General features: G+C 33.2%; 1 pseudogene; it reads right to left on the reverse strand.

Annotated features, from left to right (window-relative positions):
• Positions 1-74,042: 74,042 nt before the first annotated feature.
• LOC100918792 lies at positions 74,043-218,099 on the reverse strand (annotated as a pseudogene).
• Between the last annotated feature and the right edge of the window lie 70,259 nt (positions 218,100-288,358).

Raw genomic sequence — 288,358 nt, forward strand, 5'->3', positions numbered from 1 at the left:
CATAATTGTATACCTGTTTCTTAATACCACGTTTTACACACCTGGAGTATCAGACCAATGGAATTTTAGTTGCATTCAAATGTTCATTTTCCTGTATCTAGTTTCCCTGAAGGAGTATTTTATTTCTTCTCTATTCAACTCATTTTTCAATTGAAAGTGCAGAGTTTAATTTAATATACCATTTCATCCTAAATGGCCTATTTTCAGTGGGTGTGCTCTTTTGGCACAAGTGTATAAGGCTTTTCACTGTAAATGTCACCTGTGATAGATACTATTGGCTATTAGGCCATGAGCATCTCTGGCCCATGGAGGGGGTCAGTAGGCAATTTTGCAGAGTGTCTGTGCAATGTACTGGAAGAACTTACTCAGCAACAATGCCAATAGCTCTTTCTTTAAATTTAATTTGTATGATGAGTGTTTAAAGCAAGATTTTACTCTTACCACCACATCAATAGCTCCCAAGAAGGAACTTCAGTGGTATAAACAGAAGTGAGAAGAAGAGGCAGTAGCATAATAGGAAACAGTTTGGATTTAAAAGGCCAATATCTTCTTTAACCCCCTTGATTCTCTCAGGCAAGTTATAGGCAAGGTCGACTGTGGTAGTGAATATTTCATAGTTTATCTTTTATTTCTTTTTGGAATACCTTCCTGAAAAGTGTCATGAAATATTCTTGCATATATCGAAAGAACCAGGGAGACAGAACAGACATAGCAAAATACAGAAAGTAATAGAACAATATACTGGTCAAAAAATATCTATAAAACAGTAGGATGTTTGAGTTATCTTTTCAGAATGACAAACTGTATGTGCCATTTATTTGGAGCTGCAAAACAACATGAGTCGTGCAAAGGTATTAATGGCCCAGGTCTAGGCCTCTGAGAAAGATGAAGAAAACCAGAACTGGTACAAGAATGAGACAAAATGCTAGAACATATCATAAAAGGAAATTAGCTACTCTTTGTTCTTAGCAGAGTGATCAGTGACTCTCAAAATATGATTAGTGAAAATCCCTTCAGGAGTCAAAATTTTCAAAATACAACTCAATCCATTTCCTCCGTATTTTCTAAAATATTTGTATCAAAAAATGGTAGACACAGTAATTTATGTTTATCTTCTTCTCACAGCTAAAAAAATCATTTACCAGTTTTACTGCTTTACCTGTCCTCAATGAGATAATAATTCTTACCAATACCAAGCTACCTTCTGTACATAGCTGCTTGCAATGGTAGGCTTAATAATTAAAGACCAGACCTTATATTAGAAAAAAAAATATGTCTCAGGAAAGTAGGTCCAAAAAATCATATAAAATCTTCTCAAATTTTGGTGGTGACTTTCTATTATTAGCATTTTGAAAGCCATTTAATTAAAAACTGACTTTTTCTTTTGAAGAAGAACACCTTAATGGTTTTCAGAATTTGCCATAAGTAGTGGACCTGTAGAGATTATGTTTCTGCCTATGTAGAACTGCACAGGGAACTGGTCTTGGAGTCAGAAAGAACTGAATCTAAAACTGGCCTCAGATTTTTTAGCTTTGTGACATTGGGCAAATCATTTAACTGATCTGTACTTCAGTTTCTTCATCTATAAAATGAACTGATAAAGGGAATGACAAACCACTCCAGAATCTTTGCTAAGAAAACCCCAGATGAGATCATAAAAGTTGCACCTGCCTGAAATGACTGAACAACAACAAGAAATAGTAGCACTTACTTAAAATTCTGAAACTCATATCTCCTAAGTGTTTTTCTCCTTTAATTTTATCTACTTCCCTCTTATTGAAGGGTGGAAGGTAAATACCAGAAAGCTCTTTGCATATCCTTCATTTAAGAAGGGTATTCATTTTACCATTTCTTGCTTGACTGCAGATAAGAAATCATGTTCCCCACACTCTGGGCAGGTAGCCTTCCTCCTCTTTTTCAGAAGCTACTTTCATTTTGTTATATTTCTCCATTAGATTGTGAGCTGCTTGAAGGGGAAAAAAAAACTACTTTTTGCCTTCTCCGTATCCCCAACACTTAGCATAGCACCAGGGACATAATAGTATCATTAAAAGGTCTTATAGCAACAGAATAAATTAGATGATACCAGAATAACAATTTAGTCAGACTGAGAGTTGGAATAGATTGAGTAAATCAATTACATCTGTCTGACTTTATGTTAAAACTTCTTTAAGTTATTGAAGTAACCAAGTTTCCTTCTGTAGATAGAATATCCATTTCATTTAGAGAAACACACATTCCTATTAGAGTTTATGATAGAGTTTCCTGATAGACCTGGTTTTAAAAAAATTTTTTTTTAAATTCTAAGATTTGGTTTACTTTTTTATAAAACTAGATAATTTCAGAGCTGGAAGGGACTTCAGAGACTATCTGTTCCTATCTATACCAAACTATTTTAATCTGAATGAGAATCCCTTTATAATAGATTTAAGCAGTCCCTTCCTTAAAGATTTCTAGTAATAGGAAATCCATCAACAGCCTCTTTGAAGCTTCCACCTGCTGAAAATAATTCTGTCCTTTGAGTTCAATTTGGACTAACCCTTCTTCCATTTGACAGCACTTCAACTAGTTGAGCACCAATAAAATGAATGCCCTAAATCATTTCTTCTTCAAACTAAATAACTTCAGTTTCTTTAACTTAAACTCACTTAATATGTACTATAATCAACAAATCAACAAGCTTTAAACTCCAACTATATGCCAACTACATTATTCAAGATTATTCACAATATTGGCTATTGTCTTCTAGATGTTCTCTAATTTAAAAATATGTTATAAATAAATATAAATACATAAAAATACATAAAATGTGACCCCCAAACAATCACAATAATCCATATGTGATCATCTGAGAGAGGCAGGGTACAATGAGCTATGTGGGCTCAATAAGAACCGAGAGAAAGAATTCTGAATTTCTATGAGATTGTGAACCAGAGATTCCATTCCCTTTGACTGTCAGTTCTTTCAGTACTTGAGAATGTAATTCATTTCAGTCCAGTGACTTGAAATCAAGGGCAACTCGATGGTGATTACTAACAACTCACTTATCTTGAGTGTCAATTCCCCATTAACTACTTTTAGTTGCTTTCCCCCTTAACTTTCTAGTCCAGAGAAGCTTTTTCTGTGGCAGAGAAAACAGAATCAAGTTAGGAAATATTGTTGTTATTGCCACTATACCATTGACTCCAATTACTGGGATTGTTATTTCTTGGATCTTCTGTTTTACCAATATAATGTTTCCTTTTAAAGGCTTTAGCTAGTTTTCCTTGCCAGTATTAGATCATCTGTAGTTTCAATGCTACTGAACCTAATCCTTATACCATACCTTTGTATTCATTCTCAAGTAACTACACACACACACACACACACACACACACACACACACGTATAATGTACCTATTTTTAATTTACATATTATCACCTATAGAAATAGGGAGGAAATAAATTAAATATTTATTAAACATTATGTGATTAAAAAGGAAATGGCAAGCTACTCCAGTATCTTTGCTAAGAAAACTCCAAATGGAGTCACAAAAAATTGGATATGACTGAAAGATGATAAACAATTGAATGATAAAAACAACTATGGGTAAGCACTGTGCTTAGTATTTTAAAAATAGTATCTCATTTTATTCTCATGACAATTCCAAAAAAAATATGAAGCTGAATTTAAATTCAGATTTTTTTTTTTTGTATTCAGGGGGGCTCTAGGTGCCTAATTACCTAGGTTATTAGCTAGATATATAGTCTAATATGTAGACTAATTTATTTATGATTTTCAACATGACTTTTAATTCTACTATTCACTTGGATCTCTAGAATGAAGCCTTGTTGTTGTTTTTTTCCCCATGTTCTGTTTGGGATAGTTAATTACTTACTGGTATTTTTAATCACACACCAGAAGAGACTCTCTACCCCATAATGTACTTATGAATTTAGTGAAACTCAGGATCTATTAGGAGACTGCATGATCAATAGCTTTTTTTTTTTTACTTTTTTCTCTTTCTTCTAAAATTAGAATGAAAGAAAATTGCATTTAATTAATTTTTATTTTGGTAAATAAGACTCAATTGTACTGCTGTATCTATGTCTTAATGAAGGGATCTTCATTATTTAATTCTTATTTTGTAGATAACTAAAATATATATGCAAAAACAAATTAATATAAAGGAAAGCTTGGTATATGCTTATATAATCTTGATTCAATCATTCAAATAATCAACAAGAATCTTTCAAGTGCCCACTTTGTACTAGTCATTATGTGTTTGAGAGATGAAGTAGAAAATGATACCTATTCTTAATGAAAATCATTCTTTCATCCTTCCTTGCAAGAAAATAAATACATGAGTCCTTTGAAAATATAGCCTAAAATTCTCAAAATTAGTGCACAACTACAAATTTGAAATTCTCATATTAAAAAAAAATCACATTGTAATTTTCTGGGGGAAAAAGGAAACCTGAGAAACTGTATGAGCCAAGATTTTCCTAATCATCTCAAAAAAGTCAGGAATTTGCCAGATAAGTTAAAGAACCACTGGAGCAAAAAGAAAATAAAACATTCACCAAATTCCTTCAGAAAAATAAAGCAAAGAAATTTTAATGTGAATAATCCCATCAAAAAACCCCAAAGACACATAGCATATTAAAATAAATTAAAAATTTGAAGAAGACATGCAACATCTGTAGTTAATTCAAACAATTGGGCTTGAATATTATTTGAACTAATGATTCTACTATATAATACATAGGCCTATATCCCAAAGGAATCAATAAAATAAAATCCACATACAGTATATAACAATATTTTAAAAATTAATATATTATTTTATTAAATATTCCCAATATCATGTAAAAACTTTCAATATCATTTTTCTTAATTGGGTTTTAAATTCTCTTTCTTCTTCCTACCCCTAAGAAAGCAAATGACATATTAATTATACATAATTATATAACATATGGTTAAGAATATGATATCAAATATACATGATGTAATATATACAATTATAGTTGAAGTCATGAAAATCATATTTTCAAATTAACTATATTATAAAGAAAAATATTTATATGCAAGGAAAAAAAGAAAAAGAAAGTTTTTTTTTAAAAGAATAAAAATATGCTAGTCCATCAGTTCAGTCTCTAGGAGTGAATAGCATTTTTCATTTTGCTTTCTTTGGGATTGCCTTGAATCATTATTTTGATCAGAGAAACTAAGTCTTTCCACAGGTGATGATACTTACAATGTCCTTGTTAACTGTGAACAATTTTAGTTCTGTTTACTTCAGTTTGTATCAGATGTATGCACATACATCTTCCCAGGTTTTTTTGAAACCATTCTGCTCATCATTTTTAAATAGCATAATGATATTCCAAAACAATTACATATCAAAATTTGTTCAGCAATCTCCCAGTTGATGGGCATCCACTCAATTTCCTATTCTTTGCAACTGCAAAAACACTTGCTCTAAATACTTTTGTACAAATGGGTCCTTGCCCCTCCTCATCTTGTTTGATCTTTTTGTACTTCTTCTTTTAACCCTATTCTCACCAGACTTTTTAGGAGATCCAGACAACTTCTCACCAGCCAACCCCCTAAATACCCCTCCTCATATCAAGCCAGAATGATATTTTCTATTTGCATATGCCATCCTCCACTCAATCCCCAATAAAGTAGGTGGAGTACTGGCCCTATTAGCCTCAATCCTAATCCTCCTAATCATCCCCCTCCTCCACACAGCCAACCAAAGAAGAATAATGTTCTGATCAATATCCGAAACACTATTCTGAATCCTTACCGCCAACCTGCTCACACTTACCTGAATTGGTGGCCAACCCGTAGAACAACCATTTATCATTATTGGCCAACTAGCCTCCATGCTCTACTTTCTGCTAGTGCTCTACTAGTGCTATTGCTCAGTGAAAAGGAATGCATAGCATTATAACTCTTTGGGCATAGTCCCAAAATGTATTCCAGAATAGTTGAACTAGTTCACAATTCTAACAACAATGCATTAGTATTGCAATTTTTCACATCATTTCCAACATTTATGATTTTTTCTTCTTTTGTTATGTTAATCAATCTTATATGTGTGAGGTAGTATCTCAGAGTTGTCTTAAATTGCATTTCTCAAATTGTAGAGCGTCACAGATAGTGGGGAACCCTGGGCAAGGTATAAGACCCTTCAGTTCAGTGGATTTCTGCTGACAGTGTCTGGTTTGGCTTCCCATCAACCATAAGGGCATCTTGGCCTTCCTAAGAAGTCAGGGGGCATGACAACTTGTGTGTAATTAAAGCAGAGTTACACTAAGGTGGCAAGGAAATATTTGCACACAATAGCAAGCTGTTTATGTGGTCCCACATGCACAATATCCTAATAGTTAGGACATGAGTAGTGTGCTATAGTTATGTAAATGTATTAGAGTGTATAAGGGTGAGAAAGGAAAAGAGCTACTGTTTGACTATCTTTGTGAGTTCTACCCCTTCACTCTTCACCCATGATCAGGATTCATGCTGGTACTGAAATCCTCTAGTGAGCAGGAGAGGATATCAAATCAGTAGTAATTTAGATAATTGTAATATGATTATTGATAACTAATTTTCTTTGGAAATCTGCCTATTCAAATTCTTTGCCATTTATCAAATAGGGAATGACTGTTTTTCAGTTTCCATTTAATTTTTAATTTGTGATTCCAAGGTCTTTATTCATCAAATTAGGTTTATCAAATAGTAAATTACTATGATCTATTACTACTACAAGTAATATCTTTTTCATTAGTTTATCAATCTTGCCATCTCTGCTTTGAGATTTTCCAAAACTGCTTCTACTTTTGCTACTGCCACCTAGTTCTACTGCTAATGTTTTGCCCATGTAGATATTGGGCCAGCCTCTACCCAATTCTACTTCCTTCCCTCCCTTCCTTTTCTTTTACTTTTCTCTTCACTTATATAATCATGATATAAATGAAATGAACTCAAGCTAAATTTAGAAAATTTTTCTATATTTGAAATCCCATTTAATATAAGATAGTTCATACATAGTTATAATACCTAGAATTTTTTTTTCTACTTAAACATTTTGAAAGTTCTTTACATGTTATATTGTTTGGCCTTCAAAAAAAATATGAGATCAAAGGTTTTGTCACCCTTACTTCACAGATGCAGAAATTGAAGCGGAGAGATTGTTATTTTGTCAAGGATCACATAGTAAGTGTGTGAGGTAGGAACTGAATTTAGGGATTTTGATTATCATATATTTTTTAAATAAGCTAAGTGCCAGACATGATCTCAGAAAAGGGAATAGTAAAATTAATGGGCCAGAGGACAACCATGAAAACTACATTATGCCTTTCAAAGACAATAGGATATGGGCTACATAAGTGGTAGAGGGGATATTTTTGTTTCATTATTGTTTTTGATGGGGGACATCTGGATCTATAATTTAGTAATTGAAAAAAGCTGGAGAAAATGAATGATTTCTAAGGTTTTTCCTAACTCTATGAAGAAAGCAGATGGTTATTGTCTAAAGAATAATGTTGAAGCCCAGGTTTTACTATGTGGGAGGCATTCATTAAGATCTACAGGAAGAAGAGAAAAATATCAATGGTTTATGACTTCATGTTGTTGGGAGGCAACATAGATGTTTGTCAATTTGATGATAACAATGAAGAAGTCAACTGTTTTTCTAGGAGATATAACAGAGTACCTTCCAAGACCTTATAACTGATGGTTACTGAGCACTTCTGGTAAATAACATAGGTACAAAAAGTGATACAAAGAGAATCATAGAGAAAATTACCAAAGATTTTATGCAAGATCAAAGAGAATATAATAACTTTCCCTCAAAGTGAAGAATAAATATCCCAGTTTTCAAAAAAGATGGGAGGACAGAGAATATGATCTATATATTATAAGGCAATCAATTTTGCTTCATATAACATTATTATAAATGATTTATAAGTTGCTAGACCCCACTTTAATTACTGACTTGTCACAGCAGATGAGCTTGTGTAGCTCAATGAAACTATGAGCAATGTCATGATGCAGGATTTCTCAATATGGACAAGTTACAGAGAAATTGTCAATAGCCATCATGGTGTAGTTAGTTATCTATAGTCAGACATCTTGGAGAATGAAATCAAATAGGCCTTTTGAAGACTTCCTATCAATAATACCAGTGGACTTGAAGTATTTAAAATCCTAAAAGACCATTATCTTAATTGCTACACTCAATGGGCCCACATGTTTGGAAAAGATCAATTTAAGTCAATTCTAAAGAATAACAATGCCAAGCAATATTAAAATTGTCAAGCAAGTACACTCATTTAACATGCCACAAAGTTATACTTAAGGTTCTGCACAGGACAGATTAACAGAAAAGAAAATAAATGACTGAAATAGTCTCATTTTAGCAAAAAGAAATTGAACAAGCCATCAATGATGTTCTAAGAAAAAAATCTCAGGACAGAGCCAATGGTGAAGAGAAAGTATGTATTTTTCTGAGTTCTCCCTATATCCCTCAAAGTAACAGAAAACCAATCCTCTGAATGGGTTTTGGAGTGATAGAACCCACAAATATTTGGGGTGTAACAAATTTCCAGCAGAAGATAATTTGGAAGATCTTCAGAAAACGTGTATCAATTGGGCATGGAGGGAGATGGGCCAAGTGCAGGCAACAGAATGCAGATAGTACAGAGACCCAGAGTGATGTGGCATCCTGTGAGCTAGGAAATCTACCAGGAGGAATCTACAGCAGTATTGGCTACTCTGTACTCGATGCAAGTCAGTAGATCAGCAGATTAACTGTAAGACATCTAACACAAATAACAAAAGCAAATAGTGAATCCCTAAACTCCAGAATATTATGGGACCTGGCCACACCCATCCAGCACTGTAAGTTACTCAACAATGGCCCAGCACAGTCACTGTCCTCTTTAGAGGAAGGTTGAACAATCTCCCCTTTGCTTTACTAGACTTCAACATTTTTTTAAAAAATGAGCAAAAAAAACCCAAAAAAAACTCTGACCATAGATAGTTTTCATTGAGAAAGAGAAGAACAAATTTCAAACCCTGAGGACAATAAAAATGAAACATCTTCAGATGAGTCCCTAAAGAGTGATATGAATTGGTCCCCATCTCACAAGGCTCTCTTGGGAGAAATCAAAAAGTATCTTAAAAGAGAGTTAGAAGAAAAATGAAAAAAAAACAAAAAAACAAATTGAGAACTTCGCAAGAGGGTGTGGAAAAGAAAACAGAAATTATCTGAAGAAAACTCCTTATCCAATAGATTTAATGAAATGGGAAAAGCTTATAATTCCTTACAAAATAGATCTTACAAAATGGGAAAAGAAAAACAGCTTCTTTAAAAACAGAATTTGTGAAATGGAAATAAAGTCCATAGAACAAAACAACACATTTAAAATTTCAATTGGCCAAATATAAAAGGAGCTAAAAAAGGTAACTGAATAAAATAATTCACTAAAAACCAGAATTGAACAAATGAAAATAAATGACTAAATGAAACAGAAGGAATCAAACAAAACCAAAAATGGAAAAAAATACAAGAAAATATAAAAGATCTCCTTTGAAAAACAATTGACCTGGAAAATAGATCCAGGAGAGACAATCTAATGATTATTGGACTTCCTGAAAATCATGATGGAAAAAAAAAACAAGCTATACATTATTTGTAAGGAAGCATCAAGGAAAACTGCATTATTTATGATGGCCAGTTGGCTATTTAACAATTAAAGCTGGCCAAAAAGAATGGTTGGGTAAATTATGGTATATGAATGCTATGGAATATTATTGTTCTGTAAGAAATGACCAGCAGGATGAATACAGAGAGGTTTGGAGAGACTTACATGAACTGATGCTAAGTGAAATGAGCAGAACCAAGAGATCATTATATACGTCAACAGCGATAGTGTATGAAGATGTACTCTAATAAAAGTGGATTTCTTTGACAAAGAGACCTAATTCAGTTTCAGTTGATCAATGATGGACAGAAACAGCTATGCCCAAAGAAGAAAACACTGGAAAATGAATGTAAACTGTTTGCATTTTTGTTTTTCTTCCTGGGTTATTTTTACCTTCTGAATCCAATTCTCCCTGTGCAACAAGAAAACTGTTTGGTTCTGCACACATATATTGTATCTAGGATATACTACGACATATTCAACATATATAGGACTGCTTGCTAGGGGAGGGGGTGGAGGCTGGGAGGGAAAAATTGGAACAGAAGTGAGTGCAAGGGATAATGTTGTAAAAACAATTACCCTGGCATGGGTTCTGTCAATAAAAAGTTATAATAAAAAAAATTAATTAAAAATAATTAAAAAAACAATAAAAAAAGCTGGCCAAAAATAGAAGAGGTGCTTTAGGATATTGAGGGCTCCCTTTCCCTGGAGATTATCAGTTCAAGCACCATCTCCTAGGAGGGAATATATGTATTGCTCATATTGCTATTTTCTTCTGAAATGTTTAGAAAAGGCAATTAAATTTGGCTGTTAAGGAATCCAAATGGTTATTTTTATGAAAATATATAAAGGTTTGTTGGAAGATATGAGAGGAATTTAATCTGCATATATGTAACACCTTCAGGACCATCTATACAACTAATGAAGTAGCAACATCCTTTTTTGGTCTTTGATATTCTAAGTTACTATTAAGTATCTGAAGATCAAGAAAGGGTTTTCTGTGAAGCCCTGCTGAAAGCTGGGGTCATGCTGTCATTCATGTTACCTTCTAGTTTATCATGGAAAATATTACACATTGGGTGAAGTAATCCAGGAAATATTCTTCATACAGAAAAGAATGTTTGCCCTAGGGAAAGTCTGGGAATTGAAGGAAGTGCTAATTTGATTGTTTTGAATGATTATTATCTTTGTCAATCAAATTGTTAGTCTCAAAAATGAAAAGAGAGAACTTTCCACCAATGAAGAGGAAATAGGAGCAATAATTAGGAGTTATTTTGCTCAACTATATGTCACTAAATATTATCATCTAAATGAAATGGAGGAATACCTACAAAAATATAGATTGCCCAGGTTAATTGAAAAAGAAATAAATTACTTAAATAGTCCCATTTTAGAAAAAGAAATAGAACAAGCTATTACTCAACTCCCTAAGAGAAAATCTCCAAGATCAGATGGATTCACCTGTGAATTCTACCAAACATTCAAAGAACAATTAGCCCCAATGCTTTATAAACTATTTGAAAAAATAGGGAATGAAGGAGTCCTACCAAATTCTTTTTATGACACAGATAAAAGAGAAAGAAAATTATAGACCAATTTCCTAATGAATATTAATGTAAAAATTTTTTAAAGAAAATATTAGCAGAGAGATTACAGAAAGTCATCGCCAGGTTAATAAACCATGACCAAGTAGGATTTATACCAGGAAAGAAAGGTTGGTTCAATATTAAGAAAACTATTAACATAATTTACTATATCAATAACCAAAATAACAAAAATCATATTAATATTTCAATAGATGCAGAAAAACATTTGATAAAATCCAACACCTATTCCTATTAAAAACATAAGAGCTTATAGGAATAAATGGAGTTTTTCTAAAAATGATCAATAGCATTTATTTAAAATCATCAGGAAGCATCATGTGTAATGGGGACAAACTAGAACCATTCCCAATAAGATCAGGTCTGAAAAAATGTTGTCCACTATCACCATTACTATTCAATATTGAATTAGAAATGTTAGCTTTGGCAATAAGAAAAGAAAAATTGATTAACAAAATTAGATTAGGTAATGAGGAAACAAAATTATCAGTCTTTGCAGATAATATGGTATTGTTAGAGAATTTAGAAAATCACCTAAAAACTACTAAAACCAATTCACAACTTTAGCAATGTTGCAGGATACAAAATAAACCCATATAGAGAATCAGCATTTTTATATATTACCAACAAAATCCAACAGCAAGAGATACTAAGAGAAATTCCATTTAAAATAGCTGATGATTATATAAAACATTTGGAAGTCTATCTGCAAACACAAAGTTAGGAACTATAGGAACAAAACTACAAAACAATTTCCATACAAATAAAAACAGATCTAATCAATTGGAAAAATATCAAGTGCTCATGTGTAGGCCAAACTAATATTTTTTAAAAAATGACAGTTTGCCTAAATTAATCTACTTACTGACATAACAATCAAACTACCAAGAAATTTTTTACAGATCTAGAAAAATAATAATAAAATTAATCTGGAAGAACAAAAGGTCAAGAAATTCAAGGAAATTAAAGGAAAAAAATGCAAATGAAGGTGGCTTAGCTGTGCCAGATCTAAAAGTATATTACAAAGCAGTGGTCATCAAAACCATTTGGTACTGGCTAAGAAATAGCATAGTTTATCAGTGAAATGGGTTTTATTCACAGGACAAAAAGAAGTCAATGACTATGGTAAAGGCCTCATTTCTAAAATATATAATTGACTCAAATTTATAATAATTCAAGCCACTCTGCAATTGATAAATAGTAAAAGAATATAAACAGATAATTTTCATATGAAGAAATTGAAACCATTTCTGTTCATATGAAAAGTGGCTCTAAATCACCATTGATCAGAGAAATGCAAATTAAGACAACTCTGCAGTATCACTATACACCTGACATATTGGCTAGAATGATAGGAAAAGATAATGAAGAATGTTTTAGAGGATGAGGAGTAACTGGGACACTAATACATTGTTGATGGTGTTGTAAACTGACTCAACATTCTGGAAAGCAATGTGAAATTATTTCCAAAGGGCTGTCAAACTGCAGACCCTTTGATCCAGCAGTGGTTCTACTGGGATTGTATCCTAAAGAAATCATAAAGGAAGGAAAGACACATATGTGCAAAAATGTTTGTGGTAGCCCTTTTTGTAGTTGCAGAAAACTGGAAACTGAGTACATGCCCATCAGTTGAAGAATGGCTGAATAAGTTATAGTATATAAATGTTATGGAATATTATTGTTCTACAAGAAATGATTAGCAGGATGATTTCAGAGAGGCCTCCAGGCCTCCAGTCTCTCCAGAGACTTACATGAACTAATACTAAGTGAAATGAGCAGAATCAAGAGATCTTTATATACAGCAACAGCAAGATTATATGATGATCAATTTTGATAGACATACCTATTTCCAACAATAAGACAATTCAGACCAGTTCCAAGGTCTTGTGATGAAGAAAGTCATCTACACCGGGAGAGAGTACAGTGGGAACTGAATGTGTACAACAACATAGTATTTTCACTGTTTTTGTTGGTTTTTGTTTGCATTTTCTTTCTCATTCTCCCCTCCCCCCCCATCTCATTTTTCTGGAGTGACATTATATTTGTGGAAATATGTATAGGGGAATTGATATGTTCAACATATACTGGATCACTTGCTGACTGGCTGTGGGGATGGGGGAAGGGAGGTAAAAATTAGAACACAGGGGTTTTTAGGGGTAAATGTTGAAAATTATCCATGTATATATTTTGAAAATAAAGGGCTTTAACTAAACAAAAACAGAAAAAAATAAGAACTATGGATTACAATAAGTTTCCCTTTGGATACAACAATTCCTGAGAGATTTGGAAAGCAGAAAACTCTACATATCACAGATCAATTTATTATCATTTCATTGATTGTTTAGATTTAAGAAAGTGATGAAGAAAATATTGATGACGTAAATTAAAATAAAAAAAATATGTCATAAAAAACAAAAGCACAATTTCCGTTGGGTCAGTTTAAATGAAATTTACCTAATTGAGAAAATTGGTCAGATTTTTTTAAAAGATCTTCATATGTATGGATTTCTATTCCATGGTTAAAATCAAAGAAAGACAAAGAACCAGTGAGATCATTAATTACTTAAATTTAAATTAACTACTCAAAGAGCCTAAAATAAATATCCCTCAGTTACTTCAATTATTTAATATAACAAAGTTCTCATTCAGTGTGTTAAAAAGGTAACATAACATATAATGATTAGTGTTCTCAAAGAGTTAATGTAGCTTTTTAAAAATAATTATTAATAGGCTTTAGTGATCTATTTAATCAGAAAAAGGGAATATAAAATAAGAATATTCAGTGTTAATGATTTTGGTTTTGAAATAGAGGCTTGTAACATAAAAGTTAAATAGAAACTTGTTGACATGTAAAAATTAAAGAATTGAATTATGATAATTTATTTTTGCATTTATAAGCACCACCCATAAAGATTACAAATCCTTGAGTAGAAATGTGTATGTGTGTGTGCATGTGTGTGTGTGTGTCTGTCTGTCTGTCTGTCTGCCTGCCTGCCTGCCTGCCTGTGTAAAGAGTTGAATAAGGTAATGCTATGGTCAAAGTTAAATAGGACAATATGTTAAGGATGTAACACTTTGACTTTACAGAATGAATTAAAACCACTTCAGACTTTGTCATAGAATAAGAAAAACTTAAAGGGCACCTTATGCAATAGAAACTAAATTAGAGATCTTGGAACATATTCTGTATGCAGAATTCAAGATAAGCTAGAATTTTAAGTAGTAAAGAATTATTATGCAGGTAAATAATAGTTGTTGACAAATTGAGATATCTGATCTATGGGGTTAAGAGAGAGATAGGGAAACACTTTTACACCAACAATAGAAAATATATGCATTTTTCCTATATAATGAATAAAATAGCTGTCCATTAGGCCCATTTACTGAGGAATTCCTAAAATCATTGAAGAGATAGTTTAATAAAGTCTAGGCTTGGATTAGTGAGACCAATAAAAATAGTATAAAGGCTTAAAGCTAATTTATTATATTTTACTTCTCCTTTATAATTCTTTATTAATATTTATGAAGGTTAGTAGAAGCTCATGTTTTCTTTACATAACAAGATGGCGAATAGCAAAAGGACTAATGATTATTTAGATTAAAATAGCAATGGTATTATCTATACTATTTTTTTGATATTTGCATTATAAGACATTTTGGGAAAAGGTCTTATGCCTCTTTATATATCAGAGTGCCTTAAATACAGGACACATTTGGTTCAATTAAATTACAAAAGCATTATAAAGAAGTACATATTCATCCCTTACATATCAATTTTTTCTCCAGGAACGTTCCATTGTGTGTGTGTGTGTGTCGGGGGGTGGGTGGCATAATAAATTAAATGGGAATTGTGGGGTAGTTTTGTGGAAGGTATAGACATCATGTGAAATCCAGCAAATTACATGAAGTCTATGACCAAATTTTTAACCAAAAATTTGCAATAAGATTCTATAAATATGCCATAAAAGAAAAGAAAAGAAAAAACAGACTTTTCTAATGCAAGAAGAGGGCCAAAAAGTTTTTATTTGGAACTGCCAGATTGCAGGGTGCTCCTAAACATGGCAATGCTGAAGGGATAACTACCATATTTTACCAAGTACTAGTCTCAGTATTGGTACAAAAAGACCCAAACAGGACAGTAATTTGTCCCTAGGAGCTTTCATTCTTCTAGTTGGGATGGGAGATACATATAGTTACAAATAAAATTAGAAATAAGTAAATAGAGGCTAGATATGCAAGTACTTACAATTAAGGAAATCAAACTCTTGCATGAAGAAATATTTAAAATTAGCTTTAAAAGATAGTAGAAGTCTAAGAAGCAGAAGTGAAGGGGAGGATTGAATGGTCTAGGTCTATTATTCAATTTCAGAGAAATAGAATTTTCTGTAAAAGGAAGAGAAAGTAGCCATTGATAGCATCAGTCAGGCACCCAAGCACCAAGCTTTAAACATTAAAAAAGTATGTATTATATGCTGGGCATAATATTAGACCCAGATTTTAAAAAGAAAGAAGAACTTTACATAAAACAATTTTATATTATTTACTCTGATACCAGACACTGTACTAAGTGCTTTAGAAATATTATCTCATTTGATCCTCATAACAATCCATAAGGTAAGTGGCATTATTATCCCCATTTTACAGTTGAGGAAACTGAGGCAAAGAATTCAAATAACTGTCCAGGGTCATACAGGTATTAAGTATCTGAGATTGAAAAGGAATTTAAATCTTTCTGACTCTAGGTCCAATGCTCTAGCCACTGTGCCACTTAGCATCCTCCTGAGGTGATACAAAAGCAAAAATTAAATATTATTTTCCATTAAGGGAGTTACATGCTAGCAGGGGAAATAACAGCTACATGAAGAAGACTGGTGTATCACCAATCCTGAAATATTGGTTGGATTTGGATTGTGGAAGATGTTAAATGTCAAAGGAGTTTAATTTTTAATCCTAAAAATCAATAAAGTAATGAGAAAAAATAAGAAATCACTAAAAAACCACTTGGGTAAGGAGAATGAACATTGTCTGATTTATATATTATAAAATATACCTTAAGAGCTCTGTGAAAGATGAATTGGAGAAGAAAAAATTGGAGACAAGAAGACCAATTATGGCTAAAAAATTTAAACAAGAGGTGATGAGAGTCTATTCTGCTTGTTGATTATTTGAAGAAGAGGTACAAGATAGAAGAGATATCTCACAGGCAGAATGTATAAAAGAGCTAATTAGATATGAAGGATGAGTGTCAAGAGCCAAGGAAAAGTACAAAGTTGTAAATCTGGGTAATCAGAGAAAGACTGATATTCTTTTTTTTTTTTTTTTTTTTTTAATTTAATAGCCTTTTATTTACAGGATATATACATGGGTAACTTTACAGGATTAACAATGGCCAAACCTCTTGTTCCAATTTTTCACCTCTTACCCCCACCCCTCCTAGATGGCAGGATGACCAGTAGATGTTAAATATATTAAAATATAACTTAGATACACAATAAGTATACATGACCAAAACATTATTTTGCTGTACAAAAAGAATCAGATTCTGAATTACTGTACAATTAGCTTGTGAAGGAAATCAAAAATGCATGTGTGCATAAATATAGGGATTGGGAATTCAATGCAATGGTTTTAGTCATCACCCAGAGTTCTTTTCTGGGCATAGCTAGTTCAGTTCATTACTGCTCCATTAGAAATGATTTGGTTGATCTCGTTGCTGAGGATGGCCTGATCCATCAGAACTGGTCATCATCTAGTATTGTTGTTGAAGTATATAATGATCTCCTGGTTCTGCTCATTTCACTCAGCATCAGTTCGTGTAAGTCTCTCCAGGCCTTTCTGAAATCATCCTGTTGGTCATTTCTTACAGAACAGTAATATTCCATAATTTTCATATACCACAATTTATTCAGCCATTCTCCAACTGATGGACATCCATTCAGTTTCCAGTTTCTAGCCACTACAAAAGGGCTGCCACAAACATTCGTGCACATACAGGTCCCTTTCCTTCTTTATAATCTCTTTGCGATATAATCCCAGTAGTAACACTGCTGGATCAAAGGTATGCACAGTTTGATAACTTTTTGAGCATAGTTCCAAACTACTCTCCAAAATGGCTGGATCTCGTTCACAACTCCACCAACAATGCATCAATGTCCCAGTTTTCCCACATCCCCTCCAACAATCATCATTATTTTTTCCTGTCATCTTAGCCAATCTGACAGGTGTGTAGTGGTATCTTAGAGTTGTCTTAATTTGCATTTCTCTGATTAATAATGACGTGGAGCATCTTTTCATATGACTAGAAATAGTTTCAATTTCTTCATCTGAGAATTGTCTGTTCATATCCTTTGACCATTTTTCAATTGGAGAATGGCTTGATTTTTTATAAATTAGAGTTAATTCTCTATATATTTTGGAAATGAGACCTTTATCAGAACCTTTGACTGTAAAAATATTTTCCCAGTTTATTGCTTCCCTTCTAATCTTGTCTGCATTAGTTTTGTTTGTGCAAAAACTTTTCAGTTTGGTATAATCGAAATTTTCTATTTTGTGATCAGTAATGATCTCTAGTTCTGCTTTGGTCATAAAGACCTTCCCCTTCCACAGGTCTGAGAGGTAAACTATCCTATGTTCCTCTAATTTATTAATAATTTCATTCTTTATGCCTAGGTCATGAATCCATTTTGACCTTATCTTGGTGTACGGCGTTAAATATGGATCAATGCCTAGTTTCTGCCATATTAGTTTCCAATTTTCCCAGCAATTTTTATCAAACAGTAAGTTCTTATCCCAAAAGCTGGGAGAAAGACTGATATTCTTAAAGGTAAATGGAAAGTTAGGAGGAAGAGCAGGTTTCAGGAGAAAATAATAGTTCCATTTTGGGGTTGATGATTTTGAGTTACCTATGTGACATTAGCCCCCAAAGTTCATTTCATTTCTTCACTTATAGCCTATGATCATATAATACATATAGAAGGGCCAAGAAAATAGACTAGAGCTCTAGAAGGAAACTGGATCTCAATATATAAACTTGAGCATTTTTTACATAAAGATTATTATTGACCTCATATACAATTACAAAATAATCTGAAAGAGAGGTAGGGAAAATTTTGGAAAGTGCAATATTATGAAAACCCTGGTAAGTTGGATAAATTGGAAGGGAGGATGGTCAACTTTGTTTAAGAAAAGTAAAGGCTGGAAAAGAACCCTTCAAGAAGAGATTAATATCAGGCTTGTAGATGGCATTCTCAGGAAAAGATCATGGATTAAGAAGTCTATCATAGTAAGAAAAAAGTGAGAAATAAAAGCAACTTTTTTATTAGTTTGGAAATAAAGAGATGGAAAGATAATGACTTAAAGGAATAATAGGGTTGATGAATATTAATGTCAAGAATGGATTTTAATCGTTTATTTTGGCCTCAACAGTAAGATATTTCACCAAATTTTGGAAGAGGGCAAGGAAAGAATAAGTAGAAAGGATTCAGATATAGGTAAAGAGAAGGAACTAATACATGAAAAGTTGGAAATTTACATAAACCATGAAAGTTCAACTGAACCTGAGGAAATAAGAAGTAAGTCAGGGGCATATAAGTGGCACAGTGTACAGGATACTGGCTCTGGAGTTAGGAGAACATGAGTTCAAATCTGCCCTCAGACAGACACAAGCTATGTGATACTAGGCAAGTCACTTAACTCTTATTGCCTTGGGGGAAGAAAAGAAACTCAGATGTTTCCCTTTTTAATGAAAGTGAATATATTATTCAAATTTTGAAATGGAGCATAAAATTTGAATAAACCATATTTTTTGGAAATAGATTAGTTGGCCTAACCTATTTCCCCAGGAAATGCCAAAAAAATCAGCATGCTGGTCTACAGGCCAGGGCTTCACAGGCTAATAGTATATGGCTAAAAGATGAAATGAATGAGAAAATAAAGATTTAAGCTTCTGAACATAGTGATTTATTAAGCAGTGCATGGCAATTGCCCAAATATTATAACCAGTAGTTTTACTAAATTTTGGCTTTGAGTGTGTTTTATTAAGTTCTCAAAATGGAATTAAGGATTTTACATATAAAATTGCATTGATAATTAAAACCAAGCAAAATTATTTACATATTTTAAAATGTCTGATAATTTTTAAAACAGAAGAATTTGCTTTACAAGTTAGACCTTCATTATTTTTCTAGATTTTTATATAAAGTATAAAGTTTAGGTAAAATTAAAATAGTAAAAAGTACATAAATTTAAATTCTCTTAAGATTTAGGATTGTGGAATCAAATATTAGAGGTTGTAATAAGTTATATTGTTTTGTTACTACAGAGTTTAACAATTACCTAGAAATGTCTACAAATAATTTGAAACTAGAAAAGCAGAGCCTTCTTCAGAGATATTCTGAGAAGTAAGCCTATTCCAGAAAGTTCAAAAGTAGATATCAAAAGATCAGATGAATACATGAGACATCTGGGACTCAGGACAAAATGTGATGATTAAATCAACATTGATAGTAGGTCACTAGGATATGGGACTTGATGTTAATCAATATTGATGATTATTATTGCATTACTTTGCCTATTTTTTTTTCATGGTGTTCATGTTTAAATTCTCTTAGTTATCTTGGTGACATGTAATTCTTCCTCAGAATTGGTCCATTGTGAGTCCTCTAAATAGTTTGACATGTAATCTAACTTACATAATTCTGAATATGTATTTGTGGAAAATATTATAGATTTGGCAAAGATAAAATTCCATGAATCAAAAGGGGGGATTGAGATAATTGTTTGGTATTAGAACACCAAACGACAGAATTGAATGAACCACACTGCCTTCATCTTTTGACTCAATCGTGAATCTAGCTTAGTTCCCTTTCTATTCCTGTTTTTGTCCACTTTAAAAAAAAAAACAAAAAACTTTATTCAATTATGGGAACTGTAGAATTCAAATAATGATGCAAGGGGTTTGGTCACAAGTATAGATCTCAAGTAACACATGTGTCTTCTCTGAAAACTGGTCCAATATTGATTAATTACTTATTGTTTCCATATTGCACTTGGGGGAATGAGCCACCTCTTTTTTCTGATTTTAGGGAACTGCACCTATTTATGCTCCTTATCTAAATTTAGGAAGTCCTTAATCTTTCTTCCCATTAGAAATTGGATTATCTAATTTTGTATTTTGATTAAGTGTTTTCTTTTATTATTTATTATTTTCTTTTTATTATTGTTTATTCTTTTTATTACTTATTATTTATAATATTAATCCATGATTAATTGGTTTTAAGTTATAAAAAGTTTGTCTCCCACTGTATTCAGGGTCCATTGTTTGGTCCTAATTTGTTAAGAAATTATTTAAATTGGTATGTTTAAAAACTTGAACCTTTGTTTCCTCGGTCATTTTATCTTTCACCCTCTATGGTGGGATGATAGAATTTGGATGGAGGCTTTGATTACTTCTGTCTCTTTTCTCCTCTCCTTTCATATCAATATATCTTTGCTGTCCCATCTACCTGTGTTTCATACTTTCACTCCCACTGGCTCAATAATTGTAAAATGTTTAGCACAGTTCCTGGCATATTGAAAGTGTTAACTTTTGTCAGCTATTATTATGATTTCTCTTCTATTGATCTCTCTCTACCTATCCATTTTCTTTACATGCCATAGTTTCTATTCCTTTCATTCACCATGTGTTCCTTTATCTTATGCCTGTTTGACAATAGTAATTTTAAAAAGCAATAGTAAAATGAAATAAAAGCTAATAGAACTGATAGAAACTTTCTCAATATATTGGTAGGCTCTGAACAAACTTGAAAAGACCAGTCAAAATATGGAGTAATTGATATACAATCAGGGAGAGTTTTCAGATTATTATATCAGGTCAAGGTAATACTAGTTGTACAAAATTTTGCCAGAAAATCTTCCTATAATATAGTTATTGAGAGATAGGAATCATGAGTTTGTTGAAACTGTCATTTTACACAAATGTATACTAGATATTTTATAAATTTAACAAATTGGTTTGAGTGGAAATCTTGTAAAACTGTCAAAATTTTCAAAAATCCATACAATTTTATGCATTTTAACATAATTATCAAAACATATTTTAAAGCATTCTACTTTTACTGTATTATGTTGGCATTGTATAGAAATTAACAGCCATATTAGTCTAGATATGTTAAAAATCATTTTTTTTATTTATACAGGGGTACACGCTATATTAAATAAATAAGGTCTTATTTATATAGGTTTGGTTACAGAAATTAAAAAAAATATATTCTCTGAAGTAATATAAAACATCTGAGCCAGATGATGTCCTTTAAATAACTGAGATGACAATTTTAATTACTTTATTAATTTAAAACAAATACAAAACATTAAAAAATTGTCATGTACACAGCTAAACATAGGCTAGGATTCAAAATATAAAGCAATAGATTAGCATGTTCAGAGGTGTCCATCTTTGCTTTCATGTAGGTTTTCTTTTCTTCTTTGTTGTGTATTTTTTACTTTATTATTTATTCCCGTTTATTCTCTCTTCTTCTGAAAAGGCTATAATCAAGGACAGACACATTCATATATACATACCTATACATATATGTGTATACACATGTACCCCATACCCATATGCATACATAGATATCTATAATCATACACATATATACACATATATATCTGCACATATATCTATGTAAGGCCATACTATTCTTGTTTATCCTCTGTTTCTCTGAAGGTGTGAAAGAGTAAACTTTTAAGAACATATTAAATTTAGACAAATCTGAATTGAAAACAAAATAGCATCTTTTTATGGAAGTCTCATATATTTAGCTCTTTCCAATAAAAGGAAAATCACCTAACTCAGAATGTTTTATTTTTGTTCTAATCAGAAATTATTGAAATTTATATACACCCAAACCATAAAGCTACTCTTTATTTCTTGGAGTTTAAAATATTCATCATTGTGGTACCAAAGGACAATTCCGGTCCCAGAAGCAAAGGTACAATTATATACATTATGTACATAATTTTGCATTTATCAGTTCAGTTTTATGATCATCTTTTATCCATCTAGTATTATTTTCTGCGATGGATTGAATGTTGATAGGAAATAATACTATATACTACATCACAATCATTACCATGGTCCCACCAAAGAATTCTACTTTAAAAGAATAAAAATGAAAACAAAGAAAAATGAAGTATCATTGTCAGTTATCTGTTTACTTCTTTTATTGTTGAAGTGTTTCAGCAGTGTTCATCTTTTTGTGACCCCACTTTGGGGTTTTCTTGTCAAAAAATACAGTATAGGTTTGACATTTCCTTCTGCAGCTTATTTTACTAGTGAAGAACTGAGGCAGAAATGATTAGATGACTGGCCCAGGGTCACACAACTATTAAGTTATTTGAGGACTGATTGGAACTCATGAAGATGAGTCTTCCTAATTCCAAGTCCAATGTACTATATAAACTATGTCATTTAAGTACTCCTTGTTTATTTCTATACAAGCTTTATTTTCACCTAGATTCTACTGATGGGAATCATTTTTATTTTGAGGAGACTTATCTAACTATATTTTTAATTATGTCTTGTTATAAATGTTGTCCAAGTTCAAATGAATGTCTACATTATCCAGTTATTCACTTATATAAAATTTTCTCCTTGAGTTTCACTTAGCATCATCTCAATTAATATCCACCCATGGTTAGAGTGACTTGATGAAATCAAACAGGCCACCACATAGCAGAATTACATACTTAATATAAACTTACATTTTCCATATGTCATATGAAACTATTTTCAGCACTTATATAATGAGTAGAGTATAATATTTTATTTTACATTAATTGCATATTTTATATTTTAATTATCTGTGTTTGTGGCTTATAACCTACTAAAGTATAAGCTTTATAAACACCAGCACTGTGTGTTATCCAACTTTGTATATATATAATATATTATATACATACACACACACATACACACACACACACACACATATATATATATCATAAATTCTAGCACCAACACTATATTCTATATACAGTATAAACTTAAAAAAAATGTCTGTGGCATTAGTGAATGAATACATTTGAACTGCTTTCTCAACTTCCATTTAGACTGATGATCTAGATTTCCACAGTCCACCAGCTGTTTTACCTCCTTTTGATTCTATAACACAAAATAGGATCAACCTCTATGCTACCCTCTATGTCAAGCAATTTATCACAATGGTTTTGAACACAGTGAGCTTGCAACCTTATTTTATTGACTGCTTCTTAACTTTATGTGGAATGAGGGGAAGAAAAAGCACTCACTAAACACTATACACCTACTATACACCAAGCCCTTTAGTTGCTTTACTATTTTTGTCTCATTTGATCCTTGTAACAATTCTGGTTGGATAACCTCATATTACAGTGGATGAAACTGAAGCACAAAAAGTTAAATGACTTAAGTCTGAGACTGAATATGAACTCAGGTCTCGCTGACTCCAAGCCCAATCCTCTATTCACTATATCACTTAATTTCCTATTCATAGGAATAGCATATCCTACTAATTCTCAACGGAATAGTCAGTAACTTGTTTGCATTTCAAGGACCTTGCCAAGTCTCCACAATTTTTACAGCTGCCTTACTGATCAGAGTCTTTGTTGTATATTATTTTGGTTATCATTATTTTATTGTATTATTATGGTCTTTCCAATCCATAAAATGTCAGTTGCAACCTCACATAAGGTCACATAAATGAATGTGGGAGGTCATGAAATTATGATTTATTATTAGAAAATGTTTCATTTATATACCTATTTTACATACCAATATACTCAAGGTCATATAAAATTTCTTGGGTGAAAATGGATTGTACCTGGAAAAGTTTAAGAATCCCTGAAATAGAAGATATATTGAACAATAAAGGATCTCATTATTAAAATTATAATTTATCTTCTTTGTCTTCCCATTTTGTTTGATGAAGTACAAATAGATACTCTAAAACAAATTATTGTATGATATTCTTTTTACATTTAATGTTACTTTTATGATGTGTATATAATATTGTATAACTTTTATAATTCTATTGTAATGTATAATGTCAATACAATACTTCTAATTAGAGTAATTGAACAATCAACAAATATTTATTAGCTCCTTACTTATGTTAGGATCTTTGTCAAGTGATGAGAATAGAAAGGCAGAAACATAGCCTAATTAGGGAAAGAACATATAAATAATTAAGTACATATACAATATAAACAGGATAAATGGAAGGTAATTTCAGAAGAAAGTAATTACCAGTGAAGAAATAATAAGATGAAATAGAAAAAAAATTCAAGAAAGACATCTTACAAAAGTTATAATTTGAGTTGAATTTTGAAGGAAGTCAGGAATTATAAAAAGACTAAGCCAGGATAAAATAACTTTTTTTTTTTTTTACTAATTAAATTAATGTTAAGAAAATTGAAGTTTTATTTGATACAAATCCAATAGAAGACAGAATGATTGGAATAACACCATCTTGTTCCTAAATAATGTTGATTTTTTCTGCTAAGTCTCGATATTTTGAAAGCTTTCCATATGATGCAATTTGTAAGTTGTCAGTATTTGATATGGTAATAAGTTTTTTAAATGTTGGTGTTGACTTTTTATAAATCAGGACTATCTATGGAGCATAAAAAGAATAGTACAACATTGGACAAAATGGCTTTAGATTTGTCAATAAGGATGTATTTGAGATTCTAGTTGTGATAGAGATGAATTATCTCCAAATGAAAAAGAAAGGCTATTTGTGTTGCTCTGTTCAAAAATCTTTCCCTAATTATCAATTTGGTATACTGAGAAGAGCACCACGTTTGGAAGCAGAAGACCTAATTTCAAATATCTGCTCTACTAATTATTATGAGGTCTTAAACACTTAACCTCTCTGGTTCTCAGTTTTCTTATTTACAAATTGAAGGAGTGGGGAGGAATCAATAATTTCTCAATTCATTTTTTTCTCATATCATAGATTCCATGTAATTACATTTAAAACTATATATGTGTTTATGTACTATGTGCATATATGTATATGCACATATATCCATATGATATATATATATATATGCACACATATATAATGTATAAAATCCAGATAATGCACCATACCTATTGTTATATTTTATACATGTACATACACTGTGTGTATTTTATGTATATATACATATATACACATATATAAATGCATATATGCATATACTCATTTGGTTGTGTATATGTATGTATATATATATATATATATACATATATATGTGTGTATATATATATGTATATATATATATACGCACACATACACATTATGCATATATTTTTTCTTTTCCTTTCTATTTTATCCTAATGAAATAGATTAGAATGGACACCACAGTTTCTAGCCAAACACATTTTTAAATATTGCCTTGCTAATGCAATGCTTGATTTTCAGCCAAAATTTCTATGACAGGTTTAATTGGATAAATATTACAATGAATTCAAATAATGATCATAAATCTTTCAAATAAGAAATGTCTTTCTAGTATAACTTTTCCATCCTAGATGGTCTCTTCTTACAGAATACCCAAGTCAGCTATTTTCCATGAATCCTCTGCTATCAAAGTAACATAGCTTTAGCTTGATTGACCACTTTCTCTTCAGCCTCCTGCAAACTTGTTGGCTGCACTGGCAGCATTTACTGCTGCCCTTGCAAATATATTAACTATCCCAGGCACAACCTGACCACAGATGGTAGTAGACTCACTTTAATCAATCTCTTGTGGTGTTCCTGGAGTAGTACTTGGCTTGGTCCCAATTTCAAAAGCTTGATGTGTCAGTGCACAGTCTATACATATTGGTTGTGTGTGGGTACTAATCTGTTTATTTTTGTACTGCACAGTGCTCTTTATGTTACACACTTTTACTATATGTTTATATTTTATGCCATATATTTTTAACAAAGTAAATATTTGTCATTCACTGCTAGATGGCTATTTGATGAGGGGGGATGTCACTAACATATCCCAGACAAGGCATTTCACTGAGCTGATATTTTCCTTTTTGAACATGTAAGATAAATAATCAAAAAATGTTTTGATCTTCTCTGAATTATTATGAAGGCATTCCTATACAATTTTTTTTTACTAAAACAACAAGAGAGGAATGGAATTGTTGTAATGACCAAGGGGAAACAGGTTGATGGGAGAATAGGCAGTTTCCAGTTGGATTATTTGTCTGTATTAAAGCAGAGAATGTTCCAGAACTGTCTTGTTTGGGTTTCAATTTGGAATATTCAATTGGAGCCATGTTTTTACAATATAAGCAACTATTTTAGAAATAGTACTGCACTGTTTGAAGACATTGTGACATTTTAAAATCTTATAGAAGGCAGTATTCTTGCTACTCCAGCAACAAAGTCTCCAAATTAAGGGGAAAAGCACAGGCAAATACTGAGAAATAGATTTAAGACCATGGCTGGTTTGTATACATTTACGTTAATCATATGAGATGATTATTAGTCCAGTCTTACATATTTACTGGTGCAAAGCAGAGGCAAGAAGACAAAAAAATACACTGAATTTTCATACAACTCAAAGAGAAGTGAAAATTATTTTTATCACCATTTCACAGATGGAGAAATTTAACTGAGAAGGGTTGAATGGTGCTCACTACTTCATTCAAATCAAACCACTCTCCTGTTCTGGCAAGCTAATCAGAAATTTCTTCTGAAATCTTCTGTAATATGCTCTTCAAATGCTACATTAACTTATGACATCAAGAAGAGCAGTTACTTCTGTTTACCAAGAAACCAAATATATTATAGAAAATGGTCTATAAAATGGAAAGTCATTATACCCTGCTGTTTTTCTGTCTATCCTTCCTTTCCAATTTAATTTCCATATTTGTATATTTTCTTTTTTTCTTCATGAAATGTCAGTATAAATGACAGTAAGACAGGATGAGGAACATAGTATTTATTTCAGATGACTATCTAGATACTATTTGACACGATTGTCATAGTAAAACCAGTATTGAAAAACAGCTTACAAATTCATAAATATTACCTTTGAGGTTTCTCAGATTGCTAGATATCATACTCACATTAGAAACCCTATCTCTTCAGAAGTCCTTAGTCTTTTTTATAGAGATTAATAAGGTTGTCATGTAAACCAGTATGAAATATTTATTTTAATACATCTTTATTCCTTTTCACTATACAAATCAAGATGTATGTCTTTGTTGTTTCTAACATTCCATATAACAATAGTATATTCAGGTTTGGGACCAATATGGCCGAGAGTACACACACATCTATCTAAACTCTTTCTTGTCCTCAGAATACTTTTTTTTTTTTCATGATATGGCCTCAGAATTAGTGCTTGACTAAAAACAACCCACGAATATATTACTAACAGAAGATATCCTCAAAATTTGCCAGAAAAGGTTTGTTTCTGCTCATGGGTGGGGACAGTTAAATCAGGAGCAGACTTTTTAAAAAGGAAAGAGTAAAATCAAATTGTTAGTCTTAAAAATGAAAAGGGAGAACTCACCACGAATGAAGAGGAAATTAGAGCAATAATAAGGAGTTGCTTTGCCCAACTTTATGCCAATAAATTTGATAACTTAAATAAAATGGAAGAATACCTTCAAAAATATAGCTTGCTCAGATTAACAGAGGAAAAAGTAAATTGGTTAAACAGTCCCATTTTAGAAAAAGAAATAGAATAAGCTATTAATCAATTCCCTAAGAAAAAATCAGGACCAGATGGATTTACATATGAATTCTACCAAACATTTAAAGAACAATTAACTCCTATATTTACTATTTTGTTTGTGTTATATAAACTATTTGAAAAAAAAATGCATTGAACGAGTCCTACCAAATTCCTTTTATGACACAGACATGGCCCTGATACCTAAACCAGGTAGGTTGAAAAAAGAAAGGAAATTATAGTCCAATCTCCCTAATGAACATTGATGCAAAAATCTTAAATAAAATATTAGCAAAAAAGATTACAGAAAATCATCCCCAGGATAATACACCATGACTAAGTAGGATTTTATACCAGGAATGTAGGGCTGGTCCAATATTACGAAAACTATTAATATAATTGACTATATCAATAAACAAATAAACAAAAAACATATGATCATCTCAATAGATGCAGAAAAAACATTTGATAAAATCCAACATCCATTCCTAATAAAAACACTTAAGAATATAAAAATAAATGGACTTTTCATTAAAATAGTCAGGAGTATCTATTTAAAATCATCAGTAAGCTTCTTATGTAATGGGGAAAAACTGGAACCATTTCCAATAAGATCAGGAGTAAAACAAGGCTGTCCACTTTCACCATTACTATTCAATATTATATTAGAAACTTTACCTTTGGCAATAAGAGTTGAGAAAGAAATTAAAGGAATTAGAATAGGTAATGAGGAAACCAAATTATCACTCTTTACTGTTAATATGATGGTATACTTAGAGAAACCCAGAGATCCTACCAAAAAACTATTAGAAATAATTCACAACTTTAGCAAAGCTGCAGGATAAAAAATAAATCCATATAAATCCTCAGCATTTTTGTACATCACCAACAAAATCCAACAGCAAGAGATACAAAGAGAAATTCTATTCAAAATAACTGTCCATATTATAAAACATTTGGGAATCTATCTAACAACGGAAAGTCAGGAATCATATGAGCAAAATTACAAAACACTTTCCACACAAATAACGTCAGTTTTAAACAATTGGAAAAATATTAAGTGCTCTTGGAGAGGCTGAGGGAATATAATAAAGATAACAATACAACCTAAACTGATCTATTTATTTAGTGCTATACCAATCAGACTCCCAAGAAACTATTTTAATGACCTAGAAAAAATAACTAAATTCATATGGAAGAACAAAAAGTCAAGAATTTCAAGGGAACTAAAAAAAAATCAGATAAGGTGGCCTAGCTGTACCAGATCTAAAACTATATTATAAAGCAGAAGTCACCAAAACCATTTGGTATTGGCTAAGAAATAACTAGTTGATCAATGGAATAGCTTAGATTCAGGACAAAATAGTCAATATCTATACCAATCTAGTGTTTGACAAACCCAAAGGCCCCAAATTTGGGGATAAGAATTCACTATTTGACAAAAACTGATGGGAAAATTTAAATTAGTATGGCAGAAACTAGGCATTCATCCACACTTAACACCATACACCAAGATAAAATCAAAATGGGTTCATAATCTAGGCATAAAGAATGAGATTATAAGTAAATTAGAAGAACATAGGATGGTTTACCTTTCAGACCTGTGGAAGAGGAAGGAATTTGTGACCAAAGAACTAGAGATCATTATTGATTACAAAATAGAAAATTTTGACTATATCAAATTAAAAAGCTTTTATACAAGCAAACTAATGCAAACAAGATTAAAAGGGAAGCAATAAAAGGGGAAAACATTTTTACAGTTAAAAGTTCTCATTTCCAAAATATATTGAGAAATGATGCTAAATTATAAGAAATAATATCATTCTCCAATTGATAATCAAAGGATATGAACAGACAATTTTCAGATTATGAAATTGAAATTATTTCTATTCATATTAAAAGGTGTTCCAAATCATTATTGATCAGAGAAATGCAAATTAAGACAGCTCTGAGATACCACTCACACCTGTCAGATTGGCTGAGATGACAGGAAAAGATAATGATGAATGTTAAAGAAGATGCAGGAAAACTGGGACACTGATACATTGTTGGTGGAATTGTGAATGGATCCAATCATTCTGCAGAGCAATTTGCAGCTATACTCAAAAAGTTATCAAACTGTGCATACCCTTTGATCCAGCAGTATTACTACTGGGCTTATATTCCAAAGAGATATTAAAGAAGGGAAAGGGATATGTATGGAAAAAATGTTTGTAGCCAGCCTTTTTTGTAGTGGCAAAAAATGGGAAACTGAGTGAATGCCCATCAGTTAAAGAATGGCTGAATTAAGTTATGGTATATGAATGTTATGGAATATTAATTTTCTGCAAGCAACTATAGGCGGGATGGTTACAGAGAGGCCTGGCAAGACTTACATGAACTGATGCTAAGTGAAATGACTTGAATTAGGAGATCATTATACTCTAACAGTAATGCTATATAAGGATCAATTATGATGGAACTGGCTCTCTTCAAGAATGAGAGGATCCAAATCAATTCCAATTGATTAGTAATGAACAGAACCAGCTACACCCAACAAAAGAATACTGGGAAATGAGTGTGGACCACAACATAGCATTTCCACTCTTTCTGTTATTGTTTGCTTGCATTTTTGTTTTTCTTCTCAGGTTATTTTTACCTTCTTCTAAATCTGATTTTTCTTGTGTAGTAAGATAAATGTATAAATATGTATGCATATATTGTATTTAATATATATTTTAACATGTTTAACATGTATGGGACTGCCTGCCATCTGAGGAAGGAGTGGAGGGAAAGAGGGGAAAAGTTGGAACAGAAGACTTTGCAAGGGTCAGTGTTGAAAAATTATCCATGCATATGTTTTGTTAATAAAAAGCTATAATAAAAATGATTTTGTTATGTTTTGAAATTTTTAATGAAGCTTTTTAAATTTTCAAACATATGCAAAGATAATTTTTCAACTTCAACCCTTGAAAAACCTTGTATTCCAGTTTTTCACACCTCCCCTTACCTCCGCTAGAAAGCAAATAATTCAATATATGTTAAACATGGTAAAAAAAAAATATATATATATATGTACATATATATATATATATATATATAGAAATCCAATATTGGCATAAATTTTATACAATTATTTTGCTGCACAAGAAAAATCTGATTAAGAAGTAAAAAATGAGAAAGAAAATAAAATTCAAGCAAAGAACAACAAAAGAAGTGAAAATGCTATGCTGTGAATCACACTCAGTTCCCATAGTCCTCTCTCTGAGAATGGATGGCTTTCATTATTATAAGATCATTGGAATTGGCCTGAATAACTTCATTGTTGAAGAGAGCCACATCCATAAGAGTTGATCATCATATAATCTTGTTTTGCCATATACAATGATCTCTTGGTCCTGCTCATTTCACTTAGGATCAGTTCATATAAGTCTCAGTAGGCCTTTCTGTAACCATCCTGCTGATAGTTTCTTGCAGAAAAATCATATTCTATAACATTAATATACCATAACTTAATTCATCCATTCTCTACCTGATGGGCATTTATTCACTTTCCTGTTTCTTGCCATTACAAAAAGGGCTATCACAAACATTTTTGCACATGTGGGTCCTTTCCCCTCCTTTATAATCTCTTTGGAATAGAATCTCAGTAGAAACACTGCTGGATAAATGGTATGCACATTTTGATAACCCATAGTTCCAAATTGCTATCCAAAATAGCTAGATCAGTTGACAATTCCACTAATAACATATTAGTGTCCCAGTTTTCACACATCTCCTCCAAAATTCATCATTATCTTTTCATGTCATCTTAAGCCAATTTGAGATGTATGTAGTGTTACCATAGATCTGTCTTAATTTGCATTTCTTTGCTCAATAGTGATTTAGACCACCTTTGCATATGATAAGAAATGGTTTTAATTTCTTCATTTGAAAATTGTCTATTCATATCTTTTGACCATTTATCAATGGAGAACGGCTTGAATTCTTATAAATTTGAGTCAATTCTCTACATATTTTAGAAATGAGGCCTTTATCAGAACCCGTGAATGTAAAAATATTTTCCCATTTAATTGCTTTTCTAATCTTATATGCATTAGTATTGTAGGTACAAAAACTTTTTAATGTAATATAATCAAAATTATCTGTTTGTTGCTCAATAATGAGTTCCAGTTCTTCTTTGTACACAAATTCCTTCTTTCTCCACAGATCTGAGAGGTAAACTATCCTATATTCTTCTAATTTGCATACAATATCACTATTTATATCTAAATCATGAACTCATTTCGACCTTATCTTGCTTATGTGGTGTTAAGTGTGGGTCAATGCCTAGTTCATTCCATACTAGTTTCCAATTTTCCAGCAGTTTTTGTCAAATAGTGAGTTCTTATCCTAAAAGCTGGGATTTTGGGGTTTGTCAAACACTAGATTGCTATAGTTATTGAATATTTTGTCTTGTGATCTTAACTTATTCCACTGATCTACTACTCTATTTCTTAGCCAGTACCAAGTGGTTTATAATACACTTTTACATACTGCTTTATACACACTGCTTTATAATATACTTTTACATCTGACACAGCTAGGCTACATTCAGTGGCATTTTCCTCCACTAACTCTCTTGAAATTTTTGACCTTTTGTTCTTCCAGATGAACATTGTTATTTTTTTCTGGATTTTAAAAATAACTTCTTGGGAGTTTGAGTGGCATGGCATTAAATAAGTAGACTAATTTAGGTAGTATTATAATTTTTGTTATATTCACTTGGCCTAAGCATGAGAGCTCTTAATGTTTTTCCAGTTGTTTAGATCTCAATTGATTTGTGTGGAAAGCATTTTGTAGTTGTGTTCATATAGTTCTTGACTTTGCTTTGGCAGTAGACTCCCAAATATTTTATATTACATACACAGTTATTTTAAATGGAATTTCCCTTTGAATCTCTGGCTGCTGAACTTTGTTGGCAATATAGAAAAATGCTGATGATTTCTGTGGATTTATTTTGTATCCTGCAACTTTGCTAAAGTTGTGAGTTGTTTCTAGTATTTTTAGTTGATTCTTTAGAGCAATGGTTCTCAAAGTCTGGTCCAGAGCATCCCGGGAATCTCTGAAATCCTTTCAGAGAGTCTACAAATTCATAATTAGTTTTTATTTTTAATATGATCAATATCTATAACTATAAGCCACAAAAACAAAAACTCTTTGGACAGATCCTCAATCATTTTTAATAGGATAAAGATATTGATAACAAAAGTTTGAAAACCACTGGTATACCATCATATCATCTTCAAAGTGTGATTATTTGCTTTCCTCATTACTTACTCTAATTCCTTTAATCTCTTTTTCTTCTCTTATTGCCAAAGCTATTTCAAATACTATATTAAATAGTAATGGTATTGGTGCAAACTTGTTTCACTCATGATCTTATGGGGAATGGGTCTATCCTGTCCCCATTACATATGATGCTTGCTGATGGTTGTAAATAGTTCCTACTGATCATTTTAAGGAAAAGTCCATTTATTCCTATACTCTCTAGTGTTTTAAATAGGATTGGATGTTGGATTTTGTCAAATACTTTTTCTGCATTAATTGAGATAATCATGATTTTTGTTAAGGTTATTTATTGAGATAGAAAATTATGCTAATTGTTTTCCTAATATTGAACCAGCCTTGTATTCCTGGTATAAATCATACTTGGTTGTGATGTATTATACTGGGGATGACTTTCTGTAATCTCTTTGTTAATATTTTACTTAAGATTTTTGCATCAATATTCATTAGGGAAATTAGTCTATAGGTTTCTTACTTTGTTTTCACCCTACCAGGTTTAAGTATCAGCAACATATCTGTATTATAAATGGAATTTGGTAGGACTGCCTTTTCCCTTATTTTTTCAAATACTTTGAAAAGTGTATTGGAATTGATTGTTCTTTAAATGTAAATCCATCTAGCCCTGGAGATTTTTTCTTAGGGATTTAATTAACATCTTGTTCTATTTCTTTTTCTAAAATAGGACTATTTAATTTATTTCTTTTTCTATTATTCCTGGCAATCTTCATTTTTGTAGAAATTCCTACTTTTCAATTAAATTATTAAATTTATTGATATATATAGTTGGGCAACATAGGTCCCAATTATTGCTCTAATTTCTTCTTCATTGGTGAAAAGTTCTATCTTTTCATTTTTGAGACTAACAATTTGATTTTCTTCTTTCCTTTCTCTAATCAAATTAACAAAGTTTATCTATTTTGTTGGTTTTTCACAAAACCAGCTCTTTGTTTTATTAATGCAATGTGTTTTTTTTTTACTTTCAATTTTATTAATCTCTTTTTATTTTCAGAATTTCAAATTTGGTATTTAACTGGGAGTTTTTAATGTTATTTTTCTAGCATTTTTAGTTTCAATCCCAATTCATTGATCTTCTCTTTCTCTATTTTATGCAAGTAAGCAGCTAGAGATATGAAATTTCTCCTAAGAACTGCCTTGGCTGTATCCCACAAATTTTGGTATATTGTCTCATTATTGTCATTCTCTTGTCATTGCATCACAATCTGAAAAAAATGCAGTTACTATTTCTGCCATTCTACATTTGGTTTTGAGGTCTTTCTGCTCTAATATATGGCCAATTTTTGTATATGCTCCATGAATGTCAGAGGAAAAAAAGATACTTCTTGTTGTCCCCATTCAATTTTCTCCAAAGAAATTTTTCTAAAATTTCGTTTACCTTTTTAACTTCTTTCTAATTTTCTAATTAGATCTAACTTTCTAATTAGAAATAAATTTTCTAATTTATTTTGTGGTTGAATTTATGTAGGTCTGATAGAGAGAGCCAAGTTGAGATCCCACTATTATAGTTTTTCTGTCTAATTCTTCCTGCAGGTCTCTTAAATTCTCCTTTAGGAATTTAGATGCTATAGCACTTGGTATATATTTGATATTACTTCATTATCTATGATACCCTTTAGAAACATATAGTTTCCTTTTTTGTTCCTTTTAATTAGAACTACTTTTGCTTTTGCTTGATCTGAGATCAGGATTGCTACCCCCTTTTTTTTTTTTTAATTTCATCTGAAGTTAACTTCATTTGATTCTAAGATAACTGTAAATTTGAAACTGAAAGGGCCTGAGAGATTATGTAGTATATTACCTCATTTTTAAGATAAAGAAAACATAGTTCAGTGCAATAATGAACTGTTTTTTCTACTTCCAGTGAGGCAGTTAAGTGGCATAGTGAAAAAAAAAAATGCTGGACATGGAGTCAGGAAGTTTTGAATATGAATCTTGACTAAAACACTGACTGGTTGAGTGACTTTCAATAAGCCTTTTAAATCCTCAGCCCCATTTTCATTTTATGTAAAATGGGGATACTGCAGTCTCACAATATTTTAAAAAATTCAATCAACTTTGATTTATTGTAATAACAAAATAATATACAATGCATTGAAAGTGATTGCAAATAAATGTCTTATAAATGATATAAATGATGTCCTTTTGCAGGCATTGCTACAGACAGTCTTAAACTTTTCAACAAATTGGATCCTTTATTCCTTGTAAGGGCTGATCTTCAGCATATTTCTATGTCCCTGCCAGTTATTCTATTATTTTTCCAGTTTGCAGTGATCATACACAGTGACTTTGGCTTAGCCTAGAGTTCCTTCACAAAAAATAAAGATGCTCAGGTCAGACAGTACCACAAATATTCCACTGGACAATCCATCATAGGACCAATTTTTGCTCCTGGCAAAGAAGAACAAAGAGAGGACAGAGGCTTGATTAGTTCTTTGAGTGACATAGTTTGTATTCTGTTGATGAGGGAGACTTTAAAAGTATTGTAAAACAGAAGACTTCCATCAGTATAATCAAGACATATCTTAATCTTAGGCACAGGAACTTTCATTTGCTGGCAAACAAATCCTGATCTTGTGTCCAAGTAGAAATAATTTCCTACATTCTTACAGATATATGACTAAGTAATGGGTTGTTTTCTTTTTCCTAAAGTAAGTGATAGAGATCCCCAAGGTCCATGGAAATTACTCCCTCATACCTGCCTCTGTATATTATATACAAGAGCTGAAGGACTAATGACTAATTTTTAAAAGATCAGATTTTTCAGTACTGTTAGATTGACTCAAATAGTCATCTTCATGTCTTTTGAAATTTTCAGACACAATGACATAGGGACTAAATTTCTCTAGCATATTCTTCATCTTAGTAATAAGATATTCTTTTAACTCTGGGGTGAAATACTTGTACTTTTCAGAAAGTAGTGAAACAATAACAGCATTTTGTCTTCCTGAAAGAGCTCCAATTCATGTCTGCCTCTTATTTCATCCATCTCTATAATTTTCTTTCTCTGTTCTCAACCTACCTGGTTTAGATATCAGTACCATGTCTGTGTCATAAAAGGAATTTGGTAGGACTCCTTCATTCCCTATTTTCCCCAATAGTTTATATAGCATTGGGGCTAATTGTTCTTTAAATGTTTGGTAAAATTCACATATAAATCCATCTGGTCCTGGGGATTTTTTCTTAGGGAGTGGATTAATAGCTTGTTCTATTTCTTTTTCTGACATGGGACTATTTAAGCAATTTACTTCCTCCTGTGTTAATCTGGGAAGCCTATATTTTTGAAGGTAGTCATCCATTTCACTTAGGTTATCAAATTTATTGGCATAAAGTAGGGCAAAGTAACTCATTATTATTGCTATAATTTACTCTTCATTGGTAGAGAGTTCTCCCTTTTCAATTTTAAGAATAACAATTTGATTTTCCCCTTTCCTTTTTCTAGTCAGATTTACCAAAGGTTTATCTATTTTGTTGGTTTTTTCATAAAACCAACTCTTAGTTTTATTTATCAATTCAACACTTTTTTCCTACTTTCAATATTATTAATTTCTCCTTTTAATTTTAGAATTTCAAGTTTAGTATTTGATTGGGGGTTTTTAATTTGGTCTTTTTCTAGCTTTTTAAGTTGCAAGCCCAATTCACTGATCTTCTTTCTCTATTTTATTCAAATAAGCCTCTAAAGATATAAAATTTCCCTTTATTATCACTTTGGTTGCATCCCGCAAAATTTATATGATGTCTCATCATTGTCATTATCTTGCGTGAAATTATTGTGTCTATAATTTGCCATTTCACCCAATCATTCTTTAAGATGCGATTATTTAGTTTCCAATTATTTTTGGTCTATTTACCCCTAACTTTTTGTTGAATGTAGTTTTTATTGCATCGTGATCTGAAAAGAAAGCATTTACTATTTCTGCCTTCCTGAATTTAATTTTGAGGTCTTTGTGTCCTAATATATGGTCAATTTTTGTATAGGTTCCATGAACTGCTGAGAAGAAAGTATAATCCTTTCTGTCACCATTCAGGTTTCTCCAAAGATCTATCATATCTAATTTTTCTAATATTCTATTTACCTCTTTAATTTCTTTCTTATTTGTTTTATTGTTTGATTTATCTAATTCTGAGAGTGCAAGGTTGAGATTTCCCACTATTATGGATTTGCTTTCTATTTCTTCTTGTAACTCTCTTAACTTCTTTAGGAAGTTAGATGCTATACTACCTTCTGCATATATGTTTAGTATTGATATTGCTTCATTGTTTATGCTACCCTTTAGTAAGATATAGTTTCCTTCCTTATCTCTTTTAATTAGATCAATTTTTCCTTTTGCTTTATCTGAGATAAGGATGGCTACCCCTGCTTTTTTGACTTCACCTGAAGCATGATAGATTCTGTTCCAGCCTTTTACCTTTACTCTGTATGTATCTCCCTGCTTTAAATGTAAATGTAAAATGTAAAAATGTAAACAACATATTGTAGGGTTCTGACTTTCTATCCAGTCTGCTATCCACTTTTGCTTTATGAGAGAGGTCATCCCATTCACATTTATGGTTAAAATGACTAATTCTGTATTCCCTGCCACCTTATTATCCTCAGATTATGCTTTCCTTTTTTTGCCCCCCCATCCCCCTTTCCCAGTATTAAACTTATGGGCTTCAGTTGTGTCACACAGCTCTTCCTCTTTAGGATCCCTGCTTCCTCCCTTTGAATCCCTTCCCCTTTCTTCTACCCTTCCCTTATTACTCTTTTGCTTTTCCCTTTTCCTCTCCCACTTTTTAATAAGACAAGAGAAGTTTCTCTGTAAAACAAATATGTCAATTATTTTCTCTTTGAGCCAACTCTGATGAGGGTAAGATTCACACAATGTCCCCCCTCCTCTCTAAGTTCCCTCAGATATGATAGGTTTCCTTGGCCTTTTCGTGGGATGTTGTTTCCTTCTTTTTGTCTCCTCTTTTCACCTTTTTCTGACACTATACCATTTCCATTTCTACTTCCTCTTTTTATGTTATATCAGTAACATCAAATTATACATGTAGCTTTATGTACATCCACCACAGAAATACAGTCCTCAAGAGTTCCTTTTACCTCTTTTTGCTTCTCTTGAGTCCTGTGGTTGGAGATCTAATTTTTTTATTTAAATCTGGTTTTTTCCTTATAAACAAATGGATTTCATCTGTTTCATTAAATGTCCATCTTCTTCCTTTGAAGAAAATGATCAGCTTAGCTGGGTAGTTTATTCTTGGCTGCATTCCAAATTCTTTTGCCTTTTACAATATCAGATTCCAGTCCTTTGATCCTTTAATGTGGCAGCAGCCAAATCTTGAATGATCCTTATTGTGGCGCCTTGGTATTTGAATTGTTTTTTTCTAGCTGCTTGTAATATTTTTTTTTAGTCTGATAGTTCTGAAATTTAGCCACAATATTCCTTGGAGTTTTTATTTTAGGGTCTTTTTCAGAAGGTGTTTGATGAATTCTTTCAATGCCTATTTTACCTTCTGATTCTATTACATCTGGGCAGTTCTCTTTGATGATTTCCTGTAAAATAGTATCTAGGCTCTTTTCTTATCATAATTTTTGGGAAATCCAATGATCTTCAGATTATCTCTCCTCGATCTATTTTCCAGGTCTATTGCTTTTCCAAGTAGATATTTAACTTTTTTTTTCTAATTTTTTTTTCATTTTTTTTGTTTTGCTTGACTCATTCTTGATGTCTCAATGAATCATTCATTTCTATTTGTTCAGTTCTGATTTTTGTTGAGTTATTTTCTTCATTAGCTTTTTTTTTTACTGCTTTTTGAATATGTCCAATTGAGTTTTTAAATGAGTTGTTTTGCTCTATGGAATTTTTTTCCCATTTCACTAACTTTTTAATGAGTTATTTTCTTTTTCCAATTCACAAATCCTACTTTGTTGGGAGTTCTTTACCTTTTCCAATTCACAAATTTTGTTCCCATGCACTTCCTGGGAGTTCTTTACCTTTTCCAATTCGCATTTCAGGAAGCTGTTACTTTTTCTTTTTTAATTTAATAGCCTTTTATTTACAGGTTATATGTATGGGAAACTTTACAGCATTGACAATTGCCAAACCTCTTGTTCCATTTTTTCCCCTCTTTCCCCTCCCCCCTCCCCCAGATGGGAGGATGACCAGTAGATGTTAAATATATCAAAATATAAATTAGATACACAATAAGTATATATGACCAAACTGCTATTTTGCTGTACAAAAAGAATCAGACTCTGAAATATTGTACAATTAGCCTGTGAAGGAAATCCAAAATGCAGGTGGGCAAAAATATGGGGATTGGGAATTCAATGTAATGGTTCTTAGTCATCTCCCTGAGTTCTTTCACTGGGTGTAGCTGGTTCAGATCATTACTGCTCCATTGGAAATGATTTGGTTGATCTCATTGCTGAGGATGGCCAAGACCATCAGAATTGGCCTTCATATAGTATTGTTATTGAAGTATATAATGATCTCTTGGCCCTGCTCGTTTCACTCAGCATCAGTTTAGTTTCTTGCATAGCTTCTCTTTCCTTTCCCCATTTTTTTTTCTACCTCTCTTTTAAGATTTTTAATAGTCTCTTCTAGGAGAGATTTATGTGATGGGGGCCAGGTTACATCCCTCTTTGGGGTATTGTCTGGAGACTGTCTGCTATTAGTCTCCTAGGAGTTGAAAACCTGCTCTCTTTCTCTATAGAAGCTCTTGATAGTCTTTTTTTATTTTTTTACTCATTTTTTTTAGACCTGTAGGATCTGCCTTCAGGGCAAGGAAGTTACCATCTTCCTCTGCAGAGCAGGGATAGATATATGGACAGTAGCAGTCCTGCAAACGGGCTGCAAAGAGCAGCAAGGTACAGGAGTGCTTTGGAAAAAAGCTCCCAATCTGAAATGATTCAGGCCTGGGTATCACAGGGCTGAGGTGCAGTGCCCAGTGAAGAACCTCGCTGTGAAGATTAGTGACTGCCCTGGGGATAGAGGCTGAGCAGTTAAACTGTCACTACCCCAAGCCAAAGCTCACTGTGGAGCTGTGGGTATTAGTAGTTGACCAGAGAATAGCCCCACACAGACTGGAAGTTTCTCTGCCCAGGGAAGCACAGGTAGGGCTTCGGAAGTTCTATTGCCCCAGACTGAGCCTCCCTGTAGTACAGATTTGTGATTACCTTGGCCCGGTTACAAAGGTGTGCTGAAGTCTGTGCTGAGTCACTTTTGATTTTGGGTGGGTATAGCCAGATCTTGTTAGGTTCTGACATTTTTTTAGAGTTTCCTCAACCTTTGGCTTTAATTTTTTCTGCTGGTCTACTGCTTTGCAACCAAGGCAGAGCAATCAGCCTATGAAAGAGTTGTCTCTGTAAGTTTTCTAACCACAGAGGCCACCCCTTCCCAGTCTGCTCAATATTATCTATCCTTTACTTCTATCCCTGTTTGTGCTGGTCTTTTCCTGGTACTCAGGACAAACCTGTTCTGGTGATCTTCCAGGTTATCTTCAGCTGGTGAGTTGTTGTACTTCTAATCTTTGTGAATTTTACTAATTAAGTGCTATTTTTGAAGCTAAATTTAATAATTGGTTGTGAGGGTATGAGAGGAGCTTAGAAAGTCTCAAGTGCCTTCTCCACCATCTTGACTCCCGATTAGTGAATATTCTTTTAAAAAAAAACAAATCATATTATAGTTTCTAACAATCATTTCTAACCCTGTTTGCTATTATCTTTTACTTTTCCCCCTTTAATTCTCTCTTTTCATTTATTTTTGCACAACTTCTTTCTATTTAAGTGTGTCCCTACATTTGTTTTTCTTTATCTGAGTCACTGATAAAAATTTAGCAGATCAGAATCAAGGACTCCTTCCTGAGTAACTCTACTAGGAATCTAAATCCAATTTTACATTGATTTGTATCAATGTAAAGTAGTTTAATGACTACTATGTAACTTTGATCATTAAATCACTTCTGAAGCAACCTAATCTATTTGTCTAGCTGTCTATCTATCTACCTATCTACCTACCTATTTTCCTTTTTTATAATCTATTTTTCTTTCTTTATATATATAAATATATATATATATATATATATATATCTTACGTTTATCTTCATGTTTTCTATTAAAGACTTTGTTTGCTACTTTGATTTTATTTAAAGTAAGATGTCTTTAAATTTCTCTAATATACCACTTTTATTACCTTGTAAAAATGAAATAAGTTGGCATGACCAGTTTGATTGCATTGTGTCCTAGAATTTTATCAAGTGTAAAAGGCAGATCACCAGCTTTTAGTTTTCAGCTTGCACTGAAGAATCAAGACTATTTCAGATGAAGTTGGGGATTGTGGGTTTTGCATGGATGAAAATTTAGATTATCAATACAAAATTCTTCCTTCTTCTTAGAGGGAAGAGAAGAGAATGAGTATTTACATAGCACCAATTAAGTACTAGAGATTGTACTAAGCACTATTTACAAGTAACATCTTATTTCATCCTTATGACAATTTTGGAAGGTGGGTGCTTTTATTATCCCTTTTCTACAATTGAGAATTTAATGATGCTTCTCTTTGTAGCTAGAATTTAATTGTTTTCTAGGTTAGTTAAGTCTAATCTCTTTCCTTTAATCGATTAATATAGGTATCTATGAATTTAGGTACTGCCTTTGGTTTAGCACTTGCCTCTTTCTAATTTCTAACACAGGAAGAATCTTCAAGGCACAACAGTGAGTGTCTAATTTTTTTGTATATCAGAGGTCTTTTTTTTTTTTTTTTTTAGGTTAATCTTTATTTTTTTTGCCTTTCTTTTATTTTCCTGGCAGTGATGCAATAGGAAAGCACTACCTTTGGAGGGAAAGGATTTGGACTTAAATTTTGTCCCTGCTACTTAATAGATTTGTGTGACTTTGGACTAATTACCTAAACTCTCCACACAAGGGCCATGGTACTCTCATCTGTAAAATGGTAGGGTTAAACTAAATCAGAGCATAAGTTTTGCTTATATATAAACATAATCCTCTAATTTGCAAGCTTATTTGATGTCTGAGAAACTATTCTCTATCCTTATATTTAGATGTCAATACTTACATTTTTTTCTGAGTCTTTTATGATGACCATGACGTATTTTCAAGCAAGTCTAGTTGGTGCCATTTTTCATGTTAGTGCATGTGCTCATAGCATGTCATTGTGTCACATTTTGGTAATTCTCACAATATTTCAAGCAATATTATTTTTTTTCTGTCTTGGTGATCTATGATCACTGATCTTTGATGTTATTATTATAATTTTATTGGTTAACCAAGTCCATATAAGAAGATAAACTTAATCAATAATTTTATTCAATCTAAGTGCTCCACTCATCAGCTGGATTTTTTTTTGTCTCTTTCTACCTCTCTTTGTGCCTCCCTTGTTCCTAGGCTACAACATCAACAGTATGTAAATTCATTACCTTATAATGATCTCTAAGGATGTTGTGAAACGAAAAGTCTACTGATAAGGCAAACTTCATTGCTGTTTTATTTTAAGAAATTGCCAATGACCAGAATCTTCAATGATTGCAGCATCAACAAAAAGGTAAGACTCTCCACCAACAAAAAGCTTATGACCTGCTAAAGACTTAGATGATGATAAGTATTTTTGAACTAAAATATTTAACTGTATATATATATATATATATATATATATATATATATGTTTTTGACATAATATTGTCCATTCAATAAACTAAAATATGACAATAAACATAACTTTTATGCCCATCAGAAAGTCAAAAATTTTGTGTGACTCAATTTCTTGGAATATTCTCTTTATTATAGTAGTCTGGAATTGAACCCACAAAATCTCTGAGGTATTCCCATATTTGGAAATTACCTCCAAAGAAGTCTCACTGGATTTATCAGTCTCTTAGACATGTCCAGCATATATTATAAATCACAACTTGAAATCTATCACATCTACTGTCTGTCCAGTCTTTTCCTGCTGCTATCCAAAAGTCAAATGAAAATATCCATACAAAAAAAGGAAAATTAGACACAATGACATTATCTGATATTTTAATAATATGAAGGAAATTACATAATTATTTTGGATGAAAACATTCTTTTCTATTATATATCACCTTTAGTAGGAGATGAAGCAAAATGTCCTCAGTAATGGTCCTTGAAAACACAATTAATGGCTTATAAATTGGCAGATGCATCTTTTTTTTTCAATTAAGAGTAATTTAAGTTTAAAGAATGAACAATGTTCTTGAATACAGCTACAATAATGCCATGTTATTTTACTGAAGGTTAATTTCACAAGTTATGATAACAGTAACATTATTCTACACTACTAATTTAGCAATACTTTAAGTTATTAACTCTGAACTTTTGCCTTCTTCCTTTTTACTAGAGTGAGTTATTAGTGTTCAAATAACGGCTTTGTTTTACTGGCTGCTTAATCCTGGACAAGTTATTTAACCTTTCTGTGTTATAGGCAACTTTTTAAGACTAAAAGTTTCAAAGAAACTAATGGAACTGTATGTTTAGATGGTGTGTACTTATCTGGATATTCTATAACAAACTAATGAAACCACAAATTTAATCCTTATCCTTAATTCTAAAAATATGTCAATTGACATATTATTTAATCACTTTCTTTCTGCCTAAAGAGTATCTCCACTTATTTTGAGTCCAAAAATATGTTAAAGTTAAAAAAAAATTGACTATGCCCTATTCAATTTTGATAAGAACAATATTTACTTTATATAGTTACTTTACAACAAAAACCTTAGTTCATATTGAATATAAAAAAAAAATCTTTGCTGTCCAAATCAGGGTCATTCTTTTGAAAATAACAATACAGACAAAGAGAAAGTCAAGAATAAAACAAATAGTGAAGTTGAAAACCAATAGCCCTTTATTTTCTCTTTGATGCTTTAAAATCCATCATACTCTTTTTTTTAGAATCTTTGAAAAATAATTTTTTTTTCTGATAAAGGAAGTGCTTCTCCAGGGATTTATCTGTTAGTAAATTATTACATAAAGTGAAAATGAGTTAATTACATAATTTTTCTTCTAAAAGAAAGTTTTCAACAAATTTCAGATTTGTCATCAGAGATTATTACTCTGGAAAAAACAGCTTTAGTCAGTCCCCTGAACATTGTGCTTCAAGGTCACTTTTTTAACAGAGAAAAGACATCTGATATAAATGCAGAAGACTTAGAAAATTACATTTTAAAGGACCTTATAGAATTCTGCACTGGTCAATTCTGTTGATATTTTTGCTGACATGAAACCATTAACTTTCATATATAACAATGGATTCCTGGTAGAAAAATTAGGACAAGGTAACATTTAAATATGTATTTATTTTTTCTTAGGGAAAGACTTTTTAACAAAGTATTTTTTTAAATTACAAAGAATTTATTCTTTTCCCCCTTATTCTTCCCCCAAAACAAAATAAAATTAAAGCTCAAATAAAAAATATTTATAATTAAGTGAAACAAGTTTCCACATTTTCCAAGACCAAAAATATTTTGCATACCTCATGGTTAGTCCATTAATTTGTTGTCTTCTCATGTGGTACTAGTATTATTCATCACTGATCCTCTGGAATAAAGGTTTATCAGAGTTTTTAAAGCTTCTGAAACTATTTGCTTTTAAGATGTTGTTGCTATAGCATGAATAATTTTTCTGGTGTAGCTTATTTCAGTTTCTATTAATTCATACAAATGTATGGAACATGGTTCTAATGAGACATATAGCTACAGAAAATAATTCAAAATTGTTTAAAATGTATTATTTTATTACAAATTACTATAGAAATATGCAAACAACATCTTGCCCTCTAATGTACCCTCAAAGAAACACCTTGTAATCTGGTTTCTATTTGAAGGTTCTGCAATGAAGCCTCAGCAACATAAATCTTGCTAATCAACTGCTTTGCTTGATCCACTGATCTGCACTATTCATCTGGAAACTCACTCGAAAACCTCTATGGCTACTACAGAACAAAAAGTGTACTAGTCACTTCCACTTAAAACATTTTGCCATATATTTTGTTTCTTTTGTTTCTTTGTTTTTTATTGTCTTTAAGGAAGGTACCCTGATAATATTAAAAGACCTTTTACAGTCTCTTAGACATTTTCTACTTTTTCTTTTTTTTTCTTTTTTTTTTTTACTTTTTAAAAGGCCTTCAAATTCACTCTGACACACAGAATCAAAAGTTAAAATATATTGTATACATATAAAATATATGATTATATATGTTTATTATATATATATATATAAACATATTCATATTCATATATACATATATACACACACACAGACACACCCAAAATATTGACTTAAAACTAATCCAGTCCTGATTGGACAATGAAAATATTTATGGAAAGTGAATTTTCTAATTTAAAACTATTCTTCCTCTAGAGGGCTACTGTACCACTGTATGTGATATTAAATGTTTAAAAAAAAAAACAGTATTGGCAAAAGGACCATATTTCCATCTTATCAAGGAGAATTTATATACCCTTCCCTTATATGAGGTATTCATATTCAGCATCATTTCCATAGCCATATTTTTCATATTGGATAATTATTAGGTTAACCTACAAACTATAGCTAACCATTATCTGGCATATGTTCATGTCCCATCCAGACAATTTATGAAATTTTTTTTTTATTGTGTTAAGTAAAATAATGAACCATTTTTTCTTAATAAGTAGAGATAATCATTGTTGAGGTAAACTTACAGCTATTCTTAGTGTCTTAAAGATTTTTATTAATTGTCATTTTTGAAAACAGCGCTGGGGGGGCGGAGCCAAGATGGTAGAGAAGGCACATGTGGCTTTCTAAACTCTTCTCATACCCTTACAACCAATTATTAAGTTCAGCCTCAAAAATAGCACTTGACTGGTAAAATTCACAAAGATTAGAAGTACAGCAACTTACCAGCCAAAGATAATCTGGAAGATGGCCAGAAAATATTTTTCCTGAGAGGTGGGAACAGATCAGCACAAACAAGGATAGAGAATTAGAGGCTAGCATATTGAGCAGACTGGGTGGGGGTAGCCTCTGTGGTTAGAAAATTTACAGACAACTCTGCCATAGGCTGACTGCTCTGCTCTGCTTGCAAAGCAGCAAAACAGCAGAGAAATTAAGGCCAAAGGTAGAGGGTACAATAAAAAATGCCAGAACCTAACAGGATCTGGCTATATTCACTGAAAACCTGAAGTAAATGAACCAGCACAGACTACAGAACTTCTGTGTAGCCACATTCTGCAACATGGGGCTTTTGCATGGGACAGTCACAAATCTGCACATTGGGAGGGGGGGTGGTGGGAGGAGAAGCCTGGGACAGCCTCTAATCTGGGTGGCTTGGCCTGGGGCAATAGAACTTCACGCTAACTGGGCAGAGACACTACCGGTCCATGCTGCTATTCACTGGTCAGCTGCTAATACCCACTGTCCCATAGTGGGCTTTGGCTTGGGGAAATGACACTTTCACTACTAAGCTTCTAGCCCCAGGGCAGTCACTAATCTGCACAGCAGGGTTCTTCACTGGACGCTCCCACAGCTCACACCTTGTGTTGCCCAGGTTTGAGTCACTTCAAGTGGGGAACTTTTCCCAGAGGACTCCTGTACCTCACTCTTTGCATCCTGTTTGCAGGACAGCTACTGTCCATACACCTATCCCTGTTCTTCAGAGGAAGTTGGTAACCTTTCCCTGAAGGCAGACCCTACAGGCTTTAAAAAAGATGAGTAAAAATATTAAAAGGACAATTGATAGTTCCTATACAGAAACAGAGCAGGTTTTCACCCCCAAGGAGACTAATAGCAGACAATTTCCTGATAAAACCACAAAGGAGGATGTAACCTGGTTCCCATTACACAAATCTCTCCTAGAAGAGACTATTAAAAATCTTAAAAGAGAGCTAGAAGAAAAAATGGGAAAGAGAAAGCTATGCAAGAAAGTAACAACTTACTGAAATGTGAATTGGAAAAGGTAAAGAACTTCCAGGAAGTACAGGGAAATAAAATTTGTGAATTGAAAAAGGTAAAGAAATTCCAGGAAAGTCAGATGTGTGAATTGGAAAAAGGAAATAACTCACTAAAAAACAAAATTACTGAAATGGAAAAAAATCCCATAGAGCAAAACAACTCATTTAAAAAATCAATTGGAAATTAACAAAAGAAGAAAATAACTCATTAAAAATCAGAACCGAACAAATACAAATGAATGATTCATTGACACATCAAGAATCAGTCAAACAAAACCAAAAAAATGAAAAAAATTAGAAAAAAAAAGGTTAAATATCTACTTGGAAAAGCAATAGACCTGGAAAATAGATCAAGGAGAGATAATCTGAAGATCATTGGATTTCCCTAAAATTATGATAAGAAAAGAGCCTAGATACTATTTTACAGGAAATCATCAAAGAAAACTGCCCAGATGTAATAGAATCAGAAGGTAAAATAGGCATTGAAAGAATTCATCAAACACCTTGTGAAAAAGACCCTAAAATAAAAACTCCAAGGAATATTGTGGCCAAATTTAAGAACTATCAGACTAATGAAAAATTACAAGCAGAGCAGCCAGGAAAAAAAAATAATCCAAATACCGAGGTGCCACAATAAGGATCACTCAAGATCTGGCTACCGCCACATTGAAGGATGAAAGGGACTGGTATCTGATATTCCAAAAGGCAAAAGAGCTGGGAATGCAATCAAGAATAAACTACCCAGCTAAGCTGAACATTTTCTTCCATGGAAGAAGATGGACATTTAATAAAACAGATGAAATCAATTTGTTTCTAAGGAAAAAAACAGATCTAAACAAAAAATTTGATCTCTCACCATAGGACCCAAGAGAAGCAGAAACAGGTAAAAGGAACTCTTGAGAACTATATTTCTGTTGTGGATATACATAAAGAACACATGTATAGTTTTATTTTACTGATATAACATGAAAAAAAGGAAATAGAAATGGAGAAGGGATAGTATCAGAAAAAGGGAAAATGGGAGATTTAAAAAAGGAAACTACATTCCATGAAGAGGCAAAGGAAACCTATCATATCTGAGGGAATTTAGGGAGTAGGAGGAACATTGTGTGAATCGTATTCTCATCAGAATTGGCTCAAAGAGAAAATAATTGATATATTTGTTTTACAGAGAATATTCTCTTTCATTAAAAAGTGGGAGCGGAAAAGGGAAAAGGAAAAGAGTAATAAGGGAAGGATACATGAAGGGGGAAAGGATTCAAAGGGAGGTGGGAGTGATCCTAAAGAAAGAGAGCTGTGTGACACAAGTAAAGCCCATAAGTTTAATATTGGGAGAGGGGGAAAAGGGATGGCAAGAAAAAGAAAAGCATAATCTGAGGATAATAAGATGGCAGGAAATACAGAATTAGTCTTTTTAACCATAAATGTGAATGGGATGAACTCTCCCATAAAGCAAAGGTGGATAGCAGACTGGATCAAAAGTCAGAACCCTACAATATGTTATTTACAGGAAACATATTTAAAACAGGGAGATACATACAGAGTAAAGGTAAAAGGCTGGAGCAGAATCTATTATGCTTCAGGTGAAGTCAAAAAAGCAGGGAGAGCCATCCTTATCTCAGATCAAGCAAAAGGAAAAATTGATCTAAGTAAAAGAGATAAGGAAGGAAATTATATCTTGCTAAAGGGTAGCATAAACAATGAAGCAATATCAATACTAAACATATATGCACAAGGTGGTAGAGCATCTAACTTCCTAAATGAGAGTTGAGAATTGCAAGAAGAAATAGACAGAAAAACTACAATAGTGGGAGATCTCAACTTGCACTCTCAGAATTAGATAAATCAAACCACAAAACAAATAAGAAAGAAATTAAAGAGTTAAATAGAATATTAAAAAAATTAGGTTTGGAGAAAACAGAATGGTGACAGAAAGGAGTATACTTTCTTCTCAGCAGTTCATGGAACCTATACAAAAATGACAATATATTAGGACATAAAGACCTCAAAATTAAATTCAGGAAGGCAGAAATAGTAAATGCTTTCTTTTCAGATTACAATGCAATAAAAACTACATTCAACAAAACGTTAGGGGTAAATAGACCAAAAATAATTGGAAACTAAACAATCATATTTTAAAGAATGATTGGGTGAAACAGCAAATTATAGACACAATTAATAATTTCACTCAAGATAATGACAATGATGAGACATACCAAATTTTTCAGGATGCAGCCAAAGCAGTAAAAACGAAATTTTATATCTTTAGAGGCTTACTTGAATAAAATAGAGAAAGAGAAGATCAATGAATTGGGCTTGCAACTTAAAAAGCTAGAAAAAGACCAAATTAAACCCCCCCAGTCAAATACTAAACTTGAAATTCTAAAATTAAAAGGAGAAATTAATAATATTGAAAGTAGGAAAAAAGTGTTGAATTGATAAATAAAACTAAGAGTTGGTTTTATGAAAAAACCAACAAAATAGATAAACCTTTGGTAAATCTGATTAGAAAAAGGAAAAGGGGAAAATCAAATTGTTATTCTTAAAATTGAAAAGGGAGAACTCTCTACCAATGAAGAGTAAATTATAGCAATAATAATGAGTTACTTTGCCCTACTTTATGCCAATAAATTTGATAACTTAAGTGAAATGGATGACTACCTTCAAAAATATAGGCTTCCCAGATTAACACAGGAGGAAGTAAATTGCTTAAATAGTCCCATGTCAGAAAAAGAAGTAGAACAAGCTATTAATCCACTCCCTAAGAAAAAAATCCCCAGGACCAGATGGAATTATATGTGAATTCTCCCAAACATTTAAAAAACATTTAGCCCCAATGCAATATAAACTATTGGAAAAAATAGGGAATGAAGGAGTCCTACCAATTATGACACAGACATGGTACTGATATCTAAACCAGGTAGATTGAGAATAGAGAAAGAAAAGTATAGACCAATCTCTCTAATGAATATTGATGCTAAAATCTTAAATATTATCAAAAAAACTACAGAAAATTATCCCCAGCTTAATACACCATGATCAAGTAGGATTTATATCAGGAATCGCAGGTCTGGTTCAATATGAGGAAAACTATTATTATAATTGACTATATTAATAGCCAAATTAACAAAAACCACATGATCATCTCAATAGATATAGAAAAATATTTGATGGAATCCAACATCCATTCCTATTAACAACACTTGAGAGTATAGGAGTAAATGGACTTTTCCTTAAAATAATCAGTAGCATCTATTTAAAACCATCAGTAAGGATTATATATAATGGGAATAAACTGCAACCATTCCCAATAAGATCAGGAGTGAAACAAGGTTGCCCACTATCACCATTAATTTTCAATATTGTATTAGAACTTCTAGCTTTGGCAATAAGATTTGAGAAAGAGATTAAAGGAATTAGAGTAGGTTATGAGGAAACCAATTATCACTCTGCTGATGATATGATGGTATACTTAGAGAATTTCAGAAATTCTACTAAAAAGCTATTAGAAATAATCCACACCTTTGGCAATGTTGCAGGATACAAAATAAACCCTCATAAGCTATCAGCATTCTTATATATCACTAACAAAATCCAATAGTCAGAGTTACAAAGAGAAACTCCATTTAAAGTAACTACCGATAGTATAAAATATTTAGGAATCTATTTGCCAAGGGAAAATCAGAAACTATATGAGCAAAACTACAAAACACTTTCCACACAAATTAAATCAAATCTAACCAACTGAAAAATATTAAATGCTCTTGGATAAGGAGAGCAAATATAATAAAGATGACAATAATGCCTAAATTAATCTATTTATTTAGTGCTATACCAATCAGACTCTCACAAAACTATTTTAATGACCTAGAAAAAATATCAACAAAGTTCATGTGGAAAAACAAAAGGTCAAGAATTTCAAAGGAATTAATGAAAAAAACAAATCAAATGAAGGTGGCCTAGCTGTACCAGAACTAAAATTATATTATAAAGCAGTGGTTACCAAAACCATTTCGTTGGCTAAGAAATAGACTAGTTGATCAGTGGAATAGGTTAGGTTCAAAGAACAAAACAGTCAACTTTAATAATGTAGTGTTTGACAAACCCAAAGACCCCAGTTTTGGGATAAGAACACATTGACAAAAATTGCAGAGAAAATTGGAAATTAATATGGTGGAAACTAGTCATTGACTCACACTTAACACCATACACCAAGATAAGGTCAAAATGTGTTCATGATCTAGGAATAAAGAATGAGATTATAAATAAATTAGAAGAACATAGGATAGTTTACCTCTCAGACTTGTAGAAAAGGAAGGAATTCATGATCAAAGAAGAACTAGAGATCATTATTGATCACACAATATAAAATTTTGATTATATCAAATTGAAAAGTTTTTGTACAAACAAAACTAATGCAGAAAAGATTAGAAGGGAAGCAATAAATTGGTAAAAGATTTTTCCAGTCAAAGATTATGATAAAAGCCTCATTTCCAAAATATATAGAGAATTGACTCTATTTCATAAGAAATCAAGCCATTCTCCAATTGATAAATGGTCAAAGGATATGAACAAACAGTACTCAGACAAAGAAATTGAAACTATTTCTAGCCATATGAAAAGATGCTCCAAGTCATTATTAATCAGAGAACTGCAAATTAAGACAACTTTGAGATATTACTACACCTGTCAGATTGGCTAGAATGACAGGGAAAGATAATGCGAAATGTTGGAGGGGATATGGAGGGGATACATTGTTGGTGGAATTGTGAATACATCCAGCCATTCTGGAGAGCAATTTGGAATTATGCTCAAAAACTTATCAAACTGTGCATATCCTTTGATACAGCAGTGTTACTACTGGGATTATATCCCAAAGAGATCATAAAGAAGGGAAAGGGACCTGTATGTGCACAAATGTTTGTGGCAGCCCTCTTTGTAGTGGCTAGAAACTGGAAACTGAGTGGATGCCCTTCAACTGGAAAATGACTGAATAAACTGTGGTATATGAATATTATGGAATATTATTATTCTGTAAGAAATGATCAACAAGATGAGTTCAGAAAGGCCTGGAGAGACTTACATGAAGTGATACTGAGTGAAAGTGAAATGAGCAGGACCAGGAGATCCTTTTATACTACAACAATACTATATGATGTTCAATTCTGATGGACGTGGCCCTCTTCAACAATGGGATGAACCAAATTAGTTCCAATAGAGCAGTAATGAATTGAACCAGTTACACCTAGTGAAAGAACTCTGGGAGATGACTATGAACTACTACATAGAATTCCCAATCCCTCTATTTTTGCCTGCCTGCATTTTTTTATTTCCTTCACAGGCTAATTTTACACTATTTCAGAATCTGATAGTAGCATTACATCACCACAGCACACTGTGCAAGTGTTAACTATAAGCACCCTCCTATTGATATGCAAATGCATCTTTTTACTGTAAATGTCCCTTGCTTCAAGTAGAACACAGGTACTCATGCCCTCCTTGACTTTTCAAGAAGGGGGAAAAAACCACCAAAGGGAGATGGGGAGCCAAACCAGACATTGGCAGCAGGTTCCCTCTGGACTGAATGGTCTTATATCCTACCCAGAATTCTCCCACTATCTGCAACCCTCTACATTTCCCACTTTTTTTGTTTTATTTGAAACAAGTATATATGAGTCCATCATCATGGGAGGTATCATACAAGCAAGTTGTAATGCAACAAATAATATGAATCAACATGGTATTATAAAAGATTTCCATGAGTCCAAGAAGGAAGGTGTAGAAAATATCTATCAATTCACAACCACACATACACCTCCCTCAGCCGCCAAGAGGTAGTACAAAACCAATCTATTGTCCATCACTTCACATATCAGGGAATCCAATGATTCATGAAGGTTTTGAAGTCCTGCTCAGTCTCATTAACAATTTTTGATATTCATGAGTCAATTGCCACACACATACGGTTAATAGCCATGCTTTTTCAGCAGCATATGTAGTCAGAGATGCAACCATCAGATGTTTCCTGGATCTTCTACTTCATTTTAAAGGTCTTCTCTTTTTTTGTCTTTCTCAATGTACAAGGTAGATATGGCTCGTTGGCACCCATTTGGTTCCTTCTCCATCTGTAGAGATACAAGCAAACTCTCTCCCCCAAACAGTTAAACTATCTGGTCCCCTCCATTCACTACCTTCTGAATCTTTCCACATTACTGAGCAATTATCTAAAGAAAGTGGAGCTGGTCACACTGGACACTGCAGGTTATGAAACCTGTCTTCTGGAGCCAGTTCATCTTCAATAAAAAAAAAAAAAATAATCATATAGAGAGCTAAATTTAGAAATTCTCTAGAGTTATCTGTGGCTCCCCCTTCCTTTTGTTTTTGTAATGTTCTCTAAAATATAATGTTCTCTGGGACCAGGTTTCTTGAGAGGCTTCTAGAGACAGCCTTCATTTTAGTCCAAAGTAATCACCCTGAATGCAGCCAGGAGTTAAAGTACAAATCCTTTATTTTCTCCTGCCTTGGGCCTGTTTAGCTTTCTTAGAGGCCTATCTCTCTCCTTGGTTCCAAGAGCTCTTGCCGCTAATCCTTTGCCTCTGCCAGCTTCAGCCTCCAGACAGCACAAAGATGGAAGATGGAATGAGTCTGTCTCCTCCTCTGAGAGTGGGCTTATGTGTCTGGCCTTGAGAGCTTCTTGCTTATATGCTGTATACTGAATACACACCAATCATTATATTACTAGGAAACCATTATTTGTTGTAGGATTAAATCATGGTCTCCTCAATGCCATAGTACCTTGTTTCAAGTTCTGGCCCATAACATCTCCTTGTTGGATCAGATCAATCACATTGAACCATACTAAATCAAATAATTATTGTCTCTATCAATTCCGTTGTCTTAGTACCTTATAAGAATCTTAACATCTCCTGCTTTCTTTTGATTTAGACCATAGGTGGTCACACCCTCCCTGACTTCTCAGGAAGGGAGATGAAAACACCAAAGGAAAGGGGAAATCCAATCAGATTAGCGGGTTCCTAAAGGGGCTCACCCTTAAAACAGGTATACATAAATCCATCACTATGGGAGATATTACACATAATTACATAAATTACATAAGCTCATAGCAATATAACACAGGCTAATAATGATATAACAAATAACATGAATCAACATGAGGTATTATACATGTCCATAAGTCCTAGAAATAGTCCAAAAAGTATCTATTGTCCATTAGTTCATGTGCCAGGAATCCAATAATTCCTGCAAGCTTTGAAGTCCTGCGATAGTCTCATCTTGTGTTAAAGAATGAAATGATTTCTGCTGGTTTTCAAGTCTTGCAACAGTCTCATTATCAGCCATGCTCTTTCAGTGTCAGATGTTTCTTAGATCTTCTTTGTTTTGAGGTTTTTCTCCTTTTCTGTCTCTCTCCAGGTACTCATTGCCACCTAGCTCTTTCCTTCTCCATTTGTTACCTTCTCTCTGTGTAGGAATACAAGTAAACCCTCTCTCCCAGGCAGTTAACATACTTAATTCCCTTCTCTTTACCACTTTCTAGATTTTTTCTCATCATCTGACAATTACATTGGAGCTGTTTGCACTGGACACTGCCCTGTTGGTTTAAAAAGCCTGTATTCTCCCCAATTGTAATTCTTTTCTGCTATCTGATTGCTTTTTGGCTGATTGATGATGTAATCCTTATTTGTCATGTGATTGCTTTTGACTGATAGATCACACCAGAGTCCTGACCTTCTAAAGACTCTCTGGGTGAAAACTCAGCTGCCATCATGCCTCACCTGTCTTTTGTATGATATCTTGAAGCTGGGCCCTGCCTCTCATTTCCCTGGGTCAATCTATATTTTGAGGCTCAGTGGAAGCCTCGGATACATTTTGGACATGGGGTTTTAGGTTTTCTCTCAGCCTGTCTTCTCACTCTATCTCCATATCTACAATGGACTCTCAGATGTCCTAGTTTTCCACACTGAAAACATCGACAATTTTCTCCAGAAGTCCCTTCCCAAGAGGGACCCTGTCTTCCCATGTTCATCATAGTCTGGGTATAATAAGCACTTATGTCCACTGTGACACAGGTCTTATGATCTCCTCTAAAGGGGCATCTTTGTGTATTCCCCATTTAATTCTTTTGCAAGCCTCATTAGCATTTCCCTTAGCCATCTCTCTGATCATTATTCCTATAGCTGTATTTTCTCCAATGGTTCTTGTGACAGCTGTTTGCAAATGTCCCACAAAATCTGTAAAGGATTCATTGGAACCTTGCTCTATTTTTGTGAAGGCTTCCCCTCTATCTTTTTGTCCAGGGAGGGAACCCCAAGCTTTTGTTGCAGCAGCAGCAATTTTTTCATAAGCTGTTGTGGGGTAATAAATCTGTTCTGAATTCTCTCCTGACTTCACCTGCTAGTTCGTCAAAAGTGATTTGTACATTAACTCCTATTTGCCTAACCCATCGGCATGAATCCTACAAATTTCCTTGGCTCTGGCCATAACAAGTTTTTGTCAGGTTCTAATTTGTCCTTGCTATTATTCCAATCACTGGGGGTTAAATTTCATAAGCCAAACTATCTATCTCTTAACATAAAATGCTGTAGCCTTATACAAGGTCAACCCAAATCCTTAATTTTTTCCAGATCAAAAGGGTGTTCTTCTTTTTTTTACCTAAAGTCAAACTCTTCAATCACAGTATCATGTATTAAATCAAATAATCCTGTCCTTCATTTTTACAATCAATTCTTTTTGTAATCTTGTCATAGGCTACAATATGGTTCTATTTGTGTCCTGCCTCTCCCCTCCTCCATCTCCTTACTCATGAAGGGTTAATTGAAGGAGATGGTCAGGATTGGAAATATTTAATTTCGCCTGCTGTATAACCTCAAAATTATATTCCATTCTTATTTGATTCCATCCTTTTCACCTGTTTATTTGGTCCTCCTCTCTTGCTCTTTTTTTTTCCTTATTCTAAACTTATAAATTTCCTTTTAAAAAAAATATTTATTAAATAACTTTTTATTAAGAACCCAGCCAGGGTAATTTTTACATTATCCATGCACTCCTTCTGTTCAATTTTTCCCCTCCCTTACCCCCCCTAAATGGTAAGCAGTCCCTATATTTTTGAATACGTCGTAGTATATCCTAGATACAATATATGTACCAAAAACATTTTCTTGTTGCCAGAATTGGATTCGAGTAAAAAAAGGAAGAAAACAAAATAAAACAGTTTACATTCATTTATTTTTTCTTTGGGTTAGCCTTCTTCCATCTATGATCAACTGAAATAAATTGGTCTTTGGTCAAAGAAATCCACTTCCATCAAATTACATCTTCATCAATTTTTGTTGCGTATAAATGATCTTTGGTTCTCCTCTTTCATAGCATCAGGTCCATAAATCTCCAAACCTTTCTGTATTCATCCTTGGTCATTTCTTACAAAACAATAAATTCCAAATTTCTATACTACAATTTCCATTCTCAATTATGGGCATCCATTTATTTTCAGTTTCTAGCCAATACAAACAGGGCTCCACAAACATTTTGGCCTACAGGTCTCTTTCCCTTCTTTATATTTCCCGGGTATAAGGCCCAGTAGTAATTTGGATCAAGGGATCGGTTGTCGGCATAATTAGTTCTCTCAGTGGTTGGATTCATTCACAACTCCAAATAATGTATCAGTGTCCCAGTTCCCATCCTCTCCAACAATTCTTATTTTCCTATCATCTTAGAATCACAGGTGTGTAGTGTTATCTCAGGTTTCAATTTGCATTTTCTGATTTAATGATTTGGAACATCTTTCATATGGTGGTAATGTTTTAATTTCATCATCTGAAAATGTCTGTTCATATCCTTTCCTTTGTAATTGGGAGGGTTGGTTTCTTATAAATTAAGTCATTCTATATTTTTAAATAGGGCTATCAGAACCTTTTTACTGTGAAGATGTTTTCCCAGTTTTTGCCCCTTCTAATCTTGTTTCATTAGTTTTGCTTGTGAAACTTTTTTAATTTGATGTAATCAAAATTTTCTCGATCAATAATGGTCTCTAGTTTGTCTTTGATCCAATTTCTTCCCTCCTCCAAATCAGAGATCTTCCTTATTTCCTCCAATTTATTTATAATTCTTCTTTTATGTCAAAATCCTGGACCCATTTTGATCTTATCTTGGTATCTGTTAATTGGGTCCATCTAATTTTTTCCATTTTAATTTCAGTTATCCAACAGTTTTGTCAAATATAATTCTTATCCCAAAGTTGGATCTTTGGGTTTGTCAAAAACTAGATTGCTATAGTTGCTATTCTGTCGGAACCCTTTCTACTGATCAACTAATCTATTTCTTAGCTAATAAAATGGTTTTGGTATCTTTATAATATATATTAGATCAATTTAACGACCCTCATTTGATTTTTTCATTAATTCCCAAATTCTTGACCTTTTATTATTCCATGTGAATTTTTTTATTTTTAGATCATTAAAATATTTTCTTGGAAATCGTTGGTATGCCCTAAATAAATAGTTAGTTTGGGGTATTGAATCTTTTTATATTTTTCGCCTATCCAAGGCCTTAATATTTTCAATTATTTAAGTTTACTTTATTTTGTGGAAAAGTTTTTTGTAATTTTGCTCATTGTTCTCCTTTCCTTTGATGGAGATTTAAAATTTTATGTAAAGTTATTTTGAATGGAATTCCTCTTTTTATTCTTCTATTGGTTTTTTTGTGATATATAAAAATATAAATTTAGGGGTTTATTTTATAATCCTTTAAAAGTTATGAATTTTTCCAATGCTTTTTATAGAATCTGGGTTCTTTATAATCATTCATCTGCAAGGTGATTTTTGGTTTTCTCATTCCTATTCGTTCCTTTAATATCTGTCTGGACTCTTATTTCGAAGCTAATGTTTCTAAATTTAGAATAATAAGTGATATGGGCAATCTTGCTTCCTCCAATCTTACTGGGAAAGGTTAGTTTTCCCCATTGCATATATGCACTGATGGTCTTAAATACATGCTCCACTAATTTTAAAAAAAATATTTATTTTCCCTTAAATTTTATTAGGAATGGATTTGGATTTATCAAATGCTTTTCTGCATCTTTGAGATGGTCATATGTTTTTTAGGTTTGGTTTTGATTAGTCAATTTTAATAGTTTTTCTAATATTAACCACCCCATTCCTGGTTAAATCCTCTTGGTCATGTGTATTATCCTGGGGTGGTTTTCTATAATCTTTTTTCTAATTTTTATTTAAGATTTTAGCATCAAATTCATTAGGAATTGGTCTGTTTTTCTTTCTCTTTTTCACCTACCTGGTTTAATTATCATACCATGTCTGTGTCGTAAAAGGGTTTGGTGGACTCTTTAATCCCTATTTTTCAAATAGTTTATATAGCATTGGAGTTAATTGTTCTTTAAATGTTTGGTAAATTCACAATGAAATCCATCTGGTCCTGGGGTTATTTTTTGGGGTTGGTTAATACTTTTCTATTTCTTTTTCTAAAAGATGGGACAGTTTAGGATATTTACTTCTTTCTCTTTAATCTGGGCAAGCTATTTTTAAAGGTATTCTTCCATTTCATTTAAGTTGTCAAATTATTTTCATAAAAGTTGGGCAGTAATTCCAATTATTTCTAATTTCCTCTTCGTTGGTGGCAAGTTCTCCCTTTTCATTTTAAGACTTTTGTTTTTCCTCTTTCTTTTTTTAATCAGATTTATAAGAGTTTGTCTATTTTTTGTTTTTCATGAACCAACTTTAGTTTTATTAATTAATTCAATAGTTTTTTTTTCTTTCAATTTTTGATCTCTCCTTTTATTTTTAAATTTCAAGTTTAGTGTTTACCGGGGTTTTTAATTTGTTCCTTTTCTAGCATTTTAGTTGCAACCCTAATTAGGACCTTCTCTTTCTCTATTTTATACAATAGGCCTGTGGGCTTAATTCCCTTATTACCTCTTTGGCTGCATCCCACACATTTTATGATGTCTCATTATTGTCATTTCTTGGATGAAGTTATTAATTATGTCTATGTTTGCTGTTTATAATCATTCTTTATATGAGATTAATTAGTTTCAATTATTTTTTGGTCTACTTTCCCTTTTTTTTGGGTTAATTTTTTGTTCATCGTGGTCTGAAAAAGATTCATTTACTATTTCTGTTATTGCATTTGGTTTGGGTTTTTTATGTCCTAATATTGGTCTATTTTTATAGGTTCCTGAACTGCGAAAAAAGTGCTCCTTTCTGCTCCATTTCATTTCTCCAGGACCTTATATCTAACTTTTCTTTATTCTTTTCCTCTTTGACTTCTTTCTTATTTATTTTGTGATTTGATTTATCTAATTCTGAGAGTGCAAGGTTGAGATCTCCCACTATTATAGTTTTGCTGTCTATTTCTTCTTGCAGCTCTCTTCATTTCTCTTTTAAGAATTTAGATGCTACACCACTTGGTGCATATATGTTTAATATTGGTATTGCTTCATTATCTATGCTACCCTTTAGCAAGATCTAGTGCCCTTCCTTATCTCTTTTAATTAGATCAATTTTTGTTTTTGCTTGATCTGAGATCACGATGGATACCCCTGCTTTTTTTACTTCACCTGAAGCATAGTAGATTTTGCTCCAACCTTTTACCTTTACTCTGCATGTTTCTCCCTGCTTCAGGTGTGTTTCCTGTAAACAACATATTGTAGGATTCTGGCTTTTAATCCATTCTGCTAACCGCTTCCTCTTTATGGGGGAGTTTACCCAGTTCACATTTATGGTTAAAATTACCAATTCTGTATTACTTGCCATCTTGTTAACCCCTGTTTATGCTTTTCTCCCTTCTTTCCCCCTTACCCCCCTTTCCAGTATTAAACTTGTGAGCACCACTTGCTTCTTACCACCCTCCCTTTTTAATATCCCTCCCCCCTACCTTAGAGTTCCTCCCCTATCTTACTCCTTTCCCTCATAGTTTCTGTATTCCCTTCTGCTTAGCTTATTCCTTCCCTTTTCACTTTTCCCTTCTCACTTTTCAATGAGATGGGAGAAGTTTCACCATATATTGAATATGTCTAAATTTTTTTCTCTTAAAGCCAATTCTGATGGCTGTAAAATACTCACTATGTTCATCCCCCTCCATTCTTTCTCTTAGATATAATAGGTTTTCTTTGCCTCTTCATGAGATGTAATACCCCCACTTTACCCTTTTTCTGGTACAATGTCCTTTCTACCTCTAATTTTTAGAACAAAATATACATGTATTCTTTATACATCTTTACAGCAGAAATATAGTTCCCAAGATTTCTTTTTTATCTTTTTAGGTTTCTCTTGGTTCTATATTTGTAGATCAAACTTCTTATTAACTTGTTTTTCATCAAAATAGGTGAAAATTCATTATTTTTGTTGAAAGAATCTTCTTCCCTGGAAAAGATGCTCATTCTGGCTGGTAAGTTTTTTTTGGTTGCATCGGTTCCTTAGCCTTTTGGAATTCATATTCAGGCTCTTCGATCTTTTAATGTGGATGCTGCTTATCCTGGGTGATCCTTTGCGGCTCCTTTTTATTTTAATTGGGTTTTTCTGCCGCTTGGGTATTTTTTTTCCTTCATTTGAGGGGTTCTGGCGGCCCTATATTTCTTGGTGTTTTGCTTTTAGGATCCTTTCAGTGGTGATCAATGAATTCTTTCAATGTCATTTTCCCTCTGTTTCTATGACTTCTGGGCAGTTCTCTTTGATCATTTCCTGGGGAAATGTGTCAGGCTCTTTTTCATCCATTTTCTGGGGGTCCAATAATTCTCAGATTGTCTCTCCTAGACCCTATTTTCGGTCTGTTGTTTTTCCAAGAAGGTATTTCACATTTTCTCCATTGTTAGATTTTTTTGGTTTTGTTGATTGATTCTTGTTGTCTCCTCGGTCATGCAATTCCATTTGCTCGATTCTGATTTTTCAAATATTTTCTTCTTCCTTTTTTATACCTTTTTCTAATTGTCCAATTGTTTTTTTTGTTCTTGGTTTTTCAATTTCACCAATTTTGTTTTTAGAGGCCATTTTCTGTTTCCAGTTCCTAATCCTATTTTCAAGGGTTTGTTTTTTATCCCCGTTTTAAATGGGTGGATGACTTCTCAGACTCTCTTCCATGCCTCCCTCTCTTTTCCATTTTCTTCTAACTCTCTTGTAAGGCCTTTTTAATTTCTTCTATGAGATTCATCTGGGCTGAGGACAGAATCTCTTCCTTGGGATTCACCTGGAGACAGTCTGCTTTTAGTCTCCTGGGGTTTGATCTCTCTTGTCTTATAAAAGCTGTCAATCTTAAGGTCCTTTTCAATTTTTTGCTCATTTTGTCAGAAAAGAATCAAGACAAACTAGCCAAAAAAAAAAAAAAAAAAAACCAAATGGAATCTGCTTTTTTGTGGGGGAGGGGCTGGGTGGTGTTACTGAGTTTCCTCTACAGACTTTGGGGGCAACAACGAGGCACTAGCAGGACTGTGCTGCGCCTGAGCTCCAAGACTCTGAGAGTGTGCTGAGAAGCTGTGGGGGAGGGGTGGGCAGGTCCTGAGAAACTCCAGCTGTTTGGGGTTGTATTCTTCACCCCCGGTGTTTCCAGCTTCTCTGCTAGGCTACTGACTTGCTGCCAGGGCAAAGTATCCAAACCTGTAGCAAAGCTCTTTCTGCAGAGAAGGCTGAGGTCGCACCCCAACCCACTCCGGTCTGCTTGCCTGTGAGCTGCCTGCCGAGCTTTCGCTGCCGCTATCCTCAGCCTGTGCCCCATCTAAAACCATCCCGCCCTTGAGCTAAAACAGACCTTTCCTGTTGAATCTCAAGGATGTCTTCTCTTGGTAACTATTTGTGGGTTTTTTTTTTCAGTCAAGCATTAATTCAGAGGCTTGGAATGAGATGGATTCTGAGAGAATGCAGAGCTTACACAACTGTGTGCCTCTTGGCCACCATCTTGGCTGGAAGTCCCTCCATTATTGACTATCAGTATTAGCAACCCATCACCCTGTAAGGATTCGCTCTAAGGTGTGAACCAACAAGCACTGTATCAATTCTATTGAGTTAACACCAGGACACTGACATCACCCTTGAGTTTTCACTTTGTTTCAAGTTGAGTTGACACTAGGATTCCAACAAGTCCCTTATGATGTCACTTTCCTGATTGCCTCCTTATGCTTCTCCTGAGTCCCATATTTGAAAATCAAATATTTCTATTTCTTCTTTTCCCATCACAAATACTTGAAAATTCTTTATTTCATTGAATTTTCACCTTTCCCCTGAAGGATTATACTGTTTTGCTGGCTAGGTGATTTTTGGTTGTAATCCTAGCTTCTCTGCTCTCTGGACTATCACATTCCAAGCCTTTTGGTTCTTTAATGTAGAAACTGATAAATCTTGTGTTATTCTGACTATGACTTTACAATACTTGAACTGTTTCTTTCTGAATGCTTGCAAAATTTTCTCCTTTACCTGGGAGTCCCAGAATTTGGTTTTTATATTTTTGGGAGTTTTCATTTGGAGATCTCTTTCAGAAAGTGAATGGTGGAGTCATTCAATTTCTGTTTTGCCCTCTAATTCTAGAATATCAGCATAGTTTTACTTAAGAATTTCTTGAAAGATGATTTCTAGGCTCTTTTTTGGGTTATAACATTCAGGTAGACCAATGATTTTCAAATTATCTCTCCTGTATTTATTTTCAAGGTCAGTTGTTTTTCTAGTGGGATATTTCACACTTTTTATATATGCATTTTTTATTTTGGGGTTTTGCCTTATTGTATCTTAATTTCTCATAAAGTAATTAGCTTCCATTTGGTCAATTCTAGTTTTTAAGCAATTATTTTCCTCAGTGAGCCTTTGATCTCCTTTCCCATTTGGCCAGTTTTGCTTTTTAAGGCATTCTTTTCCTCATTAGCTTTTTGTATTTCCTTTTATACCACTCTCAATTCTTTTCCTAATTTTTCATCCATCTCTCTTACTTGCTTTTCAAAACCCTTGTTGCATTCTTCCATGGCCCAATTCTTATTTTTCTTGGAGGCTTTGGATAAAGGCATCCTTTGATTTTGTTATTATTTTCTGAATGTGTGTTTTGATCTTCCTTGTCACCATAGTAACACTTTATGATCAGAAACTTTTTTTGTTTTCTGTTCTATTTCTTACCTTTAAACTGTAAGTTAAAATAGGCTTCTGATTCCAGTGTGGAGAAAGAATTGTCCCAAGCTTCAAGAGTTTTGTGTGGCTGTTTTCCAAGCTTCTCATAGGGACTTGAATACAAGCATTCTTTTCTATCTTGGAACTAGTAGGAGTGTCTCTGCCCCACTGTAGTTGTAAGATCTATTGTATTAAAGCACCAGAGTCTTACCTCAATAGTTATCTCAATAGTCACCACTGCCCATACCTGCTTTTGGTTTGCTTGTGTTCCAAAGCCTTCTCATCCTACTGAAAAACTTTTCTGATGACCTCCCAAATTTACTTTGGTGTCTCTGAGCTGAGAGATCTAGAAACCAGAAGTGCTGCTGCTATTTCAGAGGTCCTATTTTGCTTATTCTGGGGCTAGGTCTGGAATGGGGGCTGTGCTAGTCTGGTCTGTGCTGGGAATTTCATACTGAACTCACACTTTTGGAGTTATCTCTAGAAACTTGGTGGGGAAGAATATTCAGCTGTTCTCAGAGGATCCAGTCTGACAGTGTTAATGGGACTTAGGCAAAGTAGCATGGTATGGGAAGTACAATGGGAGTATGAGATATTCTTTCAGAGAGGCAGACTAATTTGTCCAAGATCAAATAGTTACTATCAAAACTATTATCTAACTCATAGTCTAACATCAAATATGACACTTTTTCTGTCTTTATTATATCATTGTGATAACAGATTAGAATGTGTTGTTTATTGATTAATTTATAATTTCTGGTGTGAGGCATTTAAATTGGGTTGCCACATCGTTCTCTCTTTTCTTTTAATTTAAAAACAGAGGAAAGTCAGCTCTCTAACACATTAGATACCTGAGTCTAGATGCAAAAAGATCATGGAATGTTAAAATACTGGACTAAAGCTAACATGGTGGGATTTTTACATTCAGGAGAAATTGAAGAGTGGTGAACAATTCAATCCCCTGTTTAAGGAAGGTATTAAGGAGGGTGAAAGGCCTTGAAACCCACCTTATAAAAGTCGTCTGAAGAAACTTGTAATTTTTCACATGGAAGAAAGAAAGTGGGTGAATAAAACACATGGGGAACTTTAAATCTGCATTGAAGTATTTAAAGGGACATTATGTAGGGAGGATTAGATTTATTTTTTCTACTTGGCCTAAGAGGAAAGAAATAAGATATAAGAAATTAAAATTAATACAACTTTGAAGTACCACTACATACTTCTCAAATTGACTAAGATGACAGGAAAAGTTAATGACGAAGGTTAGATAGGACATAGGGAAATGGGGACACATATATTTTTGGTGAAATTGTGATCCAATCATTCTGAAGAGCAATATGGAACTCTTTCAAAGGACTATCAAATTTTTTATACCCTTTGATCCAGCAGTGTCTGTACTGGGCCTGTATAACAAAGAGATCATAAAAAAGGGAAAGGGCCCCTCATGTGCAAAAATGTTTGTAGCAGCATTTTTTTTTTTTGTAGTAGCAAGGAACTGGAAATTGAGTAGATGTCCATCAGTTGGACATCTGATAAATTGTGTTATATGAATTTTATGTAATATATTGTTCTATAATAACTATCAGAAAGATGATTTCAGAAAGGCTTGTAGAGACATGAACTAATGTTAAGTGAAGTTAGTAGAACCAGGAGATCATTGTCCAGGGCAACAGCGAGATTATGTGATAATTAAGTCTGATGGGCATGGCTCTTTTCAACTATGAGTTGAATCAGCCCTATTCCAATAGACTTGTGATGGAGAGATCCATCTACACCCAGAAAGAAGACTTGGAGAGAGAATGTGGATCAAAACATGGTATTTTCACTTTTTTTGTTGTTTGCTTGATTTTTGTTTTCTTTCTCATTTTTCCCCTTTTTTGATGTGATTTTTCTTATGTGGCATGATAGATAAATGTAGAAATATATATATAAAAGAATTGTACATCTTTAAACTATATTGGATTATTTTCTGTCTAGGGCAGAAGGTAGAGGAAGGGTAGGAGAAAAATTTGAAACTCAAGGTTTTGCAATCATGAATGTTGAAAATTACCTATTAATATGTTTTGAAAATTAAAAAGCTATTATTTAAAAAAGAAATAAGATCTATTGTAAATGAACATATATATAAATATATATATATATATATATATATAGTGTGTGTGCATACAAATAGATTTTGAGTTCCTATTTTTCTCCCTCCTTTCTTCCCTCTCCCATCTTCCAAGATGATAAGCAATTTAATATAGGTTACATATGTACTAATTATCTAAATCTACTTTTCTCTAATTCAGTTTCCTTCATTCAGTATCTTAAATTCTTTGGTATTTACTTGCCTGAGGCTGAGTGCTTTAGTTTCTTGGTTCTTTGTAATTTTATAAGGGTATAAACTAAGCATCATGGTGGGCTTGAAGGGAAAAAAAAGGAAAAAATATTTGGGTTTGAGAGAAAATTGGGTTAGCCCATAGCAATAGCAAAAGCTGAGTGTTCAATAAAGTTTTGTGTATTTGGTTATGTAAATGAAAAGTACAATAACTTGTAGCTACTTACATAACTTATTATATTATTATATATTATTTTCAAGTGTGTCTGCCTTAGCATATGTTAGACTATATGCCTTATCATAGTCTGGCTTATACCCTTAACTTAGGGAAAGGAAATTTAAGAGTTCTAGAAAAAGCTGGTATGAAACTCTGAAAAGTAAGAGTAAAAAGATTCGGAGGTTCTAAAGAGTATAAGTTTAAGGACATGATACTAAAGAATTTCACTAAGAAAGGAAATAAGGAGTTGTTTAAAAGGAATTGATATCATTCCACAAGGAGCCTATTAATGCTATTTAATTTTTAAAGGACAAGTACAAAAGATGGAAGCAAAAACAGGTAACTGAAAATCAGTAGGAAAGAATGGAAAGGCCTTATAAGAACATCAGGAAGGAGAAAGAGATCTGGACTTTAAGAAGAAGTTTGAGAAAAGTAATAATGAAAAGAAGAAGATTGTTTTTTTTTTTTCTTTAAAACTATGTTGAAGGCAGCAAAAATAAATTGGTAACTAATTAAAAAGATAGAGCCACAGCTCAGAATGAATGGGATGAAGATAAAAGATGACAGAAAGAAAGTGGAACTATGTATTTCTTATTTTGTTTCTATTTTCACTATCAAAAAGAATGAGCTTCAGATTGGAAAGAGGAGAAGAAAATGGTTAACAGAGAACTGAAATCCTAGATAATTGAGGAAGCATTTTGCAAGTATCCACTTGCTCTAAATGAGTTTATGTCACCTAAACTAGATAAGTAATATCTCAGGATTCTGAAAGAATTTATGGACATGATTACTAGACTACTGCTTATGATCTCTAAGGAAGTGATTATAGAAAGTAGGAAAGATGTCACAGGATTGGAAATAGGTAACAAACTTATATTTCAAAAAGCAGATAACTTTTTAAAGTCATAGTTTTCAGAATTTGATGCTGATTACCCCCCAAAATTTAAAATAGTCTATTAAATAAACAGTACACTACTATTTAAAGAAGTATGTGTTGGTAATTAAATACCAAAAAAATTCTTCCAGGCAGATTTTAATTCTTTTTGTTGTAGTCAGCTGATTGGCAAATGGCAGAGGAGGTAACATACAGACTGCTTTATTTAGAATCAGTCACTGGTATAGTGAATAGATTGCTAGAAACTGAGTCAAGAATACCAGAGTTTAAATTTGATCTCAAACATTTACTAGCTATGTGACTCTTGGAAAGTCATTTCACCTGTTTGATTCGGTTTCCTAGGCTGTAAAATGGAATAATAGCACTTACATCACAAAGTTGTAAGAATCAAATGAAATAATTGCAAAAAAGCACTTAGCAGAGGACTTTGTACACAGTAGGCACTATATAAACTATTATCTTCTTAATTCTTATATGTCAGTGAAATATTTGATAAATTCCATCATATTTTTTTCTAGTGAACAAGATAGCAAATAGATGATTGTATATTTCTACGGTTGTAATGACATTTGTACTAACAATGTTTTGATTTTTTTTCTTTATTATAAGTTTAACAAACATCAACAAGTTCAATCATTTCAATAAATAATGTATTGAAACACATAAGCAAATTCAAACTTTTTGCTTAACATATTATTTGAAGAAATTGAACAAAATCAACATGATAGTAACAAAGTTTCCCTGCTTCTCTTCTCAAGTTCTTGTATTTTTAAATGTTTCATTGATGCCTCCCCCATGTTATTTTTTTTTCATGTGTTTGGGTATTTTTTGGCATCACTGTGACTACCTATTATCTTCCCCTTACAACTGAGATCAAATGTAAAAATAAATGCAAAGCACTTTGCAGACCATAATGTGCCATATAAATATAGCCATGATTATTAAAATACCTAGCCGACTTTCTTTTCTAATCATACATTCTATAGATTCAATATTTCATGATTTCTTAGATGCAAATAGTCATCTAAAAGATTCTTGCCTGCTTATGTCCAACAGCAAGATTTGCTAGATATTTTGTTCTTTTTCCTTTAGGTCACCCATGATTTTGATTTCTTCAAATTTGTGGTCTTATATAATTCATACCTACATAGAATCACTGCAAGAATTTTATTTTTAAAAAGATGATAAAAAAGTATAAAGTCTTTATTGGTAAAAAAAATAAAAATCAACTGTAGAATAAAATCAGGGAAACATGAATCAACAGAGGTTTAATATTTAAAAGGCCTGAGGGTTTTCATTGACTACTTGCTCAATTGTACATCAGCACTGTACACTTGAATACAAAAAGGAAACAAAATTAATGTGACATGCCTTACTAAATTAAAAAAAAAATACTGGAGTTAAAATAAAGTAGTCAGAAAGCTGCAGTTATACTAAGAAATGGATTAATTTCCATCCTTGTTTGGTTGATTCCAACAAATGGAGGAGAGATTCCAAATCAGGCATTATAAATTAATTCATCAGTGAGTAAGTACTCTTTCTAGGAACCTCTTCTCCTTCAAAATAACAAAACAAAACAAAACAAAACAAAACCACTTTATCCTAGAATGTTTTATATCCAGTGGCAATTACTTCAAGATCAAGATGTTCCATGAACCTGAACTCTGAAAATTATAGTGCATGAGGACTAACTGGTATATTGACCTTGAATTGTCAACTAGTAGAAAAAAATTACCCCAAAGCAAACACATTTACTAAAGTGATATAGCAATAGCAGTAGTTATAAAACATCAAACATAGAGACAGTTACATGATACAGTAGACAAAATACTGGGCTTGGAGTCAGGAAAATCTGAGTTCAAATATGGTCACACTTATTAACAGTGTGAACTTGAAGTTTCACTTAAACCTATGCTTGTTTGTTTCCTCATATGTAAAATGGAAATAGGTTGTTGTGATGATAGAATGAGATATCATTATAAAATTCCCAGCACAGTTTCTGGCACACTGTAAGTACTATATAAATGTTATTGTTATCATTAATTGTAAATCAGTGTATTCTCCCACAAATATATTCAGAGTCACTGGGAATGTTGGTTGCATACACTGAATTCACCAAGAGTAAGCTACATTCAGTAAATGTGTACAACTAATATAGATGCATTTCCAAATCACCATTTCTTTTTGGGGGGAATTATTGTTACAAAGTGTATATAGATAGATAGATAGATAGATATAGATATAGATGATATATATAGCTGTTAAATCATTCAGTCATGTCTGACTCTTTATGACCCATGGTCCGTATTCTTTGTGCAGTTTTCTTGGCAAAGATATTGGAATGGCTTTCCAATTCCTTCTCCAATGTATTAAAACAAATGTAGGTCTTCCTAACTCAGGGCCAGATGCTTTATTTACTGATTCAACAAGCTACCTTTTTATTTATATAACTTTATGTCATATTCTCAAAGGATGATGAAAATTAGCATGGTTCCCTGATACATCCCTCCACAGCTCAAATCCAGAGTCTCAGAACTAATTCTCTTTTTATTCTAAAATCTTCTTGTCTCTTATATTGAATGACAGGAAACTGTTCCCTTCTGTGTAAAGATGTCTCCTCCTGGACTAGTAAGTTCACTGCAATATGCTGTGGCTGGGGTTAGAAAATAAAATAAAAATTCTCTCTACTGTCTCTATTCTTGTAGTGGCAAAAAGGGTAAGGAAAAGAATAATCCCCTTTCAAGCACTATATTATTCCTTCATCTGTGATTCTTTTATTTGTTTCCAGAGGTCATTCTTTTCAGAATCCTTCTACATTGACTACTAGGTTTCCTTACAGAATAAACCTTGTTTCTTTTTAATTTTTTAAGGGTCAGAAGTAGAATTTTTCCAATGGTATTTTATTTTCCCAAATATATGTACAGAACATTCATTTTTGTAATACTTTGTGTTTTGTAATGGGCTGAAGCTCGAGTTGATGCACTGAGGTCCCAAGCATGTGAGGCTAAATAGGAATTGGACCATACTCTATTAATATACATGCTTGGAGAAAGAATGGCCCCTGCCCACTCTTTGTGCAAGTCCTGATGTGTTGTATAGGAAATGACGATTTTGGTGGATGGAGGCAGAGGGGCAGGAAGAGAAGCAGGGAGAGACTGCTGGCTAGCTTCTTGACTCAGCTGTACACATTGCTATTGTGATCCCCCCTTTCACCTCCGATCCTCCTTCACCTCCAATCCTTCTTCACCTCTACTGAGAATAAAGATTGAAGATTTTCCCTTAACCTGAATTCCTGACTCTGGCTGATTTTAAAATACACGGTCATCACAGTTTTCCAAAATTTTCCCTCCATCCCTTGCTTCCCCTTCCTCAATAAGCAAGCAACCTGATATGAGTAAAATGTGTACAATTATTTTAAACATATTTTTATATTATTATGTTTTGCAAGAAAAATAAAATCCAAAGGGGAAAAAAACTTAAAAAAGAAAACAAAAGCAAACAACAATAACCACAACAAAAATGTGAAAATCCTATTTTATCTGCCTTCAGTTTTCATTTTTTTCTCTTTGGATATGGATAGCATTTTCCATTCCAAGTCTATTGGAAATGTTGAATCACTCCATCATTGAAAAGAACCAAGTCCATCATAGTTGATCATTACATATTCTTCTTCTTGCTGTGTACAATGTTCTCTTGGTTCTGCTCATTTCACTCAGCATCAGTTCATAAAAGTCTTTCCAGTCTTTTCTGAAATCAACCTGTTCAGCTTTTCTTATAGAACAATAGTATTCCATTACATTCATAAACCATAACTTATTTAACCAATTCCCCACAGAGGAGCATCCATTCAATTTCCAGTTCCTTGCTATTATACAAAGGGCTGCTACAAACAATTTTGAACATGAGGATCCTTTTCCCTCTTTTATGATCTCTTTAGGATATAGACTAATGGATAATAGATCCATTAGTATCAAAGAATATATACAGTTTGATAGCCCTTTGTCACAATTCCAAATTGCTTTCAAGAATGTTGGATCATTTCACAAGTCCACCAACAGTGCATTAGTGTCTCAGTTTTCTCAATTGCCCTCCAAGATTTATCATTACCTTTGACTATCATCTTAGTCAATCTGACAGGTATGAAGTGGTAGGTCAGTGCTGTCTTAATTTGCATTTCTCTAATCAATAATGATTTAGAACATTTTTCATATGACTATAGAAGGCTTTAATTCTTTCATCTGAAATTGTCTATTCATATCCTTTAACCATTTATTAACTGGGGATTGATTTGTATTCTTATAAACATGAGTCAATTCTCTATATTTAGAAATGAGAAATACAGGCCATAAAAATTTTTCCCACTTTTCTGCTTCCCTTCTAATCTTGGCTACATTGATTTTATTTGTGCAAAAACTTTCTAATTTAATGTAACTAAGATTATTCATTTTGCATTTTGTAATGTTCTCTAGTTCTTCTTTGGCCAGAAATTTATCTTTTCTCTATAGATCTTATTGGTAAACTTTTCTTTGCTCTCCTGATTTGCTTATACTATCATTCTTTATGTCTAAATCATAACCCATTTTGACTTTCTCTTGGTATAGAGTGTTAGATGTTGTATACCTTGCTTTTTAAAGGCAATAGGGGCATGAGTATCTTTGGCCATCCAATAGCTATTTTCTAAATTGATCAAGGAAAATTCCTTCATGAGTTCAGAATAGCTTTCCATTTACCTTAACACATTGGAATCTTGTCTTTATTCTTTGTGCCTTCTGGAATTTCATCAATTTGGCTGGTGTTGGTATGCTAACTTATTTGGGATGTCTTGATCTATTCTTTCCACCATTAACATGTAAGCTGTGTTTTTTTTTTTTTTTTTTCTTAAGGACTCAGTTTTTTTTTTTTTTTTTTTTTTTGGTACTCCTTTATGTGTTAATATTCTTTGCTGATTTGTCAATCTTGCACCATTAAAAGACAGTCAGGAGCATGTGATTTCCATAAGGCTGTCTTGTCTGCCAATAGTCCAGTTGAGATGCTATTTTAGAATCTTGGCATAAGTGAGACTACCACTTCAGATTCAATAAATGATGAATCCATTATAATTCTTGATCAAAACAACTCCTAATTTTAGATCAGGACTATAGGACAATTAAAAGTATAATGTTTAGAATAAAAAGATAGATTTTTTTGGTATTATTTTAGGAAGGATGAATATAATGTCTTTTAGAGGCAGGAGGTCAGGATTACATGGTATTGTAAACTATACCACACTGAAATTGCTCGAAGGAACTTAAAATAATCATTTTTCTTTTTCTTTTCCTTTTTCTTTTTTTTTTATTTGTGATGTAATCAAGGGTAAGTGACTTGCTCAGGGTCACACAACTACTAATCATCAAATATTTGAGGGCCAGTGATCTATCTAATGCATTACTTAGCTTCCCCTTGATGATGAGAGTTTTGGTGAGATGTGGGAAGTGAGCAATGATTACTGTCTTTATATACATAATGCTTAACAATTGGAAGATTGAATAAATTTGTTGTTTTTTTCACTGTTTTATAAACGTTTATTGGAAAGGCCACAAATTTTAATATTAAGTCACTGTATTTCTTTTGTTCAGTGCTTCTGGGGAAGTAACCTTGGATACAAAAATTATTTTGTTGATTTATAGCAAAGGCTGGTTTTAGTTTTTGGTACAGTGGAGGTTGTTGGGTAATAATAACTTAAGTCTCATAGGCCCTGATTATTGTCACAAATATTTCCCTGAAATTTTCACTTCTTTAAATTTTGCTAGACCTTGGAATTAATGAACCCAAAGTCTTGGTTAGCCAGACTAATGGATGGCCTAACATATAATTCAATAGTTTGACTTTTTTTTTTTTACCTCCTTTCCTATGTATCCCGTTTACAGAAGCTATTAAATGATATAATAGATAATTTAACATCTACCTTTCCCCCTCAAATCAGTGTGTTCAATGAACATCTACGTGGGAGTAAAGGAAAGATCAAAGAGTAGAAATAATAGAAACATAGTAACTTCAAAACACTTTTTACACCTTCATGTTATAGTTTTATCTGATTTCTCTTATACCAGCTTAACCTTCTTACTTTTTAAAAATACTAGTAACAATCATTGTTCCTCCAACTTCAGATACTCATCTGAAAGTGGAAGACAGATCATTATTAACTTAGCTAACACTTATGAATACAGCACTATAGTAGGTTCTACATAGACATGGTTCTACTACCGATTAGCTGTAACCTTAGTTGAAGCCCTATAAAAAGGGAGGATAGCAAAGCATTAGCCTTGCCAGCACTGCTGGGAGGACCAAGACATAGTAGTAATATAACTTAGATATCTTTGTTGGCTGATACACACTACAAAGTCTCATTTTTATTAATAAAGCCTGTTTCCACTAAAATCCAACTTTTGTCATTTGTAACTACAAAATGGGCAGGTGCTTAGAGCACAAAAACTTTACACCAATGGGTTTTTTAAAGGCTGTTTAAGAAGCAGAACAAGATTTTTTTTCCCTCTCAATATGTGTGCATCCCTCTAAAAATGTGACACATGGGATTAATTTCCACCAGCTATTTTTATTACTCAGTTCAGAAAGTTTCACAAAAAAAAAAAAAATTAAAAAAAAATAAAACCAAATCAAAACAAAATGAAAACCTCCCAAAATTTCACAATCACTTTCAATGTAGTTTTTCCATTGTTCCCACTCAGCTTCAAACCCATTGTGTGCAAAGCCCATTGACCATGCATCTAAATGATAGATACAGGGATAAAAAAAATCTTTATTCTATTTGTAGTAGCTGATGCAAGTACAGACAAATGCAAAGCCTCAGAACAAATTGTACACAAACTTTACAATGTAGGAGTGGAAGTTAAAAAAGGAAACAAAATCTACACAAACTGTAAAAATCAAGCACAGATACCAGTACTGAAACTTAGAACCCATGTGAAAGAGAATCTTTTCCTTTCAAGTGCTTTATTCTGCTAGAGAATTGTCAAAATGAAGATGTTAAGCTTTGTGGTTAGTTTAAATTATACACTCTCTGTTGACACCATAATCAATTTAAAGTTATGCAAAAAGCAATAGATGTCCATCAATTCATCTGGATTGCTTAGACAATCTAGCTAGATTACTGAAAAGAAATCGGGCAAACCTGGAAAGTTATTTCCTCTTGGGCAACTTCTTTTCTTTTTTTTTAAAGCAATATTTACTGGTGCACACACTGTACTCCAGGTCAATGATGGCTACTTTTCTCATCAGAGCTGTCATTATAAGCCTCCCTCATCTGACCACCAGCAGATCCTCAAGTACTATCGAATTCTTGAAGATCTACTTCTTCTGTGTCACCAATCACACTAGGAATGTCAGGTCTATCTGGAAGAAGACCTTCAAGTTCCTAAAGTTTCTCTGGGCTAATCCAGTTGTTTTCAGGAAATTATACATCAGATTTTATGTAAAGATCACCTTTTTCAAAGGGATTACGATACTGTGGCAGTCCTTCCCCTTAAACTACATCAACACAGCCTAGTTCAGTTACTTCGCCAGGTGGATATTTCGCCACAATCTGACAGTCATCTGGGTGCTTAAACGTGAACTGAAATCCACATAGTGCTTCAACAAGTCCTATCTTGTATGTCATATGTAAATCATTTCCATGTCTCTGAAACACCTCATGCTCCTTCTCTTGTAGCAAAAGAACAATGTCTCCTGATTCCACTCCTGGGGGTTGGTCTACTTCTCCAGTAAATGTAATTCTCTGTCCATGCTTCATTCCTTTATCTACATGGACTTCAAGATTTTCATTTCTTTTGTTACCTTCTTTCCTTCACATTATTCACAATGATCTTTCTCATTAATTACTTCTCCTTCTCCATTACAATCAGAGCACATGGATTGCATCTGATGTACCATCCCAGGAGCCAGCTGTGTTATCATTATTCACACACCTAGACCTCAGCATGCACTACATTTCTGAACAGCTCCTATCTTGACACCTTGGCCACTGCATGCACTACAAAGAACATTTTTGCTAAGCTGCAGTTTGGTGGTTTTGCCATTATAAAGATCTTCTAAGGACACCTTGAAATGATGCATCATGTCCTCACCTCTTTTTCTACCATTTCGACTTCTATTTTAATTACCCATAAAAGTGAATAATTCTCCACCAAAAATGTGAGAAAAAATGTCATCCATGCCAGTGCCTCCACCACTACCTTCTTGATTCCTTGATCTCCATACTGATTATATAATTCCCATTTCTCAGGGTTTGATAAAACTTCATATTCAAAACTGACTTCTTTGAATTTGTCCCCAGCATTTGGATTCTTATCAGGGTGGTATTCCTTGGCCAACTTTCTATAAGCCTTCTTCAGCTCATTCTCACCAGCACCTGGAGGAACAGTGAGGATGTTATAGAGCTTTGTATCACCAATGTTCAACTATCGTGGGACAAAGGTCTGGAGATGGCAGTGAACCCGGGCCCTCCTGAATAAATTTGTTTGACTTGGCTCTAGAATATTCCCTTTTGGATTGATGGTTGAAAGCAACAGAGAAGTAGATTTTGGCCAGATGTTAGAAAGAAATTCTAAACATTTGGAGCCATCTGCAATGGAACAGGCTACCTTTGGAAGCAGTTTTTTGTTTGTTTGTTTGTTTTGTTTTGTTTTAAGATTTTAGATAATGGGGGCAGCTAGGTGGCACAGTGGATAGAGCAGCAGTCCTGAAGTCAGGAGGACCTAAATTCAAATCTGACCTCAGTTTCTTAACAGTTCCTAGCCGTTTGACCCTAGGCAAGGGGCAAGTCACTTAACTCCAATTGCCACACTCACAAAAAAAAATTAGATAATTATTTACTGAGGATGTTATTGAGGGAATACATGCTTTAGGCTGATTAGACGGAATTTAATATATCTTTTAACTTTGATATTAAATAAGGTAATGTATTAAAAAGCATTTTGAAAGCTTAAATATTTCCACAGATGTATTATTATTGTTACTATAATTATTTTATTATAGTCTTATTTAATTTTATGCCAGGAACAACAGATAATTAATTTAATTCTGCTTTGAAAAGTAATTATAGTTATAGCAATCACATTTAGAATTATAGATTAGAGTTTCTACAGCCCTCTGGGAAAGAAAATCTAGAGGTCATTTCAAATAAAACTTCATTTTCCAAATTCAGAGAACTATATCTGACACTGTGCTGAGATACTAGCTCTAGAAATTGCTATTTTTGATTTTTAATAAGTGTCTTCACCTCTGAAAGGTTCATTTTCTCACCTATAAAATATGTGGGTTAAAGCACCATGTTAACCTTAAAATATTATACAAATGTCACTTTGTGAAGAGTTGACTGAAACCCAGAGAAGTAAATAACTTATTCAAGTTCAAACAACAAATGAGTGACTGGAAAGAGATTAGGCCTCAATTCTACTAATTCTTACACACACACACACACACACACATACAAACAAACATATGTATTTATGCATACATATATACATATAATTTAGTAATACTTTTGTTTTTAATTAAGTTAATGTTATTTCAATAATTACAAATCTATTTTCTCTCTTTTTCTACCCCCATTTAAAAAATAAATAAACTTGCTATAGATACTCATATTCAAATAAAACAAATTATTGAACAGGTCAGGTTAAAATAATTGATTTTGCACATTCAATCCATTATATCTCTATAAGGAGGAAAGTAATAAACATTCTTTGCCAGTGATCCTCTAGACCACAGTTAGTCATTGCATTGAGTAGTGTTCTCCAAATTTTCAGCATTTCATCCAGGATTCCTCAAGGAGTTTAAGATTTCTGACTGGTTGATTTATTGATTTTTCTTCTGCTCTCTTCTTTTTAAGCAATTGTATCCTACTATAATTCCAGCTTCAGCAATTGAGGTATTTCATGAAATAGATAATCATATTCTAGATAACTGAAAAGTAATAAAAAACTAAAATCTTGCATTATTTTGTCACTCATAACAATGAGTTTCTCTTAGGAAGCAAACTATAATAGTTTACTTTTATGCAGCCTTCATTTTTAAAATCAGTTTATATGCATTACCTTGTTTAATCCTCATAACCAGTCTGGGATACACATCTTAGTTTTATCCCCATTTACAGAAAAAGAAACTGAACCTGAGAGGGATAAAGTAACTTGTTTCCCATCATATTTGAGGTATAAATCTAATTCAAATCTTTCTAATGCTGGCCTCTCTACCACTATACTAAGTTTATCAAGCAATTTTATATGCAAAAGAAAATGACTTGATTTTTATAGTAGTGGAAATTCTGAGCCAAGATTCTTCAAGGGTAGTTGGAAAGGAAAGAAAAATTTTGAAGGACTCATTTGGTTACTTCCTACTCTTCTATATATGTGTAGGAAACTATATTCTTCTGCTACAACCTTTTTGTCACATTGATTCTTGAAGTTAGTTGAACAATGTTACAAATCTGTCATATTGCATGTTGGACATAGGTTCTGTTAAATGCTTTCTCCTTCTTTACCTGACAAGCATTGATACTTTGAATATTACCTTGATAATAGAAATGTGTATTTCCTAAAATTAAATGAGTTTTACTTTTAGGTATTATTTTTAATAATTTAAGTATTTAAAAGAATAAGTCTTTAAAAAATTGTTGGCTTTCATGAATTATTCATGAATGAACAATTTTGTTTAGAGGATGAAAACAAAGTTGTTGTTTTTAAACTTTTTGCTTCCTTCTTATTTCTTTTCCCAAAAAAAGTCAAATATCAAACTCCATTCTTCTAAATTATACCGTGTGCATACAGTCCCAAAGCCCTGGAATAACAAAGTGAGGGCTGTGTACTAAAGTGTTAACACTTGAGATGCATATAATTATCCACTTTCTGTACATAGAAAGATCAATATTCTAGTGGATGAGTAGAAAGGATGTGATTTAAAAAAAAAAAACAAGTATTGGCCCAAAGCAGCTGAAAATCTAAAAAGGAAGCATTAGAAATTATTCTTCCTGATGTACTTCAACATGTAAGGCTTTCAGAGATGCTTTCTCAGCACTAACTGCTTCTCACAGTGTAATTGCTAGAAAAAGAAAGAAAGATTGTGGTGAATTCATCCAAATATTCTCAGTAAGTTACAGAAACTGCCTTCCTTTTTCCAATTTTGCTTTTATATTCTATAGATAAAAATTGTGATTGCTTTAGAAGATTAAATGCATTTTGTATTGTTTATGTCTTTTAGAAGAGAGCTCAGAGTTGAATTTTTCTATTACCTTTGAGAGAATTTGTTTTCTATCACCAAAGTGGCATGATTTATGGAGGAAATGATACACATTGAAGGATCTGTGTGTCATAATGCAAAGCAGTTGAGATTATGCTATTCATTGGTGATTCAGATTCTTATTTCATAGAAAATATTGAAGAGAGGCAACTGAAGATGGTAGCTTTATTTTAGATTAATTACACAAACAGATAAATGTTTTGTTTAATATTAGTGGAAAGGTCTTTTCCTTTCTTGCTGGCAAAATATTAATGAACTTGTATATATTAGGATGCCTAAGAGTTCTTTGAGGCTTATAACTGCCACATATTTTTTTGTAGTATTTCAGGAACACACAACTAAATGGATTGTGTAACAGTATAAATCGAATTTACAAATTAAAAAAAAAAGCAAAAAAATATCATAAACCAATTCCCCATTAGAGGTTTTTGAACACATTCTCTGTTCATTTTTTTTAACACATTCTCTTTCTAGCTTTCATAACAAGCTTCGTTTTCTCTTTCTTTCTACCCCACTAAATCATAAATAAAAATAACTACTGGCCAGTTTTCCTAAGGATAATTGTTTTGAGTTTTGAGTTTAATGATTTGACAAAGAAACTAAATCTCTATAACAGGATTTAAGAAGGTAGTGGACTTGATGGGAAAGTGTAAGAAAGCAGGAAGCCTGAAGGAGTTTGATTTACATTTTCTCCTTGAAAGGTAAAAAAGAGTTGCCTAAAAAAGTAAGAATACCTTCTATTAAAGCAGACCTACTAATTATTTTTCTTCTCCACTTTCTGATCTCTAAAATTTACTTGACCCTGTTTCTCTGATATAAAAATAAAGCAATCATCTTTTTTCATTGAATGATATGATATCTTTTTATTGCTCTGTTTCATTACTTGAATAGAATCATTGATATAATTATGGTTCTATGAAAGACCTTGATCCCTATATTTTTAAACTCCATTGTGGTAGAGTAAAAGGAAGTCAGAAGACAAGTAAAAGGATTTCCATCTGGGCATGTAGGCATCTATGGGGCTCAGTGGACAGAGTTCTGGGTCTAGAGTCAGGAATATCTAAATTTAAATCAGGCTTCAAATACTTAAAAGCTATGTGACCTTGAGTAAGCCATTTAATCTTCTATTGGTCCCAGTTTCCTCATCTGTAAAAAGGGAACATTAATGAGTTTTATATTATAAAGTTATTGTGAAAATCAAATGAGATAGTATTTGTAAATCAGTTAGTACAGTTGTTTATTATTTTCAATATCATTATTGTTATAATGATACAATAATTATTATTAACCAGCTTCAGTATCAGTGATTTGCTATTTGCATATCTATGGGTCAAGTCATTCAACAGCTCTAGGTTTCATTTCCTAGGTGGGAATGAGAACTTCATGGATGTGTGATTTCATCATTAAAGGAAACTTTGCTTATGAAGAATGTCACATTCTTTGGAATTTGTAATTTTAAATCATTTCCTGGAACACTAGGAGACTGAGGGCTTTGTCTATAAGTACAAGAGGAATCCAAGTTCTCCTTATTTCAAGGCCAATTGTCTGTGAAACGAAAAACCAAAAATCAAATAAGCAATATAATTTCATGGGATTATTATGAGGAAAGTCCATTTTAAATTCTAGAGAACTGTATAAATGTGAACTGTTATTATCTCTTTCTTTTTGTGTCTCTGTCAACGGCCATTCATGTTATTTCACTGGTGCAACAAACTTCCAATGAGGAACCCCCTAGTGCCTTAACACATTTCTGAGGAACATTAAGAAATGAATTCACTTGTCCAAGGTCACATGGCTATAGAGAGTGTTGAGATAGGACCTGCACCCAGGTCTTTCTGAAAAACTCTAAGGACAACTCTCTAAATATTACACTATGTCACCTTTTTAAAAGACCAACAGGTTTTTTTTTTTTTTTTTTTTTTGTTTTTTTTTTTGTAGTAAGCATTTACTGAATACTATTTGATTTGGGGTTTTTGTTCTTTTTCTAGATGGGTTATGGTCATTTTAGTTTCTTTATACATTTCTTCTTCTTTTGAAAAGAACAAATAGTTTATATAAAAGTGCATTATTCAACAGCATTCACTGTATTAGGAACCTAAACTGTACCCACTCCAACACCTATATATTGCTAGTTGGCACAATGGATAAAGTGTGGAGTCTGGTGTCTGGAAAACCCAAATTACTGGCAAAATATTAATGAACTTGTATATATTGGGATGCCTAAGAGTTCTATACATAGCTATAGTCTCTGTTTGCCTCAGTTTCCTCATCTGTAAAATGGGGATAATAAAAGTACCTAGCTTTCAGAGTTGTTATGAGATAACATGTTAAGCTCTTAGCATAGTGCCTTGCACATAATAAGCATTATATAAATGTTACCTATTTTTACACCCAAATACTCTTTCTCTCTCTGTGTCTCTGTATCTCTGTGTCTGTGTCTGTGTCTGTCTCTGTCTTTCTTTCTGTCTCTGTTTCTCTGTCTCTGTCTCTCTCTGTTTCTCTCTCTCTCTCTCTCTCTCTCTCTCTCCCTGTTTCTCTGTCTCTCTGTCTGTCTCTTCTCTGAAATCTATCAGTGGATTTGTTTCCTTAAAGGGAAACTACTTGAAGTAATGTCTTCTCTCAATTCCTTCAAAATGATTAGAAAACATCTCACACATCAAATTGAGTTTTTTTTTTTTTACTTCATGAAAAATGCAGTATTATAAAGGAAATTAGGAAACCCTAAAATTATTTTGCATACAATAAATATATGTTATTCCCCTTCTTTATCAAAATAAATATGAAAAATATTTTATAAATTCTAGGCCTATTTATATGAGTAACAATGAAAATCAATTTATTTCACTATAGGGTTTGTCAAGCCTGGAGAACAAAAAGGGTATCAGTGGATCTACAAAAATCCAGATCACGAGTTCCCACCTCTAGTATTTTGTTATGGGTTCAGACACATTTCAAGATCCATTGACTTCTGAGCAAAAAGTCCCCTTATCCTTTGGATATAATGGGAAATTTTCTATCTCAGGTGTTAAGGCTCTTAATTTACTTTAACTCATTCTCCAGGGATTATCATCATCATTGTCCTCCATAATACTCAGATTGCATCACTGTGAATCATTGTCAAAGTACTATGTCAGCTTGAGGTCACAGAGACACCCATAGATCAATATACATTGTTTCCTATTTCTGCTACCATTCTGGGAGCAACAACCAAATAGCTATGAAGCACACTTTGGACATATGCTATCTTAAATCTCTTTTCACTAATATTCATAAGTACTTGTACTTTGCTCTTATTTATTTTCATTATTGCATGGCCTTTAGTATGATCTATCTAGCTGGACTCAATTCATATTCTCCATGCTTCTCTCACACTCATTTTAGTTCATTAAGTGGTATGTTAATCCTACATAAGTATATACTAGGATTAACTACTTTCTTAGCAACTTCTCTATCTCAGGATGGAGAAAGTGGGGAGAAACATTAAAGGATGAGTGAAAACTTTATAATAATACTAACTTGATACAGTAGGCAGTGGCTGGGAAAATTCTGATTTCTACTTTGTGGATTAGGAGATAATCAAATATAGTGAACATTAGGTGCCATATTAATCAAACTGCCAAAAATTTATTTTATAGAACTAGAAAAAAATAATAAGAAAATTCATCTGGAAGAACAAAAGGCCAAGAATATCAAGAGAGTTAATGAAAAAAATATAAAAGATGATGGCTTAGGATCAAATATAAAATTATATTATAAAATGGCTGTCATCAAAACCATTTGGTACTGGCTAAGAAATAGACTGATAGATCAGTGGAATAGATTGTGCACAACACAATAATCAAGACTCATACTAATTTAGTATTTGATAAACCTCCAAACTCCAGCTTCTGGAATAAAAGCTCACAATTTAATAAAAATATCTGTGAAAATTGGAAAATAATATGTAAGAAACTTGGCCTAGACCAAAATAAGTCCAAAATTGATATATTATTTGGGCATAAAGGATGATAATAGCATAAACAAATTAGTAGAACATGGGATAATTTACCTATCAGATCTTTGAAGAAGGGAGAAATTTATGACCATAAAAGAACTAAAGAATATTATAACAGGCAAAATGAACAACTTGGATTATATTCAAATTTTAAAGTTTTCATGCAAATAAAAACAATAGAAACAAGAATAAAAGGGAAGTACAAAGTTGGGGAAAATCAACCAGTTTTTCTGACTAAGGTCTCATTTCTAATATATACAAAGAACTGTGTCAAATTTCTAAAAAATGTGTCATTCCCCAATTGATAAATGGTCAAAGGATATGAACAGACAATTTTCAGATGATGAAATTAAAGACATCTATATTTATATGAAAAAAATTGTTGTAAATCACTTTGTTAGAGAAATACAAATTAAAACAACTCAGAGGTAACCACCTCACACCTCTCAGATTGGCTAAGATGACAGGAAAAGCTAATGATAAATGTTGGAGGGGATGTGAGAAAACCAAGACATTAATGCAGTGTTAGTGAAATTTTGAAATGATTCAACCATTTTGGGGAACAATTTGGAACTATGCCCAAAGAGCTATAAAACTGTGTATACCTTTTGGTCTAGCAGTACCATTACTGGGTCTGTATCCTGAAAAAAATCTTTTTTTAAAAATTTATTAAAGTTTTTTATTTTTAAAACAAATTCATGGATAATTTTCAACATTCACTCTTGCAAAAGCTTGTGTTCCAAACTTTTCCCTCTCCTCCACCTTTTCCCCTAGACAGCAAGTAATCCAATATATGTTGCATATATTGCAATATATGTTAAACATGCACATTTCTTCTATACACATTTCCACAATTATGTTGCACAAGAAAAATCAGATCAAAAAGGAAAAAATGACAAAGAAAACAAAATGCAAGAAAACAACAACAAAAAAGTGAAAATACTATGTTGTGATCCATACTTTGTTCCTATAGTCTTCTCTCTGGGTGTAGATGTTTTTCTTCATCACAAGACTATTGGAACTGGCCTGAATCATCTCATTTTGAAAAGAGCCACCAAGAAAATCTTAAAGGAGGGGAAAAGAGCCACATGCACAAAAAATATTTGTAACAGCTCTTTTTGTAGTAGCAAAGAATTGGAAAATGATTAGATTCCCATTGATTAGAAGCCTATGCATCCAGGGAATGGTTGAATACATTGTAGTTTATGAAGATAATGGAACATTATTTTTCTACAAAAATGATGGACAAACTGATTATAGAAAAGCCTGGAAAGATTTACATGAACTGAGGCTGAGCAAAACAAGCAGAACCAGGAATACATTGTACAGAATAATAGCAAGAATGTGACTATGAAAGACTTGGCTCTTCTCAGTGACTCAAAGCAGTCCCAATAGTCTTTGGACAGAAAATGCCATCTGCATCAAGAAAAAAAAAACAAAAAACAAAAAACGAAAAAACTAAGGAGACTGAATGTAAATCAACACATGCTATGTTTACTTCTTTTTTCTGTTTTTTTTTTCCTCTCCCATGGTTTTTCTCTTTTGCTCTGATTTTTCTCTCCCAATATGATTCATAAAGTAATGTGTATTAAAAAAATAAATTTACTAGGAAAAAAAAGATGTTAAACAACTGTTCACAAACTGGAACTTTTAGTCTCAACACTATGTTTAAATAGATAGCATTTATTTTGTGCTTTTTTGCAGAACTCAAATTAAGAGATTATTTTTTATTTAGTAAATCCTTTGACATGTTCATTTTTGGGTTTAGCACCTAAGATATTAAGAATAAACATTTTCAAGTAACTCTGTTGCAATTTAATCATTCTTTGACCTGGTTGATTATAGACACACCCTTTCATATTGGTTGTACCTTGCTTCAACTCCATTAAATAACATGGAGTTGAAAATATGGCATTTGAGACAGTCAATGAGAGCCAGGAAAAAAAATAAAAAACTGGTAAGAGTATTTGGAAAGGAACCTGAAAAATGTTTCACATTGTATTGGTACATGCAGAAAAGGCAAAGTAAGTCAATCCTCATCAGAAAATGACTCCTGAAAAATGACTTACATTCCATAGATTCCTTAGGTTTCTTGTTGGTAGTAAAATGTGAAAGATTTCCCTGTGATTTTAACACTGCATAAACTAAAAGTAAATTGATTTTTCTCCATTTTTTTTTGCTAAGGAGATTGGGGTTAAGTGGCTTGCCCAGGGTCATACAACTCTGAATGTTAAGTGTCTGAGACCAGATTTGAACTCTGGTCCTCCTAACTTCAGGGCTGGTGCTCTATCTACTGTACCACTTAGCTGCCCCTTCTCCATTGTTTTTACTACTAATTGAGGCCTACTGAAATAAAATTCATTTTATTTTCCTATTAAGCCATGCTTTTCATATTACTTGAATCTCTTGGTAAAGATTCATTTTCCTATTTCTTGATATGCAGCTTTTCTTCACAATGTACTTGTTACATATCTCTTGGATTGAAATTTTTTCACTTAAATTTCTTTGCATCCATTCATCTGAAAGAATGTACAAAATTCTCCATATAACATTATTTCCATCTTGTCAATGCCTTTATTTCTTATAATACCTTTTTAGCAATGTACATAATACCTCACTTATCATCCAATTCAATGTCTAATAGTTTAAAAGTTATTCTTTAATTTTTGTTATGACTTCTACTCTGCTTGCCATAGATACTCTCTATAGCTATCTCTACAAATTTATTTTTATTCTGCCCCTTTTAGGAGGTATCTGTCTGTGGGAAGACCACATTGAATTTTTCCCAAACCACAATTTTACAGAGGAACCATATTGAAAATATTATAAACTTATGACCATAATTACAATGTGCCATATTTATTACAGACTTACACTTATTTGACTTTTCAAAACAATTATAATTGAAAATAATTTCATCCAATGAGTATTTATTAAAAATATTTTGTGCCAAGTTATGTGCTATATAATGGGAAAACACAGAAAATCTGAAATCCTTTCAAGGACTTAAATTCTATTGCACAGGGTTTCAGAGGAAAATTACATATGCATATATAAATAATACAAACTAAATACAAGGTGATTTTCAAGGAGAGGGCACATTATTTTAGTGGGAAGGGCAGGGTAGAAGGGTAATGGAAGAACAATTAAAGCTCACTAAAAATGTCATTGTTTCAAAAACAGGAAAGAGTAGGGGAGGAACATGACATGGATGAGACTGATACAGATGAATTGCTTGAGTGGTTACTAGTATTTTGAGGGGATAGAGAAGCAGAGGAGATGTTCAGGCTCTGGTCAGTGAAAGCCTCAGAAGAGGATAGAGGGCATAAAAAGCATACCTGAGTTAATCTCAGTCAAGTAAGTTTGTCCCCAGGATTCATTCCTGTGTGAATACGGTATCTTCTCTAGGATAGGGAGTAGGATCAGCAGTGTTTTTTTGTTTTTTTTCTTGGACTGGTGGCTGCTATAGAGTGAGAGATGTGGCAGGGCATATGTCCATATGTAGTCCTGCCAATTAACTAAAGCAAGAATTAGTGGTGATTGATTTATAGAGAGACATTTGTTATTGATGAGAAGAGAATATAATGGCAACTAAAAATGAAAAGAAAATTATGATTGTATGATAGATGATAAAAATCACATCTTAATTTCTGAAGGGAAGAAATTTCCATGATGTCTAAGTTTCTATGAAAAAGAAGTCACTACTATTTGACAAGTCAGCACTTATAAATGCATTATATTTGGACCTGATGAATGGATGGCAAGTCAGAAAATAAATAAATTTATTATCTTGGCAAAATGACCATTACTTTAATAGGCTTTATATTATTGACTAAAATTGCTTAGTGCAACTTTTTCCAGATTTTATAGCCAAGTTGTAAAAATTCAGCTTTTGGACTATTTGCCATATGCCCAAATGCATTTTTAAAAAATCTGGTAACAACTAACTGCATAAAAATAGTTCCTGAAGAGTTTAGATAGAAGTAATTTTTATTTTCTTCCTCTATTATTCTTTTATCAGGTTAAGTTCCATTTACCATCTGCCCACCCAGATTTCTATCCATCCTATTGAAGTTGATTATTTTTTTTATGTGATGAAGGGGAGACTGTTTTCATTTTGAGAAAATGCTTTTACTACAGAGAATTTTCAGGAGGCAATGTGGCTGTTCAATATCACAAGTTCATTTAAAGAATTTTCTCAGGGAATTTTGATTTCCTTTGGGGGGAAATGACTTCAGAGGATGACCTTTTCACTTGCTTCAAAGAGATTCAGAATCTTCTCACACATCAAATTAAAAGTTTTAATTCTGTGAAAATTTGATTATTATAAGAAGAACATGGAAATCTTGAAACTATCTTGTGTACAATAAATGCCTGGCATTTCATTCCTTATTAAAAGAAATGTAAAAAGAATTATTTTTATAAAATGTCAGATCTAATTTTATGTACAAAAAACTTCACAATTTTTTTCTTTATGGGATTTATATGAGACCACATAGAATAACCACTATCTTTATATAATCTAGTTCATAAGAATCCATTTTCCAGGACTTATTTTTAGAGTTAGGAGAATGGATGAATTCATATGTATTGTACCATAGTATGGTAATTAGAAGTATTGATTTTTAAAATCTACCTGACTCAGATAAAAGTAACCCTATTATTTCTCAAGAAACTTATGTTATACTTTCTCCAAGGTCTTATTTGATAATTTTAATTTCTTCTTAATAAAGAGTAGGTTCCTATTTTTAGTATTTCCCCTTGATATCATAAGAAATAACGATGTATTCTCATGAAGAAATTATTATTTATCTATCTGTTTAATGGAGGGAATTTACCAAGCCAATATTCTAAATCTTAGGTTTACTCCCAGATAATCAGGATAGTCACTGATGGCATTAGTAATTTATTTTAATTTCCCCATAGTACTTTTACATTTATTTTCAGAGGTGAATGGTACTATATTTTTGTGTTGGGATAGATGAACATTGTTCCTAAAGAACTTCTGATAAGATTTGTCAAATAGGAAAGCAATGAAAACAAAACCAAAAAGATTTAACTAGATAACAGAAATGAGACCTAAAGAACTGATGAGTGCAATTCTTTAAGTGTATCTCACTTCCCACCTAGTATGGCAATAAAATTCATCTACATTAAGAATCTGTCAGGGCCAAAAAGCTCTACCTCATTATTGGAACTTCCTTACATCAAATTCATTTTGTCACCAAAATTAGGCCTCAGTGCATATTAATGAATTCTGTAGTGCTTCATTGATTAATTTGGAACTATATCTGCCTATGTGACTATAAAGAAGTTGGGAAAACTTGAGTTAAAATTCTGCCTCAGATAATTAGTAACTCTATGATTTGGTGCAAGACACAACCTCTTTGTGTCCCATTTTCCTCAACTATAAAATGAAAGGGTTAAACTTCCATTCCAGCTCAAAATTATGATACTATTATTGGAAGCATACTGACTAGTATTATGACTATTTCTAGCTGTATCCAATCAAAAAGGAAGAGATAAAAATTCATCATCATCATCATGACCATATTCATTCCAGTTATCCATATATCACATATAATTCATCTATATCACAAAGCACTTTACATATATTATCTCATTTAAATTTTGCAGTAAGTGAAGTTGACATCCATGGATAAAATTATGCTATTTTATAGAGAGGGAAAGAGAAGCACATAAAGGTTTTGACTTTCTAATCATTGCCCCATTAATAAGTGTCAGTGGTGGCATTTGAAGGAGCTTTTTGTGACTCCAAGTCTCATGTAATCCCGTGAAAGTATTGTTTACTATAAATGTTCCCTCAATATATCATATAATCAACTTTTATTTGGCATTTACCATTTAATCATCATAATACTAGATATTTTGCAAAGATAAATTTGAAGGAAAAGATTACAGAAAAAAATGCCTTCAAAGTACTTACTACTTATTGGAAATTCATGACTTGCAAAATGGATCAATTAGGTCATAGATAAGAATTTAGAATGTGAAGGGACCCTATGGATCATCTGTTACAACTCTTTCATTTTACAAATGGTAAAAATGAAATGTAAAATTTTATGCAACTTATCCAAGATTATTTAAGCTGTATATAAGTAAAGATATGTATGTATAAATTCTAAACTCATTATTTTATGCATATACATCTGTTACATATAGAGAAACATGCAACTATGAATGAAATATTAGGATGTGATATAGAGTGTATAAATTATATGAATAAGTATCCTGAAATTTTTAGGATAAAATGATGGGGATGATATGCATCTTATCCTGTTCTCATGTGATCTTTATTTCTTCTGCTAGGTTTCTGTCATTTGAAATATTTTCATTATATATAGCTTAGAGATTATATATATTCTAAATTTCAATATTAAATTTTCATTTTTTATGGATAAATGTATGGATGATCATGGGTAATACTATAATCTGTGATAATTCTCTAGTTCAAATACAATTTATTTGTCAAATTCTCAAGGTTATTTTGAAGCCTGCATGTGTAGTATAGGATTTTATCACTTAATTAACAAATAAAGATTAGGCAACTACTATATGCTAAATACTGTGCTAAGTATTGGGGAAACAAAAAAGGGGCAAAAGACACCTTCCATCCTCAAGGAGTTTACAATCCATTAGGGTGAAATAACAGGCAAATAACTATATACCAAAAATCTGTATATTGGATAAATAAGAAATTAACAAAGGAAAGACACTTGAATTATAAGAGATTGGGAAAACCTTCCAGTAAAAGTTGATATTTTATTTGGGACTTTAAAAAAGTTAGGGAGATCAGCAATGAAGACAGGGGAAGGAAACGATTCCAGGTATGAGAGACAGCCAGAGAAAATTACCAGAGCTGAGAAATGAAGTGTCCACTTAATAGAACAACCAAGAACCAAGAGTATGTGTTGAGAAATAGTTTGAAAAGACTGGAAAAGTAAGAGGGGGATAGATTATGAAGGATTTAGTGAATGTTATGTATTTAACTCTGGAGGAAATAGCAGCCACTAGAATTTATCAAGCAGGGGTGAAAGGTGACAAAATTGTACTTGCATTTTAGGAAAAGCACTTTAGTAGTTGAGTGGAAAATGGATTGCAGTAGGGAGAGACTTGAGGCTAGCAGACACACAACAAAAGTATTACGATAAATCAATCAATGCTTTGTGATGAAGGTTTTCAGTGTCAATGTCAGAGGACAGAAGAGGACATGTTTGAGAGATGTTGAAATGTAAAATTAACAGAATTTGACCACATAATGAATATGGTGGGTGAGGATGTGTTGAGAGACAGTAAGGACTTTAGGATGACTTCTAGATTGTGAGCCAGAGGGACTGGGAGGAAAATAGTTTCTTTAGTAATAGGGAAAGTTGGAGTGTGGATTAATGGTAGTGGAGATAGAGAAAAACATAAGTTCTGTTTTGGGTATATTGAGTTTAAGATGTCTACTAGACATCCAGTTTGAAATGTCTGAAAGGCAGCTGGAAATGTGAGACTGGAAGTCAGCTGAGTTTGGAACTGAATAAGTAAGTTTAAGAATCATCATTATAGTGATGAGAGCTTATGAGATCACCAAATGAAGTAATACAAAGGAAGAACAGAAATGGATCTAAGACCAAATCAAGAGAGACAGCTACAGAGTGAGATCTGAAAGAGGATCTATTAAAGGAGAGAAAAAAGAAGTTGCTGAATAAGAACTTGGAGAGGGTATATCAAAAATCTAGAATGAAGAGAATATCGAGGAGAAGAAAATGACTAACAGTATTCAATACAGTGTTAAATGAGAGGTCAAGAAGAATGAAGACAGAGAAAAGGCCACTGGATTGGTCAAGCAAGAGATCATTAGTAACTTTCAACAAAGCAGTTTCAGTGGAATAGTAAGATCAGAAACTATATTGTAAAAATCTATCATGTTTGTTTCTGAAAGATTGCAAGGTTCTCATACAAAATTCTAACCACAAGAATATGTTTTGAGTACAAGTTTCAGAGGTCCCTTCAAATTAGGGTAACCTCTCAATAAATTGTATTTTCTTCATCTGCATAATCTGTACCAATCAATTTAAATCCACATTCCTTAAATGTAAATGTTCTGTGATTTTTGGTAGTTAGTTGATTCTGCTTTTTTTTTTTTTTTAATTATAAACCATTCTACTTCAACAACAACAAAAACAAAGCAAAACAATTCTTCCTTACTCATTTTGGAATCTCTCAAAAGGAAAGAGAAGTTTAAAAAGAAATCATAAGATACAATGATATGGAATAGTAGTGACGTATAACTTCAGTTATCTGAATGGATATCTTTAATTATCCTTTTGTCAAGAGCAGAGTAAATTGGTCAGTTCTTGGCTAGCCTTAGTAGAAATTGCATCCTTTAAATAATGAAAGAGCAAATAAGGACATTTGTTATTCTGAACCTGAGTTTCACCCAAAAAAGTATTAAAGGATCATAGGCATAGAGATGCAAGACAATATAAAACTTTAGAGGTCATCTAGTCCAGGGCAGGGCAGCTAAGTGGCACATTGGATGGTGTGACAGTCCTGAAGTCAGGAAGACTTATCTTCTTGAGTTCAAATCTGGCCTCAGACACCATTAGCTGTGTGATCAGGAGAAAGTCATCTAACCCTCTTTGCCTCATCTCTTCATCCATTTAAAAAAATAAGCTGAGGAAGGAAATGACAAGCTACACCAGTATCTTTGCCAAAAACAACAACAAATAACTCAGATGAAGTTATAAAGAGTTAGATACAACTGAAGGGATTGAAATCAAATACCTTAATTTTATAGTTCAAGAAACTTATTACCTGTGATCACAAGGATAAAAAGTGAAAGATGTGAAATTTGAAGCTAGTACTCTATTCACACCACTATAGAACTAATCTCTGAAGTAGAAGTGACATTAATTTTGTGGGAAGTGACTACATCTTAGAGTTTATGCAGAAAAGTAGAGAAATATGGAGCAAAACTGAAATTCATCTGAGTTCTAGGAAGAGCAGATGTCAGTGGATTTAGAAGGAGGAGAAGGAGAATCTCATAACCTAAAATTCTAAAAGAGGACTTAGTTCAGCAGAGAGTAGAAGCTCTCAAAATTGAAGGAATTAAGATAAAAAGAAGCAAAAATCTTAATGAGCAATAAAAGGGGAGCTGTGTAAAAATGAATACCAAAGATATGCTCCAAAAAATCATGGCAGGCATTGCTAAATCTCAGATTAAGTTAAAGTGGTTCATAAATGCTAAGGATAAAATGATGGAAGCTTTAGGCTCATTTTATTCTAACACATATTGACAGTCATGACCAAAGTTACTTGACTTCTCAGTGTCGCTAGACAATTTTCTAAGAATTTAAGGAACAAGAGGAAAAAGGATGAAAAATGGAAGTGATATTCACACTGATTACTGGTAAAGCCATATGTAAAACATCCTGTTCAGTTTTGTATCACATCTTCCCAGAGTAGATTAATCAGAATATAACCATGCAAATAAAAGAACTGGCGATATTTAGCCTGGAAAATATTAGAGAAAGGGTTGATTTGGAAGGCTACATATTCAAATAAATGAATGTTTTTAATATATAGGATGCAATTAAATTTGTTTTATTTAGTAAGTGAATGAATGAAAGCATTTTTAAAAACACTTGAGATATATCTCAAAGGTACTAAGTGCTAGAAATATAAATGGAAATTCAAAATTTCATACCTTCAAGGAAGTTACATTATAACATGGAGACAACACATGGAAATGGTTGCCAAGTAAATGGGTTTTAATTTGGAATGTCACACTTGGGGTGAATAAAGTCATCAAAAAGATGTCATCAACAAAGACATAATAAAGTCAATAATGACAACAACTGATAGACTCTTTCTAGAAGTCATGGTATCATTGATTTGACTATGGTTCCCAAAATGAGAAGTGGAAAGAGGAAAATACACACATGGTGGTATGGTGGATGGAGAGAATTTGGCCAGGGAGGAAGACTAGATAAAATGTGAAATAAAGTCTGTTCTGTTCTGGTCCAATATTTATATATTGTAAGCTACATCAGTTTATGTTCAACAAGTCACCAGTTGAAATAGCTTGATTTCAGAGAGTCTAAATCCAAGAGGATTTAATCCACGAGGGAATTGTCTCTGGAGTTCTGGTGGACCAAAAGATGAAGCATCATGGAGTATGTCAAGAGGATCCCTGAAATAAATGAGTTGGTGGGTTCTAAAGCATGAGAATTTCAAGGAAGATGAAGCAATAGTGCTTAAAAATGCATATTGCCTAACTTGCTTTCCAAAATTTAGTGAATAGTTGACACTTGTGCAAATGCTGATTGATAGTTTTAGTTCATGAAGAAATCAATTGCTTAATTAATTCACATTTGAATATGTGCCAATGTAGTAGAATTGTAAAGACTTTTTTTCATAGTTAACACCTATCTCAGTGCCTTGCGCATAGTAGATGTTTGATAAATGCATGTCAAATTGGAATAGAAGTTGTATAGAAGAAGATTTTATTTTGATATAAAGAGAAGCTTTCTAAAAATGAAAGCTATTCAAAAATGAAATGTTATGCTTCAGGCAACACATTTTCTTATGCTAAAGTTCATTAAACAAAGATTGATTTTTTTGAGTATAATTTAGAGGGGCTAATTGTTCAGGTAAGATTTGGACTACATGAACTCTAAGATCCATTCTAATTCTGAGCTTCTGTGACTTAATAAGAAACATATCCTAATTTTGAAAGATTTTAGAGAGAATAAGGGTCATAAATAGAGATATATAGTTTTTAAATTTTAATTTCTACTTATTATTCAGCTTTGTATTCTAATACCATTCAAGTGATACATTCTAATTGCATTACATATATATGGAATAATTCTATGTTTTCATTTTGCCTAAGGCTTGTGTCAGACATTTATTTAATCAAAAATTTTTGATTCAAAATAATTCTATTTGTGATAGCACAATCAACATGAGCAAACTTACTAATGTGGTCAATTTAAAGTTCAAAGTGTTAGTGAGACTTGAACGCTATGTCTGTGATTAGCTTCACTATAAGATAACATCACTTATTCTGCTTTTTTAACTTTTGTTTTTGGTTTTTCATAAAATAAATTTATTTTCAGATGTTCTAAGTTAGTTGATCTTGATATGTTCCGTTATTCAATCTTTTTGGAGGGGAACTTTTGGCCAGGAACATCAGCATCATGGTAACCCTTATCTATCTCTCTTTGCAAAGTAGCTAAACATTGAGTGAATGTAGATAGATGACATTTTCACCTTGAGAGAGAACTTCTGTAAAATAGATCTGGATCTGAGATTGCTTCAGAAAGTTAGAACATAGAATGAGCCACTTGTACTGTAACTATCTAAATCTTAATTACATTGTGAGAATAGAATTCTAATCTTTTTCATGCATATTGAGTTTGCAAAAAAGGATAAAGGAATCTTACTTTACTGAATTGTTTTAGTCATTCTTTGCCTTCTGGAATCACATCTAATTCCACGATGTGATGAATTTAAGAATTACCTATTTTGGGGGATTTTCTTTCCTACTGAGTAAAAATAGATTCAATTAAAAATAAAACAGATGAGGCAGCCTATTGACCTCAGGACACATAACTGTCAAAAGACAAGATTTCTCTGAATAAAGACTAATGACAAGGTTAAAGCAGTTTCTTAATTCTCACTGATGGACTCTGTATTACATTACTCCTACCACAAGTCACAAAAGAATAAGGGATCAGGAAGAAGCATGTGACAATAAGTTGATCTTTCATTGTAATGGATCTTTGAAACAGATGTCATAAAAGTGAATTATGAATATTTCATTTAGATTGGTAAATTTTCTTAAGTGTAAAATAGTATCAATTAACTAATAGTAACAATTAACTACAATATACTGGTTCCATTCTTAGACTAGAGGGATTAAATTCCTTTTCACTTTTTACTTAATTTACTTTGGAATAGTCTATCTAGAATATATACAACTTATATTTTGTTCATTCATTTTAAGAATATAAAGAAAAAGTAGAGAACTTCCAGGGTTGGAGCCAAGATGATAGAGTTAAGAAAGGAAGCTGCTAGACTTCTCCCTGTTATCCTCAAAAACTACATGAAATCAAGCCTCTGAACAGAGACTGATGGAGTAAAACCACTTTATAGTTCAAGATAGATTGGAAAAAAACTTCAAGAAAAAAGTTCCTCAGTTTCTCTGGAATGAAATGGTGTTCAGCCCAGCTCAGATGGAGTCTGAAAAACCAGTGAGAAGGTCTTAATCACAGCAAATCAGCAACTGAGACCCTCAATCCTGACTCAGTAGAGGTGCAGACTAGTGGGGCAGTTTCCATTCCCAGTTCAGGGAGACCAGACTTAAAAGAGCAGAGAAAGCTATCCTCTGCAAGCACAAGGGGCCCTTGTGCTCAAAGCTAAGGCTTAGAGATGCACAAGAAGCTTAGGACAGCTTCCCCTTTTCCCCCAAAACAGAAATTGACCATCAAATTACAAAAATGAGGAAACACCAAAAGAAAAGGAAAGATCAAAAGCAAGAAACAGAAAAGTACCTTGACCATAGAAAGTTACTATGGTAACAAGGAAGACCAAAACACCAACTCAGATGAGGACAAAATGTGCTCAGAGGAAATCTCAAAGAGTGATATGAATTGGTCTCAAGCCCAGACAGGCTTGGAAGTGTGCATGAAAGACTTTAAAAGGCAAATTAGAGAGGTAGAAGAAAAATGAGAGAAGAAATAAGAAGGATGCAAGAGAGAGTCAATAGCATGGAAAAGGAAGGCAATTCTTTAAAAAATACAGTTGTTCAAATGAAAAATAATCCACTGATGAAAAGAACACCTTAAAAAGTAAAATTAACCAAAGGGAAAAGAGATACAAGAGCTTGCTGGGAAAAAAAAAATCACACATTAAAATCTAGAAAAAGGAAAATGGAAGCTAATTACTCTATGTAACATGAAGAATCAGTCAGACAAACTAAAATGAATGTAAAAATGAAAGAAAATAAAAAAAAAAACTTCATTGGAAAAACAGCCAACCTGAAAAATAAAGAAGACACAATTTATAAATTATTGGTCTACTTGAAGGTGCTGACTAAAAAAAAGAGTCTGGATAGCATTCTTCTAGAGCTCATTAAAGGAAATCTGTCCCAATATTCTAGAAACAGAAGGGGAAATAGTCATTGAAAGAATCCATTGGTCACCTCTGGAAAGAGATTCCACAAAGAAAATCCAAGGAACATTGTTGCAAAACTTCAGAACTACAATTTCAAGAAAAAAATACTGCAAGCTGCCAGACAAAAATAAATCAAATAGTAAGGAAGATTAAGCAGGGTCCAGCAGTTCTACAATAAAGAATAGAAAAGCCAAGAGCCTGGGGTTACAACCAAGAATTAAATAAACACCAAGACTGAGCACCATCTTTCAGAAAAGGAAATGGACCTTCAATGAAGTAAGAGACTTCCAATCATTTCTATTAAAAAAAAAAAAAAAAAACACACAAGTAAACAGAAAATTTAATCTTCAAACAGAGGACTCAAGAGAAGCATAGAAAGTTAAATATGTAGGAAATATATATATATATATATATATATATATATATATCATTCAAAGATTAAATTGTTTACATCCCTAGATGAGAAAATAATATCTGTAACTCTTGAGAATTGTATCTGTTATTGCATCACATGCACTGAGAGTGTGGTTGTGAATGTACTCTGATGTGATGATATCAAAGAAAAAGACAAAAATTTCTATAATGGAAGAAGAGAAAAGTGCAGTCATAATGGAATAAATTAGATCAGATGAAGAGGCACAAAGACCTATTACAATGGAGGGAAAAAAGGGAGGAGGATGAGCATTGTCTGAAGCTTGATTTCATCAGTTTTGGCTTAAAGAGGAAATAATTTAATAATGCAATTGGGTATAAAATTTATCTAACTCTATAAAGAAATAGGATAAGAAAGAGGAAAGAAAAGGGAGGAGATGAGTAGAAGAGAGAGAAGAAACATTAGGAAAAAAAGATAAGAGAAGAAGGAAGGGGTGTTGGAAGATGACATTGAAAATGATCATAGCTGATGAATATATGCTGAAATATTAACTCTACTAGCTAGCCAGAAGTCTGTACTTTAAATTAAAGACATTTTAAGAAATAAGTATAAAGTATAAAGAAATAAGTATAAAGAAAATTATGGGGGTATTTCCCCCATAAGTAAGGGCATGTCATCCTACAAATACATACAATATTGGTATTGGGCATAAACTGAGAACTGGAGTAAAACACATGTGATCAGAGCACATGTATTGAGGGACAATGAAGATATCCTATACTGCAGGGCAACTGATGTCTCCAGGTGATGTTATTATGCTGCTCCCAATGATCTCTTTCCATTCTGGTCTCATATGACGTGATTTATGGTAGTCAGTGCTCTGCTGGATACATAGTTAAGAAGTTTATTCTTGCTTCTAGCTTCAGCATTTAGCTAGAGATTTCAGCAGAAGTATTGCTTCAAAAAAAAGAAGAGTGGCCTCCACCATATATCTTTGAGCTCATATTTTGGAGACTTAAGCTTCAGGATTTTTAGGGAATCATGCTCTTATTAAACCCAGGGCCAGAGTAAGGAAAAACTTTTAGGTAATTTTCTCCTCATAAAGAGAAGGTAATTTGTCGCATCATAGAACCTCAGCTTTGTTAGGGTTTTTATTTCCAAAAAAAAGATTATTCACTTTGAGAGCTCAAATCCTCTTTGAGCACAAACTTGTCCATCAGCTAAGTAGTACCTGAAGGGATCAAATTTGCTTTTAACCTTCTGTGGCTGAAAATTAATCACAGTCTTTTCTCAAATAATTATCTGATTTAGTGTTAAAAGTCTTTAGAACTTTCATTTAATTTCTTATTCCTAAGCAACATTCCTTTAAAATCATGTCAGCAATGCCCTTTCAACAAACCACCAAGTGTTGTCTGGGTATGGCATAGCCTGATTTTATTTTTTTCTGTTTCCTACCCTTCTCCAAACTTCTTTTCATTTTGATAAGAAAATGAATTTGAACTCAACAAGATCTATGTGAAAGAGACAAACATTTTCCTCTATTAACTGGGCTTAATTTCCAGCAAGAAACCTGTAGGTCTTTGATCTCCCCTACTTTTTCATCTAAGCACTGGGTATCGTGGAAAATAAGACTTATTTTGCATGTCTCCAAAAGAAAAAATAATGTTCAAATGGGTGAAAATTTCAGTGAAGTAAATTCTGAGTCAAATTGTATGATATCTTGTTAAAAATCAGAACTTTCACAAAATAATAAAGTTACAGTATTTATATAACAGAGTCTATATGACTATTTAAAAAGGATATTGTAGTGAGCACTCATGTTCAAGCCAGGGATTAACTAGAAGACCACTAAGATCCCTTCCAATTCTGATTCTATGACAACTCAAAGTAATTGAGTAAAAGAACACCAGCTCTGCAGTCTGGGACTGGGCTTAAATTCCATTCTTGATATTTAATTTTCCTCAGTTTCAGTTTCCTCAATTGTAAAATTAAGGTTTTATGATCTTTAAAAGAAAAAAAACAAAGTAAGCAACTGGTCATGTAACTCATTGGAGTGCACTTAAAAAAATAGAACTATTATAAAAGTTCCTCTGGATTAGGAGTTGATATATGAAGAGAACTTTTGCTCCAAATCTCTCAGAAAAGAGGGTGCTTAAAAGGCAAATGAGTATCATTGGCCATTTTTCACTCATTTCAAAAACAAGATCAAGCAACCATGCAGAGGAGACATAAATTAAACGTTATCAAAGAAAAAATAAAAAAAGGCCAGTGTTTAATCAGAGGAAATTTCATGAATGATGGTAATGCAAAATCACTAATTAACACCTTTTATTCAATGTGAAGGAAATCCTCACAGAATGTCAGCATGTCAAGCTTTCTGGATGAAAACTGGACTATGATGAAATTCAATTCAATGAAGCTCACATTTATTAAGGATCAATGGTATGTAAAATACTGTATTAGGAATTTGGGGGGAAAAAAGTAAACTATCCCTGTTACAGAGAAGTTTACATTCTACTTAGGAACAAAAAGCACATATACACATATATCTATTTGTACATCTATGCATGTAAATAAATAAATGGTAAAAAAATATATATATACCTTGAGAATTTGGTGAGTGAGAGTATGGTAGTAGCTTGAAGGAGATGACTTGTGAGGTGAGCCTTGAAGGAATACAGGTATTTTTATTATGTAGGAGTGAAGAGTAAATAAATTCCACTTATGGAGGAAGATATGTAGAAATGCACAAAAGTGGGAGATGGCGTTTCATGAAAATGAATGAACCAATTAGGTACTGGCAAAGAACATGTGAAGGAGAGAAATATGGAACAATTCCATGGTAGTATACAGTAGAGACAGATTTTTAAGTTTTAGACAAGTCAAAATATAGAATAAGTAATGGTGATTATTCACATTGTTTATTCCCTATCTTGGCTATGAAACTTTCAGTCACTTTGACTTTGGGTGAGTGAAAGAGAGGGCAAGTATAAAGAATATATATATATGAAAAGAAAAAGGGACAGAAAATGTAGAGGTAGCAGTATTGGAAGAAAATTTGTCTTGTAGTAAAAAGATTTAGAATGAGATTCCTCCCTCTGACAATTTCTATAAAATCTTTGACAATTAACTTCACATTTTTAGGACTCAATTTTCTCATCTCTTAAATGTGAATGTTGAACTTGGTGATTCCTAAGGTTCCCTTTAGCTCTCACATTCTATTGTTCTATAGTGGGATAAGAACAGAAAGAATACTTTCTTAGAAATTGCTAGAAGCATTTTTTAAAAAATCAAGATTTGGTATGCTACTTATTTACTAAAGGATGACTTCTAAAGTATCATAATATTTATCAAAATTATTTAATTAAAAAGCTTAAAATGAAACTTTTTTATTATTCTTACAAAGTATCTTAGCCATATAATTACACATAGCCAATAAATATTTATAAATGATTTGGAGAACTGAGAGGCTCAAGTGAGCATATAAGGAAAAATTATATATAAGGAGCATATTAAAGGAAAAAATTGAAGGGTCCCTGCATATATCAATCTCAGAAAGTACATCAGTGAAGTCCAACCTCCAGAGACCTCAAGAAAGTCAGCAGTGAAACCCACAGAGCAAATCTAAATATATGTTTGCATGTCATGTAAACACATTGTAGTACTTTAACATAGTTTATTCTAGAAGAGTGTCACCAGAGTGCCTTGTAGCATGTAATTCATTGGTCAGCACTGTTAGTCAAAAACAAAAACAAAAACAAAAACAAAAATGAAGTTCTTTTTTAATTTATTGTGCCTTCATCCATGTCTTACCTCAAGGCTTTTCACATTATAAGTATGAAAATGTTAATTTGCTCCTTGGAAGTACTATAACTTCATTCTGAAGATATTCCAGATTGAGAAAAGATGATGTAAATCGATAAATATTTTCTTCTCTTTCTTAAAAATAATGAGGAAGAATCAGAAAGAGTCATGGAAGAAATGTTTGAGTAAAATATGATTTCAGGAAAATTTCTGGGGTTAATTAATCAATTAACATCCATTAGGCATCTAGTACGTATGAGGTACTATGCTAAATAGTGAAACACTATAGAATCCAAGATGCATATTCAGAAGAACAAAATTTAAATAGGAACAGAACTATGAATCTAAGTTACATTAAAAGATTATAAAACAACTTTTAGGATGAACCCTATGAATCTGGTTTGAGTTTAGTGCATAATTAGCACATATTAGTATTGAATTCTCAATGTTATGTTTAATTCTGTATTAGTATTAAATATTTGTTAAATGAATAAAATTTGGATAAGAGAACAATTAAATAATGAGTTCCATTTTACAGACAGGGAAATTTTAAATCTCTATGCTCTGAAAAAACAGTTTTTCCTAGAAAAATGTTTTGTCAACATATTTGTCTCAAACTGGTATGCCCTATTTTATCAATAGGGAGTGTTCAAGTAAAAACATGAGTGCAAAAGAATTGACCAAACCATGCTCTTATTCCTTTGTTTCTATAAAATATTTAAAGGCAGCCAGAAATATAAAACAACCCTGCCTGAACTGTAGGAGCCTCATGCTGATCTTGGATGCCACAAGATGGTCCTAGGGATAAACTTAAGATAGGTCCTGACAGTTCCATTCTAGAGATATCAGTAAGTAGGTGAATCATTTTTTGAAGAATTTAGAGGCAAAAACAACTTTCTTAACAATTATATAATGTAATAATATAATGCTGACATTTTTAGATACAATAACTAGGGTGCATGGAGCTTAAGTGAGTTTCTAAAGGTCACATAAATAACAGGCAATAGAACTAGCTTATTTTTTAAATACGAGTCATCTTCCAACAGCACTGTATTTCTTCCCAAATGTTTAGATACATCTCATGTGGAAAAATTAAGGGACAGAAAACGAAGGAACAAAAACAAAAACAAAAGAAACAAACAAACAAAAAAAAACCTATGTGACAGCATTACTATTTGTTTGGATGTTCTTGAAGTTAGTGACTACCACTCATTTAACCTTGACATTCTTTATACAGTGATGTCTTTTCACCAAGATAAATTCTCCAAGTTGCAGCTTCATTGTTGAGTTTCCTTCTCTTCAGTGAAAACATTCAGTGAATTTTGATTTTGTTATGCTGCTTTTATTTTGGTCATTATTTATAAACACTACTTCTCTTAAATACTACATATTGAATCTTTGGAATTCTGTAGAATAAACCATACCATAACCAGGCAAGAAAAGAATGAAGGTTTGAGCAGTATGATAAGACTTTCAAAACCCTTGTTGTGCCACAGTTTTCTTTTTATTGTACTGACTCAGTTTCCCTAAATTGTTCTGCCTCAGTTTCCTTAACTGTTCTGCCTCAATCGCCTTAGCTGCAAATCCCTCCTCTGGTTCATTAAGACTGAGGGCCACTTGCTGTAAGGTTATAAATTGTTAATGTAAGATTCAAGATAAGGGGGAGTTCAGACTTCTTGCCTCCTAACTCCTTCTGTCCTCAAGAATTTATGGCACTATCCTCTCTAAATATTCCAAAAGATAAGACTATAAGGGATACCTCATTGACATTTTTACCTCTGTTTATTCAAACATCCTGACTCTGGTTTTCTAGTTTGCCCCCCCCCCCACCCCACCCCCACCGTCAGAATCAAATTGATAGTAGTCCATTATCACTCTCAATGTTCTGATTCTGCCCCTGCCTTGGTCTACTCCTGTAGCTGAGCTATATGTGTATATATGTCATTGAGAACTCACATTCACCACTGGATACTTTGAGACGAGAGTCCTGTCGAGTCAATCAAACTCTCCAATTAATAAAATATTAAAAGCTCTCTAATCTCTAATCTCAGTTTCTCCAGCATTACACCCTTAGCAAGAGATTGATAATTAGTTCTAAATCAATTTTTTTATGGATACATACAAGCACACACACACACATGCACGCACACACACACAAGAAACTTAAAAGATCTTAAGAGTCAACTTCTGAAACAAATGTAACAGCAGAATTAAATTCCCCACATAAAATATCCTTGATAGAGAAATTTAACAACATTGAATGCAGACAACAGCTTGCTGAGATCATTAATCAGCAAACAGAATGTATTTTATTTAGGGATAACAGGAGTTATAATGAAGAATGGGATGATGATAGTGAATATGCAAGCTCACTGACTGAGATAATTATGTGGAGAGATTAATACACACTTTTACAATGTCAGAAAAAATGCTATTAAAAACTCTACTGATTTCTTGGCATAACATTAGATCTTACATATAGATTTAGGTCCACAATAATCAAATGCAACCTATAAGATTGATGAGAGCAAATAAAAATTTATCCTAGAGAGAAACAGCAGCAAAAGAAGCTTATGGACAGTTTTTAAAAATCAACCACTTCTCATCAAACATTTTACAGATTCTTTATAGCAATTTATTTAGTTATGAAAAATAACTGAACTATGGTCTAAAATTCTCCTATTCAGATCTTATTATACTAGAGGATCATATATCACAGACTATTAAGCTATTAAGTTTCTCAGACAAGATTTGAACATGTCTCTTCAAATGAAATAATATTTTGTAAAGCTCTTAGAAGAAAAGTTGAGGCATAATTGACATTTCTTAAATACTTTTTCCAAGAATATAATCTCTTTTTTTAAAAACTTATTGGTAGCATGAGTGGGAAGAAAACAGGGTTAAAGATAATTACCAAGTAATTTGCTAGCTGATAAAAAAGCTAGAAAAACTAAAATGATTTTATTATCTCTAAAGAGAATAGAGAATAAACCTGGAAGAGGAGTTGAATAAAAGTGTTGGCAACTAGAGTGGTGTGTAAATTTCTTGGGACAAAAATTTTTTGATATGGTTTCATTTTTGTCAGCAATGGTCATGAGGATGTCATCTATATTAGGCTAACTTAGAACATTTGATCTTGAAAACTTGATACTATATTGAACTTATTTCCACATTTTTAGCTAATTATCTGTCAATAAAGTTTTGAATTCATCAGACACCCAGCTATACAATTTTTTGGTTGTGCTTTTAATTTATGTAATTTTGTCAAAAAATATTTTTAATTACATGTAAAAATAATTTTAAGATTCATTTAAAAAAAAATTAGAGTTCCAAATTCTCTCTTCAAGTTTACCTACTCCTCCTTAAGTAGGTGAGAAATTTTCTATAGAGTATACATGTGCAGTCATGCAAAATGTGTTTCCATATTAACCATCTTACAAAAGAAAATATATAAACCTAAAAAATCTTTTTCTTCAGCGAATTTTCTGTACATATTTTTCCATGTGTCCATTTCTGTTTTCAAACAGAATTGGGTTTTTTTGTGTATCTTTCACTATTTTGACAATTTTTTTAAATTGTTACTTTCATTAGTATTTTTTGTGTGTTCCTTTTACCAAGATGCTGACTCTCTTTCATAGTTTTCTTACATCATTCTCATATCTTTCCTCATTTTTCTTCTACCTGTCCCAACTGATTATTAAAATCCTTTTTGAGTTCTTACAAAAATTTTTTGGGGGCTTGTATCTATTTTATATATTTTTCTTTAACCTTTTGCATGTAGCTTTTGGGATTTCATTGTCTTCTTCTGAAGTTGTTTCTGTATCTTCCATGTTATCATTCTCTGGTCAGGTTCTATTTTTTTTTCTTACTTCATTTTGCAGTCTCTTTTTACACTTTTAAGTTTATGTTAAAATTGGACTCTGCTCCTCAAATGGAGGGGGCACTGTTTTTATGCTGCTGCTTCAGAGCTAGGTCAGGTAGTTTGTAAGTTTTTGATTTCTCCAAAGTGATATAATGCAAGGAGAGGTGAGTTCACTACTTTTCTGGACTCTATGATCTGTGTGTGTGTGTGTGTGTGTGGAAATATATATATATATATATATATATATATATATATATATATATATATATATATATATAAGAACTTCTCCTAAAAGAAAAGACAATGGAAAAGCTCCTAAGAGTTTTACAAAATATTATTTCATTTGAAGAGACAGGTTCAAATCCTATCTGAGAAACTTAATAGCTTAATAATCTGTATTATATGATCCTCTAGTATAAAAAGATCTGAATAGGAGAATTTCAAAGCATAGTTCAGTTGTTATTTTTCATAAATAAAGAAATTGCTGTAAAAAAATCTGTAAATTGTCTGTAAAAATTCAATATGTATTAAAAATAAACTTACTACAATATAAAAAATTAAAAAAAAAATTTTCCTACGCCTGGAACTGTTACCAGAGCCCTGCTCCTCAGGATTGCAAGTGTTATTATTCCTTATGTCTCAGTAAATATGACTTGGGCCTCATGTACTATTTCCTTTTTATATTGGACCTGAGATCAATGTCCCTGATTCCCTGTGAACAATCATAAGTATTATTTCTCCTCTTTGCCCTGGGGCAAAAACAAACAAAAAACTGTGTAAAGAATATGGGTAGATGGGCGATACAATAGGGTCCCTTCTAATCTTCTTCTGACCAGTGCTTTACCTTTGTGCTAAAAGCTTCCAAAGCTGCTGCTGCCACTGTTACAACTTCCTCTTGCTATTGGCTTGCCAATATGTGGCCTATGCCTTGCCTGGTACTGAGCTCCAAGTTCAACTAACATTCTGATGACACTCAACTTTTCTGCCAACCTTCTAAGTAGTCTTAGACTGGAAAATTGTTTTTACCCCAACTTTTTGTTAATTCTGTCCCTCAAACTCAACTTGAGGCATTATTTTAAAATTGTTTGTTAGGAAGTTTGAGATAATTCAGTTGGATTCTGACTTTGACATTTTATCTCCACTTTTTCTATGGTCTTCAAGAATGGATTTTGTACAAAGTGTATGTGTAAAATTAAAGATCTTAAAAATCATTCTTCAACTTCTGATAGAGTCATAGTTGCTACAAGTAGAGGGAAGTAATTTTTTCAAGGACTACTTAAGCCCTACAGTGAAAGAGACTGAGGTTACCAAAGCACTAAAAAAATTGCAGTACATAAATAAAACAAAACAAAACAAAAATTGACAACTATTTCTGCAAAATAATGAATTAGTCCTCAGACAAGTTAAGATGAATAATAATGCAAATAGATAGCTTTTATGTAATTTTTATTTTAGCTTTTTATTTACAAGATATATGCATGGGTAATTTTTCAGTATTGAGAGTTGGAAAACGTTTTGTTCCAGTTTTTCCCCTCCTTCCCCCCACCCCCTAACCCAGATATCATATAGACCAATGCATATTAAATATGTTAAAGTATATGTTAAATTATGTAATTTTGTTTTAAAAACACTTCACATTTATTATGATCTTCACAAGAATGTTACATATTTAACAATTATTTTTTCAGTGATATAAAAATTGTAAGGTTTATTGAGTGAATCAATAAATTTAATAATTTTACTCTGATCCTTTTATATCTTATACCATTGTTTGAAAATCTGGAAGGCTTTATGATGCTGAGCAGAACTAAAAGTCTTGCTGAATATCCTATAGTCGAGTAAGTATATGATGCGGGATTGGAACTCCAGATCTTTCTAATTTTTGGGCAAGCACTCTACCCACTGAACTACCTACCTGCCTTCAAAATTGCTATACACTTTGAAAGATGAAGCTATAAACTAACATATAAGTAACAGTTAATATTATGATTCAAGTCCTTTCTCCATAAGCAGAATTATGGTGATGAATCTATAATTTCTCTGACAATGGGTACTCCTTTCACTGATGCAGATTCCTCAAAGGTAACCATAATGATCTTCATAGTATCCATAAGTTTTTCCTATCATTCAGTATCTATGATTCAGTTCTTTTCTTTTTACCTATATATAAAATGATCTTTTTATGCCACTTCATTGACAAGTCATTGGCAACATAACATTTCCTCCTGATACTTAATGTGCATCTTTTCACTGATTTCTAATTTATATTTAGTTTAGATCTTCATAAGAAAATAATTCATAGTTATATAATAATAAAGCTGGGAGAAAATTGGTGCTAAAGAGATGATTTTTTTTGTCAGCAAAATGGTATTTTTAAGACATTTGTGCTATTTTCCAATCTAATTGAGCTTTATCACCTATTTTGCTATTTTGGACCCAGATCATGTTCATCTGCAATTCCTGATACATACTGATTTTCTAACTCATGAGGCTTATCAATTAGTTTCTGTAATCAAATGGATAATGTAAGTTTTATACCCACTTCATTTTGCTACTGTGGGTTTTATTCATGTTGTTTATACTTTTCACTAAATATTTTGCCAAATGCCTTAGATGAACATATATCTTTGGTTTATACTTTCCTCAACATTATCATTGTCAATGGAATCTTGGTAGCTGTATTTCTAAGTAGTTACATCTCTAAAATGATTTAATTATTTTAATGCATGTATATAGCTTTTATGAATTCTAGACTCTCACTCTTACAACTGAGTTAGGCCCATCAAAACAAGTTTGCTATCTCTGCTTTCACTTTCCTGGAAGACTCCCTTTGGACTGAGGATGATTGCCTAATGTTGTTAACTCAAGCTCCCATTCACATATATTCTCCAAAATGTTGACTGCTAGTGATCGGTGTCCCAGTTTCATTTAACAAACTAACTTCAAATTACTATTGTAAAGGAATATTTAGAAAAGGGATATCTTTAAAAGGGATGTTTAAGTATAGCAAGAACAAATTACAAAGCATTTCACTCCAGTACCTAGGGGCTCACTCTCCCCTCAACCATCTTGATCTCTGGTCAAGAGTGAGCTAAAGTAAAGTAGTTATATAGCATTGACCCTATTAAGTTCACTTCTGAATTATGTATAGCTGATAGATGAATCACTGTATTTCCCTAGTGGATACCTTTGATCTATGCTATGTCAAAGAAGTTGATTGAGACTTTGATCCTTACAGTGTGGCTTCTGGCAAATCCTAATGTGGACTCTAGTTCCTAGACTTCTTGTGTTTGATATTTGACCTTTCAAAGCTTACAGGATTGCAGCCAACTTCAATATTTATTCATATTAAGCAGGAAAGAACAAAAGCAAAGAGTCCATATTCATATGCTGCCTGTTGGTCCCAGATCAAGAAAACTCATGGTTTGTACCATCCAGAGAAATGTAGCATCTATCTCTGTCTCCTTGTCTCTGTGTTTGTTTCTCTGTCTGTTTTGTAATATATATTCAGGCAGAAAAGAGGACATGTTATATAGTATTTATAATTTTTGTTATAAATATGGGTCTTTTATATTTATATTTTTCTTTGTATTGAATAAAAACTATATTGGCATAAATATAATCTGACCACTGTTTATAGTCATTTTAATAGAATTTTTAAGTTCTTTGCTAATATTTTATTTAATATTTTTGGCATTAGTATTCATTAGAGATAACTGTCTATAGTTTTATTTCTGTTTTTTATCCCCCTGATAATTTCCTTTATATCATTTGCAATTGCTATGAATTTTCCTTTTTCTTTTTTTTAATATTGGCAATTTAGTTTTGTTTACTCTTAAAAAGTTGAAATACCTACTTGTTTTATTTATTAGTTTGAAAAAAAAAACAACTCAGTTTCATTTCTCTGGTTTTTTTGCTTTTTATTTTGTTAATCTCTTCTTTGATCTGTCCAATTTCTAATTCAGTGTATATTTACTTTAATGCACTGTTTTTCTAGTTTTTAGATACATTACCAATTAAGAGATCTGTTCTTTCTGTTGTTGATAAAACTATCTATCTATCTAGCATCAAATAATCTATTTACTTTTCTTATGAAACAGTTTAGCTGTACTCTGAAACCATTTTCTATTAATTCTTTATTTAAAAGCTCATTGTTGAACACATTTTATTGTATTATAATCAATAAACTGTGTGTTTAACATTTCTGTTTTTATGTATTTGCTTATTGTGTTTTATATACTAAAGCATTTTGGTCTTCAAAATTTCCAAGGGACATAACTTCTAGGCAATTAGTCATTTGATTAATAATGCTAGAATTTTAATAAATGATCAGTGGCACTCTCAAATGTCACAAGCAATTATGATTGCAGATTCATGGCGTATGTACCATTGAAAAAGGGTGTTTCTGAGGTGGTGATCAACTGTGATTGGCTAATAATTAATGAGTGAATAAATATTACAATGAGGGGTTGGGAGTGACCTCATGACTAGAGAGAGAGAGAGACTATTCCTGTACCTAGATCACCTCCAGCTTTGGGCAGTCTAGACAAAATGTCATGTATGTTTGATTAAGTACAATTCACCTTGGATCAGAGATTCCTTGTAAGATTGGGTGGAATCTGATAAAGGAGAAAGCTCAATCTTCAGAGACTGAAATTTTGAAATGAGGGCTTTAGAAAAAGGATGAACTCTAGATCTTTCCAAATTATTAGTTATTAATAACCATTTCTCTCAGCATTCAGAATTTTTGTGAAGGTGCCATGTACTAGTGCATACTCTTTTCTTTTCCCATTTAATAATTGTCAGAGATCTACATACTTCATTTTTATGAAATTTTATGTAATTCCTTAATACCTTTCTTCAATTATCTATTTGCTAAGTCTAATAAGACATGCTGAGTTTTCCTGCTATTTTAGTTTTACTGTCTTTTTGTTCCTTTGATTCAAATAACTTTTCCTTCAAGCATTCCCTTAAGCAATGAGAAGTTATATCATTTGACACATACTCATTAAGCATTAATATAGTTTTATTATGTGTGATACTTTTCAGAATAATGTGGTTTTTTTCCTTTATCTTTTAAAGTCATGTCTCTTTTTGCTGTTCCCTTATCTGATGTCTTGATTGATTGGTGATGGTTTTAGGCTTTTTGCACCTATGTATTTAGAAAACTGTCTTATATTAGTCAAACTTATGGTGCTTTAAGATTTGCAAAGCTCTTTGCAAATCTGCGTTATACATATGAGGAAAGTGAGCAAGACAAGAGTTAAGTGATTTGACCAGGATTATACAGCTATCACTTGCTGAAGCTAGATTTAAAGTCATTTCTTCTAACTTCTAAACCAGCACTTTAGTCTATTCAACTACTCAAAGTAGCTGCCTTTAGGTAGTTGGTCATATTCAGAGTCAATATGATTATTTAAGTAAAATAAGTGGGAATGATTAGATTGGCTCACACAAATTCCAAACTTGATAATATTTATATTTATTCAAAACATGCATTTATTTATTCATGGAATGACTGCTTTGCTTTCTTAATTCTCTAATTCTGTTTTCCTGATCTATACAATGAAGATAGTCTTTGTATTACCTATTTCAAAAGATTATCAAATGATATATTCAAAGAACTTTGTAAACTATAATTTCATATAAAAATATGAGCTACTTTCAATATTTCTATATATTTTTAAAACACTTTAAAATAGTAAAAGTTACTAAGATTTTTTAAAGTAAATTCAACTTTTTCTTTCACTTTTAACTTACACCTAACAGAAAATATTTATCTATCCTTTTCTCTGAATGGTGACCAGCCAGAGGCTTTTCTGACTCAAGAGCAAAGGCATTAAACATGTTTTATTGGTATATATTTTTAGAAAGAAAGTTTACTATCTCTGATCTCTTAGAATTGAGCCTAAGTAACTCCACTAAGTATTCTATCTTTATAAAAAGTTGAAATTAGGCAGAAGAAAACTGATATTTAAGCAATGTAAATGATACAGGTTTTCACGGAATTTCCAAAGTGATGCCTTCTCATACTTTTTATCAAAGATATTCTTTATAGGTACATAGATGCATCAGTATTGCGACAATTTTATAAAGATGGGAGAGTATTTTATTAGTTATTGGTATGTCTTCTCAATCTTTTTTTTTAAGTTGTATCCGTCATATTTTCCATGCTTATGAATTTTCCTCTTCTTTGAGAAAGACTGAAATTTGATACCCAAATATATTTTTAAATTGTATCATGAATAGCACATGCATACATACACACATGTGTGTATTTTTTTTTCCATTGCACACATTTGATCAGAAAGCAGTTGCTTATCTCTACTTATCTTCCCATCTCACAAAAAAAAAAGTAGGTCCTTTTCCTTTTTTAATGATCTCTTTGTGATATAGACCCAATAGGGACATTGCTGGATCAAAGAGTATGCACAATTTGATAGCCCTTTGGGCATAGTTCCAAACTGCTCTCCAGAATGGTTAGATTAGTTCAAAATTCCACCAAAAATGTATCAATGTCCCAGTTTTCTTATATCCTCTCCAACATTTATCATTATCTTTTCCTGTCATCTTATTCAATCTGAGAAATATGTAGTGGTACCTAAGAGTTAATCTTTATTTGCATTTTTCTGACCAATAGTAATTTAGAGCTTTTTCCATATGACTAGAAATGGTTTTAATTTATTCATCTGACAATTATCTGTTCATATTCTTTCACAATTTATAAATTGGATAATAGCCTTTATTCTTATAGATTTCAGTCAATTCTCTATATCTTTTAGAATTGAGGCCTTGAACAGAACCCTCGGATATGATTTTTTTTTCTCAGTTTACTGTTTCTCTTATAACCTTGTCTGTGTTGGTTTTATATGTACAAAACCTTTTAAACTTAATATAATAAAAATTATCCATTTTACATTCCATAATGTCCTCAAGTTCTTCTTTGGTGACAAATTCCTTCCTTTTCCACTGATCTTAGAGGTAGACTATCCTTTGTTCTTCTAATTTGCTTATAATATCATTCTTTATGTCTAAATCATGAACCCATTTTGATCTTATCTCAGTATAAGATCTATGATCTTATCTGATGTTAATTTCCAATTTTTTCCAGAAGTTTTTGTCAAATAATGAGTTCTTATCCCAAAAGCTAGTGTTGGTGTTCTTCTTCTTTAAAGTATGAGTTCTCTCTGGGAGATAGATTTCTTGGGGAGGTTTTCTGGAGGCAGCCTTAGTTTCAGTTACAAGTAAATAATCACCCAAATTGCAGCCAGCTGATAAAATGCAAACATTTATTTTCTCCTTCCAAGTCTTGTCTCTGTCCTTGGCCCCCGTTACCTCAGAGGCCTGTCTCTCTGTTTGGTTCCAAGAGCTCTTGCAGATTGTCCCTTGCTTCTACCTCTGCTCTCTCTCCTTGGTTCTAAGAGCTCTTAGAGCTTTGTCCTTTGCCTCTGCTTTCTTCAGCCTCTAGATGGAATGAATCTTTCTTGCCTCCCAGAGAGGGCTTCTGGCTCTCAATCTCCCATAGTGCTAAATCTGGTTGTGTCTCTTAGAGAGTGCTTCTCCTCAACTGAACTGATGCTCTCTTCTCCAATCTAATTCAGCTGAACTCCCTCTCAATGTTTTCAGCTCCACACCCCGAGAGAGCCTCTGTCTGTTTCTTATATAGGATCTCTTTTAAGAGAGAAGGATTATGGGTTTCTCCCAGAGTGCTCTCTGGCCCTGAGTGCTTCAAGGGAGGTATGAATTCAGATATCTCATACTAAACCCTGAAATCTCCCAAACATGTGAACTCCAGTGAGTACAGGTGTGAACACAAACATTGTTTCTCAGTTCCACTTAGTACTGTGTGTTAAGTTGAGTTAATACTAGGATTCCAACAAGCTAGGATCTTTGTATTTGTGAAACACTGGATTGCTATAGTCATTGACTATTTTGTCCTGTGAAACCAATCTATTCCACTGATTGACTACTCTATTTTATAATCAATTATCAGATGGTTTTGATCACCACTGCTTTATAATGTAATTTTAGATCCAGCATTACTAAGGCACTATCCTTTCTATTTTTTTTTCATTAATTTCCTTAAAATCCTTGACCTTTTGTCCTTCCAGATGAACTTTATTATTATTTTTCTAGCTCTGTAAAATAATTTCTTGGGAGTTTGATTGATGTGACACTGAATAAGCATATTAATTTTGTTGAATTGTCATTTTTTTTATATTAGCTCGACCTCTCCACTTGATATTTTCCCAATTGATTAGATCTGACTTTATTTGTATAGAAAGTGTTTTGTAATTGTATTTATATAGTACCTGACTGTCTTAGCAAGTAGATTCTCAAATATTTTATCTTATCTATGGTTATTTTAAATGGAATTTCTCTTTGTACATCTTGCTGCTGTACTTTATTGATAACATATAGAAAGACTAATGATTTATATGGATTTATTTTGTATCCTGCAATTTTGCTAAATTTGTGAATTGCTTCTAGTCTTTTTGAATTGATTCTTTAGGATTAACTAAAATATGCCATCATATCATCTGCAAAAAGTGATAATTTGACTTCTTATTCTAATTCATTAATTTCTTTTTCTTCTCTTATTGCTAAAGTTAACATTTTAATACAATATTGAATAGTAATGGTGATAGGGGAAAATCTTGTTTCACCCCTAATTTTATTTGGAATATCCCCATTTTTTCCCCATTTTATCCCCATTACATATGATGAGCTACAATCTAAGAAAGAATTGTGCTGCCTTGAACACAGAAGCATAGAAACTACCTCATATTATGGCTATATTAACACTGACCCATTCTAATACCCAGTCTCTAAGGTCAGTGAGATGAATATTTGCCAAACTACTTTCCAAGATCTTTTCTACAAAACATGCCTTTTTTTTTAGATTAACTATCACAATGACACTTTTGCTACTTAAATCACTACTAGGTACTAGGTTGTGGGTAATTTGCTTCCTTAATACCCCTTAAATTCATCAGCATCCATGTATATCTGATATGTCTTGGCTTTCTTTTATTGTTGTTCCTTTTTGTTTTACCCCATTTGAAGTTTTCTTGGCAAAGATACTGGAATAGTTTGCTATTTCTTCTTCAGCTCATTTTACAAATGAGGAAAATGACAAATAGGACTGTTACTTGACCAGTATCATATGGCTAGAAAATGCCTGAAGTTAGATTTTAACATAGCTATTTCTGACTTCAAACCTGACTCTCTATCCTTCTAGCTGCATCTTCTAGATGTCCACTTTGTCTCTAGCTGTAGGCAAATATGACCTTGATTTTTGACTATTAGAAATGCTTTATCTAATCTTTGTGGTATCTCCTCTAATTTTTTGAAAAAACTTTCCAGTTATATCATAGACCAAATCATGGTACCTAATATGAAATAAATATCTCGGTAATTCCTAATGGCACTGTTTCAAGGACTGCCCTATTTCCTCAGCAATCTCTTGCTTGCACTATATCTGGTAATACTGGTGAACAAAACAGACTGGAGGTATAGACACTGGTGAATCTGATATTCTTTATTCTAGAACATTATGGTCTTTGACTAATTCAGGTTTGCTTGCCTCTCTAAATGTTGTTCATCCTTATCTATCATTCCATTAATATAACTCATTCTGGTGTTTACTCAGTTTTCCATCACATAGCAATAATAATTAGCAATAATAATAATGTTGATAATAATCAATACTAATGTATTACTTCTAATTATATTTAAAATTGCAAGATTTAAAAAAGAATTTTTTGATCCTCATAAAAGCCTAAGAGATATATCAAAGTGTTATCATTTTGTACCAATGAAGAAACTGAAATATTAAAAGTTGTGACATATCTGAAGCAAGATTTGAACTACCATTTTCCTGATTCCAATATTCTGACCACTAGCTACTTAACTATCAATTAGATTGTTTTTAATATATCGAATCACTATATTCCCATTCTTTGCTTTTTTTAGTTTCTTCCCCTTTTTTTGTGTTTGGGGGGGAGGGATAGGTAGGTGATGGACTGGACACTGGACCTGAAGTAAAAAAGACTCAAGTCCAAATTCTGCTCTAGACATTTAGAAGTTGTATGCCTTTAAGCAAGTCATTTAACCTCTGTCTGCTTCAGTTTCCTTAGCTGTAAGCTGAGGATAACATTAGAACTTAACTCCCAGACTTGTTTGAAAAATAAAAGAACTTTACAAATTTCAAAGAACTATAGAAATGCTAGCTATTAATATTATTCCTTTACTTTTTAATCTTTTTCTTTATTCTGAATTCTTTTTTTCCCAACATGTCTGCACTGACAGAATTCATTGATGCATTCCACTAGTAAGTACTCCTTTTATAATATATATAATGTGGCTATGAGTATGACCTATTTATATTTGAAGTACACTCAAATTCCTGGAAATCTATTTTAATGGCTGTATTTCTTTATCAACTGGGCAGACCTATCTTGCAAAAAAAAAAAAAAATCCTTACTCTTAAATGACAAAACACTGTTTTTAAAAAATAATTAGATAACTAACTTTTAAATGCTAATTCACAAGTAAATTGTGTTCTTTTTTAGTTATTTTTGTTTGTTTCTTCATTTGTCTTTTTTTCCCTCCTAACTACTGTAGAAACATTTGATGGAAGTGATGGCACATCTAAATGGTGGCATGACTGCCACTCTTGGAGATCCTCAGGAGACCTATCAATGTTACTGGTTTTGAGTGATCTAGCTATTCCATAACACCACTATCATTTGTTATTATTTATCATTATTCAGTTTCAGTTCTTAGTATTTGTTGACACTCTGCTTGCTTTGTTCTGGATACAAAGAAAAAACAAATACTAAAAAGCTCACAATCTGATGGAGGCAATGACGTTGGAACAGGGGAGCCACTTCCATTGTGCCAGTACAATTTTCATTCCAGAGATTGTTTGAGTCATTTCAGGAGGGAAGGAAGAATAATCTGAAGGTATTTTAACCGGCTTTTTTTTTTAACTTCCAAATTTAGAGTTCTTCATATGTTCATTCAAGGATAAATCTCATTGAACTCATTCAATAGCCAATACTTCCATCGCAATTGAAATAACTGTCTTCTTGTTCATGAACTATCAATAGAAAGATTTTATAATCTACTTTCTTAGCCAATATATTATCAGAGTAGTTCATCAGATGATAAAAGTAATGAAGAAAATAGTTTTCCTGTAATATTAAATTCTATTTTGCTAAATCATTGTAAAAAATAGCTTATTGGATGATAAACTAGTAAGTAATCACAATTCACTGTATCTTAATGTGCTTCTTGCTTGCCTTTTACCTCATATCTCCCAAATGTATGGGGAGCAGGTCACAATGGCAGATGAAGAGTGGTTGCTCCCCTTCTGTTTACTGCAGTTGACTTTGTGCTAAATTAACATATGTAGTGAGCAAGTGTTTCCACACATACACACACACACACACACACACACACACACACACACATTCACTAATATTTTGAATTAACTGATTGATTATTCAGATGCATGATTTCATTTTTATACAAATGAATATAGTATAAGAATTATATTGTTTGATTATTTTGATCTTACGCACAAGTTAACATTTTAATATAGCAGACATATCACAAATGTGTATTATATTAATAGAAAAAATTAGAATGGTAAAATACTTTTTGTGATATATTTTAATTTATAATTCTAGATGATTTTTTTTTTAGATGTAGAACACATTATTCTCAGAATCCTTGGATACTGTTATTGTTAATTATAGCTACCAAAATGTATTAATTATTAACTTAACACCAAGATGCTAAGCAAACTACAGTAACCCACATTCTTATTTCCACTGTCCAGAAAACAAAATATTATTTGAAGTTTCCTTCAAGTACTTCTTCCTATGTGAAGGGTTTCCTTCAGATGCCTCCCTTAACCTCACAAGCTGTTGATAATCTCATTAATTTAAAACATCAAGTGCTAGTGTTTCTCTAGGTGTTTTTCATGACATCTCAGAGAACAGTACCATCACCAAAATGAGGCAACAGATGAATGAATTAAGAAAACCCAAACTATATCATACTGTTGGGATTCTTACAAGGTGCCAAGTCAGTGGAATTGATGAGATAATGATTCTTTAATTTACATGTACTTAGTACTTAGTATGATTCCACAAGATTCACATCTTTAAGAGAGCATATATAAGGAGGAGCTCCCAGGGTCAAGGGGAAGAAGCCCACTAGAAGCTCTGAACCTCAGCCAGGATTCAGTGGAGGAGATTCACATGCCAGAGGCAACAGTTTAAATTCTCAGAACCAAAGAGAGAGATAGGCCTCTATAGGTAACCGGGCCCCAGGAAAAGAGACAAGACTATAAAGGAGAAAATAAAGGATTTGAACTTTAACTCCTGGCTGCATTTGGGGTAGTTATACTGAACTAAAATGAAGGCTGCTCCCAGAAGCCCTCCAAGAAAACTGCTCCCAGAAATTATATTTTAGAGAAGAATATTACACATATAATATCTAAACAATTCACAAATTCAGATTTTCTCTCAAGTCAAGGAATAAAAAACTCAGGCTTTTTAAACTTCTATTAGTTTTACCACTCTCCTAACAGTGGTAACCTTCTCTGAGAAATATTTGTAGAAATCATCTTCATCTAGACAACCAACTTCTGTTCTCTGAAATTCCTGATTCCCAAGGCCTGCTAATATTCATTTCTTGCTCTAGGAACAAAAATAAAGTCAACATTACCTTTACTTTAAAAGAAGTTCATGTTTATCAAATGTACCATTTTCTCATAGATTCACAGGAACAACTAGACTATGCTCAAATACCTTTCCCTGGCCAATTCCAATTATAGGATATCTCCTTCTATTAAAAATAAATCTTCTTGTAAGCAGGAATTGTTTTGATTTTATATTTATATTCCCAGCACTTAGCACAGTGCCTGGCACTTGAAAGTGATTAATAAGTGCTTTTCTTTTAAAATTTCATCCATGCAATTATTCAGTGCTGCAGCAAATGCCATAGAAAAGCCTAGAATGCATTCTCTTTATCACCCACATTTTAAATCTTTGTTTCTTTTAGTTTCTATGCCACTTTTTATGGGAAGTCTTTCCTGATCCTGATAGTTGGTACTATTCTTTATCTTCAAACTTTTGCATATACTATAACTTATGATCCAGTCTCCCACTCTCACTCCATCTCTTGCCTCAAACATATTAAATCTTGTCATTGGGGCTGAATCAAAAAAACTGTTTTTCTCTTTGGCTTATGTGACTCCACTAGGAGTTTACTTTCAAAAATTTCCATGTATTGAGGTCTAAGTTTCCATAATTTTAAGTGACATGATCCAGTTACTATGCCAGTACTCAAGATAATACATGCATTTTAAGGAGAATATAGTCTCTATTTCACTCCACAGAAAAATACTTAAGATGCGAAAGACACATTGGGAGATCATAGATACAGAAAATACTTCCTATCCCATAAGTTCCCCTTGAAAGGAGAGTGAATTTAGGATTGTCACTGAAGCAACACATTACGATTCTATTATTATCCTTCTTTTCCACAAAACTCTAAACAGATCTTCTCCCCATCCCCATCCATAGTATTATTGCCCTATGATTTGTTGTTGCCGCTATGATTGTTCTTCCTTCTGGAAAAGGACAAATGGCACCAGGAGGGTGATATCTTGACTTGTAAGTGAATTGGATTTAAGAGAAGCAGAGCTGTACAGTCATCAGCCTCTCCTCCAGAGTCATCAGAATTTAGTGGCAAGACATTCCTTTTCCATCTCCTCCTTTTCTTCTGTCCACATAGGGAATCATACCCTTCCATGTGGATGCTATATCCAAAGATATATAAATTTTGGTAATTTATACTTTGCAAAGGATCTTGTGATTTGGGAGCTTGATGTTTTTCTCTCTCAAACTTATTTATTCTACCATTTTTTTTTAACTGAGAAAATTAACTTTTTGTCTTGAGTTATTTTCATTTAAGATTTCTTGAAATAGAGCTGTGGGGGGAAAAAGAGTCTGATAAAGGCCATTATGATTCAAATGGAGCTATTTGATAATGTTTTTAAACCCAAATCATTCTGAATTTCACTGATTAGCCAATAAGTCCCAACCCATACCACACTTGTTCAGTTCTGATGGTTCAGAGTCAGCGTCAACAGCTAAGGGCATTCACCTCCCAGATTGACTTTTTTTTTTTTAAACTATGTTAAAGAGGCCATTTTCTGCCTCATTTCTTACCTAACCTAATTGGGTATTGTCATCACTAATTGGCTATTGTCTCAGACAAACTAAGATCTATTAAAGAGCTTAGATTAAAAAGGCTTGGGAGTCTCACTGTATCCAGGCTCATGTCCAGTCATTTTCATCTATATCTTGCCACTACACACAGATAGCTTTGGAGAAGCAAGTAAGACTGATGACTTTGCTCAGCTCTCCCTACCTGGAATCCAATTTACTTGCACATCATGGTGTCCCCTCCCTGATGTCATTGTTGTCTTCCTGAAGAAAAACAAACAGCCTAACCTCTCACAGAATGGGTGTTGCTTCAAACTGTGACCTAGAAATAGTCTTAACTTAGAAATATCAAGGTCCCTCCCAGTATCTGAGATTATCACCAGCCTTGGAACTCTCCCTGAACGATAAATAGACCTTGAGACTAGAGGATAGTGACCCTTTTTCTACTGAATCTTCCTGAAGTCCTGGGTTTCTTCCTGAGAGAAGGACAAACAACAACAATAAATAGTAATTATTTCTGTTCTGACCAGAAAATCTGAGGGTCTTTTCCTCCTACAGTGATTCTTATGTGAAGGCAAACTGGCTGCCTTTGGTCTCAATTCTTACCTATGCTTTAATTACTGAAAGATGGCATTGCCTCAGACATACAGGCTTGGGAAAAGCCAATTATCTCCCACTGCATGGAGGATCATCACCAGTCTTGATCCTATGATTTAAACTCTCCTTGAAATGTAAAAACATTTTGCAGCTAGTAACCCTTTTCCTAGTGAACTTTCACTGTCAGAATATTAGTGATTAATGCCATTGATTCAGTGTTCTAGTGGTGAAGTTATAAAATCCTGATTTTTGTTTCTTTACTATATAGTGTTAGTACCCTTAATTGTCCTCCAACTAAGAAGTCATTTTGCAACTCTGACTTTTTGTTTGACCCAAGAAGTTTGCTTCTTAATAATGCCCCTTCTTTTTTTAAGAATAAAAGTTTGGTCTATAAAATTGAATTTAAACTTATTTTGATAACTCAATTTCAACATAATTAGTTTCATGTAAGACATTTTACTTAATGACCTTAATTCCATTATTTTAATAAGAGCACCATAGACTTAGCTAGCTGTATCAGCCCACTTATATACACTTGTGCTTATATGTACACACAGGTAAAAACACATACACAGTCATACACATACAAGTTAAGAAGCCCTGAACATATTCAGATTTCAAAATTCTTAAAATCTCAAACATTGATTCAGTCTAAAAAAATTTTTGATTCCCAATCCCTCCTGGCTGATGCATTATCAGTTCAGGAAGCCTGAACCTTTGAGTCACAAATCCTGGTCAAAAGTACCCCTTTGAATTCCAATAGGTGATCCGGGCTTGTCCCAGACCCCAATGCATCTGAGCCAACTTGGGCTATCCCAGCCCCCATTCTGATGATCTTCTCGGGCTTCCAAACCCCTACCAAGACAAGCAATATAATGAGCTTCCATCAACTAAGGCTTTTGCAGATGGACTTTGGCAGTGCCCTTTACAGCCAGGATCTTTCTGCCCACTGGAATACTCTTTTCCGGTGCAGTCTTCTCTTTACCCTCACCTGTTTCCTTAACCAGACTTTAACCTTACTTCCAATCCTCACAGGAAACCTCTTTTATCAATCTAGGTTTTGGGGGTTGTAAATTCTTTTACAGAGGATTTCTGCGTGGTCAGAAGGGAATCCCCAGAACTTCCTACCCTTGCGCTGCCAGTAGACTTCATTTAACTGCCTGACCACTAGAAGCTAATTTCATTTGGGTACCCCAAATATTACCTCATCATTACTAAATATACTTTCTTATTTAAAACAAAATGTTATTTAAGGCTAGCTGACCAAATTGATTCTCAACTCAATTGTGGGGAAGAAGTATATCTTAAAAGGAACTTGAGATGATAACATTAGAGAAAAGTAAAACCTTATTGCTTTGAGGAGCATCTGTAGATCCTGGAGGCAGGCTCTGGGAATCTAATTTATCAGTAGAAGTTGGATTTCTGATAAGGAAACCTCAGGGAAAAAAGCCTGCAAGCAGTTATGTTGTTCTTCAAACAGAAGTTCACCCTTCAAATAGTTCATTCAAATCAGTCAAAAATTTTTGAAGGCAAAATACTCACTGAAAACAAAACAAAAATTAATTTTTGTCCTCTTGTGATACCAATGGATATTTCTATTTTTTTTTTATTTTTATTTTTTACTATGGAGATGTTTTCTCACCCTATAATCTCACAGTCTTCAGAAATTATTGAAGGGATCATAGGAACTATGCCGAACAATCCATCTTGCTTGTTTGTTATCTATCTATGATATCTCTCTTATTTCTCTTTCTTTCTTTCATCTCTCCCATCTCTCTCCTTTTATCTTTGTTGCATAGTACTAAAAATATGTAAAATCCTTGAGAAAAGAGCTTAATTATTCTTTTTGTCTTTCTGTGCATAGTATTTAGAAACTTCATGTACATGCAGGTCACTTAATGTTTATTGTATTTGGTAAACAATACTATCAAAGAAATGTTTAACAGGATTTTGTAGGCGTACTATATCAGGCAATTTAGAGTTCTAGAAAAAGGCCTCCAACATATGGATTCACTGTGATAACTTTGAATAGGATATGAACATATATCCTCATCTATAGGCATATATGCATCAATTGGAAACTGCATTGTAGCAAGAAGTAACAAACTGAGGAGAACACAATCTACTAAATCATAAAAGTTTCTCAATTTATCTTCATAGCAACTTTTCATGAGAGTTACTCCACAAATTACTATAGCAGTTTTTCAAGTAAGTCAATTAAGACTGAGAGGTTTATGCTTTGCCTAAAGTTCCACAACTAATGTCAGAAGTGAGATCTGAACCAGTAATGGAATTTTGTACTTTAAAAAAAATCCAGTTTGTTTTCCTAACTCCATGTCTAGCACTGTTTCTATTATAACACATTGTTTTTCCAAGCAGGGCCAAGAGATCATTATATACTTCAACAACAATACTATATGATGACCAATTCTGAAGGACTTGGTCATCCTTAGCAATGAGATCAACCAAATCATTTCCAATGGAGCAGTACTGAACTGAACCAGCTACGCCCAGAGAAAGAACTCTGGGAGATGACTAAAAACCATTACATTGAATTCCCAATCCCTATATTTTTGTTCACCTGCATTTTTGATTTCCTTCACAGGCTAATTGTACAATATTTCAGAGTCTGATTCTTTTTGTAAAGCAAAATAACGGTTTGGTCATGTATACTTATTGTATATCTAATTTATATTTTAACATCTACTGGTCATCCTGCCATCTAGGGGAAGGGGTGGGGGGTAAGAGGTGAAAAATTGGAACAAGAGGTTTGGCAATTGTCAATGCTGTAAAGTTATCCATACATATAACCTGTAAATAAAAGGCTATTAAATAAAAAAACAAAAAACAAAAAACAAAACAAAACAAAAAAACCATTGTTTTTCTTAAAAGATGGGGATTCATTTTGGTAATGTGTGGTTCAGAAATGGTGAGCGGCCACCATTTAATTAAAAAAAAAAAAAAAGCTGGAGAGATCTCTAGAAGCAAAGCAAAGTTTATTATAGTTCTCTCTAGAATCAGGTATCCCACCCATTGAGCAGACAATGGAAGGGAGGAAGTACTGTAGGGGGCAGGGTCAACACTTTTAATCTCTAATGCAAATACCCCCCTCCCACCACTGACCCTCATCCTTATTGGTTGAGGATCTTACATTCTAAACGTGGGAACTACCCAAGAAATTGAACTTGACCAATAAGTACATAGTTGCCCATATTTGAGGGAAACAGAAAAACACTGATGTCATAGGAGGATAACAAGAAGGAGACTTAAGTATGCCCTTAGGAGGATAGCAGAGAGGGGACTTAAGTATGCCCTTAGGAGGATAACAAGAAAGGGACTTAAGTATGCCCTTAAGAGGATAGCAGGGAGGGGACTTAACTTTGCCCTTGACTTAATGCTTAAAGCCCTTCAGGCCTACTCGAACTTTGAAATAGATGATTTTCACAAATGTCTTGAAAGATCTCACCTCATCTCGTTCAGTAATATACTTATATATTTTCTAGGGAAAGAGTTCTAATTGTATATGTGAATACTGAAGGGGATTAAAAACTGGTGTTAGTTTTCAATAATCCTATTCAGTTTTATAGTTAAACAGGTAAATGGTAAATTAGAAAAGTCAAAGTAATTATATTATTCTGTGTTCTCAATGCGAGTTTCTAGCATAGGAAGAAAAGTCTATAGTCAACTTAGAACAGGATCAGGATATTCCTTCAAGGTATATTTAGAGTAAATATTGAAAGACAGATATCACAATCAGGCTCTGTCAGATACTCCTTCCTTTCTCATGCTTTTACCTGTTAGCTTTTTTTTTTGGAGCACAGCAGTGCACCTCATACTCCCATTATTTCAGTAATGGCCTAGTATATATCCTTGAAAAGCAGAACTTGGCAACTTGGTAAATAAACTAAGATATAAAGAAATGCTTCTACTGAGCTTGAGTGGCAAGAATTCCTGTTGAGCAGGGGAATAATACTGAATTAAAAATTACCACAGAGGGAGTTATCTAATACTGGAGGTTAGAATGGACTGAAATCAGACAACTTTATATTTCACCTTGAAGATAATCAGGAGATCTGGAATTTATTGATGGGAAATGGAGATGATAAGATCTGTCCTTTAAGAAAATCATTTTGGCATCTGAGTTAAGAGGAAAGAACTAGCTAAAACTCTCCTCTCTTATTACCCTCCTCCTTTTATTGAGTATAATGACCACTTACTTTTGAATAGCACTTCTAGGTCTAGAAAACTTTTTTGCATATTTTATTATTTGAACTTCAAAAAAACCTTAGATTACTAGGGGAAGCATTATCCTTATTTACAGATGAGGCAACAGAATATAAGAGTTAGAATTTAAATCCAGACATTATATGTACCTAGAATTTGGAGTGGAAACACACCTTTACAACCATGTATGTAATCTAATCCACCTCTGTTTTGTAGCTGATAAAAATGAGACCAAGACAATTCCTACCCTTAAGGAGTTTTGGGACAAAACCCTTTGTACAGTAGAACTATGCATCTGATGTTACAGAACTTGACTCTCCTACTTAGTATCTGCATGACCTTGAGCAAGTCTCTTAATTGTAATGTTAATTTAAATTAATTTAGTGCTCTGAGTTACAAAACACTTTTCTTACATATTTATTTTATAGATAAATTGAGATTCACTGAGGTGAAATGCTTCTGTAGGTTACATAGTAAGTGACTTCAAAACTCCTGTCCGTGTTTTTAGACTCCAAAACTTGTGTGAATTTTTAAATTCCATCTTATTTCCTCCCACACCTTAGGTTCCTCAATAAATTTAGGGGATTGTAATAGTCAGTTGTTAACATTCCTTTAAATTCCAAAATCCTTAAGGATTATGGTAAAATTATTTTATTGCTCCATGACCTCAAAGAGGCACCATTAATCAATTACTTGGAAGTAGAAAAGAGAAGTAAAAGCAAATTCTTATCAAATTAAATGGCATAATTTGAACATACTAAAATTTCTTATTATGCAAAACAAACAAACAAGAAACAAAACAAAAACCAATTCAAACCCCAAACAAAATATTGCAAAAGTTGTCACATAAGAAAAAAAATTCTTGTTCTAATTTTTTCCTGGAAGGCTTCCCTAGGGTCAATGAGTAGGAATAATGGATTTTAATTCAACTTTAGGAAAAGTGATTATCCCTCTTAGGAGTGGACTCCCTCAAGAAGTATTAAGTTCTCCAGCAATGGAGGTCTTGAAGCAGGGATTAATTGACAACTTGATGGATTCATGCTTTCAGTAACAATTGGACTGGCTGAGTTCCCAAGTTCTCTTTGTGAGGGAATCAGAACAGAATCTGAAAGATTGACTAGGAACATTATTTTATGTTGATAGAACACTACTTTTACTCAGACTGTCACTTAAACCTCTTTTTAATTAGTGAACTATGATGGGCTATTGTGTGTATCTACCTCTTTTCTAGGGTGTGTGTACCTATCTTTTTTATGTGTTATATTTCCACATAAGAATGGATGCTCCTTGAGGCCAAAGGATTTTTTAGCTCAATTGTATTGTTACAAATACACACATATGTATGCATGTATGTATAGTCAATCCAGTTAGTTAAATCCAGAAAAAAAAATCCACATTATCAATGTCCGTCCTAAATGTGGAACTTAAAAGTGATGAGAATATTCCATATGTGTTTGACCATAGTAGAAGACAACAGAGATATGGCCTAACTGGAAATTATTTCCTTAATGCAAGTTAAGATTGCATTAATTCTATTGTCTAATCTGTCTTGTGATACTCATATTGAATTTGAAGTCTGAAAAATGTTCACTATGGCCTCCTATGTATTCAGTTTTGAATATAGATCAATAATATCATAAGGGATAACATAATTTATCTAGAAGAAAAAGTTCTAGATGTAGAATATGAAAATTCATGCTTATCTGTCTACCATTTATTAGCTGCATGATCCTGGAAAAGTCATTATGCTTTCCAAAATCTTAACTCCTCATCTATAAAAAAGAGGATTAAAAATATATGCACAATGTATTTCATAAGTTTATTATGGAGAAATAAATTTGTAAATTCTAAAATACTTTGTAAATGGAAGATATAGTTATTCATCTATTCACTTGTTTGCTCATTTATGCATTCTTGTGTCTATCACCAATTTAGAAGTGCCTACTCTAGACAAAGCACATCCGGAAAAGTGAAAAGAAAATTTTCAATGCAGCAGATTGAGGTTGTCAATCATTGCACCTTAATAGTTAAAAACCATCAAGGTTAACAATACTTGGCATAAGCTAATTGTTCACAATTATTCCATTTAATTAATAAACCTATTTGGGCCAGGAAGCTCAATAATTCCCAAACCTATTACTTAGCTAGAAAATAAAAAAAAAAAAATTTTCTAATTGATTTACTTAGAAGTTTAAACCTAATTTCCCAAAGATACTAAAATAGACAAGAGAATAGTCTAATCCTGTGTTTAATGTGATTCCTGCATAAAGATGTTTGTTTAAAATTAGTGTTAAATTCAAATATTTTCCTTATCTAATCCTGAAGTCTTTAATATAATTAAGAGTATGACCTCTGGGATATATATGGTGGTTTAAATAGTGATTCCTAGGTTTGCATAATGTGATCCATGAAAAATAGTGTTCATGTAAGAATATTGGTCTTCACAATTACACCACTCATTTTTACCTGTCTTTATACACAGTTGATAGGAATTGAATATAATCTGCATTATCATTTATGGTATAGCTTATCTTAAAAGAGGGAAATTTATAATTTAAATACTTTGATAACTCTTTAAGACATTAGCTTGCATTGAAGTTTCTGCCCCCAATATCAATGGAATTAATTTCATATAATTTATATGTCTTTCACAAAAACAACTAACTGTTATTATTCTAACTAGGATACAATGAGAATTCTTTTGAGGAGACCCAGATAATTCTACAGTATTATTCATCATAGGAAGCAGGAGTGAGAAATGCTAGTTATGATATCTCTTATTTAAAAATCTCGGAAAAGAAAAAGTTTAGTGGATAGAAAGTCAGCAAAATGTGAATTAAAGTCTTACCTCTTATACATATTGGCTATGTGTCTCTAAATAAATCATTTAACCTTTCACTGCTCTAAGCAACTTTCTTGACCATAAGTTATAAAGAATCTTCATTGTGTAAGGGAGTTTCTTCAGGGAATTTGTTATCTCCATTAAATTATAGATCCTGTCCTTAACTTTAAATTCTATCCATTTCATAAACTCCGTAAGTCCACTCTGCAAAGAAAGTGCCCTAGCCATACCTCATTTAAAAATATATTATAAAGCAGAAATCACTAAAACATTTGGTACTGGCTGAGAAAGAGTGGTAGTTCAGTAGAATAGATTAGTCACACAAACACAGTAGTAAATGACTATAGTAATTGACTAATAAAAACAAAGACTACGGTTTCTGAGATAAGAACTCACTATTTCTCAAAAAACTGCTGAACTGGAAAATATTATGGCAGAATATTATGGAAAATATTAGGCATAGACAAGCATTTTGTACCCTATTCCAAAATAAGGCTAAAATGGGATCATGATTTAGATATTAAGCGTGATATCATAAATAATTTAGGAGAATGGATACTTTATCTATCAGATCTTTGAAATAGGAAGGAATTTATGATCAAAGAAAAAAAATAGAGAATATTATATAAGGCAAAATGAATAATTTTGATTACATTGAATTAAAAAGGTTTTACACAAACAAAACCAATGCAACCAAGATTTTAGAAGAAAAGCAGAAAACTTGGAAAGAATTGGCAGTCAGTGATTCTGATGAACACCTCATTTAAATATATATATATATATATATATATATATATATGAAACTGAGTCAAAAGTATAAGAATACAAAGAATTCCCCAGCTGATAAATGACCAAAAGATATGAACAAGCAGTTTTCAGATGAAGAAATTAAAGCTATTATAGTCCTATGAAAAATGCTATAAATTACTATTGATTAGAGAAATGAAAATTAAAGCAACTCTCAGGTACTACCTCACAACTTTCAAATTAGTTAATATGACAGAAAAAGAAAATGATAAATGTTGGAGGGGATGTAGAAACATTGAACATAAAGCATTCTTGGTAGAGTTGTGAACTTATCCAACCATTCTGAAGAACAATTTCAAACTATACCCAAAGATCAATCAAATTGTGTATATCCTTTGATTCAGAAATGCTACAACCATGTCTGAAGTTAAAAAGATAATTAAAAAGTAGAAAAAACTCATGAGTACAAAAATATTTATAGCAGCTCTTTTGGTAATGCAAAGAATTGGAAACGGAGATGTCCAATAATTGAGGACTGGCTGAACAAATTGTGATATATAAATATAATGGAATACTGTTGTTCTATAAGAAATGATAAACAGGCAGATTTTAGAAAATCCTGGACTTACAAGAACTGACACTGAGTGAAGTGAGTAAAACAAGAAAAACAATGTACAATTAACAGCAACAAGTGTGATACTCAACAATAGATTTAGCTCTTCTCAGCAATGCAGTGATTCAAGATAATTTGAAAAGATTTGTAATGAAAAATGACATCCACATCCAGAGAAAGAACTACAGAGTCAGAATGTAGATCAAAGAATATTATTTTCACTTTTTAATTTTTTTTCCTTTTTCATGATTATTGCCTTTTGTTCTGCTTCTTTCACAATATAACATATAGAAATATGTTTTTTTTTTAATTGTCTTATTCTGTGACATAGGGATAACTGCCTGTATCATTACTCTGATGGAAATGACAATGAATTCCATCCCAGCAATAGGTTCTATCTATTCTCTCTCTCTCTCTCTCTCTCTCTCTCTCTCTCTCTCTCTGTTTGTCTCTCTCTCTTCTCTCTCTTTCTCTCTGTCTCTCTCTGTCTCTCTCTGGTTAAGTGACTTGCCCAGAGTTACACAAGTAGGAAGTTTTAACTATCTGAGACCAGATTTGAAATCAGATCCTCCTGGTTTCAGGGCTAGTGCTCTATCTATTGTGCTACCTAGCTGCCCCAAGCTTTTTATTTTTCAAAACATATGCATGGATAATTCTGCAACATTAGCCTTAAAAGACCTTGTGTTGAAGTTATCCCCCCTCTTCTCCTAATCCCTCCCCAGATGACAAATAATCCAATATATGTTAAACATGGTAGAAATATATGTTAAATCCAATATATCATATATACTCATGCAATTATCTTGCTATAAAAGAAAAATCAAATCAAACCAGAAAAGAAAATTATGAAGAAAATAAAATGCAAGCAAACAACAACAAAAAGAATGAGAATGCTTTGTTGTGAACCACACTCAATTCCCAAAGTTTTCTCTCTGGGTATAGATGGCTCTTTTGATCACAAGACCATTGGAATTGGTCTGAATCATCTCACCGTTGAAGAGAACTACATTCTTCAGAATTGATCATCATATAAAATTGCTATTGTCATATACAATGATGTCTTAGTTCCGTTCCTTTCACTTAGCATCAGTTCATGCAAGTCTCTGAAGACCTTTCTGAAATGATCCTGCTTATCATTTCTTACAGAACAATAATATTCCATAGCATTCATATACCATAACTTATTCAATCATTCTCCAGTTGAGGGGCTTCCACTAAGTTTCTAGTTTCTTGCCACTACAAAGAGGGCTGCCATAAGCATTTTTGTACATGGATGCTGCCTTTAACATCTCTGTGGGATATAAGTCTCCTAGAAACACTGCTGAATCAAAGGGTATGAACAGCTTGATAATTCTTTGGGCATAGTGCCAAATCACTCTCCAGAATGGTTGGATCCATTTACAATTCCACCAACAATGCATTAGTATCCCAATTTTCCAATATTTCCTCCAATATTTGTCATTATCTTTTCCTGTCATCTTAGCCAATTTGGGAAGTTTGTAGTGGTATCTTAAAGTTCTCTTAACTTGCATTTCTCTGATCAATAATGATTTAGAGCACCTTTTCATATGACTAGAAATGGTTTCAATTTCTTCATCTGAAAATTGTCTTTTTATATCCTTTAAACATGTATTATTATGGGCCAGAACTCTGAACTTGAAACAAAGGATACTTACAGGGTACTAAGTCAGTGGAATTGATAGAGACAATGGTTATCTAATTTAGCATAGTTCAGTATGGTTGATTTAATCCTACAAGGAGATGTTATGGGCCAGAACTTGAAACAAGGTTCTAAATGGAATCAAGGAGACAATGGTTACATCTACTTTAGCATTGATTTAATCCTACAACAAATAATGTTTTTCTAGTGATATAATGATTAGTGTATACTCAGTGTGGGGAATATAAGCAAGAAGCTCTCAGGGCCAGAAAGACAAGGGCACTAGAAGCTCTTGGAGCCTCAGCCAGGATCAGGGAGATTCAGAAGCGAGAGAAGGCAGGCGGAAGATCAAGCTCTTGGAACCAAGACCAGACTGAAAGCCTCTCCAGAAAGCTGCCCAGTCCCAGGAAGGAGATAATAAAGGATATGGATTATAAGAAAGCTAACCAGGCTACAGGAAAGGAGACAAGACTTGGAAAGAGAATAAAGGATTTGGACCTTAATCCCTAACTGCACTTGTGATTACTGAACTGAAATGAAGGCTGCCTTCAGAAACCCCAAGAAAACCCCAACAAAAGAATTTTAGAGAGAATACTACTATGTATCAATTGGAGAATGGCTCGAATTCTTACAAATTTGGGTCAGTTCTATATATATTTTAGAAATGAGGCCTTTATCAGAACCCTGGACTATAAAAATATTTTTCCAGTTTATTGTTTCCTTTCTAATCTTGTCTGCATTAGTTTTGTTTGTACAAAAGGTTTTAACTTAATATAATCAAAATTATCTATTTTGTGATCAATAATGATCTTCAATTCTTCTTTGGTCACAAATTTCTACCTCTTCCACAAATCTGAGACCATATCCTATGTTCTTGTAATTTGTTTATGACATCATTTTTGTCTATAATCACGAACCCATTTTGAACTTATCTTGATAGACAGTGTTAGTGTGGAGCAATGCCTAGTTTCTGTCATACTAGTTTCCAATTTTTCCAGAAGTTTTTGTCAAATAGTGAATTCTTATCCCAAAACCTGGGGCCTTTGGCTTTGTCAAACATTAGATTACTATAATCATTGACTATTTTGTTTGTCCTGTGAACATAACCTATTCCACTGATTGACTACTCTCATTCTCAGCCAATACCAAATGGTTTTAATGATCACTGAATTATAATATAGTTTTAGATTTGGTATAGCTAAGTTACCTTCATTTGCATTTTTTTGTTAATTCCTTTGAAATTCTTGACCTTTTGTTCGTCCAGATTAACTTTGCTATTATTTTTTCTAAGTCGACAAAATAATTCCTTGGGAGTTTGATTGACACAGCACTGATTAAATAGATTAATTTAGGCAGTATTTTCTTTTTTTTAATTATATTTTTTATTATATTTTTATTTTTATTTTTTTTATTATATTTTTTTTTTCACTCAACCTATTCAAGAGCACTTGATATTTTTCTAATTGTTTAGATCTGACTTTGTGTGGAAAGTGCTTTGTAGTTTTGCTTATATAGTTCTTGACTGTCCCTTGGCAGATAGATTCCCAAGTATTTTATACTATCAACAGTTATTTTAAATGGAATTTATTTTTTATCTCTTGCTGATGGCCTTGGTTGTTAATGTATAAAAATGCTGATTATTTATGTGGATTTATTTTGCATCTTTCAGTTTTGCTAAAGTTGTGGATTATAATGTCCAGGCTAGATTTCTGGAGGATCTCTAGACAAACCTTGGTCTTTAGGTGAAGTGATGAAGGCAGGAGAGCCACAAGGATGTTTAAAGATGGAGTGCCGTGTCTTTGCTGTCTGTTGCTGAGACTCTCAGTTCCCAGTCCTCTCAGCCCTTAAATACCTCAGTATGATTATATCACTACAGCAACTGAGTGTGTGCCAACTGTCACACTAAGTATATGCCAACTAAAATAATTACATCATTACATCACATTGAATGTATGTTTAACTATAGAACTATTATCCCATCAATCACACTGAATAGGTGCTTAACTATAAGCACTCTGCTGTCCTTGATTCAAGTATATCTTTCCAGTGTTCAGGTCATCTATAGTGAATTGTTTCTAAAAGTTTTTTAGTTGATTCTCTAGGTTTCTCTACATATACCATCATATGATAGGAAAAGATAATGATGAATGTTGGAGGGGATGTGGGAAAACTGGGACACCAATACATTGAAGATAGAACTATGAATTAATCCAACCATTCTGGAAAGCAATATGGAACTATGCTCAAAAAGATATCAAACTGTGCATACCCTTTGATGTAGTAGTGTTACTACTGGGTTTATATCCCAAAGAGATCTTAAAGGAGGGAAAGGGACTTACATGTGCAAAAATGTTTGTGGCAGCCCTTTTTGCAATGGCTAGAAAATGGAAGCTGAATGGGTGCCCATCAGTTGGAGAATGGTGAATAAATTATGGTATGTGAATGCTATGCAATATCATTGTTCTGTAAGAAACGACCAACAGGATGATTTCAGAGAGCCCTTGAAAGACTTACATGAACTAATGCTAAGTGAAATGAGAACCAGAAGATCATTATACACAGCAACGAGAAGACTATACAACCATCAATTCTGATGGTTGTGGCTCACTTCAACAATGAGATGATTCAAACCGGTTCCAATTGTTCAGTAATGAAGAGAGTCATCTACACCCAGAAAGAGGACTATGGGAAATGAGTGTGGACCACAACATCGCATTTTCCCTCTTTCTGTTATTGTTTCCTTGCATTTTTTGTTTTCCTTCTCAGTTTTTTTTTCTTTCTTTCCAGATCTGATTTTTCTTATGCAGCAAGATAACTGTAAAATTATATATTCATATATTGGATTTAACATATATTTTAACATATTTAACATGTATTAGACAATCTGCCATCTAGGGTAAGGGGTGGAGGAAAGAAGGGAAAAATTTGAAACAGCATGTTTTGCAAGGCTCAGTGTTGAAAAATTACCCATCCATATGTTTTGTAAATAAAAGTTATAATAAAAAATATATATACCATTATAATATCTGCAAATAATGATGATTGGGAATGGTTCTAGTTTATCCCCATTACATATTATGCTTGCTTATGGTTTTAATTAAATGCTACTGATCTTTTAAAGGAAAAGTCTCTTATTCCTATACTCTCTAGTGCTTTTAATAGGAATGGATGTTATTTATAAGATATATGCATGGGTAAATAAAAAAAATAGGAATGGATGTTGAATTTTATCAAATGCTTTTTCTGCATCTATTGAGATAATCATATGTTTTTTCTTAGTTTGGTTTTTGATATAGTCAATTATGCTAAGAGTTTTTTTAAAATATTGAACCACCCCTGCATTCCTGGTATAAATCCTTCTTGAACATAGTATATTATTCTGGAGATGTCTTTCTGTAATCTCTTTGGTAATATTCTATTCAAGATTTTTGCATCAATATTAATTAGGGAAATTGCTCTATAATTTTCTTTCTGTTTTCACCCTAATTGGTTTAGCCATCAGCACCATATCTGTGTCATAAAAGGAATTTGGTAGGATTCCTTCTTTCCCTATTTTTTCAAACAGTTTATGTAGTATTGGATTAATTGTTCTTTAAACATACTTGTAGAGGAAGCTTGAACAATCTCTCTCTTGCCCTAAAAGCATGCTTCAACTTTTAAAAAAATGAGCAAAAAAAAAAAAAAAAAGATATCTGACCATAGATAGTTTTTATGGTGACAGAGAGCAGATTTCAAACCCTGAGGAGATAAAAAGCAGATCACCTCCATCTGAAGCCCTAAAGGATAATATCAATTGTTCTCATCTCATAAGGCTCTCCTAAAAGAAATTAAAAAGGATTATAAATGAGAGTTAGAAGAAAAATGGGGGGAAAAAACGAGAACTTTGCAAGAGGGTTGAAAACACAAAACATTATCTGAAGAAAACTCCTTATAAAATAGATTTAGTGAAATGGAAAAAACATATAATACCTTACAATATAGCTCTATTTGAAAATGAAAATGGAAAAAGAATACAATTCCCTGAAAAACAGAATTTGTGAAACAGAAAAAAAAAAATTCATAGAACAAAACAACTAACTCATCTAAAATTTCAATTGGCCAAATACAAAAAGAATAAATATCAAATTCCATGTCCTTCGATCCTTTAAGGTGGAAGCTACTAGGTTTTTGGTAATCCTGATTATGTCTCCTCAATATTTGAATTATTTCTTTCTGGCTACTTATAATATTTTTATCTTGGTCCAATAGTTCTGATATTTAGCCACTATATTTCTTGGAGTCTCTTTGGGGTCTCTTGCAGGACATGTTCTGTGTATTCTTTCAATGGCTAATTTACCTTCTTATTCTAGGGCATCAGGACAATTGTCTTTGATGATTTCCTGTATGATAATGTCCAGGCTCTTTTGTCATCATGCTTTTTTAGAAAGTCCAATAATTTTTAGATTGTATCTCCTACATCTGTTTTCCAGGTCAGTTGTTCTCCCAAGTAGTTATTTTACATTTTCTTTTCTTTTTTCATTTTTTGGGGTTTGCTTCATTGTTTCCTAATGTCTCATTGAGTAATTAATTTCCATTTGTTCACTTCTGATTTTTAATGAATTATTTTCTTCATTTAAATTTACATATTCAGTGCTATATCAAACATCTAAATAAATATTATATAAAAGTCAAAAAATAATAATGACATGTCAAAGAACAAAAAGTCATTTTTCAAGAGTAAAAGTTTTTTTTTTTAAAGTGAAAAAGGAGAATCTATCAATATCACATGTCAAAAAGCTCTACAGACCAGCAATCATTAACACCTATTTAGAGCTGTGTTTTGTTATTGTTGTTATTGTTTTGTTATTTAAGGTCTATCACTGGAATAGTATAGGTACGACCTACATAATCAAACAAGCAGAGCAAGAGAGAATTTGATAAATACAAGACCCCTACTTATTGGGGGAAAAAAATCACTATTTGACAAAAAGTGTGGAGAAAATTGTACAGGAGTCTGGTCCAGATGAATTTTATACTAGCACTTCATGCCATATATCAAGATACATAAACACATGATCTCAATAGAAAAGGTCATGTTGTGACCAAATTAGAGAGACAAGGAAGAGATCACCTATAGAGCTATGAATAGGGGAAGAAGGCCATCCAAAAATTTATTAAATAATACTGCACAAAATAAAAATGAAAATTTTAATTATATGAAATTTAAAGAGTATTTGTATATACAAAGGTAAGGGAAATAGATTACTGGGGGGGGGAATCTTTTGTCATTTGCAGACATATCAGTGATGTGTGCATATGTATATATATATATATGCATGCACACATACATATATATATATATATTATATATGTGTAATGGGCTGAGGCTTGAGTTGATGCACTGAGGTCCTAAGCACGTGAGGCTAAATAGTAATTGGACTATACTCTATTAATATACATGCTTGGATAAAGAATAGTCTCTGCCCACTCTCTGTGCAAGTCCTGATGTGTTGTATAGGAAATGACGATTTTGGTGGGTGGAGGCAGAGAGACAGGAAGAGAGGCTGGGAGAGATTGACCTGGGTTCCATGTTGGTAGCTGCAGGTTGTGTAGCTGGTGATCTAGCTAGCTTCTTGATTAAGCTGCACATATTGCTATTGCCCATTCTCTTCCACCTCTGATCTTTCTTCAGTGAGAATAAAGATTGACGATTTCCCCCTAACCTGAATTCCTGACTCTGGCTGATTTTAAAATACGAGGTCTTCACATATATGTGTGAAATTAATTAACACATCAGATTAAGAATCATTCCCCCATAATTCAATGGATATGAGCACCAGCTTTCAAAGGAAGAAATTCAACCTATCTACAATCATAAAAAAGCTATTAATCATTAATAATTAGAAAATTGCAAATTTCAAGCAGCTTTGAAATTCTGCTTTGTATCTATCAGACTGGAAAATATTCCAAAAAAGGAAAATCACAAATGTTGCAGAAACTATAGGAAAACTGGCTTACTGGATAGATTGTTATACTTTGTTCCAATTATTCTGGAAAACAATTTGGTATTATTCCCAGAAATTTACCACATTGGGTATACTCTGATCCTGCTATACCACTGAGACCTGTATCCTAAAGAAATCAAAGAAAGAGGAATATATGGGGAAATCAGTATAATATCTCTTTTTTATTAGCTAAAACTTGGAAGGTAAAAGAATTTCCTTCTTCAGGGGAATGAATAAAGAAATTGTCATACATAAATATAATGGAATATTATTGTGCCTTAAAAATGTTGAAATGAACACTTTGAAAAGAAAATGTAAGCACTTCATGAATTGATATAAAATAATGTGAGCAGGACTAGGAAAACAATTTACAAAATAATAAAAACATTACAGAGAAAAACAGTTTTGAAAAATATTAGAACTTCAATGAATGTAAAAATAAATCATGAATCCCAAAAGAATGATGATGAAATATGTCATTCAGTTCCTCACAGAAAGATAATGAACTTAAAATGCTGAAAGTGACACATATTTCCTGAAGTGGCTAGAGTATGGGGATTTTGCATCACTGACTATTTAGATGCATACAGAGGCATTCATTTTTCAAATGTGTTTGCTAATTAAAATATTCTTGGGTTATGTCAGAACTGGGAAGAACAAATTAATTAAAAATTTTTATATTTGAAAGAATAAAAATAGAGAAAGGAAAGAGGGAAGGAAAGGAAAGAAAGAAAGAAAGAAAGAAAGAAAGAAAGAAAGAAAGAAAGAAAGAAAGAAAGAAAGAAAGAAAGAAGAGAGAAAAGAAGAAAGAAAAAAGAAAAGAAGAAAAGAAAGAAAAAAAAGAGAGAAAAGAAGAAAGAAAAAAAGAAAAGAAGAAAAGAAGGAAAGAAAAAAGAGAAAAGAAGAAAGAAAAAAGAAGAAAAGAAAGAGAGAGAGATGGAGAGAAGGAAAGAAAGATGGAGGAAGGTGTGATGACTGTGTATTTTAAAATCAGCTGGAGTCAGGAATTCAGGTTAAGGGAAAATCTTCAATCTTTATTCTCAGTAGAAGTGAAGGGGTGTCGAAGGTGAAGGGGGAATTGCCATAACAATGTGAGCAGCTGCAACAGGAAGCCAGCCAGCAGTCTCTTTCCGCTTCTCTCTCCGCCCCTCTGCCTCCACCCACCAAAATCGTCATTTCCTATACAACACATCAGGACTTGCACAAAGAGTGGGTGGGGGCCATTCTTTCTCCAAGCATATATATTAATAGAGTATGGTCCAATGACTATTTAGCCTCATGTGCTTGGGACCTCAGTGCATCAATTTGAGCTTCAGCCCATTACAGGAAGGAAAGGAGAGAGGAAAGGAAAGAGGGAAGGAGAGAGGGGGAAAAGGAGAGAGAGGGGGAGAGAGAGGAAGGAAGGAAGAAAGAAAAAAAAGAAAAATCCTGATTTGGTAGTCAACAGGTTTTGATTCAAATTGGAGTTCTGCCATATCTTCTCTTGTGATCATTTTAGATCTCTTGTGATAAAGTTCTTTTACATCTATGAACTTCAATTTACTTATGTATAAATTGAAGAAGTGAGGCTAACATAGACTTACATGTTCTTCCCAGTTCTATATGATTCTATTATCTTTATCAAATATATTAGAAAATAAGTTCAGGAATGAGGAAAGAAAGAAGTGCTTCAAAAGCCTCACACGTATGAGTTCTTTTTAAAAAATGGTGTAGTACTTAGTAAGACATAAAATGAATACCGAATAACATTACAGAAAACTAAATTCATTGTATCTTTGTAGAACTTTATTTGGTACTTATATGGTAAACATGAAGAAAAATAGAAACTGTTGCAGTTCTTAATTTATTTTGAGGTCAATTATGTTTATACTAGACTGCATTTCTAGACGTCCCCTTTTCTAAAATTCATCTTGCTCCAACTTTCTACACTTTTTTCTCTACCTTTGGAAATCATCTTCAATTATCTAAGCCAAACTGAAGTTTCACCATATCTGTGGACTTTGGTGTTATTCTGGTTAATAGCCACCTCTCCTTTCTTTGAACTCCTACAACATTGTTTTTATAAAGTTAGTGATTTATTATATATCCCATAAAATTTTTTATTTAATGCTTACATTTTAATGTCCCCAACATATTGTAAATTGCTTTTAATTATTAAAAATGTTTGAGTATTATGCTTTTGTCTGTGTTTCCTGCCCTCCTTCTCAATAATTAATACCTATTTACAACAAAAAAAATTGCTGTTTGTCTCAAGAAAATGTGATATAATTTAATTCTATTCTATTAAAGCTACTAATAATGAAAATAAAATATAGGTGAAAGAACATAGATATAAATAGCAGATGCAAATAGTAATTTTAGGCAGATTAAATTCAAATCATTGTGATGAGAGTGAGAACAATAGAGCTTAAAAACTATTAAAGGGGAAACAAGTGACTGATTTGCTAAGTAGACAGTTTTGGCATCCAAGAGGAATAGTGGTTTACACCACAAATTCATTTGTAAAATATTTTTAAAGAAGTTTGATAGATCATTTCCAGTATCACATTATAAAATATAAAGCAACAATGGAAAATAAAAGCAGTTAAAGGAAAGCTTGTTGAGAGAACAAACTAAGCAAAATCAATGAGAGTACTTAATGAAGTACTACAAACAAAAGGAAAAATGAAAAAAAAAACCACCACTATTTTTATAACAATCTTTCCTCAACTGGATTCTATCCAAGTCCTGACTATTCTTCTAAAAGAGGTAGAAATGGAATTAAAGAATATAAATATTGAAAAAATAAATTAATTAAACCAAATGTTCAGAGAGAAGATATAAAATGGAGATATCCTTGGTCTGGGCATGAAGAGATGATAGATGATAATGAAGATGATGATGATGATTTATGTAATTCTTCAAGGTTTGTAAAATGCTTTATAAATATTTTCTCATTTGAACTTCATAGAAAGTTTGTGAAGGATGTGCTATTATGAATACTATTTAATAGATGGAAAAACTGAAGTGGACAAAAGTTAATGACTTTCCCACTTTTAATCGACAGTGTTTGAAGAAAGATTTGGGTTCAGTTGTTCCTTACTGTAGCTCTAGTGTTCAATACCACAATATCCTTTCTTAAAAATCAAGAAGGGATATCAAGGTAGAACAGATATCAAAGATTGGGGAGGGGAGGGCAAGAAATGATGAACTTATTACTGCTTAAAATAGAGCAACTATGGAAATGTGAATATATATTTACCTAGATTTTTACTCTCTTTTCTATGCAAAATATTTAGGAGAATACATTAAGGGATTCCCAATGAGACTATGAGGAAGCAATAGTCAAGTTTTTAGAAGTTACATACACACAATAGATTGTCTTTACCTTGAGATAATTCATTAAATAATGTAGAGAATATGTCTACTGTTATTACTTGTTGGTTACAATAAAAAGAAATGTCTCAGCAAAGCAACATTCCACCAAAAATTTCTACCCTAAAAAAGTACTTTGTTGTTTTAAAGTCTTGTTCAACTCTTCACAACTTCATTTAAGGTTTTTCTTGAAAGAAATACTGCCATTTCCTTCTCTAGTTCATTTTTCAGCTGGGGAAAGTGAGGCAAACAGGATTAAGTGATTTCTCCAGGGTCAAATAGTTAATATCATAGGGCCACGATAGAACTCATTTTCTTAGTGTCCAGTCCCAGGTCTCTAGCCAGTATGCTACCTATCTGCCAAATGTACTTAGGATAATATTTTAAGATCCTTTGAAATAAATAGCAACAAAGACAATCTTATTTGTTTACATGCATGATATTAATATTAGGGAAAACATAAAAGAAGGAAACATTCTTATCAAAGATTTTTGCTGTGGTAATGGAAATCTATGACAATAAAAGATGAAGAGAAATTTCTGAAGGATGATAAGTTCTTCCAGATGTCCTAAATAATATGAATGGCATATTTTTAATTGCATTAAATCTTAAAATAGCACAATTCCCCCAGAAGAGTTCTAAAAGCATTATAAAAATGGTGTAATCCATTGAGGAAAAGGGGAAAGAATGCATGAGGAATATCTATTTTCGGGAGTGTTATACACATATAGATAAGCTATACAGTTTGTTCTTCAGTATTTCTCATAAACGTGTATATCTGCTTATAGCACATTTATGTAATAGAGTTCCAGAGGTGGAGCCAAGATGGTGGAGTAAGGACAGGAAGCTGAACTCTCCCATTTTCCCTCAAAAACCACATGAAGCCATGCCTCTGAATAGAGTTTGATGGAATGAAACCTCTCTTCAGCTCAAGATAGATTGGAAAAACTTTAAGAAAGGTCAGTCTCACTGCACAATGCAAAGGGCATTCTGACTAGCTCAGATAGAATCGGGGAAAGCTGGTAAGAGGGAATTAATCACAGCAAATCAGCAACTAAGATTCTAAGTCCTGGTTCAGTAGAGGAACCTATCAGTAAGGCAGCTTCCATCCCAACTTGGAAGGAAAACTCTGGGAAACCAGGCTTTTCCTGGAAAGAGCAGCCAAGCTATGCCCTGCAAACACAAGGGGCCCCTGTGCTCAAAGTCAAGACTTAGAGCTGCACAGGAAACTTGGGATAGTGCCACTTTCCCCAGGAGCAGAGCTCCATCTTAAAAGAGGGTAGACCAAAACACAAACTAGATATGATAGATCTTTGGAGAAAATTGAATAGGGATAGAAAGGAATACACATTTGTGCATTATGGCATAAGAAGTACTAAAGGCATGGAGTCAAGAGAAATATGTTCAAGGAATAGTAGTAAATAGTACTCATAGTGCCCCCCACTCCTCTCCAATGGATGATTCATAATATTATATGGGAGGGGGGGATAGTAAAATGTAAAAAGTCTGGAAGGGTGGAGGGAAGCAGCTTGTGAAGAGCTTAAATACTAAACAAAAAGATTCTATATTTGATCCTGGAGATAATAGAAAACCGCTGGAATTAAGTGACAGTAGAATGGGATGGAAGAGGATATAACATGGTTAGACCCACAATCTAAAACAAACAAACAAACAAAAAACACTTTTTTTCAGTAATGTGGAAAATGGTTTGGAATATTTAGAAAGTTTGCAAGATAATCTCAGCCTCAGTCTATCTGTTCACAATGAGTAAATTAGCCTATAATTGTATCTAGGAATTTTTTCCAACTCCACCCTTCTATGATGCTATTTTTCCACATAAAATAATAAAAAAAAATATGTCTATTTTATTCAAATAGAATTAAGCATCATGCTTTGCATTAAAATCTTGAAAACTATAGCTAGTGATCAATTTCAAATTAGGTAAATATAAATGAAGATTATAAACAACTCTTACAGTAAATCAATTTAAGTTTCTCCAATACTTTAGTGGAAATTCTCAGTGTTTTCAACAAAACTGGATTAAGATTTGTTTCAAATTTGATTTAGTTGTTCAGTGTCAAAGAAATCCTCTCTAATGATGTCAAATAAGGAGACTCTGTGCCAAGTAAATTCAATGTTTCGTTTCATATATTTCACATTGCAACTGCTTTTGTAATTAACCATAAATGTAGAGATGATCTTAGAGATTATCTTATTCATATGATACTTTTGGGTTTATCATATTTGGTTTATTGAGTGTCTTTTGTACACAATGCCCTAAATATTGGATTGAATTAAATTGTAGATATTTGTACTAATTTATTTGCAATGTAAACAATTTTGCAGTTTTGACAAATAACAGACCTCTCATCGAACAAACACCTGATATTTTTAATTGTTCAAAATTTCACAAAGAATTGTTTAAATTTTGTGTTCCCAAGATTAATTTTTGCTTACCAATACATTTTTATGAAGTAGACAATTTTAATGAAGCCAGGATCAATTGTATTTTAAAAAATTAATTGAACATAATTTGCTCATTTTCATTCTTAATTCTCTAACATAAAATGTACTGTAGTAACTATTCATATTAGTGAAATCAAATGCCTACAGTATAAACTATGCTACATAGATATTAGAGCTTGATGCATCAGTACACATCTTGGACAGATGCTATTGACCTATAATGAATTGAACCTAGAATTGAATAAGAACCAGAGAATAGGTAGATTGGTTTAAGAAAATTAGACAATGCTTTTAATGATTCTAATATTTTCAGTGATTCAAAGCTTCTCCCTGAAACAAATGAATTTTTTAAAAACACAATCTTCAAGTAATACTCTAAGGATATGAATAATTAAATGTTACAATCTCTAAAAAAATTGTTGATAATTCAAAAGGATCATTGAATGCAGCAGCATTAGTAAACTGAAGGAACTTGTGCTTTAGAAGTAGCATGCAAGAAGTCAGTTCTGAAATTTATTACTGGATAAGGAAGTAAATCTAACATGTACCAAGAGTAAAGAGGTAATTAGATGGCACAGTGGATAGAGTACTGGGCCTAGAATCAGGGATAAAACTTCATGAGTTCAAATTCATTCTATCATCCTCCCCTATTGGTATTCTTGTTCTTTAAAATATAATAATATGAAGGTTCTCTCTGAGAGAGAGCAGGTTTCTTGGGGAGGGTTTCTGGAGGCAGCCTTAGTTTCAGTTAATCACTCCAAATACATCCAGGTGCTAAAAGTTCAGATCTTTTATTGTCTCCAATATAACCCGTTAGTTTACTTAGAGGCCTATCTTTCTGCTTGGTTCCAAGAGCTCTTGCAGATAGTCCTTTGCTTCTGCTCCCTTCAGCCTCCAGCCAGCACAAAGATGGAATGAATCTCTCTTGCCTCCGAGAGAGGGCTTGTGGGCTTACTCCCAGAGTGCTCCTCTCCGAACCCTGACAATGTTCTGAAGTAAGTCTCTCCAAGCTCTAAGAGCTTCCTCTCTCTATATATGATCTCCCAAAGGTTAACTCCTCCTCTGAGAGGATGGGATTATGAGTTATCTCCCAGAGGGCTCTCTGGCCCTAAGAACTTCAAGGGAGGTATGAATTCAGATATCTCATCCTAACCCCTGAAATCTCCCAAATGTGTGAATTCCAATGAGTACTTAAATATTTCTTGCTTATAAGAGCTCTCTAAAGGTGTGAACACAAGCATTATTGTCTATCAGTATTAGCAACTTATCACCTAGTACGGATTTGCTCTAAGGTGTGAACCAATAAGCATTGTATCAATTCCATTGAGTTAACACTAGGATTCTGACATCTCCCCTGAGTTTTCACCTTGTTTCAAGTTGAGTTGACACTAGGATTCCAACACTCCCCACTTCTTGTATCCCTTGTATCCCTTTCCTCCTCCTTCCTTGCTATGGAAGATATACCCATATTGAGTGTGTATGTATCTTTGAACCAATCCTGATGAAAGTAAAGTTCACTCCCTCCTCATCCCTTTCTCTTCCTCCTCTCCACTGTAAATGCTTTGACTTGCCTCTTTTGTGGCAAAAAAAAAAAAAAGAAAAGAAAAAATTACACTATTCCATATCTCTCTTTCCTATTCTCCCAATACATTCTTATCTCATGACTTAATTTTATCTTTTTAAACAATCCATTCATATTCAACTCATACCTGTACTCTCTGTTCATATATACTCCCTCTACTGCCATTTCTTACCTAATCTTAATCACTGATTGGGTGTCTCCTGGGGCAAATTGAGACCTGTTAAAGACCAATCAGTGATTAAGATTAGGTAAGAAATGGAAGGTTGATATTTATAACTCATAGGAATTTTTTTCATTTTTATATTAGTTAGAGGGACCTGGATGCCATCTCCAGTTATCCTGATTTTTATCTTGCCACTAGACCCATATGGCTCTGACGGAGAAAATAAAGCTGGTGACTTTGCACAGCCCTTTTCTTCATTTAAATTCAGTCATGTCATCACCTCCTTGATATCATTGTTATTTTCAAAAATGAAGGACAGAGGAATTTCTATTTTAACATGCCTGATGGGTGATCTTCCAACTCTAGAAATGGTCAGGGTTCAGTAGTAGATATAACACAAAAAATGATAAATTCCATTTTTGAAAGGTTGAATTTGAAACACATATGGTACATATGAGTGAAGATGCCTTGCAGTTGAAGAGCTTAAAACTGCACTAAGACTTATGTATGGGCCATATATGGTATGATATACACACACACAAAAGCACACACACACTCGCTTGAAAACCTAACAAAGGTTGAGAAACAGAAAAGTATCATCATGGATGCTAAAGAAAAAATGGATTATGCTGGAGTGGGGTATGGTCAACTCTGTCAAATTATATACATATATGTATATACATGTGTGCATGGATATAAGTATACATTATATATACAGTGAATATGATATATATATTTATACATATTTACATATGTCTACATATTCATTTCTATAGATAGAAATATACATATATTGATATGTGCATATGTTTATTTACTATTTTCTCTCTCTCTGTCTCTTCCTCTGTATCTGTCTTTTTGTCTCTTCTCTCTATCTGCCTCTCTCTGTGTATCTCCGGCTTTCTATCTTTGTCTCTCTGTCTGTCTGTCTCTGCTTCTGTCGTTGTCTCTATCTTTGTTCTGTCTGTCTCTCTTCCTTTCTCCCTCTTTCCCTCCTTCCCTCCCTTCTTTCTTCTCTCCCTTCTTTTCTCTCTCTCTCTTTTTCTCTCTCTCTTACTCTTTCCCTATTTTGCAGTAGATAGTATATTAAACCTAGAGTCAGGAAAACCTGAATTTTAACTTTATCTCAGATAGTGACCAAGTCACTTAAGTCCATCTCAGTTTCCTCATCTGAAAAATAAAATAATATTGGTACTTCCCTCCTATGTTTAGTTTGAAAATCACATGAGCTTATGTTTGTAAAATCCTTTATAAAACTTAAAGTGCTATAAAAGTGCCAGCTTGTATTATCAAAATCATTATTAGTGTTATTATGATTATGTGGAAAAATATATATATATAGAAATAGATATAGATATACTTCAACCTAGAGGTTTATATAGACCTATGTATAGGTCTATATAAATAGACCTATACATAGGTCTATAGAAAGATTCAAATTTAATCCATGACAGTCAAAGATGTTGTTGAGAGAAGGAATAAGTATTTATTAAGCAGCTACTATGTGCCACTTACTATGCTAATTATTTTATAAATATTATCTTACTTTGTTCCTTACAACAATCCTGGGGGGTAGATGCTATTTTTATTCTTATTTCACAATTGAAGAAACTGAAGCAATTAGAGATTGTTATACAAGTAAGAAGTATCTAAGATCACATTTGAACAAATCACTTTCTGGCTCCAGACCTAGCTCTTTATTTACTATGGTATCTGGCTCTCTGGTCACAATACTGAATAGAAAGAAGAGTGTGTGAGACAGAGAGCCCTGGTGCTTAATTTTTATCTATGAAAAATCATTGGCCAATTGTTTAACAATTGCTATCGTTAGCAATAGCTATATGGTTCTTCCCTCATACTTGGCATAAGAGGATTCCAAAGAGAAAAAGAAAACTTCTCTCTCTTTCCCACTCTGGAATGCATATTCCCTTGGATCAAAAAATAAAGAAATAAATAAATATATTAACCAAAAAATCAAATTTTTCACACAAATGACCCCATTTGGTAATTAGTGTCTTTCAATTATCCTTTTTGTAAGATTGGGATTTTTTTTTTTTACTGTTTTTTTTTTTTTATTATGTAATGCAAGGGTTTTTAATTTCTGGGTTTTTATTTTTATTTCAAAACAGAAAATAGAATTGCTTTCCACTTTCTAGAAATAAGAATTATAACTTTTTGTCCTGAATTTTTACCTAAAGAAAATTACCCTTTAATACAGAAGCAGAAAACTATCCCCTGGATTAATCCTTCTAGAGTTCTATGAAGCATAACATCCTTCCCACCAGAGGTAATCTGGGAAGAAGGTATACTTTATCTTTGAGGTAGTTATAAATAGCAATGAATTCCTTAAATAGCAGCTATAAATTCTAATAAAAGTAGTAATATCATGTGCCTAACATAGAAAAGACTGTCACTTTAATACTGAATCTTTCTCATGCAACTATATTATTATGAAGATAACATGGTCTCTGGCTCTCATGATCTCCAAATATCTAATACTTCCATGCCCTACATAAGAGAGAATAGGAAAGGAAGTGTTGCTAACTGTGATTCTTTTGAAGCCCTTATGATCAGTGTCATACAGTGTTTTCCAGATCTCAGATGATGGAAAGTTAGATTGCAAAACTTGATACATATCAATTTTAATATGGAAAACACAGACATGCACACACACACACAGAAACACAGGCAAAGTCTCCTTTCTTTTTCCACTAACACTATAAATATATTATTACAAAAATGCTTTTAAATAAAAGAAGCTAGAGCTTTTATGTGATATTTTCATGTAGTCCCTCTAGTATGGTAGGCGGTTGTTTGCATATTTCTCAAGACCATTGGCCATAGCTACTACATTGCTGTTCCCATAATTAAGCTGTTTATCTTTCCTTGCTGCACCATTAGTCCCACAACCTCTTCTTAATCTGTAATGGCTAGAGATTGAGCCACATTTCAAATGTGACTATCCCATATAGCTGGATGACATCTTTAAGAACTAACTTTATTTTTTATTTTACATATTTTAATGGAAATAAAACACTGCAAATTTCTCTGCTTTATTAGAGTATAGCAAATGTAATTTAACCTTATTATGACTATCAACACTTACATTGTACACTAATGTCTTTTGGAATAATTAAGGTATGTTAGACTGTTTTCCCTTAATAGTTGAACTTTTGAATCCTAAAATTTTTATAGGTTTTTTTTTTTTGTTCTTTCACTATCCATGTCAGTTCTTAAATATAAATACATGTATTATGTAAACAAATAATCAATATGCATTTATATAGCATCACTTTGTGCAAGACATTGTCCCATGTGGAGTTGTGAACGAATCCAACCATTCTGGAGAGTAGTTTGGAACTATGCTCAAAAAGTCATCAAACTGTGCATACCCTTTGATCCAGCAGTGTTACTACTGGGCTTATATCCCAAAGAGATTATAAAGAAGGGAAAGGGACCTGTATGTGCACGAATGTTTGTGGCAGCCCTTTTTGTAGTGGCTAGAAACTGGAAACTGAATGGATGCCCATCAGTTGGAGAATGGCTGAATAAATTGTGGTATATGAATATTATGGAATATTATTGTTCTGTAAGAAATGACCAACAGGATGATTTCAGAAAGGCCTGGAGAGACTTACACGAACTGATGCTGAGTGAAATGAGCAGGACCAGGAGATCATTATATACTTCAACAACAATAACTATATGATGACCAGTTCTGATGGACCAGGCCATCCTCAGCAACGAGATCAACCAAATCATTTCCAATGGAGCAGTAATGAACTGAACCAGCTATGCCCAGAAAAAGAACTCTGGGAGATGACTAAAAACCATTACATTGAATTCCCAATCCCTATATTTATGCCCACCTGCATTTTTGATTTCCTTCACAAGCTAATTGTACAATATTTCAGAGTCTGATTCTTTTTGTACAGCAAAATAACGGTTTGGTCATGTATACTTATTGTGTATCTAATTTATATTTTAATATATTTAACATCTACTGGTCATCTTGCCATCTGGGGGAGGGGGTAGGAGCTTAAGAGGTGAAAAATCGGAACAAGAGGTTTGGCAGTTGTTAATGCTGTAAACTTACCCATGCATATAACCTGTAAATAAAAAATAAAATTAAAAAAAAAAGACATTGTCCCACGTACTAAAAGTTCAACAACAACAAAATTAAGAGTCCCTACTCCCAAGTCAAGTTCTTACTTATATTCTAAATGGGTAAACACGCAGATATTTCAATATTAGTCCACCATATCAAATCTGATAGGCCACTCTTTTGACCTTCAGGAGCCTTTCCAAAATTAATTTTCAATTTAGCTCTGTATAATTGAGATTATTAGGTGATTGACCTCTGGATAAATTGAAATAATCTTATATTAACAATTATATAAAAAAAAAACTCAAACATACAAATGGCAGAGAAATCAGTCTGCAATTCTGTACACATAGGCAAGTTAATGCATATATTATCTTTTTCCAAAGATCTTTGAAATAGTTGTTATCGACAGACACAGAAATGAATGGTCTTATTACAGTGTGAGGATGAAGTAATTCAATCTATCCTTTCTTCAGTAATCCCAGAAAATGAAAAGATAGTGGTGCAATAAGTATAAGTCTATCTAGAATACAGTATTCCTGATTTTTCCCTTTAAAGTAGTTTTGCTTTTCATGAACATTTCATTCAATGTTAGACAAACTTTCACCTTCTCACAGCATTGAATGGCTCTCATAGATGGATTCTCAATAAAAAAGAAGCTGTGCTTACTCTAATCAGCATTATCATGAATCTAGTTATGCTTTTGGAACCTAGATAAATGACTAATAATTTTTAAGAATTGATTTTAAGAGTAATGTCATTAAATGCTTTCTTTTTATTACTTTGAGCTTCTTAGCCATCATTATGGCATTAATTTAATTTTAGTAATGTTCCCTGAACTTAAGCTGAGAGTAAAGAATCAGCAGCAAGGACCTGTTAGTTGTGGGTAACGTGATTTATTCCTTATCATACATAATATGTTTTAAATTTCCTGGAAAGACTTAGGAACTGAAGCAAATTATTCTCCTTACAGAGCATACTTTGGCAAGAAGATAATTCCTTGTTTTGCATTTTATCATTTTATCATCAGTCTTTTACATTTTTGCATTTTATCAAATCAATCATTTTTCTTCAAATTGATCTTTTGAAGCTCTGCCAAGATCATTTTCTCACTATGTAGAAGTTCATTTGAGAACAGCCAAATGAGTCTTCCATTGTTAGGATGGGGCTTATAAAAGCTTAGCAATAATTTCTAGTCTGAGGGATTTAGAATTAGATCTTTTTGTCACTACACAGACCCCTATATGTGTTCCTTTTATCAGAGGCCAAAGTAACTACCATGTCTTAGCAATGGAATGTTTCTGTTTTTATTTTCTTGTACAAATCATTTTTCAACATTAATCAAATCATGCCGGCAAATCATGGTTAATGATCATCACTATGTTGATAGTAATCCCTAACCAGATGTTTTGAAATATTCCTGTAAGAATTTCAGTGTAGTTCAGTGTACCTTTCTTTTTATTCATTTTTAATTTTAAAACTTAAAAGGAAAATAGAAAGTGAAATAGAAAAGAAATTGTCACATATACAGATAATATGAGAGTTCAAAATAGAAAACAATGTATTTCCATTTCAAGAAAGGATATGCAATAATAAAACTCATTATATTCAGGACTATCCATTTGATCTTTGCTTCCTTATAGGTTTTCTTTTGTTTCTTAATTCCTTTTTTGAAATGTTTTCCCCCTTTCTCATATGCATTTCCCCCAACCAGGCTACAGGTATGCCTGGATATAGTTATCATTGCATACATACATACATAGGTGTATTTATGATTACATATATACAAACACAGATATGTGTGTATGTTGAAACACATAAATATGTATATATGTGAACATTAATATATATGTATATACTTACACGCACACACACACACACACACACACACACACACATATATATATATATAATGTGCACCCACATATATACACACATTTATGTGTACTTAAGTAAACGTTATCTCTTGTTTCCTGTTCTTGCTAATTCTTGTACTTTACTTTTACTCACTAAATTGCCTTGCTAATACTTAACCTCCTCCACTTCTAAGAATCACTCCCCTTTCCCTCCCTCTGTATTTATTTCCCATTAATCTATATCCCTTGTCCCACTTCCACTAATCTACACAGACTTTTGTCGTCCATCTTATCCTACTTCCTTCCCACTTTATTTCTTCATAGATTTTGGAGAGTGCTATATTACTTCCCACTCCGAGATTACTGATTGCCAGGGCCACACATACCAATCTTTCCCGATAGACATGAAGACCAGCCAATGTTAAGGTGCCAAAGAGCCTTTATTGGTAATCTCAGCAGGGGTTAGCAGGAAGCAAGAGCAAGTGTATGTATGTTTCCTTGTGTCTCTCTCTGTATTCCTGAATCTCTCTACATCACTGCCTCTCTCTATTTTTCTCCACATCCTTCTGGCCATTTATATTTACTCTCCTCTGGGATTACCCCGTGCCTAGCACACTCAGCACTGCATAGGAGAATCCACAGAAGGGAGACACCTGGAGTTAGTGCTGCATCCTAAGAAATGATCTAACACTTTTAAGACACAGCCTCCTGCCTCAGAGACCAAACCCTCTTCTACCTCTAGGTCCACCCTTCCAGCTGACATGGCATACATAGCATTCTCAGAAGGAAAGTCTCTAAGAGTGCTATACCCTTCTTGGATACACACACACACACACACACACACACACGCTTAAGTTTTTGTGCATGGATACAAATATATATATATAGGGATCATTCTTTAATTCATTCTCAGTGTGAGCAGGATTTCAGAACTACCAATTCTCCTCTATTTAATTCCTCTGTTTCAGTTCTTACTCTCTCTCACATTTCATTTTATAGCATAATTACTGTTTTTACTTTTTTCTTTTTTTTTTTTTTTTTTTAACAAGGTTTGTACGTATTGGACACAAATAGTCCCTATGAACATTTGGGGTGGATTCTCTAACGTGAGCATCTCATGTTACTTTTGAGCTACTTAGATTCTGTTTTGCTTATAGAACACATCTTTTCTGATGAGGACATGCTATATTGGTCAGTCCTGTGCCAGTGTTACCTAATAATATAATTAAGTTCTTAAAATCAACCTTGAGAGTATCACTTTTTTTCTGACTATCTTGTGAATACTTGCCGTGTCTGAATTCTCAATTAAAAAAATACAATGAAGGAGGCCCAAGAGGAATGATCACTTCCCTGTTCCTACAAATTATACTTCTATTAATGTAGTCCTAGATAAAATTAGTTGTTTAGGTTACTGTGTCATATTATTGACTTATTAATAATACAATTCACAAAATCCCCCAATATAAAAAAATACATATTGCCTAATCATACCTTCCATGCTTATACTTAGGGAATTGCTATTTTGTAAACCAAATATAAGACTTTATATTTTTTGATATTGAATTTTATTTTGTTGGGAGGCAGAACCAAGATGGTGAAGAACACACAAAGGCTTTCTTGTGACTTCATCTCATCTTCTCTCAAACCAACAGCAAATTAAGCCTCTGAACTGGCTCTGGAGTGACAGAACCCACAAGTATTTGGAGTATAACATATTTCCAGAAGAAGATACTTTGGAAGAACTTCAGAACAGGTCTGTTTCAATCGGGCAGAGGGACAGTCTACCAAGCCCAAATCACAGCACCAGGAGCCTGGGGCAAGGAACTGGGGTGGGAGCCAAAGTGTTGCTGCATCTGCACATGAGGGAATCTTCTGTGAGGCTCTTAGGCTAATCTATTATGGATGCAAGTAACAGATTTGCTGTAAACTCCCCAGAATTGAATAAAAAAGACAAATTAAAAGCCACTAAGCCCAGAAGAACCCAAGACCTGGCTGAGTTTACCCAGCACCAGAAGTCAGTTAGAAACACTGGTCCCAGGGCAAACTAAAGCAGTTATCACCCCTTTGCCAAAAGAGTAGAGTTTAACCCTTAAAAATGAACAAAAAAAGCAAAAAGAATTTTGACCATAGACAACTTTATGGAGAGAGAATAGAACTCAAGTCCTGATGTTACTAAATGGAACATCTCAAAATAGGATCTTAAAAGAAAGTTAGAAGAAAAATGGGGAAAGGAAATGAGATCTTTGCAACAGAATATGGAAAAGGAAAAAACAAATTATCTGAAGAAAATTTTTTAAAAAATAGATTAAATGAAATGGAGATGTGATTAAACACAAAAAGCATATAACTCCTTACAAAATAGATATGAAAAAGATAATTTATTAAAAAACAGAATTTATGAAATGGAAAAAAAACCGAAATGAGCAAAATAATTCAATTGGCCAAATACAAAAAAAGCTAAAATGGTAACTGAAGAAAATAATACATTAAAAATTAGAATTGAACAATCAGTCAAAAATATATAAAAAAAATAAGAAAATATGAAATACTTCCTAGCAAAACAACTGACCTGAAAAATAGATCTAGAAGAGAGAATTTAAGGATTATTGGACTTCCTGAAAGCCATGATGAAAAAAAGAGCCTAGACATTATCTTTCAGGAAATCATAAATGAAAACTGTCCTGATGTCCTAGAACCAGAAGGTAAAATAGCCAATGAAAGAATTTTCCAATCGCCTCTTGAAAGAGACCCCAAATTAAAAACACCAAGGAACATTGTGGATAAATTTTGGAACTACTTTAGTAGAAACCCAGTTCAGCTGGGTATTTTATTCTTGGCTGCATTCCAAGTTACTTTGCCTTTTAGAATATCAGATTCTTCACTTTCCTTTCCCCATTTTTTTTCTAGCTCTCTTTTAAGATATTTTTAAAATTTCTTCTAGGAAAGCCTTGTGCTATGGGGACCAGTTTATATCCCCCTTTGGGGTTTTGTCTGGTGACTGTCTGCTATTAGTCTCCTCAGGGTTGGAAATCTGTTCTCTTTCAGTATAGAAGCTATCTATAGTTAGAGCTCACATTGCTTTTTTGTTCATTTAAAAAAAAAAAAAAAAAAAAAAAAAACCCTCACGGTCTGCCTTTAGGGCAAGGAGATTCTAAGCTTCCTCTACAGAGCAACAGTGGCTGCCCTGAAAATAGGCTGTGGAGTGCAGCTACGGTGTGGTTGTGCTGAGTCACTCAGGTGCTGGGTGATTGTTGCCTTTTAAACTCTGGTGTTTTGGGGTACACTCTACCTTTTGTATTTGCATAACTTCTCTGCTCATCTACTACTTTGCAACTTCAAAGAAAAGGAGCCAACCTGTGGTAGAGTCCTCCCTACAAATTCTACACTAGTAGAGACTGCACCTGCCCCCAGTCCGCTCAGGGTGCGCTGGCCACTGTGTTCTGCCTCCTTGCCTGCGCTGGCCTCCTCCCACCAGATCAAGACAGACCCTTTCTGGCAATCTTCCAGATTATCTTCTGCTGATAATTTGTTGTACTCCCTACATTTGTGGATTCTACCAGTCAAGCACTATTTCAGAGGCTGAATTTTGTAATCAGTAGTAAGGGTAGTAGGGGAGCTCAAAATGAAGCATGTTTCTCTCTGCCATCTTGGCTCTGCCCCATTCTATATCTTTTTTTACCTTTCTTTGCCAAACTTACAAAAAGGCTGTTTACCTTCACTGCTTTCATGTGCTGTTTTCTGAACATATCATTCAAATAAACCTTCTTTTTCCAAAGAGAGAAGTGATCTGACTTTTAAATCTTATGACCTTTTTTCAATCTTCTTTATCCCTCTGCAGCACTTGGTATTACTGACTATCCTCACCTCTTGGAAAATTTTCTTTCTGTTTTTTCCTGAAATTGCTATCTCTTGGTCCTTTTTCTATGTGTCTGCCTGCTCCATTTCAGTTTTCATTGCTGGAACATCTATGTCACTCCCAATAATTGCAGTTGTACCCCAAGACTATGTCTTGGACATGTTTTCAATTTTCTATGTATTCTCTTATTTATCAGCTCTTAACAGCCTACTTTGTGTTACTTATGCATAGCTCTCCTCTATATCTTTACAATCATTGTCCACTAAGCCTGTAATATTTGGTCCTTTCTAATAAATCTCTTGCAGTATCAAAGTACCCAAGTACTTCCTTCTAAAAAAAGCATTTTATACTTCTCTGACCTAAAATGACCATTTCCCACAAAACTACCTGTTTTTATTTTATGTATATTTTATCTAGTTTTACATGTTTAAGTGCCTCCCTTCCCCATCTTAGAATGCAATCTCCTTAGGAGGGGTGGATTTTTCTCATTTTTTTTCTTTGATCCTCAGTGTTTGATAATAAAATAGACTGACCTTCTTGCTGTTCTTTAAATTAGATATTCTAATTTCATATATTTTCATTTTTTGTCCCTCCCTCCACATTTCTGCATCCTTGATGCCCTGACTTCCTTCAGGTTTCAGCTAAAGTCTCCCTTTCTGAAAGAGACCTTTCCCAATATTATGTAATTCTAGTGCTTTCCTTCTGTTGATTATTTCCAATTTATCCTGTCTATATCTTGTTTGTATGCTGCTATTTATATGTTTTCTCTTCTACTAGTCTATGAGCTCCTTGAAATTAGACACTATATTTTGTTCTTCTAGTATTCCCAGCTCTTAGAGTACTTGTAGGAGTTTAATAAATGTCTGTAGACTTGACTTGCTAATGTAACTTTAGTAGTTGTAACAGAGTGTGGCAAATAGAAAGCACTTAAGATCTTGTTGACTGATTAATATAATATTAAATTGTATGGAAAGAGATAAGGGACAGAGAAAATGAAATGAGAGAAGTAAAATCAAGAACCAGAATGATGACAAGCAAGAATTTACAATGGAAAGCATATAGGGGTAGAAAAGCTGGAAAATAAAAGGATAGTTGTTGATTGATGGGAAGGAAAATAATAATAAGAAAAAAGAAATGAGAAAATATGATGACTGCTTCTGAGAACAAAAGGTAACATTAGCCATGGAAAGAACAAGAAAGGGAAAAAAATACTGGTACATTTCTGTGGTGGAAAAATAGGAATTGTCCAAAAAAACTGATGTGGAACTCATCAACCAAAGTAGATTTCTTTTTTAAATATACAAAAAATAGAAGTAAGGATAGGTTAAAGGAAACTAAAGCATGGCATAGGTCTATAAGAGTAGTGTCAGATGTGCTGAAACTCTATGAGCTCTGGTTGGTAGTGGAAGCTGCAAATAATGCTATATATAAATATAAATATATATATATATATATATATACACATACATATATATCTGTGTGTGTGTGTATGCTTTATATAAATGTACATGTGTATATACATGTATGCATGTACATATACTATATTCAGAAAAAATAGAGGTACAAAGGGGGATATTACTAATCTTAAAGATAAGATTAAGATAACGGGGCAGAAAAAAGGTAAAGATGGACAGAACTTAATGTTTTTCTATTTCTTCATCTAGAGAGTTTATTCTTTGATCTGGAAAAGATAAACATTACTAATATGGAACAGATAACCTAATATAAATATTAGGCCCATATAAACCACATGCTTAGATATTGAAAGAACTAACAATGTAATTGTTGAAACACTGCCAGTCATCTCTGAAAGATTTTAGAGAATTTTATAGGAACTGAAGAATTGAAGTACAAATGTCACTATTTTCAAAAAAAAAAAAGAGAGAGAAGAGAATGGACCCTGAAGATTTTAGGCCACATGATTTCAACTCATGACAAAGTTTTAAAATGTCTCACTAACAGGACAGTTAGTGAATATTTATAAAACTATGATCATAAAGACCTAGGTTTTTTTTTTTTTTTTTCCAATTTGTCAGAATAGGGAACTGTGATTGACTAATCTTGTTTCCTTTTAAAATATAGCAATTAAATTGATTGATCAGGAAGATAAGCCATGGTTGACCTAGACTTTAGAAAATTTAGTTGAGTAACACATCTTGTTTTGGGGATAAAAATAGATATGTAAAAGATTATGTGAAAACTTTGGTTTTGGAAACATTTGGCTTTAGTGAAAGGGTCATCATAAATAGTTCAAAACAGTACTGGTAAGTAGTCCTTAGTAGAATTCTCCAGCATTTGAGATTAGCCTATTGTATACCATTTTAGCCAATGATTTAAATAGAATGATAGATAATATGCTTATCAAATTTGCCCAGAATATAAAGCTGGGAGAGAAAATTAATTAAATGAATGAAAAATCAAGATAAAAATGATTGATCAGTTAAAACATTTGAGATGAAACAACTGGTATGAAATCTTTTTTTTTTTATTAATTTAATTAAGCTTTTTAAAAAAAATATACAAATTTTCCCCTATTTTACTCCTTCCCACACTGGGGGTAAAAACAAAACCAAAATTCTTTTCAACAAATATACCAGGTGGAGCAAAACAAATTCCCACATTGGTCATGTAATGTATAATGTAATAGAGAGATAATTGTAAAACATAATACCTGAAAAAAAGATTTGCTTGACTAATGCAAGGTTGGGGAGGTATAGCAAGAAAACATCAGTTTGTCTAAATAAATTATGCAAGGGTATTACTAAACTTTAAGCTCAATATTAGTATGTGTGGGCATTAATAAACAAAGAAATAAACAGATGCTACTGTTGAGGTTGGGAAGGGAACCCAAATGATTTGAGTCTGCAGACAAGTGTTGTGAGGTATCTCAAAAGAATTTGCAGGCTTGAACCCATATAAAAGTGAAGGGGCAAAATTTATTGTAATTGTAATGCCAATTGTAGCAGACTAAATTCCAAAGGAAGTTTTAGCAAGAAAACAGAAGCAAGAAGACACATTTATGTAGTTCTTCATGTTATTGATATGCTAATTTTATGGCCTAGAAGGTAGAACTAAGGAGTAGTCTCAGAAATTTGGTTATCACTGACCAGCAGATCTAGGACTATACTTAAGCCAGAAGATTTTATAATCGTTGACAGACAAGATTGTCAGAACAATAGTATTCTAAGGTTAAAGAGTCTCAGGATTACTAATACATCTTCCTTAAGAGAAGAAATATTGTTATATTCCTAAGCCAGAAAATTTTTATAATCATTGACAGACAGGTTTCCAGAACAAAAGTACTCCAAGGTTGGGAGATGGGGAGAGATGGGGGAAGACCTTGGATCACAGATTCCAAAGCCAGAAGACTTTGGAATCACTGACAGATTGTTAGAACAGAAGCACCCTAAGGTCAGGTATATAATATTATTATTATTAATATAAAATTATTATTGTCTCCCCTAGAAGCTATATTCCATCATTTCCACTTTCAAGCAGTTTGAACTCCCAAATTCATTTGGGCCAAAGGGATGGAGATCCCATCTACTAGAGCTGCTTCATGCTGAGGAGGGGTGTAGAGCTGTCCTTGCCTAGTGGGGTCCAGACTGAGGAGGGGAGACACAAGACTTGTACTTGGTAGCAGCAGCATTCAGAGGGGTGGTGGGTTTCAGAATCAAATAGAAAGTGGTTCAGGGTGAACAAATATTTGGATTTTCATAGCTTGGAGCCTGGAGGAAACAAATCTATCAATAGGAGTGTTAGTTCTCAGGAGGTTATAAAGAAGCTTCAAGGAGGGTGGTTAGAAGTATTATGAGTGAGTTTGCCAGAATAATTTTGGAATGGATATCCTACAATTATTTCTAGGGATAGCTCATAGTCATAGGTACAAGGAGCCCTTGACCCACCTTCCCAGCTAGTACAGGTTGCTGAGGTGAGGCCATTATGGATTACAGTAACAGTTATGGTACTTGTGATATAGATGTTGAGAGATATGTTGAGCTCCTTTCCAGCAAGAAAATGGGATATTCAGATTAAAGTTATTCCCCTGGGGGGAGAGGGGCAGGTAGCTAGTACAAATGGGATGGCATCCAGTGTGGAGATGGTGACATTTGGGAATGAGGTCTTTACAAATAATACTTAAGGTCACATATGTAGGCTTCCTTGAGCATGCTGAGGGCACACCCAACAATCTTGAATGCCCCCACTGCCCATGGAGTTCTCTAGTCAGACTAAAGACTAAAGAGTTATCTCCCCCTGGTGGGGACCCACAGAGTAATACCAGGAGAACTAGAGAGAAAATGGTAGGAGCAAAGCTCTCATCCTCAGAGTGTTATTAAAGGTACACCTGGAAAAATGGAAAAAAAGAAAAAAAGAAGGCTAGAATGAGAGAGAGAAGGACACAGCCAATTTCACACTTCTCTATCCAGTGTGTTTCCAGTGTTTCCAGGAGTCCTTGGGAAGAGTAGTTTCAGGTCCTCTATGGGTTCACAGGAATATTCAGGAGTGTCTGTGGGAGAAGAATTAACAGGAGTAACATTTTAAATTCCAGAAACATGAGCCTAGCTAGGGGGAAACCCTTGAGTTTGATTGAAGTTGGAGTAGTTAGAATGACCTTATATGGTCCTTCCTAATGGGAGATTCTTCCCCCAATTCTCTGGAATCTCTAGGCATTTTAGTAAGGCTTATCTGAGGGTGCCATTCATATTCTCCACCTTCCCAGAACTCTGAGGATTGTCAGGCAGGGTGGAGATGAGAAGTAATCTTAAGTGCCTCAGCCACCTTCTGAGTAATTTGAGAAGTGAAGGTTGGGCCATTGTCTCTCTGAAAAGAGCTGGGAGGCCAGAAAGAAGTTCTCACTGGCTTGGCATTGGAATTAAAAGCTGGCCTGAGGGTATTGTAAGCAGCCAGAGAAGGAACAGGTGTACCACCCTTTCTGTCACAAGAACTTGTTTTGGGGAGCTATATGAAGGGATGTAAGAATCAGGGAGCTGGGGAATTAAAGGTGCCATGATATGAGGCAAATGGGCAGCAGCACAGTCAGCTGAATTCGCAAGCCTGTTCCCCTTAACCTGAAGTGAATTGCCCTTCTGTGTGGTTTACAAAACATAACAGAAACCTCTCTAGGTCTGTAGACAGCTTGTCATAATTTTTTTGCTATCAAAAATGTCTTTTCTTTCCATATAGTCCCATGAGCTTGCAAAACATGTCAGTATTAATGTTCACACTCATTCCTTCCCCAATTCTAAAAGTCTATGAGGGCAAAAACGCTCTGAACCAGCTGCAGGCTTAGAACCTCCAAATGCTGGCCTAGATTGAGCTTAGAGGCTTCCTCAATTATTAGAAGGGCTGTGAACGCTCATTCTAAGGCAGTTGGATCACCCCCAAAACAGCAAGTTTCTTTGAGAACTGAGCAAGGGACCTAGGATAGGGGACCAGAGATTGAATTGAGACCCCTAAGACCTGGCCCCATCTTCCATCAATGTATACTGTAAAAGGTTTTAGGTCAGTCTAAAGCTGAAGCAAGAGATTAATTTAGCTTTCAGGGTCTTACCACTGCTGGGCTGTGTGTGCCTTTAGCCAAAGAAAAGTTATAGCTCTGGATGGGGAGAGGGGGCTGGAAGATAGGAGTTTTTATGGCTGTAACCAGAGAAGCCTGGGGGTGGGAGTGGGGAATGATCAAGATATCCTTTACATAGTCAGGACCTGTCCAAATATATGAAGGCTGTCCCTGAAGCCCTGAATTACCTCATGTTAGGGACATGACTACCCATGTTAATTGATGGGAGTTATGTTTCCCTGGATTTGTGCCTTCAAGGGCAAAAAGAAATTGTGAATCTTTATGCAATGGTATGCAAAAGAAAGCATCTTTCAGATCTAAGGTAGAAAACCATTGTCTCCCCTGTAATACTTGTATTGGGCTAATGGCTTCTGTTGACCATTTGCTCTGATTATAGACATTTGCTATAAAAGGAGGAAGCAGGGACATGATTAGAATAGCATTAAAACAGGTTCTTCAGGCTTCAACTTGAGAGTATATGTATGACAGGACAAAGCATCCTCTGATCTGTTTAACAACAATCATCTAGTAATAATTCCATCTCATAGCCAGACTCAGGAAGAATCAGGTGGGAAATAAAGAATCGGAACTGAGAAACTAAATCAAAAGGTTCTCAACTTAAGCAGAGGCTAAGGTTATCCTCCCAACTCTTGCTCAGATAAAACATCCACCAAAGACAGTTCATGAAGGTGTTCCTTTGAATTAACTTATGGCATTTTTCTCAAATGGTGGGTTACTGACAATGATCAGGCAATCAAATTCAAAACTCAAAAGCCTATCACTTGTAGTCCTAAGAGATTTTATCTTTAATAGCAAATTCTAATAATCTCAGTTTAGGGATAGATATATTATTTTAAAAGTTTACCTGCACTTACACACATGAGATTTTTGTTTAACATGTTTTATGTGTTTAAACAAGCTTATAGATAGATTCTTATTAATCACATTCTTTGTTTAGAAACTATAAATCCTAAACAGGCTCGTTTCTCAGGGCTAATGACCTTGCTTTCCCTGATGGTTTCAAGAAAGTTTACAGATTAAGCAACTCCAGAGAAGGGGCTGAGCTTGGTGTTGCCCACCCCAAACATTCTCAGTATTTTCATAGGCTGTATTGTTTGATACCTCCTTCCACTCTGTGAAAGAGGAAAAGTTGCTTCACATCTCATACTTGGAGGTGAAATGAAAAGGCTTTCATCTTATCCCTCTTGTTCTACACACAATAATTACTAATTTTAGGTTTAACATGATGACAACACTCCAAATAACTTAGTTAATCATTTTAGAATTTTCCTAAATAATAGCCAAACAGTATTAGATGTAATTTCTATTCCCTTAAATAAGTTTCTTTTTGTTTTAGGGAAAAAATAAAACAATTGTTAAAATTAAGATAGAATAGATTTTAAAATTGACAACTTTAGTTAATGAGATTCCCTAAATTCGGATTAAATATTCTCAGTTAACTCAATTGCCAGTTGGTTATTTTCCAATTCACACAATCATTTTTCTTTCATGAGCCAGGAAAAGGATTAAGGTTCCAGTTTTTACTGACAGAGCCCTCAGAACTTTGACTGTAGATAATACCAAAGCATGCTTTTTGTAGCCAGTTTTTTAAGTAGTAGCAAACTTTTCCGAAAGTTCTCAAACTCTTAAATCTTCTTTTAACACTATTAGTGCAAACATATTACAATTTGCATAACCCTTTTAGTGGACTTGAATTAGAGCTCCTTTAAAATTGCTTTTACTATAATATCTCAAACAAATTTCCAAATTACTTTACACACATAGACATCATTTATCTGTTGGCCACATCTAAAAAACCTATAAAATTATCAAACATGAAGCATTTATATTCAATAAAGCAGTCAACATTCATATAGCATGTTTTATGCTAAGCACTTTTGCAATCATCTGATATTCACAATAACAATTATTATTTCTCTTTAGAAATCAGAAAACTGGGCAGAGATGCCATAAATTACATAGCTAATACACATCTACAACTGACTGGCTTTCTTACCTCATGATGCCATGCTGGGTGGTGCCAGAGGTACCTGAATTCTTCCCAGGCAGTTTCTGGACAGAATCTACTGAAAGCTGGGGTGACTGGTGCCAGGATCTTCCTTTAATGATAGTTTCAGGTACCAGGACTCAGGGAATGCTGACCATGGAACCTGACTCCCACTCCATTCCATTCCCCCAAGCTGGATTGGGGAAATGTATGGACAAGGTTGTGTGGGGTTCCCATGGTTGCTTCCCCGTTTTCTACAGGTAAGGCAGAATTGAGTTTCCCTACAGTACTTTAGCATTATCTTTTTTTAATCTGATGAGAGGACTCAGCAAACAGAAAGAATTAGGTTATATCGGTCTTGTTAGCAATACTCACAACTGAGATATACTCAGGATCACTCTGGGGAGTGGAATGGAGAAGATCCCTTCTTATCTTCTGGGGTGCTTTCCCAAAGGAACAGAAGGAAACTCTGGATTAGATAGCAGTCAAGAAAAAGTTAGAAAAAATTTGCTATTTATGTAGTTTTTTTTTCCTCAATAGGGTAAATTCCTGAAATTATCCCCAGTGCTTCAGGAATTTTTCTTGCCATCTTAAAATGACTAATCGCCAACTTTTTAAATCATTCCTCTCAAAACTTTGAGAATCTGCTAAGATGTTGTTTTAATTTTAATTAGCTAACTTTTATGTGTAGCCTCCATCTTGACCAGAGCTGAAGTCCACAGGAAAAAGTTAGGCTTTTTAAGGAAAAAAAAAAAAAAAAGAAATCTGCCCAGCATTCTAACTACAGCATAGAGGGTTTTTCTTGATAGTTGTGTTTTAAATCTTTCCAGATAACAAAATCTAGCTCACAGAATAAACATGACACAAACATTCTGCACAGAGATGTAGACCCAGACAAAAATGATACAAAAAAGGACTGTCCCATCTTTGCCAAAAGTCATAAAATTTTGCCAAAAAATATCCTATGACACTTCATCTCCTCTGGCATCCCAGAGAAGGTGAAAAGATGGCAAACATTCTCTACTAACTTTGATGAAAATTGCAAGAATTTCCAAGTCTAGGTGTCCCTAGTCAAGGAAAACAAGATTGTCAAAACAATAGTATTCTAAGGTTAGAGAGTCTTAGACTCAGTAATATATCTTCTCTAAAGTCCAAGGGAAGAAATATTATATCCCTAAACCAGAAGACTTTTACAATCATTGATAGGTTGCCAGAACAATAATACTCTAAGACAAGGGGATGAAGGGGGAGACCTCAGGATCACAGATCCCAAAGCCAGAAGACTTTAGAATCACTGACAGATTGTTAGAACAGAAGCACCCTAAGGTCAAGGGACCTTGAAATTATTGTTGTCTCCTCTAGAAGCTATATTCTGTCACTACTTTAAGAGAGAAATAGAGTAGGGATAATCTTCCTTTGGAAGTAAAAGTTGTCCTCTTATTGGAGGACTTTCTCAAGCAAAGCCTGGATAACCACTTGCCAAGTAGTTTTGGTAGGTATTCCTTTGAAGGAATGAGCTAAAATAGATTTGTCTTTAGGGGACTGGGATTCAAAGTCTGGGACTTCTACTTGATTATTTCAGGATCTTGGGCAGAAATATAGAAATTTAATCTGCCATAATGACCCTTCAATTATTCCAACAATTTTTTGGTTTGTTTGCTTGTTTGTTTTGTTTTGTTTTCTCCTAGCACTTTCATTTATCCTTAGCACCAACCTAGGATCAAAGGTGAGGACAAATAGAATTCTCCTCATTTTACAACTAGGGAAAAATGAGATTCAAGACTCATCTGAAATCAATTTTAGCATCAGACAAAGCTAGAAGGGACCTTAGTTTACAAGTAAAGTTACCCAAGCTGAGAGAGATGAAATAACTTGCCTGTCAGTCAACTAGCATTTATTAAGTGTCTAAAAAAAATCATCCCTTTTCTCAAGGAGATCACAGTCCAAAAATGCATGTTCAGTAAGTACCAATGCTGAGATTCAAATCCAAGATTCTGACTACATTCAAGGGTCTTTCCAACACAACAGTATCTCACAGCTATTCTAATTAAAAGCTAAGTCAGGATATATTTTTTACTTAAGCACTAGCCTTAAAGCCAAATCATTATGGCTTTCACCAATTGGCCAAAAGGTCCCTTGGCAAGTCCCATTTGGTCTCTTTGGGTTCAGGTTGCTTCAGAGTGATTATAAATAGTATTTGGTTCTGTTTTGAGCAGAAATCTGGAGGGTTTCCTTCCCAGATTGTTTTATTATTATTATTTTTTTGGTTGTTGTTGTTGTTGTTGTTTGTTTATTTTGGTTTTTGAATAGGTAAAAACATCTATTCTTTGTTTCTTCTTATCTAACCTTATTCATTAAATGGACATTGGTTCAATCAAAACAAGACTTGTTACAGGCTTTAATTTAAAAGGCCAGAGTCTTCCATTGTATCCAGGGCAATCTCCAATGCTTCTGATCTATGTCTTGCCACAGGACCCAGATGGCTCTGGAGGAGAAAGTGGGGCTGGTGACTTTGTTTTTTTTTTTTTTCCCCTTTTTTATTAAAGCTTTTTAATTATCAGAAGTTATGCATGGATAAGTTTTCAACAGTAACCATTGCAAAACCTTGTGTTCCAGTTTTTCTCCCCTCTTCTCTCATCCCTTCCCCTAGATAGCAAGTAATCCTATATATGTTAAACATTGTAAAAATATATATTAAATTCAATATATGCATATATATATATACAATTATCTTGTTGCACAAGAAAAATCAAATTAAAAAGGAAAAAGTGAGAAAGAAAATAAAATGCAAGCAAACAAACAGTCCTGTCTCTGGGTGTAGATAGCTCTCTTCATCTCAAGATTATTGGAACTGGCCTGAATCATCTCATTATTTTTTTTTTTTTTTTTTAATTTAATAGCCTTTAATTTACAGGATATACATGGGTAACTTTACAGCATTAACAATTGCCAAACCTCTTGTTCCAATTTTTCACCTCTTACCCCCCACCCCTCCTAAATGGCAGGATGATCAGTAGATGTTAAATATATTAAAATATAACTTAGATACACAATAAGTATACATGACCAAAACATTATTTTGCTGTACAAAAAGAATCAGACTCTGAATTATTGTACAATTAGCTTGTGAAGGAAATCAAAGATCAGGTGTGCATAAATATAGGGACTGAGGAATTCAATGTAATGGTTTTAGTCATCTCCCAGAGTTCTTTTTTCTGGGTATAGTTAGTTCAGTTCATTACTGCTCCATTAAAATGATTTGGTTGATCTTGTTGCTGAGGATGGCCTGATCCATCAGGACTAGTCATCATCTAGTATTGTTGTTGAAGTATATAATGATCTCCTGGTCCTGCTCATTTCACTCAGCATCAGTTCGTGTATAGTCTCTCCAGGCCTTTCTGAAATCATCCTAGTTGGTCATTTCTTTACAGAACAGTAATATTCCATAATTTTCATATACCACAATTTATTCAGCCATTCTCCAACTATGGACATCCATTCAGTTTCAGTTTCTACCACTACAAAAGGGCTGCCACAAACATTCAGTGCACATACAGGTCCCTTTCCCTTCTTTATAATCTCTTTGGGATATAATCCAGTAGTAACACTACTGGATCAAAGGGTATGCACAGTTTGATAACTTTTTGAGCATAGTTCCAAACTACTCTCCAAAATGGTTGGATTCGTTCACAACTCCACCAACAATGAATCAATGTCCCAGTTTTCCCACATCCTCAACAATCATCATTATTTTTTCCTGTCATCTTAGCCAATCTGACAGATGTGTAGTGGTATCTTAGAGTTGTCTTAATTTGCATTTCTCTGATTAATAATGACTTGAGCATCTTTTCATATGACTAGAAATAGTTTCAATTTCTTCATCTGAGAATTGTCTGTTCATATCCTTTGACCATTTTCAATTGGAGAATGGCTTGATTTTTATAAATTAGAGTTAATTCTCTATATATTTTGGAAATAAGGGCCTTTATCAGAACCTTTGACTGTAAAAATATTTTCCCAGTTTATTGCTTCCCTTCTAATCTTTTCTGCATTAGTTTTGTTTGTACAAAAACTTTTCAGTTTGAGTATAATCGAAATTTTCTATTTTGTGAGTCAGTACTGATCTCTAGTTCTGCTTTGGTCATAAAAACCTTCCCCTTCCACAGGTCTGAGAGTAAACTATCCTATGTTCCTCTAATTTATTAATAATTTCATTCTTTATGCCTAGGTCATGAACCCATTTTTGACCTTATCTTGGTATCTGGCGTTAAGTATGGATCAATGCCTAGTTTCTGCCATATTAGTTTCAATTTTCCCAGCAATTTTATCAAACAGTAGTTCTTATCCCAAAAGCTGGGATCTTTGGGTTTGTCAAAAGACTAGGTTGCTATATTTGTTGACTGTTTTATCCTGAACCTAATCTATTCCACTGATCAACTAATCTATTCCTTAGCCAATACCAAATAGTTTTGGTAACTGCTGCTCTATAGTATAGTTTTAGATCTGGTACAGCTAAACCTACCTTCATTTGATTTTTTTTCATTAATTCCTTGAAATTCTTGACCTTTTGTTTTCCATATGAACTTTGTTGTTATTTTTTCTAGGTCATTAAAATAGTTTTTGGGAGTCTGATTGGTATAGCGCTAAATAAATAGATTAGTTTAGGTAATATTGTCATCTTTATTATATTTCTTCGCCCTATCCAAGGCATTTAATATTTTTCAATTGGTTAGATCAGACTTAATTTGTGTGAAAAGTGGTCTGTAATTTTTGCTCATAAAGTTTCTGATTTTCCCTTGGCAGATAGATTCCTAAATATTTTATTATTATCAGTAGTTACTTTAAATGGAATTTCTCTTTGTAACTCTGACTGTTTGGATTTTGTTAGTGATATATAAGAATGCTGATGACTTATGTGGGTTTATTTTATAACCAGCAACTTTGCTAAAGTTGTGGATTATTTCTAATAACTTTTAGAGAATCTCTGGGGTTCTCTAAGTATACCATCATGTCATCGAGCAAAGAGTGATAATTTGGCTTCCTCATTTGCCTATTCTTATTCCTTTAATCTCTTTCTCAGCTCTTATTGCTATAGCTAGCGTTTCTAATACAATATTAAATAATACGGTGATAGTGGGCAACTTTGTTTCACTCCAGATCTTATTGGGAATGGTTGCGTTTGTCTCCATTACATATGATGCTTACTGATGGTTTAAATAGATGCTGCTGATTATTTTAAGGAAAAGTCCATTTATTCCTATACTCTCAAGTGTTTTTAATAGGAATGGATGTTGGATTTTATCAAATGCTTTTTCTGCATCTATTGAGATGATCATATGGTTTTGTTAATTTGGTTATTGACATGGCAATTATATTGATAGTTTTCTAATATTAACCACCCTGCATTCCTGGTATAAATCCTACTTGATCATAGTATATTATCCTGGGGATGATTTTCTGTAGTCTTTTTTGCTAATATCTTATTTAAGATTTTAGCACCAATATTCATTAGGGAGATTGGTCTATAATTTTCTTTCTCTGTTTTCTTCCTACCTGGTTTAGGTATCAGTACCATGTCTTGTGTCATAGAAAGAATTGGTAGGACTCCTTCATTCCCTATTTTATCAAATAATTTATATAGCATTGAGGTCAATTGTTCTTTAAATGTTTGGTAAAATTCACATTAAATCCATCTGGTCCTGGGGATTTTTCTTAGGGAGTTGTTTAATTGCCTGTTCTATTTCTTTTTCTGAAATGGGACTATTCAAGCAATTTACTTCTTCCTCTTTAGTCTGGGAAGTCTGTATTTTTGGAGTAGTCATCCATTTCACTTGGTTATCAAATTTATTGGCATAAAGTTGAGCAAAATAACTCCTTATTATTTCTCTAATTTCCTCTTCATTGGTGGAAAGTTCTCCCTTTTCATTTTTAAGACTACTAATTTCATTTTCCTCCCTCCTTTTTCTAATCAGATTTACCAAAGGCTTATCTATTTTATTGGCTTTTCATAGAACCAACTCTTAGTTTTATTAATTAGTTCAATAGTTTTTTACTTTCAATATTTTTAATTTCTCCTTTTAATTTTAGAATTTCAATTTAGTATTTGATTGGGGTTTTTAATTTGGTCTTTTAGTTTTTTTAGTTCAAGCCCAATTCATTAATCTTTTCTTTCTCTGTTTTATTCAAGTAAGCCTCTAAGGATATAAAATTCCCTCTTATTACCGCTTTGGCTGCATCCCAAATTTTGGTATGATGTCTCATCATTGTCATTATCTTGAGTGGAAATTATTAATTGTATCTATAATTTGCTGCTTCACCCAATCATTCGTTAAGATGAGATTGTTTAGTTTCCAATTACTTTTTGGTCTATTTCCCCTAACTTTTTGTTGAATGTAGTGTTTATTGCATCATGATCTGAAAAGAAAGCATTTACTATTTCTGCTTTCTTGCATTTAATTTTGAGGTCTTTATGTCCTAATATATGGTCAATTTTTGAATAGGTTCCATGAACTGCTGAGAAGAAAGTATATTCCTTCTATCTCCATTCAATTTTCTCAAAGATCCAACATACCTAATTTTTCTAATATTCTATTTACTTCTTTAATTTCTTTCTTATTTGTTTTGTGGTTTGATTTGTCTAATTCTGAGAGTGCAAGGTTGAGATCTCCTACTATTACAGTTTTGTTGTCTATTTCTTCTTGCAACTCTCTTAACTTCTCCTTTAGGAAGTTGAGTGCCATACCACTTGGTGCATATATGTTAATATTGATATTGCTTCGTTGTTTATGCTACCCTTTAGCAGGATGTAGTTACCTTCCTTATCTCTTTTAATTAGATCAATTTTACTTTTGCTTGATCTGAGATAAGGATGCTACCCTACTTTTGACTTCACCTGAAGCATAATAGATTTTGCTCCAGCCTTTTACTTTTACTCTATATGCATCCCCTCTTTAAATGTGTTTCTTGTAAACAACATATTGTAGGGTTCTGACTTTTGATCCAGTCTGCTATTCTGCCTCCTCTTTATAGGGAGTTCATCCCATTTACATTTCGTTAGAATTACTAAATCTGTATTTCCTGCCATCCTAACTTCGCCAGATTTGCTTTCTTTCACCTCCCCAACCCTCTTTCCCCTTTTAAACTTATGTCCCCTCTTGTATCACGATCTTATCCTCTTTATAACCCCTCCTCCCCTTTGAGTCTTTCCCCCTTCCTTCCCTTATTACTCTTTTCTTTCCCTTTTCCTCTCCCCGTTTTTAATGAGGGAGAAATTTTCTCTAAAACAAATGTCAATTATTTTTTCTTTAGCCAACTCTGATGAGAGTAAGATTCACACAATGTTCCTCCCCTCTCTAAATTCCCTCAGATATGATAAGTTTCCTTAGCCTCTTTGTGGGATGTGGTTCCCCTCTTTTTATCCCTCCTTCCACCTTATTCTGCCATCATCCCTTTTCCATATCTACTTCCCTTTTTATGTTATATCATGTACATGAAATTATACATGTATTCTTTTGTATATCCACAACGAAATACAATTCTCAAGAGTTATTTTTACCTTTTCTGCATCTCTTGAGGTTCTATTCTTGGAGATCAAATTTTTGTTTAGTTCTGGTTTTTTCTTCAGAAACAAATGGAATTCATTTGTTTCATTAAAATCCATCTTCTTCCCTGGAAGAAAATGCTCAGCTTAGCTGGGTAGTTTATTCTTGGCTGCATCTCAAGTTCTTGTGCCTTTCGGATATCATATTCCAGGCCCTTCTTTCCTTTAATGTAGAGGCAGCCAGATCTTGGGTGATCCTTATTGTGGCACCTCGTATTTAAATGGTTTTTTGGCTGCTTGTAAAATTTTTCCTTAATCTTATAGTTCTGAAATTTGGCCACAATATTCCTTGGGGTTTTTATTTTAGGGTTTCTTTCAGAAGGTGTTCGATAGATTCTTTCAATGCCTATTTTACCTTCTGATTCTATTACATCTGGGCAGTTCTCTTTGATGATTTCTTGTAAAAATAGTATCTAGGCTCTTTTTTTCATCATAGTTTTCAGAAAGTCAATAATCCTCAAGATTATCTCTCTAGATCTATTTTTCCAAGTCTGTCGTTTTTGCAAGTAGATAATTCGTGGTTTTTCAGTTTGTCATTTTGTTTTTGCTTGACTGATTCTTGCTGTCTCAATGAATCATTAGTTTCAATTTGTTCAGTTCTAATTTTTAAAGATTATTTTCTTCAATAGCTTTTTTACTTCTTTCTGTATATGTCCAATTGAGTTTTGAATGTATTGTTTTGGTCTGTGGAATTTTTTCCATTTCACTAATTTTTTTTAGTGAATTATTTTCTTTTTCAATTCACAGATCCTACTTTCTTGCGTGTTCTTTGTCTTTCAATTCATGGATCCTACTTTCTTGCAGTTCTTTGTCTTTCAAATCACAAATCCTACTTTGTAGTGAATTCTTTATTTTTCCAATTCGTATTTCAGGAAGTTGTTGCTCTCTTGTAAAGGCTTCTCTTTCCTTTCCCCATTTATCTTCTAACTCTCTTTTGAGACTTTTAATGGCTCTCTTCTATGAGAGACATTCTGTAAAGGAGGACAGTCTGATGCATTTTTGCTGTTTGAGGTCTCTTCAGGTTTGCTGACCTGCTCTTTTCTGCATAGAAGCTGTCAATTGTTCTTTTCATCTTTTATTCATGTTTTAAAGCCTTTAGGGTAGGTCTCCTAGGCAAGGGGTTACCAGCTTCCTCTGCAGAATAGGGAGAGATGTAAACCGATTTTCGGCTCCGAGGTATGGGAGTGCTCTGTGTGAGAGTTTTCCTTCCCCAACAGGAGGTGGATTCAGCACTGGCCAAGCTATCAAACTGCTTAGTAGGGCTGAGTGGATTATCGATTGCCCTCGGCTGAGATAAGTGGTGAAAGTGTCCGCCCAGGGCGACCTCTTGTGGGACTGTGAGTGTGCTAGCTGATTGCAGAATGCAGACGCCACAAACTCTGCCAGCGTCTCTGCCTGATGCAAATCGCCCTGGAAAAAAAGCTCCATGGCCCCAAGCCGAGGCTCCCCCTGCGAGATTGGAGGCTAACCGGGCTCGTCCTCCTGCCGTGCAGGATCACAACTGCCCCAAGGAAAAGCCCCGTACTGCGGGTTGGGGCTGCGCTTGTGCTGAGATCTGTGCCTTCACCCTGGGTTTGAGACTCTCCTCGGAACCTAATTTCTCTCCCAGTCTCGCCGATCTCCCCTGGCCCCGAACCGACCTTTTTGGTGAGACTGCAGATTTTTCAGCTGGTGGATTGTTCTACTTCTTATCTTTACAAGTTGTAGCAGTCAAGACTATTTTTGAGGCTTGATATATTATTGGTAAAGAGGGTAAGAGAAGAGCTTAGAAAGACGCGTGTGTCTTCTCCGCCATCTTGGCTCCGCCCCCCGGCTGGTGACTTTGTACAAGCCCTCCCTCACTTAATTCCAATTCATTTGGAATGAATGTCATACCATCACCTCCCTGAAGTTATAGTCCTCTTTGAGAATGAAGGACAAAGTACAGGTGAATTTTTGAATTAATGAAATTACATTTATTGCAATAAAATTCATCTTTTTTAATTCTAGCCTGTTGACAACTTTTGGATCCTGACTTTTTCATTGGGCCACATCAGAATAATGTTATAATAATATTAACAATAAAAACAACAACAATAACAACTTTTAAGATTTGAAAAGCAATTTTACAAATACTATCTCATATCCTTCTCATAACAACCTGTGACGTAGGTTCTATTATTATTCCCATTTTGTAGTGAGAGAAACAGAAACCCATAAGGTTTTAAGCAACTTGCCAAGGAAACATGAAACAAGATTTGAATTTAAGTATTTCTGACTTGACAATTATTACACTAATAAGATGGTCTCTAATATTCTTTCCTACTACTTAGATCAAATTTATGATCACACATAACTGAATCTATATTATAAAGGTATCCAAGTATCATTTGGCACTTTATGACCTACTGTGTTCTTAAAGAGAAGGGGAATGTTTGTATCATATCAACAATGGCCTTCCAAGAAAATTTCCACACATAGTGTTAAAAAATATTTTATTTTTGTCATGAATCATCAGAAAAATGACAGAATATCCTTAGATATAAATGGATGCACTCAAAGACATTTATCAGAGACACATTCTGTGATTCTAGTTACACATACAGAAATAATTTCAGAATCAGCTTTCTACTGATATTCAACTCCAGTTATTTTTTGAGAAGTAATAATCAATACAAAATTAGAATGAAGGTGATAAATGAACTAGTTTTATGTCTATCTGGGAAATTATTTAACCCTGTTGAGTTTAAATACCCTTCTCTGCATAATTAGGGTATCAGAATAGAAAGAACTATTACAAGTCCATATCATTATAATGATTCTGTAAAATACTACATTCAATTACAAGAAATTCAACTCAAACAATTAAAAAAAATCCTCTGGATTCTGGAATAATGAGAAATGGATAAAAGCATAAACATGGGCTCTGGTTATTGTCATTTCTTGGATAAGTTTAACTTATGTAAAACAGTTGTGACTACAAGAAAGGCAAAAGAACCCAGAAATCATTGGAGGAGCAAAAAACATGTCAAACAGAAAGATAAAAGAATCTTTATAATAAACAAAATTAATATCACATATATATGTGACTAGTGAATGTATTCTCTCTAGCCATGGATATTAAAATCAGATGATCTTATTAGATGTTGTAGACAAAAACATTAATTGCCTAATGTTCATCTTTTTTAAAGTACAACAGTAAAGAAGATCCATTGGAAAACATATTGCTTGGAAATATGCTTATAGAAATGGAATATAAATATCTTTCATATGTAAATTTGTATTTCTTAACACCAGACTGGCAGATGTTTGCAACAGGCTCTTCTAATTACATAAACATAATCCAATTTAAATTTGAAAAAGTTTTAACCTTCTTGGCCTTTAACTCATCTTTCCCCTTCTCCTATGGAACTACTTCATTATTGAATTTAACACATTTAAGAAAGTAGAGAATCATTACCTGAAACAATCTTCAGTTCATAAAAATTAGGCTGAGTGTCTAAAAACACAATGCAGCTCTGCTAATGAAATAAAACATATATTTATTTCCTTACTGGTGGTTAAGCTTTTCTGCAATGGAATGACATACTCATTCTTCTGAAATCATTAATGAGTTTGTCTATACCATGTCTTTGCCAGTTAAGTCAGTATTGTTTTCCATTTTATAAAGAAGAAAAATATACAAAGCGATGAGAGTGAGAAGTTTGTGTGTGTGTGTGTGTGTGTGTGTGAGAGAGAGAGAGAGAGAGAGAGAGAGAGAGAGAGAAAGAGAGAGAGAGAACTAGAGAGAAGGAGAGGGAGAGACAGAAACAGAGAGAGAGAGAAAGAGAGAGAGAGAGAGAGAGAGAGAGAGAGAGAGAGAAACTAAGGAGAAGGGAGAGAGAGAAGAAAGAGAGAGAGAGAGAGAGAGAGAGAGAAACACACACAGAGTGAGGGAGAGGGAGGGAGGGAGGGAGGAAGACAAAAGGAGGGAGGGAGAGAACATAATGTTTGGGGTAGGACACAGTATTTTTGACATTTTTGCTTGGTGTTTGGTATTTTGCAATACAATGATCCTGAAAATCACCAGCTAAAGATCAAAGTCAATTAATGCACCTTGGACCAATTCTGACAAAAATAAAATTATTTTATTTCAACTGGTCTAGGCAACAAAAAGAAATAAGTGCATAGAAAATAATGCAAAAGGGGGCTCTGTCAGAGCAAATGGGATTGGAATGTCAAATAACCCCTCATATACTTGGGTTGTCTGTCATTCATTATACATGTCTTACAAAAAGTAATTTAAGCTCTCTGATCTTCAGTTTGGTTATATCTAAAATAGGTGATCCTAAAACTTCAAGCATTATAGAGTATAGAGGTCATCTAGCCTCACTCTTTCATATTTTAGAAACCAAGGTTGATGACCAGAGAAGTCATGTGATTTGACTAAAAGCACATAAGTGGCAGAGAACTAGATTCTCTGATTCCAAATTCAGTACCTTGCAATTCTAAATCATGTATTTCTAAATTATGACTGTTGTAACTTTAACTCAGGGTTAGGAATTAAAATATTCCTCTTAAAGAAATATTCAGAAAGGAAAATGAGTTAAAACATGAACATATTCAGAAATGATGTGTAATAAGAAAAAACAATAAGAAATAAAGATGAATAGTTGACAATTGGGAAAATAATGTTTCATTAATAAAATATATTATCCATAAAAAAGAAACCTACTATATGTAGAACACAGTACTTCTTAATATTTTCTATGCTTAAATATAATCTTAGTCAAAAAGGCATTTTGTGGGGAGGGAGAAAGAAACAAATAACACATCATCAATACTGGATATTCATTCAATAAGTACTAAGCACTTGTTATATGAGGAATATGATACTACACCCTGAGAAAAAGGTGAAATTTTTAATTTTTTTTCTCTCTTCTTGTAGAATGTGAAATAAAAGCTAGGGAGTCTGTAACATACATCATGACATGAGAAGTGAAACTGAAAGTAAGAGGTTAGGGTTTGGGAAGGAGGTAAAGATGGTTATTGTAGATTGAAGTCTGGGAAGCTTGAGGAAGAAAAATAGTAGTGCATTTTAGCTGGCAGAGGAAGAAGCACAGTTTGGCTGCTCACTCAGAAGAGTAAAATGAAATAAGGCTACAAAAGTTGGGTCCTGCCAGATTGTAGAGTGAGTTGAATGCCATCCTGAGGAATCCAAAGTTCATCCAGCTGACAATAAAGATTTTTAAGCACATCAATCACACTAGAAGAGCTAAAGAACATAGAAGTGGAGCTAGAAAAACCTGAAAAACCATCCAATCCAACCTCATCACTTTACAAACCAGAAACTAAGAACCAGAATGGTTCAGTAAGTAACTTGCTCAAAATCAGACCTAGTAAGTAGAAGAATCAGCTTTTGAATCCAGGTCTGCCAACTGCAAATGAAGGAATTTTTCTACTGAACTGTATGAACAGATATATTTCACAATTAAACAAAGCAAATCATCCTGGCAGCAGTATATAGGATGAATAGAAGAGAGAAAGGAAAATACAGGAAAAAACTTTCAGAAAATTATTGCACTAATCTAATAGGGTGATAATGAGGGTTTATACTAGAGTGGTAGGAGCAGAAATACAGAAGAACACTGTTGTAACAAAGCAGACCTGGCAGATCCTCAAGGTACCAGTTCACTAAGCAAAATTTCAAGCAGCCAACAACAATCTCATTCCTCTTCTTCTCTTTTGCCTAAAGCTATTTTTCCTCAGAAAATATACAAAGTGCACATTTTCCCCGTAGAGAAGTCCAATTCTGGCAAAGAATGGGGCAGTATTATAAAATTGGTCACCTTGGAAAGCTAAAAAGAAGGAAAACAATACTATTCTCCTATAAATAACTAAATTTATTTTCTGTCTCAGTTCCCTTCTTTAAAAATCCACAAACTACCCTGAGAGCTACCAAAACCATCAGTGCCTCCATGCTTAGTCTGCAGTCTAAAACAGCACTGTGGTTGCCCCAGAAGGCTTTGCTCTTGTCAGTTACAGTGAGTAAAAAATCTGAAAAGCCTTGTCAGGGGTATCAGAAGTGCTGGAGGCAAGCAGGGAAATTAAACAGGCTTGAGAGCTTTGGGGGAAAATAGGCTGTTCCAGGGAGAGCTCTTTAGAAAGAAACAGAATGCACTATCAGTTTCAAATAACAAAAGAAATGCCAAGAAAAAATATGGCAGTACCTTTTGGGGAGAGTAAAGAGAGAATTCTTGCTTGAGGAAAAGTGCCTACATTTCTCACCTTGCTCCCTGGAAGAAAACTATTTACCTGGAAATGATCCCTTCAGAGTTGTTCCCCAGGGCAATTTACGGATACTTCCAAGGAGGTACTAAGGGTTGAGTTGATAGCCTATAAATGCCAAGAGTCATCAGATTTCTAAGATAATCAATCACATTTACATCTACTACATTATTATGTCTCTGGATAGGATAAGGAAGAAGAAATTTGCAGTACAAGGAAAAATTATTAACTTTGAAAATTGAGGTATATTTGAAAGAAATATTAAGGGAAGTTGCTGTATGCCTGAATGAATTAGCAAGTCCCTAATAGAATCATGGAGGTTGATTAATAAATTTTGGAGGTTGCTTTTTAGTTCCAGTTTTATTATATATAAATATGTGGTCTCCTTTTTAGGCCAAAGTAATGATTAGTGTTTCTTTGAGGCTGACTAATTTCTGTCTAGAAAAGATGTATAATTACAAGAACCCAATTTAGATGCACCAAGAAGAGATCATTTCAGATTAACCTTATTTCCTCCTCCACACACCATAGGATTACTAAATTAGTAGATGAGAGGAATGCTGTGTAGATGGTTTATCTCAGTTTTAACAAAACTTTAGTTAAAGTCTTTTATATTTTTATATGGGGAAAATACAAAGACGTAGGTTCAATGATAAAATAATTGAATACAAAACTGTTTGGATAGCCAAATTCAAAGAAAATTTTATTAATAGATCAATGTCAACATGCCAGGAATCTGTAATTGTCCCTGTGCCGTTTCACATTTTTAATCAGTGATTGGATAAAGGCACAGATGATATACACATTCAAAGTTTAAGAAAAGAAGAAAAAAAAAAAAAACAATAGAGAAGAATAGAAAGTTTTGCACTTGAGAATAAAAAATTCAATTGTACAAGTATAAAATGAGAAAATATGAATAAATAATAATGGGTTTGAAAAAAAAGCTATTTTTTTGTAGTAAAATCTAAACTGATTGAGTCAGAAGAATAAAGAGGAAATCAAAAAGCTACTGTAATCTAGGGCTGCTTTATGAATAACATACCTTCCAGGAATGGGGAGGTAATAGTCACAATACATATATCTTTCTATATATTATATTTTTATCTATAAAAAAGGAAATTGAGGTTCATTGTTATAAACTCCTAGATTACATAGCCATTGTTTGAACCAAGAATTGAAGCATTGTCTTCAGACTTCAATTTAGTACTCTTTGAAATATTTAAAACAACTGGTCATTATCTGTGTCACTAATAATACAAATTCATGAAATGCAAGAATAAATAATAATGTTATTTTGGGGAGTGGAAACTGAATCCCCAAACAAAAGAAATTTAAGAAGAATTAGATCCAGAAAATTATCAGGGAATAATTATGTAAAAAGAAAATTAAAATTGATAAACATAAAACAAAGAGTTCTAGCTCACAAGTTGGACTATAGAATTTAGATCAAAATATATCTTAACAAACTAGAATGATTGGATGAATTTTATGGAGATTAGAGAAGCATGTAAGTGTCAATATTGAGGTTTAAAAAATGACTACACAAGTACAGATTAGGAGAGCCACAATTAATCAAGAGTTTGTATGTAAAAGAGTTGAGTTTTTAGTGGATTGTAAATTCAATGTGTATTAACAGTGTGCCATTAAAATGAAGAAAAACCAAAGTGACAATTTTAAAATACTTGTATTTATCTTAGCATTTATCCATATAGTAAATCCCTGTTATGGGAAATCCTTCAACTGATACAGATTATCACCATGGCTAAAACTCATTCTTAGCAAGTCAGTTGGGACACAAAAAGGCTAAATGTCTTTCCCAACTGTTAAAGAGGAATAAATTGAACTGATCTTTTCCTTATAGTAAGGCTAGTTTTTCATCTATTTCTATAAAGTTATTCTATATTGCTTACTCCAATGGAGAGAAGCACAGATTCTTTTGTATTCCACATTAAAGGACCATCTTAAATAACTTTAGAACAATTGTGTGTAAGAGTGCAAATAAATATTTATGTTATTGTTATCCCTTTTTGTTATTTTAGGAAGCATATTAATTAATTAGATTGAATCCTGAAAAACCAGATATGATATCCATCTTCAAATATTTGAATGTCTGTAAAATGTAATGAGCATTAGATTTGTTTTGCCTAGCCCCCCAAAACTGATAAAACTGAGAGAAATTGCAGGGATGTAAAAGTGATTCTGAGTTTAATATAAAGGGAAAACTTTATTAAAAGTCCTTTACAAAAACATGACTATTAAAAATGGAATAGACTTCCATGGAACTAGTGGGTTCCCTTTCATTGTCATCTTTAGGAAAAGGCTAAATGACCATTTCTTCACTATTTTGCAGAAGACCATTATTACCTATAGATTAAAAGAAACATTATTTAAAGGCCCTTCCAAATATGTGCAGATTATAGTTTGATAATTGTGAAAAAAGACTAAAAATCATGCCAGAGATTCAGTTGAAGAAATTTAGGATGATTAGATTGAAGAAGGGAACATTAGCAGGAAATTGATTGCAATAATCAGAGAAGCCAATGGGAAGGATTAGATTTATGTTTTACCCCAAGTAGTTGAATTAAGAAGAATGGGTAAAAGTAGATTCATTCAATATAAGGCTAACAACAACTCCCTTAATAATTTAGTTGTTGTTGTTGTGTCATTTTTATTTGTGTCTATACTATTAATAGTATGTGACCCTGTTTAGGGTTTTCTTGGCAAAGATACTAGAGGGATTTGCTATTTCACTCTCCAACTCATTTTACAGATAAAAGAACAGGGGAAACAGGGTTAAGTGACTTGCCCAGGGTCACACAGCTAGTAAGTATCCAAGGTCAGATTTAAACTTATAAAGATTAATTTTCCTGACTCCAAGCCCATAATTTTATACATTGTACCCCCTAGCTGATTCCTTAATAATTAGAACTGCTAAAAAAAAAACACAAATGGAATGATCTGTGTTAGGAAACAATGATTTTTTTCATTACTGGGAGCCTTCACATAAAATCTAGATGACTATCTTTCAGTTTTCAATTAAACTAGGTAACTTCTGCAGTCCCTTCCAACTCTGAAGTTCTGGGATTATACTTTGAAAGCTTGGAGCTTATTAGGGAACAAAACCAACTTATTATATCATGGAGCAATAGACAATGCCAACTCCATTTTTTGGACATACGATAAAAATGCTATATGAACATATGATTTTCAAGTATCTAATGAATGATGCCCTGAAAAAGGCATGTGCAAGCAAAATAAAATTGTAAGAAAGGATATTCAAAATAGATGGGGAACAGAAAGAGTAAGGAAAAGCTGGAATGTATTTATCAAAATGACAGTGGTTTTTCTATCAAAAACTTTCAGAGCACTACAAGTTTCATTGTCAGAGTTCTGATTAAACCAATAAACAAAAAAAAGACTTCTGAAAGATTGAAGCAGTGATCAAAATTCTATGAGGAAGAAGCTGTTTACTTGTCCAAATATGTCCCTCCTCCCTCCCTCCCTCAAACTCAATATATTTCAAATAAGAGTTTATTGATTAGTGATGTTGGTTATTTACATTGATCTGTTTAGCAACAGATTTTACTTTTTTTTTTTTTTTTAAATTCTCTTTCAATTTGAGGAGAAAAAACAACTGTAGAGAATGTTTTTAGGATTAAAGGAGTTTGGGGTGACAGGATGACAAAAGGGTTATGGAGATCATATGGAGAAAGAGAGGGAGAGAAGGGGAGAGGCATTGGAATGATGCTCTTTCTTCAGCAGTGCTAAAAAAATTCACTTAATAAAATACTAAAACTGTCAATTTAAGTAAAAGAATAATTCATTGTAATTATGCTCAAAGTGGTTCAGAGAAAAGAAGAGAGCCTGACAAAGCAAGGTGAAAATAAGATTGAATCTCTTTTGGACAAGGAATCAAAGAATTGCAGAATTGCAGTTTAAAGTAATTGTAGTCATTAACCAGTCTAACCAACACCCAAAGAAGAATCCCTGTGAAACCATACTGAATTAGAAAATCACAGAAATTTTTAAAGAATTAAAAGGGATTTCCATGGCCATCTAGTCCAACATGCTATTGTTGTTCATCCTTTGTACTTTCAAGGCAGAGAAAGAAAAAAAAAATTGATAGAGCTCCAACAAGCAGCTGAGATCACCTACCATATTGATATTAGATGAATAATAACTACGTTTTGAACCCAGCCATTCAACCACTTCTGAATATTTATGATTGTGTTAGCTCTTCAACTCCATAAGGATAATAATAGGTGATACTTTGGTCAAGAGATTTTTGGTTTTTATTTATAATGTAGGTAAATTCCATCTAGAGTATTCCCTAGTTTTACAAATTTAGTGGCATCTCATAAAAAAAAAAGTGAATGAATTTAATTTGCCATGAATTGTATATATTGAAGCTTTATTGACTTTCTGTAATTGTCACTTGCATTTGTAAATGTTTTTCCCAAAATACATCTTTAGCATTTCTGACAATATTTTACAGGCTCTTGTTACCCTCTTTTTCATTGTTTGGTTCCATTTTTTGTATATTTCTTTCAAAGTCTAAATTAATTGGTGAGATTTCCTTTTCCATTTGTTTAATCTTTTCAGAAAAATATTTTTTTCTTCCTCATAAGAATGGTTTCCTTTGTGTTTTCAGAATTTCAGTCTTGTTCACCTCTCATCCTTTTGGGACTGACTTCTGAAACATTCAGAATTATGGGATTCCATTTATCTTTCCTCTAAATTGTTTCAAATATATATTTCCCCAAATCTTATATGAATGCTGGGCCATGCTCAAATTCTCTCTTTCTCTTTCGTGAATTCTAAGATAAAGTGTTGACTTCACCCAAAATTTTCCATAATTTTCCATCCCATCAACCACTTTCTCCCTCTTAATGAGAATATCAAGAATCTAGTTTCCCCTTTTTTTATCCCTCTAACTTCTGAAAGTAAAAATTTTCAGCCGACATGTGGATAATTGAAATCCTTCATCACTATTTTGTGTTCAGAACCAAGGATGCAGTGAAGTCATTTGATATGGCACAAGCAAGTACTGCCAGAAAAAGCTAAAATTTATTATGAATTTGACTTTTAAATAATTTTTGTCTGCATTCAAAAACTTTTTGCTCTTGTCAAATTTTTCATGACCTCCACATTCAATTATGTAACCCCATATGGGATTGAAATCCACAGTTTAAGAAGTTTTGCTCTAGGGAATAATAGCCTAAAGTATGATGAAGGTTTTGAGGTGAAAAAACCCTAAAAGAAAAAAGAAAGAAAATAGTAAACCATGAGAGTTTTCAAGTATTTGGTGATGAAAATTTGATAAAGTGGAAGGGGTACTAGCACTGAAATCAGAGAATTTGAGTACAACTCCTTTAAACCTTAAAATCTAAATAATCTTGGTCAATAATAGTATCTAAATTTCATCATTTGTAAAATGAGAGGTGAGATTAGATAGCTTCTGATATCTCTTTTAGCTCTTGAATTATAATCTTTAATGGATCATTTAAGATCTCTGAGTTTATAGGGTATTTATAAAGTAGTCTGTATGTCCTAGGGGTCTCCAAGGCAATATAAGAATTTTGTGTCTGAACAAAAATATCAGTTTAGAACTACAAGAATACGGGCTTTTATCCTCTCATCTGGGAACTGTTCACTTTTACCTCAAATTTTCATCTAAAAATTTTTGAAATATCTGGTGTTTTTCTTATAGATATTTACTTCTCATGACAAAATCTTTATCTTTTCCAAGAAATCAGTATGGGAAACAAGGATTATTCTTCACTTATTTGTCTATGAATGACTCACTTCTTAGAATACAGTTTTCAAATACACAAAATTACACACATAGAATTATAAAGAAAGTTAATAATATTAAAATAGTTATCAATTTATTTTGAAAATTCAGAAATCCCAGGTTAAGACTCCATACATTAAAGCCATCTTTCAGAAAACTGAAACCCATACTGTGATGTCATTTTTTCTAACCATGGTCACTTCTGATAACCTCTTCTTTCAATACTCCAAATTTTGATTGGAAAGAAAAAGTAATATTTGGCTCCCATAGGTGTTTATTTTCCTACTGAGAAATTCAGTCATTATTAAAAAAAAAAAACCCAAAACCCAAAAATCTAATTTTTTTTTTTCCAGTACTGTCATTTTCCTGTTAAAAAAAAAGCAGTAGTCAGTAGATTGGAGAAATTTGAATTGAGCTATGTCACTTACACATGCCAGGAAGATAGTCCATGCCTTAGTAAACTATGTCAGTTCTACATATGATCACCTTCATAACCTTCCACTATAAATTACTAAGCACAACTTTGTGTCTCTTTGTCCTGAGTTCAATCTCAGATTCACTGCCACCTTCTAATACCTATGAATCCTCATAAAACTGTCATGCAAGGAGTGGTCTGTCTGTCTCTGATTGTCTGTGTCTCTCTGTCTCTATCTCTCTTTCTATCTGACTGTCTCTGTCTCTTATCTCTTTCTGACTCTGGCTCACTGACTTTCTATCTGTCTGTCTCTGACTATCTCTGTCTGTCTCTCTGTCTCTCCTATGAATATAGCCCATACCTGTTGTTTAGTCCTAATGGTTCAGGATACTTTTGCTCTGGCTCTACTTTATATCATATATTTCTTTACATGACCAATCTGTTGCTTCCCTTATAATATTCTCAGAATCTTCTTTTCATCTAGGCTTTCTTTTCAATGTGATACAGTGGAAAAAACATTAAACCAAGAGTCAAAGGATCTGAGTTCAAATTTCACCTCTGATAATATCTATGTTACTTCAGATAAATACCTTTAAAGTCTTTTAAGTCCAGTTTCCTCTTCTGTAAAAAGAGAGGGTTGAACCAGAAAGCTTCTGAGTTCACTACCAGCTCTATATACTGAATCTTATATGATCTTGATTCATCTTCTCTAGAAATCTTATCCATATACAAACTTGTTGATCCAGCTATCTAAATAGAAGGTTGTGAGGAGTTCCTCAGCTTCTCTTTCATCTCCTTAATTGGAAAGGTCATATGGGATTATACTATTGCTTTGAGTAGCCTCTCTCAAAAAGTTCCTGCTGCTTTACAATTTGAACTATTAGCCATATTCTTTCATTCCACAATACTACAACTAGCTCTTTAATCCCCCCCTCCCCCTGGGGAAAAAAAAAACAAAGAAAAGGAACAAAGGACTTAATGTACAAATATAATTATACCAATTCTTCAGTGGTAAAGATTTAGAAATTGAAGGAATGCCAATCAATTGATTGAATATGTTGTGATTTATGATCATGATGAAATACTCTTGTGCTATAAAAAATGACAAGAATGTTATTTTCAGAACAAACCCTGAGCAGACTCATATAAACTGATGCAAAGTGAACTGAATAGAACCGATGATATCATATACTGTAACAACTTATATTATGCCATGATCAAGTATGAATGATGTAACTACTTGTAGCAATACAATGATCCAACACAATTTCAAAAGATTTATGATGAAAAATGCTATCTATATCTAGAGGGAAAAAAACTGATGGAATCTGGATGCAGAACAAAAGATATTCTTTTACTTTTATTTTTCTTGGTTTTGTTTTTTTTTTTTGGGGGGGGAGGGAGTGATCTGTGTTTTCTTTTGCAATAGGCCTAATGTGAAAGTATGTTTTGCATGACTGCACATATTTAATCTATATCACATTTCTTGAATTTTCAAGGGAGTTAGAAGGGAGGGAGGAAAGGACTTTGAATTTTTTAAAAAAATCAATGTTAAAAAATTTTACATGTATTTGAGAAAGAAGAAACTATTGTCAATGGTTAGAAATAGAAATCCTTAAGAGAGAAGTTCTAGTTGAATTACATACTTACTTACCAAGGTAACAAAATACCTGAAAAATGACTACCATCATAAACTCCTCACAGGTATGTCAGTGTAGCAAAAGTGTGTTGCCTGACTTCTGAACAGGCATCCTGGTACAGTCATTGAGAAGTTAGATGGAGACAAATGTAGTCACACAGCCATATGCACTCTAATATAAGATTTTTCATAGGACAATAAATTGGAGATGACCGTAGAGACTATATAATCTAACACTTCTTTTTACAAATAAGGAACTGAACCCTAGAGAATTAAAGTCACTTGCTAAAGGACCTCAAAACTATTAGTTTCTGAAGTGGGATTTGAGCCCTCTTATAAATTGTGTGTATGGGGAAATCTCTTTTACTAGATATTGTCAGGGAACTAGGAATATAATTTCCAGGAGCAACCAGAAAAAACAAAAAAAAAAATTTACCCAGGAGAAGATCCTGGGAAAGGTGATAATGAGGTTAAGGAAGAAACATGGGGAAAGATAAGACAGAAGACAGTTCTTTCCCACTGTTCTCAGGACACATACACATTCCATTCTCTAGAATAAACAATCAAATCCTATTCTCCATGTGTTATTTGTTTCATGGAAATGTATGTTGTTATTGGGAAACTAATGTATGTGAAAAGAAGGCACTCTTAAGGGCCAGATGTTGAAGAAGAGATATATTATTTGAAAATGTTTCAATGAGAAACAAAAATATGCTGCATCTAAATGAACTGAGTGAAAACAATCACAAAGTGTTTCTGCTATCAGCACTGCAGCTCTGTTGTGGCGTTTCAAAGTAGACAAGATTTAAAATAAACACAAATTTCCTAAGAAAAGCAAGGATTTAGGCAGAAAGAAAGAATAGAGACAGAGGAAGTATTTATTCTTAGAATTTGAGCCCCAAACCTGCTCTGAGGATTAGTCACAGGAAGTCATTAAACAGATTGGTTGATGGTAGCTAGATAAGTTGCGTGTAGAGTAGGAGAAAAAATCAAACCCAGACTTTGCTGATGTCATTGAGAATAGGGCAGCTGTGGCAGGAAAGTTACCAGAGAATGGTTAACACGATGAATGACAAGATGAGGCTGGGAGGAGGGCTCACATCAGGTTGGAGGATGTGTGATCAGACAGTGTTGTAGGATTTTGATGATAAGGAGAAAAGTAGTCTGTGGCTAGACTTCTATGCAGCTGAGAATACACAGCAGAACTTTTCAGGAAGTGAGGTTAAGTTAAGGCAGACTAGTATTCTCAATTGTAAGAAGGTAGATATATTTTACTGTGTTCACTAATAAGGAAAAAAATCAACATGGTTGTCAGCAATGACAGTTGAACCAACAGTGAAAAACAAGTCCCCAAGTTAATTATTACATTACAGGAAGGGTTCTTAACCATTTTTGAAAATCATGTTCTCCTTTGATAATCTGGTGAAATCTACAAGCCCCCTTTTCAAAATAACAATTTAAATGCAAAAATTAAAATGCATAATATTATAAAAGGAAAATAATTATGAAATCAATATATAATTGCTTTTCTTTCCAAGTTCACAGATACTCTGAAATCCCTCCATAGACCCCTTGGAAGTCTGCAGATGACAGGTTAAAAACCCCTGCATTAGATTCTAGCTGTTAGCATCTAGCATTTTCAATAACATCTCAGGAGAAGCAATATATTCTAACGGGGGAGGGAATACATATATGAATTTATGGTGCTGAATGTTACATCCTGTCAATTGATGTTAGCTGGGTGAAAAGCCAGTAGTCGGGAGCAGCTGTTCATTGCACAAGGGAGGAATTTGGTGTCAGAGGCAACATTGGTGTTAAGCAAAGTGATGAGAATATAAGGCCATGCACCCCAAATAGGAAAGTTGGAAATAAAGAAGGTTCATTGTGCAAAAAGATCAGCAAAAGTGGAAGTTAGACAGATCAAACTGGGTAGTTAACATAGAAGCAGACAGACAGGAGCAGGGCCTAGGATGAGGAGGAAGTGTCAGGCTGAGACCAGGTCAGGAAAGCTAGAGAAGAAAGGTCAAAAGGAGACCTCAAAGCTATCAACTGAATGACAGTTTGCCATGCTCAGCTACTCCATCATTGCAGCCTTTTAACTTTGGTATTTCACATGCTGACCAGGCACACTCCTGCTTCTTAAAGAGACAGAAATCTGAAGATAATAAGCCAGTGAACAAAAAGAGGAAGAGGTTTGAGACAAGAATGATTAAAAAAGGGAAAAGAGCATTTAAAGCCAAAGGAAGAGAGAGTATTTAGTAGGAGTGAGGAACCATTGGTTTTTTGAGAGGGAAGGTTGATGGACAAGAAAGATTAAAAAAAATAACAAAAGAAATTATTGGCAAACTTTGAGAAAGCACTTTCATAGAATAAAAGACTCAGAAGTTTGATTGTAAGGTGTTGAAAAGAAAGTGGGTATACAGAAAGTGAAAGCATCAGACATAGATAATTTTAAAAATTAATGTTTATTGATGCTTATTTTTTTTCACATCACTATCGCTTCTAAATGATTGATGGGTTAAGAGATTGATTTCATCTTACTCCTGTGTGGAAACTCTCTACTGGTACACATCAGTTGCTCATGGTCTTAGAAAGTTGCTCATGGTATTAAGAGTTTAGATGATTTACCAAGAGTCTAATAGCTATTATAAATCAGAAGCTGAATCCAGACCTTCTTTACTTCAAGGCTGGTTTTTTATCCACTAAAGTGAGGACTTTATTATTTTGGTGTACATGGCCTTGCCCTAAGGGGTGTATGATCAATCAATCAGAGTGTGGGAAGATGTGTCAAATCCTTCCTTCACTGTGATAGATATACACTTGGCTGATTTTCAATACAATTAAACATACTCTTAATCATTAATACTCCTTGACTTCTAATGTGCAAGCTCCAAACCTGTCCCCTTTTGCTAAGGACTGGCAGCTCAGGATTATAACTAAGGACTTCCCACATAAACTGTATAGGTAATTCTAGGAAAATTCAACTCTATCCTTCTATTCTTCCCAGATCATCTACTTGGTAGCCTTTAAAAGGAGAGCTCTATACCTGGAGGAAGTGATCAGTGATCCATGTTATGCCTTTTAATTTGGTTTGGAAAAGAAGAAATTACAAGATGAACAGATTTTGTTTGTCAACCCAGAACAAACCTGGAAACAAACCTGTGCATCTAAAAATCTTTTTAGAAATAATTTTATTAACTTAGTGCACAGAAGGGAAAAATGAAAAAAAAGTTGTGGCTCCTCCAATCTCTAATAAAACTTACATTATATAGAGTTCAAACAAGCATACAAGCAGAGGGGTTCAAAAATAGGTAGTTTTCCATTGCTACTTGAGATGCTCCTTAGTAGGTTAACTAATATTCAACAAAATTTAGGCAACCCACCCCACAAATTTTATGTTGGGATAAAAGAAAGTTTTTTTTTGATAATAATTTTTATTAAGCTTTTTTATTTTTCAAAACATAGATATGGATAATTCTGAAATATTAGCTATTGCAAAACCTTGTGTTCCAGTTTTGTCCCACTTCCCTCCCCTAGATGGCAAGTAATCCAATATGTGTTAAACATGTAGAAATATATATTAAATCCAATATATGCATACATATTTTTATGATTATCTTGCTGTACAAGAAAAGTCAAATCAAACAAGAAAAGAAAATGAAGAAAATAAAATGCAAGAAGATAACAAAAAGTTAGAATGATATAGTGTGAACTACACTCAGTTCCCACAGTCCTCTCTCTGTGTGTGTAGATGGCTCTTTTGATCACAAGACCATTCAAATTGGCCTGAATAATCTCATTGTTGGAGAGAGTCACATCCATCAAAATTGAACATTGTATAATCTTGCTGTTGCCATGTACAATGATCTCTTGGTTCTCCTCATTTCACTTAGCATCAGTTCATGTAAGTCTCTCCAGGTTTCTCTGAAATCATCCTGCTGATTATTTCTTACAGAATAATAATATTTCATAACATTCATATACCACAACTTATTTAGCCATTTTCCAACTGATGGGCATCCACTCAGTTTTCAGTTTCTAGCCACTACAAAGAGGGCTGCCACAAATATTTTTGCACATACAGGTCCATTTCCCTCCATTAAGATCTCTTTGGGATATAAGCCCAGGAGAAACACTGCTGGATCAAAGGGTATGAAGAGTTTGATAACTCTTTGGGCATAGTTTCACATTGCTCTCCAGAATGGTTGAATCTGTTCACAGTTCCACCAACAATGCATCAATGACCCAGTTTTCCTACATCCCCTCCAATATTGCGCATTATCTTTCCCTGCCATTCTAGCCAATCTGACAGGTGTATAGTGGTATCTCAGAGTTGTCTTAATCTGCATTTTTCTGATCAATAATTGTGATGACCATGTATTTTAAAATCAGCTGGAGTCAGGAATTCAGGTTAAGGGAAAATCTTCAATCTTTATTCTCAGTAGAAATGGAGAAGGATCAGAGGTAAAGGGGAATTGGAGGTAAAGAAAGGGGAATTCTCGATAGCAATGTGTGCAGCTGAGTCAAGAAGCTAGCCAGACCAGCAGCCACGAGACCAGAAGCCACCAGAGCAGAACCAAGCCCGCAATCTCTCCCAGCCTCTCTTCCTGCCCCTCTGCCTCCACCCACCAAAATCATCATTTCCTATACAACACATCAGGACTTGCACAGAGAGTGGACAGGGGTCATTCTTTCTCCAAGCATATATATTAATATAGTCCAATTACTATTTAGCCTCATGTGCTTGGGACCTTAGTGCATCAACTCAAGCCTCAACCCTTTACAAATAATGATTTGGAGCACTTTTTCATATGGCTAGAAATAGTTTCAATTTCTTCATTTGAAAATTGTTCACATCCTTTGACCATTATCAATTGGAGTATGGCTTGAATTCTTATAAATTTGGGTCAATTCTCTATATGTTTTAGAAATGAGGAAAGTTTTTTAGTATAGGGATTTCTTAGTGCATGTATAGACTGATGGGAAGGAGTTATCCAAATTGTTCTTTTATTTTTTTACCTAAAAAGAACCTTCTGGATTAATGATTGGCTCATAGAGACTATTACAAGAATTTGCCCATTTAATGTTAAAATGAATAGTTACAATGGGATTCTTTGTTGTAGGAAAGGTTGAGGTCCTTTAATAAAGTTTCATATAATGGTCTTCCTCTCTCAGGGCCCTGACAGGGATTTTATGTGCATTGATTGCCATGCCACTAATGAGATTTTGGTGCAGATTTAGCCAAAGTTGTCTCTATTCCTTTGTCTCTGTTTCATGTCCTTTTAACTGAATGAATTGTATTATGCTTCACAGTCTTGATGATAATGATGATGATGATGACCATGAAAATTACAAAAAAGTTAGGTTTTAAAAATGCGTTGCCTATATTAATTTGCTTAATTCCCAATTATCATATGATATAGCTATGATATCGCTACTAAAGGTATTATGTGCTGGTTTTACAAATTTAAAAACACATAATTTAGTCAGATGAAGTAATTTTCTCTAACTTCTCTCTCTAAGCTTCTGAGTATGAGATGTGCTGCAAAAAATCTTTTCTAAATCAAATTCTATCTTTCTATTACTCTTCTCTTGCAGATTGTTTGGGATATAACACCTTTTTTTGTAAAGATATATTAGTCTCTCTCTCTCTCTCTCTCTCTCTCTCTCTCTCTCTCTGTCTCTGTCTCTCCCTCTCTTCTTCTTCCTCCCTCTCCTTCTCCCTCTCCCTCTCCCTTTCCCTTACTCTCTCTCCTTCTCTCTCTCTCTTTCTCTTTCTCCTTTCTATGTCTTTCACTCTTTATCCCTCTCTCTGTTTATCTTTCTGTCTCCTTGTCTCTCTTTCTGAACAAAAGCACAAAAATATTGAGGAAAACATGCTTAAATATTCCTTATGCTGCTTATATGGAGATTTTAGCAACTAATAAGAAAAATACATTCATATTTTGAAGCCTCCTTTAAATAGAGGAACCCACTTAAAGTAATTTTTCATAATAACAAAGGAACTGTAATAGTTTACCAGAATTTATTTATGGCAGTAACATCCTACATATAATTATCTCTTTAAAAATATTAAACATTTTAAAAATATATTATTTAATAAGTTTTCTTGTTTCTGACATTCAATGCTGGACACTGCATTTAATAATCATTAATAATATTCCTAACTAGAGGGCACAGCCAATGTCTCATGATAAATATATACATGTATAATAAAAACCATTTTAATAATTTAAATACTTTTAAATGACTTTAAAATCATTTAAATGAATTATTTTAAAGATGATACTAAACTTGTGGTCTTGAAGTTAGTTCTTGTAAAATTCAGGTGTGTGTGAAGTAAAATGACCACAATGAGAATCTCTTCCAGACCTTATCACTTATCACACAGCATATGGTGGGTCTTTTATGTAACATACAGAACAAACAGAATTTTATCTGCAGAGCTTATGGCTTAAAGATTGGAAGTTATTTTAGGTAAACCTGGCAGTATAAGTAGGTTGGATTTGAGGGTGCTAGGAAGGACTCTCTGTTCCAAAATCCCATCCCCAAATCAGATTCTACAATGCTTGAAATTCTACTATTACAGATTCATCCCTTTAGGTAGAGCATAACTCTTTCTAGATAACTTCTTTTAAAATGCAATTTACTCCTAGCAGGAATGACAGATTAAGTTACTAGAGTCTTGGAATAAACTTACTTAGGCTAGGAATAGAGAAATGGTCTCTGATTTCATTAACATAGGAAGCTCTCAGATGATAAAACTCCATCTACCAAAGAATGTTACCGGCTTTCCTGCATTTATAATCTTATGGGGTTTCCTAGATTACTGAGAGGTTAAGTGATTTCCATAGCAAACCACAGTCAGTAAGTGTAAGAAGGTAGACACTTGAATCTTGGTCTTCCTCCTATGTAGATTGTATTTCCATTATGCTATGCTGCCTTTCAGTGAGTTAGTTCAACAAGGTTTATTTTTTCCTTCAAACAAAAGCCCATGAAGCTCTGAATATTTGCATGGGATAGAAATGAGGTCTCCAAAAACAGATAGGGGAAAGGAGTTTAAAGGAAATAATCATGTGGCAAAGATAAGCCTTTCATTTTATAATCTTGCCTACGTCTGTTTCTTAAAAAAAAAGAAAAGAAAAATATACTTAACATTCTTTATTATTTGTCACAAAAAAACAACCCACTTATTAATTATATATACAAAACATCTTAAGTGTCCAAATGCTCTATGGTAGACCAAATCATAGAAAAGCAGAATTTTAGAGATGGATCAAATATCAGAGAAAGTAAATATAAAGTTCACCTAGCCTGAAAAAGAAGACACAGTCCCTCCAACATTTAATCTTACTATGGCTATCATGTTAGAATATAGTATTAGAATGGCTGTTAAGATAAATGGAAACACCATTACACTGGTAGTCAGAAAACTGTGTTCCAGAGTTATTTCAATTACTAACTAATTGGAAGTTAAATTTACTTTTCTAAACTTCTAAACTTCTTTTTTTCTTTATAAAATGATTTCTATTAGTCTTTTGCATGTCAAAATTCTGAAAGAAATCAAATGACAAAGCCATCTGTAGTGTTGAGGACATTGCAGAATTGTTTTCAACATCCCTTTAAACAATTTTAAAATAATGCCTAAAACCAAATTCTGGAGTAGCAAGTTGTCAAAGGTCAAGGTGAGGCATTATTCTAGTCAAAGAAAGTTTAGGAGATTGGAAGCAAAGATTTGTAATTCTGTGGTGAATGTCATATTGATGGCAACTCCAGTAAGGCAGGATCAGTAGCTGCAGCAGCTTTGGGAGCTCTCAAGTCAGAAACAGTAAGGAATTCTGGCAAATGATCAGAAAGAAATTATAGGGGAACACCTATGCTAGCACTGAGTGTAGGTAAGAGCATTGTTTGGCATATTCATTGTCTATGTCCACTTCTGGGTCATAGTTCCAGAAGTGCTTGCAGTTCCAAGAGATCAGGGACCCTGAGCAACTACATTACTTGTAGCTCTAAGGGATCAGATAAGAAGCTAGACCAAAGACCAAAAGATCAATAATCTCATCAATTTGCAAGCATTAAAAACTTTCAATGTCCTAGAACTAGCTCTAAAAGCATCAATATGAAAAATCTTATAGCCTAGGACAATGTTTTGACACACCAAACCAGAAATAGAGTCCAATTTTATCATGAAGTTCAAAGTCAAGAAATAATCTGGAACAAAGAGCAAACAACAACAAAAAAGGACCATATTATAAAAAGCTACTATAGTGACAGTGAAGATTAAGACACAAACTGAGAAGAAAATAAATATGTCATAACAGCTCCACGCAAAGTTCCAAAGGGAAAAAAAGTGAATTATTCACAAAAATAAAAAGCACAAAAAAACCTGACCAATTATTTTCAAATCAAATAAGAAAGGTAGGAAAAATGAGAACAGAAATAAGACTTCTGGGGGTGGAGCCAAGATGGCTAAATACCGTAAGCACTCAGGTGAACTCTCCTAACTCTCTCCTCCAAACTACTTTAAAATTATTCCTCAAATCAAATTCTTAAGAAGCAGAGGAAACAAAAAGTCAGAGTGTGACATTTTTCTAGCCTAAGCTAACTTATAAAGCTAAAATGATATGGGGGTAGAGTCTGGCCCATATAGATGGAACACCAAAGGCGTCATTGGGTGACAATGATAGAAGTAGCAGAAGCTTCAAGAGCTTAGCCCAGAGATGGTGAAGATATGTCAAAGCTGGACAGAGAGAGAATACCATGTATTACTGTACTAATCCTAGATGCAGGACCAGATGCTGTTTGGCAAATCCAATGCCTATGTCCACTTCTGGGTGATAATTCAAGAGCAGAGAGGAACAACTCTTGTCAAGAGGGAGTAAAGCTCCTCAGGAGCAATATAGATTGTAACAACAAGGAATTAGGGTTTCTCTCCTGGGTGAGGAATAGAGAAAGCAATGACCTCAATTCCCCCCAAGTCACACAACCTTAAAACACTCAAAATTTCCAAAGCCTCAGAATTAGCACTGAAAAGACCAGCACAAAAAAGCCTGAAGCTTTAAACAGTACCCCTGCACTCATATGTGAAGAAAAAGAGCCCATTTTTAACCCAAGATTCAAAAGAAGAAATAGTGTTCCAAAATAAACAAACCACAACAAAATCACAGAATTCAAAGTTATAAATATATATATATATATATATATATACATACAGGAAAGAATCAAGATCCAAATTCAGAAGATCACAGAATTCAAAGTTATAAGCAAAGTTTGCAAGAAAAAATATGAATTAAACACAAATCTAATAAAAATTCCTTGAAGATCTAAGGACTTTTTTTTTCAAAATTAAATAAAAGCGGCAGAGATAAAATTATAAAGAAATGAGAAAGGTAATATGGTGCACAGGTGGTAGAATTGCAAATGAATCTGAACAGTCTGGAGAAAAATTTGGAACTACAATTTAAAGAACTATAAAACTTTGCATATCCTTTGACCCTGTAATAACTCTTCTAGTTCTGTATTAAAAGAGAGATCAAAGAAAAGGGAGAAGGATAGTTGTACAAAAAATATTTATAGCTCTTTTTTGGTGGCAAAGAATTGGAAATCAAAAGAATGCCCATCATCAGTTAAGGAATGGCTGAACAAGTTGTGCAATATGATTGTAAGGCAATACAGTTGTCTTATAAAAAATGACAAGCAGGATGATTTCAGAAAAAAAAAAAAAAAAAAACTGAGAAGACTTATATAACTGTCCAAAATGAAGTGGGCAGAGCCAGTAGAACATTGTAGACAGTAACTGCAATAATGTAAAGAAGATCAAGTATGAAAGATTTAGCCAAAACAAAAATCCAAGATAATTCTAAAGAACCCATAGAGAAAACTCCTGAACTCTGCAAAGTGAAGTAGGTTTTTTTTTTTTAATTTTCTTAATTTTCTTGTTTTTTGTTTATTTGTTTCCAAGCATGGAAATATGTTTTGCATGACTGTTCATGTATAATTAGTTTTATATTATTTGCCTTCTCAAATAATGGGAGAGATGTGGGAGGGAGAGATAGAATTTGAAATTAAAATTTTATTTTAAAATAATGTTAAAATAAATAAATTTAAAGTAAAAAACCCTTTGTTTTATGAATCTATTAACTACTTATCTCCTGTTATTGCTGAATACATATGAGAAAAAAGCCACTTTTCTGAAATAAACAGATGAATCTCATCCCATTTTCTTTCAAAATAAACAAAAAGATCCAATGTAGAAAGAGGAAAATGAAAGAACAGTTATTAGCAAAATATTTCCATGTCCAATCGATAGGGATGAATCTAAAGCAATTATCTGAAACCATGAGAAAATTAAACTTTCCCAGGATGTAAAAATTCATGGAGTCTTATTAAAATTAGTAACTAATGCATTCATGAGAAACACTAAATAAAGGTTATAATTTGAATAGCATTACTTGGGGGCATAATGAGAGATCTGACATTTCAGGCCTATCAGCATATTTGACAAGTTTAGTTCCATCAATGTCATTGTCACCCAAAGTCAATCTATGGGGAAGCAATTTTTAAAAATAAAACTTTATTTTTCATAAGAATAGGAATGTCCACCCTCATAAACCTCAAGCAATGCAAATACTCATTAAGATCATTGTGTTGCATAACTTTAAAAGAAACCACATCCTTATTGTTTATTTCATATTCTAACAGCAGTGATTATTTTTTTCCCCTATCTAATCATACCACAGGCTTCTCCTCTGAAGTCTTGATGTCAGATTAAATATATCTTTATTCCATATCATCATATCTACTACACCAAGGCACTCTGGATGAATTAAATGGTTCTAAAATTTTCTGAATCACTTTTAGGCTTAGAGTTTAGAATTTTTACATTTTAAGAAAATGGAGGTGGACATCAAAAAAACTGACAAAATATGTTTCATTAAACTAATGCAATCAGATTAATTGCTGTTCAATAGTTTCATTTAGAAGTATTTCTATTGAGTTTCATTTAGAAGTATTTTTTAGGTCATCAGCCACTTTTGTAATAAAAACAAAGGAGAGTAAAAATAGATACCTGCTTTCTTTATTGATTGTTATGAAATGCCAAGAAATAATGGAGTGATCCCTTTTAGGAATTTGTAGGAGATAATGGATAAAGGGATGCCTGGGCATGGATAGGTTGTAGCTTCAACACTAATTTTTTTTATTTTGAAAAAAAAATTTCTTTACAACATTATCCCTTGTACTCACTTCTATCCAACTTTATCCCTCCCTTCTTCTCCCCCCTTCCCCAGATGGCAAGCAGTCTTATACATGTTAAATAGGTCACAGTATACCCTAGATACAATATATGTGTGCAGAACCGAACAGTTCTCTTGGATTCAGAAGGTAAAAATAACCTGGGGAGAAAAGCAAAAGTGCAAACAGTTTACATTCATTTCCCAGTGTTCTTTCTTTGGCTGTAGCTGCTTCTGTCCATCATTGATCAATTAGAACTGAATTGGATCTTCTCTTTGTCAAAGAAATCCACTTCCATCAGAATACATCCTCATGCAGTGTCATTATTGAAGTAATGATGATCTCCTGGTTCTGCTCATTTCATTTAGCATCAGTTCATGTAAGTCTCTCCAAGCCTCTCTGTATTTAACCTGCTGGTCATTTCTTACAGAACAATAATATTCCGTAACATTCATATACCACAATTTACCCAACCATTCTCCAGCTGATGTAGTCTTCAACACTAAAAGGAATACTCTTGTGAAAGATATCAAAAATATGTAAAGATTCATGATATTGAAGTACTTTTTTTCTTCATTAGAAAACCAAAAGCAAATATAGGTAGTCCCCATCAATGCAAAATATAAGTATGCACAATATATGAAAATAATTACATTTTTCCCTCAAGATGCATAGAAAGAAAAGGGAACCCTTTCTCCAAAAATTTATTCTTTATATTTTCCAAAATGTATCCAAAAAGGTACAAAAACAAAAATAAAATTTAATCACTTATAAGAAAAAAAAATCTCTTCAAACACAATTGTACTTATCTATAAGCAAAATGGCTTTAAGTCTAATAGAGATTTTTTACTTAAAGCAAAGTATTATCTTGATAATAAAGTTATAAAAAAAAGTTCTATTTATAGCTTTGCTACTTATTCTTCATTCTTTTATATAAAGAAGTATTTAGCCTTTGACTTTGATATTTAAATATCTTTACCAACTGAAAGAAGATAAAAAGAAATTTCCTAGACAACATATTAATGCTCATTGTTATCAATGATAATAAATATTTTCATACATGACCATCTTGAGCTAAATGATTATCATAGAATGTCCTTAGAGATTTTTTTTTTCATTTTGAAGTGTGCATTATGTGAACTGAGATGATTATCTTTTTCAAAATAGTCTTTGAATCTTACTTGTCCAAACTAATATGTAAGTGATAAGTGGAGTTTTCCAGAGAACATGAAAATTTCCCTCACAATCATCAGTTTCACCATCCTGGTGGCATTCCTGTGCCTACTTATCTAAAATAAGTTTTTCTAAAATGTAGTTTACAGAATTAAAAACAATAACAAATATCTTCTGAATAGGGTCAGGCAAAATAAGCATACACCTTTATAAGACCTTCATGCCAGCATTATTCCTTCTTTAATACAACCAAAATGAAATTATTAAAATTTTCATTTTATATTACACTTTTGATGCTCATTCATTCTTTATTTTATTAAAACAACAAAGTCTGTTACATATTGACTAGTATTTAGTATTTTCTTCCTATTTTCAAATTTGTGAAATTGATTTTTGAGTCCCAAAGTAAGATTCTGTACTTGGCATTTCTATGTAGGTGATTCTAAGATCACTAAATCTTAACTTTGTCTATCACTTATTCAATAATTATGTACCTTCATCTGCCTTTTGAACACCTTATAGTTGATGACTCATGGACTACTCAAATTAAGCTATCTAAATTAGATCTAATTGCTTTATTTCCACCACACATGCTCTTCCAAATTTACTTATCACAATGTAGGGCACTAGAATCAATCTAGGCTCACAAGCTCAAGGCTTAGTTCTAGCTTTAATTCCTAACTATTGCTAGCTTCAAAACACCTCAGATAGATGAACCTTTCTTTCCATTCATGCATTCACAGCCCTAAATTATATATTCATCTCCTCTCACCTGGATTATATTGTGAGAATCTCTCTGCTTCAAGGCTCTCCTTATTCCAAAATGTACTCCATTTAGCTGTCAAGATGATCTTTCTAAAGCAAAGAACACCTTATAAAGTTCTTTCTTGGTCCCCAGCACTCATTCCATTATAATTGTTTTCCTTTTTCTTTCTTTCTTCCATTCATTCTATTTATATTTTGCATTTACCCAGTTTCTAGAATGTATACTGTATGAAGTCAAGGACATTTTTGCCTTTAATTATTCTTGAAGTTCAACATACACAGTTCCTGGAATGTAGCAAGCTCTTAAAAATGGTTGTTGATTCATTGATTAATTGTTTCTATTATATTTCACTTTATTAGACTCAGATCAACATTCTAGTCTATCAAAATATTTAGGGATCCTCATGTCATCTAATGAATCAGCTATTTTCCCCAGATATATATCTCCTAAAAATTAGTAAGTATTCTAGCGATAATTTTATATACTTCTGAAAAGGCATTAAACTTCACAGGGTCCACAATAATTCCATGGGTCATTTTATTAGAGACCATTAATTGGACCATAAATGACTATTCTCTGCATCTTGCCATTTAGCTATTTCTAAATCTACCTAACTGTACTATTATAGAGATCAGATGATTTTTTCATGCCCATAAGGATAACATAAGAGACTTTGTTTAATGCTATGCTGAAATATTGGTTAAACTCAATCTAGGTCATTCCTTTGATGTTTAGTGTTTATAAACATACCAAGAATTCAAATTTGATTTAGTATGGCTATCACTTATTCTAAAGAAAGTAATATTGGTCTCTTGGCTTTTTTAAAAATTACCTCTACTTTTTTAGATGTTCATAATTCACCACCTTAATAATGATAAGTTTTCAATTATTTTCCAGGAATTGAGTTCATATTCATTGCACTATTTCAGATAGTACTTTCATTTCTTTTTTATTCTGAAAATTGGTATATTTACCATTCTCCAATCTTGTGGTACTTCTGTTTGTCATGATTTTCCAGTGATCATAGCCATTAAGTCTTTCAGGTGCTTGGAAAATGAGGACATGAGAACATGTCCTAAAGACATAAAATCATCAGAAGAATGAGGTAATATCTTACTATATTCTTATTTATCTTGGGGTTTTATTCCTTATTTACCCTTTTGTGGTTATCATTATAATCATTCTAGGCCAAATTATATTGTCCTTGTGAAAATATAGGGAAACTAAAAAAACAAGCACAGTTCAATAATAACATATTAAATATCAATGTACTATATATATATACATATATAGTATATATAATGTTTATTATTATTAAAAATAACTGGCACGGATATAAACTTAAGAGTTATTATATTCTTACATATTTTACATCATTTAAGTTTTTTAAAAATTGAATAGACATGCATCTTCTTTGCTCTCTAATAATGTAGTAGCACCAACCCCCAGAAATAATCCTATCAACTACTTCTCTCCTTTTTAAATCCAAGAGTATTTCTATCTCTCTCTCTCTCTATCTATCTATCTACACACATTTCTTTCCATCTTCAGCTCATTTTAAACTTTAACACTTTTCAAACTTTTTTATTTTTGGACTTTTGGACTTTTGTGTTAATTTTTATTATCTGTTCTTGCTCCTGTCTTCTGTATGTATCTTTTTAAAATAAATATTTGCTGAATTTTTCACAGTTTATTAAGGCAATTTTAATTTTTTTCTTCATTGGAGTTGTGTCTCTACCATTCATCATAAATTAATTCATAAATTTCATCCCTCTTAGACTGATTTTTTAATTAAAACTTTATTTAGTTTATTTCTTCTTATCATTTCTTTGTAAAAGTTTTTGGGATCTGTTCCACACAAATCAAGTGTTCAGGACAAAATTATTCAGCTTAAAAACTCATTGCTTTTTATTTGAAATTTTTTTCTAATCCTTTCAGTTGCTTATAACTTGTACAGTACCTTGAATTTAATATGAATATATTTTGTGTATACTTGGATATATATATATATATATATATGTTGTCTCCTTCAAAATTGTGTAAGTTACTTGATGGCAAAGACTCTGACTTTTGGTTTTTATCCTGACTGTCTAGTTAGGTAGAGACATTGGGCACTTAGTACACAATAATCAGTCTGATGTTTTTTGATTGACTTACTATGTTTAGTTTTTCTCTCCTTTAGGATGAATTGGAATGTGGAAATGATCAAGGAATCTATTCACTTCCACAACAGCAAATAGTTTTTCATTCTAGTGAGATGCAGGTCCAATAGAACAGTTCTATACATGTAATTTATAAGATCTTAGATTTGATGTTGCTTCAAAAATTGACTAGTTGTGATTCTAGGAAAGTCACATATTCTCTCTCAAGCTTTGTGGCCTAAATTTTATGACAGGAATAATAATACAGCCCGTTTCAAAGGCTTGTTATAAAGAGCAGATCGGATAATGTACATAGAATGTTTTGCATGTAGAGTGTGAGTGTACAGAAACCTTAATTATTATTTATTATGTTATATTTTATATATTACATATATATTATTTATAATAATTAACAATACCCTACCTAAATTATCATCATACCAGTCTCTTCATTTTTCAATATATCCTATATACAATTGTTAAATTGATATTTCTATAAAAATATATGTCATCAAAACACCCTGTCACTCCCCACAAGGAGGTTCAATAGTTCTCTTTTACCTCTAGAATAATATATAAATTTTTAAATTTGGTTTTTAAAACCCTTCCGTATATGACTTTAGCTTGGTTTTATAGACTCATTACACGTGACTCTCCTTCAGTACTTTTTAAAGCCAAATTAAATTTATTCCTTTCCACTATATTCCATATTCAATTTCCAGCTTGACTTTGTTCTAGCTTGATCTTGTGTGTACTCCCTTCTCATCTCCAATTGCTAAAGTCCTTTTTTTTTAACCTTTCAAATACTTGACTCAAATACCACCTCCTACAGGAAGCCTATCTTGATACCCCTGTTGCTAATATCTTCCTCCCAAATTTTTGTTTGTATATATATGCCATACTAAATTTTCTGTGTACATGCTACTTCTCTCCAATAGAAAGTGAGCTTGTAGAGGACAGGAACTCTTTTTCCTTCTCTTCCCCCCTCTTCCTTCCTTCCTTTCTTCCAAATTATTGTTATTATTTTAATGAATGAAAAAAAATTGGATTTTCATGAATTTATGAGTTCATATTTCTTTTAGCAGTATCTTAGGGCATCTGTTTTTGGCATCCAAAATGTTTTCTTTCTTTCCATTTGATAGATCACATATAGTTTGGAAACTGTAAATTTTGTTCTGAAAATGAAAATGTGCTAGGGGTGGTGTTTTGAGAATTCTATCTTAAATGATTTAAATATTCCACCTTAAAATCAGTAGAGAGATATAGGAATGAGAGTGCAAAATGTATCTTACATCATCAAGGGCACTGGCTATAGGTTAGCTGGTTTTTTTTGATGTTTTTTCTTCATTTAACCTGGGGATATGCTCAATATAGTGGTTGAGGAGAGACATGAGATATTTTTGGTAACTTGTGGAAAGGGGAAAGAAAACTGATACCAAATAAAATACCCATAAAATTTAATCCAAACCTAGCTTGTTTTTTGGGGGGGTGGGGTGAGGGGGAGTAGGCAAGCTAGGAAGATTTCAACGATGCTACAAATGACCAATGAAGACCAATTTATATTTTGGAGTACTGGGTTACAGAGAAGAATTTAGAAAAAAAAATAATTCATTTAACATAATTCCTGCTTAAGTAATGGGAATACTTTCTGAATGATACCTCTACTGGAATTAAATAGAAAATCTTAGATTTGAAGTAACAGAGGTTTGGGGAATAATAACAGATCAAAAAGTCAGTTTCCATTCCCACTAAGCAAAGACTTTGGTCCCTGGAGATAGGCAGCACAAGTACTCTATCTCTTCTCTATAAGAGAATTTGGAATATTTTTCTTTCATATGCCAAAAATAACTGATAAAAAATTGAAAATTTCCACAGCATATATTAAGACTTCAAAAAAGTATGTTTTTATCCAAAGAAACCAAGATCCTATAGACTTATATTAGTATACATATATTTATAGTCAGTCAATTTGCACCATATATATGCTTATCTTAATAATGAAAAAATCTGCAAAACAACTAACAAATTACTTCATCACAGATTCGCGGTTAATACAAAATGGAATTAGTTGTATGAAGGCAACAAATTTGTCCTCATTACAATGATCCTCCTCTTTGTTTCTAGTTTATCACTGTAATAACACAAAAAGTTGTTATAATATTTATATGGGTTTTTTTCTATCTTTAATCTTTTCAAGGCTATACTCAGTAGTGGTTTTCCTCAGTACTCTTTCTTTGTTCCTTGAGTTACTGCCCCCGCCCCCTTCTTTTCCCCTACCTGTTTGCTATGCTTAAGTGTGCAGAGATTATTTGCTCCATTTCCTACATTTTCCTCTTCTCCTTTTTGAAATATCATAGTCAGTAGCTACCAAGCCATCTTAATCATTTCTACCTATTTCATTAAATACATCTGACCAGAAGTTTACTTAGTTAATCTTCCAATCCCCTAAAAATCCAAGTCAGAAATCTATCATTCCAAGGCCCATGATTGCTGGCTCAGAAACTTGATCATATTTTCTATTCCCTGCTTTACAATTTCCTTTCAATTTATTTGCTGCAACAAAGCAAATAAAATAAGCCAACATAACAACAACAAGTCTGAGGTAAAGGCTTAAAGGAATTTTGGATAGGGATAAAAAAAAAAACAAAAAACAAAATAAAGGTAAAAATAAAGCAGAATGCCCTAAATGATGGGAGAAATTCCTACCATGGAAGAAGTTGCAAATTAGAGAATTGATTAAAGTAAAAGAAAAAAGGAAATTTAAAAAAAATCTCCCAAGCTAACATTTATGTTAGACTTTAAAGTTTGCAAAATATTTAAGCCATTTTATTTATCTCATTTATTATAAAATAATTTATAATTAAATTATTTATAAATATATAACATAATATTATAATATAATAATTTATATTATCATAATATATTATTGTATTACATAATAAATTTAAGATAAATATTATTATTAAAATGAACACATTTACTTTCTCATGAGATTATCTCAACTTTTTAAGATGAATGCTGTTATCATTATTTTTACATTTGAAAAAATTGAGTTTGAGAAAAATTGAATGAGCTGTCCAATACTACATAGCTAATAATTGTCTGAGAGTGTATTTGATCACAGGTCTTCATGATTCAAAATTCAGTATTCTGTCCACTGAGGTATACATGATGAATATATTGTTATAAAAGTGAATTCATTTCTAATTCTGCCTACTGGGGTCAAGCAAAATACAACAGTCTTTCAAATATTTGAATATGTGTATACTTACGTAAATCAATTTATAAAAATTTACTAAGTGCCTAAGATGTGTCAGGCATTGTATTAAGCATTAAGAATACAAAATCCCTCCCCTGAAGAAGCTCACAATCTAAGAGGGGAAGAAAACATGCAAAGAACTATGGGAAAAAAAAAAACTATACACATGTTTAAAATGGAAATAATCAATAGAGAGAAGATTCAAGGAGGTTCAGGTATAGAACTTTTAGAAAGCCAGGAGATAGAGATAAGGAAGGGAAGTGTTTCAGGAACTGGGGGCAGTCAAAAAATGATGCTTGGAGTTAGAATATGGAGTAAATTTTGGGAAGAATAGAAAAGAGGTGAGAGTCATTGAATGGGAGAGTATGTAAAAGTATAAAAACACTATGAAAATAGGGGATGGGAAGTGCATTTCAATAGTTAAATCATTATTTATCCATTCTACACATGAGAAAAGTTCAAGTCAATGAGGATAGCAGATTTGCTCTTTGTCACATTGTTATTGTGCTCCATCCCAGACTCAAACTCACGTCTGAAATGTTGTTTTGGGAGTGGAACGTTTCTTGAAATGATCAATGTACATTTTGTTTTGAATAAATATGGACCCCATATTTCAAGGATAAATGTGTGTGTCTGATTTTTTAGATACAATCTGCCCAGTTGGGCTTTGCCAACAATGATCTTTTACAAGACTTGAAATAGTTGGAGAATATAGAAAGTATTCTTAAAAACAATTCTGATAGAGAATTCACATAACCCTGAAAGCATACAGGAAATGTTCATAGTGTCCTACAGTTGCTTTAGCTATTTATGCAGACCAAAAAATGGTTCTTTCTTCCCTTCACCAGAATTAGACATATTGTGTTTTAAAGAGCTCCTTAATGTTTGCAAGTATATATTATAAATATATTGCATGTATTTTGGTTCTGACATATTCTCCAAAATAATGACTGCCCCCTCATGCTTCATTTTACTACATGCTTATTTTACTTCTACTCTACTTTCCCTTTAGATCTGCAACCATGATCAGATCAATTCTGCTATTGTTCCTATATAGGGTATATCAAATTATTTCCCTGTATCTGTATTCACCATCCACAAAACTCTCTGAATCAAAGTACCTTTTTTCCTATTTAACAGTTCTCTTTGTGTGTTTTATTTTGTATTTTAATCCCATTTAGAAAGTCAACTATTAGAGAACAAGGATGCTGTATGTGTGTGTGGGCACCTGCATGACTGTATGTGTGGAAGCATGTGTGCTTATGTTTAGCAATCAGTCAGCATGCATTTATTAAGGGATTACTATGTTTCAGATATTAGAAATAAAAAGGAAGACACATTCCCTGCTTTCAAGAACTTCACAATATAATGAGGATGAGGAACATGAACAATTAAATAGTTTTTAAAAAGTTAAAGGATATATTGGAGGTAATTAACATTAGTGGAGACTGGAAAGTAGTTTTTTGTAGAAAGTGAGATATTATTCCAAGGACCAGATGAATTTACATTCTCTTAATGCTTAATTCTATGAAACATTTAAGGAACAATTAATCCTAATACTATATAAACAATTTTTAATAAAAGAGTCCTACCAAATTTTCTTTATGAAACAAATATAGTTTTTTAATCTTTTAAAAAATTGTTTTATTTTTATTTTAAAATTTTATTTTGTTTTAACAACGAAAAAAAATAGAAAATTGTCAAGTAGCCGGAAAAACCTCAGAGAAGATTCAAAATATATAAGAATAAATTGAGTTCAAGAAAATATATAATTGTAGCAGAAACTATATTAATGAATCTTCATCTTTTCTTTGCTTCCTTGTAAGTTTTATTTTTTGTTCTCTGCTGTACACTTTTTCCTAACTTTATTTTTTTTCTCCTTTAATCCCTCCCAACCTTCTCCCAAGCAGGTGATAGTTAAGCACAGATATATGTTATATACACATATAGATATATACATAAATCTACATTCATACTCTCACACCATACACACATATACACATATAACAAATATAATTTTAATAAGTTAACTAGGAAGACCAAAAACAACAAAAAAGGAAAACTAAGGCCAATTTCTTTTGGAAATATCAACATCAATGCAAAGTTTTTAAATGAAATCCTGGCAAGAAGATTGCAATCAATCATATTACAAAGATCTTACAATAAGGTGGATTTATACTAGAATGTAGGGATGTTTCATTATTGAGAAAACTATTGATATAGTTGACCACGTAAAAAAATCAATAAAAGTCATATAATTATAGCAATTATAGTAGAAAGAGGCTATAAAAACAAAACATTATTAATTAAAAATAATAGTTTTTTGTTTTTAAAATATATGCAAAGATAGTTTTCAAAATCCACCCTTGTCAAATCTTGTATTCCAAATTTTTTTCTTCCTCCCTTCTCCCATTCATTCCGTTAGAAAGCAAGTAACTTGTACATTTTTTACTTATTTCTACAATTATGCTGCATAAGAAAAATTTTATCACAAAAAATGAGAAAAAGCAAAATGCAATGAAACAACAAGCAAAAAATGAAAATACCATGTTCTGATCCACACTTAGTCCTCACAGTCTGGATACAGATGGTTCTCTCTATCACAAAACCACTGGAAGTAGTAGTTTTTTAGTTGATGCTCTAGGATTCTCTAATTATACCATCATATCATCTGCAAAAGAGTGATAATTGTGTTTCCTCATTAGCTATTCTAATTCCTTTAATTACTTTTTCTTTTCTTATTGCTACAGCTAACATTTTTAATACAGTGTTGAATAGTAATGGCAAACTTGTTTCACCCCTAATTTTATTGGAAATGCTTGTAGTTTATCCCCATTATTTATGATGCATGCTGATGGTTTTAAATAGATGCTATTGATCATTTTAAGGAAAACTCCATTTATTCCTATTCTCTCTAGTGTTTTTAAAGGAATGGATGTTGGTTTTTGTCAAAACTTTTTCTGCATCCATTGAATGAAATAAATTCTGTTTGGTTATTGATATAGTTAATTATGATAATCATTTTCTTGGTACTGAACCAACCTTGCATTCCTGGTATTAATCCCCCTTGGTCATAGTGTATTATCCTAGGGATTATTTTTTGTAATCTCTGCTAATATTTTACCCAAGATTTTTGCATCAGGGCAGCTAGTTGGTGCAGTAGATAGAGCACCAGCCCTGAAGTTAGGAAGACCTTAATTCAGACACTTAATACTAACTAGCTGTGTGATCCTGGGCAAGTCACTTAATCTCAATTGCTTCAGACCAAAAAAAAAAAAAAGATTTTGGTATCAGCACCATATCTATGTCATAAAAAGAATCTGGAAGAGTCTTTCTTTCCCTATTTTCCTAAATAGTTTACATAGTATTTGGAATTAATTGTATTTAAATGATTTGTAGAATTCACTTGTAAATCCATCTGGTCTTGGAGACTTTTTCTTAGGAAATTGATTAAAGGATTGTTCAATTTCTTTTTATAAAATGGAATAATTTAAGTAATTTGTTTTGTTCTCTGTAAATCTCGGAAATCCATATTTTGTAAATATTTGTCCATTTCACTAAGAATATCAGATTTATTGGCATATAGTTGGGCAAAATAGCTCCTAATTATTTTTATGGAAAAAAAATAGAAAAGCCTTGGAAAAAGAAGGAAGAAAATCAAATTGGTAGTACCAAAATGAAAAGGGTGAACTTTGCACCAATGAAGAAAGTAAACCAATTCTTAATTTTCTTTATTAGTTCAATAGTATTCTTACTTTAATTTTATTAATCACCCCTTTTATTTTCAGGATTTAAAATGTGGTATTCAATTGTGGGGGTTAATTTGTTCTTTTTATAGCTTTTTAAATTGCATGTCTAATTCATTGATCTCTTCTTTCCCTATTTTATGTAAGTAACCATTTATATCTATAAAATTTCCCCTAAAAAGTCCTTTGGCTTCATTTCATAAATTCTGGCATGTTATGCCATTATTGTTATTCTCTTGTATTAAATTATTGATTGTGTCTATGATTAATTGTTTAATCCACTCAATATTTAGGATTAGATTATTTAGTTTTCAATTAATTTTGGTCTACTTTTTGCCACTTTATTACATGTGATTTTTATTACATCATAATCTTAAAAAGGTACATTTTACTATTTATACTTTTCTGCATTCAATTTTGAGGTTTTTATGCCCTAATAGTCAATTTTTTTGTAGTTTTCAGGTGCAGCTGAGAAAATATATATTCCTTTCTGTCTCTATTCAGTTTTCTCCAAAGATCTATCATACCTAACTTTTCTAAAACTCTATTTACCTCCTTAATTTCTTTTTTATTTATATTGTGGTTTGATTTACGTAGATCTGATAGAGAAAAGTTGAGATCCCCCACTTGTTTAGTTTTGCTGTCTATTTCTTTTTGCAGCTCTCTTAACTTCTCCCCCAGGAATTTGGAAGCAATATCATTTAGGGCATATGGGTTTAGTATTGATTTAACTTTGTTATCTATGTAGTTTTGGCAAAATGCAGTTTCCTTCCTTATCTATTAATTAGCTATATTTTTTGCATTTAGTTGATCTGAGTTAGATCACTACGCCTGCTTTTTTTTTAATATTTTTATTTTTTCTTTAGCTTAAGCATAATAGATTCTGCTCCAGCCTTATATCTTTATTTTATATATATATATATATATATATCACTATGCTTCAAATGTATTTCTTGTAAACAACATACTGTAGGATTCTAGGTTTTAACTCAGCTATCCACTTCCATTGTATGGGACAATTCATTCCTTTCAAAATTAATTACTCTGTATTTCATGCCATCTTATTTTCCTCAACTTATTCTTTTATCTTTCCTTTCCTCCTCCCCAGTGTTATATTTCCAACTCCAACCTCCCTCAATCAGCCCTCCCCTTTTACAGTCCTTCCCCTTTTTTTACCCCTTTCTCCTCCTACTTTCCTGTAGGGTGAGATAAGTTTTTCTTTCAAATTAAATGTGTCTGATATTCTTTCTTTGAGACATATCTGATGAGATAATGATTCCTACAATGTTCATCCCTCCCCTCCTTCTTTCACTTAATTGTAATAGGTCACTTTTTTGCCTCTTCATATGATATAATATCAAACATTTTACTTCCCCTTACCTCTTCTTCCAGTACAATCCCTTTTCCATCTCTAGTATAGCTCTCACAAAAATATAGTTCTCAAGTGCTGAAAATAACATCTTCCCATATAAGAATGTTAACATTTTAACCCTTAAAAGAACATTTTTTTTCATTTCTTTTTACCTTTTTATTCGCCTCCCTCCCAAGCTCTGTATTTGAAGATCAAATTTTGAGTTTACCTTTTTTTTTCATGAAAAATAAATGAAAATCTCCTCTTTCATTGAATACCAATCTTTTCCCCTGAAAGATAATGTTAAATTTTCCTGGATACTTGATTCTTTATTGCAGTCCAAGCTCTTTTGCTGTCCATGAATATCATATTCCAACCCCTTCAATTCTTTAAACTGGAAGTTGCTAGGTCCTAGGTAATCTGGATTGTAGCTCCAAGATATTTGAATTGTTTCTTTCTTTCTGCTTGCCATATTTTCTCCTTTATCTGAACATTTTGGAATTTAGCTACAATATTCCTTGGAGTTTTCATTTTGGGATCTCTTAAGATGTCATTGGTGAATTTTTTCAATGGCTATTTTACTCTCTGATTCTAGGGCATTAAGGCAATTTTCCTTGATGATGTCTTGAAAGATGCTGTCTAGGCTCTTTTATTCATTTTGATTTTCTGTTAATTCAATAATTCTTAGATTGTCACTCCTAGAGCTATTTTCCAGGTCAGTTGTTTTCCTGATGAGGCATTTTACGTTTTCTTCTATTTTTTGATTTTTAAAAATTTTGTTTGATTCTTGATATCTTAATTGAGTCTTTCACTTCCATTTGTTCAATTATAATTTTTACTGCATAATTTTATTCGTTAGCTTTTTTACCTTATTTTGCATTTGGCCAATTGAACTTTTTAATGGGTTGTTTTGTTCAATGGATTTTTTTTTTTTTTCAATTTCGCCAATTCTATTTTTTAGGGAGTTGTTTTCTGCTTCCATTTTACCGATTCTATTTTCCAAGGAGTTGTTTTCTTTTTCCATTTCACCATTTTTTTTAAAGGAGAGATTTTCTTCAGGTACTTTTTGTGTTTCCTTTTCCAAAGATCTAAATTCCTTTTCCCATTTTTCTTCTAACTCTCTTTTAAAGCACTTTTTGAATTCTGCCAAGAGAAACTTTTGAATTGCAGAACTACTCATATCACCCTTTGAAAGTTCATCTGAAGACATTTTGCCTTTAGTGTCCTCAGGGTTTGAGGTCTATTCTCCTCTCTATAATAACTATCTATGGTCAGAGCTCTTTGTGCTTTTTTAAAACTCATTTTTAAAGATTGAGGTCTACTCTTAGGGCAAAGGGGAGATTGTTCCAAGCTTCCTTTACAAGTGCAGTGGTTTCACGCTGTACTGGGGCCAGGGCTGTTAACTTCCATCTATACTGGGTGGATCTGGCCAAGTCCATCTAGTTATGCTGGGAGTCAGAGGCTAACTATATGCCTTTGATAGTTGTGTTGAAAGTCTCACAGCTAATTTGCTGATCCACTGACTTCTGAATCATGATAGTGTATATACATCTGCTTCATTTTGGGTAAGAATCTCCCACTAGATTCCTGAAAATGATAGAATCTGTCAAAAAACCAAGAATAAACATCATCTATAATGAGGATAAATTTGAAACTTTCCCAATAATATCAGGAATCAAATGAGGATGTCCTTTATCACTTTTTTTCAATATTGTACTAAAATTCCTAGGTAGAGCAATAAGAAAAGAAAAATAAAAGAATAAAAATAGGCAATGTGGAACCAAAATTATCATTCTTTGAAGATGAGATGAGGGTATACTTAGAAAACACTGGACAATCAACTAAGAAACTAGTTGAAACAATTAACTTCAGCAAAGTTGCAAGACATAAGATAAACTTAAATAGATGATCAGCAATTTTATTTAATATTAACAACATTTAACAGCAAGATATAAAAAAGAAATTCCATGTAAAATAACTTCAGACAAATATAAAATACTTGTAAGTCTGTCTACCAAGACAAATTCAAGGATATATAAACATGATTACAAAATACACTTCACACAAGGATATATCTAAACAACTGGAAAAATATTAATTGCTAATGGTTAAGCCAACATAATAAAATGATAATTCTAAGTTGATTTATTTAAAGCCTTACAATAAAACTATCAAAGAATTATTTTATAGAGCATGAAAAAATAACACAAAATTAATCTGGAAAAAATCCAAAAAGTCGATAATTTCAAGAGAATTAATAATAATAACAAAAAGTTAAAGAAGCAGCCAAGCAAGTCTAGATTTCAAACTATATTACAAAGTGGTAATCATCAATCAATAAAATTTGTTCAGCCTAAGAAATAAAGAGGTGGGTCAGTGGAATAGGTTATAAGTTATATACCCAATACACACTAGCAAATAACCACAGTAATACGGTGTGTGAGAAAAACTGAAATCTCAGATTTTGGATCACAAACTCAACATTTAGCAAAAATCCAGAAAATTGGAAAGTAATTTGGCAAAAAAAAAAAAAAAAAAAAAAAAAACTAGATATAGAATAGGATCTCACACCCCATACCAAAAAGAAGTCAAAATGGATAAATAATTTAGGCATAAAAAATGATATTACATGTACTTTAGAGGGAAAATGTACCTACTTGATCTATGGATAAGAGAGGAAATTATGACTAAACAGGAGATAATGAACATTATGGGATACACAATGAATAATTTTGATTACATAAATTTCAAAAGCTTTTGCACAACTAATGCAATGCAAACTAGAAGGGAAATAGGAAAAAAGAAAAAAATAGTGATTTTCTCTAATAAATATATTTTTTCTCAAATACAGAGGGAACTGAGTCAAATTTATGAAAATAAAAACCATTTTCCAACTGATCAGTAATCAAAGGTTTTACAAGAAGAAATCAAATATTTCAATCATCATATGAAGGTGCTCTAAATCACTACTGATTAGGTAAATGAAAATCAAAACAATTCAGAGATGTCACATGAGAGAAAAGGAAAATGACAAATACAGGAGATCATGCAAAAAAACTGAGACACTAATGCACTATTGGTAGACGTGAACTAGCTCAATAATTCTGGAGAACAATGTAGAATCATTCCTATAGGACTATAAAGCTATGCTTACTCTTCAACTCAGCAATATCAATACTATGTTTGTAACCCAAATTGATCAAAGAAAAATGAACTATTTTTATAAAATATTTATAGCAGCTCTTTTTTTGTGGTAACCAAATTGGAAATTGAAACTATAACTGTAAATTGGGGAACAACTGAACAAATTGTGACATGATTTTTGATGAAATAGTATTGTGCTTTCTTTAAATGTTGGGCAGGATCATTTCAGAAAGAAAAACAAAACAAAACATTGGAAGACTCATATGAACAGGTGCGAACTGAAATAAACTGTACTGGATGAACAATGTACACAGTAACAACAATATTATAAGGATGACTCAGTGTGAGAAACTTAGTTACTCTGATAAGGGCAATGACCTAAAACAATTTGAAAGGCTTCAGGATGAAAATGCTATTTACCTCCAGAAAGAGAACTGGTGAAATCTGAATGCAGAGTGAAGCATACTTTTTTTTTTCATTTACTTTTATTTTTTTGTATGTGTGTTTTTGCAATGTGACTAATATGGAATTATGTTTTGCATGATGTGATATGTATAATTGATGTCATTTTTTTGCTCTCTCAAGGAATAAGAATGTGAAGGAAGGAGAGAATTGAAACAATTTTAAAAAATAAATTTAAATTTGTGGGTGGAGGTAATTGGGAAATATTTAAGAAAATTAAAAAAAAAACTAAAGTAGGATTTTAGGTAGCTTTTGATATCATACATGTATAAGGAATATCTTTTCATTTATTCATAATATCCTTGTGAGATAGACGTCATATTTGATTGGTAGAGGAGATGAAGTTTAAAACTTAGAATCAAAAATTTAAAGTCCACTCCAGACCCTTAATAGTTTTGTGGTCCTTGACTGAACTTCACAGCCTCAGTTTCCTCATCTATAAAATAGGGATAGCAATTCATCTATCTCACAGACTTCTTGTGAGAATCAAATGAAATAATATAATAAAAGGAATTGTCAAAATAAAAATACCTATCGGTATTATAGGTGAAAAAAATGGAGACCCAGAGAGATCAAGAGATTTGCCATAGTCATAAAGATAGGATCAGATAGTAATTGAATTCATCTTCCTGATTCCATATCTAATAGTCTTTTCCTTATACTACAATGAAATTGCTCAGGTAATTCAGATGCCACAATATCCTTGTTAACATACCTCTTTTGCTAAATATTTGAATTGAACAAATATCACAGTGGCTTCTTTATAAACCTTTATCAGTTGTGAAGATTGAGCTTTGATTCAGTGCCTGCAGACCCTAAATGATTTTGAATTTGAGTATCCTTTTTCTGTTTATCTGTTTCTCTGATAATAGACAACAATGTCTCTGTAGTTTCATGGGGTTTTTCTGTGTCTGCAACACCTTCTGTTATCAATGAAACCTCTCACGAGCTTTCATATGTTCATATCGCAAGTGAATTCTCTCTTTCACTTCTAACAACACCTCTGAGCTCTGATTCTGTTCCACATGCTCTATAATGAGGTAAAACATTCTAATTGGAAAAGCAGCACCAGATTCTTGGTTTCCCAACAGAGCAAGATGTCACCATCTGCTACACTGTCAGTGCAAGACACTGAGGTGTTATGCAACATGTATATGTAGCTTTGGGACATACACTAGTTTTCATCCAGAAACTGACATTTCAATATGATTTATCAACCTACTTATAACTCATCACAATATATGAATAAATTATACATCAGCAAAATGTAAGTATTATGATGAAATGAATATCATTTTTATTAAGAAGGTTCAGGTATATTAAAGCTAGACTATATTCATCAATATTTTTTAGGATATTTTGGAAATTAAAGGCAATATATAAATAGTTAGCAAGATAAATATCTATCCTTGCAGTATTTTCTAGTCAAAAGGTGAGGGAACAGAATATATTATGCATGTAGATATATATATATACATATATATATATATATATATATGTAATTGTTTATTTGAATTATTTTTCTTCCAAATCCAAAGGAAAAAAAGTCATCAGTCTTCTGCAGGAAACTACTACCAAATAGTATTATCTTAAGAATTCCAAGGGATCATAATTTTTACTGAGTGTTATCATCAATTTTTATTAATTTCTGAATTCAAGATTCCTAAATTTTGGGATCTTCTGAAAGTTCCCACAAAATTCTTTGAAGATCAGAAAAGACAAATGGAACTTAACTCAAGGGGAGGAAGTAAAACCCTAAATAGTTTTATGAAAGCAATTCAACAATTTAAGACTACTGATTAACCACCTACTCTGTATAAGACATTGTGCTAGGCTCTGGAAACACAAAGATATTTTTTAAAATATGCAAATTCTCTGTTCTTGGATTTCAATTTGGAGCCAGCGGACTATTGTACACAGTATATTTTTTATGAGAACAAATTATTTGAATAATACAATTTAAAATCTCTTGTATACTTATATTTTTATCTAGAATGCTTGAAGACTAGTTAGACATTAATAGTGACAGGCTCCAAATTAGTGAAGATATTCTTTTATCCAGCTCCACTGAAGGTAATGGAGCCAGAAAAAAATTCATAGTTGTGTTAAAGTGGTATAATCTTGCCTTATATTCCTGTAAACTTCCTCCTCTATACACTCTTGGAGATGAGAACCAAAAGAAGTAAGAAGCTAGAAGGTTACTATCATGACTCTCAGCCTCTCAATCAACTGGAGATATGTGAAAAATAAAAATACCATGAAACTTCACATGTTTAGATTATGTGTTCTAGGTTCAGAACGATACAGTATTAAATAGACTGATAAACATCCCAAATCATCTTTTTGCCTTTGAATTGCATTTTTTTTGCATAAGCTAATTAATAGACTCATGGACTCTGAGGCAGTAGACATATGATAGAGTTTTGACTTTGATATTTCCTAGATATACGACTATAATTGAATCATTTAATCTAATTGAATCTCAGTTTTCTGATTCATCAAATGAAAAAAATGATACTATCTACATTCATTTTGGTACTCTGTGGCTAATCCTATTTCTTATTCAAGAAGCACTAATAGCATAAGGACCTGTCAATAGGACTAGTTCTCTCAGATAATCAAAGTAAGGGATGGAGTATCAGGATAGCACAAAATACTAGTGCTCAAAAGAGCGGTAGTTGTTTTTATCACTTATTTGCATATATTAAGTCCAATAACACATTTTTTATGAGTCAAATGTAATTTGATACTCTGAACAATTAAAACTACTTCTCTTCTTATACCAGGCTTTTGGAGCTGTTTTTCATAGCTACTCTAAGAGGATGCTTTTCTTTCAACTGTAGAAACCATGTAGAATAAGAAAAACTAAATAAAATGAGAAGATGCAGGAGTACAAAATGACAAAGTTATGATGGAACAGAAGGAAGATGGAAATGGGAAGAACTATTCCCATAGGACTGCCCATAAACTATGTCTTAACCTGTTGTTGATACTTTTATTTTAGATACTTCCCCATTCCTGCCATTGATAAATAATAGACTTGAGAGTGATGAGGAGGGCATCATAGATCAAGTTAGATTTAGAGCATTTGTTCCATTATAGGACTGGAGAATTTGATATGGCTGTACAATACTGGAGACCTTGTTATTCATATTCAGCATATTTGATTAGGAGATTCTCTTAGATAAGCATGGTAGATATATGATCCAGGATGATAAGTGTCCAGATACTGAGGAAGGTTGCAAGGTGGGGAGGCAGATGGGTCATGATAGCAAAGTCCAGAAAATCAGAGAACAGCAGGAAGGGAAATATAGCATTTTTCACCTGGTGGAAGATAGCTCAATAAGTAGTATGGCATAAATAATGAAGAGAGGTATGACCTTAAGGTCAGGAAGACCTCTTAACAATTTTGAACAAGGACAAGTCATGTTATTTAGGTGTATTCAAATGATCCTCTACTCTAAATTATAGAATTACTGCTGATCTATCTTAGTTAAGATACAACAGGAGTTTCCATTGTTGATAAAATCACAAATCTGCTCAGCAAATACATGAGCAAATAAATAAAAGCTCACACTGAAATAATCCTCTAAGGCTTGTCCTCTCAGAAGAACCATAAGGGAGACAGTGTATATATTCTTATATGTATTTAACAGACAAGAAAACTGAGATTCAAAAAGGCTATGTGGTTTGCCCAAGGCCACAAAGAGGAATGAAATAAAGAATGAATGAAAATCATTTTTGAGTGTTTTCCCTATACCAAATACTGTGTATATTAAATAGTAATTGTTGGTTCCTGGGCTCCATCTGTATATTTGAGATTCCAAGATCATAAAAAGGCTTTCATAGTTCAAATATTCAGTGAAAATACCATCACTCTATCTTTCTCTCTCTCTCCTTCTTTGTCCCTCTCTTCCTTCCTCTCCCTTCCTCTTTCCCTTTCTCTCTCTGTCCCTCTAACTTCTCTCTTCCTCTTTCTTTCTCCCACCTTCTCTCTTCCCTTGTCTCTCTCTGTCTGCCTTCTATGTCTCTCTGCCTGTCTATATCTCTCTTTCTCTCAGTCTATCTATGACTCTGTCTCTGTCTCTCTCTGTATCTCTGAATCTCATTTTATGATTAGATAGATGATAGACAGACAGACAAACAAACAAATAGATAGATAAGAGCTCAGAAGGTTCTACTACAGGTCAGATACAAATAGTTCATATGAACATCTGTAGTGAAGATGTTTCTAAATTTGTGTATCTCATGGTTCTTTTGAGCTACTGCTTTGCTCCTGCACCTTAGCACCTTTTTTAATGAAGCCACAGCCTTCATGGCAATCCTGTGCCAATATTTCCCATGTCTCAAATCAATTACCAGTTCTTCAGAGAGACCTTGACACAGTTCTCCTTAAGATTAATATATTAGGGATGGAGCCAAGATGGTGGAGAAGAGAGATGTCTTTTTCTTACTTCTCCCAATATCCCTCAAACTAACAGGAAATCCAGCCTCTAAACTGGTTTATGAGTGACAGAACCCACGAATATTTGGAGTGTAACAAATTTGTAGCAGAAGATAATTTCAAAAATCTCCAGAAAAGGTCTGCTTCAATTGGGCACAGAGCTAGATGGACCAAACACAAGTAGCTATGGAGAAAACTGAGCTCAGGCAAATACAGGGACCCAGGATAGTATGGGCTCCACATGCTGAAGAATTTAGCCCTGAGGAATGTATAGCAGTGTTGGCTTCTCTGTCCTGCTTGCAAGCCAGTAGATCAGCAGACCAATTATAAAACATTGAACATAAATACAAAAGGCAAATAGTGAACACCTAAATGCCAGAATTTCAGGGGCCTGGCCAAGCCCACCCGATACTGTAAGTTAATCAGTGTAAAGATTCCAACATCTCCCCTTTTCTTTTGATGATGTTGGTTTTTGCTTTTGCTTTTGCTTTTCAATGGCTTAACACTTTGTAAAGATTCCAACAACTCAGTACTGATCCAGCACAGCCACTGTCCCTGTGGAGGAAGCTTGGACAATCTCCCCTTTTCCCTAAAAGCAGACTTCAACTTTTATCTAAAAAATGAGCAAAAAGCAAAAAGACCTCTGACCATAGGTAGTTTCTATGAAGAAGAGAAGAACAGAGTTCAAACTCTGAGCACACCAAAAGCAGATTATCTCCAGGTGAACCCCGAAAAGTGATACAAATTGGTCCTTATCTTTCAAGGTTCTCTTGGAAGAATTCAGAAAAAATCTCAAAAGAAAGCCAGAAGAAAAATGGGAAAAAGAAAGGAAACTTTGCAAGGGGATTTGGAAAAGGAAACACAGAAATCGTCTGAAGAAAACTCCTTACAAAATAGATTTAGTGAAATGGAAAAAGCATATAACTCCTTACAAAATAGATTTGACAAAATGGAAAAAGAAAGCAACTCCCTGAAAAACGGAATTTATGAATTGGAAAAAGAAAGCTATCCCTGGGAAAACAGAATTTGTGAAATGGAAAAAGAAAACAATTCCTTAAAAAAACAGGGTTTATGAAGTGGTGAAAAATCCATAGAACAAAAAGCTCATTTAAAAATTCAATTGACCAAAATGCAAGAAAAACTAAAAATAGTAACTAAACAAAACAATTCACTAAAAATTAGAACTGAACAAATGGAAATGAATGACTCAATAAGACATCAAGAATCAGTCAACCAAAAACAAAACAAAAATAAAATAAAATAAAATTAAAGAAAATGTAAAATACCTACTTGGCAAAATAACTGACATGGAAAATAGATCTTGGAAAGATAGTTCCACAACCTTATTTTCTATCACCCCTTCCCCCCTTCTCATGAATTTTTTCTAGTGTTTCTGCCCTCACTTCTACTCAGTCCTTCCCTTTCTACCCTCTCTTGCCCTACTTCTTTATAGGATTAGAGAAAATTCTATATCCCAAATGAATGATTGTTATTCTCTCTTTTAGTCAAAACTGATGAGATTATGCTTCAATGTTCAGCCTCTTCTCAGCATTCCCTCCATTGAAGAAGGTCCTTTGTACCTCTTCATGTGATTTTGTCCCATCATATCTCCCTTTTCCTCTTTTCCCAGTAGAGATCTTTTTCTACTCCTTAAAGTCTTTTTCTTTGTTATATCACATTAGAGTTCATTTACAACCACATTCTCTGTTCATGTGATGCCTCTCTCTGCTTGCTCCTATAATAGAAATATTTCTCAAGAGTTACAGATATCATTTTCTGAAGATGAAAACAATTTTACCTTAAAATAATATATCTTTACACCCTGATTAACTTCTTTCCCTTGATGATCTCTTAAAGAATGCAATTACAAGTTTATTTTTGGTCATTGCCTTCAGGTAGAGCAATAATTTTTAAATTGTCTTTTCTGGATCTATTTTCCAGGTCATGTATTTTTCCACTGAGGCATTTTACATTTTCTTTCATTTTTGATTCTATTTAGTTTGTTGATTTCAATCTTGATATTTCATAGTCATTAGCTTCCATTTGTTCTATTCTAGTTTTTAATTTATTATTTATTCAGTTAGCTTTTGTATCTCTTTTTTACATTTGGTTAATTGTACTTTTGAAGATATTGCTTTCTTCAGTGGATTTTTTTTTTTTTTTTGCATTAGCCAATTGTATTTTTAAGGAATTGTCTTCCTTTTTTAAGCTGTTGACTTGCTTTTGCATACCTCTCATTTCTTTTTTTTTAATTAAAGATTTTTATTTTCAAAACATATGCATGGATAAGTTTTCAACATTAACCTTAGCAAAACACTGTGTTTCAATTTTCTTCCCCCTTCCCTCACTCCCTCCTCTAGATGGAAAATAATCTAATATATATTAATAGTAGAAATGCATCATAATTCTCACTTCTTTTCTCATTTTTTCTTCTACCTCTTTTGTTTGCTGTTTATAGTCTTTTATGAGCACTCCAAAGAAGGCTCTTTGGGCTTGAGCCCAATTCATATCAGTCTTTGAGATTTCCTCTGTGGATATTTTGTCCTCTTCTGAGTTGGTGTTTTGGTCTTTCCTATTACCATAGTAGCTTTCTGTGGTTGAGGTTATTTTTAGTTTCTTGCTCATTTTCTTTCCTTTTCTTTTGGTATTTCTCCTTTTTAAACTTCTATGGTTGAGCTTTTCTCCTGGGGTAAAGGGGGTGCTATTCCAAGCTTCCCGTGCTGCACTGAATCTTGGCTTTGAGCACAGGGGACCCTTGTATTTGCAAAAGGTAGCTTTATTTGGTTTTTCCAGGAAACAGCCTGGTTTTCCAGAATTTGCCTTTTGGGCTGAGACGCTGAACAGCCTCACTGATCTTCTACTCTATTGAGCCAGGACCAAGGGTCAAGTGGATTTCTTCGACAAAGAGATCTCAGTTTCAATTGATCAATGATGGACAGAAGCAGCTACACCCAAAGAAAGAACACTGGGAAGTGAATGTAAACTGTTTGCATTTTTGTTTTTCTTCCCAGGTTATTTTTACCTTCTGAATCCAATTCTCCCTGTGCAACAAGAGAACTGTTAAGTTCTGCACACATATATTGTATCTAGGATATACTGCAACATATTTAACATACAGAGGACTGCTTGCCATCTAGGGAAGGGGGTGGAGGGAGAGAAGGGGAAAAATCGGAACAGAAGTGAGTGCAAGGGATAATGTTGTAAAAAAAATTACCCTGGCATGGATTCTGTCAATAAAAAGTTATTATAATAAAAAAAAAAGAAAGTGACAACAGACCGAAGCTAAAGATAAAAGACAGATAAACAATAAATGAAACAGTTCCTTTCAAATTCTCTCCCTTCTTTCTTCTCCATTCCTCTCATCGAAAAGGCAAAATGTATAATCATGAAATATTTCTACATTAGTCTTGTGGTAAAAGAAAACACAGACAAAAAAAAAAATCAAGAAAAAAGAAAAAAGTAAAAATAAGAAAAAAAAAAAAAAGAATGTTTCAATCAGTATTCAGGCATCACCAGTTCTTTTTCTGGTGATGGATAGTATTTTTCATTATAAGTTTTTTTGGAAATGTATCATTGTACATGTAGCTGAAAATAGTTGTCATTCACAGCTGATTGCCTTAAAAATATTGTAGTTATTTTGTACAAAGTACATTCCACTTTGCCTCAACTCATATAAGCCTTTCCAGGTTTTTCTGAGAGCATGCAATGCATTATTTTTTATAGCACAGTAGTATTCCATCACAATCACATGCACAGTTTGTTCAGGCATTCCCCAATTTGTGAGCATCCTCCCAATTTCCAACTCCCTTTTACTAGAAAAGAGCTGTTAAAAATATTTACATAAATAAAAGGCCTTTTCCCTTTTCTAAATCTCTTTTTTGATTCAGACTTAGTAGTGGCCCTGTTAGATTAAAAAATATGCCAGTTTTCTAGCCTTTTGCATAATCCAAAATTTTCTAAAGAATGGTTGAGTCATTTCATAACTCCATCAATAATATGCAAAATTTCAATTTTCAAAGGAAAAAAATGCATTCCCTGCTCTTGTGGATTGTTTTCATAGATGCCCCTTTACTGTGCACAATGGTTGTATCAACAAATGGCCTTTATGTACTTTCATTTATTTTCTCTACCCATATATGTACCCTGTATGTAGAATCTCTTCATACAAACCAACTGTTCATATGTGTTCTCTGCACATATATACCCTCTCCACTAATGGTGAAGCAATCACATTTCTAGTTTAATAGCATCAGTCAGACAGAAAAATCTGTTGTCAAGCCTTCAGAAACTTGGGTTCACCTTTACACAACAAAAATTAAAATTATAAATAAGACTTTAGAGATACATAGTCATACACACATACATATACATTTACATATGCATATATGTATATATTTAAATGTTCATATGTTTTCCCTTTAAATTAACCTCTCTGTTAATTGCAGTTGGCAGAATAATGGCTCTAAGTAGTATCTAAAGAGACAATTGTGGCTATAAAAAAGCACTGAATTAGAAATTAAGAGAAATGTTTGCACTCCCCAGTCCAACACTAACTAGCTGTGTGATTTCAGATGCATTAGTTAACTCATTGATAAAATGAATGATTGGGCTGGTAAATCTCTACAATCCCTTCTAGGTCTAAAATGCTAAGAAAAAAAAGTATGTTTAATCTAAAGTACACAATTGGCCTTTTACAAATTGAAATTTTCAGACACTATAAAATCATTCCTGAAAAAGCCCAGAAAAATTATTAATTGTTCCCTTCAGCATCCTGACTATTTATTTTTAAAGATTTTTTTTTCCTTAAGCAGCTTATAAAAAGAACAAAACTGCACTAACAGTTGTAGCCCAAAATGCCAGATTAGAACCTCCATATTACACAAAATGTGTTCTTTACTTCTCTCCTCCCATACTCCCTCTCTCCCAGCCCTCCCCTCTATTTTTCTCCATCCTCTGTCTCCTCAGATAGTTTTTATATCCATTCAACATATTACAGCTCAGATTATAGACCAGTATCTTTGGATCATATTTGGAAATATACATTGCCCTAAATTTATAACATTTCTCTTTAATAATTTAGCCAATGAAGTTTTCTAATTCTACATGGAATAACATTAGGATATGCTAGACTTGATTGTTATTGAGGAAGCAATTGAGTCTAAATATATGAGAGTAAAGTAAAAGGATGAAGCACAAGCTCATTTTTCAAAGGGGAAAGAGGTATTTAACCTTCCGTCTGAAATATTGAAATGTAGAACGTTAAAACAGAATATGCAGATTTCTGAGGCTGTCTTTCCTCAGGCTGAATAAGTTTCTCAGTTCAGAGGGGGTGGCATTCCATCCTACATTGCAGCTCGCCTGCAATCTGTTCCTGATAGGACCAGCCATCTGTTTTGCCGGCACAACCTTGAAGTTGACTGTATGCTTGCTCACAGATGTAAGTAGGTGGTTGACTACAGGTTTTTGACTTCAACTCGAATACAAGACAAAGTGGCATGTTTGCAAAAATGCACCCCCCCACTGTGCCCTTAGCAGACCCTTTTTCCTTCCTAGGGTTCCATGAACCGAAACTCTACAGAGATTCCTGCCATTTGTATCAACCATAAGTATATCTAAAATGTTCAGAAAGTTGCAGAATATTAACAATAGGAGCCTATGGTCTAACTACCTTAAGAAAACCAAACTGTTCAATTAATTATTGTCAGTCAATAGGTCTTTTCTTTGCATACTTTTCTGTTTCTTGGTTCCTCATCTCTCAGCCAATGTTAACATCTAACACAATGCTGTCCCTGAATCTGTGTTTATCCCTGCCACCCATAGAACTCAATCTGCACTTGACTTCCTATAATTCCTTGATGTGGATTTTATAGATCACAAGGTTTAGAATTAGAATGGGACTTAGGCAGCATGAACTCTGAGTGTCCTAAAAAATACCTTACATTCATGAAATTTATGTTAATATGGGGATAGGCATTTGGTACAGTTTTTAAAGCACTGGATGGGTCATGAAGACTAGAGTTCCACTTTCAGCCCTAGGCTCTTCCTAAATGAGTGACCCTGGGCAAGTCACATAAGTTCTATGCAACTTACTTTCCTCATCCATAAATTAAGATAATAGCACATAAGTCCCACAGTTGTTCTGAAGAACAAATAAGAAAACACCTATAAAGCATTTTGCAAAATTTAAAGCACCATATAAATGCACATACTTGTGTGTCTGTGTGCATACATATACACATTTCTGGCATATTTGCAAAGACACAAACACTGAAGCTTTAGCCCACAGAGTAATAACAATGAATGCAATCAGGAAAGACCTTCTTCAAAAAAAAGTACTTGAACTAAGCCTTGAAGGAAGCTATAAATTCTAAGAGATGGAGATTATGAAGAGGAACATGCTGAAAATGAAAACAATTTGTGAAAAATCATGAAAACCATCGAGAGACATGATGGAATGTCATCTATAGAAAACAGCAAATAGATCAGTGTATTGAGAATAGTACGAAGGGTGTGAGAGGCAATAACTAGAAATCATTCTGGGTAAATCACTTGGGACTCTATTATGATGATTTTAGATGTCAAACATAGTGATTTGGATTTTATCCAAGGAGTAATAGAGAGCCAATGAGTAGCATGGTGATAGTTATGCAGTACTTTAGGAATATCAAATTGGCAGCTGTAAGAAGAACGGAATGGAGATGGGGAGAAGTTTTTTTTTAACATCAACTTTGCTTTTTAACTTGAGTCTCCAAACTTTCCCTCTCCTTTTAACTCCTCTCCCATCCATTGATAAAGCAAATAATATAATATTCTTTGTACATATGAAGTTATATTACAAAACATTTTTGTATTAGCCATGTTGCAAAAAATAATGTGAAAAAACAGTATAATTAAATATGTACTCAGTTTATCTGTTCTCTCTCTGTAAATAGGTAGCATTTTTCATGATGAGTCCTTTGGAACTGACATGGATCATTGCCTTGATCAGCATAGCTAAGTATTGCTTAACTTTTAACTGATTAACATTACAATATTGCTGTTGCTATGTACAAAGCTTCCCTGTTCCACTCACTTCACTTTGCATCAGTTCATATATATCTTATCAGGTTTTTCTGAATCAAAGCAAGGGAGAAACTTGACATGGGGAGAGTAGTGAAGAGACTAGTAGAGTAGTTCAGGCAACAGGTAATGATGAAGGACTGAATGATGGTGGTGACTACAGGTGTCAGGAAAATGGGATAGAGGGGAAAGGTATGAAGATAAAATCAGTATTTGACATGTAGTAGGCTCACTTAGTAAATGTTGCTTGAATTAAAAAGACTTCACAATTGGTTAGAGTTGGAGGATAAGGGAGAGAGAAGAACTGAGGGTGTCTCTGAGGTTGTGAATAAGGTTGAGTTATATAGGTAGTAAATATAATTCTAAATTTAATCCCATAATTTATTTTTTTTTCTAAATGACTTGTTTCATGCCATTAATTGATTTACTCTATCTTACTTCCTCTTCCCCAGGGCCTTAAAGTAGCCCTTTCTAGTTTAGTTACTAAACCTTACCAAATACATTCTCCCTTCAACTTTCTGGGGACTCAGAAATGACAGGTACCCATTATAACAAGACTACTAATAAAATAGAATAAAATCTGGATTATAAATTTTCCATGAAATAATAAAAGATGTGCTATGATATATCTTTTAATCTATGGCCAGCAATGAAAATTGAATTTTTTTTTACATTTTATAGTATTTTAGAGGATAATAGAAATAAAACTATAACAGAGCATTAGAGATCAACATATTTAATTCATTTTCATTTTTAAGTTGGTGAAACCAAGGTTCAAGGACAAGGCCTAAGCAATTTAAATAACTTGCCCAAAATCATAGAGCTAATAAGTCAGGGGAGGAATTCAAATCCATATCTTTCTTACTTCAAATTCAACCCTATATTTGCCATGTCATGTTGCTATACCTGAGTGTTAATGTTCTTTTATTAGCAAAATGAAGCCTAAGTGATGGGACATTTAGATGCATTTAGAATAGGTTGCACAGCTGTTACAAAGAGAGATGATTAATGTCCTATTTACAATTTGGAAGGAAGTAGCTAGAATAATGTCATAGGGTTTTGTCCTTGGTCCTGACCCTTCCAATATTTTTCAAATGGCTTGGATGAAGACAAAGAAAAAAACACTATCAAATCTGTAGATAACTTAAAATTAGAAGCAAATCAAAAATATACTTAAAGAGTGAATGAAATATAAATAAAAGATAATAATTTTGGATGACAGGATCAAAAATGAACAAGAAAAAAATTCTAAAAGAGATAAATACAAATTCTTACATTTGTTACAAAAGAATTCAATTGCACAATGATAGGGTAGAAGAACATTTGAATTAATAGAAGTTAATACAGTAAAATCTTAAATAAAGTATTTTTGTTGACCCTAAATTTGATTTGTCAGTTATTTAAAAAAACCTATTTGCTACTTGGACACATTATTATAACTATGATATTCAAATCAAATACGATAAGAACTCCCTTGGTATTCTCCAATGGTCAGATTACAGTACAAGATGTGCTGTTCCCTTATTGATTTACCACACTTTAAAAGCATTATTGGTAAGCTAGACAGGGTTCAGAAGAGGATGACCAGGATGATCTAAAGCATTAGGAATTCAAACCACATAAGGAATAGTTCATGGAATTAGTGATATGTAATCTAAAGATTCAGTGGTTCTGATTACATAACCATGGCAGTTGTACCCAAATTTATGATGTGTTGTCCTGTATAATAGACATATAACTTAATCTCCATTTCTTAAAAGCACAGAATTAAGACCACTATATTGAAGTAATGGGGAGGCAGAATTCTGCTCAATTCATGGAAAAAAACTTTCTTACAATTAACCTTGTACATTAAGAAAATTAGGTTTCCAATTGAATAAGGGATTATATTTGGATTTAGGAATTTTTGTCTTAAAATCCTTTCTCAGACACTTTTATGTGATGATAGCAAGTCACTAAACCCCTCCTAGTTTCAGTTTTCTTATTTGTATGAGGAAAATAATAAAATAATAATGGATCTGTAAAGATCAAAGATAGAAAACATGTAATCTACTTTTTAAACCAGAAAGCTTGAAGTTCTATTATAAAATCTAGCTATTGTTGTTGGGTGGAGGGAAGAGGAAGATAATGATGTCATTATTATTGTTAATATTACTACAGTGGAATGGTTTGTCTTCCAAATAGTAATCACTGATTCAATAAGAATGTTTGAAAAGAGGCTACAAAGATCACCTTCCAGTAAGAGCATTGCATGGTATTTCATGGAATGGTTAGATAGTTAAATTGAAATACAGTTTATTTCTACTTCTAAAATTCCAGTATTCATTTAAACTTGACAACAACCATGCAGCACAAAGCTGGAATTATTATCCTCCAAAACAAGCATATTAAAGCTGGAAGAAATCTGTTATCCACTTATTGCCCCCTAATAGAGTATTTTAATTTTATCATACTGGTTGCTAAAAGATGGAAAATTACTTACTTGATACCCAAAGCATTGAGTCTCATGTTATTTTTGGAGGGTGATCAGGATTCACTGCCATGCTAAATAAATGATAAAGATACTATTCCTGTCTCCAGGGGGGTTCACCCTAAACAAAGCTGGTCAAATAAGTAGAATGTAAACACATCAGAATAGCAAACGATGACTACTTCTGCAGAATTGGTGTTTATTATTTTAATGTTTGTCAATTTTTCTTTTGCAATTTCTTCATTGAATTCGGCCTCAGAGGCATTTTTCTCTTGATCCAAACTCTTCCTGCCACAAAAAATGAGAAGGGAGAGTTTGGAAAGCAGCTAAAAGAAGAGTGTGCTGTTCCAAGAGGATCAAGATGACTCAGGTTTAGAAAGAAGTTAAGAATAAGATAATAAAAAAAAAAATGATGATGTGATTTTCTTGATGAACAAAGACATTCTAAGAAGGAAACAATTCAAAAATCAATGTTTCTGTCTCTAATTCTAGATGACAACTTCTTTCTCCAAGATCACCAATAATCATATATTAAATTAGCTTTCAGTAAAGAAACTAGAATGTCCTAGGCAGTATGGGAAAAAAAAAACAGAAAAACAAAACTCCCTTCCCTCAAAAAGTTTGCATTTTACTAAGGAGAAGTAATATACAAAAAGAAATGAAATATTTACAATGTAAAAGAGAGAGAAATTTATGGGAAAATCCTGGCAATGAGGAGATAGCTTGTTGTAGCCCTTTAACACTTCTATAAGGTGGGTTCAAGGAAAAAATGCACAGTAGATATGAAAGACAATCTTATCAAGAGTTTGATGATGAGATAGAATGTATACACAGGAAATAGCATGGAGGCCAGTTTGTTTGGAACCATGTGGAATACATAAAAGGGTTTGTCTAGTGTGAAATGTCTGGAAAGATAGGATATGGCCAGACTGTGAAGATCTTTAAAAGTCAAACAGAGAAGAAAAGGGGATCCACTGGACTATTGTGTGTGTGTGTGTGTGTGTGTGTGTGTGACGTGCACATGTGAGTGTGGGTACTGGGGCAGGTAGGAAAGAAGGACAGATCAGAACTTGACATTAGTGATATAAATTAGTAATATAGCTATGAGGAGGAAAGTTATAAAAGGAGAGAAACTGAAATCAAGTAGCATAAAGAACATTTATCCCCCACAGATAGTGGGGAAGCTCTGGGTGAGGTAAAAGACCCTTCAGCCCAGAGGGAACCTGCAGACAATGTCTGGTTCAGCTCCCTACCTCCCCTAAGTGTTCTTAGCCTTCCTGAGAAGTCAGGGGGTGGTGACTCCCTGTGCTATAATTAAAGCAGAGTGATACCAGGTGGCAAAGAGACATCTACATACAATAGCAAGTTGTTTATGGGGTCTCACCTGTGCAGTGTTGCTTTGGTTATATAAGGATATTAGGATATATAAGCGTGAGATCTTTGACCAACCACTCTCACCTCATCACTCCTTCACTAAGACCAAAGACTCAGCTTGATCCTGAGATCCTCCAGAGAACTTCCAGAAGGTATATTTTGGTACCCCATTTGGGGACTCTAGAAAACACACAACTTTTGGTGCCCAACATGGGGCTCTAGCTATAGGGCCGTAGACACAGCAGCTCAACTGATGTGATTGATGAGTTTGGTGGAGGAGTTCCCATGAAGTGAGTATAAAAATAAGCAAGTGGGAAGATTTGGTAAGGGCTAAACTAGTCACTTTTGTTTTTCATCCAAAATGGGGCAGATACTAAGAAAAGAGCCCCCCTCCCTAGGCAAGTGTGAATCATGCTTAGTTTAGTTACTAGAGGAGCAAGGTTTGTTGGTAACTCAGAAGCAGATCCCTGAATTCTCAGATGCTCAGAAGGGCATGTTTCCTTGGCTTTTTAAGGAAGAGAGTTTGGAGCTGGAGATGTGGAAGGTAGTGGGAGATCAACTAACTGAAAACAATGGGATAAAATTGGTTTTAAGGAATCCCACAAGTTTTAAAAGGAGGAAAGATTTTAACTTGGGTGGCCAAAGTAGGAAATATCAATTGAAAAACAAGCAGAGGGTTGGTGACTGTAGCCCCAGAGGGGAAGCAGGTGAGATGGAGCTAAGAAAGTCTTTTCTACTATTTTGTTTATTTATATTGTTTGTTACTGTTCTAGGAGGTTTGGGGAGCATGGAGAGTTGGGCTGCAAAAGATATAAGGACTGTCTTAGGAGGTTTGAGTGGCATAGTGTGTCTCCATTTCTCAAGTTACCTTCCCTTTCCCCTAAGCCCTAGCATGCACTCTTGGGGTATTCTCCACCTCCTAATCCTCCTCCTTCCTCAACTCCACCTTCTTGGTGGAAGGAAGAGGAGGAGTGGGAGAGGTGGTAACACCATCAGCCTTTCCAGCATAGTTTTGTCCTCCTATGCACTGAGGCAAGGCAAAAGAGAAGACTTTTTTTTTTTTTTTTTTGTTTTTTACTGCAATGAAGATTACTATTGAGCACTTTGGCTTTTTAGACAAAGTCACTGGTGAAAGCCTGCCAGCCCTTATACATATCCTCATCCGATGGAAAATTTATACAGTGGTATGGGTGGAAGATTGGCCCTTAAATAGTGAAAAATTCAGGCCTTATTAAATATAGTACAGGATCAACTTGACCAAGGACACCTACAACCTTCTCTAAGCCCTTGAAATTCCCCTATATTTGCTCTAAAAAAAGAAATCTGGAAAATGGAGGATATTGACTAATATGAGAAAAGAGAATGAACATATGGGAATTCTTCAGCCTGGACTTCTATCTCCTACTCAGTTACCTAGGGAATGGCCTCTTTGGGTTATAGACATTAAGGAATGTTTCTATTCTATTCCTCTAGATAAGGAGGATTTGATAAGATTTTTCTTTTCATTGCCCAGCATTAATTTAGCTGAGCCTTATAAAAGATATGAATGGACAGTTTTGTCACAGGGAATGAAAAAATAGTGCTAATATGTGTCAGAAGTATGTGCTGCTGCTCTTACTACTGTAAGAAAAGCATTTCAAAAAGTAATGTTATTACATTACATGGATGATATATTGGGATATGCACCTGAGGAACAAATGTTAGAAGCATGCCTACAAAAGACCATAGAAATACTAAGGAACTACAAATTGTATGTAGCCCCAGAAAAATTCAAAGGCACACTCCTCTTCAATATTTAGGATATGAAGCATACCCTAAGGTGCTTACAGTACAAAAACTCTCTTTAGGAACAGAGAAGTTGAACACTTTAAATGACTTTCAGAAATTGATAGGAGATATCCAATGCATGCATCTACTGTTAGGCTTAACTACTCATAAATTACAACCATTATATGACATTTTAAGGGGAGACAGTGCTTTAACATCACCACACCAGCTTACCAAAGAAGCTCAAGAGGCTCAGAGAGAGGTTGAACTGGCTTTATCCAATGTGGATGGAAATAACAGTTTTTGCTACAAAAGAGGCATCTACATCAGTCCTTCATCAAGGAGACAGTGTGATGGAGTGGGTGGCTCTGCAAGCACAACCAGACCAAAGCCTTATTCCTTAGTGAGCGCTTATATACCTTTTATACCAATGCACAAATTAATGTATGCTCTGAAACCATCCCCGAGTGGCAAACTTTATTGGCCAAAGCTCCAAATTTTACACACAGGTCCACCTTAAAGATAATCCAACTATTACATAATTGGCCACAGAGTTTTGAAGAAAAGGTTTCTAAGGTTCCTTTAAGAGGAATGATGTTTACAGATGCATCCACACATAACATTTGTGCTGCATATTCTTCTGACAATTATAAAAAGAGTAGTCAGAACTTCCTTTCCATTCACTCAGGAGAATGAGTTATATGCAATCATGCTAGCTCTTACTTAATATCCAGGAGATGTAAGTTATAATATCTGATTCAGCCTATTCACTAGATGTGGTACAAAGAGTTGCCACAGCTCAAATAAAATTTGTAGCTTTTAATATATATATCAGCTCTTTAAGGAACTTCAAGAGCAAATCAGAAAAAAGTCCAGGTAAGTATTATATCTTGCATGTCTACTTTCATCCACAATTTCCAGGTCTTATTTTTCATGGAAATTCAAAGGCAGATCACCTTCTCACCATGTTAGGCAATAATCCTTTATTTCAGAAAGCCCAAGAATCTTATTCTAAATATCATCAGGCTGCTTGAGTTTTACATCCACAGTTTGGGATAACAAAAGAGGAAGCTGGGAGTATAGTAAAAGCCTGTACAACTTGCCGTTCTTTCCATGCTCCTATGCTTCCTTCAAGGAAGAATCCTTGTGGTTTGAGACCCAATGAAATTTGGCAGATGGATATGACCCATTATAAATCTTTTGATTGTCTATTTTTTATCCAAGTCATACTGGACACCTTTTCAGAATTCACTTTTGCAATACCAGCAGCAAAAGAGACAGCCCGAGTGGTCACTGAATTCCTTATCCAAGCATTTGCAATTATGAATGTGCCACAAGCAATAAAGACAGATAATGGACCTGAATATACTTCTAAACATTTTGCACACTTTTGTGCACAGTATCAGATTTCACACACCACTGGCACACCCTTTAATCCTCAAAGACAGGCAATAGTAGAGAGGAGAAACAGAGACATTAAGACCTTCTTCCAGAAACCAAAGAAAGGGGGAACCACAAATAACCCTAGAGAACTTCTAAATCTAGCTCTTTATACTATTAATGTCTTGATTTTTGACAAAGATGCACTGGCTCCGGCAGACAGGTTTTATCACCCATTAGAAGGGCAGTGTCCAATGCAAGCAGCTCCACCATCTGTAGATAATCTCCAGGTGATGTGGAGAGACCCAGAAAGTGGTGAATGGAAGGGACCAGATAGGCTAACTACTTGGGGGAGAGAGTTTGCTTGTATCTCTACAGATGGAGAAGGAATCAGATGGGTGCCAATGAGTCATATCCACTTTGTCCTTTGGAGAGAGATGGAAAAAGAGAAGATCTTTAAAATGAAGAAGACTCAGGAAACAACTGGTGGTTCCATCTCTGACTACATGTGCCACTGAAAGAGCATGACTGTTAATCCTGTGTGTATGGCAATTGATTCATGAACATCAAAAATTGTTAATGAGACTGGTGCAAGAGTTCAAAACCTTCAGGGATCATTGGATTCCTGACACATGAAGTGATGGGCAGTAGATTGGCTTTGGACAATTTCTTGGCTGCTGAAGAAAATATGTGTGGTTGTGAATTGATAGGTATTTTTTACACCTTCCTTCTGGGACTTATAGAAGCCTTTTATAGTATTTTGTTTATTTATATTATTTGTTATATTACTTCTTGTTTTGTGATATTACTATTTGCTTGTGTGATTCCTCCCATGCTGATGGATTTAACTACTGATGTATACCTGCTTCAATTAAAACAAAAGAAAGGGAGAGATGTAGAGGGTTACCGACAGTGGGGAACTCTGATTGAGATGTAAGACCCTTCAACCCTGAGGGAACCTGCTAACAATGTCTGGTTCAGCCCCCCAATCTCCCCTAAAGGCTCCCCACCTTGCTGAGATTTTAGGGGGCAGTGACAACCTGTGTTGTAATTAAAGCAGTGTGATACTAAGTGGTGAATTGTCATCTACATACAATAGCAAGTTGTTTATGTGGTCCTGCAAACAGTATATAGTCAGTCCATGAGCAATGTTGCTTTGGTTATATAAAGGTATTTGGATCAATAAGGGTGAGAGAATTTGGAATAAATGGATTCTATGTTTGACCATCCATGGGAATCTCACCTCATCACTTCTCCACTAAAACCAAGGACTTGAGCTGGTAAGGAGGTCCTCCAGAGAGCTAGTTCGGAAGGTATATTTTGGCACCCCAGTGTGGGGATTCTAGAAAGCATAATACATTTTGGCACCCCCAACTTGGGAGCTCTAGAGAGCACACAAGGTAGATATTTTAGGATGCTATTGAGATAGTCCAAATCTTAAGTGATGAGGTCCTGAATGACTATGTGATGTTTGAATGATCATGTAAATGACCAAGTGATTGTAAAAAATATGAGGGTGTGGTCTATAAGAAATTCTATGAAAGAACATTGAGGACACCTGGCAATAAGAAGAATCCATGAGAGAGATTAGTAGACTAGAAGGATGCTGGTGTCCTAATTGAAAGCAACAAGTTAGGAAGAAGGGAAGATATGGGGGGAGGTGGGAATATATTGACTTTTGTATTACATAAAGTAAACTTAAGCTTGCTAAATTTAATGATCTATTTTTCTAATAATCCTCATCTTTAATTCTCTTCTCTGCAGTTTTTGATATGGATTCCTCCATTTTCTGGACTACCCTCTTTTCCCTTTCATTTTCCATCAGCTGTACTTGGTTTAAAATCCAGCATCAAGCATTTCCCAGCATAAATTAATCCCCTGATAATTTATCATGCAGAATAATTCAACTTTGATAATTAAAACCTATTTAGTACCCTCAATTATTGTATCTTCTGGCTGAATGGAAGGTTATCAGCTTTTCTCAGAATCTTTCTTTATAGAACCCTGAACTTTCCAGTTAAGTTTTTATGTTCCATCAGCATTTCTGATTGGATTGAAGTGCATGAATATTATGTCTCCATGTAGGGTACTCTCTAATCTGTCTTCTCACTTTGTTCATTGAGGGCAAGGATTGTCTTGCTTTTTCTTATTTATGTCCCCAGAATGTAGCATATTGCTGGCATTTAATAAATGTTTGCTGAATATTGGCTATGGATTTTTTAGGAGTTTGCTCTCTTTTGATTCTCCTTTTACCTTTTTGGCCATTTCTCAGGCTTCTTGTTAGGATCTTTTTTCATGTCCCACCCTCTGTTCATAGATGTCTTCTTGCGTTCATGACCTGCTTAGTGCCTCCTTCCTTCCTTCCTTCTTTCCTTCCTTCCTTCCTTCCTTCCTTCCTTCCTTCCTTCCTTCCTTCCTTCTTCTTCCTTCCCTCCTTCCTTCCCTCCCTCCTTTCTTCCTCCCTCCTTCCTTCCTCCTTCCTTCCCTCCTTCTTCCTTCCTTCCTCCTTCCTTCCTTCCTTCCTTCCTTCCTTCCTTCCTTCCTTCCTTCCCTCTCTCCCCCTCTTCTCTTCCTTCCTTCCTTCCTTCCTTCCTTCCTTCCTTCCTTCCCTCTCTCTCTCCCTCTCCTTCCTTCCTTCCTTCCTTCCTTCCTCTCTCTTTCCCTCTCTCCTTCCTTCCTTCTTTCCTTCCTTCCTTCCTTCCTTCCTTCCTTCCCTTCTTCCTTCCTTCCCTCCTTCCTTCCCTCCCTCCTTTCTTCCCTCCCTCCTTCCTTCCCTCCTTCCTTCCTCCTTCTTCCTTCCTTCCTCCTTCCTTCCTTCCTTCCTTCCTTCCTTCCTTCCTTCCTTCCTCCTCTCTCCCTCTCTCCTTCCTTCCTTCCCTCCTTCCTTCCTTCCTTCCTTCTTCCTTCCTTCCCTCCTTCCTTCCCTCCCTCCTTTCTTCCCTCCCTCCTTCCTTCCCTCCTTCCTTCCCTCCTTCCTTCCTTCCTTCTTCCCTTCCTTCCTTCCTTCCTTCCTTCCTTCCTTCCTTCCTTCCTCTCTCTCTCCTTCTCTCCTTCCTTCCTTCCTTCCTTCCTTCCCCTTTTCTGACTCTCATGCTCACTCCTTCTTTTCCCTTCCTCCTCCCCCTCTCAAGTACTTTTGAATTCAACTATCACCTCTAGGAAGATGATTCCCAAATCCATATAAATAATTCTCATGCTACAGTTCCATAGCTCTCCTTTTTTATTGGATGATTCTACCAAGATGTTCACTTTATATCTTAAACTCAATACATTTGATACAAAATTTAATATCTTTCCCCACAAACCTATTCCTTTTCCCTATAACTGATGATGACTTCAAAATTTTGGTTATTAAACAATAGTTCACAACATTGGTTTCATCCTTGATTCCACCTTCTTATTCACTAGATGCCAAATCTTCTTGTTTCTATCTTAACAAGCATCCCATCCATCTATTCACTTCTCTTTATTCACTTACACATCAGTGTAGTTCAGAATTTCATCATCTCTTGCTTGGCCTATTACAATTTCTTCTTAATTGGTATTCCTTCCTTCCTCACTTCAATTCATCCTTCACATAACTGCCAAAGTGAATTTCCTTAAGTACAGATCTGACCATTACAGTTTCTACTCCATAAACTCCTGTGACTTTTTATTGCCTCTTTGTTAAAATATGAAATCTCTTACTTCACTTCTACAGCTCTTTGCAATCTGGCTTTGGTTTATCTTTCAAGCTTATTACTTGAGTGCCCAGCTACCTTTAAGGCCCAGCTGAAGAGTCATTCCTTCAAGAAATTTTTCCTGATTCTTGCAGTTGCTTGTGCTCCTTCCTCCAAATTACTTTGCATTTATTTTGAACATGTATTGAATTAGTTTATTTGTATTTCTGTTATTACCTGAAAGAATGTAAGCACATTGTAGTTAGAAATAGTATGTTCAGTACTTACCTATAAATCAAGAACATAAAATTTTTAATAAACTCTTTAATAGGGACTGTAATGAACATTAGGTTTACAAAGTCAAAAGTGATTTAGTTTCAGACCTTAAGGAACTTACATTCTAATGGAGAACACTAACTATTGGGAGAAATAGGAAAGCCTCTTTTCAGAGATTTCAGTTCAATAAATGTCCTGGACCAGTCATTTTCTTACCTCTTTACTAGCAAATAGAAACGTAGATGGCTCAGTGGTTTCAATTCAATTTTGTAAATTCATTTTTTATTAGTGTTAGAAAAACGTAATTAGCAAAGCAAGCTTTTTTTAAGGGAAAACAAAAAAACTCCACCATTTATTATAAAACCTAAAAACCATTGTGACTAATTTATTTAAAAAAACATTTCAAGAATAAAATACTGAAAACTGTGAATTAGCTTATATATATTTAAGCGTGGTTATTGGAAAGAGATCTCTGGTTAACTAGAATCCATTTTATGAAATGATGAGAAAATATTAAGACTGAATGATGCTGCATACTATAAAATCATTTCTCATCATTGTTGCCATTTCCTGGCATTAATGGTTTTCTATCTAATCTGCTAATTGTTTCTACCAACTGGCCAGTATTAAATTCTCATAATTGGAAGAAACAGCACATATCAAACGACAAAGGATTCAGCACAAAGCTCAGCATGATCTCAAAAAGTTCTAACTTGTCAAAACATTTTATCAGGCTATGAAAATAAAATGTGTGTGAGAGAAGGGGGTAGGGAGGGATTGTTTCTTGATAAAATGCAAATTGGAAAGAAATACCCAGAAAGATGAAGGACATTATGATAAGTGGCCTGTATAGGAGACATTAAAATCTGATTTCCCTATGACAAATAGGTTGGCACAAGTCTGCTTGTTTCTTCCAGAAATGGAATGCTGATATATGACTCCAGATGTACATGGCCTTTTTTATGAAGTATGGTGTCATGGACTAAATGCATAATACCCTGGGGTTCAAAGGCTTCTCAGAGTATGATGGTAGGTTTCAATATATTGAACCTCTAAAGCCTGACTCGTTTCTTTTTTCCAGGAAAAAAAGAGGACAAGAGGAAGCCTAATTGATCCTCTTATAAAATTATGTCTTTTCTTTGGTCTCTGATATGAGAAAAAAGCTCAGAATCCTTGGGTCTAAAAAGTCATCTGAGAAATTTGAGACTGTTCACGTTACTTTTTGCTACTTTGGGCAAGATTGACTTCCCATTATTAATTTCACAAGGATATAAGTTTCTCTGTGCTCCTGATAGATTTTCTTTTCTACAATCACCCAAACTTTTCACAATATATCTTATAACTAAAGGCCTGCCAATAATGGAACTCTGCTAACAAGAAACACAGGATTGTCCATTTAACTCCTGTAGGAGAGATCATCCTTGAATTTTTCTTAAACTACGTTATATCTAGGCTTGTTTCTTCTTTTGTTTTTTTTTTTTTTTCTTGTAAAAAGATTCTGCCAAAATTTCTCTCATTAACATGGAAACAAGAGGCATTGTTTCCCATCTTTTTTTTTTTAATGAAATCTTTTCTCTAGATGATTTTCTTCTTCCTTCTCTCTGTCCTTTCTGCCCCGCCCCCCTCTGTCTGTCACTTATTCCCACTTTTCATCTCCCTCCCTTCTTTCCTCCACTCCCCTTTTCATTTTGAGTGTCCTTAAGCTGGTATTCAATCATTTATTGTTTGGAGGAAGCACTTAAAAACAATGTAGTTTGGAAGAAATGAAACTCCAATTGAGAGAATTAGAAAAGACTTCATGCAGAAGATGACTGAGTTAAATCTTAAGGAAGAAAGGAAGTCCATGAGATAGAAGTAAAAGGGAAAACATTATAGATATATGGGATGGCCTGTGTAAATATACAAAAAAAAGGGAGACTGAATATTATCTGTGAAGAATGAAGAAAAGACCAGAGTATCTGAATCACAAAAAATGTAGATAATAATATCCAAGATAGTTGGATATGTAGGTTGGGACTAATTTTTAGAACATTTCAAACCTAAATAGAAGAGTTTATATTTAATCTTCTGATGACAAGAAGTCACTGTATATAGTTGCATAGGGTGCATGGCCAAATCTGGGTTTAAAGGAAATTATTTTGGCAGAAGTGTTCAAAATACAATGGAGTGGGGAGAAACCTAGGGCAGGGAGAGCAATTAGGAGACTTACAAAAATCTAGGCAAGAGGTGATGGGGCTAGAAATAAGTCATAGCTAGGGGAGTAGAGAGATGTTATGAAGATTAAAAATCAAAAGATTTTTCAACTGATTGAATAAGTACAATAACAGAGAATGGATCCAGAAAAACAGCAACATATAAGATTCAAAGGATGATGATGCCTTCATCAAAAACAAGTGAGTTAGAAAGAATAGAATTGGCAGAGGTGGGAAGGGGAAGTAAAACAATGTATTCAGTTTTGGGCATGCTGAGTTTAATAAATTATTGGTGAGGTGGTTACTTAAGCTTAGGAGAGAAATTTAATGACTGTGCTATTGGCTATACAGAGCTAAAAGCCATCTACAGAGATATGATAGTCATAACTATGAGACCTAATGGGAGAGAAAAAGAGAGAGACACAGAGAGAAACAGAGTGAAACAGAGAGTTGAGACAAAGACAAAAAGCAGAGAGGAAGAGGAGAAGACAGGAAGAGAGAAGAAAAATTATGGTTAACATTATAACATTACAGTAAAAACACAACAAAATGTAACAAAAATGTGATAATAGATTACATTAAGAAAACTACAGTGTCTAGAATTTAGAAGGTAATTGCTGTTTCATTGTCCCAATCGGATAACATATATGCTATGGTCTTTAGTTCTAGTTGATATAAATTTAGAAAATGAATAAATAAGCTGGAGATCATCTTAGAGAAGGTTGCCAGAAGGATGAAGGTCCTAGAACTAATTCCATGTGAGGATTAAATGAAGAGATTGATGATATTTATTTAAGACATTAAAATACTTTAAGATAGGGAAGATATAATGTCTTTTTTTCAAATATTTGGATGATTCTTATATGGAATAGGGGTTAGACATTATTTGCCTGGCCACAAAGGACAAAACTATGATTGATGGTAAAAGATGCAGCAGCAAATTCTGGTTCAAGATAAGTAAAAATTTGCTAACAATTAAAGTGATTCCAAAGCAGAATGAAATTGCTAGTTCAGGTCAATAATAATCTGCTTCTAATCCCTACTATTTTATTTTTTAAAGCATCAGTATTCCCCCTAAGATAATTGATTTTTGATTAGGACATCCTACCCTAGTGAATTACATTCATGTGCCAGGGGATAATACAAACAGATATTCACAGATATGGAAGAGATAAAGATGAAAACAGAAGCAGAGAGTAATCTAGTATGGCTGGAACAGAGCATATTTAAATGCAATATGATAAAGTGAGAGTAATATAAGGTGGAAAAATTGGGAAGGATTTTGAATGCTAGTATTGGGGGTTATACTTTATTCAGGAGGAGGTAGTAGTCATTGAAATTTTTTGAGCAAAGGAGTAATATAATTAGAAAAGAGCACTAGAAAGATTATTTAGGCAGTGATATTAAATATATATTGAAAGTAGGTAAACTAGAAATAGATAAACTACTTAGGAAACTATTATAACAAGAGGAAACAAGAACAAAAGAACATGAAATTTAGAACACTGAAGTAATTACCAGAACTGAAAAAGAAGGATAATATTCTGGAAGACAAGGTAGATCATAATAAAATTAATATACATTGGGATGCTATCTTTATCTTAATATATATATATATATATATTTATTTTAATATTTAATTAAATATTAATATTTAATAAAATTTTATTATATTTAATAAAAACATTTATTTAAATAAATAATTTATTTAATTAAGAAACATCTAATATTTTAATTTAATAATTAATTTAAAATTAATAATAAAATTATTAATAATTTGATAATTTAAATTAATAATAAGTTATTAATTTAATAAAAATTTTAATATTTAATTTAATAATTTAATATTTATCTTAATACAGAAATGCTTTGCATTTCTGATAACTATGCATTCCCCTTTGGCTGACTATAGGAGACTTGAAGGGATCTCAGCAAGATATGGTTATTTTGGTCTAATCAGAGTTGAGCAAGAACCAGTGTTTATGTGATAGGATTTGGGGCTGAGTCATGGGGTTAGATTTTTTGGTGATGCTTTTGTCAACACCGAGATGAAGGGTTTGGGTGGAAATCCAATATAGATGGTAATATTACTCCATAGAGCATGCTGATTTCAGGAACTAAGTAGATTTTAAAAATTTGTTTGCTTTCTTTTCTTTTTATTAGAAAGGATTAAAAAGTCAGACAGTTTCCCAGAGGTAGCTAGGTAGTCCAAAGAAAATTGTGCTGGGCCTGGAATCAGGAATACCTATCTGGAATCTGGCATCATACACTTATAATTGTATGGCTATGAACAAACCACTCCATCTCTTTTTGCATTAGTTTCCTCAACTGCAAAATGGTGATTATAATATAACCTACATCTCAGAGTTAGTGTAAGGATTAAATGAAGTAATGTAAAGTGCTTAGTCCAGTGATCATTTCCTTCCTTCTAGAAGGGTTCAGTATAAAAACAGATTGATAAGATCTGTATGTTTTATGTGTGTGGGGGTGTCTATTTGTGTGTATGAATGTGTTGGTAAAGATGTGTGGCAAAGTTTGAGTTTCAGGACTTAAGACACTGATGATGGTAATAAATGAATGATCAAGGTAGAAGAGAAAAATGAATATTAATGTACCATGAAACACTCAAATGACACATGAAGACAGCTTTAGGTTCACCCATATGTCTCACAATCTATTTTCTCTGTGAACTGGGGGATTTCTAGTGTCATTACTGCCTTCTTGAGCATCTTTGGAATCTCTGGAGTCTTTTCTATGTCACACTTATTTTTATCATCTATGGAATTTATAGGGTGCTAGGGATATATGAGATTATGCCAGATTTTAAAATAATTTTTATTGTTTTCTTTTTTTTACATTGCCAAAATTTCTCTCAGTATGCCCTCATTCTTACTCTCAGAGAATCATCCAATATAAAAATAAGATTTTTATATGTAAAAAGAAAAAGAAGAAAAACTTTGAAAAATACCAATTTTTCAACTTTTTAAGTCTAGAAAGGCTAAAAATATATATCTCCTACATCTACAAAGGAATGAGACAGAATGTTTTATCTATCTCTATAATTTTGCAAATTCCATTTTTGATTGGATTGTGGTAGTTCTTTATATTTATTACCTTGTAAATATTTTCTTTTTTGGCTCTGTTTACTTCATTTTGTATCAGTGTATGTGAGTCTTTCTATACTTCTCTGCATTTTTCATGTTTTTCATTTCTTACAGCAATGTAATATTATATTACATTTACTTAGTACAAATTGAGCCATTCTCAAGTCAACAGACATCCAGGTTTTTGATAGCACAAAATTGCATCTATAGATATTTTTTGCATATATTAGGATTTTTTCCTTGACAAAATTTCTTTGCCTTGAAGCAGAATCTCTGGGTCAAAGTATAGGGACATTTTAGTCATTTTATTTGCATAATTCCAAATTGTTTTCTGAAATAGTCATATGGATTTACATCTTGATAATCAATTTCTTAATGTACCTATGTTCCCATAATTCTTCCTTCATTGATCATTTCTAACTTTTACCATCTTTGTCAATTTAATGGATATGAAATGAAACATCAGGATGATTTACATTTGTACATTTCTTATTATTAGTGATTTGGAGCATCCTATCATGTAGTTGTTAATAGCTTGAAATAGGCTTTTCTTTTTTTCATCATGGCTTTCAGGAAGTCCAATAATCTTCAGACTGATACTTCTAGATCTATTTTCCAGGTCAGTTTTTTTTTTTTAGGAGATATTTAGTATTTTCTTCTATTTATTTTCATTTTTTGTTCTGTTTGATTCTTATTGATGTCTTATTGAGCCTTTCACTTCCATTTGTTCAGTTCTCATTTTTACTGTATTATTTTCTTCAGTTCCCTTTTTTAGCTTTTTTTTTTTTACTTTTGGCCAATTTAATTGCTTAGTTCATTACATATTTTTTTTCATTTCACAAATTCTGTTTTTCAATGAATTGGTATCTTTTTCATATATATATATGTATATATATATATATATATATATATATATATATATATATATTATAAGAAGTTATATGCTTTTTCCATTTCATCAAATCTATTTTGTAAAGAGGTATATGCTTTTCAAGGAGTTTTCTTCAGATAATTTCTGGTTTTCCTTTTCCATGCCTTCTTGCAATGATCTTATTTCCTTTTCCTCTTTTTCTTCTAACTCTTTTAAGATCCTTTTTGTGATCTTCTAAGAAGTCCTTGTGAAATGGGGACCAGCTTATATCTCTGTTTGGGGCTTCATCTGGAGTTTATTTGCCTTTGGGAACCTCCAGGATTGAAGTCTGTTCTCTCACTCTATAAAAGTTGTCTATGGTCAGAGTTCTTTTTTTTTTTTTTACTTTTTTGCTCATTTTTAAGGTTTGAGATCTGCTCTTAAGGTAAATGAGAGATAGCTGTTTTAATTTGCCCTGGCCCCAGTGTTTCTGACTGACTTTCAGGTGCTGGATAATCCTGGCCAGGCCAGGTGTCAAGTTCTTCCTGGGGCTCAGTTGATTACAATTTGTCTTTGTATTTGCTTTTGGGTGTCTTACAGCAAATTTAATAAGCCACCCACCTGTAACCAGCTCAGAATAACCTAAAAGACTCACAGAAGTTTCCCTGGTCTGTGTATATAGAAATGTTCTGGCTCTTGGCTCAGGCTCCCTGTGCTGAGTCCCCCTGTGCAATTAAAACAGATCTGTTCTGAAGTTCTTCCAAGGTATCTTCTTCTAGAAATGTGATGTACGCCAAATATTTGGGGATTCTGTCATTTCAAAACGAGTTTAAAGGCTGAATCTGCTATTGGTTTGAGAGAAAGGTCAGAAGACATCACAGATAGTCATGTCTTCTCTCTGCCATCTTGGCCCTGTGTTTTATTAAATATTTGTGACTAGAAGGCAAAAATCAAACAGTCTCTGCTCTCAAGTAATTCGCAAACTACACTGATTTTTAGCTTCTTTTCATGTATTATTTTATCCCACCAAATTATGAGCTTCTTGAGGGCAGGGATTGATATTTTCTCCCTCACCCATTCCTATATCTGGCATATAGCATGAAATTAGTAAAGGTTTACTGATTCACTGACCAGAGGATACAATGTTGAAACAAGGAAATTAAAAGAAAATACACAATAACTCAGAGACAGAGAGCAAGAAAGAAACAGAGACAAAGAGAGCTAATAAATTATTAGATTTTCATATGAAAAGATGATGGGTTTTTATCTGTTATTACTGTGGGTTTGTCAAAACTAATGAAATCACTGATGCTTTTAAATATGAAAGTAAGTGTGTGATGCTAGTAAAACATCTTTTTTCTAGGAATTCCAAAGTTGAATCTGGAACTTTCACCTATGTTTGGAGAAAAGAATATACACATATGAATAAAACTACTGTTTTTTACTGTTTTACTGTATTTCATCATCTCTTGTTTTGTTCCTACTCAATTACTATGGCCTCAACTCATATCTTGTAATTCCTCTTCAGCAAATATCTCAAAGCATATTCTAAGCCATATTCCATTTAAAAATAAAAAGAACTGTCTATATGAAAGCCTAAGAAAATAGTGTCTTAACATATGTTGAGACAAGGAGTAAAGTAGATTACTTTCTTTTATGAGCCAAAAAAAAAAAAAAAAAAAAAAAAAAGACTAAGAAAAAAGAATAATTGATCTTTACATATAATGTCTACTCAAATTATTTTCAATATTATTTACTTGGCAGTTGTATGTGAGGTGGGTGGGTCTATGTGATATATATGTGTGTGATAGAGTGAATGAGCATGTGTGTGTGTGTGTGTGTGTGTGTGTGTATGTCTGTGTTCATCATGCTGTCACAACTCCCATTTAAATTAAAAACACAAATGCTGGCCTTGTGTCTCATTGATGCTTGCTCATACCTTTCCTGCCTCTTGTTTCATCTCTAGGGAAGAGTAGAATGAGAGTAGGAATGTAGAACATGACTAGATGACATGCTGTGCAAGCCCTTAAAAACCTTAAAAGTAAAACTAATTAGTCTTACTGTTGTTTGTCTAGTATTGAGCAGAAGTGATTTCTTAGTTATTCTAACATGAGAATGAAGTTGTCATCAACACATAAAACTAGCAAAGAAGGCTCCTCTTGGCTTCCCATGTTTACAAGCTGTTTAAACTAAGTCTGAAGAAAAATGTTCTTTTGGAGAGCTCTTGCCTGATTTATCAGTTTTAATGTTTAGATACTAGACAGGACTCAAGAACTTGGAGAAAATATATGAAACACTGGTAAAGGAAAATAGGAAATTTTCAGTTCTGTGGCTAATGAACAATTTCTCAAGTCTAATGGAAAGTCTAAATAGAAGAAATTTTAGGATAACTGATAAAGTACCCAGTTATGTAGGAATATGTAGCAAAGGTATAATAAATTCAGTGACAAAAAGAGACTGGATGAGAAACAAGTACTTTAAAATAATTACAAACTTTTTTGGGATAGTAGGGCAGGGAGGTCAGGAGAAAAATATTTTAGGTACTCCAGGGGAAGACAGTGGGGAAAAGGGAATTATTCAATACTCCTATTATCTTTGGACATTTTACAGTAGTTACTAATTTTAAAAGGTCAGTTTTGAAGTTTACTTTTTAAAGAAAACAAATTAAGAAAATGATAGGCTGAGAATATTAACACAGGGTTCTCATCAGCAGGGTCCTGATGACCTTTTTAGAAAAGAAGGAAATCAAGAAGTGATTTCTTAGCTGTTAAAATGTAGTCAAGCAGGTAAACCCATGTAGAGTTCTGGTGTTTGGAACCAATCTTGTTGAATAGTGGATTTTTTTTTTTAATGGCCCATCATTTCTTCTTTTGTTCATGCATCATTACCACAGCTTGAACTGGTATTTTACAAATTCCTCATAACACTGCTTAAAACATATTATAATATTTTAGATTTAAAATGAAGGGAATTGATTGATGAAAAACAATTTAAAAATATATGATTAATACCCCATGTTGAGGCACCATCGTTTGGTGTTTACAAAATGGATTATTTCTTTCTAGAAAGACAAGAAAATAGGAAGAAGAATAAATTTAACAGGTCATTTAAAATATACAGTTCCCACCTAAATTATGTTTTTATATTGATTGAGATACCACTACAATATTCCCTTATTTACTAAAATACATAGGCCAAGCTCACACCCCATACTGAAGTTCTGAAACATAAATTCTGTTCTTATTTCCAGTTGACCTCTAAAGCCCATTTATTACTTAATGTGTTGTGATTTTATTGTGCTTAGAACACTGTCTTCGGTGCTGGGAGGGGTGGGGTGCATATGGAGAAAACTTTTATATAAAACATATGCTCCATTCTCATGGAACTTAGATTCTAATATAAAATAAAATGAAACATAGAAAACATAGATAAACATAGCAACACAGAAGAATTAGGTGGTTTAATAGATAGTTAAGACTTGGAGTCATAGAGTTCAAATTGGGACTCAAACATTTATTAGCTGCATACCCTTGGGCAAAGTCATTAACCTTAGTCTATTTTAGTATCCTCAATTGTAAAACTAGAGTAATAATAGCACCCACTCCCCAAGATTATTGTGAGCAAAATTGAGAAAATATTTGTAAAAACACTTTGCAAATCTTAACACATTATACAAATGCTGTTGTTGCTGTTGGTGCTGCTGATATGATAATGCATCAGAAAGTTATAAAACCTTGGCCCAAACATTCTGGAAAAGAACTTTTAAGTTATATAGCAATATATTTGAAGCTATTAATATTGTCTTAGACTTTGAAAATAATAACTAGACAGTATAAGTTTGAAATATTGCTGTGGTGTAGGAAATGATGAGTTGGTAAAGTTAAAAATAATATGCAAAGATTTGGACTTAAGAAGGAAGAAAAAAACTAAAGTATGGTCTTGAATAAATGTATATGAGTGTACATGTGAATATATATATGTGTCTGTGTGTGTGTGTGTGTTTGATTACAGACATCTATATATATGTGTTTTTGTATGGTATAAGTATGTATACAAATGCTTGAGTGTATATGTGTATTTATATACGTGTATGTGTGTGTACATGTGTATATCTATTATCTTTATATCTATAGCTACACTTAATTGCAGCCTTCTTAGTGAGGAAGAAGAAAAAAGCATTAAATAAAAAGTGTACAGCAGAAGACAAAAGAAAACTTAGAAGGAATCAAAGAAAAGATGGACAGCTTTAAACATAATGTGTAGTGTTTATTATATAGGCTTTTTTGAAATGGAAATTATTGATTTATCTTTTGAATCCCCTCTTATGTTCTGCTCTGCAGTATCATTTTTTTCTTTTCTTATTTTGCATTTAAGTTTAAAATAAGGAAATGTTCACAAACCACTAGTAAGCATATACTCTAAGGCACTCAAAGATAAAGAGAAAGTTTTTACAAATATAATAATAATTAAGACTTCTTTTAAAGCCAAGAACTAGAAGGCGAATGGTTATCTATTGACTGACAAAATAGCTTAATAAATTGTGGCATATGAATGTAGTGGATGATTATTTTGTCATAAGAATTTAGAGGTGAAAAATTAGAGAAACTTAGGAAGACTGATGTGAATCACTGGAGAGCAAATTAAGTAGAACAGGAAGAAAATTAACCCAATAATGAAAGGAAGAAAAAAAAAGAAATGAAAAGAACTTAGGACTCTTAACAGTATAACATATAACCACGATATTATAAAGGAATATGAAAGTGATATATGTCTTCTACCTCTTTGTAGAAAGGCAGAAATTATAGTTGTGTGATGAGACACGTATGAACTAAGTCTTGGATTAATTTGTTATAGGGGAAGGTTTTTTTGAGGTAGAAAAGCAGCAGGAAGTGAGAAAAATAAATAAATCCTGTAAAGTACATATTACATGCATTATAATCCTCATTTTAGAATTAAATAAACTGAATTTCAAAAAAGATTGAAACATTTCTGCATTGACTGTGATAATCAGTGGAATTCAATCCCAGCTGTTTCTAATGACAAATTAAGCATACAACCAACTGTGTGAGACTATCTGTTTTAAGGATGGGGTACTTTCATCATCTGGATACATGGGTAGGGCACAACAAAACTAAGGAATGTAGAGGTCACAAGAGAATAATAAAGATTATTGAGAACTAAAGAAATAATATCTGCAAGAAGAGACAAGCAAATAAAGAATATTTGTGATGAGGATTTGAAAATGTGTTAATATTTTTTAAGTATATGAAAAATTGATAGAAAGAAGGTAGAGTGGTGGTTTTCATTTTGATTCAGAGCACAGCTAGAATCTTAATGAGATATAAAAAGAACTGTCAAGATATGAATCATTGTTAAGATTTAGAATACTCCAAGAAGCTTTGGGAACTGGGATTGAGTCGGTTTTAGAAAGGGAAGGTACTTTAGTTTTTGATCATTCTAGTGTTTGGTGTTTCTTTCTAGGATACATCTTTTAATCTTCTAACATACTTTTACAATTCTGTAAAAATCATAAGTACAAGACCGGAAAGAAAGAGTATCTACTTCAATTGCTTAATTTTAAAGACATGGAACAGAAACCTAGAAAGTAAAGGGATTAGTTTAAAATCATAGACAAATATATTGACATGTGACATGCATGTGTGCCATGTAAATGATAGAAATGCCCTTTGAATCCAATTCTTCTGACCTCAAATTCAGGGCTATTTCCACTGCACCTTATTTACTCTAACAGTCATTTATATATTGTCTTTTAGTATTTACTCCCTCTCCTGCTATCATTTTTCCCTTGGGTAGAACTGTGGTTTCCTTGGTGTAAAGACCTCCTGATATGGAAAAGCTATATACTGTGGCATGTTGGCAATTGGCACAATTAGGCAATACGAAATCTTAAACAGTTTTCTTGGGTTTTGTAGAGGGCCAAAACTTGGTTTGATTGATTTAAACAAGGTGTTAACTAAATGGAATTGATAAGACAATGGTTATCTAGTTTAGCATGGTGATTAATAGTTCTCTAGTTCAGTATGATTTAATTAATCTTATAACAAATAATGGTTCTCTAATGATATAATGATTGGCTTATACTCAGTATGATGAGTGGATTTAATTGTAATAGAGTATTTAAGAAGGTCAGAGTCAGACTTAGAGAGGGATTTAGGGGACTGGAACAGACTTGGGGAAGACAGAGGACTGGAGGCTGGAGCATAAGCTCCCAGACTCAGGAAGACTTCAAGACAGAGACCTGGGTGGTGGTCCTCCTCCCTCTCCCACAAAAACTAAGTCCCATCTGAAAGCCCTCCAGAAAGCTAGACATGTCCCAGATGAAGGAGACAGAAGGAGATAATAAAGAATTTGGACTTTATCCCTAGCTATTCTCATGGTGATTATTCAGGTGAAAGAAAAGCTGGTCAAAAGACTTCCAGAAAACCAACTAGGACATTACAGGGTTTTAAGAAGGTTATTAGTTTATATGTAGTGAGATCACGTTTTAGTTACAAGACAAGGCAAGACTGTCTTTCTAAAACCAAGTTTGGCATTTTAACCAGTACAATATATAGTTTCCTTCCCTCCATATTAGGATTGAATATCCAACAGTGACTAATTTAAGAAGTAAAGTTACTATTTTTCTCTGTGATTTCCAATAAGGGCAACAATTTGCTTAGCAAAAGGGCAGTTTTCCTTGATTTTATTAAAAGTGCAAGCCTCTTCATGTAATTCTCTAGTATACTACACTGTACTTAGTTCTCTATTGATGTCCCTGTGTCTGAAGTGAAGACTTGTCTAATGAGTTATGAAAAGTGGGAGGAAAAAAAAAAAACTTTTTTTAGGTGAACTATGATAAAATGAAGTCCAATTTTAAAATGCCTTCCAAGAAAGAAAGACATGGTGACTGGCACAAAGCTATAGTTTTACAAAGGTGAAAATCAATGGTATATCTGAATTTGGAATCTGGGACACCATGAAAGAATCAAACTTTTATCTCAATCTAAATATAGTCAAAATTTTCTTCTGCTATGTAGTTATATACTGTCCTAGCAATACCCTCTTTTTATCCTGCATTCTTAGTGTCTTCATTACTTCAAGAATAAAAGATGTCCTGTTCAATTCTTCCAGACAGCTTGAAGATCTTCTTGAAGTACTGTAGGCACACTCAGTGAAACTGATGGATAATTCAGTTGTCTAAACAATGAACATGGCATATTTTCTTGAACATCTGAAGGTATCTCTATTTAGTGAAAGAGTTAACTTAGACATATTGCTTGCTTTTAAAATTGACATAAATTATTTCTTTTATTCCCTTGTAAAGTTGATTTTCAGTCACATTCAAACCAACATGCATTATTTCTTTATTGTCTAGTGATTGGCTCTTGGCATTACATCGATTAGTTGATTAATTTGATTGATTTAGTTTGCATTGAATATCTACAGGATGCTAAATATTCTCCAGAGCAACCTCCTGAATTATATCTTCAATCCTGTCACATCTCTGGCTGCAACATTTAATTCCAAGATCTATTCCTTCCTTTTCATTTCCACAGCCAAAGTTCTGGTTTTAGGCCTAAACCCATTCCCAGATGACACTGCATATCAATACATTTCTTTGCTAGTTTTCTTATTTTTCATCTCATTCCCAATCAAGTAAATCAAAATGCTTTGGGCTTTTCTGTTTTCTATATTTTGAAATATTTTAATATTTATGAAAACAAGGCTATTTCCCCATTATATAGAATACCCAGTTTGTTAGCCACATCAATTTCTCTCCTTTGTGACTAAAAACCTATATTTTAAAAAATAGCAGGTTTTTCTGGATTATCACATGGCTGAAATGATTTTATGCTGTTCTTGTTATTAAATGAGTATTTTTAGCAATTGCCCTGAATTTAATTATTGTTTTCAGGACAACAAGGCATAATTGGTAGAATACTTAATTTAGCCTGAAGAAAATTGGATTCTAATCCTACCTTTGACACTCACTAATTTACCACCATACCAGTCAGTTTCCTTATAATTCTGGGCCTCAGTTTCCTCATCTGAAAAAATGGCAATTATAACATATTTAGTACCTTCATACCAGTGTTATGGTCAAGTTGAAATGGAAAAAAAAAACTGTTCCAAATGTTACAAACCATACAGTCCCATATAATCATTATTTATTTATATTATGATTTCTCTGAAATTAATGATAATTTCACTATAGATACTTTTCTGTAAACTTTATAGATTATTTGTTTTCTCATAATTTTAACATAAAAATCTCTTGTATTAACTATTATGTGATGAGTCAAATGGACCCTCTTTGCCCAATTTTTTCTTCATAATTAAGAGCAAATCTTTGTACTTTGTGGATTCTTGAATGATCCATAAATTTGTTCTGAAAGAGTAAATTAAGCTTTATGACTGATATTATTTCCAAATAACAAATAATAAAGAATCTCTCTCTTCTCAGCAAGGAAACACAGGAGTGAGTATGTTGCATGTATTTTCAGTGTTGGTCACTGTATCTTTTATTTTCACTTAATTGTTTTTTCTTTACTGTAATAGAAAGTTCTATTCCTTGAGGAAGCAAGTATTTACAGAAATTGCTGTTGTATCGAAACAATAGCCATTAGTAAACCTTAAATTTTTTTAATAGAAAATGGAGACATTGGGTAGTGAATACATCAGAATTATCTTTAAGTTTTTAATGTTTAAAATTTTGAGAAAATTATATCTGATGCTTTACTTTTTACATTAATATAAAATGCATAATGAACAAAAGAGAGAAGGCATGGGATCTTAGAAGAGAGTTCTTCTGGGGATACATCATGTTTCTTGCATTACCTCATTCTTCCCTGAAGTAGCATTTCCAATATGTGCAACATGATATGGGCCATGTTTCCAGAAACCATGAAGTAAACATTCTGATGCTCCTTGTAGCATCAGAATGCATCAGTGTGGGCTGGGAACCACCTGCTCTACCTACCACTGGGCTCCCTCAGAATATGAATAAGCCAGATGAGGATATTCCTATAATTAGTAGCTTATTGTTCATTAATATACATCCCAAACTATGCATACTGTAATAACAAACCTTTTTGCTGGATTACATGATGTGACTCAGAGGATGTCTCATTTTTGAGAACAAACAGAGAAACAGAATTTCTGCCTAGGCAAGCATTTCAGAGGATGCCAGGAAGCAGTGGGGAATCATCTGAGCAGGACTTGGAAGTTTAAGCCAAGGAGATCAACACATTGAAACTGCAGTATATCCTCAATGTATCAACATTTTACAAGTTACTTCAGCAGGAAAATATATCTAAGAATGTAATCCATATTTTTCTAGATTTTTTTAGGTAAAAGGCATTTTAATATTTGTAATAGAATCCAGACTATATTTTCCTGCCTTTTTTATGTTCTTATTCTGTGAGTATTTCAAGATAAGATGTAGGAACTATTCCTAATTGTAGGAAGTTGTGCCTAATCACCTCCCCAATTTCTCTAATCATATGCTCATAGGATAAAACATAGTGCATGGCGAAGGGAAATGAATTTAGAGTCAAGACCTGAATTCTTCCACTGATTCTTTGGAGTCTCAGTTTCCTCATTGGGGATTTAGATGAGATCATATCTAGATGGTATAATGGATAAAACACTAAATCTAGGATCACAAAGACCTGGTTTCAAAACTTGACCAGATATGTATTATCTGTATACCCCTGAGCAAGCTGCTTAATTTGTCTGCCCAAGTTTTCTACATGTAAAACTTTAATAGAAACAGGAGCCACTAATCCATAATAAGGATTCCTGATTTCCTTTAAAATTCAATTCACATACTTTTACATTCAACTTTTCTGTTTCTCCGGATCTTAATGTTCTCTTTATCCAAACTGTTTTATATTCATTTTATATATTAATATATATATATATGTAAATATATATTATATATATAATGTATATATCTACATCTATGTATTTGTTTGACAATTAGAACTGCTGTTGGGTCCAAGGAGTTGGTATTTTATATTCTTTCTCTATTCATCAAGGAGTGTTCCCTAGCTCTGAACTTATGTCCTGGGAAGCCTGGCCATTATTATGAGATCACAAACTCCTTTTTAAACCCCCTTCAGCTCTTTACACATTAACCCAAAAATGTGAGGGAGAGGAGGCTGAGAGAGGTAGAGACAATTGAGGCCTGAACTAGCAGCATGTTGGTGAGTTTAAAAGTGATGGACTTACCCTGGCAAGGACATCTTGTTCCTTGGCCTTGAAACAAGCAGAATAGCAGATCCAAAACTTAAATGAAGTAGTTTTTATTCTAAAATCATAACCAGCTTCTACATGTATACCTTTAATAGTCACCAACAGATAGAATTAACTCAAAGAAAAATATATTCACATCATATATTTGGGGCATATTTCCACATCCTAAAGAAAAATACATAGAAAATTAAAATGATTCAAACAAGTCACAAATTTAAAATTGCAGGGCATCATGTCATTTCCTTTCTCATGGTTGCCTCTTGATATGCTGGGGCTATTCTCCTCAGCTCAACTCCCAAAAGCTACAGATTAACTCTTCCTTGACTCACAAAACTCTGCTGCTTTATTTCCTTGGGTCCTTTGCTCTGTTCCTTTCTGTGTTCAGTGTCTCCTTCTGGACAATTAACTATAATAGACATTATCATGGAAAATAGAGAAGAGAGAAGAGAAATCCTTCCTCATGTCTTAAGCTGCAAAGAATCATTCTTTACCAAAGATCTGAAATCTTCTTAATAAGTCTCAATTTTATTCAGATAAAGCTCATATTCATCAGTTTTTTTTTCTGACTTAGTTACTCTAAAAAGTGTTTACTTTTAATTTTTCATTATTTTAAAAGAAATTTATTATTTATTTTAACATTTTGTTTTAAATCTATTTCTCTTTCTTTTGTTAAATATGCCCCAATTATATGTAAATTTTTTGACATTTTAAAAAAATTTTGAGTTCCAAATTCTATGCCTCTCTTTTATTATATCACCATCTTTGCATCCTTTTGAAAGCAAATTTATATCTATTATTCATGTGAAGTGCATGAAAAACATTTACATTATTATCCATATTACAAAAAATCAAGAAGCATAAGAAAAGCAAAAAATCATACTTCAATTTGTACTAAGTTTATTAGTGCTCTCTCTGAAGCCATATAACATTTTTTCATCATGAGTCTATTAGAATTGTCTCAGATCATTATATTGATGAGAGTAGCTAAATCTTTCAAAACTCATTGATCAATATTACATTACTGTTACTGGGTACAGTATTGTCCTGATTATGTTCACGTCACTTTGCATCAGTTAATAAAGTTCTTCCTATGTTTCTCTAAAGTTATTCCCATCTTTTTTTTATAGCACAACACTATTCTATCACAAGCAAATACCACATTTTGTTCAGCGATTTCCTAAATGATGGGTATCTTCTCAATGTTCAATTCTTTGCCACTGCAAAAAGAGCTGCTACAAATGTGTGTGTGTGTGTGTGTGTGTGTGTGTGTGTTTGTGTCCTTTCCTTTTTATTCAATCTCTTTGGGATATAGACCTAATAGTAATGTTTCTGCATCATAGATTATTCAGTGTTATACCCTTTGTGCCTAGTTCCAAATTGTTCTTCAGAATGCTGGAACCAGTTCACAACTTCACCAACTGGGCATTTATGTCTACACTTTTTTTTACTTCCCCTCAAATATTTTCCATTTTCCCTTTTGATCATGTTAGGCAGTCTGATAGTTATGAGGGAGTATCTCAGAATTGCTTTAATTTGCATTTCTTTAATCATTATTGATTTGTAGCATTTATTTATATGGCTATATTTAGTTTTGATTTCTTATTCTGAAAACTGCCAGGTCATATTCTTTGACCATATATCAATTGGGAAATGGCTTTTATTTTTGTAAATTTAACACAATTGGTGAGATAGCAGATCTTTATCAGAGGAACTAGTTATACGTTTTTTACAGTATTCCATTGACTATTATTATTTTAGCAAAATATAATTTCTCTGATTATCATTTTATTTAGGCCTATATATTCTTTTGCTTTATTTAAGATCATAATTACTACCTCAATCTTTTTTTTTTTTTTTTTTTTTTTTTTTACTTTAGATGAAGCATAATGGAGTCTGCTCCAGACCCTTATTTTAACTCATGTGCATGTCTTTCATCTTTCAGTGTACTGGTAAACATCGTATTATGGAATTATTTTCCACAAAGAGTTTTGTACTTATTTTTCTATATGAACAATTTTGCTTTCTAAGGAGTTCTTTCTTCACTGAATTTGTTTGCCTCTTTTGCCATTAAGTGAATTCTATTTTTTTTTAAGTTGTTATTTTCTTCTGGCTTTTTGTGTATGTGTGTGCCTCTTTTACCAGCTTGTTGACGCCCTTCTCATAATTTTTTCCATCCTTTTCTTTTCCCATTTTTCCTTTTTTCCTTTTATATCTTTAAAAAAAAGTCAAGAATTCTTGTTGAGTTTGTATCCAATTAGCATTTTTCCTTTAAGATTGCTTGTAGTTGTTTTAACATTGTTCTTTTTGAAGTTTCTCTATCTTAGCTTTTTGTATTCAAGTTCACTTTTTTTGCTCATTTTTCCAGCGTATTTCTTCATTTTGTTCACTTTGGGATAGGAAGAACACTACCCTAAGCATCAGGCTTCCATGTGTTGTTTTCAGAGCTAATTATTCAATACTTCAGTGCTTCCAATGTAATGTGATTCAGAGAAAGCTATTGACACTGCTCTGTTGGTCTTCCCTTTTTTTACTTAGGAAGAATCTCTGTTCCTCTGCACTCCTCTTGGTTGTAATGTATGAATATAATGGAATATTATTATTCTATAAGAAATGAGCAGGCTGACTTCAGAAAAGCCTAGAAAGACTTACATGGACTGATGCTGAACGAAGTAAGCAGAATCAGAACACTGTACATAGTACCAGCAAGATTATGTGATGTCAGCTAGGATAACTCTTCTCAGCCATATAGTGACAATTCCAAAAGACGTGGGATGGAAAATGCCATTCACATGCAGAGAGAGAACTAGAGAGACTGCAGATCAAAGCATGCTATTTTGGCCTTTTTGTTTGTTACTTTTTTCTTTCTCATGGTTTTTCATTTTTATTTGATTTTTCTTTCACAGTATTACTAATATGGAAATATGTCTAAAATGATTGTACATGTACAAACTACTTATCAGACTGCTTGCTATCTGGGGACATGAGATGGAAAGAAAGGAGGGACAAAACTTTTGGAAATCTAAATCTTACAAAAATTTATACTGAAAACTATCTTTATATGTAATTGTAAAATAAAATATTTTTTACTTAAGTGAATTGATGCTGAGTAAAATAAGAATATTCAGAAGAATATTGTGCACAGTAACAGCAGGGTTGTATGATGAGCATCTGTGACAGATGTGGCTTTTCTTGGCAATTCATTGATCCAGGACAATTCTAATAGACCTGGGATGGAGAATGACACTTGCATCCACAGAGAGCACTGTGCAAACTGGATGTGAATAAGGCATGCTATTTTCATCTTTTTTTGTTTGTTTGTTTCTCATCATTTTTCCTTTTAGTTTTGATTTTTCTTTCACAGCATGACAAACGAAGAAATATGCTTAGGGTGACTGAACATGTGTGAGCTATATCAGATTGTTTGCTGCCTTGAAGAGGGAGGAGGTAAGGAAGAGAGGGAGAAAAAATATTAGGACCTCAAAATCTTACAAAAATGATTGCTGAAAACTAGCTTTACACGTAATTAGAAAAATAAAATACTATAAAATAATTTTTAAAAATAATTCCTCTTGGCCTTGGAATTGACCCTTTTACTTTATATCCTACTCTGATTTGCCCTGAAACTGTAATCCAGAACTGTGCATGGCAATAAAACTGACAATGAATGATAGTTTCATCTAGTTCCAGCAATGGGTTATCTGTAATTTCTTTATTTTTCAATTGTCTGCTCCTCGTTCTTTCTCTTATCTGAGAATCCCTAAAACGTCTGTTGCTGGCGTTGCAGTAGTCTCCAAGGCTTGCTGCTGCTGCTACTTCTGGACTTCAGAAAGACCACTCCAGTTGTTTTAGAATGGAAAAAATGTCCCATCTCAACTTTTTCTTGTCTTTGTTGCTCTAAAATTTGATTTGAGGTGCTGTTTTAAAGTTGTTTGGAAGGAATAATAAGTTCCTTATTATTATTATTATTAAGAAAAAATAAGTTCCACTGTGTATGTCTCAGTATAATACATCTATTGCATAGCCAGGTTCCAGATATTTTAGAATTACGGCCTTCAGACCCACAAAATACTTTAAATTTTTCCATTAAATTCAATAAGCATTTATTAATTTTCTTCTACATGCCAGACCCTGTGCTAGGAATTGGGATACAAAAAGAAGCAAAAAAACAGTTCCTGTCCTTGAGGAATTTACAATCTAAAAGGGAAGAAACCATGCAAACAAATATGTGCAAAGCAAACTATATCAAAAAGCAAAGCTTACAGGATATGTATGGAATAATTAAAATAAGTTAATTTTGTCTAAACTCCTCATTTTACAGATGAGGAAATGTAAACTCATGGAAATAAAGTTTTACACTCAAGATGATGAATGGCTAACAGCAAATTTAAGATTCTAAACTTCATTTTTCTGAGTTCAAAGTTGGTGTTCTTTCAATATTCATTCATTCAAGTATATTATATGTGAAAAGTTCTATGTTAGAAAACATTGAGAAAAAAATTCTCATGTATATATTATGTTTAACTACATTGTCTCAATTTGTTTGAACAACAACCTTGTGCAGTAGTTATACAAGGTAAATGTGTTCACTCCACTGTACAGATGAAGAAAATGAGACCAATAAATATGATGCTATTAGTCTAAAGTGTTAAAGCTGGTAAATGTCAGATGCAATTGTCTGAGTGCAACTCCAGTGTTCTTCCACTGCTGGCTGTCTTCATGGGAAGCCTAATTTAGCCTAGATGTAGGGCTGCATTAGAAAATAATACATGGCAACACAGAGATCATGTTCATTGACTGTAATCCAGTTCTTTTTGTAGAACCTGAAAATGAATATGAAGTACTAAAGCAAGAGGAAAAAAAGTAAAGAATCTTAAACTAAAGAAGGGTGACAATATATGATATAAATGACTTATATCTATTGATTGGATCTATTTCTGCTGTAGGTCACAAGTGCATCATTGCACCATTATCCAGTATTTCCTGGAATAAAGAGGAATCATCCTGCTCAATCACTTCACTCAATACCTTGCATTATATGTTCCCATAGTTTAAAGCTATTGTGGAATTTTCATTCTTTACTGAAGATCTTATTTTTGATCCTAAGCCTCATTAGTTTTCTGCCACAGAACATGGCAATTTTCAGCTAATGTTCTTCCTAGTTCATTCTTCCTCTGCCTAAATACTTGTTTTCAATTTGTATCATTTTTTAGTTTTTTATGTCATAGGATCATAGATTGAGAACTGGAAAGGTTTTAGAGACCATCTAATTCAACCTCCTCATTTTACAAAAATAGGGAGATGTCACTGATTGATTTTTAAGAAGATATATAAAGTAAATAATAGGGCTAGATTTTGGACCAAGATCCACTGAATACAAATTGAGGATTTAACCACTGCAGAATATTGCCAATCCTAAGTATTTCATATGTATGTTTCCAACATACCTCATCTTTTCTGTCTTCTGCTGCATTCTGTCTCCCAAGGAAACTCTTTCAGCCATTCTTGTTCATCACCTAGCTTATTTAATGCTTTTAATGTTTTTGAAAAACATAATCCAATCGTTCCAAATCAAAGATTTTAAAACTTTAAAAAATATTTTCCTTATGACAACACCATGAAACAAATAATACAAATAAAAAAGACAGTACGGCTTTAAAAAGTTAAATGAGTTAGAAAAGGTCACACAGTAAAAAAGTTATATAACCACTCCAAATTCAATATACCATTTTATCCTTTCCAACTATTTCCAAAATTTTTTCTAACATACATCATGTCCTTTTTTCCATTAATATTTTGCTTAATTAACAGTGATATTTTCTTTGCTTGTCTTCTTTCCATTTTTCTATTAAAATCAATAGAAGGATTTTTCCTTGGAAATCTTTCAAAGAAGGCTAGTTGACAATTTGTTGGATATTATAATAGGGATACCATTTATGTATCAGCTGTACTGGAAGAACATCAATGTCCTTTTTACTTCTCAAATTCTGTGATTCTCAATTTATTCTTTTTTCCCCATTATTGTAATAGCTGGCATTTACACAATGCTTTAGGATTTGCAATGCATTTTACATATGTCAGTTTATTAGATCCATCTGGTTGCTCTAAATTTCATTTTTAGGAGATCTTTAAGGCTCCTTCCAACTCTGATGTATAATAATCTATTATCTTAAGATCTTAATGGTTTAAAAAAGTTTTCTTTGTCTTATCTGAACTTGATAATAATCTTATAAAGTTAGAAGCATTTAGAAGGTAAATGACTTAGCTAAGCTCACATAAAAGTAAAACTTGAACACAAGAATTTCTGACTCAGAAGCAGGCTTTCATTACTATACAACACTCCAGGATATTTGTGGTGTGTAAACTTTTACTTTATGGATTCTTTTTTTAATCTGGGCTAGAACCAGTCTAGAAGATAGATGTCAGACTCTTAAAAGTTCAGTGTACTTTTTGAGGTGGGAGTCAAAACATTTGAGCAAAGGAAGACTTAGTTATCTTTCCAGAGATACTTGAAATAAAGCAAGAGATAGCAAGAAAATGAATTGTCATTCTTAGAAATAATGACAATACTTTCATAAATATAGGTAGAGATATGTAGGCACATCCTGGTTCAACAATTATCTGGATTCATTCCCTGAAAGGAAGGGAAAATACTGTGGTTAATCTATCTCTAAGCACAACTAATGTGCATTCATACCTGTGGACACTATAACCAATTCATATTAAGATAGGGTTTTATAGTTACCTTATACTTTCATATTACTTTATGAGATGCTTACAACAAATGTTGTTGACTGTTTCATTGGGAAATGATGCATTTTGTTAATATATTCTTGTATAATGTTTTATACCCACATTCTTATATTGCCAAAACAAGTTTCAAAAGTTCCACTACATAAATAAATATGTCACTTTTAATCTGGGGCAAATCTGATTAGATAAGCTGGAAGTTTGGGAAGGGGGAAACTAACCATCTTCAAGGTTCAGTTCAAATGATTTAAGTTTTCACTGATACTATGAACTATAAGCAATCTTTCAAATTAAAAATACTTGAAGTAGCTGTGGCTGATTTATAGGTTAACATATTCTCTCTGTCCCTTCTCCCCCCCCACCAAAAAAAAAAAAAGAAAAAAAAACAGAAATTCAGTCTTTTTTAATAATGCTTAGTTAATAGAGTTGGGATAGTACCAGAATTAGAGGTAGGCAGTACTAAGTTCAAATTTGACCTTGTGCCTTAGACACTTAACTCTAGTTGCCTTACTTTCCTTATCTGTAAAATGAGCTGAAAAAGATAATATAGCAAACAACTCTAATGTCTTTTCCAAGAAAACCTCAAATGGGGTCCTGCAAAGTCAGGTCTGACTGAAATGACTGAATAAGATAATAGAAGTGCAGAATGTTAGAGACAGAACTGTTAAGAGATCATGTATTCTAAACCTGTGCTTTCACTTAACATGTGAGAAAATTGAAAGCTTTGTGTTAAAATAACTTGTCCAAAATCATTCAGCTAACTTGTGCCAGTGTGGCTAACTTCACGTAACATTTGTTTTAATCACAAGGAAAAATAAATAGAAAATGAAGAATTTAGGGATAATGACATTTTAAGATTTCACACAGAGCACACTATAAACATAGTTTATAATTTCTTCCAGGACAAAACTGAAATCAAGATATCACTATTATAATAGAATCAGAGAAAGCTAAAATTGGAAAGAAATATGGATCCCACACTCATCTTATAAATAAAAAAATAAGACCTGAATGACAAGAGACTGAAAAGACTTGCCTGATGTCACATAGTCAATTGCTGCCAGAATTAAGTCTCTAATCTCCTTTTTTTAGATTCTGAAATTTAACAGGATGTATAACAGTCTCCATACACATATAAAATTGGATCTGATTTGCTTATAGCACACTAGTACATTGCACATTTTATACTTCAATTAAAATTTTTAATTAAAAAAAAAACAGTAGGCATACTTACTACCAAGATATTCATATTTCTCCAAATAGAATGAGGATTTAGTACGAAGTGATGAACTTGAATAGCAATAGCATGTTGATGAAGGGAGAATGAAATATATTTAAATGGAAATGATGTTGATATAATGCTAATAAAAATGTTAACTATGCTCTTGTGTCAACCTTTGCAGGCTCCATCTTACAGTGCACATGCTCATTTTATTTATTTTTGTCTATAAGTCAGATATATCACACTTTTAATTAATCAAATTTTAAAATAATAGTATCACAAAAGATTTAAAGCAAAAGAGTGTACAAGTGGCTCAGCATGTATTACTAGCTAAATTAAAGGGATTAGATATTATTTTAGTATTCATATTTTTCTTTTAAAGTTTCTGTCTATAAAGAATAATGCAGAATCATCTTTGTTTAGTACATTCTAACTAGAATATTAGGATGTACCAGCGTATCACAATCACAAAATTTTGGTGTAGTAGAACTCGGGAAGAAAAAGATAAAAAGGATTTTATTAACACAAGGCAGAACTTCATGGGGTGCAAGTTTTTATAGAGGAGAGTAAGGATTTTCCATATAGGAACAAAGGTATTTTGACTGAATCGAGCAATTATGAGGAGGTAGAATTAAGGCTCTTCAGTTACTTTCTAAGTATTTTGATTGGCCCACATTTCAAATGAGGAGAATGGGCCACTGTGGCAGCTGCTGACAGTACTTATTGTGAAACAGATGTAGTTCTAAGAATAAAATAGTGCATTCATGTATTGCCCTCTCCTCCCAGCTGGCTATAGGTAGCCAAAGTCAAGCAAAGTTTGAAAAACTTTGGGTCTTGGTAGAATGACTTTGCATCAGTGACTGACTTTATACAATAGCAAGGGACCTTAAAAACCTTTAGGTGTGCTTGACTGAGAATCTCCTCTGTCAAATATCTAATAGAGAGCTCTTCATATTTTGCCTTTTCTTTATTCGTTTTACTCACTGATGTATGACTCTCTAGGTTCACATTGTTATGAATGCACTTCAAATTAAGAAAAATTAAAGATATAATAATTTAAAATTGGATTTCTGATTACTTTTTAAAATATAATATTTTGAGGGAGTAGCCTAATCATAATGATACATACAATTCTTTTTGTTTTTATGATGTTCATAATAAAAGAGGAAATTTGAAAAAATATTGTTTTTTCAAAAAGCCATGATCTGTGTGCAAACTTTTAACCAGATAGCTAAAGCAAAACTCAAACTCAATACCAAATCATAAGAAAGGATAAATTTGAAAACAACAACAACAATGAATGTCATTATGGCAACACCAACCAAACAAATTTATATAAGCTATCTATTTAAAGGATAGGAAATGGAAAGAAACCAAAAATATTGCCTGATTATCACAACTTCTTACAGAAGCTTAATTGATGAAAGTTAGCTGTCACAGTCAGGAAGCAAAAAAATAAAAAATGATTGAATCTGAGAATATTTTATCACCTTGGCAAATGAAGAAATGTGGCAAGCAAAGACCACACTTTTCTATAGTATAAGTAGTTATTAAAAGAAATTATCAAGAAAAATAATGAGGAATATGAACAGTATTTTCTCACAAACATTGAAAAGTTATAGTTAGAACTTAGTGGTTAAAGTTGTGGGAATAGGTACTTTTGGAAAGATTTTTGGAATGCCATAGACCTAGAGTTAAGTAAATAACAGTCAATTGTGATAAATATTAATCGAGGGAGGACAACTACCCCAGCCATCAGCCAATGAAGTCACAAATACATTTAACTACTTTAGAAATTAAAAGGTGAACTAGATGGTAAGTACATAAAACTACTTTATGTCCTACTCAGCTAAAGGAATTAGAGATCTTAGTCTAAATAAAAAGGAGATTTATAGGATATCTGATACCTATTAAGGGGAAAATAGACATCATCTTTGGCTTTAGAAAACAAAGCAGGATCAGTGAGAAGTAAAATAGAGGTAATTTTGTACTCGATAATAAGGAAAATCAACTTAATAATTAAAGAAAATTCAAAATAGTTTCTGTTGCCTTATAGGTAAAATCACTCACTAAAGATATCTCAGACAAAGCTCTGAATATGTAGAAGGAATAAATATATTGAGTGGATGAATTTAATGATAAAATGCCCTTTAAGGGCCTTTACAGAAAAAGAAAATTCTATAATGCTATGAATTATTCTAAATCAGAAAGATAAGAAGTTAGTATTTTTTACATATTCAAAATTTATTTTACTATTTTTTAACACAGCTTAAATTAGTCCATAGCTTAAATTTGTCCATAGCCTAAAATCAAATCACCACATTTTCTTCAGGCTGAAGCATGTTTAATTTACTAATATTAAGCTTTTTCTATTATATCTAGTATTTGATTTTCATGTACACTTCACTGCTCCCTTTATTAAATATAATTTATAGTTTTAGAAACAAACTGTTGCTTATATTTTTAAGGCACCATGTTTTCTTTCCAATTAATATTCAAACTTAATATAACATGAAAGCATTTGAACAAAATACATTCTGCACACATGTGTGCGTGCATGTGTGTGTGTGTGTGTGTATTATATCAGATAAAATTGACTGTAATTTCACCGGAGGGAACACCCTCCACCAATATAAGGTCAGTGCCTTCTTTGCAACTTATCATTTGAGAAAGTTGCTCAGAACACTGAAACATAAAAGGGTTTCCCTGGGTCATACTACCAATATAATTTAGAGATATGATTTGAACCCAAGTCTTGAAAGCTAGCACTTTCCTCACTAGGACAAAAGCACACAAGCACACACACACACACACACACACACACACACACACACACATCCATTTCCTCATTCTACCATAGAAAGAAAAAAAATTCAGCAAAGTTTGTTCTTGTTCTTGTTTGATATCACTGAGTCTAAGAATTATCCATTTACCTACATAAATTTAGAAAAGTATAAATGGAATCATTTGAAAAAGAATAAAAATCAGCAAGCCATATTTTTAGTATTTTGTAGCAACTATGCATTACATGTATAGGAAAAACGTGATTGACAAAACCTACTCTTTTTTCCAAATTTTTCCTCCAGTGTAACATATATTTTACAATTCCATTAGCTTCTGTCTAAAAAATGCCCAGTCATTGCACGGAAGTAATGCCTTTGGAATTTGGGCTCTAAAAGCTCCTGCTAAACAAGAAAGGATTCATGACCCAATATAGTAAGAGAAAACCAAGCCATATGACTAAATTCAGAGAGATTTATCACTCAAGGAATAGTCAATAGATGGGATCTATACCTACAGCTATAGAGCTATATAGGAATTATACACACATGTATACATCATCAACATATGTATAAATTTTGTATGCAAATTCAGATAACTATAGATTATAGATATAACTATAGATAAAAACAGAATAGAGATATAGATATAATGCATTGATTATCTTCTTTGGCGATGATTCCCTCTATGTATGTCTGTAAAGTCTGTATCTGTATTTGTGGGAGCAATCCATTAAAACTTGGTACAAAGCATAAAGAGTTGCATTTTGCATCAATAGTAATCCTAAATCCTTAAATATTGTTATTTCTAAAATACTAGAATAAATATAAGAAATGCTGGTCTGCTCCAAAAGTACCAAGATAGAATATTTTGAAGGAATAATGCTTTATTTTAGTAATAGCCAACTAAAAAAATTAGAATAATGCCTCCAATCTCCTTCATGTTTTTCTTATTATGCACATATTCACATAACTGTACACATTTAATAAATATATAATGAATGACTTCCATTCATTTATCTGAACCTTAACTGAACATACAAACACATGCACAAACATACATCTATGTGCTCTTATTTTTGTGTCTATCTATATAGTTCTATATACAATACCCTTTGATGGGATAATGAATTCAATAAGTTAGCTAACCCATTGTTAAAAAAATTATTGTTTAGTTTTTGTTGTTGTTGTTATTGTTAGTCCTATTGTAAGTCCTTCCTTAAAATGCACATTTTGGTAAATGCATCCATGTTGTCTCTTTCTCTATCCTTTCTTCTTTGACAAATTTTTATGTTTCTTCCTTTTGGTCTTTATCTTTTCTTCCTAAAATGTTTTTTTTTAGCCTTTCCTTAAGCAGAAACTTATACATTCCTTTGATAAAGGGTATCAAGGATATAAAGGACTCACTTTGTTAAGAAAAGAGTGAATGAATCTGATAGGAGACAGCTTAAGTAAAGTATTATTAATCAAAATCATTCCACAGATTTTGAAAGAAGTATCTAGATATACTGCATTTTTGACTTGGGCTTTTCATTTTTTTCCTTTCTGTTTTGAACTCTATAATTTAAGAGAAATGGAAATTGTTGCAGTTATCAGGAGAGCAACCAGTAGTATTTCTGAATAAATATTCCAATCTACATCACACATATAAACTTCAACTAAAGTAGAATCCAATTATAGCATGATGTGTTCAGCTTTATTAAAAATAATCTGTGGGTGAAATAACTCACTGCCCATCCCGAATGTGAGAAATATATGCAATAAATGTTGTTTAAAAAACTTGTCTCTCGAGGTTATTTTTCTTTTACAGTATTGGTATTCTGAAAATGTCTTTGCTGTATATGGAAGTTGACAAATTATGTCTCCTTCTGAGTTTAGAATAAGAGGGATTTATTTTAATAGTAGTGCAAATGGCTTCAATTTTATCTAAGAAAGGCATTTTTAAAAAGCATGAGATCTTGGAATAGACTGTTTGTGAGGTTATGAAATGAATACCTGATAGGGAAATTGCAGAAATATATTTTGTAAAAATTTCTTGCAAACCCCACCTCCCATAAATTCTAAAGATAATTGATGTTTTTGCTAAAATAATTATTTCATAATTTTGGTGTACCAATATCACAATGATGACAATATTGATAAATTGTTAAAATGATCATTTTTTTTCCTGAGGCAATTCAGATTAGGTGACTTGCCCAAGGTCACACAGCTAAGAAATATTAAATGTCTGAAACTGGATTTGCAAATGATCATTTTTAAATTTTCATAAGATAGCAATTTCTTCTGTCCATTCGCAACAAAAAAGGATGCAGCTGTTTTCATGATGACTTAGACAAGCTGTGAGACAATCTTTTCTATTCTTATTAAAACCATGATTCCCATTTCATGCATACATCACAAAGAAAATAATACTGAAATTTAAAAAATCAAGTTGGTTTTACTCAGAAACTTGATGTCTCTGCTTCAATGAAAAAGATACCTAGGCTATATATATACATCTTAGAGTATGATATATAGAGAAGGAATGGGAATAAATGGGAACATTGCATTAAACTATACTAGCAATATACTAGCAATTGATAAGTAATCTGAGAACAAAATAATCTGTAAAAAATTTTTTTTCCTGTGCTTCTATGTGGTTAGTTAGGATATTTCAGTCTTCCCACATAATTTGGATTTTTGGATACTCTCACAAATCATGATCACTTTGAAAAGATTATTTGACTTGACCAAAGTTTTGGAAACAGTAGGTATTAAATAAATTATTTTGATTGTTTTCCTATTGTATTTATTTCTTCCCTTATGATAACCATGTAATATAATCAGAACAGAAGTAATAGAGTAAAGAGAGAACAAGCTTTGGGATATGAAAAGCCTAGGTTCAATCCTCCATACTAGCAGTGGTAACACTGGGCACATCATATAACCTCTGCTATATACAACTAAGACAGTAAATGACCAAGGATCGGCTGAATCCTATGGGTAAGAGGTTTCTTCTCAGAAAATCCTTTGATTCTTATATCAATTAAATCACATTTCTAGTTCATACTGTTAACTATTCAACCGCTGTTCACACTTGAAGGAAATCTCTCTTCTGTTTACATGTGCATAATTTAGAAATAAATCGTCAGGGATAATTTATTATCATTAATTGTTGTTGTAGCAGTAGCAGTATCAACAGTGGCAGCAAAAGTAGTAATAGCAGCAGCAGCAGCTGTGGCAGTGGCGATTGTGGTGGTAGCAATAATAATAGTGAAGGCAGACAGATTTGAGATCTGTGGCTTCTTTGTAGGGAACTTCCAATATAATAAAGTCCTCTATCAAACATGATCAGTGCTTACTGAAAAATTAAAGGACTTGTCCATAATCACAAAATTAATGTATCAATGAGAAAACACTTGAATCTAGATGTTCCAAACTCCAAATATATATACATATTTTTGAACATTCATGTATATATTGATAAATATATATGCATAAGTATGTTATATACATTCACATAAACATTTATGTATATAAATATATTTTATTCACCTGAGAATAGTTACATTAAATAAAATTGAACTCATAACTTTTTAAAACATTTAAAACACTTCTATCATATAAATGACTGAAGGATCAGATGAAAGTTCATAAGTTATATAATAATCTTACAGCCTCTTCAAAATACTTCCTCTTCATGGTTGGTTATATCTTAATATGACAATGTATCAGAAAAAAAAATAAACTACAACACAGACTTTTGAAAGTACGCTATCCTTTCAAGGACAAAACTTGAAATTAATTATTGTATCTTCTATTTCTACCATGTCATAATTCTGACTTGATTGCAGAGTTAATAATTCTGAACATTGAACAATTCTTTCAGCAAGCATAGCCTAAATCGTGGGAAATGGAAATACTAGCAAATACAATTTCTAACAAAGCATGAGAAATTACTTCTGGGTTGAGGCATTTAGACATATATTAAAATTCAGATTTGAAGAACCAGAGAAATGATCTGCTAGAAAGGCAGTGCTGGCTCAGCCAATCGCCAAATGAGTGACTTTAAAGCCAATTTAATTTCCAGCAGATTTGAGACTACTGAATCTATTTTTTCAACCTGTGAAGAAACTCATGAACACTCATTTATAGGAGCAATCAATATTTATTGTTACAACTCTTTTTATTTTGTTTCTAAAACGTGCAAGGATTCATGATAATAAGACTTTAAGTAACTTCCTGAAATATCATATTTTATCATAAATAATAAATTATCTGGCACAGAAAGAATTGCATACTAAAACACACACACACACACACACACACACACACACACAATATTTGTTTCAGTTTTCCTTAACCTCTTCAGTTATGTTAGGTTTTGCTGGTAAGCTTCTAGCTTGTGAGAATCTAGGTGACAATCTTCACATTTTCTAAGAGAAAATTGTTGTTTACCTAAGGCACATTTATGAAATATTTGTAATCAATTACACTTTAGTGAGCTGCTAAGTTTCCAGCTCATCTTTGGGTACCAAAGGTATTTTTTAAAATCTTCATCTACAAATGTATTCTTGGTATAAACTTGGTATAAACTACCTGAAATCAAATGTAACATTTGAACTAATGAAAATTTTTAGAATTGTGTCTTAATGTGAACCACAGAATTCCAAAATTATTCACTGCAGTAGTCTCTTAAATGGTATTTTCTGTATCTTTTGTATCTTCAAGAGAAGATATGAGTGGAAAAAAAAAACTTGCTTATGGTTTAGAGATGGTTCATTTTATATATCACTTTCTATTTTAAATGAAAGACTATTTCTCCTTTTTTTTCTTAAATAAGATTAGCAATATGCAAATGTGTACATACAAAATAACGAGAGAATGTGGAAGGTCACCAGAAAGGAATAGGCTTTTGTAAATGGGAGACTAGGAAAGTCCTGCAGAAAGCAGGATTTGAGCTCTCTTGAAAAAAGTCACAGGATTTATTAGATAGTGGTAAGGAGGGAGAGCATAATAGACACAGGGATAGTCAGTGAATGTCAGCCTATTGTGTATGAAAGGAACAGTAAAGAGGCAATGTTACTACATCACCAAGCATGTTGAAGGAAGGAGTATAAGAAGACTGGAAAGGTAGGAATGGGATAAGGTTTAGGAGAATTTTAAAGCTATGCTAAACACAGGGAGCTCAAAAAATAATCTTTTATTTTTAAAAATACATGCAAAGATAGTTTTCAACATTTACCTTTGCAAAACCTAGTGTTCCAAAAATTTCCCTTCTTCTTCCCCCATCCCCTTTTTCTATATGGCGAGTAATCTAAAATAGGCTAAATGTGCAATTCTACTATATATATTTCCATATTTATCATGCTGCATAAGAAAAATCTGATCAAAAAGCAAAAAAAAAAAAAAAAAAGAGAGAGAAACAAGCAAACAACAACAAAAAAGGTGAAATTACTATATTGTGATCCACATTCAACCCTTAAAATCCTCTTTCTGCATTATGCTGTTGTCCATAGTGAAAATACAATTTTAATTTTCTGGAATGAAATTGAAACTTCCCTTACAGTTAACAGTAGAGAAGGCTCTCTTTCATGGGGGAATTTTTTCTCAAACTGAGGGTTTTCTCTCAGGTGCAAGTATATTATCTATCTTATATAGATTAAAAAAGTATCCTTATTTTATTTTTAAGGAGCTAATGAAATTTTAACCAGATGTTTTACTTCTGTGGTGACATAGTAGATACAAAGCAATGTAATATCAACCAATCACAAAGCAATTTACTTCTATGTAGCAGGCAACATACTAAGCACTGGGACAAAAAAAAAATGATAGTTCCTTTCCTCAAGGCATTTCCTATCTAAAGAGAAAGATTAAATATATATCTAGAGGGGACGCATGTAGTAACTATTGGAGTATCTCCTACAGAAACAGGAACTTGCCCTAAATTTCTAAGGAAACAAAAGTTCCCAAGAGGTGGAGGTGAATAAGGAGAGAATTTCAGGCAGAGGACAGAGACATGGGAGATTGAATGTCATTAAGAATGACAGCAATAGGCAAACATAGCTGAACCTTAGAGTTTCTGTTAGGAAGTAATATGTAAAAAGACTAAAAAGATCTGAGGAAATTAGCTTGTAAAGGGCTTTAAATGTCAAGGACAGGAATTTATATTTGATCTTAGGGGTAATAGGAATCATTAAGTTTATACAATAAGGGTAGCGTGATATGAGTAGATCAGCGTTTTTGAAAAAACACTTTAGTTCCGGATTATAGGGAGTTATAGGTAGCTAAAATGAAGTAGAGAAGTTAATTAGCAAACTGTTATTTATTAATTCTTACCATTTCTCCAGGAAAGAGTTAAGGAGGATCTGGACAAGGACTGTATTAATGGAAAGAAGGGAAATTAAGGGAGAGATGAAGGTATAAGTGATAACATTGGAAAATCGATTGGAGGTGAAGTGAATTAGAAAAAATGACTTGAGGATAATAATAGGATTGTAAAACTCAAAAGAGGTAGCAATTAGGAAGTTTGGAAGAAATGTGGACATTGGGGGAAAATGTGTTCTGTTTTCAGAAATGCTGAGTTTGAGATGCCAATGGGACAACCAGTTTGAAACTATTAATAGGATGTTAGTGGTGTGGAACCGAAGTTCAGGAAAAAAAGATTAGAGATAAATAAATAGATCCTAGAGTAATATTATGGAAATGATTGAATTGAAAACTTTGGAATTCAATAGGTGAATAAATGAGAAAATAAAAGGGAATTAACCCAAACAGAATCTTGGAGTAGACCTAATTAGTGAATATGACATGGATAAGAATAATTACATTTATAAAAAAACTTTAAGGTGTACAAAATATTTTGCATGGATGATCTGATTTAATCTTCACAACAACCATATGAATTAGGTCCTATTATTACTCCTGTTTTATAGATCAGAAAATTAAAACTGTACTCAGGGTCAGAGCAAATATCCAAGGAGTATTGTAAGCCAAATTTGTTGCCCTCTTAGAACACTATGCTAGTGTTCTAAGTATTCACTATGCTAGATTATTCTGACTGAGTCTAAGGAAAAGCACAAGAGAATAAGAGAGGATGGTTAGCACAGAAAGTCTTTCCTGATCCCTCTTTAATTCTAGGGCATTTAGTTTAATGATTATTTCCTATTTATCATATACATATAACCCTCCAAACAGACATGAAAATGGAGGGGTATATTTATACACACACACATATATATGACATGTGTGTTTATACATGTGCATCTATTTATACACATATCTATTGTGCATATGTATTCACAAGTATGCATATGTGCATATATGTATTCATACATGTGTGTATATTTCTCTGTGTCTATATAGTTTGCTTATTTATATATAATCTCCCTCATTGGTCTTTGTGATCCTTGAAAATCAGGACTGCTTGCCTTTTTTTGTATCCTCACCACTTAGCAGTCCAAAACAGGATACTTAAATGTTTATTGACTGACTAAACAAATGACTAAGAAAAGGCTAATAAAGTCCCCAAATAAGAAAGCACTGGATATCTTTGGAGAAAGCTTTTTTTTCTGTTAAGAAATCAGGTCAGAAGTTGTTCAGTAGAAAATTTAGAAAAGAAGGAGAGGTGAATAAATAGAAGCAAAATAATTTAATATAGATGCTTAATTATTCCTTAAATTATTTTACTAAAATTAGAAACCATATAATAAGTATAAAGAAGCCCAAATATATTGCATTTATATTGATTCCTTCTCCCCCAAAAATATCAGGTTGTATTCTTAACATTAAATAACTAAATACTATCATCTTAATGTTTTTAATATCTTCTAAGTTGTTATCTTTTGGTGTTCTGGAACTGAGAACACTGTTATCCATAGAAACAGTGTTAAGAATTATGGGGAGGTTCTAAATTCAGTATAGAAAAGATCATTGAATCCATAATGGACCTAAGCCATGATCCTATTAATATTAGTTTAAATTCTGTGACCTTAGGGCTAGCATCCATGTGGTACAGACATCAGAATAAAACAGAAGAAGAAGTAAAGGAGGAAGAGAAAAAGAAGCAAGTAAAGGAAGGAGTGGAAGAAAAGATAGAGAAGGAAGAGTTTAAAAAAGAACTTGAAGGAAAGGCAAAGGAGAAAGGGTTAGAAGAAGAGGAAAAAGAAGAGGAGGAAGGGAAGGAGGAGAAAGTGGGTGAGCAGGGAAAAGAGGGGAAAGAAAAAAATCTGAAAGAGAAAAAAGAGGAAAAAGAGAACCAAAAAGAGAAGATAAAAATAAAAAAGAAGGAAGAGAAAGAAGAAGACAAAGGAGTAGATGATGAGAAAGTGGAGGAAAAACAAGAGGAAGAGGAAGAAGAAAAACGTTTCCTCCCCCTTTTCCTGTGTGGGGGAACATTTTGAAAAGAACGAAGTTTGTCTTGGGTACCCTCATTTCTTTGTCTCCATGCCTCTATTCCATCTCTTAGCATCCTTTTCCAACAATTGCTAATCATGCTGCAGCACACCTACATTCGGTAAGTCTTCCCTGTCACATAGAGTTCTGAACAAATTGAATTTCCTCTGCTTTCACTGTAGATATTTCAGCTAGAAAATAGAAGAGGGTAATTTTAATTGATTTAATTCCTTATAAATATTCCTAGGAGTATATTCATTTTGAATAAGGATAGTTTGCTAACCTAATTAAATAATATGTATGATTATTATTATTTGTTCTTTGTTCTCAAAGTTGATGACAACAAGGGAGATGTTGCCATGATATGAAAATTAATTGTATTTTAGTGAGGGAGGGCTATGCAAAGTCATCAGGCTTACTTTCTCCTCCAGGGCCATCTGGATCCAGTGGTAAGATGTAGATTAGGATGACTGGAGATGGCCCTGGATGCAGTGGCACAACTTGACTTTTTTCAGGTAAGATCTTTATCAAGGCTCAATTTGACTGAGGCAATGTTCATTTAGTGATTAGGACTAGGCAAGAGTTGAGGTAAAGAATAACCTTTTAACCTAACCAAAAAAAATATCAACTCAGGGTTTCTGACCAAATCAGAAAGGGCAAAGTTTCCCACTAAACCCAGAGTCATTTCCAGTCTTTCTGATATATAGCTTGCCACTAGTCCCAGATGGCTCTGGAGAGGAAAGTGAGATTATTAACAGAGTATGACTCTCCTTCACTTAAATCTAATACATTGCTGGAAATGGCATCACCGCCCTTATATCACAGTCCTCTTTCAAGGACAAATCACAATATTTGTGAGTAGAACTGACCCACCAAGGAACCAATTCAGCAATACATTTCTCCTTCCTTCCTCCATCCCTCCCTCTCTCCCTCCCTCCCTTCCTCCTTCCCTCCTTCCTTCCTTCCTTTTTTCCTCCCTCTTTTCTTTCTTTCCTTCCTTCTTTCCTCCCTTCTTTTCTTCTTCCCTCTCTCCCTCCCTCCCTCCCTCCTTCCTTTTTTCTTCCATCCCTCTCTCCCTCCCTTCTCCCCTTCCCATGAGATTGGAAAAAAGGCTTTCTATAGGAAATGACCTTTGAAATTAGGGCCCTGATTGATTCAAAGTATATGCAAATATGTAATCATTATTGGCACCTGAAAAACCATTTCCGGTGATGTCTTGAAGAGATTTTGAAATAAGAGGTCCCCAATGTAGATGAAGTTGTTATTGCTCATGAATTGGTTCTTGGTATCAACACCTATTATGCTAAATATGTTACATACAGTCTTCTCCCTATGTTGCTTTCTTCTCTCTGAGTTTCCATGACTGCTCTCTCTTGGTTTTCTTCCTTTTGCTCTTTCTTGGTCTCTTTGTGAAATCAAAAACTGCATTTTATTTCTAGACTATCCATTCCTAATCTCTCTCTTGAATGCCAGTCCTAAAGTACCAATTGCCTCTTGGAAAAACTTCATATTGATGTTTTTGTAGCAACTCAAACTTACGATTTTCAAAGGTGAACTCATTAACATTCCCCCAAAGCCACTCCCATCTCCCAAATTTCTCTATTACTATTGAAATAATATCCGATCTTTCAGGCATGTAGGTTTGCAACTTTGACTTTTTTTGACTCTTCTTGATTACTCATCTTACACATTCAGTAAGTTGAGAATTATCACCATAACATATCTGTTGATTGTCTGTCTTTTTGTCTCTATTCATGTTATAAAGCTATTTAAGTCCAGGCCTTCATCATTTTTTGCCTGAATTCTTGTAACGATCTAATCAGCCTCCCCATCTTAAATTCATTTTCCCTTCCAATCTATCCTCCATATAGTTTCCAAGTTGATTTTTCTATATCTCTTGTGTCAGCCCTAAATTCACTTTATAAATTCCAGTGGCTCCCTATTTTCTCATAAGGTCAAAAATGCATTCTTCTCATTAGTATTTAAAATCTTTCTCAATATGGTCCCTTTCAAACTTTATAGTCTTCTTATAGATTACCCCTTTTTACTCATTCTGCCATACCCTTGCAGTGGTCCATTTGCTTTCCTCATATAGTGAAACTCTTTCTTAGCACTAGCTGTCCCAAATAACTGGAATTCTCTCCTTTGTTTTCTTTGAGACTAAATTCAAAGGGCATTTCCTATAGAAAACTTTTCAGATCTCCCTCTCACCATTTAGCTTCTAGTCCTTTTCCTTATAATGCATCCAAAGCCAACTATGTTTGTTCTGATCTATATCTTACCACTGGATCAAGATGGTTCTGGAAGAGAAAGTGAGGCTGGAGACCTTGCCCTGAATATCCTTACTTAAATACAATTCACTTGAATGTTATGGCATCAGCTCTCTGACATCATGGTCTTTTTTATAGAACAAAAGACACAGAGCAACCTCTGTGAGTACAACTGCCCCACTGAGGACCCAAGAGGAACTGGTCAGTAGGACAACACAGCTTTGTTTCTTTCTTTGCTTATTTTTTTTTCTAATTTGGAGTTCCAAATATTTTTTCTTCTGTTCTTCTCCTCTCCCTTCTTGGAGGAGGCAATAAATTTGATATAGATTATACATGTATAGTCATAGAAAACATTTCATATTAGCCATGTTGCAAAAGAAAACAGAACAAAAAGAAAGAAAAAAATTAAAAATATAAACTTTGATAAGTATTCAGATTCCATAAGTTCTTTCTGTGGAGATGGATAGCATTTTCACTATAAGTCCTTTGGAATTATCTTGGATCATTGTATTGCTGAGAATAGATCCATCTATTATTTTTCTACAGATATTTTAATTTGGTTTTTCTCTTTTATTTGCTTATAAGCCCTCTGAGGACAAATATTATTTTTAATTTGAGTTGCTATCCCCACTATTTAGTATATCATCTTACACATAGTAAGTACTTATTTAGCACTGATTGCTTACTTTTTATCTTTACTAGGAGTACAATTGCCAGTACATTATTTTTTCTATTAAATAACCAAGCATTCTTAAATACACACATATGTAGGTATAAACTCATATATTTTTCATACCAAAGTGAAAATCTGTTAATATTTGAAAAAAGAGGAGGGAACTAAACATCACCCTCACTCTTTCCCTATCATTGTGCATCTCAAGCCACATTTGCAAAAATCACTACAGGATACCCTTTTTTCTTTGAGGCACTAGCTCTTTAAAATGGAAAGCATGCTAGAGGGGTGAAAAATTAAAGCTGGACAAATGAGGTTAGTGTAGTGTGACTCAGACCATAAAATGGAAGAATATGCCAATGCCCGTGTGATATGTTTCCCTTCACGCTGGCTGAGCCCTCTAAAGTCAGTCTATTGATTTCAGAGTGTCTGAGCTGGCTGAACTGCCAGAGAGATAGGGCAATGTTGCCATCTCTCTGGCCATGAAATATTCTGTTATAGCAACTTCAGTTCTCTTCCCTATTCTGTGGCATGAGGGATTTAGATTCTCTCATCTATTAATTTGCAGTTACTATTTGCAGCTGGATTACAGGAAATGTCTAAATTGAGTATGAAGGTCATTTCCTAGTTTCTGCTCCTTTAGGATGGTACTTCATCTGTTACCTTCTGTATTTCAGAATAGCCTCTGCCCTGATGCCTACTTTTATGAATTTTGTCAGAAGAAAAACAAGTATTTGTACCACAGGGAAAGGCTGTAGCAACTATGTGGCTTGGAGAGTAGAGAGAAGTTTCATATTTCTAGTGGGACACTGAGGTAACCTGACTACCTCAAATCCAATGACTATCCCTTACATAATGGCACACAGTTGTACTTGCTTTAATTGTGAGGGATTAACAATGTGAATTAAGTGTCCTAACTTGAGTCAGAAAAGTTGAAAACAAAAATAAGAAAAGAAACTACCTTTCTCAATGTTTAGATCAAGTCCTTTCTCCTTTCATGGTACCATGAGCCCATCCATTCATTTCTCCTACTATTACTAATAGTGAGGGTGAGTATATATTAACAATGGTCGTAATCATGATGATGGTAGGAGCATTATTGGTGGTGGAAGTAGTGGTGGCAGGAGTAGTGGATATAGGTTAAAATTGTTAGGGCAAGGGTGAGAGCTAAAATATAGATAATAGTACTGTTGTAATGATGGAAGTAAGCATTGGTATTGGTGGTTGTGGTAGTCATCCAATTGATGGGGCAGGGTAGGGATAGCAGTAGTGGTGGCGGTGGTCATGGTCATAGTAATAATAGTGGTAGCATCAGATGCAATAATGCACAGTAATTTTTTATTTCCACAGGACTTAAAAGGATTTACATATGTTATACATTTGGAATGAAGATAGTGAGTTGCTGTAGTCTAGGCAAATTGGGATCCTGGGGTCAAAACAGGCCTTCTACTTGTTTTGCACTGACAGGGGATTAAGAATGTTTTTTTCTTTTTGCATTTTTAAATATGATAAAACTTTATCTTAAAATGTAAAGATAACAAAAATATTCTTAAGGAAAATTAAATTGTTCAAAAATGTCAAAAACCATTTTTAACTGCTGCAGCCCAGAGTGTATAATTTGCTTGCCCCTGGTCTAGTGGTAATAGCTTTGGGTAAAAAATTCAAAAATTGGGTTTTAGTCCCAGTCAAGTTGCATACTAATTTGTAATCTTGAGCTAATCAATGAATCTCTTTTCACATCAATTTCTTTGTCTATAAAATTGGGATTATATCTTATCTACATACATCACATAATTGTTGTAAGTATAAAATGGTATATATGATGGTATTCTGAAATGGTTAATGTGTATGCTTTAAACACAAATATAAGGCATATATATTATAATACTCTAGTCAATGAATACAGTATGTTTGCAGATGTATAAAGAGGGGAATCAGCTTCATATCCATAAAGTCTATCAGAAAATAATGGACTTCTTTGAGCTTACAAAGGAATCATTGAAAACATTTTTCTTTCTTTTTCTTTTACAGTTCAGGCTCATGGACAGAACATTCCATTCATTCACAGGAATTTTCTATGTCCAAGTAGAAACATTTAATAGACCTATTGTTTTAGATAGGTGATTTAAGTTTCTTTAAGGAATTCCTGAAAGATGGTTAGAAGCATGAAAATATGATTTAATTGGATCAAACAACAACAGCAAACCATCTAGAGGGGTAATTATTATTTATGGATTACTTGTTTCTTGGGCCAGGAAAGAAGAAAAAGTTGTATAGATATTAAGAAGGAATAAGAAATCCATGCCATATACAGATAATTCTTGGCTTACGTGAATTAACACTACACAAATTTGATCTTACATAAAGGATACTGAATGAAATCTACATTCTAAAAGACTAACTATATTAACTTTACTATTTAATAGTTGTTCTCTATCTTTACTTCTGTGGGAGTAGTCCAAGGCCTTCCATTTCGTCCTCATCAAAAAAAAAAAAAAAGAAAGAAAAAAATTTAATTTTAAATTAAATTAAATAAAAATTTAATTCTCTGGAATAAAAGCAGAACACATGACTCAAAAAGAAACCCAGCTCAGGTGCCAAAAGAAATCGGTTTAAAAAAAGGAAACTTTTGCTCCACTCTTCCCTGAAACTTGCTTGTCCAGCTCCTGATGTCTGTCTCATGTCCATCTGGGTTCCATACCACATGTCTTCCCTGCCTTTTTGTCATGGGTCCTCCCCAGTCCATGCCGATGGCCCCTACATGTCTAGCCCACTGCTGTTTCATTCTTCTCTGTTCTGGTGCCATCTGACTTACCCCATACCAGCATGTTCCTCTTTCTCTCCTCTATCCCTGTCCCCCCTCTTATCCCCATGTCTTTAAATTGTACTGGGTCTCTTCCCTTGGCAGACACAAGGTCTTTTTCTTTCTTCCCTTCCTGTCTTCCTTTCTACTCCCATAGGAGGGGGAGCTTTTGCTTTGAGGCTTCAGGTTGTAGGGAAGAGCTGAAGTGAAGCTACAGACACTGTCCCCCACCCCACAATTAGAAGGGCTTATACTAAAAACTCCCATTGAAAAATGAACCAGCAAAGAAGAAAGATTCCAACATCAAAAACTATGGGAACAGGGAAGACTGGGGTTTATCTTTAGAAGAGTCACTGTTCTTCTACCCATATGAAATGGTTCCCTGCCCAGAGAGAATTTAAAGAAAAACTCAAAAAAATAATTTAGAAACAAAGTAAGAGACATTAAGGAAAAACTAAAATAATGAAAATAAAAAGTACCCAAGAAAAACAAGATAATGGGGGAAAAAATATCCAACTAGAAAAGGAAATATTAGAAAAGGAATCTCACAGATAAAAATAACTCTTTGAAAATTAGAATTGGGCAAGGAGAAGCCAGTGAAACTATAAGAGGCCAAGAAACAACAAAACAGATTATAAAGAATGAAAAAATTAGAAGAATGTAAAACATCTTATAAGAAAAATAGATGTGTAAAGCAGATTAAGAAGAGAAAATGTAATGATTGGATTACCTGAAAGCTGTGACCAAAAAAAGAATCGACACAATAGCACAAGAAATAATACAAGAAAATTGTTCTGAAATTGTAAAACATGAGGGGAAAATAGAAATGGAAAAAAAAAACCACCAATCACCATCTCAAAGAGATCCTTTGTGATAAACACATAGGAATAATATTGCCAAATTTCAAAACCCCCAGATCAAAGAGTAAATTTTATAAAGAACAAGAAAAAAATTCAAATAGACTACAGCTACAATTTAAAAAAAACCTACAGGACTTATCATCAGCAACAATAAAAGACCTCAGGTCCTGGAATCATATATACCAGCAATCAAAAGAATTAGGACTGCAGCCAAAAATATCATGGCCAGCAAAATCATCCATAGTATTGAATGGAAAAAAATAGACATTCAATGAACTCAACTATTTAACCAAATCCCAACTCAATAGAAAATTTAGCATGTCAATATTAAAGATCAATTTCAAGGAAATTAATGTGGACAACTTGTTTAGGTTTTTTTTATGTGGAAAGCAAAACTTTCTAGGTAAAATTTTAAAATAATAATATCGTTATATAAATGAGGTAAAGAAGAAGAATAAACACAAAAACACTAGATGTGGGAGAAGGGCTTGTAGTTCCAAAAACCTACTCACATCAGGTATGGGTTGAATAGGCAATATTACATATATATATATATATATATATATATATATATATATATATAATGAAGAGTATAGTACTCTGTAAAATCAAAAAGAAATAAAGGGGGAGAAATGGGAAATGGGTGGATGGGGAAGCAAAGGGTAGGGGAAGAAGAAATGGGAGGGATCTGTGGATGGGGGGAGATTAATAAATAGCAACATAAGAGAAGGAGTAGAATTATAGCAGAAGGAGTTAGCTGGGACAGCAAAGAAGAGTTATATACAAACATTACAAGCATCAGGAGTAGAATTTAATCAGGAAAAAAAGTAGGGCTAGTTATCATTGATCTTAGACAAAGTCAAAATTAAAAATTCAATTAAAAGAAAAATCAATATTGTATGTTAGCCATACCAGTGTCATTTTAGATGCATGTTTACATATGAGTAACTGTATGTGTATATATACCAGAGTATATGTAGTATGTTTGTGCATGTAGTTATATGTAGGTATGCATATAGATATATGTATATGTGGGTGTCTGTAGGTGAATGTAGATTGTATGGATATATGTGTATAACACACACACATATATGTGTGTGTGTATATGTGCATATGTGTATATATCTATTGTATGTATATGTATGTGGCCCTGAAGGTGGTGAAGGTATGTATATATGTAAGTGCACATGTATGTTCACATGTGTTTATGTGTGTTACATATATGTGTATATTTATATAAATATATCTGTGCTTGAGTATATCCATCTTTTGGGAGAGATGGGGGTGGTGAAAGGGGAAAAAGAATAAAATAAAAAAGTGCACAGGAGAGAAGAAAACAACTTATAAGGAAGCAGGGAAAAGATGGACACTCACAAATATAATTTCTTCTTTTATTTTATATGCTTTCTTGAAATGGAAATTTATTATTTTATATTTTGAATCCTCCCTGATATTGTTCTGGGCATATAACAATGGTTTATTTTTCTTTTCTGCTGTTTTTTTTTTCTATTCTGTTTTCCCCCTCATTTTGTATTTAGTGTAATAAGTATTTTTTTAAATAAAGAAATTAAGACTGAAAGAGCTTTAGTGACTTGCTTAGAGTCACATAGCCAAAAAGTGTCTGAAGTGAATTTGAACCTGTCTTCAATTCTCTAAATTCTCTATTTTTTGTGTTTTATGTATATGAATGATCACTATCATAACTATCACATTATTGGTATTACTGTTTATTATTTCCACTACTGAATAATAAGTCCTACACTGTCTTGAAAAATAATTAGAGATTTTTTTGTTTATTTCTCTTTTTTTTAATCTGGAAAACTAATTACCAATCCAAGAAAGATTGATACCAACCTGATTATGGAAGGAGATTCTGTTAGCTCTTTTGATGAATTTTTAAAAGAAAGTGAGAGTGACTTAGGATAATAACCATCCTAAAGAATATGTAGATGGGGTTCAGAATACAGAACACAGTTAGCTGGTACCTAGAGTAACCTTGCAGATAGGTAAAGGAGCTTTCTTCCAAATTTGTGAGAAAAAGACATTGTTTTTTCAAAACTTTTCTAGGATCCCTTTCCTATTCATATCATCCAAAAATGTAAATAAAAATGAGTTGGAATGAAGCTTAAAAGCAGAGTTTGAGTAATATACACACTCATTCATTTGTGTGTCCCTGCATATATATTTATATGTGCTACATATATAAGTACATTTATATATGTATACTATATATGACATATGGGATACATTTTGTTAATAAAATATATATTTGTGTGTGTGTGTGTGTGTGTGTGTATTTGTGTGTATCACCACAACAACTATTAAGTGAGTCTTGACAAGCTGATGGCTGGTCCTAGAGCAGAGATTCTATTCTATTCAATTGCTTTCACCTTGTTCCTTACACTTGGGGAATGGAAACATCAGGATAGGCAAGGTAGAAATGGTTATGATGCTTCTAATTTACACAATATGCAGTAATTCTTTATGGGAAACAGACGTTTGAATGACAAGGACTCTTCTTTATTGATTGTATACCCTTCCCATGCCCATTCTGAAAAAATGAGTTAATAGTGCTGTAGGAAAAAATGACTACTTTTATAATTTATCCCTTATCTTCACAGATGTTTTGCAGTAAAATTCAAGGTAAGGTCAAGGTCACAGAGACAAATGAGGAAGTTTCTCCAGCAGCAATGAAGCCCATCAGCTGGTGCAGATCATCACACTCCATTTACCACTGTACCCCTTTCCCTATTATTAGCAACAACAATCTCCTTTTAAGATCTGTTAACTTGATTAAAAAGGGCTTGATCAAGAGCCCTCCACCTAAAAAAGATTGACTCATCTATTTTATTCGAGAAAAGAGTACTTAATTAAACATAGGTCACACCACTTCAAATGATCTATAAAGACTTCATAGTTTTCCTGCTGACATTTGAAACATATTGAAGAGGGGGATATGCAAGGCAGAAAAAGAAATAACTTTTGAATACAAATTCAGAATATAAATTCATAGGTAGAAATATACTATTCCTTAACAATGGACTATTTAAATTAAGGTGATCAATTATTTAAACAACAACCTTCAAACATACAAAAAGGGAGGAAAACCCAAAGTTTGCACAAGAGCAAATTTACTTTTTAAAAATTATTTATACTGAGTTCAATCATTAATTTCATATTTATTGATCTCTAAGGTCATATATCCCACTTGAATTCTTCCTGTCATAGAAATGGTCCTGAGTTCTCAAAGATTAGGGCAAAAGAACACACCATTAGATATATGTTAAAACTCCTGAAAAAACAAGTATAGATCCAGTAATTGACTTTGTATGTATAAGTTTATTATATATTATCCAAGTTCCAAAGCACATTCAGGCAGAGTAATCTTAAAAAGTGTAAAATCATATATGGAATTTATTCTATCAGTGTCAATTTATAAAAGTGGATTACTTAGGTATAGGTAGGGTGCAAGATATATACCTACAATTCTTACATGAATGAAATAATTGAACCTTCAAGTATAAATAAATAATAGTAATAACTAACAGCTACATAGCACTTTATGTCATTTAATCCTCACAAAATTTTATCAGTTGCTTTTATCCCATTTAACACATTAGAAAATGAGGCTCACAAGACTCGAATAACTTATGGACACAAAATGAGTATTAAGTCTTAAAGGTGCAATTTATACTTTTGTCTTCTTGACTAGCACAAATAATCATAAATAGTATGCATTACTTTCTTAGTAACTGCACCTACCTGAAAGACTCTTAGGCCTTTCATCTAAAACCTTGATCTGCCATCTCTTTCACCCTTTCCATTCCCATTCAACTACAATCCAAGCTTCTTGAGAGCAGAAAGTCACATTTTTCTAGATGAGTCCTTAGTGCTTCTTTTAAAATTCATCATATAAAACTCTTTCCTGTAACTCTGGTGCTCCCTCCCCTTCAAATACACACATCTTTAAAAATAAATGGACAAATGTAAGTTTAATGGGAATGAGACATAAACATAGAGAACTCATATGAATAAAGCAACTTTCTCATATATCTTTTTCTTTCCTTGTGAGGTCTTCACTTTGATCAATTAGCAAATATAAAATTCTATTTCTTTATCGGCTTAAGCTGATTGTCTCTTGGATGCATATTCATCTCTGCTTTCTGTGTTTTATTCCTTGAAACTACTTATTGTTGGAAACACTCTATTTTTGTACCCATAATACAACGTCTCTTCTCCCTGACAGCTATATTCAATCGTCTACACCTCTCCAGAAATAATGAGCTCTCTATCAAACTGTTTGATTGTCTTTTTAAGGACAACTTGAAATATAAACAAGTTTTGGTCTAGCCAATTGACCAGATACTCTTTTAATACACTCAGAAAATTTCCTTTAGTTTTTCCCACACACATTCTAAAGTAATGCAGGCTATATGCAAAACGTTATACTTTTCCATCTCATAAATATATAATTATATATTTGTTATTTAGATAGTATATATTATTATATATCATATATATATTAATCATATATAAATGTATAATTATAAATAATGCATCTTGCCTAAGGAAGTAAGATAGGTCACAGACTGGCTCACCATATCATCTCCTACATACTATTACTCTCTAAATCTCCAATATACATAATATCATGCAAGGCATTTTGTGAGAATGCAAAGAAGTAAACACAAATTTGTACATGAATATTACATATAATCAACATATCTATATCAGTCTTCCTGTTTATAATCAGTAAACTTAAAATGCATATTGTATTTAAGGCATAGGGGTTCTGGGTGAAATATAAAGGATAGATAAATGCAATCCTTGACTTTGTAGAATTTACAAAGCAATAAAACAAACAGTTAATTATAACATATAGCATTACATTATAAATGTATGCACATTTCAGAATAAAGTATTACTTCTGATCCAAGGGAAAAGATTATTTACAGTCAACTAAATGTCAGAAGATTACATAAAGGTTATGGCATATGAGCTGAGGGGGAATAGGAAACGGAACAAAGTTTAGGAATACTGCAAAGGTTGAATGAAAAGGATTATAAGTTCACAATTTATAGTTGGAAGGGAACTGAGAAGTCATGCAATTTGATCCCTTCATTTAAGAAATAAGGAAAGTAAACCTCAAGTTGTAACTTGACTAAGCCCATAAAGTGTCAAAAGTGAATTTGAATCCAGGTTGTCTGAAGTCAGAAATAATTTTCCTTCCACAAACAATATTTTACCTCCTATTTTTGAACACAAAAGATGAAGGACAACAAAGAGTCAAATATGATACCAAGTATGTGAACACAAGGATAGGATAAATTGTGGTGAATCAGGAAGAAATGGGAAAGTCACAATGCAAAGAAAGTTTGGAGAAATAATACATTAAGTTTTGGAACAATTGAATTTAAAAGGGCTGGTAGAAAATAAAAGGACAAAAGTAAGCCCATTAGAGATGAGGGCCTGGAATTCAAAAGAGAATTTAGGAAAACAAATGCTGGTTTGGGAGTAATTTAGTTCAGAATATTTGAAACTTGAAGAAGGGTGGACAGGGAAATGTCATTGTCAAGTGGAAGAGAAAAGAGAAAAAAGAGAAACAGAGCATCTACATTAAGATGCCTCAAATGGATGAAAAGAAGATACAAAAAGCTTTTAGAATAACCAGAGAATATGGTGTCTCTGAACCCAGGGGTGAAGCATATAGAAAGAAGGTCATCTGAGGATCAAAAGCAGAAATATGATTAAGGCATATGAAGAGTGTAAGAGAGCCATTTGAAGTTTAGGAGGTTATTAATTACTTTTTCATGAACAGGTTCAGTGAAATGATAAAATTGAAAATGAGAATGCAAGAGAGTAAAGAGAAGATGAGCAAATGAAGATATTGGACATAGATTTTTTTGTCAAGAAGTTTATTATTCAAAGGTGGGAGAGTTTGGGACAATTTATGTTTTAAAGGGGATGGTAAAAGTCATTTTAAAAATATTTTTTAAAGCACATTTAAAAAATCTCCCAAATAGGGTTGGCAAATTTGATATGCTTTTAAGAAACATGTGACGACCATGTTAGCACCCAGTATAGCTTAGAATCAGCCAGAGTCAGGATAAGCAAAAGTCCTTAATTTTATTCTTGGTCTTTAGGGGTAGAAGTGAAGGGGATGGAAGCAGGATCTCTGCAACCTCCTTCTTCCTCATCACCGCCAAAGTGACTCTGGCTAGACTTACTCCACCCCCTAGTTCCTCCTACAATCCTCTGCATACACCAATCATCGAGCTGGCATAGGATAGTGGGAAGGGCCATTCCCCAAGCACATGCCCATAGGGTATTGTCCAATCGGTAGTTAGCTCAAGTGCTTGAATTGACCTCAGTGTATCAACTCAAGAGTTTCAGCCCTTTACAGAAACAACCAATGGAAAAGGAATGAATGAAAACATGTGGCAAGAGAAAGACATGTTGAGGCTAAAAAACCCAACCTGAAGCAGTAAGTTATGAATAGTTCACAAAGTGGTCTTAATGGAACAAAGAGAAGGATATTTCTGCAAGCACTCACAAGGAGAAATTAGATTCTGAGACTGAGAAATTTAAAGGAATGGATACCTAGAACCTGTACGGGGCTCCTCCCAGTTTTCACTAGCATATTGATCTCCCAGAAGGGTTCCCAACTCTAATGTTTCTCATCATCCTCCATGTGGCCTTCATTTCAAGGTAACCAGTTGATACTTCCACTGTATCAATTACCAACTGATATTAATTGGCTGCAACAAAAAGAAATATAGTAAGAAGGTATATCAAGGAAGGGAGTAGAAAAATACACCCCCTATGTGGAGTCATTTTTTTTGTTTGTTTGTTTTTGATGTATATACAGAGAGTACTGGAGGACAATGGAAGAGCAGGAACAAGCATTTATTAAGAACCTATTATGAATACAGAATGTGCTAAGTGCACTACAGATATCTTATCAGAGAATGATAATGAGAATTAAGTGATATAGTCCACATTTTACAGTTGAGGAATTTGAAACAAACAGAAGATGTGACTTGCTGTGTCACATACTAAGTGTCTGTGATTGGATTTGAACATTCTCCCTTACTTTATCAATTTGGGAATATCAGTATCAAATGTAAAGTAGTGGGTACAAATATTCCCCTTCACATGGAATGGGGAAGGGAGAAAGGCAAAGCTTCACAGACCCACGCTTCTCCTTCTGCCTTATCTTTGTTTCTTCCAAGTTCTTTGTGGGGAAGAAGGATAGTCAATATATGAGCCTCTGCTGAGTTGAGTCCTTTGGGGATTAGCCAAATCTGGCTCTAATCTGGTTACCAGCCTTACTTTTTTCCTCCAGAGCCATCTGGGTCCAGTGGTAAGATATAGATCAGGATGACTGGAAATGACCCTGGATGCAGTGGGGGACCTTGGTGTTTTTAAGTGAAAGTCTTTAATAGTTTTCAGTTTGATTAAGGAAATCATCCATTCAGTGAGTAAGGCTATGTAAGAAAGAAATAAGGATCTCAATCAAAAACCAATCTGGAAATAGAAGACTCAGGATTTCTTGTCAAAATAAAAATGATTGATATTTACATTCATTCTGAAGCAATTTGGGTCCCATGAATTCTAAGAGAGGTTGTGAAGTTTCAGTGATCAAAATTTGCATTCTTTGGGCATAGCACCTACAGGAAGGAAAATGAAAGAAAGGAAGGAGGAAGGAAGGAAGGAAGGAAAGAAGGAAGGAAGGAAAGAAGGAAGGGAGAGAAAGAGAAAGAAAGGAAACTATATTGCCTAGTCCTCAGTAGGGCAGCTTCTGCTCAGAGGTTGTTGTTTGTTCTTCATTCTTAAAGAGAATCATGATATCAGAAGGATAATATCATGATGTACAACTTGTTATGGGCCAGAACTCTGTACTTTAAACAAGGATTCTTACAAGGTACTAACTCAGTGGGATTGATAAACAATAGTTATCTAGTTTAGCATGATGATTAATAGTTCTCTAATTCAGTACATGTACTTAGTACTTAATGTAGTTCCACAAGATTGACACCTATTCTACAAAATTCATGTCTATCATAATGTAATTATAATAGAGCATTTAAGCTGGGACAAAATCAGCCAGATTTATTCGTTCCATCTCACACCACCATGGTGGCAGGCTGTTCTCCTTCATTTCTCCACTGAGACCACAGCCTGTGTGAGCCAGAGACAGACTCAGAAGGGCTCTGAGATGAACTTGCAGAAGACAGAGGACTGGAGGGAGCACAAGCTCTCAGACTGAGACAGACTTAAAGACAGAGACCATCATGGTGGTCCTCCTGCCTCCCCCACAGAAAGCAAGACAAATTCCAAAGGACCTCCAGAAAGCCAGCCCAGGCCCCAGGCAAGGAGACAAGACTTTGAAGGAGTTAATAAAGTATTTAGAGTTTAAGACCTGGCTATTCTCCTGGTGATTACCCTACTGAAATGAAGGCAGGTCCAAAGAAAACTAACCAGAATACTACACAATTGATTGTATTTAAAAGAGAAAAAAAAACAACAACTGTGCAAAGTAACCAGCCTTAATTTTTCCTCCAGAGCCATCTGGGTCTATTGACCAGATATAGATCAGATATAGGCTGGAGATAGTCTTCCTCACAGGAATTATTTGTTTTTTGAAAACAATTTGAACTGTGCATACCCTTTGATCCAGCAGTGTTATTACTGGGCTTATATCCCAAAGAGATCATAAAGAAGGGAAAGGGACCTGTATGTGCATGAATGTTTGTGGCAGCCCTTTTTGTAGTGGCTAGAAACTGGAAACTGAGTGGATGCCCATCAGTTGGAGAATGGCTGAATAAATTGAGGTATATGAATATTATGGAATATTATTGTTCTGTAAGAAATGACCAACAGGATGATTTCAGAAAGGCCTGGAGAGACTTACACGAACTGATGCTGAGTGAAATGAGCAGGACCAGGAGATCATTATATATTTCAACAACAATACTATATGATGACCAGTTCTGATGGACCAGGCCATCCTCAGCAACGAGATCAACCAAATCATTTCCAATGGAGCAGTAATGAACTGAACCAGCTATGCCCAGAGAAAGAACTCTGGGAGATGACTAAAAACCATTACATTGAATTCCCAATCCCTATATTTATGCCCACCTGCATTTTTGATTTCCTTCACAAGCTAATTGTACAATATTTCAGAGTCTGATTCTTTTTGTACAGCAAAATAACGTTTTGGTCATGTATACTTATTGTGTATCTAATTTATATTTTAATATATTTAACATCTACTGGTCATCCTGCCATCTGGGGGAAGGGGTGGGGGGTAAGAGGTGAAAAATTGGAACAAGAGGTTTGGCAATTGTTAATGCTGTAAAGTTACCCATACATATAACTTGTAAATAAAAAGCTATTAAATAAATAAATTTAAAAAAAAGAAAAGAATTTGAAAGACTTTTGTCTAGCTTGGAAGCCAATTAAGAGAATATTTAATCACCATAATACCATGCTCTGAGATGAAAAGATGTCACTATACATGTTCCAGAAGCAAATTAACTAAAAATCCAAAAATGCTGCAGCCAGGTAACATAATTGTATATGCACTAAGAACTTCTTGATCATACTCACATTATAAAAACAGAGTGAAGTCATCTTCATTCAAATACCCATACTGTTCTCAGTGAAGAAATAACTAAGTATGATTGTGAGTTTGGATATAATAGTCACTTTTTATAGTGACATTACTTCCATAGAAATGTTTATTTTATACCAAATGTCATGAACATGGGAACTTGTGGCTTTAGATTAGGTGAATTTTGTTAATTTCTACTTAATATTCTCTCAAGTTTTGCTTTCAAAGTAAGTATGTAAATTTACATCACAGAAATAATAGATTTAATCATACTGAAAAAGTTTAGTTCATAGGCAAATGTAAATTATTATTTGACAAAAGAATAATTAATTTAGACAAATAATTACTTTGATTTAGGACTCAGTTTTAATATTAATAATTTCTAATAGTGAATTACATACAAATCATGATGAGGAAAGAAAGAAATAAGCCAAAGAGAGAAAGGGATATGAATAGAACTAAAAGTTAATAATAGGGATTTTTTAAAAGGAGGAAGAAATAACAAAAAGAGAGACAGAAAAGCAGAAATAATCTGACAGAGCACAAGTCTAACAAAAATTCCTAGAAGAGTTAAAAAATTATTTTGAAAACTTAATAATAGTGGTGGAGAAAAGGATCAGAGAAATAAAGGCAAAGAAAGAAAATTATAAAAAAGCAATTAACAGCTTGATAAAAAGAGGCACAAAAATATGAAAGGAAACAACTTGAATAAAATGACTGGTCACAAAGGAAAAGAGGTACAAAAATTCAATGATTAAAAATAACTCCTTAAGGGAAAGGGACCAACATGTACAAAAATGTTTGTGGCAGCCTTTTTTGTAGTGGCTAGAAACTGGAAACTAAATGGATGCCCATCAATTGGAGAATAGTTGAATACATTATGGTATATGAATGTTATGGAATATTATTGTGTAAGAAACGACCAACAGGATGATTTCAGAGAGACCTGAAGAGACATTATTTGATGCTAAGTGAAATGAGCAGAACCAGGAGATCATCAAACATGGCAACAACAAACTGTATGATGATCAGTTCTGATGGATGTGGCTCTCTTCAAGAAAGAGATGATTCCAATCAATTCCAATTGTTCAGTGATGAAGATAGCTATCTACACCCAAAGAGAGGACTGTGGGAACTGAGTGTGGAACAAAATATGTTATTTTTACTCTTTCTGTTGATGTTTGCTTGTATTTTGTTTTCTTTCTTAGGTTTGTAATTTTCTTCTTAATAAGATTTTTCTTGTGCATCAAGATAACTGTATAAATATGTGTACATAAACTGGATTTAACATATATCTTAACATATTTAACATGTATTGGATTACCTGCCATCTAGGGGAGAGGGTGAGGGGAAGGAGGGAAAAATTTCAAACAGAAAATTTTGTGTAAGGGTCAATGTTGAAAAATTACCCATGCATACATTTTGTAAGTAAAAACCTTTAATAAAATAAAAATAATAACTCCTTAAAAAGCAAAATTATCCAAATGGAAAAAGAAATGCAAAAGCTCACTGAAGAATATCATTCCTTAAAAATTAGAATTGGTAAATGGAAGCTAATGACTCCATTAGACATTAAAAAAACAATAAAACAAAGTCAAGTTTTTGAAGTAGAGGAACATGTAAACTATCTTACTGGAAAAATCAATGATCTAAACAATAAATTAAGGAGGGAAAATTTAAGAATTATTGGGTGCCAGAGCTAAGATGGTGTAGAGGAAAAACTTCTCTCTGATCTTCTCCTACTATCCTCACACTAATTATAAAATCCAGCCTTTGAATTAGCTCTGGACTAGCAAAATCCACGAATATCAGAAGTGTAACAAATTACCAGCAGAAGACAATTTTGAACATTGCCAGAAAAGGTCTGTTTTAATCGGGCACAGAGAAAGGCAGGCCAAGTGAAAGCAAGCTGAGCATAGATGCCTGAGCACAACACAGATGTGTGGCGGGAGTGGACTCTGCATGGTGAAGAATCTACAAGGAGGAATCTACAGCAGTGTTGGCTACTCTGCACTAGCTACAGCCTGTAGATCAGCAGTGAAGTTATAAAACATCCAACACAAACACAAAAGGTATATTGTGAACACCAAAACACCAGAAACCCAAGGACCTTGTCATGCTCACCTAGCACCAAGAATGAGTCAGCACTGACCCAGCACAGCCACTGCTTGTAGAAGCTTGGACAACCTCCCTTGCCCAAATAAAAAAAAAATCTTAACTTAAAAAATGAATAAAAAAGCAAAAATAACTCTGACCATAGACAATTTTTATAGTGAAAGAGAAGAAAAGATTTCAAACCCTGAGGAGACTAAAAGGAGATCATCTCCAGATGAAGCTCAAAAGGGTGATATAAATTAGTCCCCATCACACAAGCCTCTCCTAGAAGAAACAATAAAAAATCTTTTAAAAAGAGCTGAAAGAAAAATGTGGAAAGGAATTGAGAATTCTACAAGAGGGTTTGGAAAATGCAACATAGAAATTATCTAAAGAAAATAGACTACAAAATTTTTGATATAAAATTAAGACTCAGGAGAAGCATATAAAAGGAAACATGAAAGAGAAATAGAAAAGAGAAAACAGAGAAAGAAAATAATAGACCAATCTTCATAATGAATATTGATGCTAAAATCTCATATAAAATATTAGGGAAAAGAGTACAGAAAATCATCCCCAGGATGACACACCATGACCAAGTGAGATTTATACCAGGAATGCAATGCTGGTTCAATATTAGGAAAACTAATAATATAATTGACCATATCAATGACCAAATTAACAAAAATCATATGATCATCTCAAAGGATGCAGTAAAATCATTTGATAAAATGTAACATCCATTCCTATTAAAAACACTTTAGAATATAGGAATAAATGGACTTTTCCTTAAAATAGTCAGTAGCGAAGGGAAAGGGACTTGTATGTGCCAAAATGTTTGTGGCAGCCCTTTTTATAGTGGCTAGAAACTGGAAAATGAATGGATGCCCATCAATTGGAGAATGATTGGGTAAATTGTGGTATATGAATGTTATGGAATATTATTGTTCTGTAAGAAATGACTAGCAGGATGAATACAGAGAGACTTGGAGAGACTTACATGAACTGATGCTAAGTGAAATGAGCAGAACCAGGAGATCGTTATACACTTCATCAACAATACTGTATGAGGATGTATTCTGATGGAAGTGGATTTCTTCAACAAAGAGAAGATTTAACTCAGTTTTAATTGATCAATGATGGACAGAAGAAACTACACCCAAAGAAAGGACACTGGGAAATGAATGTAAACTGTTTGCATTTTTGTTTTTCTTGCCGGGTTATTTTTGCCTTCTGAATCCAAATCTTCTTGTACAACATGAGAACTGTTCGGTTCTGCACACATATATTATATCTAGGAAATACTGTGACATATTTAACATGTATAGGGCTGGTTGCCATCTGGGGCAGGGGGTAGAGTGAGGGAGGGATGGGAAAAGTTGGAACAGAAGTGAGTGCAAGAGATAATGTTGTAAAAAATTACCCAGGCATGGGTTCTGTCAACAAAAAGTTATAATTATTAAAAAAAGAAAAATAATAATCAGTAACATCTATTTAAAACCATCAGTAAGCATCATATGTAATGGCGATAAACTGAAACCATTCTCATTAAGATCAGGAGTGAAACAAGAGTGCCTACTATCACCATTACTATTCAATATTATATTAGAAATGCTAGCTTTGGCAATAAGAGTTGAAAAAGAGATTAAAGGAATTAGAGCAGGTAATGAGGAAACCAAATTATCACTCTTTGCTGATGATATGTTGGTATGCTTAGAGAACCCTAGAGATCTGCTAAACAGCTATTAGAAATAATCCATACCTTTAGCAAAGTTGCAGGATATAAAATAAACCCTCATAAATCATCAGCATTCTTATATATCACTAACAAATTCCATCAGTTAGAGTTACAAAGAGAAATTCCATTTAAAGTAACTACTGATAGTATAAAATATTTGTGAATCTATCTGCCAAGGGAAAATCAGGAAACATATAAGCAAAACTACAAAACACTTTCCACACAAATAAAGTCAGATCCTACCAATTGGAAAAATATTAAGTGTTCTTGGATAGGGCGAACAAACATAATAAAGATGACAATACTACTTAAACTAATCTATTTATTTAGTGCTATACCAATCAGACCCCAAAAATTGTTTTGATGGCTTAGAAAAAATAACAAGAAAGTTCACATGGAAAAAGAAAAGGTCAAGAATTTAAAGGGAACTAATGAAAATACAAACAAATAAAGGCAGCCTAGCTGTACCAGATCTAAAATTATATTATTAAGCAGTGGTTACCAAACATTTGGTATTGGCCAAGAAGTAGACTCGTCGATCAGTGGAATGGGTTAGTTTCCAAGGACAAAATAGTCAATAACTTTAATAATCTAGTGTTTGATAAACCCAAAGACCCCAGCTCTTGGGGTAAGAACACACTGTTTGACAAAAACTGCTGGGAAAATTGGAAATTAGTATGACAGAAACTAGACATTGACCCACACTTAACATCATGGACCAAGATAAGGTCAAAATAAAGAATGAGATTATAAATAAATTAGAAGAACATAGGATAGTTTACTTCTCAGACCTCTGAAGAAGGAAGGAATTTATGACCAAAGAAGAACTAGAAGTTGTTATTGATCACAAAATAGAAAAATTTGAGTATATTATATTGAAAAGTTTTTGTACAAGCAAAACTAATGCAGACAAGTTTAGAAGGGAAGCAATAAACTGGGAAATATTTTTACAGTCAAAGGTTCTGATAAAGGCCTCATTTCCAAAATATATAGAGAATTGACTCTAATTTATAAAAAATCAAGCCATTCTCCAATTGATAAATGGTCAAAGGATATGAACAGACAATTCTCAGATGAAGAAATTGAAACTATTTCTAACCATATGAAGAGATGCTCCAAGTCATTATTAATCAGAGAATGCAAATTAAGACAACTCTGAGATACCACTATATAACTGTCAGATTGGCTAGAACAACAGCAAAAGATAATGCATAATATTTGATGGGGATGTGGGAAAACTGGGACACTGATACATTGTTAGTGGAATTATGAGTATATCCAGCCATTCTGGAAAACGATTTGGAATCATCCTCAAAAAGTTATCAAACTACCCTCTGATCCAGCAGTGTTACTGCTGGGCTTATATCCCAAAGAGATCTTAAAGAAAGGGAACAAATACACATGTAGAAAAATATTTGTGGCAGCTTTTTTTGTAGTGGCCAGAAACTGGAAACTGAGTGGATGCCCATCAATTGGAGAATGGCTGAACAAATTGTGGTATATGAATGTTAAGGAATATTATTGTTCTATAAGAACTGATTAACAGGATGATTTCAGAAAGGCCTGATAAGGCTCACATGTCAATGCATTTATCTTGTAAATAAAAAGCTATAATAAAAAAAACAAAAAACAAAACAAAACAAAACAACAACAACAACAACAACAACAACAAAAACAACTTTGCTTTGCTGACTGGGCAGAATAGTTAACACTGTGGTAGAATCCTCCCCTTAGCTTCACTGCCTCATGGAGACTGCACCCTACCCCTAGTCTGCTCAGCATGTTCTAGCCTCCATGTCTGTTCCTGGCCTCCTGTTGTGCCATGCTCTATCAAAATAGACCTTTTCTGATGATCTTTGAAATTATCTTCTGCTGGTAATTTGCTGCACTTCCCAATATTGGTGAATTCTGTCACTCTAGCACTATTTCAGATCCTGAATTTCTTATTTAGTGTGAGTAGTAGGAGAGCTCAGAAAGAATCATGTGCCCTCTCCATCATGGCTTTGCCCCCAGGTATCATTTAAATGTGAGATAAAAGTAGTACTCATGATAATAATATTATTTAAAGGAAATAATTATACTGGACTAACTTTCTGTCCCTCTCACTTTTTGCAGGATGAAAACCTTCCAACATTCAGAGGACTTCGATTTTATGGAGACATTAGATACCTACTCTATCAATCTGATTT

The sequence above is a fragment of the Sarcophilus harrisii genome, chromosome 1 (genome assembly GCF_902635505.1).
Source record: "Sarcophilus harrisii chromosome 1, mSarHar1.11, whole genome shotgun sequence".
In the NCBI taxonomy this organism is placed as follows: Eukaryota; Metazoa; Chordata; class Mammalia; order Dasyuromorphia; family Dasyuridae; genus Sarcophilus; species Sarcophilus harrisii.